We start from the raw sequence: 288,358 nt of genomic DNA, 5'->3' as shown, positions 1-288,358 counted from the left end.
TAAATGTTAAGTAGAATCTGATTGGTTGCTATGGGCAACATCTCTTATAAAAACTCTCACTTTAGTAAATTTACCCCTTAGACTCCCCTCAGGGATTTGTGACATTTCTGAGTGCACAGTTGGTTGCTGTGCCTTAACGATTTTCATTTATTTGATACGTCTACAGGGAGAAGGGCTTACATCATCATAAGAGGCAGAACCACCAGTCATAAATAAAGGCCAAGGCCTTAGCCTTTCCTTGCCACTTCGTGTGGTGAAAGGCATATTTCCAATTGTATGCAGGGGCGGATTGGCCGTTACCTACAGTGGGAAGATTCCCGGTGGGCCGATTGGGTTGTGGGGCCGTTTGTCACCTGTGGCCTCGCCCCCTATAAACATCACCCGCCCAAAGCTTATTAGTCTCTTTCTTGAACTGTCACAACCAGCAGTGCAGAGGCCTGGGCCGCTGATAGTGTAATAAGTGGAGAGGCCCCAGGACCGGCAGTAAAGGTAAGTTAAGCAGCAGCAGCACAGGTTTGGTACATCGCCCCGCCCTCCTCCCCTCTTCGTGCATTGTGCAAACATAAGGCCAGCAGGTGCAGCAAGACGTCGGGAGGCTGCTCAAGTGCCCCTGTGTGCCCCCCCTCTCTCTGAAGGCCCCCCAGTCTTTGATCACGGCTACAGCAGCTGCGATCTGAAATTAATTGAGAATGGTGGAGGCGGAGTCAAGAGTAGGGGGCGGAGCTACATGGCACTGCCTGAAGTCAGGGCCAGGAGCAGCATGGATGGGAGCACTGAGAGGAGGAGGAGCAGCAGCTGTATAGTGTAAGGTAAGTGGGACACTATAGTATTGTCTAAGTGTATTTGTGACATATGTGTGACAGACAGTATGTATGTATATGTGAGTGATTGCAAATATGTGTGACAGTATGTATGTGTATGTGACTGTGTGTCTGTATATATGTATGTATGAGTATATGTGTGTGACAGTATGTATGTATTGTTTATGTGTGTGATAGTATGTGTGTGACAGTATCTATGTTTATATGTGTGACAGTATGTATGTCTATGTGTGTGACAGTATCTATGTGTGTGACAGTATGTATGTCTATGTGTGTGACAGTATCTATGTGTGTGTGATAGTTTGTGTGCCTGCATATGGGGGGCATATCCATCAGCTCATGTAGCGGTGGGCATGCCCCCAGCATAACAAAAATGGGGGGAAGCGGCCTTCAGGAATTTCACATAAGGCCACACCCCTTGCCACGTGGTCACACCTACTTTTTCGGGGCCCCTTTAAAAATATTTTCCTGGGCCACTTTAAATTCCCAATCCGCCCCTGATTGTATGTCTTCCTGCAGCTAACTTTTCCTTTGATGTTTTTTTCTTTACCACTGTAAAAGATTGATTCCCTTGGGCATCGGCTGTAGTAGATGATGTAGACGGACTAGTATCATTATGACTTGTGGCACTGGCAGCAGCTCCAGCACTAGTGTGTGGTTCCTGCTCTCCTCTCAACTGATCGTTCTCCATATCAACAAACACGAACAAAGTGGGGTACAGCACACACCTCAATTTGTACCAATTTTATATATTACACTGCGGTATCCATGACCTACACTGTCACAATATTTTTTATGAGTAATACACTGCGCTACCACTTAGTGTCACAATATTTTTTATGAATACACTGTGCTACCACTTACAGTGTCACAATACATGTATATTACACTGCGGTTCCACTTAGTGTCACAATATGTGTATGAATATTACACTGTGTTACAACTTATAGTTTCTCAATACGTGTATGAATATTTGCACTGTGGTGTGACCGGTAGCGTCACAGTAAAAAATAATAATAATATAGTACACTGGGGTACAGCACAAAAAAAAAAAGATATATATATATATATATATATAATTTTTTTAAATTACAGTATATTATTAGCTTTTCAGTTTTTTTACACTAAGCACCCTTGGACGAACAGAGCACCCCTGGATGGACACAGCAACCCCTGGATGGACAGAGCAGCCCCTGTCCCTGGATGGACACAGCAGCCCCTGTCCCTGGATGGACACAGCAGCCCCTGTACCTGGATGGACACAGCAGTCCCTGTCCCTGGATGGACACAGCAGCCCCTGTCCCTGGATGGACACAGCAGCCACTGCCCCTGGATGGACACTGGACACATCAACTCCTGGATGGACACAGAAGCCACTTCCCTTGGTTGGACACAGCAGCCCCTGCCCTGGACGGACACAGGGCCTGATTCAGAGCCGCTCGCAAGCGGCCGCTCGTTCGCTCCGAGCGATGTTCGCACATCTGCGCATGCATATGGGTCGACTCATAATGCGCATGCGCCAACCAGTCATTGCGGTCAGAAATTATGCGCTCGCAAAATAGCGAGTGCCTGCTAATTTGAGTGACAGGATGAGGCGTTTGTGGGTGGTAACAGGGAAAGGTGCTTGAAAACGGGGAGAGGTGATTCGAAAGCAGGCGTGCCAAACGGTCAAAACGGGCGTTTTAAGGGTGTGCATAATTAACAAAGCAGCGTCATCGGCCACGTCACTTGGTTGTCTCTTAGCCTGAACAGTTTGCATGATTGCGGTAGGAAAATCCAACCACAAGCACTGCGAGCTGTTCAGACGCCTTTTGATGTACTCGATTAATCTAATAAATAGCGGAGATGACGTATGATGCGAACGGCCAGGGGGCGTCTTTACAAAATAGCGAGCGCATGTTTCGTTCGCTCGCTCGCTCAGACATAGAGGCGTCAACAGACCGCAAAGAGCAAGCGCTCAATTTAAATTGCCGGCCCCTTTTTCTGAACAACCGTTCGCAAATAGCGTCCGGCTCTGAATCAGGCCCACAGTTCACTACACTCTCCACAGCTGGAGTGAAATGGCGCCGATGACCGGGTACCTTTATTGTATCCAAAACCCGCAAGAATCCGACAGCTGGTGGATGATTTGCCTCGTTTTTGGGATCCGAGTCAGGCGAGGAAACCCGAGCTGGACTCGGATTCGACTCGGATTTGCCATGTTCGGGTGGGTCCCCGCTCATCTCTACAACATACATACTGATTATAGATAGTCCACTGCAGGCAGCACTCAGTGAGGTACCACTCTCTGTCCAGGCGGCATCCATTCCCTGCTCCTCCAAGTCCTCTGTGAGAGAAAGAGCAAAAGGGAAAGTAGTATACAGAATTAGGGGGCATGCGATTGGCTGGCTTGCTTTCACAAACAAGTGAAAGCAACCGCTGATGGCCGCTGTCACTACTGTGACAAAGCAGGCAGCCTGCCCTGAACCCGCCAGACGCTGTGGGTGCCGGGGAGTGAGGAGACAGTGTGCACTGATGCTGCACAGTCACACTGTCTCAGCCACTGACATAGCAGTAGCTGCACCCAGCTTTACAAGTGCCGCGGTCGCCACTCGGATTTTACACAGGGGCCATTATAGTTTGTGCACTGTCACTAACACAACAGGGCAAAGAGCGGCACCCTCCAGTTGCCGGGTCCTCTAGGCAGCTGGGTTACAGAGCAGTGTGAAAGGTCAGGGATGAACTAAGCCGGGTCGAGCGACTCGGCATTTCATCCCTGGTCACAAGCAGGGTTGGACACGGGTTCAACCCAGCTCGAGGGCAACCAGTTCACAAGCATAGGAAGAGCAGCGCTTGGAGATGATCTCGTCTCCAAGCGCCTACTCAGCGCGTGATGCCGGTGAAGTCATCAACCCGGCAATAATCCAGGTTGGGCCGCCATTCTGAAAGGGGTCTCAGCCGGGTCGGACCCGGGATGGACGCATGAACAAAATCATGGGTAAGACCCGGCATATATCGATGTTAAAGGAGTATATCTGTGAGCCTGGACAAACCATGTGCAATGCAAGGGGTGCAAATACATACATTTCTTTTTTTGCATGTGGGGTAAATACTGGCTGCTTTTGCATGTAGTCCACAAAAAACTGCTCATATTTATTTTTACACTGTCATTTAGATTTCAGTTTGGACACGTCCCTCCCACATGTAAATCTCTCTGCACATTTAAAATCTGCCCCACTTGTAGTGCGGCATGGTTTTACCAAGAGGCACAGTTACTTGCTATGTGTTACACTATATTCCAAAAGCTGAATCAGGCCCTAAGATTTAAACTAAGCAGCAGTTCTCAAGGTGGGAACTGCAGCGCATCACAAAAACGGTATAGGAAAAGGCAATGGAGTGCTTATATAGACTGTATATTGAATAAAAACTGAGGACTTTTAGATATATTAAAAAAAGTATACATACAAAAAATATATAATTAATAAACGTAACACACATTAAGGGCTAAGGGCAAAAATGTGGTCGAACTCCGGAAAATGAAGTTTTCGGAGGTTTGACCGCATTTCTCACATGTACCAAGCTTCGGAATGCAATACATTCTGGAGCTTGCATCTGGTGGGTAATGCCATATTTAGATGGCTGTACCCAGTAGCGTTTTTACTGCTCGGCAACAAAGGCAGGCGCTTGTGGGGAGGGGGGTCCAGGGGGGCCCACTGACAGTGTATAAAAAGGGTCCTAGACTGCATGCCCTGAATATACTGTATATTATGGGACGTGCTACCTGTTGAGGCTATTATTGCAGGCACAGAGACAAACAAATCACAGGTGCACAACTCCAAATTACTGATTATATATAAATATACATTACGCAAAGCATTTTGAAAAAAATAAATAAATAGAGGTTTTTAGCATAATCATGGCCAAGGTTATGGGCCTACCCACCATATCCAGGTAACCTTTGTAGGGTAGGTCCCTAACATACTAGGGTTCAAATCCAGAGCGCAGGACACCCCCAAACCATCTCAACCTGCAATAATAGTTTCAACAGGTAGCACCTCCCATTATGTATATTCAGGGTGTGCAGTCTAGGACCCTTTTTTATACACTCCATTTAGTGTGCTTCTTATCCTGAATCATTGATATTGTTTCAGGAAATATTCTCCTTACCCTCTGTAATACAACATGAACATATGTAGAATTATTGAAGTCAGCTGTCAAATTGGGAGAATTTCAATACATTTTTGCAAAAACTATACTAGTCTAAAACCACAAACGCATTGTTTGCCCATTAGAGTTACTATTAGCGCATACATTCCTACTTTTCCAGCATGCCTGGAAGAATCACAAATTCTGAGGAGCTCTCCTGTACTAACGAGAGCAGGCCAGCCTCCAAGACTCTGCCCACATCCGCAGTGAAATGGGCAGTCCAGAGGCTTTATGATGCAATTTGTGGTGTATTAAGTCATTGTGGCTTTGCTGATCAATAAGTAACGTAGCCATGTGGGAGCAGAGGAGTGAATGCTCCTCCTACCATAGATTTTGGCCTACTTGGTGCATTTTTAAATAACCAACATTGAGCACTTTCAGTGCACAGGACAACAGCTTATCTGGGACCCAACCTGTGGTGGCTCTCTTGTAGCCATCCAGAATCATATATTGCTATATGGTTTCATTACCCTCCCCTTAACTTCAAAACCTGGCTATGTCAATGTGTTCAATGGCAATGGATTCACGGCTCTATGTGCCTCCCACCTACCCAATCTTCCATGCTGCAGACAGTGCAGAGCGCACAGGGGACCGAGAGGTACAGCTGTCAGAGTCCCAGTACCCTGCTGCCAGCAGCACCTCGCCATCCTCGGCGACTGCACCAGTCTCCTCCCTGACGCCTTTCAAATGTTTTAAAAAGGACGCAGATTTCCTGGCCTCGCCAGCAGCTAGGAGCCGGCCAGGCTGAGTAAGCTTCGGCTTATGCAGCCTAGCCGAGGACAGCAGCCATCATGATGGTCACGATGGTGATCTGGGGCAGCATCTACGAACGCTGCACTCGGATTACAGATGCATACAGGAGACGTCTATTTCTTACACACACCTCCAGCTGCATTTGCATTTTAGTTGGCCGGTATTGCACAGTCACATCCCGTCTGCATCTGAATCAGGTCCATAATCGGGATTCCACAGTGATCATTTATTTTAATGAAATCTGAGAACTTAGCTCAGTTTTTCTACTATACACCTATATTTATACCGTAGATTACTTTGCTCTCATGTCTGAGTTTCTCCTGGTGATGAGCTTGAGGTAGAAATCTTATTTAGAGGCCCTGTTAAGTGGGCAAGGTAATTATTTCTGCAGTAGATATCTTCTTATGTATAATTTAGCACAAACAGATTCTTGACCGCCTTAAAGCTAAATGCCAAACCTAGATCCTGACGTTGAATTAATTCATGTTATGTTAACATTGATGAACTAGTTAAAGTGCACCTATTGCCATGTGTGGCAGAGAGAGACATTTTGTGAGCTGAACCAATATTAATAAAAATGCAGCCTTTTGGTTTACCAGGAACCAGCATCACCCTAGTGTAAGAAGTGATGTTACGAGTTTTACAGTTAATAGGCCTCAATAGCATGGATGGCGTAGTGGTTAGCATTACTACCTCACAGCACTGATGTCATGAGTAAATTAATACTGGTCGGGGGCCTATCTATGTGGAGTTTGTATGCTCTCTATGGATTTTCCCTTGGTGCTACGGTTTCCTCCAAAAACATACTGGTAAATTAGATGGCTGCCGACAAAACAAATATCTCTAGCATATATATGTGTGTGTGCAATTAGTAGGGAATAGAGGGGGTGATTCAGCAGAGGACAGAGTAGCTATCTCAGCTGCTAACATGTTAGCAGCTGCGATAGCTGTCATATGGTAACGCCTCCTGCATGCATTACTCATCCTTGGACACAGCATTGGATTATCTGCATGTCCATCAATCAACTAAGTGACCAATGGGGTTACACAAACTGACTATTGCAGATGCTCAAATGAGGTCAGGGAATCTCCATCAGCCGAAGAAGATCTTGGCTTTTTCCCTCCCCCCATCGAAGGCGACATGCCTGGACTGTTAGAGTGTCTTGAGGACCTTGTTTGTGAACCACTTGGTTTTATCACTGAGGATCACATGACTATGTTCCATAAAATTAGCAAGTTAGACAAGCTTCTGTCTACAAAAAATGTATTTAATGCTGAGTGTTATGCCTTCAGCTTCTATATATTGTTATAAGCATTTATTCCTGTGTGAGCTCCACCTAGTGGTCAGCTTGGGAGCAGCCAAATTTGGACTTTGTAGGTTTCCGTAATAGTAGCTTCCCAATGCACTCTGGGTAAAGGATAATGGAGGCTTCCATTTTAGATTTCCAGATGTGCTATATATTTCTCCCTTCAGCACAGCTTAGATGGAAAGATTTGCTGTCAGTTCTGAGTCCTATTCTTCTATTACTACAATCAGGGCTGGATTAAGGGGAGGGGGACGACAGGGGCGGTTGCCCTGGAGTCCCCAGACACAAAAGGGCCCGCACACAGAGACAGTCTGACCCTGTAAGTGCCTTGGGAGAGGTTATACTGTCTGTCACTTCACATTCCAGATATCATACACTGTGTATGTACATATTTTGATGGGTGTAGCTTATTCATTTATGATAGTTTAAACCAATATTCTCTAGCTCACCACCAAATTGAGTTTTTGAACAGACTTTTCCCTCACAACCCACCGATTATGTTCAAACAAGTACAGCAACAGGGTGAAATATATTACTTAAACAGTCAACATTTAGATATTCAAAATATAGGGAGAGAATCCAACTAGCCGTGGGGAAAATTGCCCACGCTGGGAGGACTTTACCTCACAGCTTCAGGAGCTGCAAGGAAAAGTCTGCGAGAAAAGGCACCTGTGGGGGGTTAACGTGTGGGAAAAATCCATTGATTCCTCACTTTATGTGGAATGGGTTAGCACACGTTAACACGTGGTTTACTGTGTTGCAAATTTTCATTGAATAGCATTTTCCTGTGCTGCGCGGGTAAACCTCGAGGCTATTTGGATTCCCTCCATAAACACCATAATGCCCACACGTACATTATGTAAACTCAAAATTTGTTGACATGGACTATATGTCAACAATCAATATGTAAACAGTCAAAATGTCAACAGGGACATAATCTAGACATGGACAGAATGTAGTCCTTCAATATATAGACAGTTTGAAATGTTGACATGGACACATTGTTGACAATCAAAATATAGCGTCGAAGCTGGATTAGTGGCTGAGACGGAATCAGCCTAAAAATTAGCGTGCGCGATGCCATCTTGCGAATGGCAGCTAGACTCCATCTTAAAAATAAGAATCTGCAAGACGCCATTTTGCGACCAGCGCCATTTTAAGTTACAACTCACGAGCTAAGTACAGATGGCAATGTTTTTGATAATCTACCAAAAACAACTAGAAAAACAGCCTCCTGAGAAAAGTAAATAGAATAGACAATACACCAGAATACTGTGAGTGTTTTACATACAAATTGGGTATCCCTGTATATATTCAAGTATAGTTGTGGCAATTGTAATATAACCCAGACATTGATCTACACAATTGAATTTGTCTGAATCCTAAACAGGTTTTAGTCTCACTCCCAGAGAGAATGGCCCCAGCTTCACAGCGGGGGTTCTCCACCTTGTTTGAGAAGTGAAGCTCACTGCCCGTAACACATTTGCATTGCAGTTTGAAACTGTTAGTAAGGAATGAGATATGTGTGTGTATATGTATATATATATATATGTTAAGTCCATCATAGATAGAATCTCATGCATAAACATTACGCACAGTTGCGCTGCTAACATGACGCTCAGTAGCGAATGCACAATATCCTGCATGCGAACGCTGTTTATTAGCTGCATGCATGCACATCTGCCCCAAATCAGATAAACCTAACTAGCTTCTTTTCCCATATCCCTAATACTTACATAATGCACACTTACACAAAAGGTTACATAGCTATAAAGTAAAAGATCCAAGTTTTATTCATTTATTACGAATGCTGTGAAATAAAGACTATTTTGGTATCTAAGGTTTAATACGTGATAAGTAAGCCATGTTTGATATTATACTGATCCGCACTTTATCCACAGCTTTCCGGTATCATCGGTGTGAAGATCGGAACATGCGTTCGCAACTTATGGACCGTAAAGACATAAAGAACCAAAATGTACTTTGTAAAACCAACAGTCTAGATTTGCATGAGGTGGGAAAACGAAGGCAACCAGCTGTTGGAGGCTGGACTGTGGCCATTTGAATCAACCTGTTAAATGCCCTGTAACAAATGCACCCGCACTGGGAACCAATGGGATCAGCAACAAAAACTCCTCTATTGTGTTGTCTATTTCTGGGGGGTATAAATATGTGTGCTCTGACCCTGGGTTTCTAGTCTATTCTGCTGATTGCTGATTGACGGAGGTCTCTTGCTGATACCGGAATCTGGTCCCAGAGCGCTTGCGTATGTATGATTGTATCTTGGGTCTGTATAATACTTTGCGCTAAATTGTACTTAAATCACAGCGTGTAACTGACTGTACTTTACTTGAATAATACTTTGTGCTTTGAAACACATGTTCAAGGTCTAAAGTCTTTATTTTACTGTATGACTGCGTACGCAAATAGCGTCAATTTTAGATTTAGGTTTATAGGCAGGGTTTAGAAGGTATAGGTAGGTGCGTATAGAGGTTGAAATTCAGTATCCTTAATAGACATGGTCATAATGTTGATAATCATAAAGTTGACATTTATAATTTAGACATGCAGAATATAGACTAGGGGTGTGCACCGGCCACTTTTCGTGTTTTGTGTTTTGGTTTTGGATCTGGATCTTTCTTCGTGTTTTGGATCTGGATTGGTTTTGCCAAAACCACCCTTCCGTGTTTTGGGTTCTGGGTTTTGGGTTTTGGATCTGTATTTTTTTGAAAAAAAGCATAAAAACAGCTAAAATCACAGAATTTGTAGGTTTTTCTGCTCCTATGCTATTAATAACCTCAATAACCTTAATTTCCACTCATTTCCAGTCTATTCTGAACACCTCACACCTCACAATAGTGTTTTTATGTCCAAAAGGTTGCACCGAGGTAGCTGGATGACTATGCTAAGCGACACGAGTGGGCGGCACAAACACGTGACCCATCTAGGCGTGAAACTGCAGTGGCAGACAGGATGGCAGTTTGAAAAACTAGGCCCCAAACTGTACATAATGCAAAGAAAAAAAAGAGGTGCAAGATGGAATTGTCCTTGGGCCCTCCCACCCATCCTTATGTTGTATAAACAGGACATGCACACTTTAACAAACCAATCATTTCAGCGCCAGGGTCTGCCACACAACTGTGGCTGAAATGATTGGTTCGTTTGGGCCCCCACAAAACAAGCTGGCAATTAATCTGTCCCTGCACAAACTGGCTCTACGGAGGCAAGATGTCATCCTCCTCATCCACCGATTCCTCACCCTCTTCAGTGTGTACATCCTCATCCTCACAGAGTATTAATTCGTCCCCGCTGGAACCACAGGTCCCTCTGTACGTTCTGGAGGCTGGTCTCCCTGGAAGAGTTGATAATTCATTTTATGAACATCATCTTCTCCACATTTTGTGGAAGCAACCTCCTACGCCTTTCGCTGACAAGGTTCCCGGCTGCACTAAACACTCTTTCGGAGTACACACTGGAGGGGGGCAACTCAGGTAAAATAGAGCCAGTTTGTACAGGGACCTCCAAATTGCTTCTTTTTCCTGCCCGTACAGGTACGGACTGTCTGACATGCCTACTTGGATGCTGTCACCGATGTAATCCTTTAACAGACAGACGCACGCTTGTCGCTGCTGCTTTGAGGATGCAAGTGCGGCTACAGCCCACACAATTCACAAAGACAGAAAAAAAAAGAAGAATATTTTTATTGTTTGTGGAGCGCACTTTGAGGGTTACACCACCCTTTAACAGACAGATGCATGCTTGTCGCTGCTGCTTTAAGGATGCAGGTGCGGCTACAGCCCACACATTTCACAAAGACCGAAAAAAAAAGAACAATATTTTAATTGTTTGTGTAGCACACTTTGAGGGTGTCACCACCCTTTAACAGACAGACGCACGCTTGTCGCTGCTGCTTTAAGGATGCAGGTGCGGCTACAGCCAACACAATTCACAAAGACAGAAAAAAGAAGAAGAATATTTTTATTGTTTGTGTAGCACACTTTGAGGGTGTCACCACCCTTTAACAGACAGACGCACACTTGTCGCTGCTGCTTTGAGGATGCAAGTGCGGCTACATCGCACACAAATCACAAACACATTAAAAAAATAGTTTTTTATTTTTTGGAGCACTTTGAGAGTTACACCACCCTTTAACAGACAGACGCACGCTTGTCGCTGCTGTTTTGAGGATGCAAGTGCGGCTACAGCCCACACAATTCACAAAGACAGAAAAAAAAAGAACAATATTTTTATTGTTTGTGTAGCACACTTTGAGGGTGTCACCACCCTTTAACAGACAGACGCACGCTTGTCGCTGCTGCTTTAAGGATGCAGGTGCGGCTACAGCCCACACATTTCACAAAGACCGAAAAAAAAAGAACAATATTTTTATTGTTTGTGTAGCACACTTTGAGGGTGTCACCACCCTTTAACAGACAGACGCACGCATGTCGCTGCTGCTTTGAGGATGCAGGTGGAATCTAGACGGGATTTGGAACCGGGGACACACTACCTCCATCAATTGTCTAAATCCCACTGCACTAATAGCGTATACCGGACGCACGTCTAACACCAACATAGCAGTCAAGGCCTCAGTTATACGTTTTGCTTCAGGATGACTGCTGTCGTACTTCATCCTCATCGCTAGGGACTGTTGGAGGGTCAATTGTTTAGTAAAAGTAGTGATATTCCTACTTCCTCTCTGGGATGATGAACAACTCCCAGCAGCAGCAATAGCACTAGGAGGAAGTGGTTCTTGATCTTTCCCTATTTTATTTTTATCGGAGAAAGTTTGGTCCTCCATTTATGTTATATTGATATATACGTGCGGCTAAAGCGCACACAAACACAGAAAATATTTTTTTATTTTTGCTGGAGAGTAGTGCACTTTGTGGGTTACACCACCCTTTAAGAAATGAGCCAGCCGGCTCTTTACTTATGGGACACAGGCGCACGCTTGGCGCTGCTCCTTTGTTGATGCACGTGCAGCCACAGTGCACACAAGTCACAAACACAGAAAATATATATTTTTTTGGTTTGGAGTGTACTTTGGGGGTTACAGCACCCTTTAACGGTCAAGCCAGCCGGCCCTTTACTTATGACACAGGCGCACGCTTGGCACTACTTTGTTGATGCACGTGCGGCTACTGCGCACACAGTTCACAAACACAGAAAATAATTTTTTTTTTGGTTTGGACTGGAGTGTACTTTGGGGGCTACAGCACCCTTTAATGGTCAAGCCAGCCGGCCCTTTACTTATGACACAGGTGCACGCTTGGCACTACTTTGTTGATGCACGTGCGGCTACTGCGCACACAATTCACAAACACAGAAAATAATTTTTTTTTTGGTTTGGACTGGAGTGTACTTTGGGGGTTACAGCACCCTTTAATGGTCAAGCCAGCCGGCCCTTTACTTATGACACAGGCGCACGCTTGGCACTACTTTGTTGATGCACGTGCGGCTACTGCGCACACAATTCACAAACACAGAAAATAATTTTTTTTTTGGTTTGGACTGGAGTGTACTTTGGGGGTTACAGCACCCTTTAACAGTCAAGCCAGCCGGCCCTTTACTTATGACACAGGCGCACGCTTGGCACTACTTTGTTGATGCACGTGCGGCTACTGCGCACACAATTCACAAACACAGAAAATAATTTTTTTTTTGGTTTGGACTGGAGTGTACTTTGGGGGTTACAGCACCCTTTAACAGTCAAGCCAGCCGGCCCTTTACTTATGACACAGGCGCACGCTTGGCACTACTTTGTTGATGCACGTGCGGCTACTGCGCACACAATTCACAAACACAGAAAATAATTTTTTTTTTGGTTTGGACTGGAGTGTACTTTGGGGGTTACAGCACCCTTTAACGGTCAAGCCAACCGGCCCTTTACTTATGACACAGGCGCACGCTTGGCACTACTTTGTTGATGCACGTGTGGCTACTGCGCACACAATTCACAAACACAGAAAATAATTTTTTTTTTGGTTTGGACTGGAGTGTACTTTGGGGGTTACAGCACCCTTTAACGGTAAAGCCAGCCGGCCCTTTACTTATGACACAGGCGCACGCTTGGCACTACTTTATTGATGCACATGCGGCTACTGCTCACACAATTCACAAACACAGAAAATAATTTTTTTTTTGGTTTGGACTGGAGTGTACTTTGGGGGTTACAGCACCCTTTAACGGTCAAGCCAACCGGCCCTTTACTTATGACACAGGCGCACGCTTGGCACTACTTTGTTGATGCACGTGCGGCTACTGCGCACACAATTCACAAACACAGAAAATAATTTTTTTTTTGGTTTGGACTGGAGTGTACTTTGGGGGTTACAGCACCCTTTAACAGTCAAGCCAGCCGGCCCTTTACTTATGACACAGGCGCACGCTTGGCACTACTTTGTTGATGCACGTGCGGCTACTGCGCACACAATTCACAAACGCAAAAAAAATATTATTTTTTTAGCACTTGGGGGGAGCACCCCTGATGGACAGAGCACCCCCTGGACAACACTACAGCACCCCTTTAGGACTGGGACACTGCACAGGACTTTGGAGTGGACACAGCCCCTATGGACAACTGACTGCACAACACAGTCCAGCCAGCCCCTATGGACTTTGAAGTAGTGGACACAGCCCCTATTAACAACAGCAGCACAGCACAACACAGCCAGCCCCTATGGACTTTGAAGTAGTGGACAACAGCAGCACAGCGCAGCACAGCACAGCACAACACTATTCTGCACTACACTACACTACACAGCCCAGCCAGCCCTAACTCCCACCCTCCCTCTTCACTGTCCACAGCCGAGTGAGAAAATGGCGCCGACGCGGGTACCTTATATAGGATCCAAAACCCGCGAGACTCGGAAGGCGGGAAGATGACGTTTTGCCTCGATTTCAGAATCCGAGTCAGGCGGGAAAAGTCGAGCCTGACTCGGATCGGACTCGGATCGGGGGCGTTCGGGGGGGTTCGGATTTCAGAAATCCGAACCCGCTCACCCCTAATATAGACATGTTAAAATGCATACTTGCCAGTCCCCCGGAACGGCCAAGAGGCCTCCCGAATATAAAGTAGTGCTCCCAGCTGCCCGGAAAAGTGGCCAAATCTCCAGGCCAGCTGCCACCCGTCTGCATATCCCTGGCCCGCCACCTCCGCAGCGGGGGGGGGGCAATGACGTGAATTGTGCTGAATCGTGTCATCGTGGCTCCGCCCCTTGCATCACATTGCCGGCATTGTGCAGCGGGTACGGGGCCACAATGATGAGATTAAGCCCCCTGCTCCTCCCCTAATGTTGGGTAATGTCTATGGCCACGTCCCAATATGTTCCATCACGCCCCCCCACTGTGCAACCCCGGCTGCCCCTTCTTGGAGGAGGGGGCCAGGATGTTGGCAAGTATGCAAAATGTTGACATGTCAAAATATAGAATGTCGACATTCATAATAAACTACATTGAAATCATATGTAACTGTACATAATTTAACCAATAGTCAAACTATGGGCATGTCTAGTTGCTTTGCTTATAATTTATTTATCGCAATTATGAAGAGTATTAGCAATACTGTGACTAGGATTAGGGTATCTAGAATGTTCTCTGTGTTGTACAGGCATCACTAAAAGGGTTTCTTTCTTAATACAGAGATCACTAGAATGTGTTCTGCATTGTATAGGAGTCACTAGTATACTCTCTGTATTGCATGGATGCCAGCAGGATATTTATCACACTAAATTTGTAAATATCGCTGTCATGGTAAAATATTTATAGCTCAATCCTGTTCACATGTATGTTCCACTTCATGCTGCTTTCCCTGCTGGGCCAGCGTGAGGTTTCTCAGCACCTAGCACCATCCTGTGCTGTACTGTCGCTCCTTCCCTCCCCCTGAGCATACACCAATAATGCCAGCGGGTGGGTGGAGGGCGGGTTTTTCAGGAGCCGGACGGCAGAGCTGCGCCCTTCAGGCTATGGTGCTTTGGGCGACAGCCCTGCTAGCCCGTGCCTTAAGCCACCACTGTTTCCTTGAGAAGGGAGATCTGAGTGCACCTAACACTGATGCATGCAGCAATCCATTGTATTTGAATTGGAAGGCATTGGAGGGTGGCCTAGCAGTGTCTGAAACTATTACCATGTCCTTTTTATGATGATTATGCCCTTTCCGGAGGGCTGTCTACTGACAAATTGGCTCCACCAACAATACGAGTCATCTTTCAGAATATTTCCCCAGGTTCCCAATCCGCCTCTAGTGGGGTACAAATGTAAATGTGTTTCCCAGTGAAGCAGCTCAATCAATTGTATTGCCCATCTGTTTCTCCTTTAGAAAATATACTGCATTGTAAATATATAATCAAACAAATCAAAACGGATAAGACTGTACATCAACAAGCATCTCCAGCTCTAGTTAAGCTGACTTGAGCAACCACCTCCATGATGGAGTTTGTAAAAGACAACGGGCAAAATGTACTAACCGGCGGGTTCTAAACCCCAGCGGTTTTGTGGCGGTTTGATGGCAGGTTGTATTCTGTTCTAAATCCCAGGGGTTTGGTGGCGGTTTTGCAGCGGTTTCTGAATGACATCCCTGTTCTATTCTATTCTAAATTGTGTTTTGACTGCGATTTAGCAGTGCTTTTGCTATCTGCAGATTTACTAAGGCCAAAACCGCTACAAAACCGCTGCAAAACTGCAGTCAAAACACATTTTAGAATAGAGTAGAACAGGGCTGTCATTTAGAAACTGCTGCAAAACCGCCACCAAACCCCCGGGGTTTAGAACAGACTAGAACCCGCCGTCAAACCGCCACCAAACCTCCGGGGTTTAGAACCCGCCGCTTAGTATATTTTGCCCAATGACTTTATTTGAAATGACAGTCATCAGATGAGTCTCTAGGTTATTTCACAGGCTCAGGGCGAGATGTATCAAGCAATGCGATACATCTCTCCACTAACCGCATGCATAGCTGCGTTTTTAATGCCATATGCATGTATTTTTGTAATTAAAACCACAAAGGACAGCTTTTTCAGTAAAAGCTGTCCTTTGTGGTTTGAGGACATCTAGGTTTATGTTGCGGGAGTCCTTCTGCGTGTGTGGCCATCGGCCAGCGTATGCGCGAGCCAAGGGCTATGCTGGGAGGGATCCTATTGGACCCCTCTCAGTGAATGCTGAGTAAAGAATCCCAAAGCCTTTTATTAGGCAATGGCATCTATAGATGGCGTTGCCTATTGGATACATGCTCCAGAAATTTTACTTTCCGGAGCTTGATACATATGGGGAATGGCAAAGTAACAATGTTTTTAATACAAATGGAAAAATATCAACACTTTTGATAAATATTGGTTAATGTTAGTTACAGGCTATTGAAATACAAGTTCCCAATGTAGGTGAAAATTTTCAAAGCAAGAATTCAGGAGTAATATATCCCATTAGTTTTATAGTTGTTACATTGTGATAACAAATTGTCATTACCCTATCAATTGAGTAGATGTAACACATGGAGTATAACTTTATTGTATGCATTCATAGGAAGTGAAAGATTGCTCCCTTCAAAAAAATTATTTCAATAGCCTGTAACTAACATTAAACAATATTTATAAAAAGTGTTGATGTTTTTCCATTTGTTTTAAAAACATTGTTACTTCTCCATCATACTTTGAGGCAAAAGGGTGTTCTCTCCTGTGGAGGACTATACTCACCAGGCTTTATGTGCTTTGTGACTCGTGGTTTTATCTTGAATATATTAAAAGTTATGTTTTATTTAATATAGTCTATACTATATAGTTTTAGAAGCTGTGCCCCCGCAAAGGGTTCTTCCTTTTTGATACCACCGTGTACTCCGTCTTTAGGTTCTATGTGGGAGTATTCATTTGATGTGTGTTCATATTGCTGTTAACCTTGGGGAGCACCACCAACCATATTTGATCTTACATATGAGACGGATTGCCTCAAACACATCCAAAAGATAGCTGGTTTAGATACAGACATGGAAGCTATGTTTTAAAACATTTTTTGAGTCCCTGTGCAGGATATCTCTATCTCTTTCTACATATGGGGAATGCAGTCAAACCTCTGAAAACTGCTGTTTTTAATAAAGGTTGACCACATTTTAGTGTTAGTAAATCCCACCCAAAATAAGGTCATTTACGGATCACATCAATAATTAAAGTGAACTGGACAGCTTATACTCACAGTGGCTTAGATTGTCACAGTCCCTGTCCAGCAACTTTGAGCCCCTGTGACCTAATAATGACTAAGTGTACCTATACTTATTAGTAACTATTTTCTTTCCCTACTAGTAGACACATGCACAATACAGATTCAACACTATCCTGTCACAGCCAATAGCAGGATTCTATTGCTTCCAGAACTAAGAAAGGGTTAAGTAGTGTTATCCCAGTTATATTTAACCTTTCCTGTCTACTATTGTAAGGGCCAGGGAAGGATTTCAGGCATCAAGAACCTCCCTCTGGAAATACCTTACCTACATGGCCAAAGTTATGTGGACACCCGTTCTAATTACTGTATTAGATCATTTTAGTCACATCCGTAGCCAACAGGTGCATAAAACCAAGCACACAGTCATGCATATTATTGCAAAGTGGAAATGTCTAGTAAGTTAAAGAATGGGAGAGCTGACTGTTCATTGGGGACTTCATATGACCATACACAATGACAAACATCGGCTATAGGATTCTGGAGCAGCACTAGCTCACTATTTAAATTGATGAATCACACATTACCATCTGGTAGTTTTACAGACAAATCTGGATTTGGTGGATGATAGCACGATGCTCCTTGCATGAATGCGTTCTGCATACTGTACAATTTGGTGGAGGAGGAATAATAGTGTGGCCTGGGCCCCTTAGTTCCATTGAAGGGGAAAATCTTAATGCTACAGCATAAAGTGAACTTAAATTGTGTGTTTCCAACTTTGTGGCAACAGTTTGGGTAATGTCTTTTCCTGTTTCAGCCTGAAAATGCTCCCGTGCACAAAACAAAGTGGCTTGCCGAGTTTTGTATAGAAGAACTTGACTAGCCTGTGCAGAGTCCTGATCTCAAACCTACCAAATACCTTTTGGGATGAATTGGAATGCTATGTGTGAGCCAGGCTTGTCACCCAACATCAGTGCCCAACCTCACTAATGCTCTTGTATTTGAATGGATGCAAATTTTTGCCGCTACGGTTCAAAATCTAGTAGAAAGCATTCCCAGAAGAGTAGAGGCTGTTATAGCAGTAAGGTAGAATCAACTACACATTTGGCCACGTAGTGTAGAAATGCTCTTTTTAAATAATAAAACAACTTTTGAACAAATATTTAAACGGGGGTAAAGCTGGCCACACACATAGCAATATTAAACCCGATCTGGCCGATTCCCGACACATTGGAACGATAGATCGTGTAAAATATGGGCAAATCCTGAGTAAATCGTGAGTCCCCACTCACGATCACGATGCGCGTCCCCGCTGGTCGCACATCGCATCGTCAGCTCTGCCGTGCAGTAGGGCAGATCTGACAATCTAGGAGGCGATGCACTGTGAAAGTCTGGATGCAGGAGAGATCGCATGAAGATTGGACACCAAATTGTGTGGAGAACTTGTGCAAAGCTGCCGGGGAGAGTTTCAAGGGAAATCGTACACAAATCGTACACATCGGCTGATCGTGTGCAGATCGCCGTTTGTGTGGCCAGCTTAATAACCTTTTGACAGCCTCTTTCTATATATGCCACACAGTATAGCAGATGAGGAGGTCGAAAAGAACCTTCAGCAGAAGTGGACCTTATTGTTTACTTTTAGGTACTGTAGCTGCTGCAACTCACAATACAGATGTGAGTAGCAACATCTACCAGTATATAGATAGTGCTATCTTCCTCCTTACAGCAAGTATGACTGGGGTTCTGGTCTGGACAATCCCTATTTGCTATATGGTAGGTGAATATATAAAATTGTAGAGTTGGTTTATACAGAGGTTAAGACATCTATAAAGTTTCTATAAGATTGACACCTATTAATGTAGTGTTAATTAGCTTTTCCACATAAGACCAGTTTTATAATGATGGGTAGTGTTGGCACTAATGTGGCCATATAGATTTCTATCTAGCAGAGTGAATTTCCTACCCAGAATTCTTTGCATCCAACTAGCTCTGCCAGTTATGGCTCCCTAAATACTATTAAATGTCTTCATCAAGAATGGTTCTCATATTTTAAATGAGAAAAAGGAGTATATAATCACCTGGGTTAACTCATCACAGACAGCCTTGTGCCATAAGATATTCATGTTTACAGCTTTAAAGAGCGTTATAGTTATTTTCAGGATAAAACAAAACACTCCATCATGGAATTGGATGTAACTAGGGTAGAAAATACTATGTTCATGTGGTTATTTAAAAGTTTACATAAAGTCAGTGAGAAAGCAAAGAAAAGATGGACGCACAAACACCTACACCATTTTTATTTTATGGATGGCCCTGAAACAATCGCACTTGAAATATGTTACAGAAATTAAGCTGCCCGTTTTTTGGGCATGCTCAGAAATTCAGTAAAGGGATAGCCTCATTTTTTGCCTGCAGTTATCTGCTGTCTACAACTGATTAGGACCTTCTGTGACCTTGGCCCTGATTCAGACCCACTCACGAGCGGCTGTCCGCTCGCAAGTGGGTCGATGTTCTGCACTGAGCATGTGCACGACGGAGGGAGCTCCGTCGTGCGCATGCGCCAGACGCGACGAGCGAAGGATTTTCCTTCGCTCGTAGTGTCTCTTCAAAGGGGGCGTGCTGTCTATGTTGACTGACAGCACGCCCCCTTTGGTGGGCGTGCCGGGGGCATGCCTCCCTGACGGGGGCGTTCCCACGGGAACGCCTCCCGTCACAAGCCGGCCCACTGACATCACTAGTGATGTCAGTGGGAGTGATTTTGGCTCTGATAGAGCCAAAATCACTCCGGAGCTTGCGGTTGAAAACCTCAACCGCAGGCTCCGGCTCGCAGTTTCGATGGTCGCGATGGTCAGGACCATCGCGGCCATCAAAATGCACGCTCGTATAGGCTGTGGGTGGTGACCCACAGCTATACGAGCGTCCAGGAGGACGCTCCATAATTATGGAGGGCGGCCCTCATTCAGAGCGAGCGCTCTGCTCAGAGCGTACGGCTCTGAATGAGGGCCCTTGTCACTTGGCCTGACTACTGAACTGCCCAATTTTACTAGCAAAGTGAGAGTGACAAAATTAGAATCAAGGCCCTGATTCAGAGCCGGACGCTCTGACAGAGCGCTCGCTCTGAATCAATGCAGTCCCCCCTACTTTTTGGAGCAGCCTCCTGGCCGCTGGCATAGCTGTGGGTGACCACCCACAGCTATAGCGAGCGGCCAAAATGATGGTTGCGACGGTAAAGACCATCGCGACCATCGGGCTTGCGACGAGACCCTTGCGGTAGGGTCTCGCTGCCGCAAGCCCTGGAGTGCTTTTGGCTCTATCAGACACTAGTGATGTCAGTGGGGCCGGTCCCAGACGGTAGGCGTTCCCATGGGAATGCCTCCGTCTGGGCAGCCACGCCCCTGGCATGCCCACCAAAGGGGGTGTGCTGTCAGTCACCATCGACAGCACGCCCCCTTTGGTGCGAGACCTATAACGACGGCTTGGCCGTCGTTATTCGGGTCTCGCGCATGCGCACGAAGGAGCCGCCTCCGTTGTGCGCATGCGCACTTGGGCAACATCGACCCGCTTGCAAGCGGAAGAGACACTCCTACCCACATCTTAATGATTACTAGGGATGGCCATCGATGTTTCCAAGACATCGATGGTTGATGGCCGATGTCAACTACTTTTGCCATCGAAGGCAGAGAACCAGTGGTTCTCTGCCATCAATGGATGTGCAGGAGCCAATGTTTTTTCTTTTAGTGGCAGGACTGAGCTTAGCCCCTGCCCCCTGGTGGCCGCTAAGCCCCACCCCCATTTTTCATTGGCCCGCGACCCGGCGTGCCCAAAGCAGAGGTGACCATCGAGGGGGTGTAAACCATCGATGGTTCACCATAGATAGTTTGTGTGCCATCGATGGTAATCATTGATTGTCACATCAATGGTAACCATTGATGGTCACCCCACCGATGGCCATCCCTAATGATTACCCGCTGCTCTCAGTTTCTTCCTCTGCTGCACTTAATTACCTGCTAAAAGAGCAATGAGCCATCAGAGGGCCTGATTCAGAATGGATCGCAATTGTGATCGCAGCTGCAAATTTGCATGGAACGCAGCTGCTAAAATATGCTAATGCTTGCCAAAGCTCATCCGGCATGAAGACTCCCACCACTGCTTTCTCACATCTGTCAACTATTGCTCTTCTGTGTAAATATCGGTACCATCATTGCAATCGCAGTTACTCATTTATGCACACCCAAGCAATGGCGTTCACACGGACAGGCACGCCTGATTTATTCTGACCACTCCCCCGTCACCACCCCCAAACGCTACAGCCTGTCACTCTGCGATGGATTCCTCTGTACATCCGTAATCGCAGTGCGATTCCGTATTATCAGGCACACACAGTGATCACATGTGATTCTCATAGTCCTGTGCTGTCCTCCGACTCTAGGTGAATTTATGATTTAAATGAGGGCAAACCCACCAGAAATATAGAAGAAAAATGGAAGATTGTCACTAATGAAGGCAATGATAATAAAGTGGCAGGAGGTAGAACTTTGGTTGTAATGTTTATAGTTGCACACTATTGCGCGCTACCATACCTACCAACATGACCTATTCCAGGATGGACAAAATGCTCTGTTCCTGGAATTCTCTGTTAATTTACTATTGCCGTGACCTTTGTTGAAACACCATTGTTATTAATTAACTAGTTCAACACAGGTGACGGCAATCATTATTTAAGAGGGAAGTCCACGAGCATTTTGTCCCTCCTGGAATTGGTCATGTTGGGAGGTATGGCCAGCTACTGATGGTACCCCCAGTAGAGTAGACCAGAGACCTGGATGCCTACAACTTCCAAAGTGAAGTGGACAGCGCATGTGCTTATTGACTCTAATTGCCCCACTGTGGCCCCACCATCTGCCTGATTACACAAATTGTGGAATTGAGTAGCATGGGGGTAGGGATGCGATGATGCAATTTGCAGAGTCATCCACCTTCTGTCTAAACCTACCCCTCTGGGTTTTCCCGAACTGGAGGATATAAAAGTTGTTCAATATAATCCAAAGTTTGCCACAATAATATGGGGGGGCGGGCAAATCATATTGTTGCACCTGGGCCTACCAGTCGCTAGTTCTGCCACTGGGTGAGTTAATCTATTTTGCTGGGTCAGTAATTATCCCACCTGCTTCCACAGACAGAAATCCTCAAAGCATGACCTGTTGGGAACACCTGAGATTGAGAACCACTGATTTAGGGTATAAAAGTTGCTTGCCATTCAGCAACTTATTTCAGTTGCAGACCTGTGTTATATTATGTTCCACTCTCTGCTGCTATCGGTCACAACCATAACAATGGCATAGTTACACATAATTTCACTTATTGTTTAATAATAGCTGCTAATCACATTGGTGTTAGGGCCCTAGGGGGACACCGGGAAAATCACAAACAATTTGGGGTTCTGAGAGACGCAAAATTTCAGGAAGTTCTCTGGGTGAGCAGTAAAACCTCCTGGATCCACTTCACTAGGGAAGTGGTGGGGAAGGGCCATGATGATGCAAATCATGACTCCATGCTCCCTGGATTTGCCTCTTCAACCTCCCCATGCATGCCCTTCCTCTGCCCTAGCTCCCACCTCCTCATGCCTCTTTATAGTCAACCGCAAAAAGCACCAGAGAGGAGGCAAGTATGAAGAAAAGAACTGCTTGTTCTTCCATATTTGCCTTGGCTATGTATATAAACACTACCAATTATTGAATGAACCTAATCATCTACATTCTTAAGTTCTAATAGAAAGCATATCTAACCAAGGCATATTTACCGACTTTTAATATCACCTCTCCAGGAGATGCCCAGAGAGGAAACACAGCTGGACACTTAGGGGGGGTAGGGCCAGGTTCCTATGTCATTAAGCCCTGCCCCCATCATGGTAATCTACCGCAAATCGCGGGACGCCGTGAGGGAACTGGGCTAAATTACGCGTTTTCCCATCATTCAGCCCCGCCACCTCCCTACGGAGCCACAATTACCGACAGTTATCTCCCCATCCTGCCCACTTCACTAGGACATGGGCGGGATGCGAGAGATCCAGATACTTTTATGGGGTTACGGGGGCCTCCAGCAACAACCGGGTGAGTAGGTAAGTATAAACCAAAGAGAACTTGCCTTTAAATACTCTTCTAAGAGTCATAATCAACATAAACAAAATCAGAAGTTTTCGTCCTTATTCATAAAATATATGGACGTAGAGATGAGTGAAATTATCAAAACTATTTGCAAAAAAAAAAAGGATGTTTATTTTTCTGGCAGAAGTTGTATTTAAGTACAGTACTGTTTGTCCCGACTACATATAGTATAAATTTGAGAAATGTGAATGTACAAATACAGCGTAGAATCGTGTTATGAGGAATGTTGAACCAAAAGCAGAACTTGAAGATTGTATCTGCAGGACGTTGAACCACTGCCCTATTTTGCCACGAAACTCAATATAAGTGAAAGTCTGCTGTGATTTTACAATTCGCTAATGGGGAAGTGCTACACCACAGGCTGTGACTGGCTATATGAGCAAAAAATAATTTTCACGGTTTATTATACATATATTTCATGTTGTGTGTTGTTACACTTTTTTTTTTCATTTCTGTGTTGTTATTGTTGTACCTATTTGGTCTATGGGCCTGATTCAGCAAGGAACACAAGTGCTAATATGCACGCAATCGGCTGATTGTTGTGTACTGCGCATGCATCGCAGTGCACGTCTACGAACTAGCTATTGCGATCGGGACTGCGATCGCAGAGGCTACGCAGACCCCTCGCAGATTGATTGACAGGAAGCACCATTTGTGGATGGTGACAGGGAGTGGTTGGGGAAACGCAGGCATGGCAGTGCGTTCGTACGCTGTTGCAGGGGTGTGCATAAATGATCCACTGCGATGCCATACTCAATCTGAGGTCTCATAGTGTGCGTGGTTGTTAGCAATTTCTGAGTAAAGTCAGGGCTTGTGCAAGTGTGCGTGAGGCTGCGATGGATCTCGATTGTACCGATGGTTTCGCTATTCTGCTAAACATTACGGATGTGTGCAATGTAAAGTGGGCGTCCTTATGCAGTGCTGAGTTTGCACTGCGATCACAATGGATTAGCATACTATCGCACTTGAATTGTGTGCGCAGTGAGTTAGGCCCTATGTATATTTTATAATTGAATCGAGTCATTTTCGACATATATATTTCTTATATCAGACTGTCTTGCTTGGACAGTCACCACAAAAAAGGAAAACATAACCTTTCATAACAAGCATGCAGAGTTACCATAAAGGAATAAAAGAGCAGTGCTGGTGAGAATAAATGAAAGGAAATCCTGGAGAATAAAGAATAATGGAGAATCTGTTTTCAGGCCTTTCCAGCGGCAATAACCTGCACTTTCCTTGAAAAATCAGATCAAGTGGTAGCTCTATGCTAAGCTAACAATGTAGATAAGATTTTGCTTTATGCAATAATGATCTCATAACTCCTAGCTCTCCCAGTTCCCTAAAAAAAAAAAGCCACACTCACCTACTTTTGAAAAAGCATTTCAGGGAAATTGTGAAAACTGCACCTAAGAGCGCGGCGGTAAAGTGGGCATGTACTGCTATATCTGAGAGGTGCCGCGTGTCTTATAGTTGATTTTCATTAAAATGTAAATGAGCCCCAAAGCAGTTAGTAAGATCCACTTGTTGATACTTTTCAGAAGATGCATGTAGCCATAGGGATCATTGTGCCTGATTCAGTAAGGATCGTTATTGCAGTAACTATTAAGCACGCAGTTCAACTGCGATAGAATGCTAATTCATTGCGATCGCAATGCCGCCGCAGCACTACATAAGGATTTCTACTGTATCTTACACACATCCGTAATGTTTAGCAAGACTGCAAAAACATCGATAGAATCGAGTACCATTGTAGTCTCACACACACTTGCACAAGGTCAGTCTTTACTCAGAAAATGCTAACTTCAGCGCACGCTATGAGGCCTCAGGCTATGTAGGCATCACAGTGGATAATTTATGCATGCCCCTGCAACGGCGTTCAAACACACTGGCACGCCTGCATTTTGCCGACCACCCCCGTCACCACCCACAAACAGCACTTCCTGTGAATCACTCTGCGACGGGTCTACGTAGTCACTGCAATCGCAGTGACCGGTTCACGCACACACACTGCGATGCATACGCATGCAGAGTACGCAACAATCGGCCAATTGCGTGTGTATTAGCAACTGCGATTCAAGCTGAATCAGGCCCATTGTGCCTTATAACCAATGCAGGGAAATTGTACTAATGATCCCATTTGAATGTATATATCTTTGTTTTTTTTTATATAATAGCTTCATAATGGGTGTAAGGTACAATCAGGGAGATTGCTAAACCCTTCAGGGATTCAGGGAGATTGCTACTATTTCAGAGAGTCTCCCCGACAATCAGTGAGAGTTGGCAAGTATGGTGTAAGGTTTAGAAGCAAAGAGAGGACAGGAGTTGGGAAAAGAGGTACTGAGGCCCTGATTCAGAGCCGGACGCTCTGACAAGAGCGCTCGCTCTGAATCAGGGCCGTCCTATTTAAATTTGGAGCGGTGTTTTGGACGCTCGCATAGCTGTGGGTTACCACCCACAGCTTATGCGAGCGTCCATGATGATGGTCGCGACCATCGCGACCATCGGGCTTGCAACGAGACCCTGCGGTAGGGTCTCGCTGCCGCAAGCCCTGGAATGATTTTGGCTCTATCAGAGCCAAAATCACTCCCACTGACAACACTAGTGATGTCAGTGGGGCCGGCCCCAGACGGTAGGCGTTCCCATGGGAATGCCTCCGTCTGGCAGCCACGCCCCCGGCACGTCCACCAAAGGGGGCATGCTGTCACTCACCATTGACAGCACGCCCCCTTTGGTGCGAGACCCGGAGCGACAGCTTGGCTGTCGCTATCCGGGTCTCGCGCATGCGCACGACGGAGCTCCCTCCGTCGTGCGCATGCGCATTTGGGTACCATCGACCCGCTTGCGGGTGTCCTGCACTCACGAGCGGGTCTGAATGAGACCCTGAATCTGCAGACACCCAGCAAACACTATGTCACAACTCTCGGAGGGCAAATGGACGCAACCCGTATTTGGGGATTGGCGTGACCTATTTCTGAGGTGCCGAGTCTAATGTGCCGGCGGTGTTCACCAGGGACCCTCGCAAGAGGGTATGGGCTTGGCTGCGGCCCTCAGAATAGGTTCCCCTAAACAGGTGCTGGGTAACTCTTGATGAAGCAGAGAAGACTTTCAGCGTAGTGAACAGGCCGAGTCAGAACCAAACGGACAACAAGGTACCAGGGAGCAGATGTGTGCAGGTCGCAGAGGACAGCCAAGGTCAGAACCATATAACCAAACGCAGTACCAGGGATTAGACAGAAGCAGGTCAGAAACAAGCCAGGGTCAGGAACAGGGTTTGCAGACACTGATTGCAGGAATCCTCCAATCAGTGCAGCTGGTGATTGCACTGAGCTGGAATACAGCAGCACACAATCAGGACACAGATACTGTAGATATAGAGCCAGGTAGCAGTGATGGTTTTCTGCACAAAGGAGCCACAGGACAGAACTTAACACTAAGAAGTAACTCTTTGCTCTGGCACCAGTGGGAGTTCTCACAGGGGATATGAATCTGCTGCCAGTCCCTGATAGGCTGCTGAGGTCAGCTGAGGTAGGAGCACTCCCGCTGGTAGAATGCTAGCAGCTGACATAGTGCATGATGGTGATGTCAGTGCATAGTTCTCGAACAAGGTCAGGCAGAAATCCTGACCTGCAGCAAATGGTAATATAAGTCCCACAATTTGAGCAGAGTGTGACACACTACCACATTTAGGACCTGATTCAGAGATGCATGCAATTGCAAACCCAATAGTTTGTGTACATCTCAGATGGTTTTGGGTCTGCGCATGTGCAGAACAGTTCAGTCGTGATTGCTTGCATACCCCCCCCCCCCTTAGCCACTGCATGATTGTCATGCTGCAGTGTTTGGGGGGCAGAATATCCCTGTTTTAGAGGTGTGCCGAGCCCATCTCTGCTTCTTGGACCCAACTGTCCTGTTCCATTGGCCAGGCTGAGTAAGTCTCAGCTTATGCAACCTGGCTAAATCAGCAACCGATGGTTGTGAAGGTGATCCGAAGCAGAGTCTATGCATGTGGCACTTGGATCACAGATGCAATGCAGGAGGTGACTGTGTCCTACAGACACCTTCTGTTGTATTTGTATTTAGTTTGACGGTATTGCACATCCACTTTTGTGCAGTACCGTCCATCTCTAAATCAGGCCCTTAGACAATTGTTTGCAATTAAATGACCACAAAATGATATAAACTGATCTACAGCATAAGCAAATGATAGATATATTGATGAAGGAACCCATGCATTGCATCAGGAGCATAGGGGCATCTTGGAACAGAAATGGTTCCTAAAAATAAGCTGCGACAAAATCATTAAACGGTTCTGTTGTACTGCACTGCAGGGCTGAATACAGGTCTACTAGTAGCTTGTGTGAGAAATTTTGGAGCGCTCCCTATCCCTCATTCAGCTATGTCCATAATTAATACTACAATTATCTATATAGTAATAGTAGAAGGACGACTTTTGTAAGTGACAAATGTCTATGATGCCGTTGTCTGAGCAGGGCACATCATATACCAAATTAAAGGTCTTGGTCCGTAGATTTGCAGAAAAATATTGGCCTTGTAATTGGTTGCTTTGTTTTGGCATTATGTGGCAAAACGTCTTCCAGCCATTTACAATGCATCACTATTGTTCTCTGGAAAATGTGACAGTTTGTGAACTCTCCCTATGCACCTGCTGGATGACATGGAAAATATGACCTGCTGGGTGGTATGGAAACTGTGTCAGCTACTGAACTCTCCCTGTGCACCTGTAATGTGACCTGCAATGTGACCTGTGGGTGACCTGTAATGTGACCTGCAGGGTAGTCTGGAAACTGTGACAGTTATTTGAAGCCACATATATCAGCGCGTCTTGCTGGGACCTTAATCACCGACTGTTGTGTCATTTCATTATTCACTTCTCCACACTCCTTCTCCACTGTTATTTCCTAGTTGTTATTATTATGCAGTGGCGCCCCATTCTGCCGCTCTGAAAGGCCTTTGAGCCGGCACTGATGGAAATAATTTAAAAAATTCAAAAATTCTCCCACCATTGATAGATGTCCTACTTCTCCAGAAATTGTATACTCATTAATTGAGTATATATCTGAAATATACATGTACTTGAAAGGGCAATGATGATTAGCAAAGTGCGTGATCATGCATGAGTATGGTTTCAATGTATACAGAGCTTGTATTATACAAATTTAGGCTAAGTGCAATGTGTAAATTTCTCTTTCAATTAACTGACTCAATATTTATGTTAAGCAACACAGACTGCAGAAGTTGACAAACAACTAGGAGTGTGTGCCGACCCCCGTGTTTTGGCTTTGGATCTGGATCTCCCCTGGTTTTGGATCTGGATTGGTTTTACCAAAACCAATAATAAAAAGAAATTAATTGGTGCAGCCCTGGCTGTAAAATTGCTAATAAATTAATTTAAAAACAAATCATTGGTTCCTAAACCAACCATAACATTAATTTAAAATGTCAGACAGCAATGCCCTAACCAGCACATAATGGAAAGGAAAAAGGTGCAAGATGGAATTGTCCTTGGGCCCTCCCACCTACCCTTATGTTGTATACGAAACAGGACATTCACAGTTTAACAAACCAATCATTTCAGCGACAAGGACTGCCAATTGTGGCTGAAATTATTGGTTTGTTTGGACCCCCATAAAAAAAGCGGCCAATGTGCATTGGACATGGAAATGAAAATGATCCCATACACAAACTGGCTTTACATTACAAGTTGTCATCGTCCTTGTCCTCGTCATCCCCATCAGTGTGTACATTCTCTTCTTCACACAATATTAATTTGTCCCCCTTGGAATCCACCATAGGCGCCTCCGTAATTTTTTTATGTAATTGTTGGTAGAGGTCTTCCTCATGGAATTTATAATTCATTTTAATGAACATCATCTGTTCCACATTTTGAGGAAGTAACCTCCTACGCTGATCACTGACAAGGGTGCCAGCTGCACTGAAAACTCTTTCGGGGTACACACTGGAGGATGGACAACTTAAGTAATGCAAAGCCAGTTTGTGTATGGGACTACAAATTGCCTCTTTTTCCTGCCAGTACTGAAAGGGACTGTCTGACATGCCTATTAGGATGTTACCTCTGAAACATTCTGTGAATGGAGACCGTATCACACATAGTCACGGTAGAAGACATGTCACTAGTAGGCAGTTCTCTCAGGCCCGACCAGATGTAATTTTTTGGTGAACGATCTGCATGACCAGCAGGCATTCTGTAAGGAAAATTGAGTTTTTCCCTGGCAGCTGCAGAAACTGAAGGAGGAGATGATGGCGTTTCACGTGCGGCTGCAGCTGACAATTTTTTTACCAACAGCTCTTTGCATAGTTTTAGATTTCGGTCTGTTGAAAAAATACTCACAAGGTAGGACTTAAACCTAGGATCCAGAATGGTCGCCAAAATATATTTTTCAGATTTCAATAGATTGACGACTCTTGGACCCTGGTGAAGTGAATCAAGGGCTTGATCCACCAGTCCGAAATACCTGGTGCAATCGCTCTGTTTCAGTTCCTCCTTCAGTTTCTCCAGCTGTTTTTGCAAAAATCTAATGAGGGGAATGACCTGACTCAAGCTGGCAGCGTCTGAACTAACTTCATGTGTGGCAAGTTCAAAGGGTTTGAGAACCTTGCACAACACAGAAATTATTCTTCACTTCGCTTGAGTAAGGTGCATTCCCCCTCCACGGCCTATGTCATAGGCCATTGTATAGCCCTGGATGGCCTTTTGCTGTTCCTCCATCCGCTGAAGCATATAGAGGGTAGAATTCCACCGAGTTACTACCTCTTGCTTCAGCTGATGGCAGGGCAAATTTAACAGTACCTGCTGGTCATGCAATCTTCGACAAGCGGTTGCCGAATGTCTAAAATGTCCTGATATTTTGAGGGCCACCGAGAGCATCTCCTGCATGCCCCTGTAATTTTTTAAAAAATGTTGCACCACCAAATTAACTGTGGGAGCAATACATGGGACATATTGGAATTTGCCCACATGTAATGCTCTCACAATACTGGTGGCATTGTCCAAAATCACAAATCCCGAGGAGAGTCCAAGTGGGGTAAGCCATTTAGCAATGATTTCCCTGAGTTTTTCTAAGAGGTTCTCAGCAGTACAGCAGCCTCTTAGTGAAACCAGTTATACAAAGAGTAGCCTGCCTCTGTATCAGCTGTCTTTTGGTAGATGTTGCTGCTGCTGTTGTAGGCAATACACCTACCCAGTGGGCTGTCACAGTCATGTAATCCTTAGTTTGCCCTGTCCCACTTTGCCACATATCAGTGTTCAAGTGGACAGTGAGTACAACGGCATTTCTGAGGACATTATTAAGGTTTTTTTTAATGTCCTTGTAGAGACTTGGAATTGCTGTTCTAGTGAAGTGCAAACTAGAAGGGATCTAGTAGCGAGGACACAGGACTTCAATTAACTGTTGAAAACGCACTGCAGTAATGGCGGATACTGGATGCACATCTAATACCAGCATAGCTGTTATGGCGTCAGCAATCCGCTGTGCAACTGGGTGTTTGCTGTCATACTTGTTTACCCTTGCAAATGATTGTTGACAGTTAATTGTTTTTTGGAGGATACACTACAAGTAGTCTTCCTCCTGTCCCCTTCTGGGATGAAGATCCACTAACAGCAACAGGTGTAGTCATCAAGGATCCTTCTGAGGAATCATGGATAGGAGAGGAGTCAATCATGCTTTGAATAACAACACTGGATGCAGCAGGACTACTCCCAATGACGAATGAGGATGTTGATGATGCAAGTGTTGGTGGTGGAGATTGAAGGCGCTTGGATCCCACAGAGAGGGAGCAGGAAGGTGACATTGGTCTTGTTTTGAGTTTTGGCAATATACACTTTGATATTTGATGAATGCGCTCCAAGTGATGTAACAAGGAGGAGGTTCCTAGGTGGTTTAGGTCCCTCCCTCTACTCAATCTTGCTTGGCAATGGTTACATATGGCTTGACAACTGTTGTACGGATTGGGGTGGAAATAATTCCACACGTGAGAAGAGGATTTTTTTGTCTTTTGCCCTGGCATGACAACAATAGGCTTTGGCTTTTTCAATCCATTGGCAAAAGATGTTGCCTTACTTACACAAAGGACATCCTCGGCATCAACATCCTCATCACCAACATCTTCATCATCCTTAGCGCCTTCACCTACCAAAAAGCCTCCTCCTCCATGTGCAATTCCCCAGAAGCATCCTCACTGACTACGTCTGCAAGATGTTGACTGTCCTTCCCCACATTTACAGAGGGCACACAAATGTTGGAACTTGGAGGATCCTCCAGTACACTAGTATTTAGGTCTGGCTCACACATGGCAACCACGGACAGACTTGCACTCTCCTCGGGGATTTGTGATTTCGATTGCTCAGGGCACACAGTTGTTTTTTCCAGAGCTGTCTTACTCTTCTTAACAAATTTAATTTTTTAATGGTACCACCACCACTACTACTACAAGCAGAAGGGCTATCAGAACCAGCAGTCAACATAAATAAAGGCCAAGGCCTTATCTTTTCCTTGCCACTTCATGTAGTGAATAGCATATTGCCAATTTTTTGTTTATCTAAAGGCATCTTGTTGTGCAATTTTTTTTTCTTTACTACAGATTAAGTAGCTTTACCATATCCATGGCATGACTTAAGCCCTGGGGCATGGGCCTTCATAGAGGACAAGGGAAGTTGACGGCCTTGCATTATCATGATGACTGCTGGCGGCAGCTACATGTGGTTCTTGGTCTTGCACTCCTGTCATGTGACAGCCATCCATATTTTCTGCGGTCTTGAAGCAGTGTCACAAGCACCAATAGTGTAGCCAAGTTGCGGTTACAAAATTCACACACGTGCAGTTGTGCGCACACAGGAAAAAATATACAAAAGACACTGTTTTGTTTTTTTCGGGTCCAGAACTTGGGACCAGAGCACTAGGTTGCAACTTGCGTTGCTGGCTGTATCTTGTTCTTGTGCGACTAAGCCTAACACACGCACACACACAGAAAATAAAAAAGACACAATTTTTTTGTGTTTTTTGTTTCGGGTCCAGAACTTGGGCCCAGAGCACAGATTGATGATGACTGGAGTCGGGCAGCACTAGGTTGCATTGCTGTATCTTGTGCGGCTAAGCCTAGCATGCACACACACAGAAAATAAATAGACAAAAGACACCATTTTTTTGTGTTATTTTTTCGGGTCCAGAACTTAGTCCCAGAGCACAGATTGATGACGACTGGAGTCGGGCAGCACAAGGTTGCATTGCTGTATCTTGTGCGGCTAAGCCTAACATGCACACACACACACAGAAAAAAAATAGACAAATACACTATTTTTTTGCTATTTTTTTTTTTAGGGTCCAGAACTTGGGCCCAGATGGACGCAGCAGACAGCACAGCACCAGCCCAGATGGATCATCACCAGCCCAGATGGGCGCAGCAGACAGCACAGCACCAGCCCAGATGGATCATCACCAGCCCAGATGGACGCAGCAGACAGCACAGCACCAGCCCAGATGGATCATCACCAGCCCAGATGGATGCAGCAGACAGCACAGCACCAGCCCAGATGGATCAGCAACAGCACCAGCCCAGATGGACACAGTAGACAACACAGCAGTGACAGTACCAGATGGATCAGCAGTGCACCAGCCCAGGACACAGCAGACAGCACAGCACCAGCACAGGTAAGTAGTACTACCTTTCTCAGCCCTACACTACCCACCCTCCCTGTTCAGTTTCCACAGCTGGAGTGAAATGGCGGCCGCCGCGTGGTCCCTTATATACATAGAGACGAAAGCTCGTGAGTCGCGAGATTTCGTCTCTATGGCTTTGCCTCGGTTTGAGATCCGGGGCCGGCAGGGGAACCGAACGCATGTTCGGTTCTCGTCCCGGATCTCAAAATTTAGGTTGGTTCGGATCTCTGAGATCCGAGCCCGCTCATCTCTACAAATAACCAGTGGTTAAAGTAACAATTACTATCTCTATTTGCACCAAGAAAATTAATCCTTCTGCACTAGACAGTATAGTTTCAATACAGTTTAACCGGCTTTACACTAATTAATATATTTATTTATTGACATTTATTTATATGATGACAGTAACAAAAAGAGGTAACTGGTATGTAGACAAGTATAGGTATGTGGGACATAATGCAAGTTATAGTTTTCATGTGATACAAGGCTGTTAGTTAAAAGTTACAGATTAATTGGTTTCTACAACATAAAGTCAGAGGGCAGGTCTGAATACCTTTGTTCTTTTCATGTACTGTTATAAGCATATGTATGCTCAGAAGCCAGCACATGGGGTGCCACAACAGGATCTCCCCCTCTGTTGGGGCATGGAAACCCTGTCTTTCCTCCCCCTGGGACACATACTGACCTTGCAGCCCAAGTGAATAGACTATGTGCTGGAAGGAGGGGTGGATGGGGTAGTCCATGACCTGGTGGAGGGGGAGGTCCTGCTGCAGCACACCCTGTGCCGGATTTGTGCATGCCTATGGTTATAAGTCTGTACACACAGAAATAGGATGTTTCATTAGACTGTTTATTTCTATACTGATTTGTAAGTGTAAGGTCATAAGAAGCCTTTTGCGTAAAGTCCTGTCATAACATTAAAGGTTGAATTAAGAGCTGGACCAATTAGAATGTTAATGCCACTCAGGAGAGGATGCTTGAAGGTCATTAGGATGCATCTCTTCGAGGGAATTCTATGACCAGGAAACCCAATTAAACAAGGCTGCATTAATTACTTAGACCTATGAAGCAAAAATCAGTCAAACCACAAAGTGTATTCAGTCTGGCCACCAGATGTGATTAGATATAGGCAGATCAAAGACCAATCATATTTGATCATTTTTGACATAAAATTAATCTTTCAGTGATAACTGAGACCTTGTAAAATCATATAAAAATAGCTGAGGTCTTTATACAGGTTTGGTACGATTTGGAGAGCCCTCAGATAGGTAGCTTTATAGATGTATCTCCTCAATCCTACATCACAACACATCATATTCACATATTGTAGTTAAAATAGTTATTACATGGTTTATGCCAGGTTTCAGCAGATTAAATTATGTATTTTGTATAGAATATACTGGATACCACTTAAGCTTTGTGAGTTTGGTGGTTCTACTACAGATTCTTGTCCCAATCGTACTGCCTCCTCAGACATCTCTGGGCCTGTCCTCGAGTTGCTTTATTCTGGTCTAGGGTGGTTGGTTTGTCTAGGGTGGTCGATTGTGTGCAGAATACTGGTGTTCAAATTCCTTTATTGACCCCAAATATCTGTCTATTTGGTTTGGAAATGGAGGAGACCCTCTCTGTTCACCTTCGCCTGTATATTAATAATCTTTTAGCATTAGCTCAGGTGTGTATTGCCCGAACGTGGATGGTCCCTGATCCCCCTACTTTTATTTCCTGGGTGGCTTTAGTCAACATAACAGTTTCTCATGAACGTTTTATGTATCAGAATCGTAAATGCCCCAAAAAGTTTTATACGTTTGTGGCAAGATTCCCACTATGCCCTTCTCACCTCCTCTATTAGTTCTGCTTTAGAATCTCTGATAGTTTTATTGTTACTCTTTTTGCACTTCTGCAAGCCAGTACTCTCTTTATTCTGACTATCACCATTGTTATTTTTGGATTTATAATCGATTTCTCCTAATTTATGTTATAATTATTCACTTTCAAATCTACTGTTAGATTACCACTTGATTATTTATACATCTATTTTAATATTTGATGTGACACACTGCTCATATACATTTGTGTATTTGTACTTTTTTATTTATTGTACAAGCAATAAAAAGCAGAGATTAATGTGAACACCCCATATTTTAGTTAGTCCTTACCCAGGGGAAGTTATGCACAATTATTTGGATGTAAGTTAAAAGTGACCTGGACAGTTCTGGGAGGGTCACAGATGTAATTAACTAATCAACCAGTCAGCAGAGATGTGATTATGACACCCCAAGAGTGGGGGCACAGGGAATAAAAGGTACTTGAGTTCTTTGTTCTGGGTTCAGACTGGGGGATCAATGTCTGTGTTGATGTTTGTAACCATCATATTTAGCATTTTTCTTCTGTTCCTCCCGGGCGATTTGCTACGTGTTAAATTTGTAAGTTTCCCACTTTATAATAAATTGCATTACATCATGTGTGTAACTTTGTAACCGTTTTCTTGGTAACATTCTCTTTTATAGCTAAGCATTGTTTGCTTTTTTTTTTAAAATAAAGTATTCTTTATTAGTCTAATTCATATTTGCTTCAGATCCCAGTCTTTGAGAAGGCTATTAGACCGCTAGGTTTACACTATAAACTGTTAATAATTGCTAGAAGCAGGGGGCGACCAATTAACTGTGTGGGAATTGTGTCACCAAGCCTGCGCAATTGTGTTATAGACTGAGGGGACCTATGGCTTGTTTAATTATCACAGATTGTGGTAGTAAAAGGAAATGATGTATGATCTAGGTATACAAATCACGGAACTCTGGCCATAGCCAGAGTGCAACCTGATCAGGGATACTTACTGAGATCCATGACAGTGTGTGTGTACCGCCCCCACACTATCTCTATCCAGACATGGACATTTCATTTCCACAGAACAGCAGATCCCATACTGCCAGTGATTTGGTTGCATGTGCCCCACCTCCCTAAGCCCGCAGCCACTGTATGTTATGAGTGTACCTGTCCCACCTGCCTGTATGCACCTCACCTGCTTCTGCGCTGCCTCATCCCGCCCACCGTCCACTGGATGTACACATAATGGGCCTGTGCCACCTCTGCCCACCCCTGGAAAACAAACACAGGACAGACACCCATCCACAGGCTAGATCTCCTCCTATTGCACCACCACATATACACAGTCCATCCAGGTTTCCTGATCTCTGCAGTTATTCCATGTGTCTGGGGCCTGGCTTTGTTAGTGTAAGTGCCGCGTTGTGCTCCCTAGAAGAGGAAGGAAAGAGATGAGAGCGGGACAGTGGTGATGGTGACACAGCCAGTAAGGAGGATATGTTCTCTGTGTGGATAACAATCATGGAGAGTACTGTGTGTTTACTGCAGAGGTCTGCGCTGTTTGTATGAGCACTGGATAGAGAGACCAGGTTACAACGCCACATAACTGTACAAGACTCGGGGTCTGCTTCGTATCTAACCCACCCACGGCAGAGAAGGTCCCAAATCCCCCTCTCCCCAACTGCTTAAATTGGAAGCATAGGAAGGAACAGGCTGAGAGGGAGAGAGATGGGAGAAAGAGGGAGCGATAGAGATGGGAGATAGAGGGGTGGGAGGAAAAGGGAAAGATGGGAGGAATAGGGGTAGAAAAGGAGATGGGAGATTTATTACAACACAACAGCATCAGCAATGTATCGGGCAACTAGCTTGATAAAGGGCTGCATTTTACCAGTTGTGTTGTTGTTGCTATTATGCTGCAATAAGTAAACAGTGTTTGTTACGCAGTGTTTGTTATGCGGTTTGTAGTGTTAGTTGTGGATGAGGGGTGATTTAATCTGATGGGCATGTCTTGATGTTAGCAAACCAAGTCTCGAAATGTAGTGGGAAATAAACATATGAATCTGGTATGATGTGCAACCACTATTTTATTGGTGTCTGATTGGAGACACAGTGCTCCTACATGCAACAAAGTGACGTTTGAATGCAAATGTAATATAGGTGGAATATATGATACCTCTGTGTGTGGAGCATTATACTGCAATTAACACTATTAAGTACAGTGCTTAACCCTAAATGACACTGTCACTGCAATTAATGGAGGAAGTGCTGATTGGCTGAATGTGCCATTCTCAGCCAGTCAGCGCTTCCTCCATTCTTTTGTTCGTGTTTGTACTGTACACTGTACAGTGCGTGACCGGTGGGCCTAGGTTTTCAGTTTGTTATGTTCTGAAGACCATTGGATGCCTTCATGGAACAAAGAGGAGGACGTCCATGGATTTGGTGAGTATGTAATGAATGTATTTGCTCTTGTTTTTTATTTTTTTATAAAGACATGCGGTTTGTTTTTTTTAAAGTATTTTCTTAACAGACTGATTACAGGCACCAGCACTAGCACTTGTTGTTCCACAAGTGCTGGCATTCCAGGGCAGGCTTGCTGGCACTTGTAGTCTGCTTGTAAAAAAACAACACTATGATCTATTCTTTACACAATAACCCAGTACCCACCACCACACCACAAGGGGTGCGGGGAAAAGCCCCAGGCTTCCAGTCCGTGGCTCATTGAGCCTCGGGAGGGGGGACTTCATTTTTTGGGGGTGTCTTAACTTTCAGAGGAAATCCATCCCTGGGCTGACCAGTTACGAGCTGGTTGCCATGATGGCAGGGGGACTCCATGCAGTATGTCTCACTGTTACAACATCAGCCATTTTTTCCCCTTATTTTCCCATACCAGTCCAGGCTGATTATGGATTTGGGGGAAAGGCCCTACACATTTTTTATAAAATATGTGACTCTTTATTTACATTTTACAGTAACAATGTCACAACTCACGGATAGATAATGGATGCTAGCCCATATTTCGGGAATGGTGAGACCCAGTACTAAGTGCGGAGTCTAACTTGTTGGCGGTATTCACCAGGGACCCCCACAAGGAGGTTTGGACTTAGCTGCGTACAACGCGCAGGTTGCGGCACTCAGACGTGGTTCCCTAATACAGGTGTTGGTGCACTCTGGATAGGAGTGGTGCACGATGAAGTCATACAACGTAGTCGACAAGCCGGGTCAGAACCGAATGGACAATATGGTACCAGGGATCAGGCGTAAAGGGGTCACAGAGAATAGCCAAGGTCAAAACCGGAATTCCAAGGATGGGATAGAATCAGGTCACGAATAAACCAAGGTCAGGAATGAGCAGTAAGGGCCACTAGGAATGCTGGAGTATGGTTGGGAGCCTATACTCTGGCACAGGAGTGTCATCAGCAACCTCCTTATATAGGAGGAGATTTGAATTTGGCACCCATGTGATGTCGCCAATGGTGTGCCTGACCCTTTAAAACTACTGCAGAACAGCCTGCTCTACCCAGTGGGAGCTGCAGCCTCTATCCGAAAGTGGAGGGACAAACCACCAGGACCGCACCACAGTGTGCCCTGAGCGGCTGCAGAGAGAGAGAGAACCAGCCGGACCCTGTAGCAGCGGGAGTCGGGGACCTCCCGTCTGCTGCCTCGTAGGATACCAGTGCTGCTGGACCCAGTAATAGATGTGGTGATCTTGCGCACTGTGACAAACAAAGCCTGCATAGATCAGACTGATCTGTGCAGTGCTTCTGTTTGGACAGGTTTGCTATTGTTTTTAATTCTGTTTCCCATTGGCATTTAGAGCTGCAAAAACTGACTGGCAATTGAAGCTGAGACCCAACATGATTAATTCTTGATTTTTTGACAGCAAGATGACGGTGATGCCCGAACCAAAGCAGACAGTTAGTAAATATACCCCCATGGCTTTATACATCCCGCCCTGTGACTGTTTTAAAATGGAAAAAATAGACTAAATGGACCAATGTGTTGTTTTCTGTCATCAATGTCTATGGGGCATATCCAATTAGCCCCCGCAGCTAATTGTCGCGCTGGTGGGGATTCAACCCTTTCTTGGTGGTGCCTAACCCTAACTCCCCCGCAGTGGTGCTTAAACCTAACCCCCCCCTCCCCGCACCTTAAATCTACCCCTCCCTGGGCGGGGAGCCTAACCCTAACCTCCCCGCAGTGGTGCCTAACCCTAACCCCCCCTCCCGACAGTAAACGGGATACCGACGCTGGCATCACGAAGCAGCAGAATCATGATCATCCGGACGGGTAAGTAACGGCAAAGTCCTCAGGGAAGGGGGGGTTAGGTTTAGGCACCACTGGGGGGTTAGGGTTAGGCACTCCCTGGGAGGGTTAGGGTTAGGCTAGGGGAAGGGGGGGTTAGAGATAGGCACCACTGGGGGGAGGTTAGGGTTAGGCACTCCCTCGGGAGGGTTAGGTTTAGGGTGCAGGAGGGGGGGTTAGGTTTAGGCACCACTGCGGGAGGGTTAGGGTTAGGCACCACTGCGGGGAGGTTAGGGTTAGGCACCTCCTAGGGAGGTTAGGCACCACCAAGGGAGGGTTAGGGTTAGGGGGGGTAGGGGTAGGTTAGCCTACTAGCCACCGCTGCCGGCATTCTGATCTATCCGGCCTTCCGCTGTCGGCTACTCATACCGATTCCGGCAGTCCTTTTCTGTGTGAGGTTGCTGCATTTAAAGGCGCTGGCTGGCGCATATATGACATCACATCTGGGTCACAGTATGTGAAGACTGACGACGGGAAGTTGTGAACTGCTTTTGGAACTAGTTTGTGGGACCTGCAAAAAGTCAATGAGTATTTTTGTAAATGGAGCCTGAGACCAACACCAAAAAGCTGAAACCCACCTGTTCTTCTAGGTAAGACATTCTTAGGGGTACCTTTAGAACTTTCACATAGTAACTAATTATGTTCCTGCACAATACTCTATCAGGGCCTTTTGAAGAAAATAAAATAGAAATTCTCATCATCCTGTAAGTGTAGCATGTGATAAGCCTTTATCAGAGGGTTATGAAAGGGCTTTGTTTGTGGATTGTATTATTCAACCCAAAGAACTGACAGCTCTGTCTCCTGAACAGATTAAACAGTTAATTTCCTGGGTGGCGATATCAATGCAGGACAGTTTTCTATACAGATGATATACAATATCATCTGTATAGAAAACTGATATACAATATGTCTGGGCTGAAAGACCCACATCACATATAAGTGTACACATGTTGTACAGCCTGGTCCTTCTGTCAGTGGGTCTTTGACGCCTCTTACTGAACTTGAATAGTCAGCTAGCAAGTTTGGAGAGATCGATGAAGTTCACAGGTAATTTAACTCCGATGTTGCGAATCTCCTACATAAACATTTTAACAAAACTATGGGGATATAGGATATTCCAGTCCCTGCTTCTCTCCAGAAAGTCCTCTTTCAGGATCATCAAATAAAACGTTTATCTAGTACACCTGGTTATTAATCATCTCATTAATTATTATTAACAGTTATTTATATACAGTATCAGCGGCGGCTATTTATGAGAGGAGGGAGCCTGTGTGCAGCCGTCGTTTGGGCCCCCTACTCTCTGGCAGCTAAGTAGATTCTGGCTTAATGCTAGTATCTAGTGCGCATGAGCGGGTTTCCGAAAGTTGGCATCTCATCCCCCCTTACATTGTGCTCTCCCATCCCCCCCCTCTTACATTGTGCTCTCCCCCCCTCACACTGTGCTCTCACATTCCCATCCCACACTGTGCTCTCACATCCCTATCCCACACTGTGCTCTGCCATCCCCACTTACACTGTGTTATCCCATCCCCCCACTGCTTTCCTATTCCCCATCCCACACTGCTCTCCCATCCCCCCTCTCACACTGTGCTCTCCTATCCCATCTCACACTGTGCTCTCCCATCCCCCACTGTGCTTCCCAATCCTAGCCCACATTTTGTATCCCCCCCCCTCCTCCTCCCAGGCTGCACTTACCTGGAGTTTCCTGGGCAGCGTCTGCTGAGTCCTGACTGCTGCTTTTGCTGGGTGGGACTGGAGAGAGGCAGAGCACTGTGGTGGGGGCAGAGCTACCTAATGACTGCTTCTATCTCGAGGAGTCATCAGGCAGCAGCCCCATCCTCACTACAGAGCTTCACCAAGCCGGGCCTCGGCAACAGCCAGTAGTAAGTGGCCGGCCCTGCTAGTCTATGCAGCATGTGACTGCAGGTAATGTATCCCGGCCAGGTGGCAGATGGCACCCTGCTCCCCCCCTGGCTCCCACTGGACAGTGATCAGCAGTGGTCCCGTACATGCCTGCACCCTGCTGATCACTGAAGCAGCAGTGCAAGCAGCGGCACACTTCGGGGCCCCCTAGGACCTCGGGGCCCGGTACAGTTGTACCCCTGGAACCCCCTTTCGCTGGCATGGGCGCCAGAACAGGGTATCGGGGGTTGCTTGCCCCTCCACCAAACATTTCAGAGAGGCGCCAGTCAATGTAGGGCAGAGCCGGATTACCTAGGGAACCCAGCACCGCCATACAGTGCTACAACTTGACCAGACCTTTAATGGGGCACGGCAGCAACATGTAGGGACTGAGCATTGGGGTACACTGAGCGTACTGTACAAGTGCCAGTGGCAAATGCAGGATTTCTAGAGGGGGGCTTCCAAATGCTTGATTTTAGAGTGAGTGTGGCCAGTCCATGAAAATGGCATAATTAGCACTTATCCAGCTTTAATATGCATCATACAAAGTATATTGTGTGTCATAATTCCAGCATATACAGGACAAGCGATCACAGTAAGCCATTAGATGCGGTAGTAGGGCCATCCTGACAGAGCTGAATGTGTTTATTTCAGATGTGGGCTCCATTCCAGAGCATGGGAGCAAGTCTGGGTGTTTGGTCGAGCAGCAGAAGAACCTACCACTGCCCTGGACATACAGGGGCCTATTCTTCAACACTAAAATAACGCCTTTAAAGAAATTTCCTTAATTGCCATTATTTTAGTATTCATGAAGACACTTAACACAGGAGATATCTCCTGCTTAAGTCCTCCTGCGTTAATTTCCACACTCCCCATACATTAGTATAGGGATATGGAAATTATGCTATTCATCAAATTCCAAAAATTATGTATTTTCAGAATTTGATGGTATTACTAATACTATATGCCACTCTGAGGTGGGGTACAGTGGGTCACACTTACCTGCTGTCAGCTGGGCAGGTCCTCCTCGGCTCGCTCCATCGCTCCCTGATCCCACCTCTGGCTCTGGCTACTGCTCTGACACTGTGTTCTCCCAGTAGAACACAGTAAAGTTTAGAGAAAAAAAAACTTTTTCGGAAAAAATTATCATTTTTCGGAAAAGATACTTTTGGAGAGGAGGAATGATGAATTCCTCCAGTAATTAGGTAGAACTCCATGTGAGTTCTAAACCTAATTACCTCCATCAAATTTTTAGTAATGATGAATAGACCCCACAGTACTATGCAAAGTAAGAATGGAAAAATAGAAGTGTTAATAGTTTATTTTTATAAATTAACAAAATGCAAAGTGAATGAATAGAAGAGAAATCTAAATCAAATCAATATTTGGTGTGACCACCCTTTGCCTTCAAAACAGCATCAATTCTTCTAGGTACACTTGCATACAGTTTTAGAAGGAACTCGGCAGGGAGTTTGTTCCAAACATCTTGGAGAACTAACCACAGATCTTCTGTGGATGTAGGCTTGCTCAAATCCTTTTGTCTCTTCATGTAATCCCAGACAGGCTTGATGTTGAGATCAGGGCTCTGTGGAAGCCATATCATCACTTCCAGGACTCCTTGTTCTTCCTTACGCTGAAGATAGTTCTTAATGACATTGGCTTTATGTTGGGGGTCATTGTCCTGCTGCAGAATAAATTTGGAGTCTGATGGTATTGCATGATGGATAAGTACCTTCCTGTATTTTTCAGCATTGAGGACACCATTAATCCTGACCAAATCCCCAACTTCGTTTGCTGAAATGCTGCCCCAAACTTGCAAGGAACCTCCACCATGCTTCACTGTTGCATGCAGACACTCATTATTGTACCGCTCTCTAGCCCTACGGCAATCAAACTGCCTTCTGTTACAGCCAAATATTTAAAATTTTGACTCATCAGTCCAGAGCACCTGCTGCCATTTGTCTGCACCCCAGTTCCTATATTTTTTTGTGCATAGGTGAGTCGCTTGGCCTTGTGTCCACGTCAAAGGTATGGCTTTTTGGCTGCAATTCTTCCATGAAGACCAATACTGGCCAGACTTCTTCAAACAGTAGATGAGTGTTCCTGGGTCCCACTGGTTTTTGCCAGTTTTGAGTTGATGGCACTGCTGGACATCTTTGATTTCAAAGGGAAGTAAGCATGATGTGTCTTTCATCTGATGCACTAAGTTTCCTTTGCCAACATCTGCGTCTACGGTCCTCAGCGTTGCCCATTCCTTTGTGCTTCTTCAAAAGAGCTTGAACAGCATATCTTGAAACCTCAGTCTGCTTTAAAATCTTTGCCTGGGTGAGACCTTGCTGATGCAGTATAACTACCTTATGTCTAGTTGTAGTGCTCAGTCTTGCCATGGTGTATGACCTGTGACATGAAGCTGTCTTCCACAACCTCACCTTTGTAGCAGAGTTTGGCTGTTCCTTGCCCAGTTTTAAGCCTCCTATACAGCTGTTTCTGTTTCAGTTAATTACTGTGTTTCAACCTACACATGAAAATTATGATTATCACCCGTTTGGTTTGATTGGTTAATCATACACCTGACTATACAAAATCCCTGACTTTGTGCAAGTGTACCTAGAAGAATTGATGCTGTTTTGAAGGCAAAGGGTGGTCACACCAAATATTGATTTGATTTAGATTTGTCTTCTGTTCATTCACTTTGCATTTTGTTAATTGATAAAAAATAAACTATTAACACTTCTATTTTTGAAAGTCTTCTTACTTTGCATCATTTTTGTCCACATCTGCCTAAACTTTTTGCACAGTATTGTATATGTACATATGGGTCTCCTTATGCACTGTTTAGTGTATTATTATACAGTATTAATCCCTATTGATGGTCTATAACAGTGCACCCCTAACAGTTCATGTTTTCCAGATCTCCTAGTTGGTGCACAGGTGTATTTATTGCTGGCTGACACATGTTAAATATCCACAGGTGGTGCTAATTATTTAATTTGTGATACTGAGAAGAACATGCAGTACTAGTAAAAGATTAAACAAATGAATGTATATTAGGGTGCTAGCCTATCAAATTGCAGCATTTTAAAGGGTATTGCTCCCTTTTCAATGAAATACAACCAATTTCATGAAAAACTTCATAAAAGAAAGCGCTATTTACTTAGTAAGAATAAAAATATTAAATTTAATAAAAATGTTAAATAAATAAATAAATAAATAAAAATACTTCATACATAAAGACAATAATCCAAATTATATATTCAAAACATTAATAATTGAATTAAAATCATATATACTCTTTAGACTGGGTATTTCCAATTGTATATACTAAAGCTTTTCTTCAGATTAATAGAACGGTGGTTTTTCTTCACAATAATCAACAATTACTTTCCAACATTCTTTAAAATGGCCTGTAGATTATAAATTCCTTTTCCCAATTTGTTAATTGGTAAGTTCAGCAGGCAGAAAAAAAATTATATTTAAAGAAGCATGCTTATTAGGCACCAAAAAATGTTTAAAAAAGGCCTTTTTTATTTATTTATAAACAGTCACTTTGTAACCATGGGCTAACTGTATCCTTTTCCCAACTTGTTTAGTTGAATATATTATTTTTTGTAACTCTGCACTTCTTTATGGCAGCTGTGGATAATGGGGATGATATAACACGTTTCTCCGCCTACTTGTAGCATCAGCGGCTTCCTCAGATATCTGAGGAAGCCACTGATGCTACAAGTAGGCGGAGAAACGGGTTATATCATCCTCATTATTCACAGGCTGCGCAGTTGGAGTGACAAACAGAGGACCAAACGCAGGAAAGTACACACTGGTTATACTCTGCTCCAAATTGGCTGTATAATCTGGTATAAGAATCAGCAGTAGAAGGTTCAAGTGGCTAATGACTTTCTAGGAATCTGGACTGTGTTCTTGTGCAGCTAGCATAACTAGAGATTACATGGTATCTGTATGATTAAGTGCAGAGTTACAAAGTAATAATATATTAAACTAAACAAGTTGGGAAAAGGATACAGTTAGCCCATGGTTACAAAGTGACTGTTTATAAATAAATAAAAAAGGCATTTAAAAAAAAATTAAATTTGATGCCCAATAAGCATGATTCTTTAAATATCAATTTTTTTCTGCCTGCTAAACTTACCAATTAACAAATTGGGAAAAGGAATTTATAATCTATAGGCCATCTTAAAGAATATTGGAAAGTACCGTATATACTCGAGTATAAGCCGAGTTTTTCAGCACAAAAAATGTGCTGAAAAAGTACCCCCTCGGCTTATACTCGAGTCAAGTGTAGCGCTGACCGGACGGAGTTCGGTCAGCGCTACACACTGCCAAACACCAAGCCGCCGGAGCCGGCAGCTGCGTGTTTGGTGTAATCAGCAGCCGCTGAGAGTCTGTCAGACTCTCAGCGGCTGCTGCTGCTCCCACTGCGGGAGCCATCTTCCGGCTCCCGCAGTGGGTGATGGGAGACACGTCGTCATGACGACGTCTCTCCCATGCAAAACGGCCGGAGGAGCGGACAGCGGCGGTACCAGGAGCGGGAGTTTAAGGTAAGTGTTTATTTTTTTTTTATTCTTTTCACGTCTCTCTCTACTAGGGGGGGGGGGGACTACAGGGGGCACTACCAGGGGGTGATTACTACAGGGGGCACTACCAAGGGGCATTATCAGGGGGCACTAAAAGGGGGGATTACCACTGGGGGAACTACAAGGGGGGGATTACTACAGGGGGCACTACCAGGGGGGGATTACTACAGGGGGGGATTACTACAGGGGGCACTAAAAGGGGGGATTACTACAGGGGGCACTACCAGTGGGGGATTACTACAGGGAGCACTACCAGTGGGGGATTACTACAGGGGGCACTAAAAGGGGGGATTACTACAGGGGGCACTACCAGTGGGGGATTACTACAGGGGGAACTAAAAGGGGGGATTACTACTGGGGGTACTACCAGGGGGGGATTACTACTGGAGGCACTGAAAGGGGGGATTACCACTGGGGGCACTACCAGGAGGGATTACTACTGGGGGCACAACCAGGGGGAATTACTACTGGGGGCACTACCAGCTGCTGCCATTTCCCACACTAGGCTTATACTCGAGTCAGTAAGTTTTCCCAGTTTTTTGGGTAAAAGTAGGTACCTCGGCTTATATTCGGGTCGACTTATACTTGAGTATATACGGAAATTGTTGATTTTTGTGAAGAAAAACCACCGTTCTATTAATCTGAAGAAAAGCTTTAGTATATACAATTGGAAATACCCACTCTAAAGATTATAGATGAATTGAATTCAATTATTAATGCTGTGAATATATAATATTGATTATTGTCTTAATGTATGAAGTATTTTTACTTATTTATAATTTTTATTAAATTGAATATTTTTATTCTTACTGTACTAATGAAATAGCGCTTTATTTTATGAAGTTTTTCATGAAATTGGTAGCACTAGTAAAACTCTATTATACCCCATTTACACTACAGTTAAACCCTAGTTATTGCAGGGTTAACCCGGGTTGTTCCTAGGTGTAAAAGGGGCCAAGGTTAGATTCCCGGGTCGAGTGACCCGGCAATCCAACCCAGATAACTTGCAGGGTTTTACACGGCAACAACCCGTGGAACCCAGCAGTGTAAACGGGAACCTTGGGTCTTTCGACCCGGGTCCCTTTTACAGCATGGAGACTTCCGGGTTTCTCGGCGGTTGGAGATGATGTCCTCTTCAAGTGCCGGGAGAAGTGTTCCACTGCACCCATGTGCAGTGTGAATGGCGTCGATCTGGGAATAATCCGGATCGGCACTGCAGTAGAAAAGGTCTGTCCTGGGTCTGACCCGTCTTGGAACTGTGGACCTGATTCAGACCCGCTCGCTAGGATGCGTTCGCTCGTAGCTGGCCGGTTTTAGCATTGTGCGCATGCATATTCATTGCAGTGCGAGAGATAGGGAAGCGTTCGCTCGCTGCTCATAGACTGCCCAGCAGAATGAGTGACAGGAGAAGCCGTTTGTGGGTGGTGACAGTGGCTGGCCATTAAAACCGGGGGAGTGGTAATGCCTGAGCGTCTCAACGCCGTTTCAGAGGCGTGCATAATTTAGAGGAAGCGTCATAGTACACATCACCTGGCTGGATTTTACACTGAAGTGCTCGCAGTGCTTGCGGTAGGGTATGGTCTGCCTCCAGCGCTGCATTTGCATCCGATGGTACCCGATGTACCGATGGTTGCATACATTTCCCGGAGATGACGTGCACAAGTAAGCATCTTAAGACAGGCTAGTGGGCATCTGCATACACAAGCGATCGCACGCCAAGACATAGTGGGCGTGCTAATGCCTTGCTGTGGGTTGGCCGGATTTGCATACACTGGGTGTGTGCGAACGCATCTAGCTAGTGGGTCTGAATCAAGCCCTATGTTCCAAATCTCGGGTCAGACCCAGGATTTAGGTGTAAAAGCAGTATGATATTACTATTTAAATTATGGTCATGGTGTGTGGACTGGAGAGGGGGTTTTCCAGGCAACCCTGCGTTTGCCTATTTTAAGGGTCTATTTATCAAATTTTATGAACTGTTCTTGTTAATTTCAATTTCGTATAACTGTAAGTCGCAACAATAAGAATTTATTTCTGTCCTATTTATCAAACAGATTTAGTCAGGACAGCACTTCAGATAAGAGGCTACCCTGGTGAACAGAAAACAGGCTATTGCTTTCGCTATCAATATACTGCTGGGCTCGGACCTGGCCGTGTAACTGTGCAATCTGATGAATGTGCATAGCAAAACATATTATTAGATGAAGCTCAGAAAGAGCTCCAGTCCATCGGCTGGGCATCCCCTTAGGGGGAAGCGCCAGAGCCGTAACTATCCCTTATTTATATTACACTACATACCTGTAGTAGTGTCCCTTATATGCATTATGGTAAATTGTAGTAGTGACCCTTACACATTACACCACACAGTAGTAATGCCCCTTACACATTATGCCCACAGTACAAATTCCCCCATCACACATTATGCTACACAGTACAAATTCCCCCACTATACATTATGCCACACAGTATAACTTCCCCCACTCCCCCCTTACACATTATGCCACACGGTACAACTTCCCCCGTTACACATTATGCCACACAATACAAAGTCTCTCCAAGTCCTTGAGGCCACTACAGCAAAAAGGGGAGAGGACGGAGCTCAGGAGGCAGGCAGCTGCAGTGCTGCCCGCTGTAATGTGTAATAGTAGTGGTGCGCCCAGCAGACAGAGAAGGAGCCGGGCACACAGTTACTATTATACATTGCAGTGGGAGGCCATTGTAGATGAAAGGCAAGTTAGAGGGGTGGAGGCGGCCGGTGCCACCAACAGAGCATGTGCACCGGCCGCACCACCCTAGTTACTGTCCTGGCTAGCACCATCTTTAGATGGCATTAACCTACGGTGACAAGCTCCGGTGAGTTAAGCTTTTCAAAGCTTGTTAAATAGAGAACAGAGGAGACAGGGGCAGAACTATGGGAGACAATGGAGGTGCCTGCCGCCGGGCTCAAGCTCTGAAGGGGCACCTCCTCCATTGTCCACAACATATTCACCCCACTTAGGGCTGTAACTATGTACCCGGAGTGTACCGTCACCGCCGCCCCATACATGGCACCCCTTTAGCCCCCCTATAGCCTGTCTGCATGCAAACTGTTACATTACAGTGTCAGCGGCTGTGACTTTATAATTTGCCCCTGGGCGTCTGGGATGAACTTATGCCACTGAGAGGAGATGGCTGCTGTGGGCACAGTTATACTGTATGAAAGGGATATCTACAATATCTCATGCATTATATTCTTCTTAACTAAGGGTGACACTTACGTTTGCCTTAAAAATGCAGCAAAAGCCATTTCAACATGCTTGAAGGACTTTTATTGCCTATATAGGCCCACCACTGACTGTGGTATTTAGTTGCACATAAATTATACATGGCAGGACATGGGGGCCTATTCATGATCCGAACGGACCCCGATAATTAATATTCTAACTCGCCACTGCTGCCGGAGTAATTCATCATTGCTTCGGTGGGGACAGCTGATGCAGCTGACGCGAGCGGCTTCAATGCTCCTTTTTGGAGCAGTCAATCTTTTCACTGCTCCTTTAGGAGCAGTAACGGGAGTGCGCATGCGCGACCTACAGGTCACGTAGGCGCTCAAGAGCTCTGATGCCCAGTGGAAGGAGCCAGACAGGGGCAGAGGTATCCGAAAAGGATCCCTCTTCACAACCCGGACCTCCTTCCCATAGAAGCGGGTTGCCGGCCCGGAGCATGAGCATTCGCCATCTGAAAATGGCGAATGCTCCCACAGTCAAGCTCTGAAAATATTATATTTTCAGAGCTTGATGAATTCTGTCCCCATACTAGTGTATGGGGACAGCGGGCCATTCCACAAGACGAAGGTAAGCAGGAGATATCTGTGATACTAGTGTATGGGGACAGCGGGCCATTCCACAAGACGAAGGTAAGCCGGAGATATCTGTGATACTAGTGTATGGGGACAGCGGGCCATTCCACAAGACGAAGGTAAGCCGGAGATATCTGTGATACTAGTGTATGGGGACAGCGGGCCATTCCACAAGACGAAGGTAAGCCGGAGATATCTGTGATACTAGTGTATGGGGACAGTGGGCCATTCCACAAGACGAAGGTAAGCAGGAGATATCTGTGATACTAGTGTATGGGGACAGCGGGCCATTCCACAAGACGAAGGTAAGCCGGAGATATCTGTGATACTAGTGTATGGGGACAGTGGGCAATTCCACAAGACGAAGGTAAGCAGGAGATATCTGTGATATTTCCTGCTTTACATTCTTGCTGAATGGCCCGATAACTTAATTTTTACAATTGCAGGTGAAAATTTGCATTTTCACCTGCTTTTGTAAAAATTAAGTGATGATTAATAAGCCCCAAGGTATTAGGTTACACTGCGGTAAACTTTACACACAGAGCTGTGAGTGTATAGTGCAGGATATCATAGAGAAATTGTATTATTTTACTGGCTTGCACACAATACAACAAAAGTAGGTGGCAATGATGGCATATAGAGTTACATTAGTACATACAGTCAGGTGCATAAATATTGGGAAATTGATAGAATTTTTATATTTTGGCCTCTATTCACCACCAAAATGGCTTTGAAATGAAACAAACAAGTTGTGCTTTAACTGCAGACTTTCAGGTTTAATTTTAGGGTAATTACATCCAAATCAGGTGAACGGTGTAGGAATTACAACGGTTTCTATATGTGCCTCCCACTTTTTAAGGAGCCAAAAGTAATGGGACAAACTAAACAATCCTAAATCTAACTTTTACTTTTTAATACTTTGTTGCAAATCCTTTGCTGGCAATTACAGCCTGAAGTCTTGAATGCATAGACATCACCAGACGCTAGGTCTCATCCCTGGTGATGCTCTGCCAGGCCTCTACTGCAAATGTCCTCAGCTCCTGCTTGTTCTTGGGGCATTTTCCCTTCAGTTTTGTCTTCATCAAGTGAAATGCATGCTCAATCGGATTCAGGTCAGGGGGTTGACTTGGCCATTGCATAACATTCCACTTTTTAGCCTTAAAAAACTCTTTGGTTGCTTTTGCAGTATACTTCGGGCCATTGTCCATCTGCACTGTAAAGCACCGTCCAATGAGTTCTGAAGCATTTGACTGAATATGAGCATATAATATTGCCCGAAACACTTCAGAATTCATTCTGCTGCTTTTGTCAGCAGTCACATCATCAATAAATACAAGGGAACCAGTTCCATTGGCAGCCATACATGCCCACACCAGACACTACCACCACCATGCTTCACTGATGAGGTGGTGTGTTTTGGATCATGAGGAGTTCCTTTCCTTCTCCATACTCTTCTCTTCCCATCACTCTGGTACAAGTTGATCTTTGTCTCATCTGTCCATAGGATGTTGTTCCAAAACTGTAATGGCTTTTTTAGATGTTGTTTGGTAAACTCTAATCTGGTCTTCCTGTTTTTGAGGCTCACCAATGGTTTACATCTTGTGGTGAACCCTCTATATTCACTCTTGTGAAGTCTTCTCTTGATTGTTGACTTTGACACATATACACCTACCTCCTGGAGAGTGTTCTTAATTTGGCCAACTGTTGTGAAGGGGTTTTTCTTCACCAGGGAAATAATGCTTCTGTCATCCACCACATTTGTTTTCTGTGGTCTTCCGGGTCTTTTGGTGTTGATGAGCTCTCCGGTGCGTTCTTTCTTTTTAAGAATGTTCCAAACAGTTGATTTGGCCACACCTAATGTTTTTGCTATCTCTCTGATGGGTTTGTTTTGATTTTTCAGCCTAATGATGGCTTGCTTCACTGATAGTGACAGCTCTTTCAATCTCATATTGAGAGTCGACAGCAACTGATTCCAAATGCAAATGTCACACCTAGAATCAACTCCAGACCTTTTACCTGCTTAATTGTTAATGAAATAACGAGGGAATAGCCCACACCTGTCCATGAAATAGCTTTTGAGTTGATAGTCCCATTACTTTTGGCCCCTTAAAAAGTTGGAGGCACATATAGAAACCGTTGTAATTCCTACACCGTTCACCTGATTTGGATGTAATTACCCTCAAATTAAATCTGAAAGTCTGCAGTTAAAGCACATCTTGTTTGTTTCATTTCAAAGCCATTGTGGTGGTGAATAGAGGCCAAAATATGAAAATTCTGTCAATGTCCCAATATTTATGCACCTGACTGTAGTGGCAGATGATATCACAGGGCAGCAAGCATATTGTTTTGTTTCACAAAAGAAAAAAAAATCATGGTATAATAAATGACAGTACAGCCTGACAGATCACAGAACAGTATATCACATGACAGGGCAACATGTAATATTACTGAATATAGAATGGCACAGAATTTGGTCCTTTAGGGCTGAAGCAGATTTCTGATGACAGCCCCCTCCTGAATGCTGTCAAGGTCAAAAAAACTGTGACAGAGAAATGTTCCTGTAACTGCCATTAGGATAGATTGCGATGAGAAACATAAGCCACATGTTCCTGGTTTAGGATTAGAAAGGGAGAGGACTTATTGACTGTGATCAGGATAATATTATGGAATTTAACCCACGGCTTTCAGACATATGCCTGAAACTAATCAGCCTGCAGTTTTCAGATTATACACTTAAAAGGGTTGAGATAATAGAAGAGGAAATAAACAAGCACAATAAAATGACCCAATCAAAGCCACTCCCCCTTAGGAAAAGAAAAACGTCCCTATTTGCAGCATCGCATGCTGGGGAGGAAGGGCGCTGTGAGCCCCTCAGCCTAGCGCAAATCCAGGAAGGAGGGGGGGGGGTCGCGTCAGTGTTAAGCAGTCTCCCACTACAGCCTACTGGGCTCCTGACAGGTCAGAGGGAGGGGGAAGGAATCGAACTCTACAACAAGTGCGGGTAATTAGAACCCACCCACCCCCCTCTCGGCGCCCCTAATAACGGGGTATGACTGAAAAAGTTTGGATGCTCCTGTTGTAGCTGAACACCATTGAACATTCTAACAGCATCATGAGGGCATAAGGGCAGTGGCGTCACTGGCGGGGTGCAGGCTGCACTGGGTGACAACAACAGAGCCGCTGTCGTATTTTAGTATTACTGCCTTGAACGGTGTAACGAGCAGAGCCAGCGGTCATCAGGGCCGTAACTAGGGTAGTGCGGCCGGTGCCATCGCACAGGACACCACAGGTCAGGGGGTGCTGTTTGGGCCTTTCAATTTTCTGTTTATTATCATTTTCACTTGTAGCTTCCTCTTATTTCATCCCCAGCATCTCCTGGCATCTCCAATCTCTTTCCTGGCCCTTCGCCATGAGGCCATTCCCCTATTTTGGGTGCATTATGTCCCTTTGAAAAATTAGGGGGGCGCCAATGCTCTTTCTGGCACAGGGCACCAAAAAATCTAGTTACGGCTCTGGCGGTGATGGATGACGTACGTATGCTTGCATCATCCACACTGTGCTGGGAGAGGTTAGGGGCCAACCAGTAGCTCCTGGAGAGCTGGGCAAGCCCACAGTGTGACGAGAATCGGGGGTGTGACGGCAGACATCAGCGGGGGAGACCTCATGGGATTACCTGGAATCCATGTTAGTGATGCCTGCAGTAATTTCAGAGCAGTCTGCACTGCACTGCAGCTGAATGCACATATCTTTGAGAGATTCACAGATGTCCGCAACTCTCCACTTGAAGCTAAAGGAGAGTAATACCCCTTTTACACCGACCTAAAAAATCAACGCATCAACCCGGGATTTTTATCACGGTAAATGGATCCACCCGGGGATCCAACTCGGATAATTTGCAGGGTTGGTCACGGGTCGTTCCCATGTCACCCTGCAATGTAATGGCGCGATCCTGGTCAGGGCTTCAGTGGTGCTTAGAGATGGTATCATTTCCAAGCATCCACTGCAATGCCTGAAAAACCGGGTCACTGCAGACCCCGCTCCGATGTGAACGGTGCGGACTCGGGAATTTCCTGGATCAGCGCCGTAGTATGAAAGGGGCAAGTTCCGGGTCTGATCCGGATTGGAACCCTGTTCCAACCCCCGGATCAGACCCGGAACCTTGGTATAAAAGAGTTATAACAGGGTGGTAATGAGGCATTTGCTGCATCAACATAATTGTGGTCTATGCAGAGCTGCACATACGTGAAGATATACGTCTATTTTCAAATGGATCTCTTGCACCAAGATGAGGGCTAGTGCAAGTGCATTTTGACAATGATGGCAACAATGGAACCAAGCTCATGGATAGTGCAGTGCTAGAGATACGTATAAGTTAGCATACTGGTGAGTGTGCTTAAGTCTCCTGTATGTTATCACGGAATGCAGTCAGTGTAAGTGAATTCTGCCGAACATCTGCCTGAGCAAATACTAAAGGGCATATTAAATTAGCCACATTAAACTGCTTTGAGGGGTTAACGCGGCAAATTAACGCGATCGCCCATGAGTGTCTTTCTAGCTGCACAGATTAACCCGTGTTGACTTTCAATAACCAAAGATCAAGTGAAAAGTTTGGAAAAATACCTATTTCAAGGTAAAAATGTTTGGACTTGGTTCGGAATCCCTACGACAACTCCCTGTTGATTAATTAGACACCTAGGGGTAAATTTACTAAGATGGGAGTTCTATTAAGAAGTGATGTTGCCCATAGCAACCAATCAGATTCCAGGTATTATCTTCTAGAAGGTACTAGATAAATGAGAAGTAGAATCTGATTGGTTGCTATGGGCAACATCACTTCTTAAATAGAACTCCCATCTTAGTAAATTTACCCCTTAGAAGTATTTAGTTAGCTTAATGTGGCCAATAATGACATGTCAAATTCAGAATAATGGGAGAATTGATTTTGGACAAGTATATGGGGGTGTTGTATTGATCGGGCAGGTGGTTTTAGGTTAGCAGGTGGGAGTTACAGGGGGATTTTAACAATTGCCTTAAATTGACAAAAAAAAACTACTTGCAGACATTTTTATGCACCCCAACTTAATTTAGAGCATTTAATTTGCTGAAAAACATGTTTTCTGTAATTGTTTTAAATGTTATTAAAACATGCAAAAATCAGCCATTTAACACCTTTGAAGAGCCCAAATTACTTTGTTTTTGGCCCTATACTCCTTTCACACTGCTGCGATAACCCGGGTTATTGCTGGGTTGCAGCTCAGTGTAAAAGGGTCCCTGAAAAATAACTTGTGTCAAGTGACCCGGCAATCCAACCCAGGTAGCTACCAGAGTCGGACCCAGGATGGACCTGGGTAATGGTGCAGTATAAACGGCGCAACCCGGGTTATCTGACATGGATCATGCCTAAAATGAGCTGATTGGTGGTTGTGGAGCAGTCACCTCCCACTTTTTATGACCTCACAAGTATAGCAGGGCAGACCCAGGTTCAGTGTGAACTGTGAACGGGGCTGAGCTGAGAATAACCCAGATCGATGGTGCTGTGTAAATGGTGTCTGACCTGAGTTGGAACCATGTCTGAAAACCCAGGTCGGACCCGGGTTTTTAGTGGAAAAGAGGTATAACATACTTCTATACTGTTATCCAATGTTTAGTTTGCACTTTTTGGGGGTACAAGCTGATTTCCTAAATTTTTCTCAAATTTATTGCCACTAGCATGAAAATTACCGCTCAACCGATTTGTACAATTGGACTGAGCGTCATGTGCATTAATTCTAGCCGCGGTACATTTTTGTTTACCGTGGTTAATTTAATATGCACATAAGGTGAGACTGGCATCAAAATTCATGCTTTTTTTTGAGTAGTTTTGTAATGTCTGTAAACTGGTACGGTAATGAAACAAAAAGGGCCAGATATAGGGCGGATGCAGTGTTGATCTCAGACGCAGGTGGATGATTTTTTCAGTCTGTGCATACATCCAAGTCGCACTGTGCCTGTGTCCCGATGATTACCGCCAGGAGCCGCAGAACTAATTTGGACGCAGAGACAGGCAATTTTAGTGGGCGTTTCGGTGGTAACAGGGTGATTAGTCAGGCACAGACATGTCGCGGTACGCACTGATTTTGGCGGCCATGTTCAGGTGGACATTTTGCGCCTCTTTAGGGCTGGTGCAATGTTCGATGGTGCAACCGATGTGAGGCTATTGGTGCATCTTAATATGCATAGCTCCATATCGGCATATTAGCTCCGAAGCCAGTGGACATCTCTGTACGAATCCCAATGGCTGCAGCATTAGTGTTAAGATGCAGTCATGCTGTGCAAACAGATGCAGTCACAGCTACATTACCCCTGAATCAGGCCCATTGTCTCTAATGACCCAATACCCAAAGGCATTTGCCCTTGCAATCCACTCCAGCACAAGTGAATGCATTGAGGTTAATGGAATGTTATTCACCGTCCCCAACTGAAAGTGCAGTATCACTGGCATTTAGCAGGTAAGTAGCCTTGGGTTTGCGTACCCAGGACACTTCTCAGCATCCATGGTCCTTGTACAGTTGTGTTCGACTGCTTTCTGAATGCATCTCACACTGGACATCAGCTCTGTGAAGAAATATACACAGACCACTGTAACTTGGATAAATAAACTTTGTTTGTGGAGCCCCTTGTGTACTGTGTAATTACTTAATGATGACAATTTTCTTCTGGTCTAAGCTACATTAAGGCACTTGCTGTATATTAGGGGTTTTCACAGAAGTAGAGTTTGTGTGTTTTATAACTTTCTAACGGTAGAAAAGTCAGGATGCCGACATCCCGTGCCCAACCCAGAAACATATGTGCTGCGTATCCAAGTCATTTGCTCAACCTAGCTTTAATTCTAGGTCCTAACACCTGGTGATCAAGCAAATCACCAACAACAAACCCCATCTACATGTCTGGATGTATCTTTTTACTAATGTTAACTTAGATCAGAACTGTCCTATTGAATTTTGATCCAAAAAAGGCAAGTTATTTTTTTTTTCCAAATACTTGGAACAGACCAGGCCATTGTTTCATCAGTGAAATAAACAGCAATAAATGCTTAGACATTTGCTGAAAGGATGTTTTGTTGCTTTAAAGCTCCTTAACCAAGATACATTAGACACCACTAAATAGTACCAGTTTATTTTTCTTTATCACTTTCAAATTTAAGCATTCATATCTTTCTCTAATATACAATTAGGTTTTATGTTGATCTAGAATGTAATAGTTTGCCAGTATACAGAAAAATGTGTTCATTGCAGTCATGAAATCATATATAAATATAAAATACGCCATCCTCCACACTCTCTTAGTATTGTATTAGTATTGCATGGTCTACATGTATGAGAAGACCGTGCATGGTGGTTATGTGTACACACAGACAGCTCCAGATCCTGTGTCCTAGATCCCTCATCCCTGCAGGATTCCAGCCCTGCTCTTCTCCTCCTCCCTCCTCCTCTCTCTCTCTTCTCTGTGGAGAGCAGCAGAGCATCAGCAGCAGCAGAGAGATCCTGCATCAGCACCAGCCACAGTCACAGCATCTATGCTCTCCATCATCCATCAGAGCGGGATATAGAGGGTGGGGGGAGAAAAAGGGGGACACCCTAACAGATTATTGCAGGGGGGCTGGAGGAGGTGAAGGGAGTGAGTAAGAGAGAGACCTTTGTAAAGCTGTAGAAGGAGGAGAGGGGGAAGAGAGGTGGAGAGAAAGAGGTTGTGGTGGTGACTGAGGGGGGATGCTGCCGGTTTTCACCTGAAGACCTAGAAGAAGGAAGACTGGATAGAGTGAGAGGAGCCGTACTGCATCTTGCACATTGGAGTACAGGTAAGACAGGCTGTTTATGAGCTGGGTCTTAAGCTTTGCAAGATTGACATTTTGGGTGATGGGGGACTGCATCTTAGCTCCCATATTGGCAGAGGATGCAGCAAATATGCTGGTCATAGTGATAAGAGTGGGGTGTTGATAATCCACAGGGTGGGGGTAGTGTTAACATTTAAAATGCCAGTAATGGTTCCATTAAGGATGTTGTGTAGGATCATATCAATGCTACAGCTACTAATGTATACAGAGTGAAGGTCCTGGAATATATTGTAGGATTACATGGCCCTTATCAGTAGAGTTACATATTTGTGGGGCTGTATGTTTAACCCAATGCACAGATAAAAACAAGTCTGTTTCAGTGATGTCCAGCGTCCTTTAGTGGGTTTGTGCTATTCCATCATAAGCCCCAGGGGGCTATGCTTCTTGTGCGGATATTGAGTTCCTTGTGTATTTGACTTGGACAGACCTTCTTACTTCCCAGACCTAATATGAGATGCAGACTGGGTTGAGCTAATTGGTGATGGTGTAAGGTAGCATTGCCTTGGTCTGTCTGGGCCCATTTGTACTGAGTCTACCCACATTGTATGTGTGTATGTGTATTAATATACGTAGATAGATAGATAGATAGATAGATAGATAGATAGATAGATAGATAGATAGTCTATATCTTTCCCTGTATTCTACTCTGTGAATGTATCTCTGTGTTTACCGCTAAACAAAATGCCTATCAGTATTTACCTCTTTTTGTCACATCCTGTGATGTCACTGCTGATGCCATGCAGGGCTTCCTGCATGTTGACTTCATTGCTACCTAACCACACCCCTAGACAGATATATACGTGCATCAGGACTAAATACAAACTCCAAGTAGAAAAAAATCTGATTCATAGGCCTATGATGTTATCATACATCGTACAAATGTTTCTCTTGAGTTTGATCACTGCTTGTGTGTCAGATATGGGGATGGGGGTGGGGTGCGTGTGTTTAGGGAGATACAGGATGCAGGGGTTAAAACTCAGCTCCCTTCATAATGTTTACTGCAGCCTCCTTTCCTCTGCCCCAGACACGCTTTGACTCTTTCCTCTGTGTGTTGTTTCACTGCTCCTACTGTTTCGTCTACTGTCCCTGCTGTCTTACATTGTGTACCTCCATATCCCTCTGCTCTTGTTTTCCTTCTCTCTATCTGATCTCTCGTTCCATCCTCTTCACTGCTCTCATCTGCTTCTCCCTCATGCTGTCTTCCATTTCTGTCTATCTAATCCCTTGAAGTGTTTATCTCGCAGCCCTAATATGTATTCCAGTCTATCCCTCACTGACAACTCTAGTTTCCCTTACCTTTGTTGTTATTGTGACTATTCATTCTGCATTGCATTTCTTATGCTAGCTGTTTAATCTTGTTCTGGGCCTCTCCACAGCTGTTTAGTCCCTTGTCCTGATCCAATGTTTCTGAGCTTCTAGGCTAGTGTCTCCAGCCACGTTAGGTGCTGTTTTATGTCACTAATTTACACTGTTTAATACCATTCATTTAGATGAGACAGTTTGAGTTATCAGTGAATAATCTATGCTGGGGATTAATAGTTTGTTGGAATAAACATAAGATGAATGAAGAGTGTCTCAGTCCCCCAAATACCTCCATTGTCGCTCTATGTCTCCATGTTCTCACTTGAAATCCAGCTTTATGTTTTAAATCTATTTCGGACTGTTCTGCATTCTCTGCCCCATTTTCTCATTCTATGAATTCTGACTTCAACTGGGAGCCCAAATCCCCTAGATCATGCTTGAATTCCTTTGTTAGTCATTTGCTTTTTAATGTGTCTTGCTTCATGATCTTTGTCTAGCTAGGGTGATCTTTTTACTGTTTTATATTCTTAGGCTGCGTTTGCGCGCTTATTAACCGCAAAGATTTTCTCTATTCGCTGTAACCCTGCAGCCCCCATAACTCCTCTGAGCTCTTTCAAACTCTTCATCGAGTTATCAGGTCTATTATTATAGCTTGTTATTTTAACAGGCACAATCCAAGCTCATTCTACATCAGCATTTAGTCTGCTCTTATTTCAATTCTTATTGTCATATCTCTACAACCATAGATCCTGTCATGCCGTTAATGTTGCTTTTTCCTACCCCCAAGTTCTATATTTTTTTGCAGTGATGAAATCATATATAAATATAAAATACGCCATCCCCCACGCTGCTTTTTCCTACCCCCAAGTTCTATATTTCTCTTCTCTACTCTCCCCAGTTCTACATTTTCAGTCCCTACCTCCTACCTCCTGTCTCTGTCTCCTCCTCTGGTCTTTCTGCTCTCCTGTGTAATCTGCACTGTACTGTTTAGTGTTCCCTCAGGTTAATCCTGCTCACCATCATCTGCTGCCCTCCCTCCCCTCACATCCAGAACCCCTGCATCTGTCTCCTTTTCCTCTAGCAGGCACAACCTTTCACTCTTCCCATACAGTATTCAGATACATCCATTTATACAGCCGGGTTTGTGGTTGATGTAAAATAATGTGACTAATGTGCATTTTTGGTGTGCTATATTTATATTTGAATACTGAGCTGCAAGAAATATAGCAGGCATAGTATAATTAAAAGCAGACATGTATAGACCTCACTGACTGTGCTGCTGCATACTACTACAATAAGATGATATTATATAACCTATATTCATATATTAAAATAAAGAGATAATTCTATTTGGTGTAATCTGTTTTCAAGGTTGAAAAGGGGGGCTGATTTTGTGAATGATGCTGTCATTCTGTTCTGTAACAAGCTCTCTGTAACTTGTGTAGTTTTCCTCTGCCATGGGATCTGACGGTTTCCTGTACCATGTAGGTTTCGTTATACCTCCCACTATAACCTTTCTCTTTACCCAGTATTATTTTTCAGTATGAGCTCTGCTGTTGGTACTAGTCTCAATATATTTTTCCTTTTTCTCTGTTCACTTTTATTTTTTGACAGAACATGGTATCCTGAAACTAAAGCTGGGTAAACCGTAAATGATGTGTGTAACCAGCGATGCGGCGGGTGACCGCACGGACGACGGGTCTACATATCGGGCGGCCAGTACACATTACACGATCTGGTGCCGACCACCCGATATGTCGGCATCAGCCACATCCCGCTGCATGGGGTCGTCAGTCGCATTGTCAGATTGAGATGCCACTGACGACCAAACGAGAGCGCGCATGGCCCGACATTGTGGGCACACATTAAGCGTATTTTCAGGCGAAATATCATCGAATGTGTAACCACCTTGAGGGGCCTATTCATGATTCATGATGTTAATTATCGGGGTTCGGACCACGATAATTAACATTATAACTCACCGCGGATTCCAGAGCAATTCATCATTGCTCCAGCGCTGTGACAGCTGATGCGAAAATCAGCTGTCCGCGTGAGCGGCTTCACTGCTCCTTTTTGGAGCAGTGAATCTTTTTACTGCTCCTTTCGGACCTACAGGTCACGCATGCGCACATGAGCCCCGATGTCTGCCAGATGTTGCCACGCAAAGGTGGAGGGATCCAAAAGGATCCCTCTTTGCGACCCGGGACTTCTTCCCATGGGGAAGGAGCCGTAGCGGGAGCACTCGCCATTTGAGGATGGCGAATGCTCCCGCACTCAAGCTCCGAAAATATTGTATTTTCGGAACTTGATGAATTCTGTCCCCATACTAGTGTATTAGGACAGCAGGCCATTCCGGGAGAGGAAGGTAAGTAGGAGATATCTATGGTATTTCCTGCTTTACCTTCATGATGAATGGCCCGATAACTTAATTTGACAATTGCAGGTGAAAATGTGCATTTTCACCTGCTTTTGTAAAAATTAAGTGATGATGAATAGGCCCCTTATACCCCTTTCAGACATCTCGAGAATCCCGGGAATTTGGCCTGCCTCGGCCAAATTCCCAGGTACCCGAGTCTGTCTGAAAGGTACCTACCCGGGAACATGTTCCCGGGTAGCCGCCCCTGCAATCGACCAGGGTTTTTCCCGGGACTTAAGTCCCGGGAAATTACCCTGCTTCTGTCTGAATGGTGCTACCCAGGAATTTACTACTCCCGGGCAGCACCAAGCAGCTTTTACATTGACAGCGCAGAGCGTCCTATAGGACGCTCTGCGCTGCTGCTCATTACAATGAGTTGACAGCACTCTGCGCTACTGCTCATTACAATGAGTTGGCAGTGCAGAGCGTCCTATAGGATGCTCTGCGCTGCTGCTCATCACCCCCCACACCGTTGGCTGTGGCGCTGACAAACGAGTCAGCGACCATGGCCGGGTCCTCACACCGGCGCTGGAGACCGCTGGTGGTTTGCAGCCACAGCGGGTCGCCCGCACTCCCGCTGGACCACCAGGGTAGATAGGAGTTATTATATTATAGATAGGAGTTATTATATTATAGATAGGAGTTATTTTATTAACTATTTAATAGAGGCAGCACTTTGATTGGATGGCTGCTTGCTGCATGATGATGACATCATCAGCGGCAGCCGGAGAGGGGATAGGTTAGGAAGAGCAGAGGAGAGGCAGGTAATATTTAAAACTAAAAAACCTGGCTTATGTCTGAAAGGGGTCTACCTGGGAATTTCCCGGGTAGACACTGTAGTGTGAAAGGGGGGTCTCGACCAAATACCCGGGAATTTGCACAGGAGAAATTCCCGGGTCTGAGCAGGATATTTCCAGGGTTGTATTTCTGAAAGGGGTATTAGTCATAAATGTATTACTTGTTTTTTAGCCGCCTATTATTTTGTAGTAATTACACCATAGTATTTTATATAATCGCAAGTAATAGAATAACTGTCAAAGGGCTTCATTGTCTTATAAAAATGTGTATATTTACTCTGTTACACGGTGTGAATATATAAATATAATGCATGCAGCCTAAATGATCTTTACAAATCTTAACACAGAGGATCTCTGGGCCTGATTCAGTAAGATACACACGCTAGCAGACACACGCTCCCGTCCGCTGCGAGAATATGCTAATCAATGCATACGCACGGAGACCGCAGCAAAAGATGCAGACGCCCAGCCCCATACTAATCTGCCCATCTCCCTTTACTCGCAGCCTGATCAGAACACAAGATAGCGTAAACATCGGTAACATTGAGAACCATCAGATCCATTAGCATGATAGTGGTTGACCTGACCTGTCGCAGGAATTTGGCCGCTTCCTGTATACAGCTGACGGCATGGCTGCGTATTCCGCCACACTGCCTTAATTATGCACGCCCCTATAACGGTGTCATAACACCTGCGTTCGTCTGACCAGAAGGGTCTGCGTACACACTGCGTGTAGTCTGTGTGCTATGACCCTATTGCACTGGCTAGTTTACACACGTGCAGTGCAATGCATATGCATGCGCAGAGCAAAAACATCGGCCAAGAGCGTGCGTTCTCTCCTTTGCGTTCCTTGCTGAATCAGGCCCTCTGTCTGCAAAGTTTTCTGTTGGTTCTGTCATTACAATTTGAGGACCAATTACATTTCACACATTATTAATGCTGTACAGCCTCACATTTTAACCCCTTTCATGTTACAGTGCATGGTGGATGCACATTGAATGTGCTAAAGGGTTCATTTCTGTCTGTGCGTTAGAGGAATGCAATTCATCCTCTTGGTTTGGGGGTAGACAGATTCATGCAGTGACATACCAGCATGGCAAGGACATTACAAGGTCATGTGGATTCTCAGATGCTTCAGACAATCTAGAAAACCATTTTCATGCAAAATGCCCAGGATAAGACAATTTAACCCTTATAAAGAAAAGTAAGCATTTACCACTGTATAGTTCTCAATGGGTTAAAGACCATGACTCAGGAGACTGTAGAGGGATTGGCTGTAAATTATGTGAGACATAACCTAATGAAGAAATATCTACTTTTACAAATAAAGAGCATGGAAATCTCTATTAGGACAGAGATAACATAGATGGGATGAGAATGTGGTGTATTATACCATACAATCTCACCTGGTCATGAAAAAAACAAAATAAAAAAACGCATATTTAAAGCAGTTCAGTCAGTGCTTGGTTACCTGCATAGTGCCTTGTACTCTGCACGGTATCACCAGGGTGTATAATCTATGTTTGTACGAAGCATGCTGGGTGCAAGTCGCAATGCATTCTGGGTATTTCTCTGGATGTCCATATACTGTGTAAGCTGACTGTTGTACTGTATATATACACCTTATCTTTCCCCAGGGATATTATGTGACAAGTCCCTCATCTCTTCTCCCTAATGGTTTTACAGTTGCAATAACCCATGTGAATGTATTCATTGATAAATTGATATTAACTACAGTTTACTGCAATTGAAAAATAAGAAGGAAGAGCGCGAATAGATATGGTCCTCCTGGTAAATGTGTCAGGAGGGGTCATATGATGTATTGCACATTGTGGATGCTATTAGTTTAAAAAAGAGAATGACAGTGTATGTGTGATCTACAGCCTTACTGATCTAGAAGTGCAGTGCTTGCAGCAGGGGAACACTGATGGGGAACTGTGCGTTCAACTGTATTTAAGTAAGTGGGACACCTGTATTAGCAAAGTCCCTAAAAACACACATGTATTAAGATAATGTATGTTTGCTTACTTTCTAATATGATCCATATTGACCAGTATGCAGTGGCCTGCTCTCATTCTTCCTACTTATTTTCCCACTGCAATAACCTGAGCTGCATTTATTAATCCGTACTGAAATTCTTTTATAAAAACAGCACCCCATTACATGTGCCCTATGTGCAATAAGTTCTGTGCTCACAAGGAAAGAACAATGGGTTTTAAAAATTCATAGAAGGCATAGAAATAGAGCAGTGGTTCCCAAATCACGGTCCCCTAGAGTATAAGAACTTATTTCATGGCACCCCAAGAATAAAAAGTTTCTTATTTAGAAATTCAGCAAACATTATTAAATAAAGTAAATTGTGCTTCCCTGTCATCTGTAGCTTCTGTTATGTGCTGGTGCACAGGGCTGTGCTTCTGCTTGTCCATATATTTTATAATTGGCAGCCACCAGCACTGGTTTTGCCTATCACTTTGACAATAAATAATTTGATTTGGTCCTGGACCACCAACTCGTGGCAGCCCTGCAAGTACCAGCGGCACCCTAGTGTTCCACGGTACCCAGTTTGGGAAAGACTGGAATAGAGTATTTTTAAATGGCCACTTCTTGTGTGAAGTTTGTATTGAACATACAAACTTCACACATGAAAGTAGCTTGTTAAGAATTTTGTGTGGGTTTCCTCGGGGTGCTTTGGTTTACTCCTGCAATCCAAAAATATACTGGTAGTTTAACTGGCTTCTGACAAAATAATATTATCATGGAAAATTATTTTAAATGATATATTTTTACATATAAAATAAATTCTTGCACTAATTGTAGAGATGAAAGGTTCGGTTCTACTCGGTTCTTCGCAAATTCAGATTTATCTTATTGGCTATCCAAAACACGTGACACCTGGATACAAATAAGATTCGGTATTCAGATCTAAACGTAACCGAGCCAAAACCGACTCGCTCATCTCTAACTAATTGCAAATATTAATTTACTCTTTATGACTTGGAATTGCTAGAAGTGTAGTCTCAGTATTTCTACAAGATCTCTAGAAAACAGCTAGACTTCACTTTCTCATTTATTTGTGATATCTCTTGCACCATTCACTAAATTAACCAGACTCAGGCTACCTGATATATAGGCAACACTATCAGCCATTTATAGATAATGCAGATACATATTGTTTTGCCGCACAGTAAAAAACAATAAGCTATTGAAAACAATATAGAATAAACTATAACTGCAGTTCCACCAGGAAACAATTATTCCAGTCATAAACCATTAAAATTTAGACTGTACAGTATTTAAAAATTGTACCGATACAAAATAAATAACATCAACACTTTTAAAATTATAATTAAGCATACATATGTATCAAGTATAATTTTGATTACAGTGTTAGTAGCATTAATAATTTCACTATTACAACCTAATATTATGGTTCCTTGGTGATAAATTAGCAGTCATCTATATTTTTAAAATAACTTGATGCTTATAAACCTTTAACCTTTTGATTGCCAAGGAAGACTCAGAGAGTTTAAGGAGTTATTTCTGGATGATCTTTCTGTCCTAGCAATGTGGGGGAAGGAGAGTGGGCAACTGTAAAAATACCTCTCCTGTATTTATCTCAAATGTTTGGTCTGGTTCACCTCCCTCAGATTTCCGGGTACATAATAAGTAATAACAATGAGACAACTCCTGAAGTAGTATTTCACACCTACAGTAGCTTAAGACTTCCCCAGCAGCCTTGTCAACATATGAGCTGTCCGTGGTGCTGAAAATCATTTTAAATTATGCATGTTTCATTTCACAAATTGGGGCCAGTAAGCAGTAACTGGTAGCACTGATTTGCTTTAATTCTTTGGTATTATCCAGGAAAGATGAGAAAAAAATCGATATGTCAGCAGATATTAACTGGGTTATTTTTAAAGAATAAGCACCCTGCCCGGGGTGTTGGATTTGTTGTGTATCATATTTTTTCTTGTAACTGCGAATGGCATCAGACATATATATATATCTCAATATTTTTGAGATCATTGTCTATTAGTCAGATATGTTTTGATGAGAAAATAAATCACAATTTTCAATGTGATTCTCACTAGAGTACATATAAAGTAGGGCCATTATTAGGTTAGAGCATAGTAGCAACATTACTTTTAGCATTCTAGCAAGACAAGCCAACACTTATCATATTCTAAATCACATTACAAGTAAAACATTGTTAAAGCATATACAGTATCTCTATATAAGGGGATAACAATTTTGTCATGAAAAGATGCTTTAAATGTAATGCTGCTTTGAAGGTTTTATGTAAGCATTAAACTTTTTTGTTATTTTTTGTATGTATTTACGTTCTCCTTTGTGCCAGTTTTTCATCATTGCCCAAGTACAAGTTACAGCTACTGACCCGAGGGGATATTTATTTTGATGTTTGACTTTTTTGTTTTTGTCTCAACAACTGGCACAGTATGGAATGGGATTGAAATGCCGGTGGCTGTTTAGCCGCTGGTTCAAATCCTGACAGCGGATGCCCAACAGGATCAAGATCCCGACAGAGACAGGTAAGTACCCTAACTTCCCGTGTCCCCCCCCTAACCCTCCCTTAGTGGTACCTAACCCTAACCTACCCCCGGGGGTGCCTAACCCTCACCCCTCCTAAACCTAACCCTACCGGGGGGGTTGCCTAGCCCTAACCTCTCCCTGCGGGTGCCTAACCCTCCCCCTAAGGGTGCGTAACCCTAATCTCCCCAACCAAACTTAACCCTACTAGACTCCATAATCCTAACCCTCCCCATGTGGCTAATGCTAAGGGTGCCCCGGAATACCTTCGTTCGAGATGTCTTCCTAAGAGTTCCGGCGCCAGGGTTATGACGTCTGTCATTAATCCCTAGCCGGCATTCCGCTGTCGGGATTGTGACCAGCAGCCGACTACATCCCGCACAGTATAAATCCCCCTTTCGTAAATTTACAATCTAATTAATATGCCAAAACATTGGGTTTAAAAGATGGAGCATTAAAAATGGAAGCATCAATGTGGATTTATGTTGGTGAAACAAATGTCATGCACAGAGAGCCATAATACTAAGGAATACGGTAGGGACAATAGTTAATAATCTAGCAATAAAAAAAGTGACTGCATGGAGTACTGTTTTTGGCTGTTGCCTCTATCAGTGGCTAACATGGTAGAAAACGTCAACAGAGGGGCTTACAAAAATGTGGCCATCATCTTAATACAATATACATTATTATATATGAAAGCAGTAGCTAGGGACATTTAAAATTATTTATTTGCAGATATGTCATAGGAGATATTGCAATATGGTTTACCTACACTTTTTGGTGGGTGCAGGGCCGTGGTTCAACATGTGCCATGGCACAGGACACCTAACAAACCCCTTCAGTCATATCCTCTTTTATTTAACACACATTTCAAAATACTGTCATACCCGGGACTCAAACCCATCATTTCTCACATGGCAGTCAGAGACCTTATACATGGAGCTATCTGACCCACAATTTGTGATGGCAGCCCATGAGGCCACACCCACATGTACGTAGGCCTTCAGTTATGTGCATATGTGTTGTTATAAGGCATTTCTTTTGCACATGTCAAAAGGCAGATACAATTACACACTGATGATGATGACGACTTGATGTAAGCTAGACACATATCCTGCCGATGCAGAGGCATAGGCATCTCGAAAATTGAACGACTCTGCATATATGCATAAATACACTACTTTTGCATGCATGCATGCATTTTCACAAATTTAGACTCATCAGCAGAAAAGAGGTTTTGTTTATGGTCCAAGACTTAGATTAGGTTTAGGTGTTAAAAATGTGTAGTTAAATGGGCATTCCATAGTTTGATCTCTAAGTGGGCCTTAGAGATCATCAATCATCCAAAAGTCCATATGTCCCCTCATTTTGATGATGTGACTGAACCCATTGGCATTTCTATAATGGATGCATCCATATAATTATACTTATCATTTCCAGAGTCCTGCGTCGGTTCTGCAGCAGCAGAAATCAGCGGAAAAATAGCACAGTGGCCATATACACAGAGATTTGTGAATGCACAGTAGAGAAGTCACTGAGAACATGGCGTGGGCACCATGTTCCTGGAGACCTGTGCCTGCACAGTAGGCTCTGCCAGAGTCTACTGTGCCGCAGAGAGTAGGGTGCCCGCATGGAGCCTGCACATGCCCCCCCTACATTCTTAAACTGCTCCTGGTTGAACCAAACAGTATTTTAGGGGGGAAAATGTTAAAGTTTCTTTATATGAAGAGGGAGATAGCAGGCGTGACTTTGTATTTTTATTCTTTCCTGCTAGGCCTGCAAATGATCAAGAGAGCTTTTTGGGGCGAATTTCCAAAGACCTACCTGTGCCTGCTGGTATATTTTGTGGTTCATAAATGAACCTTAATATCTATATATACAATTAGTGATTGCAGTCGTCAGGCCTAAGTTTCCATTGATGCAGCAGTTGTACCATTGCTTGTGCTTACCAAATGCATGCTCCTGAGTTATGGAGAAGCCAGCATATTGGTCTTCAATCATTGTAACTCATTGCAAGGTAAGAGGAAATGACATTCAGAGCTGAGGACTTCAGAAGAATAAAAGGAATATTTGTTACATCATGATGCCATAAGTCAAACCAGAAGTACTTCAAGAAAAAAAATGATTTATCCATAAATTAAGTGAGAAAATTAACCTATATCCTTGGATGATGATGAGGCACGTTCTTCCAACTGCTCTTTGATTTTTAAGCAGACGCTATACCACTGCAAAAAGTCATCTCCCTGGTGACATCATCGGTCCACAGGTCATCACAAAGACAGTGGTAGTGACACCTACCTCTGATCACTTGAAGGACATTTCTGTTCTGCAGTCACCACACTCTCCTGATGGCATTGCTTAACTTCTGCCACAGTCCATAGTACTGACATACATCTGGTTAATCATTCTTACTTATAAGGTATTTTCCCTCAATTGTGACAATTCCAGCCCCACTGTTTTTTAGGCTGTATATGTTGTTTGTGCACCTCCAATCCCCCCCTTCCCCAGCTAAATATAGCCATCATATTGAAGACCCACACAATGTCCAGCAAAACAAATGTAAAGTATATGCATAGTTCATCAGAAATATTTTGTACATCTTAGAAAGAAGCTTGGGAAATACTTTCTCTGGTTAAGGTTCACGGCTGTAAAGATCCAGCTGACAGAATAACCTTGATACCAAATCCTTATAAGGACTACACAGCCAATCACTATTGTTGCTTAGTACATGTACCCCAGCATCTTCCATTTCAACAAAATTGGGATATTCGCATTTCACATTGCTATTACAAGTTTTGGGCAGTGATTTTTTTTTATTACACTACTGGATCAATGTTTTGCAGCAATTCCTGGCAATATGTCGCTTGGAAAAGAACCGCAACTTCATAGAAAATAGTTTCTTCACACTCCACCCACTTTTTTTTAATAAGTGGTAGGATGTGAGAGGGCCGCCAACTTTCCTGGTACTAGCCAGGGGCCTCTGCTCCATCCGTGAGTGGACAAGCATGGCTCATGTTACATCATACTAGGGTCGATTATAGCCTTTGCAGAGCTGAGGGCAAAAATTTCGTTGGGAAAGTTTCCTTTTTCGTGGCCAAGGCTACAAAAATAAAATAGATAATAGAAAATAGAGCGTTGGGGGGCGTTTACCAGGGGAGAGGGAGCCGTTTGCCAGGGGAGATGTCACTTGCCTAATTCGGGTTCCTCCTCCTTGCTGCTACTGCTCCTCCATCCTTTCTCTCCCAGAATGCCAGGCACGATGACGCCACGTGGCGTGATGTCATCATGCCCGGCACCTGGATTCTGGGAGACTGGGACGCCCAGTGGGTACAAAGGTGTTTAACATGAGAGCTGAGGAAGCTGCTTGGCTTGTTCTCACTGGCTCTGGTGGTGTGGCTCCTCACTGCGGCTCCAACCGTCTCTCCTCCTTCCTCCCAGCATTCACTGCGGCCATCAGAGACAGCTGCACCAGCACTGATGTGAAGGGTGATGATTTATCTCATAACCCTTCATTAGAACTTATGACCCCTGCCCTGCCCTGCGCCTCTCCTCCCCTCTCCTCAACCCCATATACTGCATCATTCATCGGCCCGCGTACGTATGTGTGGGATGCGGTTAAAATCCTGGCTATCGGGATAACGGTGCTCAGAATGCTGGCACTGGAATCCCAACAACAGTCAGAATCCTAGCACCGGCATCCTGACCGCTGGCATCCCAAAGGCAAGTAATGGAGCTGGGTGGAGGAATAGGCTTACGCACTAGGGGGAGGGTTAGGGTTAGGCACTAGACGGGAGGGTTTGGCATAGGCACTAGGGGGAGATTATTTTTAGGGTGCGGGGAGTGTTAGGTTTAGGGTACTTACCGGCCGTTGTCTGATTTTAACCCTGTCGGGACCCAACCCGTACACCGGTAGTGTGCTACTACCATACGTACATACTGTATATAGAATTCTATACAGAAGACTGACATAACAGGGGATGTAGTCATGAGACCGGTGGCCGGGATGCTGCCGGTCTCAATCCCGATGGGGGAAGCCTGACACGGGACGTTGAAATACCGACTCCTATCTTAATCCCGACGCCGGAATCCAGAAGGACGCCTGCCCGAACTAGTTTGGGGACATCTCAGGCACGGGGAGGCGGGTTAGGTTTAGGTAGCAAATTGGGGTTAGGGTTAGGTTTTGGGTGCGTTAGGGTTAGGCGCCCCTAGGGGGAAGGGTTAGGGTTAGACACCAAGGGGGAGGGTTAGGTTTAGGCATGGGGGGGGGAGACTTAGATTTAGGCACTAACGGGGACGGTTAGGGTGCGAGGTGGGGATGGTTAGGGTTAGGCTACAAGAAGGGAGGGTTAGGGGGGGGTAAGTCTACTTACCTGACCCCAGTCAGGATATCAACTATCGGGATGCCGCTGTCTGTATTTTGACAGGAGGCATCCAGACAGCCGGCATTACATACCCATTCCCTTTGTCAGTATTACCAAAAGTTTATTTATATTATTATAAGATAACCTTGCATGGAATAACAGCTAAACCATTACGGGCGCAGTGAGCCCTTCAGCCAAGGCTGAGCAGCAGCAGCAGTCTCTTCTGCCTGTGCGCGGTGAGGCGATCTTGGCCCCACTGCAGCACAGCACAGAGGAGCAGGTGCTGAGCTGGGGAGAGAGGCTGCTGCTGACAGGTGAGGGAGGGGGGGGCAGCGGACCCGGATCCATGCCAGGCCCCTCCAACAAACATGTATCCAGGTAATTAGTACCCGCTTCCCCCCTCTCAGTGGCCCTGGTTAAATATGTATAAGAAGAGGTGTTTGCTCAATAAGGGTGTAAATAAGACACATTATGGATCTCTTTGTAGGCAGTGGAGAAAGTAAAGAACATATCAGTTATAAAATTAGTTAAGTAACTGTAGGAAATGTTACAACATAAATAAGCAATAATGTATCTGTACCAATCTAGTGTATCTACATGTAAGAATGTTCAGAAAACTTCTTAAGGTCTCCAAATTGTTGACATTAGCCAGGCCACTTCTGATATTGATGGTAGTTATTCTTTCTGCTAGGCCATTCTGGATTATTTATAATTTCGCACCACTTTACATTATACCAGATATTTATAAATGTTCCCTAGAGTCTACTGTTGTTACTGGATGCAGACAAATAACAGCCAATGAATGCAGCTCTGTGCGTCTGCAGGTCGCCTATAGCTCTTTACGGCCCTGCTGGGATCACTGGGATTTTATGGTTCACTTGTGCCTAACAAAGAGTTAATGGGCCTGATTCAGATCCGCATGCAATACTGATATTTACGCAGTTTGAGCGATTGTTAGCCATTGTCCATGTGCAAAAGCCTTACAGCGATTGTTTTAAGATCATACAGACAAAGAGGGACAGGTAGTCAGCGTTTGGTTGAGGTAACAGAAGATGGTTAGTAAAACGCAGGCATGTCTGACCGTTTAAATACTGTTTCCATGACGTACATAAATTGGCCACTGCGTCCTTGCTCGCAGTAGCAGAGCCCACTGTGTTTCTGGAGAACCGCTGTGTCTGTGGCAGCTTAGACTTACTCAGGAGGCTGATGGTCGCTGGATCTGCATTTGATGATTTTCGATGTTTCCGGTTTTGTGCGTGAGCAGCAGATGTAAGATGCTTTCAGTGGGCATCTCTAAGCACTGAACGGCCGGTGAGTCATTAGCATATTTTTGCATTTGCGATCCGTTAGATATCGCAGCTGTGATGATATTTGCGTGTGGAGCTGAATCAGGCCCACTGTAAGGTTATTGGCTAATATATTTCATATAAGATAATCATTTAAAAAAGGACTGCCAAGAGTATCTTTGGACAGATGTCATTTATCGCATGTGCTATTTTTGTGTTACGGTGAGATATGTTTTGCACATTGGTTTTAGTATTCTCGTGATGAGTGTTTCTTGTTCAAGTCAGTGTACGATTAAATACCAGTTAAGAAAGTGTTAAATTGCCACTGCCTATTACTGATACCATGTTCTACGCTATTTGTACACACCTATGGTTTATTGTACTCTATATAGATTTTATGAATGAGAGATCATCCAGCAATGAGAGATCATCCAGCCAATAAGAAGCTTCCATCTGTTCCCAGATACTTCATTGGCAAATGTGTTTTCATCTCTCTCATCTCTGTGCATTTTACTCATGTCATTTCTCCTCTGTGCAGCATGTGATTCGTTTGAGTGTGAAAGGCTTATTGCTAACTAAATGATTTTCAGCAAATCCAAATATGGCAGAGATAGGCTGCAGTAATTACCTTGAATCAGGGGGAGGGGAATGGAACTGAATCAGGCAATCTGTAACCAGTAATAGAATAACATTTCACATCACTTTTTTTCTGCAGTACTGCACGTGGTTAACAATTTAATTTCAAAGATATGTATTAAACTTTAAACGGCAAAACAATTGAATTCACTGTGGAGCAGTAACCATTTCATTGTGATAATGTAAGCACACGTACACATGGAAATTTCCAGTGTCTTCTGGGGTAGTTCTGCCCCTGACAAGATTATGTCACCAGCAAAAGGTCATTGTGTCTTATAATGAGCTAGTGATTTTTGTGTCTTATACAGGAATTTATTGTGTTTTAAGAGATTTTCTTATTATACTGTATTTTAGGGTAACTGCACGGTGCAATTTTTATGTATGCTGAACAATACTGCATGTCCCTGGAACTCATGCATAAAAATACAGCTGTTACAGTGTTGGTTGTTCCCAGGTGAGAATCACTAGGCTAGGGTAGCAATCAAATATACACCATGACCGGCCAAGCCCCTTAGTCCTGAGAGACTGAGCGTGAGGGAAAAAACTGAAGTTGGAATTCAATAAATAGCCAAACAAAACAAGACTTTTTGAAGCACCAGCATAGAAACAAAATTATAACTTTGCTCATGCAAATATAGGTAGGAGTGATGGTCTTATAACGGCTGCAAACCGATAAGGCCTCTTAGTCCTAATTGACTTGACCTTTAGCAAAGTGAAGTAAGTGAAAAAGAATGTGTAATGATGGTTCACTGCTACCTATTGTCTGTCGCTGGTATTGTGGCTTATCTTAAAATGTTGCAATTGCCACTATTAATGGTGCACTGCCACCTGTTGTTTATAACTGGTATTGCGGTAGATCCTCGCATTAAAACTTCTTGTTGGGCATCATCTGCTGGCCATTGTTGAGTAGACAATTCTGATCATTGCAGGAAATAACACACTAGTCACATACCCAAGAAGTAGATACAAACTGCAAAGTCTCCAGGGAAAGTGGCCTTAAGGGCATGACATAAAAGTATGATTGTAGCTCTATTTTTAAAAAAATGAACATCATTATTGTTTCTGGATTTATGTTTAAAAATCTGGTAACCTTATTTTACAGGACTTTGCAGAGATACCAGTACCTTATAATCATACAGATTAGTGGCTGCATGCACTTAAGTTTACAGCTATGCAAATGTTCTCATTTATCTAAGTAGTTTAGGATATCAACAAACAGTGGAAATTACCATTTCTTTTTTATAAAACTTTGTTATCATGCTAATAGAACTATATGTAAATGATGAAAAACACAAAGCAAGGTAAAATGTGCAGCGCTAATTGCAACATATACACCAAGAGTCTCTGGCCGCTAGTTACAACATATACACCAAGAGTCTCTAGTCGCTAGTTACAACATATACACCAAGAGTCTATAGTCGCTAGTTACAACAGTGGCAAATGCAGGATTTTGAAAGGGGGGTTTCCAAATAATTGGTTACAGAACCAATGACAAAAAAGTCTAACCAGAAGAAGCCTGCAACATACATTTTATTGTGTACTTCAAATGTTTTAATATAAATAACAAGGCTACTAAGGAATGAGTTGAACTTCTATGCGCAAAATAACAATCCTGCAGCTCCAAAAGACAAAAAATGAAGTAATACCAAACTTCAAAACAAAAATCTACAATAACATGGGTGTGTTGGATAGCGCTTATTGTTGAAAAAACCTCTCATTGGTGCTCCAAAGAGAGACTGAATAAGTGTATAAATAGGCACTATGTTTAAATCACAAGCCACCTTTGCCTGAGGAAGGATCCTTAACGATCCGAAACGCATTGCAGGAGGTGATTTGTGGACCAGGAGGAACTTTTGTTTGGGAACCCAGCCATCTTTGGACTGTTAAGCTTTCTGCATTGGTGCCGAGCTACTGCGCCCAGGACCCATTGCTACCATTCAGCATTAGCCCACCGCAGCACCCTACTTTGATGAGAGGCTGTCTTTGGAACCCCACTCCTATGTCCTTGTATCGTATGATTAATGTTTTTATACATGTTTTTGAATTTTTTTTACTTGCGTGTGAAATAAATGTAATTTTTTTACACTTTATTGGGTAATTTATGAATAATCCCGATTTTAAAAGGTTTTTTCAACAATAAGCACTATCCAACACATCTATGTTTTTGTAAGATAAATAACAAGGCATCTGGGCATAAAACTTGATTATGCACAATGTGTAACAGTATGTACGAACAAAATTGAAACTACCAGTGCAATTTACGCCACACAGTAGTCCCTTATTCATTTTATGACACATAGTAGTGCCCCTTTTACACAATGCCCACAGTAGTAGTGCCCCTTATATAATGCCCACAGCAGTAGTGCCCCTTATACAATGCCCCCTGTAGTGGTGCCCCCTATGCAGTGCCCTCAATAGTGGTGCCCCCTATGCAGTGCCCCAATAGTGGTGCCCCTTATGCAGTGCCCACAGTAGCGGTGCCCCCATATGCATTGCCCCCAAGAGTGGTGCCCATTATGCAGTGCCCACATTAGCGGTGCCCCTTATGCAATGCCCCATTAGTAGTGCCCCCAGTAGTAATGCACCTATTAGCAGTGCCCCCATTAGTAATGTACCCTGTAGTAATGTCCCCTTTAGTAGTGCCCCCAATAGTAATGCTCCCAGTAGTAATACCCCTATTAGTAGCACCCCCAGTGGTAATGCCCCATTAGTAGTGCCGCAGCACCCATTAGTAGTGCCCCATTAGTAATGAACCCAGTAGTAGTGCCCCCCAGTAGTAGTGCCCCTAGTAGTAATGCCCCCAGTAATAGTGCCCCCAATAGTAATGACCCAGTAGTTGTGCCCCCAGTAGTAATGCCCCCTAGACTAATCCCTGAGTGGTAATGCCCCCATTAGTAGTGCCCCCAGTAGTAATGCACCCAGTGGTAATACCCCCATTGGTAATGCCACCCATTAGTAGTGCCCCAGTAGTAGTGCCCCCAGTGGTAATGCCCCTTATATTAGTGCCCCCAGTAGTAATGCCTCCTGGTAGTGTCTCTAAAAAAAAATACAATTAAAAATACAAACACAATACTCACCTTAATCCCCGCTCCTGCATTCGCTGCCATCCGGTCCGACCGCTACTCGGATCTATGGGAGAGACCTCATGACATCTATCCCATAGTGCTCACTGCGGGAGCCAGAAGCCAGAGCTCAGGAGTGAGCTCCAGCCTCCAGCTGCTGCTGCGGGGAAGGAGACGGGTGCCTGCTAGTAACAAAATGTCAGAGGGCAAATGGAGCCTCCCTGCAGCGGCTGGAGGGAGGTGCGGGTAGATGGAGCAACGGACAGGGGGGTCTCTAGGTACTCAGAAACCTACTCTGCATGCTCATATGTAAAACATATACACCAGGAGTCTCTAGTCACTAGCTACAACATTTATACCAATAATCTCTAGTCGCTAGTTACAACATATACACCAAGAGTCTCTGGCCGCTAGTTACAACATATACACCAAGAGTCTTTAGTCACTAGTTACAACATATACACCAAGGGGATGTGTTCGGCATCCCGATGGTCGGGATGCTGACGCGCAGGAACACCAACACCGGTCAGAATTCTGGCACCAGCAACCCGACCACCGGGATGCCGAAGGTAAGTAGCGGGGTTGGGGGGGAGGGTTAGGTTTAGGAGATAGGGTTGGGCACTAGGAGGAGGGTTATGCACTAAGGGGGGAGGTGTCACAATCCGGTGAAAGTGATCCTCTGTGGAGGACGGTGAGCCGGGGGGTTCAGGTGACTATCGGAGTGACTGTGGCTAGGTCTCCTATTTGCAGCCGAACCCAGGTTTGGCTGCAACCCAGGTTTGGCTAGACCTGCCCAGAGGCGCGGAGTCTAACTCACTTGGTGGTTTTCTCCAGTGACCCCTCCAATTGGGATTTGGTTTTCCGCTGCACCAAGTGAGCAGGTCGCGGCCCTCTGGACAGGTACCTGGGAATGGCAGAAGACAGGAACTATATTACGTTATTGCTAGAACACTGGAGATACACTGGAACACAATTAGAAATCCTGATCACCGGCTTGCATGAGATTACTGAGAAAGTACTAAGAATCACTAAGAAATCCAGGAGCTGACTAGCTCAGCAGCTCAGGGAGATGTGGACACAGGCAGGTACTGGAGTTTGCTAAATATGCAGGAAAACACAAAATATACTAGGGATTGCACATACAAGAGTAGAGTGGACTCAAGGAATATATTGGGAATGCTAGAAATGTGGTACTGGACAAAGGCCAAATACTGGGAGAGCTAGAAATGCTGGTACTGGGCAAAGGCAAAATACTGGGAGAGCTAGAAATGCTGGTACTGGGCAAAGGCAAAATACTGGGAATAATTATATATGCAGGTGCAGATTGCACAGACAAGACATATAGAGAAGATAGGCATACACTGGGAGAGTGCTAACTGCAAGTGGAGATTTGCACTGACAAGACACAGAGCAGATTGACACAGACATGTGCTGGGCGGTCCAGCTGTGAGCTAATTAATACCAGTAGGTAATCTGACACTTCAGTGATACAGGGTAATAGCCACAGGAAAGCTGCAATAAAATTAGCAGCACATATACAAAGACACACAGGGAATTGACATGAAACACTGAAGTACTGTGAGAAAGCTAAAGACTCAGAGTAAGGTTTAGCATGGAAGCTAATACAGGAAAGTGGGAAACTGTGAGCAGGCTGAAGCAACACGCTGAAGGATTTAGCACAAAGCAACAGAGGGAGTAACACAGGCACTTGGAATAACGAAGTTGAACAGCATCTTCCTGGAGTTCTGGAGGCGGATTTATACCCAGGGGTAGCAGATTACTGGAGCACAGCATCAGCTGACTGAAATCATGCTACCATAGGTTAGGAGTACTGTCATAGCGGCGCCCATGATGGGAACTCCGATCCCAGCACACACAGCCGACCATGGAAGCTCGCAAAAAGCACCTAAGGCAGAATACTCAGCCCCACATCCATCACTGCACCAGACGTCTGACCGCAAGGAAGTCAGGGGAAGCCGGCAAGGAGGTGAGAGAGGCCGATCCTAGGCTGAACCCTGACAGGAGGGTTAGGTTTAGGATGCGGGGAGGGGGGGTTAGGTTCAGGCACTAGGGGGGGAGGGTAGGGTTATGCACAAAAGAGGGAGGGTTAGGGTAGGGGGATGGGGAGAGTTAGCATACCGACCAACAAGTGTCTGTATGTTAACCCTGTCGGGATCCCAGTGTCGGGATTCTGACCTCCAAGTTCATACTGATCCCACTAGTCGCTAGTTACAACATATACACCAAGAGTCTCTAGTCGCTTGTTACAACATATACACCAAGAGTATCTAGTCACTAGTTACAACGTATACATCAAGTGTCTCTAGTTGCTAGTTACAACATATACACCAGGAGTCTCTAGTCGCTAGTTACAACATATACCCCAAGAATCTCTAGTCGCTAGTTACAACATATACACCAAGAGTCTCTAGTCACTAGTTATAACATATACACCAAGAGTCTCTAGTCACTAGTTACAACATATACATCAAGTGTCTCTAGTGACTAGTTACAACATATACACCAAGAAACTCTAGTCGCTAGTTACAGCATATACACATTGGGCCAAATGTAATAGGATCAGAGTTTAGAAAATGTAAGAGTTTAGCAGTAAACTCTCACAATATTGGTCGAGTTGCATCTTCAAAATGGGAAAACATCTGGATGAGATTTTGTATCGTGCGAGTTTTTTGAGTCTGAAAAACATGCGAGTTTTCATGTTCTCGGACTCTATTACATTGGTCGAGTTTTAAAAAGTGTGAGAGCTTACTCTCACATTTTCTAAACTCTCACCCTATTACATTTGGCCCCAAGAGTCTCTAGTCACTAGTTATAACATATACACCAAGAGTCTCTAGTCGCTAGTTATAACATATACACCAAGAGTCTCTAGTCGCTGGTTACAACATATACACCAAGAATAAAGTCAAAGGACCAAATGTAATAGGGTGATAGTTTAGAGAATGTGAGAGGTTATCAGTAAACTCTCACATTAGTCGAGTTTTATCTTCAAAATGGGAAAAAATCTGGTTGAGAGTTTAAATCGTGAGAGGTTTTTTTACTCTAAAAACATGTGAGTTTTCATGTTCTTGGACTCTATTGCATTGGGCGAGTTTAAAAAGTGTGAGAATTTACTGCTAAACTCTCACATTTTCTAAACTCTCACCCTATTACATTTGGCCAAAAGTCCTAGAGACATATTTATCAATCAATTTTTACTAAAAGAATGTGAAAACAGATGTTTTCTTATAATTTTCACATTATTTTAGTTTCATTTAAGTGCATCACACAGCTTTGGAGATTGCATAAAATCTCCTCCATGCCTTAAAATTTACATCCATTTACTGTAGGATGCTGATAGAATTTTCCACTAGAGGTATAAGAAATGCAATCAGCCCAGATTTACCATGTTGTAATTGTAAAATACAACATCTTCAGATGGCATTAGTAGAGCCTTTCTTCCGAATATGCAGGTAGAGAGGGTACAGGATCTGGGCAGATCCCTCCCCTCTCTCCCAGCTGCTCCTCCCCTGCCAAACATTACCCTATCTTGATTTAATCAAAACCAGGGACCAGAAGACAATTCATGCAAGGAAGTGGTCGTGGGGGCGGCACCTGTATGTCGGATAGTGATGTGCTTGCCCAGTAAGAATGCATGGATGTGTACAGTCTTTCAGATTTGTGATAACTGACAGAGTGTGATGGTATGACAGCAAATTAGATTATATAAGTCGTGGAGCCGGGATATAACCAAGACAACCAATGCTGAACACAGGAACCTTTGTTGGGTCAAAAATAAGATTCACAGCATTTGTACCCAACACGTTTCTACCCTCTAGGGGTCTTTATCAAGGCTTGGATGCAGAGAGCCCTTTTATAAACCCAATACAGGAAGTGTGTCATGTTACTTCATTAGTATTAAACAGCAACAGAAGGTCTTAATGCATGATAAAACATACATTAATCATAAATGAAAGCAAGTCCTAGATTGTCACTATAGATAAAAAAGACTAAAGCTACATATATATATATATATATATATATATATATTAATGTTATTATTATTATCATTTATTTATATGGCGCCACAAGTGTTCCGCAGCACCTTACAAAGTACATAAACAAATAGATTGATTACAGTGACTTACAGTACGGTACAATACAATACAATACAATACATTACAGGACATGAATAATATACATTGCTACATTTGCGACCATAACACCCAGATAAGCAACAATGCAAAGCAACCAAGTGTTAGGTGCCCTGGTAGAGAGTAAGAAGTAGATGAAGGTAGAGTAAGGAGAAGCACAAGAGGGTAGAGGGCCCTGCTCATAGGATCTTACATTCTAAGGGGGAGGGACAGACAAACAGGGTTGAAACAAATGGGGTAAGCCGGGGGAAAGGAGTATGTAGCAGCAACTTAAGATGATAGTTGGAAGGCTTTGATGAAATAGTGGGTCTTGAGAGCCCGTTTGAAGGATTGAAGAGAGGTGGAGAGTCTGATGGGAAGTGGGAGAGAGTTCCAAAAGTGGGGAGCAGCGCGGGCAAAATTTTGGAGACGGGAGTGGAAGGAAGTAATCAATTGGCATGAGAGGCGGCGTGCATTTGTTGAACGAAGAGGGCGGACAGGAGAGTGAAGGGAGATGAGATCAGAGATGTACAAGGGAGAGGAATGGCTGAGGGCTTTGTAAGTGAGTGTGAGAACCTTAAATTGGGTTCTAAAAGGGAAGGGGAGCAAGTGGAGAGCTTGTAGTAGAGGGGAGGCAGATGCAGAGCGTTTTGAGAGGAAGATGAGCTGAGCAGCAGCATTGAGGACAGACTGGAGAGGGGAGAGAAGGGATTTGGGGAGGCCAGCTAGGAGAAGGTTACAGTAGTCCAATCTGGAGATGACCAATGAGTATATGAGGGTTTTAGTGGCATCCTGGGTGAGAAAGGGTCTAATCTTGGAAATATTTTTAAGATGAAAACAACAGGACTGTGAGAGGTTCTGGATATGTGGTTTGAAGGAGAGGGAGGAGTCCAGGATAACTCCAAGACAACGCACTTTGGGGCTAGAGGAGATAGTTGTGCCATCAATTGATAAAGAAATGGTGGGAAGTGTGGTTATGTAGGGGGGAGGGAAGATTATTAGCTCAGTCTTAGACATATTAAGTTTAAGAAATCCATCCAGGAAGAGATGGCAGAGAGACAGTTGGAGACACGAGTGAGGAGAGAGGGAGAGAGGTCAGGGGAGGAAAGGTAGATCTGAGTATCATCAGCATAGAGATGATATTGGAGGTCAAAAGAGCTGATGAGTTCACCTAGTGAGGATGTATAGAGTGAGAAAAGGAGAGGTCCAAGAATAGAACCTTGGGGAACACCCACTGCAAGAGGCTGTGGGGGAGAAGAGGAGTCATGAGAGGAGACAGAGAAGGATCAGTCAGAGAGGTAGGAGGATAGCCAGGAGAGGGCAGTGTCACATAGACCAAGGGAGTGAAGGATTTGCAGCAGGAGAGAGTGGTCCACAGTGTTGAAAGCAGCAGAAAGGTCAAGGACAATGAGCAGAGAGTAGTGGCCCTTGGATTTAACAGCAAGGAGGTCATTGCTGACTTTTGTGAGGGCAGTTTCAGTGGAGTGGAGAGAACGGAAGCCAGACTGAAAAGGATCAAGGAGGGAATGAGAGGAAAGAAAGGTGGTAAGGCGCTTGTAAACAACACGCTCAAGGAGCTTAGAGGCAAAAGGGATGAGAGAGATGGGACGGTAGTTTGAGAGAGTGTTAGAATCAAGGGTTGGTTTTTTTTAGTATGGGGGAGACAAGGGCATGTTTGAATGCAGACGGGACAGTGCCTGATGATAGGGAGAGATTAAGGAGGTGGTGCAAGACACGAAGGGATAGGGTCAAGGGGGGAGGTGGAAGGGGGGAAGGACTGGATGAGGGACATGACTTCCTCTCCAGATACAGGTGTGAAGAGTCAGTAAAATGGAAGGAGAGGGGTGATCTGGGAAGAGAGGAGGTGGATAGCAGGGGGACTGGTGGGATATGATGTCCTGACATATGGAATCAATTTTAGATGTAAAGTAGGTAGCAAAGTCAAGGGCAGAGAGCGAAGAGGGGAGGCGAGGAGGGGGTGGGCGGAGGAGGGAGTTGAAGGTGGTGAAGAGACATTGGGGATTTGAGGACTGAGTGGAGATGATGTTCTTGAAACATGACTGTTTAAAGATCGAAAAGGCAGCACTGTATGATGAGAGCATACATTTGAAATGGAGAAAATCAGCCTTAGAGCGTGATCTTCTCCACTGTCGCTCAGCAGTTTGCAAACACTTTTGCAGGTATCTGGTGCATTTGGAATGCCAGGGTTGAGGTATAAATCTGTGAGGGTGAATAGTGATTGCCAGAGCAACAGAGTCCAGAGCCGAAGTAAGGGAGTATAGCGAAATGGCTTGTTCAGGGCAGGAGAGAGACAGGATAGAGGAGAGAAGTGAGTCAAGCTGGGAAGAAAAAGAAATGGTGTCAATAGCGTCAATGTTACGCTTAGTGATGGTGGCCTTAGGAGGTAGAAGAAGGGAAGGAGAGAGGGATAGGTTAAAAGAGAGAAGGTGATGGTCAGAGAGGGGGAATGGGGAATTGGAGTAATCAGAAATATCACAACGGTGAGTGAAGACCCGGTCAAGCGAATGCCCACTCACATGGCACGGTGAGGAGGTCCATTGGGAGAGACCAAATGAAGATGTGAGGGTAAGGAGTTTGGAGGCAGAGGCTTCTGTGGGGATATCAATAGGAATATTGAAGTCACCTAGGATAATAGAGGGAAGGTCAGAGGAGAGAAAATGAGGAAGCCAGGAAGCGAAGTTGTCAATGAATTTGGAAGGAGGGCCAGGGGGACGGTAAATGACAGCTATTCTAAGATGAACTGGTTGGAAGAGGCGTATAGCATGAACCTCAAATGTAGAGAAAGTAAGAGATGGTTCAGAGGGTAGGAGTTGGTAGGAGTAACCGGGGGATAGAAGGACCCCTACCCCACCACCATGGCGACCCCCAGGCCGAGGGGTATGAGAGAAGATGAGGCCCCCAGAGGAGAGAGCAGCAGGGGAGGTGGTGTCAGAGGGTGAAATCCAGGTTTCAGTAATGGCTAGGAGATGAAAGTTTTTTGAGATGAAAAGGTTGTGGGTGGGTACAAGTTTGTTACATACTGACCTGGCATTCCAGAGGGCACAGGATAGAGGGACAGTGTTTGTGGGAGAGATGTGAATTAGATTATTTGGGTTGCTGTAGTGAGAAGGTGAGTTTAATATGGGTGGCCGAGATGACTGTAATGGAGAGATTATGCGGGGACCAGTGCTGGGAAGGGAACCTGTAGGTGGTTGGCAGGGAGGGAGTTTAATATGATGGGGGTGGGGTGGGGTGACATGGAGAGGAGGTTTGGAGGAGGGATTATCAGTGGGGTAGTAGGACATTGTAGGGGTAGAAGAGAATGAAAGTGTAGTAGTGGGAGAGGAGAGGGAGGACGGCAGACAGAAGAGGGGAGATAAAGGAAGGAGGAGGTGGAGGAGACAAGGAGGAAATGATATAGGTGGAAAAAGGGGGTAGAGCAGAGGATTAGGTAGACAATGAGTGGAGGGGGAGGTACACATGATAATGGTGTGGATGAGTTGAGTAGGGGGAGGAAAACTATATATATATATATATATATATATATATATATATACAGTCAGGTCCATAAATATTGGGACATTGACAGAATTTTCTGATTTGGGCCTCTATTCACCACCACAATGGTTTTGAAATGAAACAAACAAGATGTTCTTTAACTGCAGACTTTTAGATTTAATTTGAGGGTAATTACATCCAAATTAGGTGAACGGTGTAGGAATTACAACGGTTTCTATATGTGCCTCCCACTTTTTAAGGGGCCAAAAGTAATGGGACTATCAACTCAAAAGCTATTTCATGGACAGGTGTGGGCTATTCCCTCGTTATTTCATTATCAATTAAGCAGGTAAAAGGTCTGGAGTTGATTCTAGGTGTGACATTTGCATTTGGAATCAGTTGCTGTCGACTCTCAATATGAGATCCAAAGAGCTGTCACTATCAGTGAAGCAAGCCATCATTAGGCTGAAAAATCAAAACAAACCCATCAGAGAGATAGCAAAAACATTAGGTGTGGCCAAATCAACTGTTTGGAACATTCTTAAAAAGAAAGAACGCACCGGAGAGCTCAGCAACACCAAAAGACCCGGAAGACCATGGAAAACAACTGTGGTGGATGACAGAAAAATTATTTCCCTGGTGAAGAAAAACCCCTTCACAACAGTTGGCCAAATCAAGAACACTCTCCAGGAGGTAGATGTATATGTGTCAAAGTCAACAATCAAGAGAAGACTTCACAAGAGTGAATATAGAGGGTTCACCACAAGATGCAAACCATTGGTGAGCCACAAAAACAGGAAGACCAGATTAGAGTTTGCCAAACAACATCTAATAAAGCCATTACAGTTCTGGAACAACATTCTATTGACAGGTGAGACAAAGATCAACTTGTACCAGAGTGATGGGAAGAGAAGAGAAGGAAAGGAACTGCTCATGATCCAAAACATACCACCTCATCAGTGAAGCATGGTGGTGGTAGTGTCATGGTGTGGGCATGTATGGCTGCCAATGAAACTGGTTCCCTTGTATTTATTGATGATGTGACTGCTGACAAAAGCAGCAGAATGAATTTTGAAGTGTTTCGGGCAATATTATATGCTCATATTCAGTCAAATGCTTCAGAACTCATTGGACAGCGCTTCACAGTGCAGATGGACAATGACCCGAAGCATACTGCAAAAGCAACCAAAGAGTTTTTTAAGGCTAAAAAGTGGAAAGTTATGCAATGGCCAAGTCAATCCCCTGACCTGAATCCGATTGAGCATGCATTTCACTTGATGAAGACAAAACTGAAGGGAAAATGCCCCAAGAACAAGCAGGAACTGAAGACATTTGCAGTAGAGGCCTGGCAGAGCATCACCAGTGATGAAACCCAGCGTCTGGTTATGTCTACGCGTTCCAGACTTCAGGCTGTAATTGCCTGCAAAGGATTTGCAACAAAGTATTAAAAAGTGAAAGTTAGATTTAGGATTGTTTAGCTTGTCCCATTACTTTTGGCCCCTTAAAAAGTGGGAGGCACATATAGAAACCGTTGTAATTCCTACACCGTTCACCTGATTTGGATGTAATTACCCTCAAATTAAATCTGAAAGTCTGCAGTTAAATCACATCTTTTTGTTTCATTTCAAAGCCATTGTGGTGGTGAATAGAGGACAAAATATGAAAATTCTGTCAATGTCCCAATATTTATGGACCTGACTGTATATATATATATATATATATATATATATATATATATATATATATATATACTGTATGTATGTATATATATATATATATATATATATTTTATATATATATATATATATATTTAAACCAGAAAAATGCCCTTATCTTGCGCTAAACGGTTATTTTAATGCTGCACCTCACAGTAGATTTCCTATTAGTAAGAACTAAAAAACATAGAACATATAAGAACACTTAGCGTGCACAAATAATGTCCAAATGACCAAATATCTTAAATTTTGGAGGAAACCTCATACAATAAGTGGTTAGCATATGTCCATATATAAAGAAACATATTTCCATGTGTAGCTTCGATGGCGGACACGTTATATCAGTCTTCTCTTCAATAGCATTATTTATTCTCCGATGGTGATGATGGAATATCCAGTAAGTTCTAAAAATGGACCTTCTCACCAACAAACATCCAAAAAAATGTCCTGAAGGCCAATCAATAGATAATTTTCAATAGAATTTTTTATTAAAACACATGTATTAGTACACAATAAAAATGTTTACATTAGTCATTAATTTTTTTAATTCTATATTGTCACAATTAATAATTGCCCGAAATCACCACCCCATATATATATATATATATATGTATATATATATATATATATATATATATATATTATATATATACATACTTAAAGATATTCCTGTGTGGGTGTAAGTTGATTATGGCTCACCCTACTCACAATTATCATATGTATATTTAGAGGACATTATCTATCACCATGCTAAATGCTAAAGAACCCTGCTGTGAGCTGCATATCTTATTATAGCGACCATACAGGAGCGCATTTATTATGGGTGCAGTGTGTGCGGTGCACGTGGGTCCCTGGGTTCAGGGGTGGCCCATACTGCACACCCTACACTCATGCTTTTTAATACTTACCTCTCCGAAGTCCCACATCACCTGGAGCAGCGCTACACAAAACGCCTGGAAAATGGCCACCGCTGCCTACTGTTTTGCGCAGTAGGGAAATCGCCGGGAAAATGGCTGCCGCGCAGTAGACTCCAGGCACAGACTAGTGCCCGGGCGGGGAATGCACACGGGCCCCTACGCCCCTGCGACCATATAGTGATTGTAGTGTGATATGGCAGATAATCCATGCTTTGATTTCTTACAATATTATCTGGCCTTCTCCATCCCACACTAAGTTGAAGATGCACCTGAAGGCATAGCCAATGCACCGTATAAATGAGACATTTTGCCATGGACTAAATTTTTGTTGCGCACTGTGATTGTGGGAAACGTGTTGAAGGAAAATATCATTGGCGTTTGATTTTTTTACATATTTCAAAAACTCTTTATAAAACAGGTAGTGACCGAACATAACATCTATTCACTATTTACCTCCCTAATTAGGCCAAAATACAGAAAATATATGCATACCTACTCTATCCAGTTGTGAAGCTGGCAGTCACTCAGTTAGCATGGTGCCTGTTAATATTTGTAGAACAATATTGGTGAGGAGCTGAGCTAATGAAAAGCCATACCTGGCAAAGTGAAGAACTTGATGCCACCCCTGCATCATCCATATAATAATTTTTGCGTGGAACTTGGCCATCCATGCTGTATATGGTATTACGGAAGACAATGTCTGTAAAAACATGTAAAAAACAAAAAATGTAGACAGATGAAAAAAGATAAATTAGGGGGAGGTGGAGCAACGGACTTAGAGGTCCTTAGGAAGAAACTGAGCAAGATGAGACTGTGTAATAACAGTAGCAGGAGGGTAGGGTTATTGGCAGGAAGGATAGGAAAGAGGGGAGGCAGGAGAGGTATAGAAGTATTGGGGGGAGAAGAGGTGGGATGATAGAGGGGCAAAATGTGAGGTCTTGTAGGATATATGCAGTCATGGAGCAAAATATAGACAATGCAAGGAGGCCATGACCTGAGTTAGAATGTAGAGAGGGGGGCATGACCTGAAGCAGAATAAAGAGAGGGTATTACCTTGTGAAGTCCATCAGATCCAAGCAACATGAAGGCAGCGCCACACCAAGCAGTCCTATGCACAGTATTGCTTTGGAGGGACATGGCATCTTCTAAAGTACTAGTCACTTCCCTCTGTGACCTGGTCATGCTCACTCCACCATCATGATATTATGCCATGTAATACTCCCCTTGAACAAAGTACTGCAGGGTATAGAACCATATGAGCTTTCTCTATACTAGCAATACCAGTGCAATAAGGTCACTAAGGAAGATCACCCTCATGGTGGTGACAGGGCCAAGCTTCTGCTGTCCACTGTCCAGTTCTAGTGGTGACAAGGTCCCAGATAGCAAACTGCAGGCTCCTGACTTTTAATCTTAAGTGCCAATGTCACTTCCATCATCATTAACAAAGCCTGACCTCCCTGCGATGTGATGAGTACAGATGCTGGTCCAGCTTAGAGCTTTCGAGAGCCATCAAGGGCCTGGGTACTGGAAGGAGAATGACCAAAATCCTGGAGATGTGGCTACCTGTAATCAGTACCCTTCCTCCCTCTCGACTACCTTAGAACTGCCCACTAGATACAGAGCTCCAGCCTGGCACTAGATATGGGATGCTCCATTCTCTCCCTCTGATTGTCAAGAATCCAGACACCACTGAACAAAACAAGTGAAGCTCAATGTAATGAATAATAATAAAGGTTTAGAATGGATCATCTGGGTAGCAGATTGGTCCCCTAGGTGTTGGCAAGCTGAGCCAGGTGGTGCCCCATTTCCCATGACCATTCTGGCCAATCCATATTTACGACCCTGATGGCAGAAGATCCAAAATATATATAATCATCCTGATTTATTTTTATTTTTTTTAACCGGTCACTGAATATTAGAAACCAAACAACTTAGCCACTCATCCAAGTATTACTCTGCCAGGTTTGTAGACATTTTGAACTAGAAGGTATTCACAGTTTGTGATTGGAGTGCCACAGCAACAATGGATTTCAATGTACTGAAGTCACGGCCCTATAATGACAATTTGCACATCACTATAACATTCCAAGTATGGCATCACAGTATGGAAGATTCACCAAGCTGATCAGAGTTGTGGTCATTGCAAGGCTATAAAGATAGTGGATAGAGGAATGTGTGTCTCAGTTCAGGACCTTAGCCTCATTGAATGGATTAATCATAAATGGCAATAATGCACAGGCGTATTTATAATGGGTGCAGGGTGTGCAATTAACAAGGGTCTATCGGGGCTCCGCACCACACACACTGCACCTATAGAATACTTACCATATGCCTTCTCCTCAGTGGTGCCATCTTCCAATTGACATCTTCAGGAAGATGGCACTGTACAGTGAAAGCAAAGACTCTGGTGCAGAGCCAGAACCTTTGCTCTCTTGTGCGCATGCACCCTCTTCCTAAATATCACTGGGAAGATGGCGCTTTGGAGGAGGAGGGACCTGTTTGCCGGGAGCCCATCACACAGTAAGATGTGGGGCTTGGGGGGGCCCTGCTGGTCAGAAGAGGGAGCCCATGCACACGGCAATAATACGCCCCTGCAATAATACAATTTTTTTATTGTAATATGAACAAAACCATTTGTATTACTGAGAGAAATACCACATCTGAAATAACATGCTGTAATAAATTTGTTTACATGCAATTTTTTTCCTGGGCAGATATGTTTTATCTTTAGTGCAGACAGCAATAAAAGTAATAGAAGAGGCAATTTTTGTAGTGATGTTACAGCAAACATAACTGACATGATGTGCTTTGTCATTTAAGGTTTTTGTCCTGTATACTGTAAGTACCAATTTAGACAGTGTCTTTGACTTGTGGTGAAGGCTATAGTTTTTAGCAGTGGATGTTAAACAAATACCTAAATAAATATTGTAAAATTATAATTGGAATGCTGCATATTGCTGCTCAATGTCTACATTTGAATAAAACAGAAAAGAAATGCCATCATTAGAAATAAAAACACAATTACATTATTGTCATGTTATCATTCCTCTCAATTAGGAGTCATGCTGGCATCTGAAGTGTGTTCCCGTACATATATAATTAAGATGCCTTTAAATTAGTTCTTCAACTAAAAGTAAAAATAACTAGAAATTGCCGTTGGGCAGTGTATGGCTAAAGTGCAATTGGTATGGTTATTCATTGAAACACCAGTGCTTTCTCTTCCTTCCCGGGGCCTGTTATCACACTCGTTGCATGGAATTAAGGGACCTGATTCAGAGGTGGACGGAGGTGCAGTAGCAACTTTTTTTTGCAGCTGTTACTGTGATTTTATGCTAATGCTGCAACCGAAGGGCTTCCTACAGAGATGCCCACCAACTGCAGCTTTAATCTGCCGCTGTGCACAAATAGTCGCACCATGGATCGGACATCGGCCGTACCATCAGACATTAGAGCAGCCCTATGGTTGCTCAGAATGTCCGATGGTACATGGCTGGCAGTGTCAGTGGAATGGCCCCTTTGGCCATTCCACTCACACACCGGCCACCGATATCCACCACCTCAGTCACCGTCCAGGAACGCCTATCAGATTTGTGTGGATCTCCATGCAATTCCAAACTGGATCCCCCAGCGGGAACCATCAGGACGCATGCGCAGAATGAAAACATCCTACCCCTGATGCCCAATACTCTGCTAATATATTGACACCTCCCTGCAGGCCTAGCCTGCATATCAGCCACTGATCCAGGGTCCTCAGACAGCTGGGCCTGCCAGCCTTCTCTGACCCTGCCCATGTAGCCTTTGAAGTCCAGATATTATGACTCGCTAATTACAAGATGCTCCTTTAGACCAGGTGCAGCCGTGCCAGTCTGTGCCATTTGTGTGATACATCTTTGTCGTGCCGTCTGTGATTCTGAGCTTTACCTTAACTTGCAGTTACCCTGCTAAATATATGAACTGTAAGTAACTCCAAAGACAACCTTATTTACTCCGACACGTTTTCTCTATATTTACCTACCTAATAGTTCCAGTGTGCCCCCTCTGTTGCTGACATACTGCAGAAAAGCCACCTCCTCATATGTTATTTCTACTGTTGAGACCAGTATTAGGTTACTAGCTGAATGGGACATTTGACTCCAACTCACCCGGACCCAAGGAACAGATTAAGCAAGATTGGTCTCAAGCTACATGAGACTGCACAGCTCTCAGAATTATCCAATTTATTTGATTCCCAATGGCCCCTGTGTTCTCATCTGAGACCATTAGTGTCTAATATGTGGACTACTGTAATCCTCTGGACGTTCACTGTTCCCATCTTGAGACAAGTCAAGTTTGCATATACGATGGTAGATATGTCTTTCATAACTGCTATTATTATTGATATTGTATGTTGGTTTGCCAATTTGTGTGTTGTGGCTGTTGTTTTTTTCTGTCTTCTATTTTAAGAGCTGCTTTTATTACTAAATGTTCTTAAAGGATAGTGGGTTACCTTCATATTAGCTGATGGTTTACAGGTCTCGCTGCATAGTCCACAGAGGACCCGTTTTGTTGATAATTAATTCTTATTATTGCATATGTGTTATTTCATGGGTGGATTTTTGCTGTGGGCCATCCTCCTCATGTTTTTTTGGTTTTGCCATATTCCAACCTCTACAGCAAACTCTGTAGTCCCATGTTTTGGGCTAAGTATGTTTATAATACAGTTTTTTCCCCCAACCAAGCCCTCTGTTTTCACCCACATTCCCCTTCTGGGAATTTTTAGGCCCTCATTCAGAGCCGTACGCTCTGAGCAGAGCGCACGCTCTGAGCAGAGCGCACGCTCTGAATGAGGGCCGGCCTCCATGAAAATGGAGCGTCCTCCTGGACGCTCGCATAGCTGTGGGTCACCACCCACAGGCTATACGAACGTGCATTTTGATGGCCGTGATGGTCGTGACCATCGCGACCATCGAAACTGCGAGCCGGAGCCTGCGGTTGAGGTTTTCAACCGCAAGCTCCGGAGTGATTTTGGCTCTATCAGAGCCAAAATCACTCCCACTGACATCACTAGTGATGTCAGTGGGCCGGCTTCTGACGGGAGGCGTTCCCACGGGAAGGGTGGCACGCCCCCGGTACGCCTACCAAAGGGGGCGTGCTGTCAATCAACATCGACAGCACGCCCCCTTTGATCAGACACAACGAGCGAAGGACTTTCCTTCGCTCGTCGCATCTGTCGCATGCGCACGACGGAGCTCCCTCCGTCGTGCGCATGCTCAGTCCAGAACATCGACCCACTTGCGAGCGGACAGCCGCTCGCGAGTGGGTCTGAATCAGGCCCTTATAGTTTGCTTCACCAATATATCCCTTTAGAATGAAGGGTCCTACTATTATGACAGGGTATACTTATTGCCATAAAGTAAATTCTCCAAATAAATGAAGATTGGACTTGGTTACCTTTCATCGGTATAGATCCAAAGTAGTTACTTTGCAGGAGACCCACTATTGTTCTATTTCATAATAGGTATCCGTTAGAGAAATATGTCAATGGTACTTTCAAAAGTAACAGAGTAGCTATATTATTTTATATCTGTAACTTTCCACCTTTACTTCAAAACTGGAAGATAAGAGCGGCTGCCTTTTGATTCTGATTGGCCATTTGGAGAATAGGAAAGTCACTATAGTTTCTATTTATATCTTTCTTCGATAGGTTTTTGGGGAAATTCAAAAGCTAAGGAAAGGACATTTAATTATAATGGGGGATGTTAACCTTGTCTACGGACACTTCTAGCTCCCAATCAGATGCCAGTGGTTCTTTACTTGCTCTGTATAATCGCCTTGCAGAATGTGACCAATATGATGTGTGGCAGGTACGGTCACTGTAGGTAAAAGATTACACATATTTCTCTAAACATTCATAAAGCATATTCATCCATCATCTTGATCCTACCGGGCAAGTGGATGTTACAACATACTCAACTGTGTCAAATTTTCCTATTGTGTGGTCAGGCCACGCACTTGTAATATGGGCTTGGGACCATACTACTTTTACCATGCCATCTACAGTACACTCTGGAGATTCCCATAGTAAATGTCTTCCCCGAAGCAATATAGTCTATAGTGGATGCTCTTGTTTCCTACCAGGCCACTAATTCACCAGTTGCTACTTCCATCTCCACTTACTGGTGTGGCCTCAAAGCAGTACTTTGGAGTGTGCTATTTAAACAAGCTCATGCCTGGGAAAGTAACTTCTACAACAACAGATAGACTTAGAACAGGCTGAATTCTTGAATAGATTGCGTCTCTCTCATTTCTACAACCTAGGTAATAAAATATGTCAGTTTCTTGCCTTTAAGCTTCATGTTTACCAAGCTAGAAAAATAATTGAACCCATATTTTCCCCAAGTGGTAGAAAGCTTCTTAATCTAACCAATATAACTTATGTCTTTGCAGAATACTAGGCTTAATTTTTTAATTTAAGTACTGAGAGCTGCACCTTTCAGCCCATAGAATAATCCACTCCTTTCTTATGAGGTCTTAGTGTTCCAAAACTAGACTAGGAATCTCTTGCTACCCTTAATGCTCCATGGTCTGAATAAGAGGTTATCGCTGTCCAGGGCCGTAGCTAGGGTAGTGCGGCCGGTGCCATCGCACAGGGCACCACAGGGCAGGGGGCGCTGTTTGGGCCTGTCAAATTTCTGTTTATTATCATTCTTGCTTGTAGCTTCCTCTTATTTCATCCCCAGCATCTCCTGGCCTCCCCTATCTCTTCCCTGGCCCTTCCCCATGAAGCCATGGCCCTTTTTTGGGTGCATTATGTCCCTTTGAAAAATGAGGGGGGCGCCAATGCTCTTTCTGGCACAGGGCACCAAAAGTCTATTTACGGCTCTGTCGCTGTCATCAAGTCTATGTCTACAGGAAAGACCACTGGTCCTGATTGCTTTACTAATTCCTTTTACAAACACTTCATTGAAATGTGGCTCCCATTCTTACTTCTCTGTCTAATGAAAGCTCCTTTCCGGCAGAAATGTTGGAAATTTAAATCATAATCTTGCCTAAATCAGGGACGTAAACCTACAGATTGTAAAAATTACCGGCTTATAGCAAGTTTGTGGTAGGTAGGCAAGTGTTCAACAATACCTGAAGAGTTTTTAATATAGTTGAATTAAAATTGAAGCAATGGCAAAAATTTCTGCTCCTCACCATAGTCACCGAAAACACGTTCATACGACTACATTAGTCATTTCTATGTGAAATCTTAGTGAAATTTGCAGCTAGAATGGATATATTGAAATCATTTCTTGCCATTTTTAATGGTCCCTTTGCAAGGGTTAAAATAATACATTCTTGTCAGACACCTTACCGTCACTAGTGGCACTAGGCAGGGGCGCCCTCTTTCTCTGCTTATGTAGGTTTTAGCTATAGAACCTTTTGCTTGAAAAATCAGACATTTGACCCTTTTTCCAGTGCTATGGGTTTTATCTTCTACACTAAAACTATGTCTATTTGCAGATCATATTTTGCAATTTGTTACTGACCCAGATACCTCTTTGCCAGCCTTACATGCTGATATAGACAAATATAGTAAAGCGTCCCTCTATAAATTGAATACCACAAAAACTGAAACTTTGCCATTTAAATAACATTTCTGCCGATACCCTGTGTCAACATAATCCCTGTTATAATTATAATTCAAAATCAGATATTTTATACATAGGTATGAATATCCCCAGTTGTCTTCCCGACATTGCTGAGAAAAACTTTTATTCTATATTTAAACAGGAGGCTGACTTGCTAAAGATTTGGCTGGATAATGAGGGTTCTTGGTTAGGTCTTTTAGTGGCTTTTAAAATGATGGTTGTGCCTAAATGATTGTATTTGTTTTATACAATTCCCTTCCTGATTCCTAAAATTGATCTGTCGTATATATTTAGAAACATAAAACACATTGTTTGGCATACAATAGACTTTCCAAATTTGCCTGCATACGAGCTTGGTGCTTAGCTGCACAGCCAGTTGACTGTGAACTAACAACAAATACAAAACCCTGGGACAATTTGGAGAGGGCATGAAGCTGTGGACACAGACTATGGCAGCCACCGGCTATGCAGCCTGTGGAAAGCAGATATTACTGCTCCCACAGGCTGCATAGCCGGTGGCTGCCATAGTCTGTGTTAAGATTCCAAGTGTTCTGATTATAAGTGTAAATACAATTTGATAACTAAGTCGGAGTTACGCTGGAGTTAAACTGGAGGAAAACTGAGGGAAAAGAAACTCAAAACCAGAACAATTTCTGAACAACAAGAAGCAACATACTTATGTGAATGAACAAAATCAACATCTTCTGCTGTATGCATATCCAGGCAACTACTTACTGCACTCACTGCTTGGACACTGCAAGTGCTCCCCTGTCTGTGTGCTGCTCTTGTTGATTGATCTTTGTTGATCAGAACACTTCAGACTGGATCAGCTCGGGTACATTGTAATTTTGTCCTCATTCATTTTGTATTGCCTTTTCCAATTGTGTCACATCTATCCACTTTAATCATTTGTTTAAAAACTAATTCCTACACCCACTACTCACATACCTCTCCTTTATATATCACTTTTGGAGCTGTGCTCATACATTAGCAGCACTGTTCTTTACATGTATTTTTGAACATTTAACAACTTTAATCCACACTGACTCTATATCTCACAGCCTCCACTCCAGTTTACATCTCAATTATTACCTTGTCCACAGCATGAACACCCTTACTTCACACAACCCCCATATTCTATGTCCACATAATCCTCTACTTTATCCATCCCTCTCTTCCCCCTCCTGTTTCCTCCACTTGCTGTTCTTCCTTTTTTTTCTCTCATCAGTCTGCTTCCAACCCTCTGCTTCTTTCCCCCACCTCTCCTATACATCCACTCTCAACCACCTCCCTCCATGGTCTTGTTACCCCACTACTAAGCCCCATTCCCTCCTCGTTCTGTCTGTCACCTCCAGGGCTGCCAAGAGAAATTCTGGGCCCGGGTACTGCAACATCCTGTGGGACCACATCATGTATGGCTGCACCCATTTGTGAGTGGGTCTAGCATGAGATGCACCCACTCACAGGAGCATGGCATAGCACCCAGCAGCTGGAACTAAAGTAGTCACTACTGTATTAGGATGGCGGGACAGTCCCATAATAGCTGCATTTCTTGTCAGGCTGTATATAGATGCTAAAATGTAACACACAAATTAAAGTGCTTCTACTTTACTTTGTACATCTCTCATGTAAATAACACAAACAATCTATTTTCTATCATAGAGATAGATGTATGAATGACTTAATTTTTACATAACATCAGGTCATCTTATACACACACATTCCGCAGCACATATCCTAACCCACTGCTCCATGCTCCTTCTTCACTATCTACCCCTCTGTGTCGTCCCTGTCTGTCTGCCCTTCCCCTTTAGAATGTAAGCTCTCACGAGCAGGGCCCTCATCCTCACGTGTTTCTCCTCCCCCTACTTATAGTATCATTTACTCCTAACTCCCCACAACGGCACCTAACACCTGGTTGCTCATGTCCTGCTGCTTGTGTTTTGCAGCTGAGTTTATAACCTTGTCCTTGTCCTGCATTGTTTTGTATTACTATTAACTGTTTTTCTTGTGTGCTCATTTATGTACTGTGTAAGGCGCTGCGGAACCTTTGTGGCGCCATATAAATAAAGGATAATAATAATAATAATAATAAAGTGCAGAGTGATAAATGACCAACCAATCCGCTCCCACCTCTCATTTTTCAAACACAGCCTGTAACATGACAGTTGTGAGCTGATTGGTTGGTCGTTTATCACTCTGCACTTTATCACTTTCCAGAGCTTCATACATCTGCCCCATTGTCCCCTTTCTGATCTCATTTGCACTCACAAACAGATGCGCACCTTACTGCTCATTTCCCTAAAGCTATCCTAGACTACCTTAAAGCATGGGATAATTTCTTATTTACTACTAGAAGGCTTGTTCTCCCACCCTGCACCCATTCCACTGTTGCACTTTCCAGATTGATCTCAGATCTTAATGTGTTCCTATAGTGTAATCGGGGAAACTCACACATGAATTACATAAGCACATCCATCAACTCCAGGCTCAATATGACCTTCCTCCTCAGGAACTCTTTATATACCTATTAGTCATTGGATTTCCACTACCATCAGGATATGGAGTTCCCTGTCATTGCCCCGACCAGACTAATACGGGGTAACTCCAAAGGTAGTATTGGCCTCGGCACATTTATTTCTATGGGGATGTCCCAGTGGAAAAATAGAAGTCACAGTTACAATGGGAAGTGGATGTTCAGACAACACTTTAGGTTAAACAGTGGGATATTATTTACTTCTATATAGACCACTTGTCTAAGTTTTATAACCATACCAAATTATTTCATTGGTTGTATCTCACTCCAGGGAAGCTCAAAAGAAATATATGCTGACTTTCAATCCAAATTTTAGGAGAAACTGCTCAGCAGTTGCCATCTAGCTTTATATATTTTGAAACTGCCCTTAAGGTCAGACTTTGTGGTGTGAGAAATTCAATTTAGGGGTCTATTTACTAAGCAGTGTTAGGAGACAGAGTGAAAAGTGATAAGGTGCCAGCCAATCAGCTCCCAACTGTCATTTTTCAAACACAGCCTGTGAGATGACAGTTGGGAGCTGATTGGCTGGCACCTTATCACTTTTCACTCTGTCTCCTAACACTTCTTAGTAAATAGACCCCTTAATCTCTAATGTTTTTGAGTTTATTTTACAACCTTCACCTATAATAGCTCTTTTGCATGTATGCCCCCCAGATTTTCCAAAACATGATCACTATGTATTAGGGCACATGCTGATAGCGACCATAAGTGCCATTACTCAATTTTGGAAAAACCATTTCCCACCTTCTATTGGTAAGATCATAGCTATGGTTAATTTTGCCTTTTAAATGGATACACTGGCCTCTCCTGTCTCTTATTATTATTGCCTTATAAATAAAAGATAATAATAATAATAATAATAATAGTGCTATTAATTTAGCATTTACAAAATAGTTTCCAGTTTAAACCAAGAAATACCATTTCTTTTCTGCTAAAAACTATATCTGTGTTAAACATATGTATCTCTACATAGTTTAAAATAAAATCCCTGGTGGGCATCTGTCTGTTTGTCCGGGGTAATCTCAAGAACCACTGGACAGATTTTGATGCAGTTTTCTTTATTCTATAGAGCATTTGCTGAGGAAGGTTTAGGTATATGAAACATTAATGTATGACAAAAAGGAGACAAGCAGTGATGATTTTAGTGAAGCAAGTCAATGAAAAAACAGTTCCTGGTAGACGTCTGTCTGTTTGTTTAGGCTAATCCGGAAACCATTGGATGGATTTTGATGCAGTTTTCACTATCCTCTAGAGCAGTGGTTCTCAAACTTGGTCCTCAGGACCCCAAACAGTTCAGGATTTCGAGGTCACCCAGCAGGTGCACAGGTGTATTCATTCTCATTGACACATTTTAAAAGATCCACAGGTGGAGCTAATTATTTCACTTGTGATTCTGTGAGGAGACCTGGAAAACATGCACTGTTTGGGGTCCTGAGGACCAAGGTTGAGAACCTGTGCTATAGAGCATTTACAAAATACATACTATAGAGCATTTGTCAGGGAAGGTTTAGGTGTATCAAACATTATTGTATGATAAAAGGGAGCCGAACAGTGACGCTTTCCTAGGCTATGCTGCCTAAACTGTTAAAGATATATCACAATGATGGACTGTATTTTATTCCATGTATAGATTGATACGTATTATCTGCTTTCTCCAGAAAAATTCATGTAAGGCCTGTTTACTGATTAAAAATGTAAGTTTTTCCCTTTTTTTACTGTTCCTATTTCATTTATGTGATAAACGATTCTTCATTTTAAATTAGTCCAATTCCCATTAGAAGGCCCCCATACATCAGCAATCGATTGTGGCAATTCTGCAATTTACAGATGATTGTACAAAAAAATCTGCAATGTATGGGCTTCACAGATCGCAGATTGCAACCAAAAAGTGATTGGAATTGTTAAATCAGATTGTCCAACATGTTGGATTTCACAGATGGATTGGGGCTGTAGATTGCTAGTGTATGGACATGATCAGCAGATTTGCAGACGGTTACCAGTAAAATGATGGGCCTTTCAAGATTGGCAGATCTGTGTTTGCTTCAATTGATCTGCAAATCACTGAAAAAGATCTGTACTGTATGGGGACAGATTGCTAGATTGGGAAATCCTAAAATCGGGCAATAAATCTTCAAATTGTTCAATTGTGGTATTCAGATTGCTGATGTATGGGGGCCTAGAGTCTGCTTTGGCATGACAATAAACAAAGCACAGGGACAGACACTTAACGTGGCTAGAAATTACCTAAATGGAGACTGTTTGACAACTATACATGGCTCTTTTTGTGTCACGTCAAAACAAAATCTTTTCGTGTTGACGTCAGGAGGAAACACGACCAATGTAGTCTACATGGCAATCTTACAATATCTTGTTTAAAAAAGACTATCGCCATATATTCAAAATTGCTCCCGTGCGAAGCTGGGGTGGGTTGCTAGTAATTATATATTATACTGAACCATATATGCTTAGATACACATAAAACATCATAGGGACACACATCAAAACTAAGGGCCTGATTCAGCATGGATCAAAACTGCAACAGCGTACACAGTGCCTGATTCAGAGCCGGACGCTCTTGAAGAGCGCTCGCTCTAAATCAGGGCGTTTCTTGTCTTTTTTTGTTGCGGCCACATGGCCGCTCGCTAAGCTGTGGGTGACCACCCACAGCTTTTGCGAGCAGCCAGGTGATGGTCGCGATGGTCGAGACCATAGCGACCATCAGGGCTTGCGACGAGACCCTTGTCTTAGTGTCTCGTCCGTCACAAGCCCCAGAGAGCTTCCTGCTCTAACAGAGCAGGAAGCTCTCCACTGACATCACTGGTGATGTCAGTGGTGCCTCCCACAAACGGCAGGCGTTCCTTCGGGAATGCCTCCATTTGTGTAGCCACCCCCCCTCCCCGCCTACAAAATGGGGCGAGCTGTCGATCAACATCAACAGCCGCTCCGTTTGTAGTGAGCCCCGGAGTGAGAGAATTTCTCTCTCGCTCCGGGGCATGTGCATGTGCATGGTGCGCGCCGTGCGTGCGCAGTACCCCACCATTGACCCGCTTACGAGCGCTATGCGCTCACGAGCGGATCTGAATCAGGCCCACAGTTCAATCAATGGTGCATACTGCGAATATGTATGCTGTGCAGTGCACGTGCGTGAGTTAGCATTGCGATCACTCAAGCAGAATGAAAACCATTGCAGAGTGAGTGACAGGCTGTGAGCGTTTGGGGGTGGAGACAGGGGAGTGGCCAGAGAAATGCAAGCGTGCCTGTCTGTTTGAATGCCGTTGAATGGGCATGCATAACTTAGCCACTGAGATGGCATACTCAATGTTCCCAATGTATACACAGCACTGCAAGGTATTACGGATGTGTGATAGTAACAGTGGGCGTCTCTATGCTGGCTGTGTGACGGCTTTGCGATTGCAGTCATTATAGCATATTTTCACAGCAGACCTCCATGCGTAAATGCAGCTGCGATCACAATAGTGATCTGTAGTGAATCAGGCCCTAACTCTTTTTGTGTTGACATCAGGAGGAAAAACAACTAATCTCATCTACAAGGCAATCTTATAAGACCTTGCTTAAAAAAGATTATCGCCATAAATTCAAAATTGCTCTCATGCGAAGCCGGGAATGATCGCTAGTCATTATAAATTATACAGAACCATATGTGCTTAGACACACATAACACAACATAGGGACAATGATACTTATATTGATAAAGATTACACGCAAATGTTTTTTTTTTTTAGATGTTAAATATAGTCTTGTTAACATAGTCTTCAATAACAATTTTACACATGATATAAAACAGTAGCACAGATGGTATAATACATAATTCATCACCATTATTAAACTGTATATATATATATATATATATATATATATATATAGTGTAGGGGATATAGAGGCGCACTGATTGTGATATAACACTAGAAAAATATATATAATGTGCTAAAGAAATATGTTTTTTTCTTTATATGTGCAACACCTCAAACAATAATTAAGTGGCAGTTCCAATATAGTGATAGGATTTTGGTACCCAAAACAAATTATAAAGAAATAGAAAAAGAAGCACCTGCTGGGGTAAAAAAATTAAATCAACACACAAGTGAAGCAAAACTGGTGATTAGTGCCCTGCTTATCTGGTAAGATGTTCTTCGGTCATGTGACCATTGGGAAGAATATACAGAAGAAAAAACAAAAAGAAAACCAACATAGTGTGTACCGTACCGCACTGTATACATATACAGATCCGTAGGTGCAGACACTCCCATACAGCTAAATCCTCTGGCCGTGGTACTCACTTGAAGAAGTAGTAAAGCAGATAAGTGTCACTCTCAGGACTTGGAATAAATAACGTCACAGTCTCGTCACTCAAATCATCGTTTCGAGTTTAATCAAAACTCGTCATCAGAACATATATATATATATATATATATATATATATATAATCCAATAGTTCGGCACTTGACACACTGTAACTTAAATGTTCCGGGTGCCTTCCTGCACATAAGATACAGACAAAGTATCCCCCTCGATGCTGTAAAAGTCCCGAAGGAAGAAAAAATAGGCGGCACTCCAATGTAGAAATTCAATGGTTTGTATTAAATCCACAATATAATGACACAGACAGTGGTCGACGTTTCAAGGCCAACTCAAGACCTTTTCCTCAGGACGCGTGTGTACACACACGTCCTGAGGAAAAGGTCCTGAGTTGGCCTTGAAACGTCGACCACTGTCTGTGTCATTATGTTGTGGATTTAATACAAACCATTGAATTTCTACATTGGAGTGCCGCCTATTTTTTCTTCCTTCGGGACTTTTACAGCATCGAGGGGGATACTTTGTCTATATATATATATATATATATATATATATATATGTGTGAATAAATACCTTAATAGTATGAGAGCGAGGGGTTTATTTACGAAGTGTCGGGTTGTAAAACCTGACACTTCTGTTCGTATTTATGCCCGATATTAAAAAGGCAATGCTTTATCTAGCTGTATCTTGCTAGTAAAAGCACTGCCCTTTTAAATATCAGGCATAAACATGAACAGAAGTGTCAGGTTTTACAACCCGACACTTCGTAAATAAACTGTCATATGTTTATGTATGTGTGGATTCCTGATTCCATTACAGTTTACATTCTATACAATTTTAACAATCTGATGCTGTTAACCACTTGGAGCAGCCATTAAACACAGCCTTCTGCAGAATACATTAACACCAATGCAACCATAATGTTCACTAACGCAACAGTTAACCTCTATACCGCTATAATATCCCCTTTTATGAGCAGGTAACCCCTATACAGCCATAGTGTCCCTTAGACTACTATGTAGCTATCATTACTTACACTCTCATTTTACACCCTTGCAAATACAATCCTTATGCCCAGTATGCCCAGTTTCATGGGGAAGAGGAAGAGCAGGGATAGTAAAGGAGAGGAGAAAAAATGGTGAGGGGTAGTGAGAGAGGGTCTGATTAGTGCATTCACCATAAGGGAGTTCAGGAAAACAGAGATACTTCACTGATGGGGGAATTCCTGGATCGTTTATGCCCTTAACACTCTTATGTGTGCGAAGAAACATGTGTACACATGTACTGTTAGTCAGCTGGGTGTGATGATATCATCACACCTGGCTGCCACCCATCGAGAAGTCTGTACAGTGCGTCTTCCCTGCCTGCAATGATGTTAACATAAGGATAATTTTAGAAGACCAGCATCACTCCTGCACAGCATTTAACATTCTAAAGACTAATCTACAATACTGTAAAACAATTGGTTTTGAAGATCTTTTTTTTTTTCTTCTTTTTTTGTCGGTAGTGAATAATGTAGTGAATAATGTTGCACTGAGCAGTTGTGAAAATAGAGGGGCTATTTATTTGATGTACTGTATTATTGTTCAACAGTTTGCTACATCCCCTCTTCCATTCACCCTAATGACACAAAATTGGGTGCCAAAGGATGGGTAGCTCACACCAAAGACTACAAAAAGTAAACAAATCAAGTTTATTTTCAGCTTCTCAGAGTTCATAACAAACTAAACTTACATCAATACACTAAGTAGCTCCTGTTTTATGGAGCTAACTCTCAAATGATCGCTCTTATGTCAGTAGATGGCAACCTGAGTCTCTATTCTTTTCCACTTCCACAGCACATTCCTCTTTTGCTCTTTTTTTCCCCCCAGATCTTCCCCTGTGGTCATATAAGTTCAGAGGTTTCAGAAAGTATGAAATTATTACTCACCACTTTTGGTTGAGGGCTGGATGGAGTAGTGACTTGAGTTGGATCGCTGCTAGATCTCCTGTCTCTAAGGCTTGGGGCCACCGTGAATAAATGGTTATTAAGAACACAGGATGGACATCTCCTGAGCTTAGGTGACTTCTAGCCCTTTATTACTGTTTAACCCCATTAATTATTTTAACTATGGTTATTTGAGTTCCCTAGAAGTTAGTAAGATGGAGAAAAAACATCGAGTTGTTAGTGCTGATATGGCAACTATTGATGGAATTGTATGTACAGTTTCAATTCTTTATACGAAAGGTTATGGACTAAAAGTTGAGCTGCTACCATTTTCAGCACCTTCTGTGGTGATAAAAGAATGATACTAGCCATTTTACATCTAGTTTTATTGATGCCCACTAATCTATTTCCTCACAGTAGTCACTTTCTGTCATTTGGTCTCCAGTACTATCTCTACACTGATAAATCCAAATCTAGCTCTACTCCTCAAACTTGTCTCCTACTATCTTGTGAGAACAACAGTTTCTCTGATGTGTCCACACATGGATGCCCCTACAATACCTAAAATTCAACATGTGCAAAACAGAGCTTACTATCTTTCCTGATCCCAAAGTTCTCACCCACCCCCAAAATCACCCTCAACATTAAAAACATACATTTCTTGGTCTCCAAAGCCTGCTTCCTTAGTGTCACCTTTTACTTCACCCTCTGTTTTACTCACCACTTTCAGTCTCTCCCCAATCCTGCCACCTCCTCCTTCAGAATATTGCACGAATATGACTTTCTCTTTTCCATAATGCAACCTCCTGAAATCTGCTATTCCTCCCACACTGTTATGCTCTCCTCAATCAGTACTAAAAGCTGACTGATCCTCATTGGTTACTGCTTCTCATCTGCAGAACCACTCTGCAAATCCCTACACTGGTTCCTCATATTCTTCAGAATCCAATTCAAATTACACTCATCTACAAAGTTCTCAACAACACCAACCTTTCAAACATATCAAACCTTATTTTGAATTACTGTCGCACCCTCTCATATTAACTTCTGGCCTGTGCACACCTCATTTCTGATAACCACATCTAACTCCCGTATATTAAGACTTCACCTTTGCCGTTAGCAACTTATGGAATTGCCTACCACACCCTACCTAACTCTTCCCCAGTTGTCAAATCTCTCTATAAACCCACTTCTTTAATAGAGCCTACTCTATTCACACTTATACTACTCACTTTGACATACCCTAACAACTGTCCCAATCTCCAGGGAACAAAATCACCAGCGCCAAAAGGGCTGAGGGGCCTATTTACTGAGCTGTGTTAGGAGATAAAGTGAACGGTGATAAGGTACCAGCCAATCAGCTCCTAACTGCCATCTCACATGCTGTGTTTGAAAAATGGCAGTTAGGAGCTGATTGGCTGGTACCTTATCACCGTTCACTTTATCTCCTAACACAGCTTAGTAAATAGACCCCAGAGTTTCTCCAGAACTGATATTGCTCTGGACTTGTGACTCTGATAGCTGGGAAACACATTCATATGTAAAATGGAAATGTTAGGTAAAAAATATCCATTATCACCTCATCCCACTACAGTTAACCCTTACTAGTTTACATGCTACCTGTGATCACTGACATCTTAACTTGCATTTGCTAATTCAAATGTATACTTTGTCGATCACCCATGTCTGGCTTACTCTGTTATACAGAAGTGTCCTCATATATTTTTTTAATCCTTTTTGGCCAAAAATGCAATGCGATGTGACTAATTTGATATGTGACACTTGTGTAACTGTGTGCGACTGGGTCTGAATCTATATACGAGGTATTACGATGCAGGGGGCCGTTGCTTTTTTCCACACCAATTTACATCATGTTTCATTTGCAGACTCAATCGCACAGATACATTACGACTAAAACACATTTTCTACCTAAAAATATGCAAAAAAGAAACTCAGCGCACGGGACCTGGCGGCTCACTCATGCCAGGCATCTTACGTAACATGGAGTATTAAGGCTAGGTGTGTGATACCCCGACAGGTGTTGTGAAAGTGTGGTGTGATATGTTCCAATCTTACCAGGGTAGAATAGAGTTCTTATTTCCTCTTGGTTGCAGAGAGAGGTAAGGAGGATTGTCCCAGGCACGAAGAATGATACTTGTTGTTACCATATAAGTTTAAATGTATTCATAACAACGATATAGGTAAACACAATTATAAGAACAGTTTCTCAGCATACATCTATTCAAGTAACAATATTGTCAAATGTATACAAATCTAATATTCTCCATCCACAAAGAAAATAGTTTATTTTTTAGGAACACTGGACTCAGCTGTTTGGGATAGAAACTTTTAGCCATAAGGCCCCCATACATCAGCAATCTGAAAACCACATTTGAACAATTTGAAGATTTATTGCACGATTTTAGGATTTCCCAATCTAGCAATCTGCGCCCATACATTACAGATATTTTTCAGTGAATGCAGATCATTTTCAGCAAACACAAATCTACCAATCTTGAAAGGCTCATCATTTTACTAGTAACGGTCTGCAAATCTGCTGCTCATCTCCATACACTAGCAATCCACAGCCCCAATCCATCTGTGAAATCCAACATGTTGGACAATCTGATTTAACAATTCCAATCACTTTTTGGTTGCAATCTGCGATCTGTGAAGCCCATACAGTGCAGATATTTTTGTACAATAATTAGCAAATTGCAGAATTGCCACGATCGTTTGCTGATGTATGGGGGCCTTTACTCATCCTTCAGTACCAATTCAAACACTGCAACCTAACAGGAAATGAGAACAGGGTAACAACACTATCCGCAATTGTAATACGTAACATTTGCATAAGTTAACATATTTGGATAACTAATAAAGAACACAGTTTCTAATAGATTCTAGATTCTGTATAATATTTAGCATAAAATTAGTTAACCCCAATGGGAATGATGAATTTCTATCAGTCTTACCTTTACTCCTCTCCATAATAGCATGTAAATAGACAAGGATTGACTTTCAGTCTAATTGATCAGTTCTAATCCTTAGATGAGGGTGGTTACAATGCCATTTAGGACAGCGGTGATTTTATTCACTGGTTTAGTGTGATATAATAAGTGGCTTGTTTATATATATGCATATATATTTCAATATTCAATCGCTTGTAGGTGAGGAAATAAACGTGACACTCCTATATCCTGATATATTAAACGCTGTGTCTCCTACTGAAAATAGAGGGAGAGATGCTGCTTCTCCTTCTCTGTGGTTTTGGAGATGCTTCAGTCTGGGTACATAAACGTCAGCTAAGCTCATCCCTGGTACAGCTGAAATAATTCTAAAATAAATAATTCTAAAACTGTAGCTCAACAAACAAAGCAGATGTATGAAGCTCTGGAAAGTGATAAAGTGCAGAGTGATAAACGACCAAAACTTAATTCCTTCCTGTGTGAGGTGTTGGCAAGATTAATTAAATATATTAAATGCAGAGTTCTCTGCAAGTCAGTAAGAAGCCTGGCTGCTTATGCAGCTAACAAGTCACTAATAGGTTCTCTAGCAATGAGCTGGATATGTAGGGGAGAGCTGTATGGCTGTGGATGGTGCACAATTAATGACCTCACCCTGGATGTCTTCCTTATACAGTATGTGAGTCTGTAGGTGGATGGGAGATCATCTCTCCCCCAGCAGCTGCTGCTTTACAGATGGTCCCTAGAGTCCATCTTTCCGATCTGCCTTTGTAGGAGGGGATCCTGTCTGCTCCGTCCCAGCCTCTGCCGTACTTGCTGGAGGGTACATGGCTCTCTGTCACTGCCAGGGAAGACACTGCTGCACTGGACTCCCAGAATAATGCTGCTGCCGATCTCACAGCCTGCCCACCGGTTACCTCAGGAGCAGAGGTAATATCCCAGAGACAATCTGCTCCTTCTGGTCCTTTCCTCAGACAGCGCAGCCACCAACTGATGTTCTCCCTAGTTCAACTCCTTGAGCCTGCCACAGGACTCACTGTTCCCCTAATGTTCACCACCGCTGGGAGGGGGAGGGGGCAGTGCAAAAAGTCCCTAAACCCCAATGAAAACAGTTAAATCATGGCATATTATTACTTTACATTGTCATAGGATAACTTCAGCGTGGGTAGGAACACAGGGTGTTGGTGTGGTGCCACGTGTGTATGAGGACACATCTGTAGGCAGTCAGGATCCAGAAAATAGATGAAAGTACTGTCTTATGGATAAACCAGTGCTTTATTTGAAGTAGAATTGGTAAACTTGTAGCAAGATGAATACAGGTTAGAGGCTTGTCATGCAGAATTTTAGTATGAAAGAAGCAGGGTAAATAACTTACAAGATATTATAACATGCAGTATCATGCAAAGAACAGTAGATAGTAGCAGAAGACATTATAGGAAAATGTATGAAATTATGACTGATTAATTAATTGTATAAAGTTTGAGCAGGTCGGGTACGGGTTCCTGGTGGTCGGGATCCCAGCGGTCAGAATACCTAAGCGGTATCCCAAGAGTCCGAATCCTGACCCACTAAGGTAAGTGTCCTAACCCTACCCCTAATACTTACCGTCTGGATTCCGACACCCGTATTCTGAGCATTGGCAACCCGACTGCCGGGATGGTAACTACATTCCGTTTGAGGAATCTACACATTTTGGGCCACTTATGAAGTATTGCCCTGGTAACAGTTATTGCTTTGGTAATATTATTATTATTATCATTTATTTATATGGCGCCACAAGTGTTCCACAGTGCCTTACAAAGTACATAAACAAACAGGTGACCACTGCACGATTTTAGCAGGCGATTGAACGATAACGACGTTGTTATTGTTCAATCGTTTAAAAATAGTTTATAAATCGTGCAGTGTTTGGTCGTTAACGATCAACGATGCGCGCTCCCACTGGTCGTTTGATCGTCTCATCAGTCGACTGAACATGCAAGTCAATTTCACTTGATCTATTAAAGATAGTTTGCAAATTGTTTGCAAATCGTTCAGACTGAAAGATACAATTTCATGGGAAAAAATCAAGGGAAAATCGTTTAGGGACAGGGAGTAGATCGTCTAGTGGATGTGTCCCTTTACAGTACAGTACAATACAATGCAGGACAAGGATATGGATAATATACATTGCTACATTAGCGACCATAACACCCACATAAGCAACTAAGGGCCGTATCCAATTACCGGCGATATTATCGCCGTCGGCGATAATTTATCGACGATTTTTCATGTACAAAATGGAGAATACTTTTCTCCATTTTTAAAAAGGTAGAAAATTTGCAAAATACCTATTTTTGTGTAAAAATATGGGGATTTCTTACAGAACCCTTTGGACAGCTCCCCTAATGATACTTTGGCAAAAAAAAATTGTAAATTGCATACTTTGGCGAAAAACGACCGCTGAAATTTTGGACAAAATATATATTTTTTTTCGTGAAAAATGCATTTAATGTGGCTGGCGCAGGTGGTTTTTTAGTGGTTTTAAAAAAACACCTGCACCAGCCAAGTACAATGTTTAAAACACTTGGCACAGCCTTATGGCCCTCCGAAATACCAGACTCAATACGTTAAATGCATTTTTTCATGAGAAAAAAAAGAATTTAAACTGAAATTTCATCGCCCGTTTTTCGCAAAAGTACGCAACTTACGATTTTTTTCCGCCAAAGTATCATTAGGGGGGCTGTCCAAAGGGTTCTGTAAGAAATCCCCACATTTTTACCCAAAAATAGGGATTTTCCTAATTTTTTCACCTGCCCTAGGCTGGAGAAAAGTTTTCTCCAGTTTTTAGGGGAAAAACGGCCAGTTTTCGCCGTCGTTGGTGAAATTGGCAGCAAATCAGCTGATCGTGGCCGATATATCGGCCGACCAGACGGCCGATTCGCAAACGACGGTGCCAACGCCCAATTTTGCCTCTAATTGAATATGGCCCTAAGTGTTAGGTGCCTTAATAGAGATTAAGAAGTAGATGAAAGTAAAGTAGGGAGAAGCAGAAGAGGGTAGAGGGCCCTGCTCGTAACAGCTTACATTCTAAAGGGAGGGGCAGACAAACAAGTGTGACACAGATGGGAAAGACAGGAAGGAAGTAATAATCTTGTCCCCTGCATCTGTAGTAGTTACACCCCTGATCTAGTTTTGATGGTCACTTTGATGTGTAAGCAACACAGATTACTATACTAACCAGGAATCTCATATTTTGTTCTAACGTCTTACTGTAATATCCATCACAAAAAAGTCACATTTAATGGAAATGTAGATTCTATGTGATTTATTTTATTACTGATATTTTTACCAAGTGACTAATGGGATCTGAATTACATGCTGGAAATGTCACAGTGAACAACTCACATGAATGTCATATGTATTTTTAACATGCAAAATTACCAATGTCATATTCTGACCTGAGTATTGAAGAAAGAAGACACTATTTTTTTCTGTGATATAGGGGTCTATTTACTAAGCAGTGTTAGGAGACAGAGTGAAAAGTGATAAGATGCCAGCCAATCGGCTCCTAACTGCCATGTCACAGGCTGTGTTTGAAAAATGACAGTTGCGAGCTGATTGGCTGGCACCTTATCACTTTTCACTCTATCTCCTAACATTGCTTAGTAAATAGACCCCATAATCTTATGTTTCTTTTTTACTGCGCTTTTTTAGCTCTTTGAACATTTATCCATTTATGGGGTTTTTTGTGTGCTGTTACGATATTAGGCAATTGTAAAGTGTTTGTAATCAACCAACTTGAGAGATGGTAAATTCAGTTGACAATTATCAATTCATTTTGAAATGATAGTAGTCTGGGGTCTGACATCTCTCTCCATGTTGCTACACATAAGGCCTGATTCAGAGACGGACGCTAATGCATTCGCTATTATAACCGCTGTTGAAATATGCAAATACTAATCTCAGCCTTCCCCTTGTGCACCAGAGTGTAATAGAGAGTACAAGCGCTGAGATACCAAATTTCAAGCTCCATGGACTGTGCAACTGCAATGATGATTGTAAACACTCCACCATCAGATCACAATCGGATGCACCATAGGTACTTGCGGAAGCCTAAGGGTTACTCACAGTGTCGGACTGGAACATGAAGGACCCACCAGGGGAATGCAATCACAGAAGCCTACTAAGGGGTGTGTACAGTTGCTGGAAGGGGTTTGGCCATCCGACCAGCATCAGGTTCAGAGGGAATCCCTAGGAGTGGTGGAGTAAGCCCACTTAGGTTACTCAGGGACGAGTAACCACCCACTATTCCAAGCCAGTGGACACAAGGCCTGATTCAGACCCGTTCGCTAGGCTACGTTTGCACGTAACCTGCCGATGTTTGCAATCTGCACGCAATACGCGTGCGCGAACCAGTCCATGTGATCGCGAAGCGATCGCCCCTTGTACACAGACGTCTCGCTAGATTGAGTGACAGGACAAGCTGTTTGTGGGTGGTAACGGGTTGGTCGATGGAAACGGGAGTGGTGGTGCGAACACAGGCGTGTCTGAGCCTCTTTCTTAATTATACACGCCGTTTCAGAGGCCTGCATAATTAAGACGCAGCATCATAATACACGTCACATGGCTGAATTACACACTGCAGCACTCGCAGTGCTTGTGGTAGGCTATGGTCAGCCAGAAGTGCTGTGTATGGCTCAGATGTTACCGAATGTTGCATACACATCCTGTAGATGACGTGTAATACTAAGGGAAAGTGGGCGTCTTAAGACAGGCTGGTGGGCGTCTAAATACACACCGCGATCGCACGCCACGACATAGTGGGCGTGTTAATGTCTAGCCATGTGATCGCAGGATTTGCATACTTTGGCAGCTGACAGCTGCGTGCGAACGCATCTAGCGAGCGGGTCTGAATCAAGACCACAGTACCAATGTCTATTTCCCTACAGATTGTAAGCTTGCGAGCAGGGCCCTCTCACCTCTTTGTCTGTCTGTTATTACCCAGTCTTGTTTTATTAATATTTTGTTCCCTATTGTAAAGCACAATGGAATATGCTGGTGCTATATAAGTAACTGTTAATAAACAAGGAACTTTATGTACTCTGGTGCAATGCCAGACTCTACAGCACCACAGAGATGGGGGACCTGCATGGAGTTCGCACATGGGGCCTGATTCAGACCCGCTCACTATCTGTGTACGCTTGCTGGATGCGTATGCAAATTTGTCAAAGTGACGCCACGGGAAGCGATCGCTGTCCAAGGCATAAGAACGCCCACCATGTTTTAGCGAGCGGCCACTTTGTGTCTGCGTATGCCCAATTGCACAGGTAGAGCCGCCCACCAGCAACACGTCATCTCCAGGAAGTGTATTAAAACATTGGTACATAGAGCACCATCGGATGTTAACGCAGTGCTTTACCCTACCACAAGCATTACAAGGAAATCAGTGTAAAAAAATGGCAAGTGACGTGTACTATGACGCTGCCTGTTAATTATGCACGCCTCTAAAACGGCATTGAAACACTCAGGCACGCCTGCGTTCGCATCTCCAACCCCCCGTTATTAGTGTCCTGCCCCTGTTACCACCCACAAATGGCCTCTCCTGTCACTCATTACCCTGGGCTGCCTTTGGTGGGCGAGCGAGAGGGTTGCGATCGCAGTGTGTAGTTCGCGCACGTGCAGAACAAAGCATGCGCATGCACGTACGCAGAACATCGGGCCGCTTGCGAATGCACAGCGCGAGCGGCTCTGAAACAGGCCCATAGTCCCATTTCTCTCTTAAACCATCCCTGATTTTAATGGACCGCAAAATACTCAACAATTTTATTTACTGAAATATACTTGCTGGCCTTCATCTTTCATAATTTATAAAAGTGGCAAAAGTCAACGTAACTGCCTACAATACTCTGCGTACGACCACTAACAGCCCTCTAACTGTCCAATCTTATTTACACTTTTTTGAGGCTGAGGATTATTTACCCGCTCTGGGCCTGATTCACTATGGATCGCTATTCTGCTTATACAGACACACAGCAGTTGCTAATATCAGCGGTGCTTTCTAAATGTTTGCACTCACATTGTGATCGCAGCCTGACATAAGGACGCCCACTTCCCCTTACCCCCGAGCCCCACCGATCCGAGGCAGATCCAAGTCAGGCTCGACTTTTCCCGCCTGACTCGGATCTGAAATCGAGGCAAAACGTCATCACCCCGCCTTCCGGGTCTCGCGGGTTTTGGATCCTATATAAGGTACCTGCGTCGGCGCCATTTTCTCACTCGGCTGTGGACAGTGAAGAGGGAGGGTGGGAGTTAGGGCTGGCTGGACTGTGTAGTGTAGTGTACTGCAGAGTAGTGTTGTGCTGTGCTGTGCTGCGCTGTGCTGCTGTTGTCCATAGGGGCTGTGTCCACTACTTCAAAGTCCATAGGGGCTGGCTGTGTTGTGCTGTGCTGCTGTTGTTAATAGGGGCTGTGTCCACTACTTCAAAGTCCATAGGGGCTGGCTGGACTGTGTTGTGCAGTCAGTTGTCCATAGGGGCTGTGTCCACTCCAAAGTCCTGTGCAGTGTCCCAGTCCTAAAGGGGTGCTGTAGTGTTGTCCAGGGGGTGCTCTGTCCATCAGGGGTGCTCCCCCCAAGTGCTAAAAAAATAATATTTTTTCTGTGTTTGTGAATTGTGTGCGCAGTAGCCGCACGTGCATCAACAAAGTAGTGCCAAGCGTGCGCCTGTGTCATAAGTAAAGGGCCGGCTGGCTTGACCGTTAAAGGGTCTGTAACCCCCAAAGTACACTCCAGTCCAAACCAAAAAAAAAAATATTTTCTGTGTTTGTGAATTGTGTGCGCAGTAGCCGCACGTGCATCAACAAAGTAGTGCCAAGCGTGCGCCTGTGTCATAAGTAAAGGGCCGGCTGGCTTGACCGTTAAAGGGTGCTGTAACCCCCAAAGTACACTCCAGTCCAAACCAAAAAAAAATATATTTTCTGTGTTTGTGAATTGTGTGCGCAGTAGCCGCACGTGCATCAACAAAGTAGTGCCAAGCGTGCGCCTGTGTCATAAGTAAAGGGCCGGCTGGCTTGACCGTTAAAGGGTGCTGTAACCCCCAAAGTACATTCCAGTCCAAACCAAAATAAAAAATATTTTCTGTGTTTGTGAATTGTGTGCGCAGTAGCTGCACGTGCATCAACAAAGTAGTGCCAAGCGTGCGCCTGTGTCATAAGTAAAAGGCCAGCTGGCTTGACCGTTAAAGGGTCTGTAACCCCCAAAGTACACTCCAGTCCAAACCAAAAAAAAATAAATTTTCTGTGTTTGTGAATTGTGTGCGCAGTAGCCGCACGTGCATCAACAAAGTAGTGGCAAGCGTGCGCCTGTGTCATAAGTAAAGGGCCGGCTGGCTTGACCGTTAAAGGGTGCTGTAACCCCCAAAGTACACTCCAAACCAAATAACAAAATATTTTTTCTGTGTTTGTGAATTGTGTGCGCAGTAGCCGCACGTGCGCCTGTGTCATAAGTAAAGGGCCAGCTGGCTTGACCGTTAAAGGGTGCTGTAACCCCCAAAGTACACTCCAAACCAAATAAAAAATTTTTTTCTGAGTTTGTGAATTGTGTGTGCAGTAGCCACACGTGCATCAACAAAGGAGCAGCGCCAAGCGTGCGCCTGTGTCCCATAAGTAAAGAGCCGGCTGGCTCATTTCTTAAAGGGTGGTGTAACCCACAAAGTGCACTACTCTCCAGCAAAAATAAAAAAATACTTTCTGTGTTTGTGTCGCCTTAGCCGCACGTATATATCAATATAACATAAATGGAGGACCAAACTTTCTCCGATAAAAATAAAATAGGGAAAGATCAAGAACCACTTCCTCCTAGTGCTGTTGCTGCTGCTGGGAGTTGTTCATCATCCCAGAGAGGAAGTAGGAACACCACTACTTTTACTAAACAATTGACCCTCCAACAGTCCCTAGCGATGAGGATGAAGTACGACAGCAGTCATCCTGAAGCAAAACGTATAACTGAGGCCTTGACTGCTATGTTGGTGTTAGATGTGCGTCCGGTATCCGCCATTAGTGCAGTGGGATTTAGACAATTGATGGAGGTAGTGTGTCCCCGGTTCCAAATCCCGTCTAGATTCCACCTGCATCCTCAAAGCAGCAGTGACAAGCATGCGTCTGTCTGTTAAAGGGTGGTGTAACCCTCAAAGTGCGCTCCACAAACAATAAAAAAATTCTTATTTTTTTTTCTGTCTTTGTGAAATGTGTGGGCTGTAGCCACACCTGCATCCTTAAAGCAGCAGCGACAAGCGTGCGTCTGTCTGTTAAAGGGTGGTGTAACCCTCAAAGTGCGCTCCACAAACAATAAAAAAATTCTTCTTTTTTTTTTTGTCTTTGTGAATTGTGTGGGCTGTAGCCGCACTTGCATCCTCAAAGCAGCAGCGACAAGCGTGCGTCTGTCTGTTAAAGGGTGGTGTAACCCTCAAAGTGCACTCCACAAACAATAAAAATATTCTTCTTTTTTTTTCTGTCTTTGTGAAATGTGTGGGCTGTAGCCGCACCTGCATCCTTAAAGCAGCAGCGACAAGCGTGCGTCTGTCTGTTAAAGGGTGGTGTAACCCTCAAAGTGCGCTTCACAAACAATAAAAATATTCTTCTTTTTTTTCTGTCTTTGTGAATTGTGTGGGCTGTAGCCGCACTTGCATCCTCAAAGCAGCAGCGACAAGCGTGCGTCTGTCTGTTAAAGGGTGGTGTAACCCTCAAAGTGCTCCAAAAAATAAAAAACTATTTTTTTTATGTGTTTGTGACTTGTGTGCGATGTAGCCGCACGTGCATCAACACAGTAGCAGCGTCAAGCGTGCGCCTGTATCATAAGTCAAGGGCCGGTTTGGACATCTGGTCCGGACTGAAGGACGTGCCAACAATTTCTGACAAGTCTACTGTCACTGCATATGATACTGTCGTCAAAGCAGCAGCGACAAGCGCGCGTCTGTCTGTTAAAGGGTGGTGTAACCCTCAAAGTGCGCTCCACAAACAATAAAAATATTCTTCTTTTTTTTCTGTCTTTGTGAAATGTGTGGGCTGTAGGCGCACCTGCATCCTTAAAGCAGCAGCGACAAGCGTGCGTCTGTCTGTTAAAGGATTACATCGGTGACAACATCCAAGTAGGCATGTCAGACAGTCCGTACCTGTACTGGCAGGAAAAAGAAGCAATTTGGAGGTCCCTGTACAAACTGGCTCTATTTTACCTGAGTTGCCCCCCCTCCAGTGTGTACTCCGAAAGAGTGTTTAGTGCAGCCGGGAACCTTGTCAGCGAAAGGCGTAGGAGGTTGCTTCCACAAAATATGGAGAAGATGATGTTCATAAAATGAATTATCAACTCTTCCAGGGAGACCAGCCTCCTGAACGTACAGAGGGACCTGTGGTTGTGGATTCCAGCGGGGATGAATTAATATTCTGTGAGGATGAGGATGTACACAACACTGATGAGGGTGAGGAATCGGTGGATGAGGAGGATAAGGACGACATCTTGCCTCTGTAGAGCCAGTTTGTGCAGGGACAGATTAATTGCCAGCTTGTTTTGTGGGGGCCCAAACTAACCAATCATTTCAGCCACAGTCGTGTGGCAGACCCTGGTGCTGAAATGTTTGGTTTGTTAAAGTGTGCATGTCCTGTTTATACAACATAAGGGTGGGTGGGAGGGCCCAAGGACAATTCCATCTTGCACCTCTTTTTTTTCTTTGAATTATGTACTGTTTGGGGCCTAGTTTTTCAAACTGCCATCCTGTTTGCCACTGCAGTGTCACTCCTAGATGGACCACGTGTTTGTGCCGCCCACTCGTATCTCTTAGCATAGTCATCCAGCTACCTCGGTGCAACCTTTTGGATATAAAAACACTATTGTGAGGTGTGAGGTGTTCAGAATAGACTGGAAATGAGTGGAAATTAAGGTTATTGAGGTTAATGTGATTTTAGCTGTTTTTATGCTTTTTTAAAAAAAAAATACAGATCCAAAACACAAAACCCAGAACCCAAAACACGGAAGGGTGGTTTTGGCAAAACCAATCCAGATCCAAAACACGAAGAAAGATCCAGATCCAAAACCAAAACACAAAACACGAAAAGTGGCCGGTGCACACCCCTAAACAAAACCATCGGTAACATTGGAAACATATGCACACTTGCACAAGCCCTGACCTTACTCAGAAATTGCTAACAGCCATGCACACTATCAGTGCTATGGCTGCTTATGGCCAACACAGTGGATAATTTAAGCATGCCCCTGCAACGGCGTTGAAACGCACTGGCACACCTGCGTTCACCCGACCATCCACCCGCCACCACCCACAAACAGCACTTCCTGTCAATCACTCTGCTCTGAGTCTGCGTAGCCTCAGTAATTGCAGTTCCCATCGCAATTAATAGTTTGCGCACTGCGATGCGTACGCATGCGCAGTACACAACAATCGACCAATTGCGTGCGTATTAGCAACTGTGTTCATTGCTAAATCAGGCCCTCTTTGATGTACTTCACATAGGTCAAACACTGCAGTTCGGCACAGAAAGACGCAGGACTTCAAATTATGGAACACTAACTAAATCCACCACTAGATATATCTATTACTTTTAATACATCTTGCTGGTTCTCTGCTGCATAAACTGTATTATGAAATAAAGGTTCATGTTTATAAATGTACATAATACATGATTAAGTGCACCAATACATATAAGTCTCCCCTTTCGTTCCTGTGTTGTAATAAGACTTATTTCTTAAATTTTCCATTAAATAGCTGAAAACTTGCTTTCATATTACGTACTGCACTTTTTTCTGTCATTATATAATAGTGCTGCTTGAAAATATAAAATGTTTATTTATTGTTGTTGTTTTTTGATTACTATGTACAGTGCGTTTTCAGCAATTTTCCATTGTTGTCCACATGTTTTATGTTTAACCTGCATACAAATATATTATTTTTATCAGATGTCCACATCTAGGCAGTATTTATAAAAAAATATATACCGTATGTTGATGTAGATGAGAATAGCTACAGGTCGCGTTTATTGTGTATAGTTTTCTCCCCTGATGCAACCTACATGGGAGAACCTATATGCAGGGGCAAACGCAAGATTTTTCCAGGGGGGTTTCCACACTCACAAGTATATACACATACAAGGATGTAGTCGGTATCCCGGCATGTGGGATGCTGACAGTCTGAATACTGGCGCCGAAATCCCGACAGGTTGGGTTCCCGGCACCAGTATCCCGACCGCCGGTATCCCGAAGGTAAGTATCGGAGTGTTAGGGGGAGGTTAGGGTTTAGGTAGCGAGGTTAACTAAAAAATATATATGGATTGCGCTGACCTTTTTCTGTGTCTTAACAAATATGTTGAGCCAGGATTGTGCATAAAGGGATATTCACAATTTATTCAACGCAAAACAAATTATACATATAGACAAACCAACACTTATAAAATCATATAAAAGGGCCAATGAGTCCCTATAACACAATATTGAATTAAATTCTCCTTGTAGATCACATAGAGCAATTTTGTTTCACTCTGTGCACAATATAGCTGCAGTCATAAAACCAATTTGAATACAACTGCATGTTCTAACTGCTATCTCAGATCATTCAGCAAAAGTAGACTTTAAACAGAACCTTAATGTCCACCATTTATAACAGAAGGCAGTGGTTCAAATGAGATGAACATCCACAATGGAATTATGAATGAAGACAAGAAATCCAAGGACCATAATAAAGACTTAGGAGCTCAATCAGAACCGCTCGATAGATGCTTTCGCTCTCTCCCAGCGTATGCAAATCTAACGCACACCCAGCAAGGCAGGCGATCGTACGGCAAGGCATTAGCACGCCCACTATGTCTTGGCATGCGATCACTTACTGTATGCAGACGCCCGCCAGCTATTCATAAGATGCCCACTTGCGCACATCATCTCCTGGAAGTGTATGAAAACATTGGTACATCGAGCACCATCGGATGTGCGTGCAGTGCTTGAGGTTGACTATACATTTCCGCAAGCACTGCGATCACTTCACTGTAAAATACAACCAGGTGACATGTACTATGACGCTGCCTGTTAATTGTGCACGCCTCTGAAACGGCGTTGAAACACTCAGGCACGCCTGCGTTCGTACCTCCACTCCCCCGTTTCTAGTGGCTTGCCCCTGTTACCACCCAAAAACGGCCTCTCCTGTCACTCATTCAACTGTGCTGTCTATGCTGGGCGAGCGAGCACTTCCCGATCTTTTGCAGTGGTTCGCGCACGCGCATTGCGATACATACACATGCGCAGATTGCAAATATTGGCCAGTTACGAACGATCACATCCTAGCGAGCAGATCTGAATCAGCTCCTTAGTCCAGGTTTAAACTGGAGTTTTTAGAGGTTGTCCGGACAACATAAATATCTCCTATTGAGTAAAAAGTCTAAGTGAATCACCTCCAGGTTACTCACCACTCTCTCCCCTACTGTTGCCATTTAAGCAGCAATCGTGATCAGCGTGCAGCGTGGTCAGTGGCAGGTTAACTAATCAGGACATCCAACAGATCTATAGTCGAGGTCTGAGCCAAGATTATGACATCCAGCAGGTATAGCTATGGTTTAGATCAGCAGGTCCGCATGCGTTTAGCCAAAATAAATGCAGCTCTAAGACAAGCCGCAGTGTCCCGGCATATGACCACGTGTCAATGGGAGATTCGGCTTGTGTTCAGATGTTCTGGGTAGGAGCTGGTTGGCAAAGAATCTGACCAGCGGTACTGGGGTGTTTGGTTTTCAGGTCACTTGGAAGTTGTGATCACTGTCAGGATTTCACTTGGAAGTTGTGATCACTGTAGGTAGCGTGGTTAGGCATTAGGTGGAGGGTTAGGATTAGGTACCGGGGAGGGAGTGTTAGAATTAGGGTGCGGGGAGAGGAAGGTTAGGTTTAGGCACTTGGGGGGAGGTTAGGTTTAGGCATCGGGGAGGGAGTGTTAAGTTTAGGGTGTGGGGAGGCTAGGTTTAGGCACTGGGGGGAGGTTTGGGTTAGGCATCGGGGAGGGAGGGTTATGGTTAGGGTTAGAGTAGGGGTTAGAAAAATACTCACTGCTGTTCTCTATGGGTGTTGGGATTCTGGCTGTCAGGATGCCACTGTCGGGCTATGGGCTACTGTGCGTCAAACTAAGTGTCATCATCAGTAAAGGGCTTTGGGCTGCAGCACTGTGACTGTGTCAGTGTTAGGAATGCCATTAGGACAGATTCAGGTACTGTTTAAAAATAATGTTCAGTAGGTGCCGCCGTTACTAATAGCGCTGTGAATCGCAGTGTTCAAAAAAATAAAAGTGTGTGTTGTTCAGGAACTGTACTTACTTAAAAAATAGCATTCAGTAGGTGCCACAACTAGTAATAGTGCTATGATTTCATATGGAGTAGTTCATAGAAGAGCAGGAGCAGCAACCCAGTAATAGTGTTGAGGCTGCTGCAAGTCATGATAGTACTTCAACATCTACTAAAGGTGGTCCAGGGGACACAAAATTTAAGAAAGGGCACCTGAAATCTAAATATTTCACATTGTTATAGAAAACATCACCCCTAATAATATAGAGAATGTTTCCTGCCAAAAAAATAAATATATTGCCAACATGTCATACACCACACGCAGTGGCAAGGAATGGCTCAGGCCATGGCCTTTGTTTGCGAGTGGTGGTCTTGCTAGTACTACTGCTGTTTCATGCATTAGAAGAATGTATATTGTGGGAGCCGGGGCCAGACGCAATCAGGCATCTTCTTCTATAAGCTCATATGATGATGATGATGCAACACCTTCTTGCTCTGTGTCAAGTAGAGGTGTCACTTTTAAAACAGACAAATCAGTGCCCAAAAAAACAAGAACAATAAGGCTGAAGAACAAACTGTTTGATCAAAAAACCCTGAGGAAAGTCTAGGGGAGTCCACGTTAGCCATGTGTGAGTCTGACATTTATGACATTGTACTCATAAAGAAGCCTTCTTCCACCATTTCTGCACCCTCTGTAAATGTGGGGATGAGCAGTGTAAGTGAAGATGGTGACAATATAGACATTGAGAATGCTAGTGTGCAAGTGCAACAGGAAAATTAGGGGGATATTTGTGTACTATCTGAGGATGTTGATGATGAGGATGTTGTTTGTGTAAGTAAGCCACCAGTGGCAACAGTTCTAGCTCATGATAAAAAGAAAGCCATTGTCATACCTGGGCATAAGACCAGAAAAGCCACCTCTTGGGTGTGGAATTATGTTTACCCAAATTCTAACATTTGTGAATGCATCTTACCATTTGTGAGGCCAAAGTTAGTAGAGGTAGATACGTTACCATCTAGGCACCATTTCCCTGTTTCGTCATTTGCAGCAAGTTCATGCAACTTATTTAACAAAATTATAATAATTTGTAAAATAATATCAATCAGTCCAGTATTAGTTACCAGCAGTTTGGACCAACACATGTAATCTCCACCTCCAAGATCCTCATCATCAAACACGTCATTAATGATCAGAGGTAGTCCTTCCAAAAAATTGTTTTGTGGGGGCCCAAACAAACCAAGCACTTCAGCCATGAAAGTACCTGTCTCTGTCACTGAAGTGCTTGGTTTGTTAAACCGTGCATGTCCTTTTTAATATACAACATAAGAGTGGGTGGGAGGGCCCAAGGACAAATTTCTTCTTGCACCACTTTTCTTTTCATAATGGGTTGTGTGTTTGGAGGGCATTGGTGATAGTCTTTTTTGCATAGAAAAAAAAAATGTATTGGTTATTGCTCTAATACATTACTACACATTTTTAAAAAGAAAATAATAGTAATACAATGTTAATAGCCAAGTATTCCCGACAAGGGTTACAGAACACAAATATTAGGAGGCTGACCTGCTGGCCATACTACACCCCTCCTCCATCATAAATTTTCTTAGTCAATCAAACAATGAAATTAACTAACTAATCAATCCTTTATCTGCCTTCCACTACATACATACTCCACTTCCATTTCCTTGTACTGCCCTCAGGCCTCTGATCTAGTTCTTGATTAATGAAAACATTTTTGGTTTCTATGGGGTCTTATAGGTTATTAAACTGCTATTCTGTCTGCCACTGCTGTGTGCCAATGTTTCATAAATGTGCTATAGTCTTTTAAACTGCAATGTGTATGTGCCGCTGCTCTGTTGTTTAGTTTAGCCAGACAACCTTTGGCCAATATTGGTGAACAATATTGTGAGCTGTGAGGTGGTCAAAATTGACTGGAATTTAATGTTATTTTGGTTAATAATACTATAGGAACAAAACATGCCTAAATTACATGTTTTTTGCTGTTTTTGTTATTAAAAAAAAAACACATCCAAAACCAAAACCAACACATGAGAGGGTGGTTTTGCAAAACCTAAACACAAAGATTAATCCAGATCCAAAACACAGGGGTCAACAAACATTTCTACAACCAAGTGTACTTACTGCTTCTCCCACTGTCTGATTATCCTGCTTAATTACCTTCCTATTGTCTGAAATTGTAACTCTGAGATTTCTTTCCTCAGTTTTTGTTGAAATGACATCACCACTCACTTGACTTTTGTGTGTGATGCATGCATGAGTCTGCATGTAATGTTTGAAATGTAAGATCCCACACTTCTGTCTATTCCTTTACATTCTCTAAATCAGTATGTATTTAATTTCCCCTTCTGTAATATCAAGCGTGACTGGGACGTGGCTAAACAGACACATTGAGATGGTCAGTTCTTAAGGGTGTGTCACGGGCATGTCGCTGAAGTGTTTGTGTACAATCGTTCACTTTGCATATGCCATAAGGCTGGTGGAAGGTGCGACAGATGCTGGCGTTAAAGACGCACAATGTGATATTACAAATGCAGAAAGTGGGCGTCTTAGTACTTGCACAGTCATACACATGGATGTACACCAGGGAAGGGCTTTGTAGCGGCATTAGCATAAAGCCGCGTCTCTAACCACCCCTGAATCAGGCCCTCGATCTCCTGTGCTTCAGCCAAACCTTTATCCATTACAATGTTTCTGAGTCAAATACAAGGATTTGTGAGTTTATTTATTTATTTATTGTTTATTTATTTATTTATTATCAAATGTCTTACAGAGTCAAATAAATCCACTGGATTTATGAACATGATCTCACAGCAGAAAGTGTATGCTGCAGTCACTGCTCTCATTTGATTTACACTTAATAGCCAACAATTCTATTTTTAAATTGATTTCCTCACTATTTACATGAGAAAAACATATCTACAGCTACCATAATATTCCCTATTGCCTCTTTAGTATAGTGAAAGTAAAGTTGCCATTTGCTAATCAGCAATTTGTTAAAATGTTTGGTTAATGCAAATACTACAGTTAGGGCCTAAGTCTGAGTCAGACGCAGAAGCGCACACAGAAGCGTCTGCTGGCCGTCGCTCGTCTGCAACTTTATGCAAATGTCGCTAAAAGCCCTTCCTTGGTGTACATCCGTGTGTTTGAATGTGCAAGGAATGAGATCGCTCCCCCCCCACAGGCATAGGAGACTGCTGGGGCTGCTGCTCAGCAGCCGCGAGCAGTCTTCCACTGCAGCCCAACACACAGCAGCGCGTGCTGGGCTGCTGTGACATAAGAGGGAGGGGGGGGCGGCACCGGGCCCCTCTAGCAAGCCCGGGCCCGGGTAATTAGTACCCGCTCCATCCCCCCTCTAGGCGCCCCTGGTAGTGCTCCGCTTATTGTCACAGATGCAGAAATGCAATGTATATTAAGGGCCTGATTCAGACCGGCTCGCAAGCGGGTCGATGTTTGGCCACTGCGCATGCGCTATGTCCAGCGTGCGCATGCGCGGGCCCCAGTGAGCGACTGAAGTTCAGTCGCTCCGGGGCTCGCTACAAGATGGGACGGCTGTCGATGTTGAATGACAGCTTGCCCCGTTTTGTAGGCGGGTAGGGGGGTGGCTGCACAAACGCAGGCGTTCCGTTAGGAACGCCTGGCGTTTGTGGGCATCCCTAATGACATCACTCGTGATGTCAGTAGTGGACTTCCTGCTCTGATAGAGCAGGGAGTCCACTCGGGCTTGCGAGAGCTGAGACCCTAACACAGGGTCTCCTCGCAAGCCCGATGGTCGCGATTATCGCGACCATTTCCAGCCCGCTCGCCCAAGCTGTGGGTGGGCACCCACAGCTTAGCGGGCGGGCAGGAGAAAAAAAAATAAAACAAAAATCCCCGCTCTGATTTAGAGCAAGCGCTCGCAAACAGCGAGCGGCTCTGAATCAGGCCCTAAGTCCAGAGGATGGACCTCAGTGGCTGGAAGGTAGACTGGACAGGTAGTAATAGATGTAACCTGGCTGAGCAGAAAGCAGGCTGCAGTCACAGGAAATAAAACTGGCATAGTACTGCTACAGCAGACATTTTTGGTGCAGAACTGAAGTAACAGGATTTACAGACAATGAAGAATACAATTGTAATAGGGCTGTAGAGACATGAAACAGGCTTAGCATGGCACTAGTATAATGAGGCTGCACAGGTACAAAACTGAATAAGCTGTTTTGCAATCTAATAATGGAAAGAAGACAGTTCAAGACAATAGCCAGACAAAGCCTGGGGAACAAAGAAAGAGCAGAGTCCAAAAACAAGCCAATGTCAGAGGTTCCAAAATTCTGTAAGCTCAGAGTGAACCTAAAGGTCAGTTTTTTGGAAAATGAGTCAGGAGACTCAACAACAGGAACAAAAATTGCAGTGCAAGGGATAATAAATGCAGCTGGAGAGTGATGAGCACAGATTGAGAATGCGCAGGGACTTATGCTGGCCATACACGCTACAATTATCGGGGCGATCCGCCTGATATCGGCGGATCGCCCCGATAATTGTAGCGTTTGGGGGGGCGACTGAGGGTTAAATATTGCTCGGTCGGGCATGCCAGATTGTCCAGCATGCCCGTCTGGTGCGATATTTCCCGGTAAACTGTTGGCCGCATCAGGCAGTGTATGCCCTGCCGCGGCCGACAGACAGACATTTCCTGTGTTCCTTCCTACGGAAGGAACAGGGAAATGTCTCCTCCCCCGGGGCGGAGCGCAGATGTCAGGGCTAATACACTGTGAGATATCTCACAGTGTATGCCGGCGACATCTGCGGCTGGCAGCCGGCCAGATAAAATGTCTGTCGGTCTGACAGGCATTTTATCTGGCCGTGTATGCCCAGCATTAGATATAAACTGACAGCTATAGAAATACATAGTGAGCATGCTCAAGGAACAGAAACTGAAGGTGCATTTCTTCTTTTTACAAGTGTGGGATCATGACAGCCTTCTTGACAACTATCCCATTGTTAGATTGTAGGTGACTCAGTGCCACAAATTCTTCCTTCGTTACATTTCTGAGTGTATTATATTTGTAACTTTTCTTGCAAATTTTGAAAAAACTTTGTATAATAGCTTCCACAAATGATCATTTGGCATGCACAGTGAGCTGTGGACACTTTACTGATTAATAAAAGCTGTGAACTGATTAACGTCTACATCATCATTGCAGCAAAAAATGTGTGGGGAGATATTTCACTACCATGATTAGAGGTTTGTAACCTCTATTATAAACCTTAACAGAGGAAATACCCTTTTTATTTGGGACATGCATTGATGTTGAGGCTAATTCACATTACACTGAAATACGGCACAATGGTGTATGTGCCTTTTGTTCTGGTGAAGTCACATATGCCAAGTGTTTCCATTAAAAAATGTAATCAATGCAACTATTAACATTTAATATACTATTTACAATATAAGTGGGTGATTTAACATCTGAGGCACACAATCTGTCAATTGATTTCTTGAACACAGTGGTATTATTCTCAATGATGGCAAATATGCTATTGGTTACAACACAATGCACAAACAGAATATCTTATTGTCACAGGAATATGGATACTGTTACAATAGGTTTTGATGGGTTAACATGTATATATTTAAAGCAAAGTATTTCATATAATGATATATGCTATTTTTAAACAAATTAGCATTCCAGAAGTCTCTGAGCCCCTTGTAAATGTGTTTGAGAAAACATTTCTTATTAGGAAGGCTAACATGCAAAGCTGGATTATCCATTAGACAACCTAGGCTCCCATAAGGCCTGGGGCCCAGAGGGCACTGAGGGAATCAGGTTATAGTAACCAGTTTTTATGTTGTTCCTTTTTTTTTTTCAAAAGGAGAGGGAGAAGGGCCCCCAAATTAGTATCTTGTCTAGGGCAAAGCATTCGTAGCTTTGCCCCTACTGCTAACGCCATTTGATGATGGTGTTAGCCAGAGCTGGCGATTGCCCAGAGACCCCCCTCCCACTCACTGGGGGTCCCCCACACATAACAACATCACAAATGTGGAGGCACTGTGGCATATGTGAGCTGGGGTTTCTGTGTGGCATAATATGAACTAGGGACATTTCAGTGTATTTATACATATTATACTTTGTAATATTGTCAACAGCATATTATATTGACAATTTTATTGGTACGGGCACCCACAAACCTTAATCCAGCCTTGGTGTTAGTCTATTGTAGTATATGGGATACTATATCATGAATTCTTTTAAATCTGTCTGGCCCCTTGGATGAGGACATTCACAGGCCGAAACTATGCATGTGCAGTATGTGCGTGTGGTCCGAACCTGGAACCAGAGTGATAGCGTAAGAAATCACTTTCTTCCAGCTCTTCGCTGGGAAGGGCTCTTATCAGAGTCTGTGTCCAGTCAAGAGCTTTTTAGTAAATTTGCATGAAATATTTAAATTTTTATGTTGTGAACTTAAACTATATTATCATATTCACACTGCATTTAAAGATCCAATTATAATAAATCAGCCCTAAATGTCTAAAGCTGGTTACAACGGTACGGGTGTGGTTAACCAATTTTTTTAATTTTTGTCCCCTAATTGACCAGCCTTTGTGCCGTATATGGCTTCATCGTGCAGATCAAAATCTGGCCTAGTTAAACTGGATTTGATTCGGTAGGGTGAAAAACTACGTTGGCTGATAACATCCCACTACAGCCCTAACTGTGTGGAGTTTGTATATTCTCCCTGTACTTGTGTGGGTTTCCTCTGGGTACTCCGGTTTCCTCCCACACTCCAAAAATATACTGGTAGGCTAATTGGCTTCCAAAAAAAAACCTTTAATGTGTATGTGTGTGAGCATGTGGTAGGGAATATAGAGTGTAAGCTCCACTGGGACAGGGACTGATGTGAATGTCCAAATATTCTCTGTAAAGCGCTGCAGAATATGTGTGCGCTATATAAATACCTGGTAATAAATAAAAAATCAATCTGTGATCAGGTAACCTGGAAGTGAAGGGAGCCCAGACCAGTCTAGTATGCATATTACACGGCGTGTTGCCAGTTTTAATGGCCAATAGTCCTCTGGATGGTTATCTGAAATGTTAAATTTAAAGCCCAGATCTCTTCTAGTAACTGGAGAACATGTAGCAAAATGGAGAAGTGCAGTGGATCAATGGCCAGAATCTTTTATTACAAGTTAACCAGTATTGTACCTAAGGCCTGATCTCTACGACTTATATCCTTCTGCAGGATGGAAAGACTCCACAGGGATACACCCTTCTGTGAGCTTGCCACTCCCAGGATCTAATTTAAGTATTTTGCCTCACAAAACTAATGTAATTTCTACATGTGGTGGGCATAATACCATTTGCATCTAATGCTCATTTTGTAAAGAACCCACATCAAAATCTTGAAACCTCTGCTTCATCTTGGCAAATGCACAAAATAAGTACATGATATCACAAAATATTATTTGCATTTCTGGCAGTTCTGTACTTACGTAAATGACCTCTACTGTGTCAATGGTTGGAATTAGTGGCTTAGTAGTATACTGATTCTGATAGTAATATGCAGATGTTAGTGGCTTAGTTTTGCATAGCAGGGGTAGTAATAAAAACTGAGATAAGGGAGAATGTCAAGTAAAGCGTGGAGTTCTCAGATATACACACATTTAATCCTGTTAATGATATTAATTAAGAAGCAGTAAGGGGTCTGATTTCTACATTGAGCGCTTAGAAAAAAAGAACAAATGAAGGACATGCGAAGGATGGAGTGTAAGATGAAAGGAAGCTGGGAGGGAGGGACCAACTGATAACAGGGTCAATATACTGTAGCAGCACAGCAGAATATATTATTGACTTTTGGTTTCTTCTTAATGTGTGTCTATTGATATGTACTAAACAGACTGTGTCATGGCCATGAAAGACATGCTCTGTACCTATCTGTGTGCCAATGTGTATCACATAGAGATGAGCTAACCTGTTTCTAAATTTCATGCAAATCAAGATTTGTGTGAGAACCTGACAGGAGATGTTTAATAGTGTGACGTTCCAGCGATATAATCTTCACATTCCATCTTTATTTCGCCATTCTATGTGATGCAACTCCACACTGTGTTTGCAAATTGGCATTTAGCGTAATAAATAGAGCCGATGGTTAATCTATTCTGATGTGTTGTGTCACTAGGGTAGGACTGGGAACCAGCCTTGATAGTCAGAATGTCAAAAGGTACATTTTTTTGACTGGGCATAATTTAAACATTCATAATATAGACAGTTTAAAATGTTGACATTTAAAATATAGACAAATCAATAGGTCAACAACCAAAATGTTGACATAGTTAAAATGCTGACAGTGATAATGTTGACAGTCAAAATGTTGACACAGCTAAAATAATAACTAATGGTGACCAGTAAACAGTGAGCCTGTCATGTCAGATGGTGATACTACAATTCATATGTTTAGTCTGATTGTAATTGGCATAATGCTATGATTCCAACAGATAGTGCCCCTCTGGGAGCTGCTGTGGAACCACACAGGCCAGCATGCCCTGTGACAGATTTGCTGTTTGAGCCTGCAGAACTGCTGCAGGGCATGCTGGCATGTGTAGTTCCACAGCAGCATACATTAATTGCCATGGCCAGCTAAACCCCCTACATGGTAGTGCTGTTGTCAGGGCATGCTAAAACTGTGGCATGGTGTGCTGGCATGTGTAGTTCCACAGCAGCGTACATTTTTTTTGGGGGGGCAATCAATTTTTTTCTTGCAAACAAAATGTAATAGGCGGTAAATAGTATACGCTTTGTCCTAAATGTAAAATGCTATGGTCAGTTTGTTACATATGGAATGAATACACCTTTTTATAATATTAATTTGAGATTTTTTCAAAATTTGTTTGTATTGACATCGCTACCAGCACTGATGCCTCTAAACCATTCTCCCTCACATCCTCCAATGGTCTATACAAGGGACATCTTCTCCTACCCACCACAGCAGAAACTCCTTCAACGTTGTTTTCTTTATAATCTGTGGCATCTTTTCTAACTTTGTATTCCCACTCTCTGACCATAGCCCTAACCCTCACTCTGCTTTCTACACTCCCCCCTTTTCCAAGCTACTAAGTTCCCCTGCACCCAGAGAATCTTAGATGGCATTGACCCAAATTTTTTCTCTCCCTCATTTCAAGCTCTGGATGAGTCTGTCTACTACCTGTAGGCCCAGAACTTTTTGTATCTTTGTACAACTCCACTCTCCCTGCAGCCCTAGGCTAGTTAGCATAGCTCTTTATCCTACCTAACCAGCTAGTATTATTATTATACTTTATTTATATGACGCCACAAGGGTTCCACAGCGCCTAATAAAGTACATAAACAAATAAGCAAGCACAAGAAAACAGTGACTTACAGTACAGTAAAAGACAATGCAGGACAAATACATGGTATATAAGAATTGTTGCATCAGCAGTTGTAACACTCAAATAAGCAGCAGGGTGGCAGAAACCAAGGGTTAGGTGTTGTTGTAATGAGTATGGAGTAGATGATAGTATAAGTAAGGGAAGGACAATCACATGAAGCACCATCTATCTCCTCCTCCTTGCCTATAAATGACCAACCTATTTACAATTGCCAAAGCCTCTGCTCCATTCTCATCAGCCTTGACCTCTGTGCTGCTTTTCACATACACTTCTCTTTGACACCCTTCATTCCTTAGGCCTTTGAAACACTGTCCTCTCCTGGTTATCCTTCTACCTTAATTGTCTCCACTTCTACCACATCTTCCCCTCCACTCCTTCTTTCTATTGCAGTCCCACAAGGCTTTGTCATGGACTCTATGCTCATTTCTCTCTCCTCTCTTGGTGAAATCATATGCTCCTATGGCCTCCAATGCCACCACTATGCTAATGAAACATAAATCTACCTCTCCACTCCTGACCTCTTCCATGTTTTTCTATCCGGAATTTCCAATTGCCTCCTGACCATCTCCATTGGTATATCACAGCATTATATCAGGCTTAACATGGACAAAATAGAGCTGATAATCTTCCCCCCCAAGTGCTTCCTTACCCTATCCCTTGACAGCATTACCAAAATATGCCCCCTTTTGGCACAGGAAGTTTCCATAGCCATGATTCACTTGATCATTATCTCCCGCTAGACTACTACAACTTCCTGATATCTGCCTTCCCTGCTACTGGTGCTTCTCCCTACAATTTATACTAAATATTAGCAGATTGATCTTTATATTACTCTTCTCACTATTCTGTAAGTTCCTTCACTGGCTCCTCATGGCTCTCAGAATTCAGTTAAATTCCTCACATTCAAAGCCCTCACCTGATCCTTCCTCATGCATATCTGACCTTGTCTTGAGATACATTGCGTATCTGATCTTCCTTAGATCTATGTCTCTCCTCCACCCCTTGGTAGTCACTTCACACTCCCGCTTCTCCTGCACTGCTTCCCAAGAGTGGAACTTCCTACCCCACCTGACCATGCTCTTCCCAAGCCTTCACTGCTTCGAGTGGTCCCTCAAAACCTACCTCTTCACCAGTGCCAACTTCCCATTCACCTCCTACCAACTTTAAAGATCCTCCTATTATTTTATATTACTGTTTCATATAAAACCTTGTGTTGCTGCCAATTACCTGCTCAAAGTGGCTGATTCAAGTAGCGATGATACTCCGCTGGATATTAGGATTATAAAAAAAGCATAATTTTATTCACGTCCTCAGTGCTGGATTAACAACAGGGTGGCAAGGAACGTTCACCCAGAATCCCCAACACATGAGGCCCCCCTGCACATAGCTACATCATTAGAGATGGGGAACTGTGGAATATAAGAACTGCGGTTTCTGTGTAGCAAAATGTCTACTGGAAATGTGAGTTCAGATGCAACCTCACAGCTAATTTTATTTGCCCCTTTACCTGACTAGTACCTCCGCTGTAAAGCTTTCCTTATTGAGCCCTATGATTGTACAACCTCCCTGTAACTTTGCCAATTTCTGCCTATTATCTCCTCTCTGTAACTCCTTTTTCTGTTATTACATTTCCACTACTGATGCCTACTATTACCTCTTTTTTTTATAACACATAATGCAGTATTCATTACGATTAGGATGGAATAATTCCTATTAACATTATAAAGAATGCCTCCGATTTCTAATTAATGCTTTTTTTATTGGGTTTTATTTCTATTACTTCTTTTTTTATCACTCTCCCTATTTCGTTCTATTACATACATTCTATAACCCATGCTATTTCTGCCTATTGCAGCCCTTATATAACTTCTCCTGTGTTTACTGTTTTGCTGATCCTGTTATGCTTCTATTTAATTATTTAGGATTTTCTGTGCCATGGTACATTTGCTTAATTGAAATGCAAATTTTAATTAACACCTTGGTTGCTTGAACATTAAGCAATTAAAGAAGACTTTTTGCAACATAAATCTTTCATAAGTCCCACCTCTGCATCACACACACCTCAGGGGATACTCACCGATGTCACAGCTATCCAATCAGTTGCAATCAACACCTGTAATGTGCCAAATACTGTATATTCAATGCAATGCTAGCCATCACACCGGTACAGTGTGGTGCCAGGCTTGGAGAAGGGTTGGGGTTGTTCCCCAGAACTAAAAGGATCCAAAACATGGAATGCTATTGTTTTGCTAGTTTGGGTGAGGGTAAAATATTTCCTCAAGAAAATTTGGAGTCCTTCTTTGCACTGGAATATCATCTGTATCAGGTTGACGAGAGAAGCAAGGTTGGAAGCTTTACCTGTTTTTCACTGCAAAACATGAAACCTTATTATATCATCTAAACCACTATTATTGGTCCATTGGTGCTAGCCACCCATTGTGTCTAACTGTTCTATTTTCTCCACTGTGCACTTAATACCACCAGAACTCTTCCTTTGAAGTCCATACCACCAATCTATTTTCTCCCTCCCACCGTTGTATTGCTGTCATTTATCACCTCATCATGTCCGGCTTCCTAATTTCTTGCCAACTTTGCTGTCTGGCTCACATATTTCCTAGCCTTTGCCAATGTCTCTGTTGTCACAAGACTTTTTTCACTTACTTCTTCTTTTGGTCTCTCTCAATGGATTTCATTTTCCCACTCACTGTGATTTCACTTGTTATCTCCCCCTTCTGCTTCATCTCTAGTTTCTCCATTTGGCCTTCCTTTCCTGAGGACAGCCTCCTTTCCTTGAGCCTTGCCTCATGCTCCTGTCTCTGCTACCAAATCTTCACACACATACACAGCAACACCAGATCCACTTCCCATTTTCACTAAAACAATGACTGATGAGGCTTCCTCTTTCCACAACAATATATTTACACATTAAATTCAATCCTACATATGCAGCTCCAGCAACCACATATAAGGACAGATTTACTAAACGTCGAATTTTCAAAGGTACCGATGATCGGCGGCTTGGACCGATGTTATTCAAGCGGCAATAGTAACTAATGCTAAACAAGCCTGGTAACATTGGTAAAAGCCGACATTCATCTACGGCTTGAAAAATCCAACGTTTAATAAATCTGCCATCAATGATCCAAAATTCAACCATAGCACAATAAGCAGACCCAACAGCTGCAAAAGTGCTCTTGCACTACTTAGCGCCACTAGAGATAACCTCGCTCCAATGCAGATCTTTTCCACTATAAATTCACTTTTCCATCTTGCAACATTGTCCTTTCTTTTGCCGATCAAACATGTCACTTCTCTAATATCCACTCTCCCATCTGACACCTGAATCTCTTTGTCACCAACAACATGCTTCTCATTTCACCCTACAACTTGTTCCCTCAAGCGTATTGCCTCCCAACCTCTCTGCTCCATTTATTAGATTGCAGGCTTACCTGTATCTCATCTCGTCAACCTGTCTCTCTCCACTGATATATTTCTATACTCCATTTAAACAAGCATACATCTCATCATTCATAAAGAAACACTTTTTTCTTCAACTGCTGCCATTTGTCTTCTCCCCTTTGCCTCCAAACTACTTGAGCAATTTTTGTACAACCATTTCACTTACTTTCTCTCCTCTCACACCATTCTCAGCTCTCTGCAATTGGGCTCTTACCCTCAACATTCCACAAGACCGCACTAACAAAAATGATCAATGATCTTCTTACCGAAAAGTCCAAGGGCTACTTCTCAATACTATTTCTCCACTCTGAGCCACACTTACGCCTCTTCAGGCTGTGCTCTCACCCTTTTCTTTTTTTTTTTGCGCCTGCATTTACTTGGTCAATCTTGCATGTCCTTTTATTCCACTGTCTGGCGTTGTTGAGCACTGCGCTGTCTTAGAAATTATTATTAATAATAATAAAAATAATACATAGCTATGTAGCACCACCTGTTTTTATCTCATAACGTAACTGCTCAGCATGTTTATCTTACTGTAATTCCTCCTAATGCTCTACATTATTTCTCTGTCCAATTCATTTGGTTGTTCAGTTTAGGCCATTCTGCTCCTACTGCTCCATTTAATTGTTCAGGTAATTTTACATAATGTTTTATAACTCATCCTGCTTTCTTCTTCTTTTTCTAGCCGTTATCTGAGGGTTGGTTCTTCACAGTATGGTACGTATTGGAGCTCTGCGCGCAAAGGTATTGAGTGTAATGGGAGCAGCTGTCCTGACTCAACAGAGCAGCTGTCACTTTACTCAGTTTATCACTAGCTTTTATTCCATCCTTGTCATAACATAACATTATTCAGTTGTGAAAACCATTAATGCCTATGCAGTGTAATTTTTCGTGAGTGACTCCCATTCATTTGGCTCACTCACTGCAGATTATTTCATAAATTAAACTTCATAATTTTATTATTTGCATACGCTTCTTCTATCCTTCCATCATGTCATCTCACTTCTCTACTACGATACAACATTACCTATGTTCTGTGTTATTTTATCTCTCCAATTACACTTATACCTTTTGCACTCTGATACTTTCTCACTTCTATATTATTCTTCCTCACCTCACCATTATGATATCCAATCATCCTTTCATTATGACATGTCCTCACTTCTTTATTATACTTCTTCACCTTTACACTATTATACTTCTTCACATTTCCACTATAGTACTTGCTCTATTTCTCCAATTACACTTATTCTCACCTTTGCTTGTATGCAGATACTTCCTTATTTCTGTATTATACTTCCCCACCTCTCCACTATGATATCCACTCATCCTTTTACAATGACATGTCCTCACTTCATTATATTTCTTACATCTCCACTATAATACTTGGTCTACTTCTCCAATTACACTTATTCTCACCTTTGCTTGTATGCTGATACTTCCTTATTTCTGTATTATACTTCCCCACCTCTCCACTATGATATACACTCATCCTTTCACTATGACATGTCCTCACTTCATTATATTTCTTCACATCTCTACTATAATACTTGCTCTACTTCTCCAATTACACTTATTCTCACCTTTGTTTGTACGCTGATACTTCCTTATTTCTGTATTATACTTCCCCACCTCTCCACTATGATATCCACTCATCCTTTCACTATGACATGTCCTCACTTCTTCATTATACTTCTTCACCTTTATACTATTATACTTCACATCTCCACTATAGTACTTGTTCTACTTCTTCAATTACACTTATTATCTCCTTTGTTTGTACTCTGATACTTCCTCATTTCTGTATTATACTTCCCTACCTCTCCATTATAATATCCATTCATTCTTTCACTATGACATGTCCTCACTTTCTTTATTATCCTTTTTCACCTTTACATTATTATACTTCTTCACATTTCCACTTTAGTACTTGCTCTACTTCTCCAATTACACTTATTCTCACCTTTGTTTCTACTCTGATACTTCCTCATTTCTGTATTATACTTACCCACCTCTCCACTATGATATCCACTTATCCTTTCATCTTTTCACTATGACATGTCCTTACTTCTTCATAATACTTCACATCTCCACTATAGTACTTGCTCTACTTCTCCAATTACACTTATTCTCTCACCGTTGTAACCTAATACTTCCCCACCTCTCCACTATGATATCTACTCATCCTTTCACTATGACATGTCGTTACTTCTTCATTATACTTCACATTTCCACTATAGTACTTGCTCTACTTCTCCAATTACACTTACAGTATTCTCTCACCTTTGTAATCTGATACTTCCTCACCTCTCCACTATGATATCTACTCATCCTATCATGTTGACATGTCCCTACTTCTTCATTATACTTCTTCACATCTCCACTATAGTACTTGCTCTACTTCTCCAATTACACTTAATCTCTCACCTTTGTAATCTGATACTTCCTCAATTATCCACTATGATATCCACTCACGTTGACATGTCCCCACTTCTTCATTACACTATTTACACTATTATACTCTCCACTATAGTACTTTTTCTACTTCTCCCTCATTTTTTCACAAACTTCTTAACTTCTCCAAAACACCTGCTCCCTTCTACTATGATACTTTCCCCTTTTACACCAGTGTACTTCCCCACCCTCTTCATTATGATATTACTCATTTTATGCAACTACTACATGATACATCCTCTCTTTAATATATGTCCTGTCCTTTCCACTATGATGCTTCTTACATTTAAAATATGATAATTCCTTAACTTTCCATTATAATACTTACATATGATACTTTCTCATCCATTCCTTATACTTAATTTCCTTTTCACATTGATACCTAACTCCACCATAATACGCTTTCACCTCTCCACTATTATACCTTCCTCACCTCTAACTATGATACTTTTATACACTTATGCACAATGGTTGAAGTGGGAATTTAGAAGTGGTGGTATGGTAAATGTACCTGAATGATAGTGGCCATTGAGCTAAGCTTTAGAGATTTTAATAATATGTTTAAATTAGTTTTAGCCCAAATTTGAATGCTTGTTAGCATTATATAATAAAATACAACAATACAAACACAAAGTGGTAGCACTAAATCTGTAATTGTGTTTTAATAAATAGTCTTTATGCTCTGCGGGCTATCTATCAACTAATATTTGCTGGATACACCGGTTTTCGTGGGACATCCGCAAATAATAAGTATCCCCCGAATGTACCATGGAGGGACCGCAGAAGACAGCAGAGATATCTACTGCCGTCCCTCCATTTCCAACAGCAGCTACAGCCCCCATAGGTTTCTATGGGAGCTGCTGTGTAGCCGAATTTACCAGTCATCCCAGAGATTGGCCCCAATAGGATAACGCTATATCCCAATGGCTGCCAGGGACCCAAACCAGGAAGTAGCATGTTATCATTATGCTATCACACTGCTTCCAGCTCTTCGCCAGAACAGGCTCTTATAGGAGCCCATCTCCAGACAAGAGGATTTTAGTACATTTGCATGAAAATATTAATTTTCACAAAGCGAATTTGGGCAAAAAATATTTATCACATCCACATTAAAAATGTGGATTCTGATAAATATGCCCCTTTGTATCACCCACCTTTCCCTTATCCCAAATACATAGGAGACGCAGGCAAACACACATATGCCTCACAGACAGACACACATGGGATACACAAACCAAGAGACAGAAAAGTGACAGAATACAATCCAGTATGCAGAAATCTGTCTCTATCTATAAAGTACTTTCCTGTGTTCTATTATAACTCGAAGTTTGTTAATTCTGCCTATTGTGACACAGTTTTACCAAAACATTAGAATCCACAATTAACTTTTACCGTATAGTGTGTCTCTATTACTGAGTCATGCAAGCAGCTGCCAATTCTCTGAAGATCAAAAGGCACTGAGACCTATGTAAATAACTCAACAATTATTGCTTCAGCTATTGAAATAAATTTGATTATGACAACTGATCATCAACTGGTGAGTTGCAGAGAGAGGAGAAAATAGCCTGTATATTATAACGTTGTATACTAGCTCAGTTCGACCTCTGCCTATGTAAAATTGTACATTTATATGCATGTTTTAAGCATACCCCGAAACCGCTGTCTTACCTGCAGGCCGCAGTGTCCTACGGGTGGGGGGGAGGCTGGGGGGACACTCTGTCACACAAAGCAGCGATGTATGTATGACGTGTGCATGCACGCGTCATCCGTACTGTGCTTTGAGAGGCTGGGGGTTGGCCAGTATCTCCCGGAGATATGGGCAAGACCAACGGAGGCATGGTCCTGACAGGGGAATTTAAAATGTTGGGAGATATGCTTTAACCCAGCAGTTCTCAAACTGTGGGTCGTGACCCCAAAGTGGGTCACGGCCATCCCAGCTTGGGGTCACGACTCACATGGGGTCAGGTTGGTGACTCCTCTGATCTCTCAGCCATTGATCTGAGGAGAGTGAAACCAGTTGAACTGTCTGTTATTTCAGACTCCTCGGATCACTGGCTGAGAGATCCGAGGAGTCATCAGGCAGCCCCGTCCCCACCCCAGTGCTCAGCTTCTCTTGTCCTCCTGCCCAGGAGCAGAAACTGACACACAGGAAGCAAGCATCAGCAGCAGACAGACTCAGAGAAGCCAGCTGCCGGACTCTCTCTGCAGTCTGTGCAGATGTTCTTAAGTAAGTGCAGCCTGGGGGACCACTGCTGCCAGGGTGGGGGGACACAGAATGTGTGATGATTGCTGTGGAGGAGGAAGAAACATCAGCAGGGGAGCATGTGGAATGAGGGGAGTGCTGAGCACAGACCCCATGGAGGAACAGGGGAGCACATAGTGTGTGAACTGGAGGGGGGAAACAGAAAATAAATGAATTTATTAAAAACCCACTGCCTCCCCCCTGTCATCCCTGCCTCCCCCCTGTCATCCACTGCCTACCCCCTATCATCCACTGCCTCCCCTCTGAAACGCACTGCCCCCTCTGTCTTTCTCACTTACTGCCTCCCCCTTTCACCCTCTGCCTCCCCCTTTCACCCTCTGCCTCCCCCTGTCACCCACTGGTTTTCCCTCTTACCCACTGCCTCCTATGTCACCCTTTGCCTCCCCAGTCACCCACTGTCTTTCCTGCCACCCTCTGACTCTCTCTGCCACCCTTTGCTGCTTCTTGCCAGCCACTACCTCTCTCTGTCATCACTTCCTCCCCTGTCACTCACTGCTTCTTGCTGCCTTCCACTACCTCCTCCTGCAACACACTCCCTTTTCCTGTCATCCACTGCCTCTCCTTCACCCACAGACACCCTCTGCTTCCCCCTGTTTTTCCCTATTACCCACTGCCTCCTACGTCACACCTATTGCCTCCCCAGTTACCCTCTGCCTTTCCTTGCCACCCTCTGCTTCACCTTCTGCCACTATTTGCCTGCCTCGTCACCCTCTGGTTCTCCCTGTTACCCACTGCTTCCTATGTCACCCTTTGCCTCCCACCGCCTCCCCAGTCACCCACCATCTCCCCTGCCATCCTATGCTGCTCCTTGCCAGCAACTGCCACTCCCTGCCTCTCCATCACCTTCCGGCACCCACAGCTTCTCCCTATTACCCACTGCCTCCTACTTCACCTATTGCCTCCCCAGTCACCTTCTGCCTTTCCATGCCACCCTCTGCCTCACTCTCTGCCACCACCTTCCTCACCCGTCACCCACAGCTTCTCCTCCTACGTCACCCTTTGCCTCACCAGTAACCCACTGTCTCCTCAATCTTGCAGGGACAGGGGCTTTGAAAAGAGCTCGTCCCTTCAATGTGTAAAAAATGAAATGATCGCATTATTGGACACCTTACAGTATTGTGTCTCCATAGTGTTACTGTGCATGAGAGGTCTTGCTGACCACACGTGTGGCAGTCATTCTGCAGTAACATGCTGGGGTCCTGTAATAATTTTTATTGTTAGACGGGGGGTCCCAGAGCAAAAACGTTTGAGAACCCCTGCTTTAACCAATGTAATAAAAACATTCAAACACATAAAAGTCGCACACTAATATACAACCAGTATTTTAGGAAAAAAGGAAAAAGTTTAAAATAAAAAAGCTTGTTGTCCCAAACTGGTAAACTGCTTCTGTTTCTATCGTATGGTTTCCAGAGTGTCCTCCAACCTACACAACTGAGTGCATATTGATTTTATGTTAGCGTTTCCAAGACAGTGAAGATGTAGGTTATGAAGGGTAGGCACACTTCTGCGCCCCTAGCCTGATTCAGAGTACGTCTACTTACTTTGCTGCATCTGCATCTTTATGATAATGCCACCTGCAACCAATAATCTTCCTACTGAGACGCCCTCAGACAGTGGTGCTAATACATCTCTGTGCGCATTTAGAAGCACCATCAGTAGCAACACAGAAACTTCACAAGCCCTATGGCAGACGCAGTCTCTCCATCTGAACATGGCGTCTTGTGCCAGAGCTACTGCAGTCAGTGACTTGTGCCAGAGCTACTGCAGTCAGTGACTTGTGCCAGAGCTACTGCAGTCAGTGACTTGTGCCAGAGCTACTGCAGTCAGTGACTTGTGCCAGAGCTACTGCAGTCAGTGTCATGCCCGCATCTAGTTAGCCCCACCCCCCGGTTACCTCCCAGGAATACCTATTGTAATACACATCTCTTTCTTGCATTGTCCTGTTTCTACACGCGGGACCATAGGAACGCATGCACAGTGCAACTCAGATGCATGCACAGTACTTCCAACATCGCCCCACTGTGTGCTTATCGTGATTGCGTGCAGTTAGCATGCAGTTCTGTATTATACCCATAGTTGTGCTGATTTTCTCAGTAACCAACCTTGTAGTTAGGTTCACCAATAACGTGTCATTAGAAATATTGTATTAGAACAACCACCACTGTGTAAAAACAGAAAAATATTGCAGTACTTATTGGCCGTCAGGAAAAAGATAAATTAATGATCACATAAAAACCAGATGCATCCAGGTCTTCAAATGGGAATCTTGTTTCCTGCTGCAGACCGAATTAAAATATCAATTAAGTCATGCGAATAGACTGCAATAGTCACACTAATAATTTATGTACTATCAGTCGGAGGGTTCAAGGAAGGGATCAAGACTCATTCAACCAGTATGAAGTGGATGAGGCTCGTCATCATTTTCGGAAATATTTTGCACTAGGAGTTGAGATATACATCTCCTAACAGGCTCTTATGCATATGTGTTTTCATTTAGCTAAGTCACGTTTATGCACTTACTGTATCCTTGTTTGCTCTCCCACCTACTCCCCAATTCCGCCTCACTAAGCATAAGGATTTGTGGGCTCAGGAAGTAACCGAATCTGCATATGGATTGAAGCATGAGACAATTTGTGCACATGTGCAGTTTGAAAAAGTGTATTTTATAAATAAAAAAAATGCATACTTCCAATTTTTCATGAGCCCCATAGATCTCCAAACATGTGACAGAAAAATAAAAGCACAGTTATTCTGATGCTTTAACCTTTATTAACTTAACAATTATGGTTCTAACAAGTAGGATTCACATTTAAAATTAGGAAAAAACATATACATAATATCACTCTCCTGGGGTGGAGCAATTCGCTTTCCTAGAACAGCCATTAGTGATTGTGGCAAAGTAATATTTTCCCCACATTCTGTCCCTGATGCTGGCCCTACACTAGTACCACCAGCATAAGATGAGATTCATCTTACGATTTCCCTTGAACTCCCCGGCAGCTCCCTGGCAGTCCCGACCACACGATTGACACACGATGTACATATGATCTCACGATACGATCGATCTGCAGTTTAGGAGGGAAGGTCATTGAAAGGACCCACACTTCTTCAAAATTTCACTGAAATGACGCCGGTAGGACGCACGATGCATAGCATGCACAAATACACGGCACAATCTGCATACGATAACGATAGATATGATGGGCTGCACATCTGATCATACGATACGCTTTAAGAGTGGCGGGAATGTGCATCGGATTGTATCCTACCTTAAAAATACACGCTTTCCACACGATTCATCGTACGACGCATCGAAAATCTGGCAATGGGCCCGATACCGCACTAGTGTATGGCCAGCATTACTGCTTGAGAAAATGTTTGCAAATCTGCAACTATCACTTTTCATAAATAATTAAAAGTTGCAAACTCTTAAGCTGGGTACAGACCACAGATGTGTACCAAGCGGATGGAACGTCACAACGAACGATATATTGTTTCATGCTGCATGTAGCAGCATGGTGTTGTCCTCCAAATCGTCCCATGTGCTGTGTAGCACAGCAGATGGGATGAAGCAATGAACGACCGACGTGCACGTGTGATTGGGGGTGCACACAGGGCCGTTGAGAGCGTGGCCGGGCCCGGGTAATGGAGGGGGCGTCCTATTGTCACTGTGCCTGCTCCACGCCTCCTTGAAAAAGAGGAAATAATTATTACTTGCGAGCTGGGGAGGGGGGGCGCTGTAAGCCCCCCAGCTCGGTGCTAAGCAGGGGGGGGGGCACAATCAGTGTGATCGCTCCCCCACACAGCCATAGGAGACTGCTCCGGCTGCTGCAGCAGCCGCGAGCAGTCTCACACAGCAGCCCAGCACAAGCTGTGTGCTGAGCTGCTGTGAGGGAGGGGGGGGGGGCAACACCGGACCCGGGCCCCACCGGGCTCCTCTAGCAAGCCCGGGCCCTGTTAAACTGAACCCGCTCCCCCACCCCTCTCGGCGCCCATGGGTACATACTATCTGATCCGATCTGCGTTGGAACAAGATATCGTAGGGTATATCTTATAGTGTGTACCCAGTTTTACCCTCACCTTGCCATACAAACTAACCACTTTTATTCAACATAAAATTTTAATTTTCAAAGTCATTGTGTGTAAAAATTACCCCTGACAATACTTCTCTTTGCAGCATACACTTTTATTCTTTTGAACTTTGCCAGTTTTTTTTCTAAAAAGAGTAGCATGGGGTATCTCAGTGACACATAGGGTTACTAAGCGTCGGGTTCTAAAACCCGATGTTTCCTAACATGTTTATGGCCGAAATTTGGTAGGGCAATGATGTTGCTAGCAAAATACGGATAGTAAAACAGTGCTCTTTTAAATTTCGGGTATAAACATTATCAGAGGCATCAGGTTTTGGGACCCAACGCTTAGTAAATAAACCCTATACTGTATTTTATAACCAAAAGGTTAGGAAATAAGCAAGAGCTTATACTCCAACCAAAATTCCCTTTTAAGGTACTAAATGGTTATTCAGGGGGCTGCCATGGTTGCAGTTTATATATCGTCTCCCATGCCTAGGGTCTTCCTAGAAGCTCCTATATTCATCCATTAGAACAACTAAACCTCTTTCATTAAATCCCCAAGGTTTCCAGATGGCTCCCTCCTTCAGCTCTCACAGTCCCTGGGGTTCTCAAACATTCATGCTGACAAACTCAAACTTTGCACAGACAATTCCATGTAGGACTTTGTTTTACAACTCACAATATTCCCCAGACATAATCTTTGTAGTCTTCAAACACTGGATTGCAGCAGGGCCTTTGTAAACACATCAGTATCTTGCAGGTAATTTGCCTATCTCTTTTCTTACCCTAGCAGTACCTTCAACATACCTCAGTTCTATTATTATCAGTACATTGAATTCAGACGTTTCTCACACCTCAGTACTCCTCATTAACATGAGAGACTTAAGCAGCCCTTACACGGTGCGATTTTTTGCACGATGTGGACGATTTCGATCAATCGTAAAGATCAATCGTGCACATCGTGTGTTGTTTCTGTGTGTTTACGATGCCGATGCACATCCCCGCAGTCGTATAGCTGGATCGTAGATCTTACTGCAAAACCTTTAGATTACGGTCTATTGTGTACAATGTGATACACTTGTATGCATCTTATCGTATGATCGTAATGATCAATCGTACACCATTTGACCACATCGTATGGAGAATTTTAAGGGCAATCATACAACAGATCCGACCAAAACCAGGAGGTGACTTAATGCTACCATAGACCATTAATATAATCCTTGCAATACCTTTTCTTTTATTTTCTGATTTCTGTAAATATTCACATTTCTTCCTTTGCACTTTGGTTAAGTAATGTTCACAATTAATAAAATTAATTAGTTCTGATATGATTATAAATTTATAATTTAATTTGTAGAATTCAAAATTCAAATGGAACTATAAAAAATATACTTTCTCATCTCTTTAATTATTATTTTATCTAATATCATAGGCAACCATGGGGGTTTCCAGGTGCCCAGAAACACCTGCACTTTTTCCTTTACCAGTCAGACCTGTGGCTCCAATCATGATACAGTAGCAGTAGTACAAAATACATTGCTAGAGCTGTGGCCACAACACACACTTACCTACTCTCCTGGAAGTTGCAGGAGACTCACATCTCCGGGACAGTGGTTGGATCTACCGCATCCTGTCCACTTCCTAATGAAGTAGGCATAATGGGGTAGATAATACTGTGAATTGTGGCTCTGTAAAGAGGGGGCAAGGCTAAAATGAGGCAAATCACGTCATTTAACACCGCCCCTGCTCACGGACCCACGACTTGCAGCATTTTGCCATGATGTGGGCAGAGCCTAACAATGTAGCTGACCCCAAAATGATCAGCTGCATCTCCTCTCCAAGCTTCTCCTTAACAGGAGAATCCAAAAGTATGTAAGTATGCCACAACATGTTGTGTAAAAGAAGGATCTGGCGGCAGCTTCCACTACTAAGTCTGCTGTGTGTGTGAATCTGAGTGCTCAATTAGCGCACTGGACCAGAAAAACCAGAGTGCAGCTGACAGCAATGGGAAATAGGCATTTTAATGTGAGGGGGAGAATGTGTGCTTGGAAAACTTATTTTTCCTACTGAGTATATACTATGTATCAGCAGAGCCGTAACTAGACTTTTTGGTGCCCTGTGCAAGAATGAGCATTGGTGCCCCCCCCCCTATTTTTTAAATAGGGAGATAACACACCCGAAAAAGAGCAATGACCGCATGGGGAAGGGCCAGGGAAGAGATAGGGGGGGCCAGGAGGTGCTGGGGATAAAATAAGAGGAAGCTGAAAGTGAGAATGATAATAAACAGAAAACTGACAGGCCCAAACAGCGCCCCCTGCCCTGTGCCATGGCACTGGTCACACCACCCTAGTTACGGCCCTGTGTATCAGGGTAGTAACTAAAGGTGTTCTGCAAGGGCAAACTGATATGTCTGTGAACAACTTTGTTTACAGACATATTGGGTACACGCCCAAAGATCCGCTACCAATATATATCGTTCGTCTCAGCTTTACTCACCACTACATTAGGATATTATGATTCATTATCTCTTATATTATGGATATTGTATGGATATTATGATCCATTATATCTTGCCCTCTTTACTATGCTACTTCCTCACATATATAATGTAAACCCACCTTTTCAGTATAATACTTCTTTACATCTCCACTTTGATACTGCCTGACCTCTTCATTATACTACTTTATCCACTCATGACATTGGAACAATCCATCATTATTTCACCCATTCATTGTCTCACTTCTTTAACATGGTACTTTGTCCTTCCTCGATATGATGCTAATTTTTTAGATTGACATTACTCCAGCTCCCCACAAAAAGTCTTCACACCAATTAAATGGTTTGAGTGCCTTTTGTCTATCTCTTTATTAACTGTTTTGTGTCTCACTTTTTTGTCCAGAAGCTGCTTTATATATCTCTCTTCAAACACATTTTCCTGTGTTCTGTGTAAATCTAGTCATTTTCATCTTCAGCTTAGGGTCCTTCAAGCCTCATCACTATTTCATTGTACTCTGCTTATTTTCTCTCAAAAGCTCTCCCCATTCTCTCTGAATCCCACTATATGTCCTGGCAGCAGCTTTTCTTTCCATCTCATTCAATCTTCTCTTTCATGTCTCCTACCTCCCTTCTTGTTCTCAACCTGCTCACTTCTTTCTATCCTCCAGGATAAAAAATAGCCAGAGAGTTTGCAAAGGGAGGAGAATCGGTGGCAAGGCAAAGATGGAAAAATCCATGGAACAGAGGTAGAGTGACAAGGAAAAATAAGGCGGATACATGAAGAAAGATGAAAGCTGGTGTGTACAAGAGGATAACTAGTGTATAATTATAAATATAGAAACTTTGCCTTTTTCTTGTGGAGTTAAATATGAGTTGTATGAAGGAATAGATGTAATGGACATTAGCAACAGTGAGGCAGGAGGGAGAATAAGGAAGTGTACATCTTGGTATTTAGAACAAGGTTATATCCCTTGATACCCTCAACTAGAACATGCTCCAAAATTAAACACTGTCAGCTGCCTAATGAATATTTTCCAATAATAACACTTAATGCAAGCGGATGCTGGTATATAATAACAGCCTGTGCAAACTTAAGGGGGAAGAGCAGGAAGAAGTAAAGCTAATAGCAGCATAGCAAAAGCTATGCAACGTTTAAACTTTATTCTACAAAAAATGTTGAGATATGCATATTAAATATATTTTTCACACACAGAGACACACACACACACTAATTGACTGTATGTAGTGAAACTAGGCTGTCCATATTCAGCAGTTTTATATGTTATAAAAATACAGTAGAATGTAGAGAAACAATGTATGGCCGTTATGAGAAAGCAAAACAGTGTGAAAGATACTAGTAGAAGGTAAGTTATCCCCAACTGATCACTTAGTATATCCCAGGTAGTTAATTATTATTAATATTATTACATTTTATTTATAGGGTGCCACAAGTGGTCCGCAGCGCCGAACATACAGTAAAGGGTACACAGAACATTACATTACAATACAGTAACCAAACTATAAACAGAACACAAGTTACATTTAGCAACACAATTCTCCATACACAGTACAGCTCTGAAGGTGAAGGCTGTCATAGAAGTGCTAGAGAAGAAGGCTGCTAGACAGTGGGGAGGAGCACCCTGCTCCTAGGAGCTTACAATCTAGGGGAGAGGGGAGACGGACAGATGACATGAGGCATGAGTGTGTAGAGGGGGACCTGAGTGCAGGAAGTAAGCAAGGTAGAGGTGGGAGGGACAGAGACCTGGTAACATGGTTATGTGGTGGAATGGTATGCTTTGATTCTGGAACCATTTACTTTGCTGTATTCTCAGATGTTATGTCATTGTGATGGGTTAATACAAGCTAAATGGTTTCCGTAACTAACAGTCTGGTTCATCTACAGATATGTATTATAGGGTGAGGCAGACAGACAGACGGAGAGGAGCAGACAGAAGAAAATTATAGAAAGAGACCCGAGTGTGAGACTGCAGGCAGAGATAATGGAGGCTGGAGAGAGGGATAACTGAATCAGAGAGCAGAACCTACAGTGTGATAGATGAATGTGTATTGATAGAGAATCACTGATAGCTGTGCACCTCAGAGAGAAAGGTAACACTGAAAATATTAATATCCAAATTCATTCCTAAGGATTGTGAGTGTATGATCCGCAGTACTGGGGAGGGCTCCTCTCCCCCCTGTCCACCTTTATGTTGTATAGAACACAAGTGGGGGTGAGGAGGCAGAAACTGTCATTTCTAACAGAGTTCTTAACTCTACTCCTGAGCCAAGGGATGGGAGAAAGAGAGGGCTAGTGATAGTATAATACATGAATTCATGGATGAGAGTGGTGAGATTGAGAAGAGATTGTGATCTCACAGAAGCGACAGACAAGTGATGCAAAAGAATATGCTGTATTGGAAATGATGACAGGTATTAATGCAAGAGAGAATTAATTTTTTTTAAACAATATTCACAAGGGGTAATTGAGAAAAGAGGTGAGGGGCGTACATGCAAGAGAAGAGCTATTATGATAACACAGTGTGCAACCTATTAGAAAGAAAAGACAGGCTGGCTGCTCTTATAAATCAATCAGGAAGTGTACAGGACAGCTGAACAAAGGGAAGAATTATTATTGTAAATGATGAGACATACTGTAGGTACTAGGAAGAGTTCCCCAAGGGTATTTGTAAAATCACATGACAGTAGTACTGACAACAATGTTAAACAGCAAATAGTATTGCAATAGTCGTTAAACCATGTTCCTATGTACTGAAAGACATATGTGCACTTTTATTTGTTTCTACGTAGTTTGTTAAATCAGGTCAAGTAATATTGGATCATATTAAGAGGCAACTTTCTTTTTCAGGGCTTCTGACTACCGCATTATCAATCTGTGACGAGATGATCTGCAGGTGCCGACTGCAATGAAGGGTCTGGGGGACGCCCGTGGCCGGCACCTGTCCGGAAACCTAGACTCACATTCAGACTCCCTATATGTTTCACAAGAACGGACCCCTTACCTAATCAGTTCCACAGAGGCGTACCCACCAGAACCTCGATACCCTGACAACTCTCTGCACCCTGACTGCCTGTATCCGCTCAACAACCAACTCTCAAACAGTAGCACCTTTCCGCGAATACACTTTAATTCCCACTATGAAGCTCCTGAGGAGACTCCACCATATCCTACCCCTCATGCACCCCCTGCCAAAATCAATCGCCTTCCTGCCAGTCTCCTGGACCAGTTTGAAAAGCAGCTGCCCATTCACAGAGATGGTTTCAGTACTCTTCAGTTTCAACGGGGAGCCCCAGAGGGAAAGGACCGTAGTGAAAGTCCTGGACGCATCCGACATCTTGTCCACTCAGTGCAAAAACTCTTTGCAAAGTCCCAATCCCTTGAGGGAGGGGGAAGGGCCAGCGTGAATGGCAAGAAAGGGTCATCAGAGGACACTAAAGGAACAAAAAGGAGTAAGAGCAAAGAGCGTGGAAAGGGAGATGGCAAGGGCCAGGCACGAAGTGGAGCAGTTTCTGGATGGTGGAGTTCAGATGATAATTTAGACAGTGACACAGGCAGTTACCGTAACCCAGCGGGCATGATGACTCTTGGAAGGCGTCCTGAGCATGGAAATCGACATTTTCTTAGTGGATATAATACTATCAGTGAGAGCATGTTGAAGGCATCCAAAAGCAATAATGACCTCAAGTTCACTCCCTTCCAACCCCCATCCCTCACTTTATCTCCTCTACCTGCACCCCTTGAGGTGGCCCCTGTTAGCTCAACAACCTCACTAAAAAGAGGGTCTTGGTCAACATTAACACTAAGTCATGCCCGAGAGGTGTGTCAGAAGGCTTCAGCCACCATAGACAAAGCACTGGTGAAGTCCAAGTCTTGTCATCAGGATCTCAGCTACCAGTATCTTCAGGTGGGTAATGGGGAATGAACTAACTCAAGTGACAAGAGAGTGAAAAAGCCAGGCAAAAAAAGCATAAAGATGTTGTCATTAAAAAGATGATTTGACTATTAAATGCTTTTTCCACAAAAAAAACCCCCATCATGTCACATTCCTGCCATATTTATTTTAGTTTTTATGGTCAGTGTTTTGATTATAGAGCTGTTGAATTGTTCCAATTCCACATATTGCAGCCTTATGTATGACTTACAGGTGCCAAGTGGGGAGTGGACCGGAGCCCCATGTAAGGACGATGATATCCCATGCAGACGAATGCGCAGTGGAAGCTACATTAAAGCTATGGGCGATGTAGACAGTGAGGACTCTGAAGGGAGCCCCCAACCTTCCCCCAAAACTGCAGCTAGGAGGCAGAGCTACCTCAAGGCCACACAGCAGTCATTAAGCGAGCAGAGCACCACACAGAGGTACAAAAAAAGAGATCTCAGTATTATAACCACCAGCACAATTGCATGTGGATGACTAATGCATACAAGAAGTGGCTAGTGTTCTTATAGTTAGACAACTCTTTCCTGTGCAAATAGTGCCACCCTGAGACAGTTTTATAGACATATTATTGCCATGAACTTTAGGGATAATGCATCGCATGTCTAATAGCATATATAGTTTAGCATATATCTTGTTTATAATAGCTGCCTCAATTTATTTTAGCTGTATCCACAAGTATTAATGTGTAATTGTTTTGTTATCCCACCAATGTCAGTGAGTCATTCGTTTGAGAGTCTAAAAGGGACAGTTCTCAACAGAATGCATTGTATATCTGGCAATTGCAGACCCCTATGGATTATGCGTCTCTGATGCATCCCATACTACAATGTGATATCATACAGCACATACCACATTATAGTTAGTCAGGTATGACCGAGTACAACTATGACCAGAATCCTGTATTCTGTATTTTCAATGAATTGCTATGATCATAATATCTTAAAGCCAGGAAGCCAGAAATAGTATACAGCATGCAGTGGTACTACTACGACTTGACTACTGCATGCTCCTCCTATTTAGCATTCTCTAAGTTCCTCTCACTTATTTCCTTCTTGGGTTGCTCTCAGAGAACATAATCTCATACCCATTGTAATAGACACTCCCTGGACTTTGTGATCTCCCTTCTCTGCTCCAACTCAACCTTCTTCCACTCCCCAACTACAACATCCCTTCCTCTCTACCTTACCTACTGCACCACTCCTGCACCAAAATCCATGCACACAAAGCTAACACCATTCTTCTCCCCAGTTACAGGTTGAGTCTCCCATGTCCAAAATGCTTGGGACCAGGGGTATTTTGGATATCGGAATATACCGTATTTTGGAATAATTGCATACCATAATAGGATATCTTGGGAATAGGACCCAAATATACACACAGAATGCATTTATGATTCATATACACCTTATACACACAGTCTGAAGGTAATTTTACACAATATTTTCAATAATTTTGTGGCTCAAACAAAGTTTGTGTAGATACATGAAATTCATTTATATGTCATATACACCTTATACACATAGCCTATAGGTCATTTTCTACTTTATTTTTAATAATTTTGTGCCTTAAACTAAGTTGGTGTACATTGAACCATCAAAAATCAAAGGTTTCACTATCTCAGTCATGCAAAAAATATTCAGTAATTCAGAATATTTGGATATGGGAGACTCAACCTGTATTACTCTGCCTTGACATGATGTAGCAGTCATCTTTCTACAATATCACACACCATAGCCTTATATAATCTTAGGCAAAGTCCAAGCAGACCACCAACCTGCATACATATTCCCCTACTGATCAGAGACCTACTGTACAACATTTCTCCTCTACTGCCGAGTACAAATAGAGAAAATCTAATGTTGACTTTCTTAGCTACAAATGTAATCCTGTCTCTACACTACACTCTCTCTGACCAAACACTTTATTATCCACCACCTCTACCAACCTCTGTTTTCTTTTCGCCACCTTCTCTGTACACCCTTACCACCCTCTTATCCTTCCCTCACTGGTCTCCACTACTGTAGGCAAAAGTGACATCATACATCCTCTTGCCAGATCCAGCACCCCACACCTACCTTCTACTCCACTTCCCTAAACAGCCTTAATATTCTCTCTCTTACTAAAGAGGATCTCTCTGTACTACTCTCTTCTCTTCCTCCTCATCCTGTCTCCTTATTCCCTCACACCTCCTTTGCTTCCTTCCCTTCAGTGCTTTCTCACATCTAGCGCACCTCTTCTGATGCAGTGGAACATCACCTGTCCCATTTATTTGGATTAAAAACACATTGTACATGCTATATAGAGCAGCCTGATTGGGACAAATATGATCGGGAAGGAGTAATATAGACCCCAAATCAGAACCGTCCTTTCTAAAACGCACTATTGGCCAAATCTCTTTGATTGGCCAGTAGAGGGAACTGCAAGAAGCAAACACAATGTCAATAATCAAAGGGTAGGACTCTCTGCTTTAGAATTCCGAGATGACTTTTGCAGATCAAGCTGGTAGGACTTAAGAGCTTATCTCACATGTAAGTGCTCTGTTCTTTCTTCCTGATAGGGCTAAAGCATTGGGGGTATAGCAGAACAGCAATGAATCAATTCCACAAGCACTAGCCATGGTGTACGCAGCATGCATTTTGTGTTTTTCCGGGGAGGCAAACTGGTCGATGTGTGGTGCTCATCAGAAACACTGGTCAAACTCCTGTGATGCATAACCACACCCTTGTGATGCATGGTGGTGCCCTTTTTCTGTGCATGCGCCACTGCTTCCCCAACATTAATGTGGGGAGGTATGTTAAACGGCAGAACAGTAAGCATACTAGTCAGGTTGAATTAGAAAGTTATTAATTTTACTGGCTGAAACTTCTCCAAGGCAGATTGTGAGCTTTAGGGTAGATTATTTTGTACTACATTTCTATGAGCAGTCAGTTGATTAGAAAACCCTGGGCTACCCCTGTCTCCAGTGCACTCCCACTCACAGTTAGCAACTCTGATCCTTTCTGTCCGCCCTTCCCAGGGCCCTGGTCACTGTTTTTCATTGTTACTGACTTAATTGTCTGAATATTTTATTGTTTGATTATTTTTCCCTCTGTATTCTTTACATTTAATTGTTAGTCTATGATTGTAATTTCCCCTGTACAGTGCTTTGGACATTTGGTGTTGACATATAATAATATATAATAATAGATAGGTGTACCAGTTGATGCAGTCAGATGGGTCTGATTGTCAAGGATGTAAACTTTTCCTCCTCATGATGGGAGACTACTGTATTCACTTTAGAATTTATATGCCCTTATACATTCTATGGGAGTTACTTAGACATAACTGTCCACCCTTCCCAGGGCACTGGGTCACTGTTTTTAATTGTTACTGACTTAATTGTCTAAATATTTTATTGTTTAGTTTTTTCCCTCTGTATTTTCTATTTGAACCATTTTACATTTACTTGCTAGTCTAGCATTGTAATTTCCCCTATACAGTGCTTCGGACAATTGATGGCAACATATAAATAATATATAATAGTAAAATAATAATAGATAGGTGCACCAGTTGATGCAGTCAGATGGGTTTGATTGTGATGGTAGCAAACTTTTCCTCCTTAGGATAGGAGACTACTGTATTCACTTTACTATTTATACGCCCCTTATACAATCTATGGGAGTACATAAACGTATCCCCACATATTCATGCAGCTATTGGTCCTTGATAGTGAAATCTTCCTCCACAAGAAGGATGCCTGGGCTGATGTAGAGTTAAAACAAGATGGCCACAATTGCTCCTGCACTGCATGCAGGGAAGTAAATGCATATTTTCACCCTTATGCAGAGTTGTGCACATCTCTGCGTCTGGACAGCCCCTATCCATACATTGATCCTGTTACAGTCTCCTAGGATTCACTGTGTAAGACCTCTAGAATCACTCAGATGAGGTCTTCACCAATAACAACCACCCGCTGTTCCCTTAGAACTGGACACGTTCACCGGTACTTAAGTGGCCGCCTGGACTTAACTCGAGATAGTAGAGGCTTATACGGTTTACCTAGGGCCACTAGATGTTATGCAACTGATTGAGGACTGGAATGGTGAGGTAATCTTGATGGAGACCACTAGGTAAAACTTGCATAGTTGGGAAGCGGCAAGGACAGCCGAGATGCGGTCAGAGAGCTGAGAGGTGGCTTTGAGGCAGTAGTTACATAGAGAGAGGTGCGACCTTGTGGGCCGGGAAGCGGTTTTGAGAGTCAAGCTAGTAACAGGCTGAGGTGTGGCCTTGTGGCCCAAGGTGCGTCTTTGATATCCAGGATGCAGCTTTGAGAGCTGAGGTGGTGACAGGCTGAGGTGCGGCCTTGTGGGCCGAGGTACGGCTTTGACAGCCGGGATGCGGCTTTGAGAGCCGAGGTGGCACCCTGTGGTGCGGCTTTGTGGGCCGAGGTCCAGCTGGACAGCCAGAAAGCGGTTGAGAGCCGAGGTGGCAACAAGCTGAGAGATTGTAATAGATGACTACAATGAGCGGCGAGCCGCAGTCACAGCACAACTCAGGAACACTGTAGATAGCAATAAATGAATACTCTAGAAGATGGAGTGAGAGTTTAGGACTTGAGTTCATAGAAACACAGCAGAATAGGCACAGATAAGCAGGACCACGACTGGCAGGAAATGGAAGGACACGTACAGACACGCTATAGCCGGCTAGCTGGTGATGAACCAACAGACTTAAGAAAGGTGTTGAACTAATGGATACGAGGCAGGTGATTAATGGAACCTACAGTTGAGGAGGAAACGTCATCCAGTATCACGTGCCGTAGACCGGTGTTCCAATCTACTAGCAACTGGTGATGCCGTCCCAGTACGGCATGTACGTTGTCCAGGAGCACAATTCCGGGAAAGTGGCTGGTGACCTGGAGGAGAGATACCTTATGAACGAGTATGTAACAAGGCGTACTGGCAACTTGTAACAGATACCCATCATTGCACACCTGCACCATCCCTATCGGTGCAAAATATACATCTGAAAACAGGCATATATATTTTTCCAGACAGCTCTTCATAGCCCAAAAGTGTGTTGACACGTCCTCATTGACTAGCTGAGAAGTACTGTTCCAGCCCAGTTCAGTGACAACTGGAGAAGTGTCATGAAATGTGTGCAACTCTGCATTGTGCGTCTTTGTATAAGATCGGTTCTGGAGCATGTACAGAGTGAAAGCATGCAAGATATGCTCTGCAAATAGGCATATGTTCAACTTTTGATCAGCCCATAAATGTGTAGTTAGGTCTGGGCATTTTCACTATTGGCTTTCCGTGTAGCCAAGAGCTGCACAAAGCTGTGTGGATAAGTATATCACTAAGGAGCTCCAATATACTAAGTAAGGGCATGTCAGTTGTAGAGTGAATACAGTAGTTTACTAAAACTGCTACTGGATTACTGAGCCCAGTTAGATTTTACCATGATACAGTCCATCTGGATTAAATACCTGAACTTTCTCTAATTAGGAATATATGGTTCTCTAGGATTATCCTCTCCAAGCGGGTAGAGCACTGCTGATCCATATTTTATTTTGATATTTTTGAGTATTTATTAGTTTAAGTTGACTGTTGCTGTTGCTATTTTATGTGGGATATTTTAATAAATGTGTTTTTTATTGCAATCTTTATTTATTGAGAACTGATCACATATGGGATTCAAAAGTCCATATTAACTCAAAGAGCTTAAATCACAAGACAGTATAAGCCACAAACAGGGTGATGTAATGAGGGTAATGAGTGAACATCAATTACATTAAATGTGTTTTCATTACTTTAATAAACCTGATGTTAATTCAGCCTTTATTTGCTGTAAAAAATATTTAGTGCCTTGAGAATCTAGAGTCAAGCTCTTTGTTTCTTAGGGAAAAATATGGAAAGATAGCGCTGATAGACAATCATATATTTACATTTATTCAACACACAAATACAAATACTAAAATCAGAAACAAAGATAGAGATTATAAAAAATAATAATAATAACAGCAATGTTGCAATTATAGCATATACATCAGAATGATAACCAGCCTAACTGATCGGGTAAATAGGTAGCTTATTCTGGTGTGGTTATACAGTTTCAAAGTCCCAAATTTCCCCAGGGATATGTCCAGAATGATATAGGTCCCAAGGAACGAGCTACTGCAGCTAAACAAGTGGTCCAAATCCAATTAAGGAACAAGGTCCCAGTTAATGAATAAGGATCCCAGGGTCTGTATTTTAACTGTGTAGTAAATAGCAATCTAACCTCTACAATTTAGGCTCCGTAGATCATATAGCCAGTATTTTAAACTCAGTGATTCCATTGCATAGTGTGTAATGTTCTTTCCGCATAGACCTGAGCTCCGGCAGTAATATAGAGGGCCTCCCGGACGGCTGCGGCAACGTGATCACTTTCCAAAGCAGACACTCCAAGTTGGAAGGTGTATAGTGACGTTCTAGGTGTCAGAAGTAATTACTGGCAAGAAGATTATCTCCCTTGGTAGTAATGGAGTACGGAGACCTTAGTATACAATGACAGTAGGCGACAATTCAATAGTCAGTGCCCCAGCACCTTACGAGTTTCTCTGGGGTTTATCTCCCAGTTTCTTCAGAAGGAGATGGAGGGCTCTGTACTCCATTGCTACCAAGGGAGATAATCTTCTTGCCGGTAATTACTGCTGACACCTAGAACGTCACTATACACCTTCCAACTTGGAGTGTCTGCTTTGGAAAGTGATCACGTTGCTGCAGCAGTCCAGGAGGCCCTCTATATTACTGCCGGAGCTCAGGTCTATGCGGAAAGAACATTACACACTATGCAATGGAATCACTGAGCTTAAATACTGGTTTTATGATCTACGGAGCCTAAATTGTAGAGGTTAGATTGCTATTTACTACACAGTTAAAATACAGACCCTGGGATCCTTATTCATTAACCGGGACCTGGTTCCTCAATTTAACTTGGACCACTTGTTTAGGAGCAGTAACTTGTTCCTTGGGACCTATATAATTCTGGACATATCCCTTGGGAAATTTGAGACTTTGAAACTGTATAACCACACCAGAATAAGCTACCCATTTATTATTATTATTATTAATATTATTATTATTATTATTATTATTATTATTATTATCATTTGTTTATATGGCGCCACAAGTGTTCTGCAGCGCCTTACAAAGTATATAAAAAAATAGGTTGACTTAGAGTACAATACAATACAGGATGAGGACAAGGATAATATAGATTGCTACATTAGCTACCATATCACCCAGATAAGCAACAGAGCAAAGCAACCAAGTGTTAGGTGCCCTAGTGGGGAGTAAGAAGTAGATGAAAGTAAAGTAAGGAGAAGCACAAGAGGGCAGAGAGCCCTGCTCATAATAGCTTACATTCTAAAGGGGTGGGGCAGACAAACAGGTGTGAGATGGGGTAGACAGAGAGGAAGCAAAATGTAGCAGCAAGTTAAGATGAGAGCTGGAAGGCTACAGTTTGAAGTTACCCATTCAGTAAGGCTGGTTATCATTCCCATGTATGTGCTATAATTGCAACATTGTTATTATCTTTTTTTAAAAAATCTGTATCTTTGTTTCTGATTTTAGTATTTGTTTTTGTGTGTTGAATAAATGTAAATATATGATTGTCTATCAGCGCTATCTTTCAATTTCTTTCCCTTAGATTGCTTTTTAGTGGATTGCAGTTTCCACTCATGATAGCTGCTCCTTTAGACAATTAACCCTATCTACACTGATCTGTGCACCTTTTCAGTTCCTTTGTTTCTTAGTTGTTTTCTCCAGCCTCAAGGGGATTGGCATGGACCATTTAGAGATCAGCTGTGTACATTAAACACTTAATTTATCGTAATATCTAATCTGAAAAAACACAACATTTTGTATTGACAGATATATTTTCTAATTTACATTGTAGCGCTGAATTATGGTGCTTCTTGCTAAAGGTAAAAAATAGAACCATGAAGGCAAAATAAAATTTTCGGTGTTTACCATACATTCCATTGTACTATTCTGATGTATAATATTACAGCAACACTCCAATGTAAGTAGATGAAAGTCCTCTCACATCTTTACGACTGTTCTGATGGGTTCTGATAGAGGTGTAAAAGCTGAGAATTAATTTATGTCCCTGCCCCTGATCAGTTCATCCATATTTCTGCAAAGTAAGGCTCTGATTCATGTTTGTACGCAAATGCTGATGTTTACGCAGATTGAGCAATTATTAGCCATTGCACATACGTATAAGATGCACTGTGCACATGCAACAATTGTATTGCTATTATGTTCGCACAGGAGATTCAGTCGCAAAGTGAGTGACAGTTACTCAGCGTTTGGGGGAGGTAATGGAGGGTGGCAAGAGAAAGGCAGGCATGTCTTAATTTGTGATTAGAGTAAACCTGAAGGCACAGGCATATGCGTGTGCCAGGTAGTGTATCTGTTGCGGATGCTGGAGATCTTGTACACAAGACACAATGATAATGATCAGCAGCCTAGTTAGCTGCTTCTGATTGGCTGATTGCCGATTGACCTCTCTAGCTGATAGTATTTAATTAATTAGTGTGGCAGCTATATAATAAGAAGTCCTGGATATCTATTAGCATGACTTCAATGATATTTACATTTTTAAAGCTTAACATAACAGATGTTTGTATTTAATTTTAATTAAATTTGCATTTGTATTTTTTGGGGTGTTTGTACTTAGTTATAAAGTAGGGGTGTGCACCGGCCACTTTTCGTGTTTTGTGTTTTGGTTTTGGATCTGGATCTTTCTTCGTGTTTTGGATCTGATTGGTTTTGCCAAAATCACCCTTCCGTGTTTTGGGTTCTGGATTTTGTGTTTTGGATCTGTATTTTTTTTTTTAAAAAAGCATAAAAACAGCTAAAATCACAGAATTTGTGCTTTTTTCTGTTCCTATGCTATTATTAACCTCAATAACCTTAATTTCCACTCATTTCCAGTCTATTCTGAACACCTCACACCTCACAATAGTGTTTTTATGTCCAAAAGGTTGCACCGAGGTAACTGTATGACTATGCTAAGCGATATGAGTGGGCGGCACAAACACGTAGCCCATCTAGGAGTGACACTGCAGTGGCAGACAGGATGGCAGTTTGAAAAACTAGGCCCCAAACAGTACATAATGCAAAGAAAAAAAGAGGTGCAAGACGGAATTCTCCTTGGGCCCTTCCACCCACCCTTATGTTGTATAAACAGGACATGCACACTTTAACAAACAAATCATTTCAGCACCAGGGTCTGCCACACGACTGTGGCTGAAATGATTGGTTCGTTTGGGCCCCCACAAAACAAGCTGGCAATTAATCTGTCCCTGCACAAACTGGCTCTACGGAGGCAAGATGTTGTCCTCATCCTCCTCATCCACCGATTCTTCACCCTCTTCAGTGTTGTGTACATCCTCATCCTCACAGAGTATTAATTCATCCCCACTGGAATCTACCACCACAGGTCCCCCTGTATGTTCTGGAGGCTGGTCTCCCTGGAAGAGTTGATCATTCATTTTTATGAACATCATCTTCTCCACATTTTGTGGAAGCAACCTCCTACGCCTTTCGCAAACACAGAAAAAAAGAATTGTTTATTTTTTGTGGAGCGCACTTTGGGGGTTACACCACCCTTTAACAGACTTATGGGACACAGGCTTGGCGCTGCTCCTTTGTTGATGCACGTACAGTGCACACAATTCACAAACACAGAAGAAAATGTTTTATTTTTGTTGGAGTGCACATTGGGGGTTACACCACCCTTTAACAGACAGACGCATGCTTGGCGCTGCTGCTTTGAGGCTGCAGGTGCGGCTACAGTCCACACAATTCACGAAGACAGAAAAAAAAGAAGAGTTTTTTATTTTTTGTGGAGCGCACTTTGGGGGTTACACCACCCTTTAACAGACAGATGCACGCTTGGCGCTGCTGCTTTGAGGATGCAGGTGCGGCTACAGCCCACACAATTCACGAAGACAGAAAAAAAAGAAGAATTTTTTATTTTTTGTGGATGCAGGTGCGGCTACTGCGCATACATTTCACACACAAACACAGAAAAAAAGAAGATTATTTTATTTTTGTTGGAGCGCACTTTGGGGGTTACACCACCCTTTAACAGATAGACGCATGCTTGGCACTGCTGCTTTGAGGATGCAGGTGCGGCTACAGCCCACACATTTCACAAAGACAGAAAAATAAGAAGAATTTTTTATTTTTTGTGGAGCGCACTTTGGGGGTTACACCACCCTTTAAGAGACAGATGCACGCTTGGCGCTGCTGCTTTGAGGATGCAGGTGTGGCTACTGCGCATATATTCACACACAAACACAGAAAAAAAGAAGATTATTTTATTTTTGTTGGAGCGCACTTTGGGGGTTAGGCCACCCTTCAACAGACAAACGCACGCTTGGCGCTGCTGCTTTGAGGATGCACGTACAGTGCACACAATTCACAAAGAAAACAAATGTAAGAAAATGCGCTCTATACCCCTTACAAATATATCAGTGCGTATGAATGAATATGGTGCATTCATTCATACGCACTGATATATTTGTAAGGGGTATAGAGCGCATTTTCTTACATTTGTTTTTCTCTATATATTAGAAAGGCTGGACACCCTTTCATTAGTGCAGCCATACCTCTTATCTTTGCACTAGTCCAGTGCGCAATAGATCTCCATTTACACAATTCACAAACACAGAAGAAAATGTTTTATTTTTGTTGGAGTGCACTTTGGGGGTTATACCACCCTTTAATAGATAGACGCACACTTGACGCTGCTGCTTTGAGGATGCAGGTGCAGCTACAGCCCACACAATTCACAAAGACAGAAAAAAAAGAAAAATTTTTTATGTTTTGTGGAGCGCACTTTGGGGGTTACACCACCCTTTAACAGACAGACGCATGCTTGGCGCTGCTGCTTTGAGGATACAGGTGCGGCTACTGCGCATACATTTCACACACAAACACAGAAGAAAAGAAGATTATTTTATTTTGTTGGAGTGCACTTTGGGGGTTACACCACCCTTCAACAGACAGACGCACGCTTGGCGCTGCTGCTTTGAGGATGCAGGTGCGGCTACTGCGCATACATTTCACACACAAACACAGAAAAAAAGATTATTTTATTTTGTTGGAGCGCACATTGGGGGTTACACCACCCTTTAACAGACAGACGCACGCTTGGCGCTGCTGCTTTGAGGATGTACGTACAGGGCACACAATTCAGAAACACAGAAGAAAATATTTTATTTTTGTTGGAGTGCACTTTGGGGGTTACACCACCCTTTAACGGTCAGACGCACGCTTGGCGCTGCTGCTTTGAGGATGCACGTACAGTGCACACAATTCACAAACACAGAAAATAATTTTTTATTTTTGTTGTAGTGCACTTTGGGGGTTACACCACCCTTTAAGAGATGAGCCAGCCGGCCCTTTACTTATGGGACACAGGCGCATGCTTGGCGCTGCTCCTTTGTTGATGCACGTGCAGCCACAGTGCACACAATTCACAAACACAGAAAATTATTTTTTATTTTGTTTGGAGTGCACTTTGGGGGTTACAGCACCCTTTAACGGTCAAGCCAGCCAGCCCTTTACTTATGACACAGGCGCACGCTTGGAATTACTTTGTTGATGCACGTGCGGCTACTGCGCACACAATTCACAAACACACAAAAATAATTATATTTTTTGGAGTGCACTTTGGGGGTTACAGCACCCTTTAACGGAGAAGCCAGCCAGCCCTTGATTTAGGACACAGACACACGCTTGGCGCTACTTTGTTGATGCACGTGCTTCTACTGCGGACACAATTCACAAACAGAAAAAAAAAATATTTTTTTTTGGAGTGCACTTTGGGGGAGCACCCCTGATGCACAGATCACCCCCTGGACAACACTACAGCACCCCTCTAGGACTACAACCTTTATGAGACACTGCACAACACAGTCCAGCCAGCCCCTATAGACTTTGGAGTGGACACAGCCCCTATGGACAACTGACTGCACAACACAGCCCTGCCAGCCCCTATGACAGTAGCAAAACACAGCCCAGCCAGCCCCTATGGACAACAGCAGCAAAACACAGCCCAGCCAGCCCTAGCTCCCACCCTCCCTCTTCACTGTCCACAGCCGGAGTGAGAAATGGCGCCGACGCAGGGACCTTTTATAGAATCCAAAACCCGCGAGATTCGGAAGGCGGGATGATGACGTTTTGCTCAACTTTTCCCGCCTGACTCGGATACGACTCGGATCGGAGGGGCTCGGGTGGGTTCGGATTTCAGAAATCCGAACCCGCTCATCCCTAGTTATAAGTATATGGAACATTCCACTTTTGCATTTTTTTAATAACAGTGTCACTATACTATTCTCTCTTGGGTATGTAGGAAGTTTGGGGACATGATCAGAATGTCAATATTCAGAATGTCAACAGTTACAGAATGTCGGCACTGACGTGGACAATTTCAAAATGTTGACATTGTCAGAATGTCAACACACAATTTTAAGGTTAGATTAGAGTTAGGTGGCAATTAGGGCTAGATTAGGGTCACACTGCAGTTATGGTCAAGGTTAGCTTTAAATGAAAAAGTGAACGAGAAATCGCATTGCCGACATGCCGACTGTCAACATTCTAGCAATTTTGACAACATTCTGTACATGTTAACATCCTGAATGTCCACATTCAGAACATTCTGTATGTCAACTAAACATACCACACCCCTCTCTTGTGTGTATGTCTCTTCATGAAATTATGACATTGTGTACATATAGAGTAATGTGACTATAGCACTTGCTACTAACACTGTCAGGACCATCTGTTGCATGCTATTATTATGCCTTGTCTACGCTATTGTGACAATTATAAACTAAAGCTACTCATGGAGCATATGCAGGGCCGGTGCAAGGTTCTTGGCACCCCAGGCATTTCTTCAGCCTTACGCCCTCCCCACCCTCGATAGCTACACAAACCCTCATACAGTGCTCCCAGTAATGCCCCTTATACAGTGCCCCCAGTAGTGGCCCCCCTATGCAGTGCCCTCAGTAGTTCCGGCAGTAGTGGGCCCCCCTATGCAATGCCCCCAGTAGTGATCCCACCTATGCAGTGCCCCCAGTAGTGGTCCCCCATGCAGTGCCCCCAATATAGTGCCCCTTATAGTGCCCTTTATACAGTGCCCTCAGTAGTGCCCCTTATACAGTGCCCCCAATAGTGCCCCCCATGCAGTGCCCCCAGTAGTAGTCCCCCATCTATGCAGTGCCCCTTATATAGTGCCCCCAGTCCAGTAGTAGTTCCCCACCTATGCAGTGCCCCTTATATAGTGCTCCCAAAAGTAACCCTCCCTATGCAGTGCCCCCAGTAGTGGTCCCCCCAATGCAGTGCTCCAGGTAGTAGTCTACGCCCCAGCAGTGCCCCCAGTAGTAATCCCCCCAGTAGCAGCCCTCCCCCAGCAGTGCCCCTAGTAGTAGTCCCCCCCAGCAGTGCCCCAGCAGTAATTCCTCCCTATGCAGTGCATGCAGTAGTGGTCCCACCAGTGTAGTGCCCCCAGTAGTAGTCCCCCCAGCAGTGCCCCTAGTAGTACTCCTCCCCCCAGCAGTGCCCCTAGTAGTAGTCCCCCCTATGTAGTGCTCCAAATAGTAGTCCCCCCAGCAGCAGTCCCCCCCAGCAGTGCCCCCAGTAGTAGTCCTCCCAGCAGTGCCCCCAGTAGCAGTCCCCCCCAGCTCCACTTACCTTAATCCCCACTCCGGCATCTGCTCCTCCGTCCGGCGTCCTCCCGGTCCGGCCCGCTCAGTATGATGGGAGATATGTCATGACGTCTCTCCCATCACCCACTGCGGGAGCCAGAAAATAGAGCTCATGAGTGAGCTCCAGCCCGGCTCCGGTAGTGGGCGCAGCAGCTGATGAGAGTCTGTCTGACTCTCATCGGCTGCTAAAACAAACACACAGCTGCCGGCAACGGCGGATGTGTGTTTGTTACTAGTAGTGTAGTGCGGACTGTACTTATGTGTGGTCCACACTACACATCAATCCAGCGGCGCCCTGCAGTGGCTGGCGCTCTTAGGCAGTTGCCTAAGTTTGCCTAGTGGTAGCGCTGGCCCTGAGCATATGTGTTATATGGCTGGATGAATCTAGAGATGCATTCAACTGAACATACGCACGTTAATGCACTTTTATATGTGCGTTTTTCCCTGCTTATGTACAAAGTACAAATGCATCAAAATTTACTTGAGCCCTAATGTGACTCTAAAGATTGCTCTAGTTATGTTTATAAATTGAACAATTTCATGCATTCTCCCCATAAATAATCCTATTAATCCATGTAACTTTATTTACTTCTTAATTGATCTGTATAAAACCTAACTACATAAAATGTGACTTAGCTTGTTCACATGCATGGTATGATCTGATCATTGCCACGCGGACTGTTGCAATCACAATGAAATCATGATACAGCTACTCATCCTGTGGCTGTAGAAATGTAGTCCCTTTCTCATTGTATCACCCTACATCATATGACTAGGGTTGTCTTATAAAACACCTCTATCAGTTCTCTTTCTTACTACAAGTCATTGCTGTTTTCCCCCAGGAGTCTGGACCGTGTGGACTCCATGGACATCCTGTCGCCTCCAAAGTTCCCGAGCTGGGATGAGGATTACAATCAGATGACTGAAAGTGTCACAGAGGAGAGCAGCCTGTGCCAGGTGAGAAGAGAGAAACAGGTTTTTAAGATTTTTATGAGGGACAGTGCAATTAAAAAAAACAAAAACAAAACATTGTTTCATTGAACACATAGGGCCTCATTCAGAGTTAGATGCAAAGACAATTTCGAAGTTTAAAATACTCCTTTGCATAATTTACATGGGCAATGCAAATGCATATTCCCACATCCATATTTCACTTTTTCCACTTACATGACCTCCTTATGCTTAAATAAGCGGAACGAGGGGGAAGGGGAGAGCACTATTTGGAGAAAAAAATCTGGTGAAGATCAGCACGAACCTGTGCAATATGTTATATATATATTTTTAATTAAACTAGTGGGTCACCTTCCGTGGGAAAGAACAAACACCTACCTGCAGGGGAATGTAGTTATATGACCGGCGGTCTTGCGGAACGCCTGCTAAGAAGCTATGACAGGCATCAAGATACCGATGCCTATCATAATCCCGACGCCGGAATGTAGAACGACGCTGGCCCGTTCAAGGTAAGGACGGGTGCCCATTCTACCACGTGGGGGGGTAGGTTTAGGGCACCCTGGGGGGACTTAGGGTTAGGCACCCCCCAGGAAGGTTAGGGTTAGACTAGGGGAAGGGGGGTTAGGGTTAGGCAACCCCCCCACCAGAGGGTTAAGTTTAGGGAGTGGGGAGGGGGGGTTAGGTTTAGGCCCTAACGGGGGGAGATTAGGTTTAGGCACTAAGGTGGGAGGTTAGGGTTAGGCACCCCCTAAAGGCGGGTTAGGGTTAGGGGGGGGAGAGGGGAGGTTTAGACTGACTTACCTGCGCTGTCGGCATTCAGTCCTGCTGGGCTCTCTGCCGGTAAAACAATCCCATTCCCCTGCAGGTGCTGGGGTAATAAAAAGATTAATGTAAGAAATCAGTATTTTAATATTGGTAGCAATTGTTCCCATCATGTCCTGGGAGACATAACATGCTTGGGTTTGCTGCCACTTGGTGTTCATGTTACCAACACAAATTCCAAGTGAAGATGTGGTCAGTAGCTGTGGTGCAATAGAGAGCTGGAGGGATCCTGTCAAACACAGCCCCATACAGATGTAATGAAGACTGTTCCCCCCTGTCAGCACTGGGCTATAATATTTATATGTGTGTGTGGAGGGGGGGTTGTCCATTGGGGCTTAATAATGAATAGGCCCCATAGAGGCACTGCTCATAACCAAGCATAGTGGTGGAACTGCCTAATAATAACTCAGTATTGGACCACAGTGCTGCACCTAATATAAGTCACCAATGTTCCGATCCCAAAGGACTCTCTAATACCACCATTCATCAGGCCCATTAATCCCCTAAATAATGAAAATCTTATTGTAACAAGGTGGGAAGAAACATATCCAGTAGTACTGTAAAACAATGGACTGTTTATTCACCGCAGCTTAGCTGACACTTCACAGCCAACATCAAGTAAGGTTTGCCACTCTGACAGCATAGACAATATCTGGGGACCCTAATGCTAACCACCCCCAGCCTATCGCCTGGCCAGCTTGTCCGGCATCAGGAGCACTGTGCTTTGCTTCCAGCAAAACTTTAAGCCCAGCTCACAGGTGGTGCTGATTGCTTGGTTGGGAATCCCAGCACACTGCAAAACCTGGAGTGGACCTGGCAACCAGCCTACACCCAGGTAATCAAGTGGTGAGTATTGCCTCTGTCTTGTGGCATCATGGACTCCCTGCCACATACCCTCCCCTAAACCTCAACCCCCTTGGTGAAGTGGACAATTTTCCAAGCAAACTCACTTGTTTGCCCATCCCGCTTTGTGCCTGTATTTGTAAACCTCCTCTCCTTTTCCTACTCTCCCCCTCCCCTAGCTTCACCATGGGCCTTTCTGGGAGAATCTGAGGAGTGTACTTTCGAGACAGAGCATCAGCATTACCTTGCAATTTTCCAGACCTATTTTGTACTGTAAACTGAAAAGGCTATTATGCCAGAAACCAACGAGTCACCCTAGCATTTACTTTGTTGGTATGGATCCATTGAAGAGGTGCATGATCTGTTACCAGCAGGAATTCCTTGCCCAACAGGTAGTATTGACGACCCACTTAATTGCGAGACACTCCTGCTCTACTGTTGCATACCACGTTTCTCGTGGTAACATTTTACGGTTCAGGTACAGAATTGGTCTCTCCTCTGCTTCTACCTCCTGGGACAGTACTGCTCCCAATCTTGTTCTGGAGGCATCAACCTGAAGGATAAACTTTTTTTTAAAGTCTGGAGTCTGCAGCATGGGAGCGGAAACCAAGGCTCCTTTTAAAACTTTCCAAGCTGCTTCAGCAACATCAGTTGTGATTGAGACTATCTTATCTGGACTTTTTTTTCTCAAACAGTCAGTTAGTGGGGATGCCCTGGTTGCAAAGTCACAAATACATTTACGATAGTAGCCCACTAATCCCAAACAGGTTCTCAGCTGCGTTTTCCTCTCTGGTTTGGGCCATGAAGATACAGCCTCCATTTTATTCAGCTGAGGCTTTAACTGTTTACCTGCCCCTGGCCAACTACATACCCAAGGTTCTTAGCCTCTGTCATACCAGTGGCACATTTCTCAGGATTGACAGTAAACCCATGAACCCGTAATAAGCTAAGCACGGCTTCTACTTTTGAGAGGTGTGACTCCCAGTCTGGACTAAAGATCACGATATTGTCCAATTATACAGCTGCATACTCTTGATATGGTCTTGACAGCTTATTATTTGCTCTTTGAAAGATTGCATGGACCCCATGTAAGCCAAAAGGTAGCATCCTATATTGGAATAATCCTTCTGATGTTGAAAATGCTGTTTTAGCCTTAGCTGACTCTTTTAAGGGAATTGCCAATAACCCTTGGTTAGGTTTAAGGTAGTCAGGTATTGACTTTTGGCCAAATTCTCAACTAATTCGTCAACTCATGGCATGGGATGAGTCAAATTTAGAAACCTTTTTTAACTTTCTAAAGTCGCTGCAAAAGCTCAAAAGCCCCTGGGGGTTTTGCCTCTAATACAACAGGATTGGTCTATTCAGTATTGGACTCTTCAATTACTCCCAATCGGAGCATTTCTTCTACCTCCTGTTTTACGGCTTCTCTTCTGGCTTCAGGGATGCGATAAGACCTTTGATTTACAATAACCCCAGGTGGGGTGACAATGTCATGTTTTATGATTTGGGTTCTGCTTGTAATGGGAGAAAACACATCCTGATTTTGACCTACCATTTCTATAACTTGCTGTTTTTGGTTGGCATTTAACCTCTCTTCAATAGGTACTATATATTCCTGAGTTTCAATAGCAACACCTCGCCATTGTTTCAACAGGTTAATATGGTAGATCTGTTCAATCTTTCGTCTCCCCTCCTGTCAGACCTTATAATTAACCGGCCTTACTTTTTCAATAACCTCATTTGGTCCCTGCCAATGGGCATATAGTTTGCTCTCAGCAGACGGAAGTAGAACCAATACCTTGTCCCCAAGGTTGAAGGACCGAACTAAGGCAGTTACGTCATGGTTGCATTTTTGTCGCTGTTGGGCTTGGTCCATATGTTGTTTAACTAAGGGACTGTGGGCCTGATTCAGAGCCGGACGCTATTTGTGCTCGCTTGTTCAGAAAAAGGGGCCGGATATTTAAATTGAGCGCTCGCTCTTTGCGGTCTGTTGACGCCTCTATGTCTGAGCGAGCGAACGAAACATGCGCTCGCTATTTTGTAAAGACGCCCCCTGGCCGCTCGCATCCTACGTCATCTCCGCTATTTATTTGATTAATCGAGTACATCGAAAGGCATCTGAACTGCTCGCAGTGCTTGTGGTAGGATTTTCCTACCGCAATCATGCGAACAGTTCAGGCTAAGAAACAACCAAGCGACGTGGTCGATGACGCTGCTTTGTTAATTATGCACACCCTTAAAACGCCCGTTTTGACCGTTTGGCACGCCTGCGTTCGGATCTCCACTCCCCGTTTTCAAGCACCTTCCCCTGTTACCACCCACAAACGCCTCATCCTGTCACTCAAATTAGCAGGCACTCGCTATTTTGCGAGCGCTCGATTTCCGACCACAATGACTGGTTGGCGCATGCGAATTACGACCCATACGCATGCGCAGATGTGCGAACATAGCTCGGAGCAAACGAGCGGCCGCTTACGAGCGTCTCTGAATCAGGCCCTTAGTTGTCTTAACCGGCTGTACAGTTGTAACACAAACTGTACCACATTAGGTTCTTGAACGGGTTGTTGTTCCCACCCTTCTTTTAACAGGTCTAACACTCTTCATGGTTGTTTCCCATACTGGACTTCAAATGGGCTAAAGCCTGTAGAAGCCTGTGGCAATTCCCATATTGCAAACATCAAATAGGGCAACAGTAAATCCCAATCTCAGCTGTCTTGATTAACAGGCTGTCTAATCATTTCAGTCTGGTTGAATCTCTCTCCTAGACAATCAGTTTGGGGGTGATAAACTGAGGTTGTTATTCTCTCTACCCCCAGCAACCAACACATGTCTTCATTAATCTGGACATAAAAAGGGTTCCTTGGTCAGTCAGAACCTCCTTAGGTATGCCCACACGGGTATAAAGCATTACCAGCTCTAGAGCAATGGTACTGGATTTAATGTTTCTTAGAGGTATTGCTTCAGGATATCTAGTAGCATAATGTAATATGACAAGTATGTATTGGTGACCTCAAGCTGATTTTTCAATTGTACCAATAATATCCATTCCAACCGTTCAAATAGAACAGAAATGACCGGCAGGTGTAGTGAGCTCTAAACCAGTGGTACATGCACTCCGGGAACCAACAACTGTTCCACCTTTTGCCTTGTACATAGGCTACACGATACAACAATCATTCTTCAATATAAAATATGGTGTGCCTTCTGGAGGCAAAGCATTCTCTATTTTGCCATTTACTTCTATAACACCTTTAAAAGCATTCACTAGATTAGAATAATTTAATTGATCGCATGCAAAGTCCCGCAAAAACACGTCCTTGTCACCAGGCGACCAGTCATCTTCTGGGCTGCTGTCCTCTAGTCGTTCAGTGACCATTACTGGTTTTGCCATCTTCCTGGTCAGGGAGCGAGATGACACGGCAGTCTAGTTTCTATCTCCGAAACAGTTACTCAGTCTTTTTATCTCTTGGCCTTGAATACGCTGGGAGAGACTGAGGTCTGCGGAGGGATCACGCTAACAGTTCGTCACTGGTTGCTCTTCATTGGCCCGGCTGGCCAATATGTCTTTTAGTAAGGGGAAATCCTGTCCCAATATCAGGGGGTATGGGGATTTTGGGGCCACAATGTGTAGGACTCGTCTGTTAATTATCAGCGGAAATTGTACATGGCAATACTCTTTTGTGGCCCCATGCACACAAAGCATCCTTACAGAGTGGTAATACTTGATCTGCTTCTCTCGGAACTAGCCCTTTTTATATGATGGAAAGTCCACTCCTGGTATCCACAAGGGCCCAGACTTCTTGACCCTTAATTTGTACTGCCACACAGAACAGGGTCGACTCTTTGGGGTAAAAAAGCCCAGTGCACATACTGATAGCTGGTCTAGCCACTTTGCATGTCGTGCACTCCATCGGCTCGGACTGATTTGGGCACTCACAACAAATATGCCCCAGATCCCCACTTTCATAACAGACTATCACGAGCTTCCTTGTGATAGCTTCCACTAGACCTGGGTACGTGGCTTGGGTACAGGGCTTGGGTCCCAGTCAGGCACTTTTGTAATTTCCCCCAGTGTGAGGTACTGCTTGATAATTGTAGCCAATTCCTCAAAGGTCTGGGGGTCAGCCTGCAGAGCCCACCTCTGTACTCCTTGATTCAAACCCCGTATACAGTGATCTATGGCTACTATTTCCACCATTCAACTCACTGAATTTTCCTCCAGCCTTAACCATGCCTTACCCAGGCTGGTAAATTCTGCTAGCTGGATTCGAGGTGCTTCTGAAGGGGAAAATCGCCAGTCATCCTTTGAGCATTGCTCGCTCCTGTCACCCCTATTCTAGCAAGTATAGCTGCCTTCAGCTAGATATAAGAAGTGGCTTGCTGCTCAGGCAGATCAGTATATGCTTTCTGAGCTTCCCCGGTTAAATATGGGGCCAATTTATTGACCCATTCTTCCTTCTGCCAATCCAGGCGAGTTGCAGTCCTTTCAAAAGTATGCAAATATGCGGCAACATCATCAGTTGCCGTAATTTTCTGCAACATCTTTGGCTCCTGACCTGCTTTCCTGCACTAACTCTGTATGTAGCAGATTATTATTTTCCAGCTGAATTTGTATTTGGGATTGCATCAATTGTAGTTGGGCTTGCTGGCCTGTGGCCACATTTGAACTTCGTTCATACTGTTTTCAGGTTGTGTAGTATATTTAGCTTAGCTTCCCTTATCACAAGCCACTGTTAGCTAATGCTAACTAATATGGGAAAATGAAAAGTAAAAGTGAGGAGAGAGATATTGAAACAACTCCTCTCCTAAGTTACACAATCACTTATAGCAGGAACACTTCTGTGTGTGTGCTTCAGGAGGAAAAATACAAAACAAAACAAAACACAAAAAAAAAACCTTCCTCTTTAATTGCAATTTACAATCCATTAAGTTTTTGCTGGACTGCTCTTCCCAGCTGTAACCAAGCACACAAACCAATTACAATTTTGGGCCCGATTCAGACCCGCTCGCTAGATGCGTTCGCACGCAGCTGGCAGCTGCCAAAGTATGCAAATTCCGCAAATGCACAGCAAGACATGAGCACGCCCACTATGTCTTGGCATGCGATCACAGTATGTTTTTAGACGCCCACCAGCCTCTCTCAAGACGCCCACTTTCCCTTAGTAACACACGTCATGTCCAGGTAGTGTATTAAACAATCGGTAACATCGAGTAACATGGGACCCATATGCAGCACTTGTGGCTGACAATAGCCTACCTAATCATGTGACGTGTAGTATGACGCTGCGTCTTAATTATGTACACTCCTGTAATGGCGTTAAAATGCACAGACACGCCTACATTCGCACAACCACACCCCCGTTTCCATCGACCAACCCATCACCGCCCACAAACATCTTGTTCTGTCACTCATTCTAACAAGGTGCCTATGTAAAAGGGGCGATCGCTTCGCGATCGCATGGATTGGTTCGCACACGCGCACTGCGACATATGCATATGCAGATTGCAAACATCGACGGGCTACTAGCGAACGCATCCTAGCGAGCGGGTCTGAATTGGGCCCTTTATTCCAACAAGCAAATAACTTAACCCTCTCCCTGCTGGTGTAATTGTAGGAAAAAGCATAACATGAAAATTTTAAAAACGATTTTTCTTCGGGTGGGTTCACCCTACTGAAGCACCCAGCAGCTGTGCAGCTCAGGCTTCCACCTAGCACCACACTGAGCACCGGAAAACAGCCGACCACCACAGCTCCCCTGGATCTCCGGTGTTGTATTCGTTGGCAGGTCTTCATCGCGCAGGATGCATCTGGCAAGTGTGTTCCCGGGCCACCAAATGTCACATGGTGGGAAGAAACACATCCACTAGTATGGTAAAACAGTGCACTGTTTGTTCACTGCAGCTTAGCAGACACTTCACAGCCAACATCAAGTCAGGTTTGCCACTCTGGCTTACAGACAGCACACATAATATCTGTGGACCATCCAGGTCCTGGCACCCTATCGTCTGGCCAGCTTGTCCGGCATCAGGAGCAATGTGTTTTGCTTCCAGCAAAGCCTTAAGCCCAGCTCACAGGTGGTGCTGATTGCTTGGTTGGGAATCCCAGCACACTGCAAAACCTGGAGTGGACCTGACAACCAGCCTACACCTCTCAAGTTGTGAGTATTGCCTCTGTCTTGTGGCACCGTGGCCCCCCTGTCACCTTATCTAAAATAATATAAAGTCAAAGAATAAAAAAAATCCCCATGCAGAAATAACTCAGGGCCTTATTCACAACAGATCGCTATTCTGCTTATATGCACGCAACGCAGTTGTTAATATCAGCGGTGATATGTAAATGTTTGCATTCTCATAGCGATCGCAGCCTAACATAAAGACGCCCACTTCCCCTTACTCATATCCATATACTTTGACAATATAGCTAAACAATCGGTAACACTGAGTAACATCGGACCCAGACGCAGAGTTAATGCAGGTCAGACCTCACTCAGAAATTGCTTACTTCCGCGCACGCTATAAGTCCTCAGGCGATGTCTGGTATCACAGTGGCTAATTTATGCATGACAATGCAACCGCGTTCAAATGCACTGGCATGCTCCCTCATTTGCCCGACCACCCTCCCCCCCATTACCACCCACAACTGGCACTTCCTATCAATAACTCTGCCATGGGTCTTCACAGCCTCTGCGATCTTAGTCTTGATAGCAGCGTCTGGTTCGTGCACGTGCAATGCATGCGCACTGTGAATTAATCACAGCAACTGTGGGCCTAATTCAGACCCGCTCCCGAGCGCTGAGCACTCGCAAGCGGGTCGATGTCTGGACTGCGGGAATTAATGCCATCTTAAGACTGGAAGGAGGTCTGGAGTGTGAAAAAGGGATCCTCGGTCCCCCACTCTGATTATCGATGAACTAAGGGACTGATTCAGAGCCGCTCGCAAGCGGCCGCTCGTTCGCTCCGAGCGATGTTCGCACAACTGCGCATGCGTATGGGTCATAATGTGCATGCGCCAACCAGTCATTGCAGTCGAAAATCGAGCGCTTGCAAAACAGCGAGTGCCTGCTAATTTGAGTGACAGGATGAGGGGTTTGTGGGTGGTAACAGGGGAAGGTGCTTGAAAACGGGGAGTGGTGATCCGAACGCAGGCGTGCCAAACAGTCAAAACGGGCGTTTTTAGAGTGTGCATAATTAACAAAGTAGCGTCATCGACCACGTCACTTGGTTGTTTCTTAGCCTGAACTGTTCACATGATTGCGGTAGGAAAATCCTACCACAAGCACTGCGAGCAGTTTAGACGCCTTTCGATGCACTCGATTAATCTAATAAATAGCGGAGATGACGTAGGATGCGAGCGGCCAGGGGGCGTCTTTACAAAATAGCGAGCAAATGTTTTGTTCGCTCGCTCAGACATAGAGCCGTCAACAGACCGCAAAGAGCGAGCGCTCAATTTAAATATCCGGCCCCTTTTTCTGAACGAGCGAGCGCAAATAGCGTCCGGCTCTGAATCAGGCCCTAAGTTCATGCAAGCACACTACACCTGCCCGGAAGTGTAAGCTTTTGCCGCTACTTGTTAGCGGTGAATTAGGGATCGTGGGACAGCTGATTTTCGGAGCAACTCTCCCAGAACCGAAACAATAATGAATTTCTCCAGTACATTGGTTTCCACTACTGCAACTAGCAGTGAGTTAGATACATTAGTAACTTTCTCATTTGTTTCTCACAATCTCAAATATGTTATCAAGCATATCCTTCACACATACAAATACAAAAGTCTATTGTTTCTTACTCCAAAAGTTTTCTGTCATATTATATATCAAGTACACAAAATGGAAAAAGTTATATATTGATATCGTTATTAATACAGTATTTTCAAACGGGGTGTAATCAGCATCCCGTATACTTGGCAACTCTCCCTGATTGTCAGGGAGACTCCCCGAAATAGCAGCAATCTCCATGACTCCCTGAAGAGGCTAGCAGTCTCCCTGATTGCACAAACCAATTATAAAGATGTTATATATAAAAATAAACGGAGATATTCACATTCAAATTGGACCATCAGTGCCATTTCCCTGCACTGGGTATAAGGCACAATGATCCCTATGGTTACCTCCAATTTCTGAAAAGTATCAGTGTGCTTTCCTCAACAAGTAGATCTTACTAACTGCTTTGGGGATCATTTACAGTTGGATGCAAATCAGTTTTATGACACGCCTCTCAGATGTAGTAGTACACGTCCACTTTACTGCCGCGCTTATAGATGTTACTGTCAGGATGCGGCCTGGGATTGGCCACTACTCACCATTGCGCCAGCTTCCCCTGATCTTCCAGACGGTCAGATGCCAGGTTCAGTGGCAGGTGGCGCGCTGAGTATTCTCCCCAGAGTCTGCTAGGATACCCATGTGTTGCTCCGTGATTCGGTTCCTGCGGTTACCATGATGGACACAGCCATGACAGTCTACATCACCTGATTAGCCCTTTACCAAATGGTAGCATTGGTTGCTGTTAGCTGACACTATCCTCCAATGGATTGCTACCTTAGGGTATGTAGTCTGACTCCAGGAACAGGAAGTTGCTGTTCAACTTCGCTTTCCCAGTGACTGTGATTCTGTTACATGACTCCAGGCTTATGCTATTTATTTCCAGTGACTCCTTCCAGTGCTAATCAGCGTCTGACTTCTCTAGTGATTTCTGCAGTACTAGTCTCTGTGCTAAATTCCAGTGAAACAACTTCAGCACTAATCAGCGTCTGACTTCTCCAGTGATTACTTCAGCACCTGTCTGTGTGCTGAGACTTTAGGTATTAACTTCAGTGCTATAAGTGTCTGGATCACCAGCATGTGTTCCCAATAAAGCATCCCAGTACTGACTCCTAGTGCCATTCTCTTGTACCAGTCTTGCGTCTGGATCACCAGCGAGCGTACTCAGGGCCAGATTCAGGTTAGTTCGCAATGCTGCATTTGCACGCAGCCGGCTAAGGTTTGCAATCTGTGCATGCATAGAAGATGAAGTGTGTGTGCACGAACAAGGTGCTGCGATCGGGAATGCGATTGCAGGCAGTACGCAGAACCACCACTCAGTGATTGACAGGAAGTGCCATTTGTGTGTGGTGAGGGGGGGTGCTCAAGGGAACGCAGGCATGTCAGTGCGAAAAAGGTAAGGGGGCAGCATTATGTAGTGCATCTTGTGCTGCGACGGCAGTGCAAATGCATTAATTAGCATATTTTCGCAGTGGCCGGTTGCGTGCAAATGCAGCATTATGATCCAACCTGAATCAGGCACTCAATTCAATACTGTACTGACTCCTAGTGCCATTCTCTTGTACCAGTCCTGTGTCTTGACCACCAGCGTGTGTACTCAGTACAGCATCTGTGTACTGACTCCTAGTGCCACTCTTCTGTACCAGTTCCAAACCCGGATCTCCAGAGATACTCCCTAGTGCAGCCCATGCTGGAATTCCCAGTGTTCTCATGTTACGAGTTCTCTACAGTGTACGAACTTTCAGCAATTCTTATCATTCTTATCATTAAACAGAGTACACAGTTTCTCTGTTATTCCACTCCTAGTGTTATCTCCTGGTACTTGTCATTCCCAGGTACCTGACCAGAGGGCTGCGACCTGCTCACTTCGTGCGGTGAAACCCAAATCCTAATAAGAGGGGTCACTGGTGAAGACCACCAAGTGGGTTAGAGTCCGCGCCTCTGGTCAGGTCCAGCCAACACCTCGGTTTGACTGTTTAATAGGACCTTAGTACTGTCACTTCTCCAGTTGCTTCCTAGCCACCCTAACCCCCCGGCTCCCAGTCCTCATACTGAGGAAATCCCTGTGACGGATCGTGACAGTTACTTTCATAATCTCCCTGAAAAGCTTTTTCAAATGTAGGCAGACGGGATGCCGACGGTCACAATACCCTGACAGCATTCGGGATCCCAGCTCCAGTATCCCGATCGCCAGCATCCCTAAGGTAAATATCGGGGGTTAGGTTTAGGGGTTAGGGTTAGGCACTAGGGGGAGGGTTAGGCACTAAGGGGGGAGGGTTAGGTTTAGGGTGCGGGAGGTTAGGTTTAGACACTAGCGGGAGGTTAGGTTCAGGCACCAAGGGGGGGAGAGTTAGGGTTAGGGTAAGGATTAGCGTTAGGGAACTCACCTTCAGGTGTTGGGATTGGGACTGCTGGGATGCCGCTGTTGATTTTCTGACAGCAGGCATCACGACCGCCAGGATCACATACCCAACCCTTCTCAAACTGTTATGATTGAAATGTATTATCTTTTACAATATAGAGAAAGTTCAAATTAATTTAAGTGCCTGTGCTAAACAGTACTAGACATGACTTAGGCTATGTATCCATAGTGTGATTTAATGCGCATTTTACATGAGTATTTAATGGTAGCAAAACACATGTAAACATATGTGATACTAAAAATCATTGTTCTAAGTGACTTTAGACACGTTTAGCATTTTTACTTTGTGTTTTTTGGAATGCTACTCGTTCCATTCCAGATGTCTTTTTGTGATTTAAAGTATTTGAAACTATACAATGATCCCTAAAAACTAATTATCAAACATGTAAGAAATGTATTTGTGTTCAATATGCATTTTAATTTATTAACGTTAAAGCAGTTACCATGTTTGTATTTGTGTTACAGAGGTCCACCTAGTGGTCAGAATGTGCAATAAAGTGCTATTCTTGATAAACTATAGATCTAGTTTACCTTATTGTTAAAGGACCTGATTCAGAGTTGGGAATAGAGTAAGAGCAAGTAACTGTGCATCTTGGTAAAACCATGTTGCAGTACAGGTGGGGGCAGATGTAAAACGTGCAGAGAGATTTAGATTTGGGAGGGATGTGTCCAAACTCTAATCTAAATTACAGTGCAAAACAAACTGTCCAGCATTGTGGGCTACATGCAAATACAGCCAGTATTTACCCCACATGCAAATAAATGTATATATTTGCACCCCTTGCGTTGCAGAGCGGTTTGTCCAGGTACACAGTTACTTGCTCTATCTTACTCTGGGCCTGATTCAGACCCGGTCGCAAGCGCTGTGCACTTGCAACCGGGTCGATGGTGGGCCAGTGCGCATGCGCACGACGGAGCTCCGGGTCTCGCAACAAAGGGGGAGAGCTGTCGATGTTGAGTGACAGCTCGCCCCCTTTGGTGGGTGGGCCGGGGGAGTGGCTGCCAAATGGAGGCGTTCCCATGTGAACGCCTCCGTTTGGGGGCGGCCCCACTGACATCACGAGTGATGTCAGTGGGAGAGATTTCGGATCTGTTAGAAATCTCTCTGGGGCTTGTGGCAACGAGACCCTACCACAAGGGTCTCTTCGCAAGCCCGATGGTCGCGATGGTCTTGACCATAGTGACCATCTTCCTGGCCACTCGCTATAGCTGTGGGTGGTCACCCACAGCTATGCGAGCGGCCAGGAGGCCGTTCTAAAAAAAAAATAGCCCGGCCCTGATTCAGAGCAAGCGGCTCTGAATCAGGGCCTCTATTCCCAACTCTGAATCGGGCCCAAAGTGGATAAACTATATGCTTTATGCAAGAATGGCAAATGACCTAATCTGTGGCCACAAATCTGGAGTCTAAACTGGACAGATCCAGACATTTAGAGAGTAGACCTAAAAATGGTTTGCAAAGGTCAAGGCCTTTGCTGTTCTTTGATAACTGCCCATTTACACTATGCGGTCAGCAGATGGCAGGATTTATTATTTATTTATTTATTAACAGTGTTTTATATAGCACACATATTCTGCAGCACTTTACAGAAAATATTTAATCATTCTTATCAGTCTCTGCCCCAGGGAGGCTTACAATCTATAAAAAAAGTATGTACAAAGTAGGTTCAGGTGCGCTGTCAGCAGCAGCTGGTAAGAGGATAGTTGAGTCCTCTATAATATCACAGAGACAAATAAACAAAAACCAGCGCTGGATGAAAACATATAAAAAATTATTTTGTATAGACGGTGTTGTCATTAAAAGTATTTTTATTTTTATCTATTTCAACCCAAAATATTATTGTGCAAAAAGGACATATGAATAAAAAATTCAGATAATGTTTAAAAACATCCACCTCTATTGTTCCTATTATGGCTTACTGGATTTAGGACTTCCTCCTATATAGTAAGCAGCAAAATTCACCATTAGATCTTATGTTTCCCCAAAGTCCATAAGCACTCATTGTCTGATTCAGACCCGGACGCTATGCTGCGCTCGCATTGAGCGATTTTTCACAATCTGCGCATGCATCGCAATGCGCGTGCGCGAACCAGTCATTGCGATGGGAAAGTGCTCGCCAGTAGCCCGCAGTCGGGCCGCTATTTTGAGTGACAGATAGTGCCGTTTGTGGGTGGTAACAGGGAAAGATACTTGTAAACGGTGGTGTGGATGTGCGAATGCAGGCGTGCCCGACCGTCAGAACGGCGTTTAATGAGCGTGCATAATTAGCAAATCAGCGTCATTACACACATCACTGGGTTGTATTTTAGCCTGAACTGCTCGCAATGTTGTGGTGGGAAAAGGCTACCACAAGCGCTGCGAGCAGCTCCGATGGCTCTCAATGTTCCCGATTAATCCTACAACTGCTGGAGATGACGTGTGTTGCGAGTGGCAAAGGGGCCTCTTTATACATGTGCGAGCGCATAGTGCGGCCGCTCGCTATTGCTTAGTGGGCGGCTTTATGCGACGCAGTGCGAGCACATGATTTAAATAGCCGGCCCCTTTTAGCCAGCGAGCTGGCGCAAATAGCGTCCGGGTCTGAATCAGGCCCCCAGTCTTTGTATTTATGTGCTCTAGGGGTGTCCATAGGTGATGAGCCGCAATCAGATGATCCGGAGAAATAATGGTCCAAGTAGATATCTGTGAGTAAGAATCAGCAGTCCATACATAAATCCAAGGTGGTGTAAGTATAAGCTTTGATTTACACCACCCTGGATTTATATATGGACTGCTGATTCTTACTCACGGATATCTACTTAGACCATTATTTCTCCAGATCATCTGATTGCGGCTCATCACCTATCAAGTTAATATTTTGTCAGAAGTCAGTTAACCTACCTCATACTTGCCTACCTTCCCAATTCGTCCGGGAACCTCCTGAAAATCGAGTGTTGCTCCCGGCCCCCCGGAAATGCAGGCAAGCCTCCCGGATTATTATTTTTAAACATTATTGCCCCCAATAATGAAATCTTCAAATAATTAGGGCTCATCAAAATTTTTACTATTTTTGTGGACCCTTAATTACTAATTAGTGACAAAGTAATACATATGGTTAATGTGACTCTTTATGATATTCTGTCCAGATAGATAGCTCAAAATCCATGTCGTTTGAGCAATAACTCTGGCCAGAACTACTTTCTGCCAAGTCTTCAGAGAGTTTGCCCTTTCTTACATGCCACAAATTGCTGAAACGCTCTATGACTCAAAATCGCTTTCTGTTACATCTGGTGATTTTGAGTGGAAAGTGACCAGAATCTCATTACTAATTTAAGCTTGCCGAAATTGTGCAACCTATAACATTCCCTCCTATATGGGATACTGCGGGTAGTCCACAAAATGTAAAAATAATTTTAATACTATTGCAATAATGACGGAGTTCTTCTAATACACACTCCTTTTGTTGTTTATCTGCATACTTCTCACAATTCGCATTTTAAATGACCATGTGATACATTTTTTTTAATCTCAACTGCATAATGGCTCCCATGGAAACGTGTGGGAGCTGTGGTCAGAAATGTAGAGACCTCTGCAGATATCAGACATGGGGTCCAGTCAGGGCATGGCGGCACTTAGAATGCCGGCGCCAGAATTCTGACACCTGTCAGTATCCCGGTGCCGGCATCCAGACCAGGTGCATCCCAACAGTAAGTACTGGGGTTAGGGATAGGCACTAGAGGGACGATTAGGGTTAGGCACTAAGGGGGAAGGGTTAGATTTAGGATGCGGGCAGGGGAAGGTTAGGTTTAGGCACTAAGGGGCAGGTTAGATTTAGGCACCAAGCAAGAAGGATTAGGTGTAGAGAGAGGGGGAGCGTTAGAATACTGTCCGACAAGTGTCCATATCCTAACCTTGTTGGGATGCCGGCATCGGGATTGTGCCCGCCAGCATCCTGAGTGCTGGCATCCCGTACCCAACCCTCAGAAATATCTGTTGAGTGCCTCCTAAAAACGGCTGTTATCCCACAAGAATGTCTGTGTTTTCTATATGGGCAGTTATTAACTCAGTATTTGTTCTTATCAACAGTAATATTCTTTAAAAAATTTAATTTTGTTGTACATCTTAAAAAGGTAAATTATTATGTAATATTAACCACATCATGAGAGCTGACTATTATAGTGATAAAAATCAGTGTTATTTGTTTCTGATTTCAATCTACTTTAGAAAACATAGGGCCTCATTTAGTAACGAGTTTTATCACCAAAACGAGTGATAAATGTCATTGTGTATGATAAATGGTGCTCCAGCCAATCCGCTCCCAACTGTCAACTGTTAGAAAAATGACAGTTGGGAGCTGATTGGCTGGAGCACCATTTATCATACACAATGAATTTATCACTCGTTTTGGTGATAAAACTCGTTAGTAAATGGGGGCCATAGTCTGAAAAATCATAACACTGCTTTTCAGTCCTTTTAGTGTTTATTAATTGATTGGTCTTGGATATAAAAGAGAGACATCCTGGGCCAAATGATTTTTTATTTCTTCTCTGTTCACATGTAGTACTGTAGGAATACATCTCTAAAGCTAGGTACACACTTGCCGATGTGTGTACCCAGCGATGCGATGCCTGACCGCACAATATATTGGTACACACTGCACAATGCGGTGACCGCCGCCCGATATTTCGGGAACCGGCTTCATCCACTATGCCGGCATTGGCATTTGGGTCGTTCCATCGGCCCTACATGCAGGCCGATGGAATGACCCCGATGGATGACCCGCAGGAGCGCGCATGGTCGCACATAGTGGCCAATGTGGACGATATGTCGGTTCAATCTATGGGATAAGGTGACATATCTTCTAGTGTGCCCCCAGATTAAGAATTGCACTTAGCTCAATGCTGTTAATAGCAGAATCGGTGTTGAAGTGTCTAAATAATAAAAATATCATATTTTTTCTCCCCACACAGGATCCTGAACCACGCTGCCTCCTTCAGTACCAAACACAAGAAATAGAAGAGCAGAGGGAAAGATACCAGCTATGCCAAGTGGTAGAGGAGCAGAGGGATCGGTACCCATTGTGTCAGGTTCCAGAAGAGCCAATAGAAAGATACACTATATGCCAAGTTCCTGAGGAAAGGGAAAGATTCCAGCTATGTCAAGTAGAGGAAGAAGAAACAGAACAATACTCACTGTGTCAGGTGACTGAGGAACAGAGGGAGCGGTACCCTTTGTGTCAGTTGCCTGAAGAGCAGAGGGAGCGGTATCCTTTGTGTCAGTTGCCTGAAGAGCAGAGGGAGCGGTACCCTTTGTGCCAGTTGCCTGAAGAGCAGAGGGAGCGGTACCCTTTGTGTCAGTTGCCTGAAGAGCAGAGGGAGCGTTATCCCCTGTCTCAAGTCCCGGAGGAGGAGAGTGTACGGTACCCAATGGCAGTAGAAGAAAAAAGAGAGCGTTACCCCTTGGTTCAGGCTGTGTTTGGGAACCCTGAACTATCTCAAACTGAAGCTTTTGACCTCCATCTACCCAATTACTTCCGTTCACGCAGCCACAGCTACCTCCGTGCCATTCAGGCCGGCTGCTCCCAAGATGACGACACTACATCCCTGCAGTCCATGTCTCCCCCCTTACCAATCACCAGCCGGACGCTCCCCAGACACATCGGTGAGTTAACAAAAACAGGACCAGTTCTTTTAGACAGCTTGCAGAGCCTCACTTTGCTTCATACACATCATCCCCAAAGTTTCTAACTCATTTCAAACTAAGCCAATACCTCCGGTTAAAGCTGAGCTGTTTCGACCAGAATGTCTGAGAATTATTGTAGAAATAGTTCACCTTCATCTGGTGCAGTATATGTTGCCCATTCATGTTCAAACCTCACTCTAATCTCTCCATAAGTACTTCAAATAATAGCTGCAATGCTTTGTGTCATTTATCCTATATCCTCTTATAACACTACAACCACCACCACCACAGGCCATTATAGACCATTCCATCATTATATACTGCAAACCTCTTATAAATGTTATTCCAGGTAATCACTCAGTACAACTCCGGGCATTGTTGCATGTGACCATCTTGTCAGTCTATAACTACATTGATATTTCTCATGATGAAGTTCTGGCTGTGTTATAATGTGAAATATGTGAACATCATTTCTCATGCTCCAATCCATTGCCACTCATCAAAACGCTGAGTCTTAAGGTGCCCACACATATACCGATGTGCTCACGATACGATTTTATGGCCAATTTCCTCATGAACTTTCACGGGAGCTCCCTTGCCGTCGTGATCACGATTTGGAGTTAAAAATGTCCAATCTGACTAAAGATCTATCTTGCAACCAATGCATTGTATCCCAGATTGGCTAATCTGCCCTACAGCACGGCAGATCAGAAGATGCGATGTACGACGAGCGGGGACGCACATCGGCATCGTGCTCGTGAGTATAAACTCACGATTTGTACTGTTTTTACCCGATTCGTCGTCACGATTCGTCGAAATCGGCCAAATCGTGTAAAATGTCGCTATATGTGTGGGCACCTTTAGCTACATCCACATTTATTCTTCAATTATTTTTTATTGGACATGTAACAATCTTTCCCACAGGAATGTACATTACTGCTGGGTAGTGTGTATTTGTGCTTTCTACATTCTGTTTACTACTTTAGCATTTACATAGTGAAACAGTAAATAAAAGGAACTATTCATATATTTCTTAGAAAAATCAGTGCATGCTGCAGACATTTTACTTATTCATGACCTTATTATAGGTGCCTTGCTGTGTGTAAAGTGCTTTTTAAGTAAGTAATTTGCTTGCATTATTACTTTTCACAAAACACATTGAAAACAATGCTATCACAAATGGAAAACAATTTCCCTATAGCAATCTATGTGCCGCTTCAATCAAAGGCTGCAATTAAGCAAAATTGTTGCCATATATGAACATTTGTAGTATGATTCAAAGAAACTAAACTATATATTTTTTAAAGGGCTTTGTAATGATCAATAACTTGTTTGTATGGTGCTTCTTGCTATATAAACCAATGTCTGTGATATATTTTTAGTAGCATTTATCCCTTACAGGATCTGTTCCCATACTGGGCTACATTAGCACATTTTGGGGCCTATACAGAGTTGTACATAAAATGGGCGTGAAAAGACTGTGAAAAAACAACTTATTTCCTATATATGTAGAGCTGTATGCTTCTAGGCATGTGTACAACTCTGATAAAACAGTATATGCCCCTCGGCCAGGGGCAGATACAGATCCGGGGGATCACTCCCCCTGCTCATCATGCAGGCAGAGGAGACTGGTGCTGGTCAGCAGCCTCTCTGGAGCCACCACAGCCCATCACACAGCAGTGTGTACTGAGCTGGGGAAAGAAGCTGCTGCCACTGACAGGTAAGAAGAGGAGGGGCCTCTGCCGGACCCCTCCAACAAGCTTGGATAACTAGTACCTGCTTTCCCCCCATCGCAGTGCCTCTGGTGATGGCTGCATATGTGCTTAGTTTACTACAAGTCATCATAATCAGTGTGCATTTACACCTACCCTGTAGCATGTGCAAATCATACGTCACCTAACAGGCATATGTGCTGGTCTGCATAGAACACATTTGCGTGACACGCTTTTACGGTCTTTTCTACATGAGAACACCTCTTCTCACTCCTGTTCTGCATCTCCACCCGTAGAAGTATATATGCAGTCAGCATGCAGTCAATTCATGCACACTGCACTATGCAAATGAGCATTCATATCTAACGCTGCATAAGTCCCTAGTAAACTGGACCATTAAGGAACACTGCAAGAGCTGTCGTAGAGTACGAGGGCTGGCAATGGAGAGACAGATATTACTATAGTGGGTGCTACCAACCAGACTTCCTCCATGATAAATAGGAGAGGGAGGGAAATATATGTATATTTTTAAAAAATGTTTCTACTAATCAGTTATATATGGCAATATTTTCTCTTTATTAAAGGCATGCATACATACATACATACATACATACATACATACATGTACATACAAGCATACATACATTCATACATACATACATACATGCATACATACATACAAGCATACATACATACATACATGTACATACAAGCATACATACATTCATACATACATACAAGCATACAGACATTTTTAGCAGAATTTAGCTATAAGCAGCATATTTCATATCACCTTTGTAGAGCATGTGATGTGGCAGCTTCCATATATCAATATATACAAATATTTAGGAAAAATAGGTTCTCTGTACATTTGGTTCTTGACTATATTTTATTTAACTTTGAAATTAAATTAATATTACAAGTAAATTTATGATTGTTCAAGTAGTTTGCCCTAATGTGTTTAAGCCCATAGTATTTTCCACTTTACATGGAAGTTCACTCATAGGGCCTGATTCATTACGGCTCACTATTGCGATTGCAGCTGCAATTACGCACTGCAAAAATATGCTAATGTTTGTAATCTCAATGACGTTGCAGCCCAATATAAGGACTTACTCATATGCGTAATAACTTGCAAGTCTGCGAAACTATCGGTAACACCGAGTACCATTGGAGCCTCACGCACAATTACAGGTCCAGCGGCAGAACTACTGGCGGTGCAGCCGATGCCTTGCATCGGGGCCTGCCATGGTGCAGGGGCCCATAGCTGCCTGCATCCGACAGCACCGCTGCACTGCCGCCAATGTCTCCCAGCAGGGCCGTCATCAGACTCTAGTCCCAGCCCTTACAGAGGGGGGCCCGGCAACAGATTTAATGCCGGCAGAAGGTGACTCCTGATTGGCTGCCGGTCTGTAAGCTATGATTGGCCTGCGGCTGCGGGCAGTAAGAGGGAGTCGGAGGTGAAGCCTAGGGACTGGGAGGCCTGGAGCAATAACGTTTTTTTTTTATGCCAGTGCCGCGTGTGATGTCACGCCGCTGGATGCAGAAAGGAACCAGGACCGAGCCACCGGAGACGAGGAACAGCCCAGGAGGCAGCAGGTAAGTGTTGGCTGGGGAGAGCCATGGTATGGGTGGTGGTTGGGGAGGGGGGAGAGCTGGAGATGAAGATGCTGTGGTTGTGAGACACGGGCTGAGGGCTGTGAGACACAGAGTCTGGGGGCTGCGAGGCACAGGGGCTGGGGGCTGTGAGGTGTAGGAGCTGTGAGGCACAGGAGCTGTGGGCTGTGAGGTACAGGGGCTGGGGGCTGTGAGGCACAGGGGCTGGGGGCTGTGAGGCACAGGGACTGGGGACTGTGAGGCAGGGGCTGGGGGTTGTGAGGCATAGAGGCTGAGGGTTTGTGAGGCTGGGGTTTGTGAGGCGGCACAGGGGGTGAGGGTTGTGAGAAATGGGCAGGGTTTGGGGCTGTGAGACGCAGTAGACGGGTTTGAGGCAGGGCTGAGGTTGTGGCTGAGAGACGCATGGGCTGGGGTAGGGACTGAGAGAAGCATGGGCTGGGTTAGGGACTGAGAGACGCAGGGGCTGGGTTTGGGGCTGAGAGACGCAGTAGATGGGTTTGGGGCAGGGCTGAGGTTGTGGCTGAGAGATGCATGGGCTGGGGTAGGGACTGAGAGAAGCATGGGCTGGGTTAGGGACTGAGAGACGCAGTAAATGGGTTTGGGGACTGAGAGACGCAGTTGATGGGTTTGGGGCTGTGAGATGCAGAGGCTGAGGTTGTGGTTGAGAGACTTTGAGTAACATCTATTTTAATCTAAGGGTTATGTAATTCTTACATAAATCAGGCAAACACAGCAAGCGGTACATTTTTCTGTACATTTTCTGCACTGTTCTGCTCACACCCTGTAGGAACTTTTCACAGAAACTAGAATCTCTTCTTCATTATAATGTACAGGGAAATGTAAAGCTTACATTAAGTTATTTGCCTTAAAGATGCATGTGTAATAAATTAATACTTTCCCTAAGAGCTCATTGAAGTAAATTTTGTGAGTGTGGAGTTCACCTTTGCCCACTCTGTGTACCATCCATTATATGCAGGAAGACATGAGTAATCTGCTCTGAGTATGGCATGCTCAATTTTCCAGTGTTTAGAATGATCCCGAGTTTCTGCTACTGCTTACATGCACAGCAGACATCAGTGCTTCTTAAGCCTGGCTGATATTAAGAAGCCTAATTACCAATGGGTGAAAGCCATTTTCATGGTGGATGTGAGCGATTTTGCAGGAGAAAGTGCTAAAATGTGCTATATTTGGGGGATACCACCAACATGAGGAAGCCTTGTATATCAAATATATATGTAGGTAAGTATGATCTAAAGATGCACATAAATGGAAATGGACCACTGCAAGATGCTGCAATTGGGCGTCTCAGTATTACTAATATCAGGAGCGGCATTAGCATAAGACGCAGCTTAATCTGCAATGTGTCTGCGGCTGCATCTGCGTGTGACTCAGAATCAGACCTAATGTGTATTAAACACTTGTGTGAATGAGCCCTAAAGCTGTAATTTTAGCTAACCTTTATCAAGAGAGATTACAAATGAACTATGGCCCTCATTCAGAGCCGTACGCTCTGAGCAGAGCGCACGCTCTGAATGAGGGCCGTCCTCCATAATTATGGAGCGTCCTCCTGGACGCTCGTATAGCTGTGGGTCACCACCCACAGCCTATACGAGCATGCAGTTTGATGGCCGCGATGGTCTTGACCATCGCGACCATCGCCACTGCGAGCCGGAGCCTGCGGTTGAGTTTTTCAACCGCAAGGCCCGGAGTGATTTTGGCTCTATCAGAGCCAAAATCACTCCCACTGACATCACTAGTGATGTCAGTGGGCCGGCTTCTGACGGTAGGCGTTCCCTTGGGAACGCCCCCGTCTGGGAGGCACGCCCCCGGCACACCCACCAAAGGGGGCGTGCTGTCAATCAACATCAACAGCACGCCCCCTTTGATCGGACACAACGAGCGAAGGAAAGTCCTTCGCTCGTCGCGCCTGGCGCATGCGCTCGACGGAGCTCCCGCCGTCGTGCGCATGCGCAGTGCACAACATCAACCCACTTGCGAGCGGACAGCCGCTTGCGAGTGGGTCTGAATCAGGCCCCATATTTCAACCATATGGCAGAGTGAACATTAATGATAGTGATCAATTAGGGGTTAAAAATAATTACAGTAATATACACTTATGTAAAAACTGTAAAGTGATAACAACGGTCTGTAGTCATGGAAACCATTATGCATTTGTTGTGTACTTTAATTTCTTGGTCGCGTCATTGGTGTACAGTGTTTTATGGCATAGCAGAGTGCTGAGGTTTTTTTATATATTTGTAAATATGTTTATGTAGCTTTTGCCAAATCATACAACAGCAAGTGATTGTGCCCTGCACATTTCTGCTGTCTGCCAGTTATTTTGCCAAAAAAATTCAAGCCTGGATTAACGTGGTTGATTCTATCGTTCTACATTCCTATGAATTTTTACTTGGGCTGCATAAATTCCATTCCTTCAGATATGATCTATTTGTGTCATCTGTTGTGAGAGTTTCGTGCTTTTTTGGTTCCTTATCAAATATATGGAAATGTGTTTTAGAAGAGTATGAAGAGCATCCTTTAAGCATCAAAGTGCTTCAGATATCCTTAACAAAAAAGTCCATGTGAACACAGCCTATGTGTCTGCAAATTATTCATCTACAGATTAATTATTTTTGGTGCATATTTGAATCGCTTAAGATATATGCCTAATTCAGTCCTAAACTGCCCGTATACGCAAGAAACACCCCTAAGTGCCTAAACTACATATGGTTAACAGATTAGACATGTACTTAAGATGAAGGGTGCCAAAAAGTTAAGGGGTGGGTTACGATAAGGCTGTGGAGACATCTGGTGGGCCCAGGTGCTGGGGATGTGACCTTAGTGGGAGTACGGATGTGTTTTTTGTGTAGCATGGTTTTGCACCTGTCCCACCCCCCTCTCTGTGCCCATGTGTTGGGTACAAAGTATCCAATTCCAGACCTTACCTTGGTACCGGGCTGCTGAGGAGACGCAACCACGTCCCAAGGCTCAGCTTGTAAAGGGCACCCCAGTATTCACAACGAAGCATGACAAAATGTTTGGTCATAGTACTGGGACCCATTAGATCTGCGGATAGCACTGCTTAAGACTTATGCTTAAGACATATGAATGTGGAATTTCTTCATTGCAATTAATTGGCATATACGTAATGTAATGATGCAACAAATGGAAAAGGTAATTGTAGAGAGTCTGCATGCCTGCGTTCTTTTGCTATGCAGTACTAATTGCTATGAAGCAAAAACTATAAATGACCAGAGCAACTACAAGAGAAACACAAATTATAGCATTGTCCTTCATGACTGTGAAAGACAATTCTCTAAAATCTCGACTGACATGCAAGAATCAGTACAGTTGGCAGACTTTGCTGGTCTTTACCTGTGTTAACAACCTGCTGCTGCTGGTGTCTTAAATTCTGTTGCTTGTTTTTTTGGCCCTCTTTGGAAAAGGTATAGCAGGGCCGAAACTAGGATATCTGTCACCTGGTGCAAGGCAGCAATTTTGCGCCCCCCTCCCTTCCCGTACCTGGATTTTGTCCTTGCTCCTCCATAACTCAGACGTCCCTGGTTCCATGCTCGTTGCCATGGGGTTCCATGCTCGTTTCCAGGGGGGTTTATGCTCGTTGCCAAGGGGGTTTTAAGGGAGAAGATGCAGCTCTCACCATCCTTTCCCTGCAGCGTCAGCGTTCCCGGCACTTCCGGGAACGCTGTGTGCATTGCGCTCTGCTAACAGACACTAGAGGTCCAGTAGGACCTCTAGCATCTGTCTCTTCATTGGCGGCGGCCATTTTTTGATGCCCGTTTTCAGCAGAGTCCATGCGGACGACCCTGACATTGAATAAAAAATTACCACTTATAGATATAACATGCCTTATTAGACTATAAGCCAGGGGCGCAACTATGTGGTTGGAGGAGGACATGTGCCGTATGTGATGGGGTGCCAACTGGGGAGCATGGTCAGTCAAGAAGATAAATGGAGGGTGTACAGATAAATGGCACTGCTGCTCTATATTGCACAGGATGTGTGTATGTTGACACACTGATGGTGCACAGTATGCAGGGAGGAGGGAGGCACTGCTTGACTAGAGAGTGACTCTAATGGGGGAATTCAATTGTTGTCTCGCACTTGCAGCTGCCGTCTAAAGTGATATTCAATTGTTGGTGCCACTGAAAGTGAGTACCTCAGTCGCCTATTACTTATTGCGCATGTCACGTCCAAATGCACCACGTAAAATGGCTAACCCCATGCAAACTACTGGATGCGCTGCTTGGACAGACAAAAACCCAACTTTGGTGGGATTTCTGTTCACCACCTCAATAAGGTGTTAACATAAATAATGGATGACAACAATTGAATATCACCTGTCACTGTAGATGGGAGCTGCGGGCGCCCAACAACAACTGAATTCCCCCCTCAGAGAGAGAGAAACTGACAGCTAGCTCTGGAGTTGAAATTCCAGTGTTTGCAACCCACCTAGACACAAGGGTGTATATTTACTAAAGTGTGGGGTTTTAGAAGTAGAGATGTTGCCTATAGCAACCAATACATTTCTACTTAACATTTATCTAGCACCTTACTTAACATTTAGCTACAATCTGATTGATTGCTATGGGCAACATCTCCACTTCTAAAAACCTGCACTTTAGTAAATATACCCCAAGGCACCCATGGTTAGTTACTTTTCTTTACTTGAAGGAAGGGGGAAGGCACCTGGTTTGGAAAAGTAAGTTGGCACTGATTAGAATGAAATAATAACCTTTCTGTGTTTGAATTTCCTTGGATATATGCCTTGGTGTGCACACTTTGCAAAGATATGTAGGAATTTTTAGTGTAACTAAGGGGTCTATTCACAACTACTAATATGGCTGTCCCTGATGCTCTCTGTATTTTATGGCAGTCACTGATGCTCTTTGTGTTTCATAGCAGTAATTGATAATCTCTGGATTATATGGCAGTCACTGATGCTCTCTGTATTATATGGCAGTCACTGATGCTCTCTGTACTATATGGTGGTCAATGGTGTTCTCTGTGTTATATGGAAATTGATTCTCTCTGTATTGTATGCTATGTGGTGAGTGATGTTGTGTACTACAGGTAGCAATGCTTACTTTTGAGTCTTGAGACTGTGTAGCTTGCATGCTCCATTTAAATGAGAAGACACCCCAGAACCATAGAATAAATGCAGCAAGCGCTGGCACCTTAACGTAATAGAACTAAAATGAGGTTTGCACTCACCCTACAAACATTTCAGTCTTTACAATGTTGTATTTAACCAAGCCAAGGATGACTTCTATCTACCGGGGGGATGCCAAGCCAAGGCTTTGCCCCAGGTTGCAGAAATCCTAGCTTCACCCCTTCTGTAAGCCCTCATGAGTAGGCCCTCTTCCCTCATTATCTACTCCTATCACTGTCCCTGCCACCAGTGTTTCTCAGTCCATCTGTCTGTCATCAGCCACCAGCAACTCTAAAACTTGTGTGTCTGCCCAATTGTTGGGTACAGGAACATTGAATGCTGATCTACTTTCTACTCCTCCATGTGCATAATTTCATTATTGCTTTCCTGGCCATGAGTTGCTCTACCATTCTCCTCAATTTTCCCATTCCGTCTATGCAGGGCAGTTTCTAGGGTTTGAGGCTCCCAGTGCGAGCAGTCAAAATGCGCCCCCCCCCTCAAAGCAGTAATATTGTGGAGTGGGCGTGGCCTCATCGTGAGGGGATGTGGTATCACAGTAAGGGAGTGTGATCTCGAAAGACCACAGAATGACAGCCACTGTGACTACTGAGTACTGGGTTGGCTAACCTGTCAGAGGCAAAGCGCTGAAAAATATATGTAGCTAAACAAAAGACAGACAGCATGCGTGTGCCGTAGGCGCGCGCTCAAAAAATGGTGTGTGGCCTAGCTGTCACAAGCTCACGCCGCATTTCTGTGTGCATGCCTTTGGTGTGACATTTGCAGAAGTATGACCTTGCATCACACTCGTTTTTAGTCGCGTTGGGAGCGAACCCAGCACATTGAAAATAAAAGCAAGATGCACATAAAATACACTGCAACAAACCACTTCCACATAAAATATATTGGAAAAGCCAGAGGCACATAAACTACGTTTTAAAACCACATCCACTTCAAATACATTATTAAATCCAGAACCACATAAAACACATTGAAAAAACAAGATTCACATAATACACACTTCATTCCAGCCCCCTCCCTTGCCATTCCATCCCGACAGGTCTTAGGCTTCCCCCCCACTGGCTCTCAGGCAAAAGTGCCCATTATGCAGTGCCCCCTGTAGTTGTCCCCATATGCAGTGTCTCCTGTATTTATGCCCCTTATGTAGTGCCCACAGTAGTGGTGCCCTTTATACAGTGCACCCAGTAGTAGTGCCCCCAGAAGTGGTGCCCCCTATGCCATGCCACCATTAGTAGTGCCCCCTGTAGTCATGCCCCCATCAGTAATGCCCCCAATAGTAATGGCCCCTGTTGTAGTGCCCCAGTAGTAGTGTCCCCAGTTGTATTACCCAAAATAGTAATGCCCCCTGTAATAGTGCCCCCAGTATTAATGCCCTTGTATTAGTCCCCCCAATAGTAATGCTCCCTTTGTACTAGTGCCCAAAGTAGTAAAGCCCCAAGTAGTATTGCCCCCAGTAGTAGTGCCCCTGGGCCCTGAGTAATGCCCCCAGTAGTGGTACCTCCTAAGCAATGCCTCCAGTAGAAGTGCCCCCCGAGTAATGTCCCCAGTAGTAGTGCTTGGGTGCCCCCAGTAGTGGTGTCTCTCCCAGCAGAAGTGCCCCCAGAGTAATGTCCCCAGGCTGCCTACACATAAAAAAAAAAAACAGTAATACTTACCTTCAGCCCCGCTCCGGCGTACGCTCCGCTTGGCTGCTCCTCTGCACTATGGGAAAAACGTCATGACGTCCTCCCATAGTGCACACTGGGGGAGCCGGGAGCCGGAAGCCGGAGCCTCCGTCTCTCCGGCTGCTCTGCCGGGCGCCCGCTGGTAACTGAATCTCAGCGGGCGCCCGGCAGTTAATAGGCTGTTTCTGCTGCAGAGGTCGGAGGCGGCGCGCCCCGTGCGATTGCACGGGTCGCCTGCCCCTAGAAACGGCCCTGCGTCTATGTTTGTTTGTATTATTTTATTAATAGTCATTCTACATATAATTGCACAATTGTTTTGTTATCCTTTTACGACACGAATGGACAAATTGTGAAGCCATATCAATAAAAGTGTCACAAGCGTGGAATTTAGGAGCTGTGTTCCCGGACTGGGCCTTGGATCTGTATTACTTGGCGCAGACGCTCGCTGGAGGAGACTTGGCTTAATGAAGTTTCTCCGTATGAGAGGGTGCAGCGAACTGACAGGAGTTTGAGGAATGCGGCAGTAACGAGGTAGCTAGGAAGCTACGTGGAGCGGCTAGATAGCCGAGGGTAGACGTTGGTAGCTGAGTGGCTACGTGGAGCGGCTGGATAGCCGTGGGTAGACGTTGGTAGCTGAGTGGCTACGTGGAGCGGCTGGATAGCCGTGGGTAGACGTTGGTAGCTGAGTGGCTACGTGGAGTGGCTGGATAGCTGTGGGTAGACGTTGGTAGCTGAGCGGCTACGTGGAGCGGCTGGATAGCCGTGGGTAGACGTTGGTAGCTGAGTGGCTACGTGGAGCGGCTGGATAGCCGTGGGTAGACGTTGGTAGCTGAGTGGCTACGTGGAGCGGCTGGATAGCCATGGGTAGACGTTGGTAGCTGAGTGGCTACGTGGAGCGGCTGGATAGCCGTGGGTAGACGTTGGTAGCTGAGCGGCTACGTGGAGCGGCTGGAGCGCAGTGGGAAGGCTTGCTTAGCTAAACTAAGAAACTAGTTGCACTGGCAACTTGTGTGAGCATTGGGGATCCTTTTATAGTGGACACTGGGAGCTGACAGGCTGAGAGAGAAGGAGAAGGCTCCTCATTGGTGGTAGTGGGGTCACATGGGCAATCCAAGATGGCCACGCCCATGGACCGGAGGACAGCGCTTCCTGGAGGTAGTCAGCAGGGAGCAGCGGTCAGCAGGAGCCGGCGTGGGAGCAGCACAGCAGCGGGACCCTCCAGAGGACAACAGCGGAGACTGCCTTGGGAGAAGAGGAAGAAGCGTACAGCGCGGGAGCCGGAAGACAGCGCGGGTCAGCGCCCGCACAGGTAAGCGACGGGGTCTGATTCTGGGGTCTCCAGGCCGGCGTGTGACAGTACCCCCTTCTTCAAGAGTGGCCACCGGACACTTCCTTGGTTTATGAGGAAATTTCACATGGAACACTTTGACCAGACGGGGTGCATGGACATCGGAGGCATTTATCCAGATTCGTTCCTACGGACCATAATTCTTCCAGTCGATGAGGTATTGAAGACGGTTGTATCGACAACGGGAATCTAAGATTCTGTCAACTTCGAACTCCTCTCCCTGCTGTGTTCGAACAATAGAAGCTTTAGGCAGGACCTTCTGAAATCGGTTTAAGACTAGTGGTTTTAAAAGAGAAATATGGAAAGAACTTGGAATGCGAAGAAATGGAGGAAGCTTTAACTTGTAAGCCACAGGATTCAAGACTTTGATGATTGGGAATGGACCAATGAATCGCGGAGCAAATTTCATCGAGGGTACTCGGAGTCTTAGGTTTCGGGTAGAGAGCCAGACCATATCCCCAGGTCGGAAATTTGGAACCGCTCGTCTTTGGCGGTCAGCAAATCTCTTGTACCGGGCTGACGTTTTAGTCAGAGAGGAACGAACCTTTTCCCAGATGTTGGAGAACCGTTGAAGGGACATTTTGGCCGCAGGCACATCTAATGTGGGAAGAAGAGGGAAATCTGGCACTCGAGGATGTTGACCAAAAACTGTAAAAAAAGGAGTTGAGCTGGTGGACGTGTGATAATGATTATTGTGGGCAAATTCGGCCCAAGGAAGAAGTTCAATCCAGTCATCTTGGGAGGAGGTGACAAAAGTGCGCAGGAACTGTTCCAGGTCTTGATTGACCCTTTCGGTCTGACCGTTGGTCTGGGGATGATAAGCGGTAGAAAATTTGAGTTTTACCTGAAGGGCTGAGCAGAGTGACCTCCAGAACTTCGCTACGAACTGTACTCCCCTGTCGGAGATGATCTCTTGAGGAAGGCCGTGGAGCTTGAAGATCTCTTTTATAAAGCTCTGGGCGAGTAGAGGTGCAGACGGAAGCCCAGTAAGTGGTACGAAATGAGCCATTTTAGAAAAACGATCCACGATAACCCAAATTGTGTTGTGGCCCCGAGATGGAGGAAGATCAGAGATGAAATCCATAGATAGGTGAGTCCATGGCTTAGATGGAATTGCAAGAGGTTGGAGTTGACCATGTGGAACCCGCCGAGGTATCTTGTGTTGGGCACATTTGATGCATGAAGACACATAAGACCTGACGTCCTTTTTCATCGAAGACCACCAATAGGACCGCTGGATAAATTCTAGGGTTTTATCCATACCCAGGTGACCAGAGAACCGGGAAGCATGAGCCCAATGCAGTAACCTCTTGCGGAGTTCCGGAGCGACGAAAGTCTTCCCAACCGGGGGTATAGAAGATAATTGGGTAGAGGCGAAGAAAGCTGAATTCAAGATTGGTTGGGGCTGTTCCATGGGTAGATCAGGGTTGCTCGTCATGGAACGGGAGAGTGCGTCGGCTTTGAGGTTTTGTGAACCGGGGCGATAGGAGACTTTGAAGTTAAATCTGGAGAAAAACATTGCCCACCGGGCTTGACGAGGGTTCAAGCAATTTGCAGATTTAAGATAAAGGAGGTTCTTATGGTCAGTAAAAATGGTAATGGGGTAATGAGCTCCTTCTAGAAGATATCGCCATTCTTCGAGGGCTAGTTTCATGGCGAGTAACTCTTGATCTCCAATGGTGTAGTTCTTCTCTGCAGGCAAAAACTTCTGGGAAAAGAAACCACAGGGATGAAGTTTTTCATCTTTAAATCGCTGGGAGAGCACTGCACCGACACCTTCAGAGGATGCGTCCACCTCCAGGATAAAGGGCCGGGTGGAGTCTGGTTGCTTTAAGATGGGAGCGGAGATGAAGGCTTGCTTAAGAAGTTGAAATGCAGAGGTAGGTTCGACGGGCCATATAGTTGGATCTGCTCCCTTGCGGGTGAGGGCTGTAATTGGAGCTACCAGAGTCGAGAAACCTTTTACAAACTTGCGATAGTAGTAGGCAAATCCTAGGAATCTTTGTATGGATTTTAAGGAAGAAGGAAGAGACCAATCAAGACTGGCTTGTAGTTTTGACGAATCCATTTGAAGGCCTGTTCCGGAGATAATGTATCCCAGGAATGGTACACTTGAGACCTCAAACAGACACTTCTCTAATTTGCAAAACAGTTGATTGGACCGCAACCTCAGAAGGACTTGTTTGACCTGGTCTCGATGAGTTTGGAGGTCTTGAGAAAAAATCAAAATGTCATCTAAGTAAACGACCACACACTTGTACTAGAGGTCCCGGAAGATTTCATTGATGAAAAACTGGAAGACGGCCGGAGCATTACAGAGGCCGAAGGGCATAACGAGATACTCGTAGTGCCCATCCCTGGTGTTGAAGGCCGTTTTCCATTCATCGCCTGGACGGATACGAATTAAATTATAGGCTCCTCTTAGGTCGAGTTTGGAAAAAACTGTGGCTCCTTTGACTCTATCAAATAACTCTGTAATGAGAGGAAGAGGGTAGCGATTCTTAATAGTTATTTCATTAAGACCCCGGTAGTCAATACACGGGCGCAAGCCACCATCTTTCTTTTTTACAAAGAAAAATCCAGCCCCTGCTGGAGACGTGGAAGGTCGAATGAAGCCTTTATTTAAGTTTTCCGTAATGTACTCCGACATGGCCTGAGTCTCAGGGAGAGATAGAGGGTAGGTTCGGCCTCTAGGAGGATTCTTCCCGGGAATCAGATCTATGGGACAGTCCCAATCACGATGGGGAGGTAACAGGTCTGCGCTCTGTTTGCTAAAGACGTCCTGAAACCCATCGTAGGCCTTGGGCAGGTCTGTAGAATCCCGTACAACAGAAGATCTGATAGGTATTACCTGCTGAAGGCAACCTTTGAAGCAATTGGAACCCCAGGAGATTATTTGCATGGTGGTCCAATCGATTTGAGGTGAATGTCTCTGTAGCCAGGGTAATCCGAGGACTAAAGAATGAGAGGCTTTGGGAATCACTAGGAAGGATAGTTGTTCAGAATGGAGCACCCCAATGGTAAGTTTAAGTGGTGTTGTACGATGGGTGATGGTTCCACTAGAAATGCGACTACCATCGATGGCGGTTAAAGTGATGACTCGAGGCAACGCTTCCATGGGGATTTGATGCTTCTGGACAAATTCAGTAGTGACAAAGTTCTCTGCCGCTCCGGAATCCAGGAGAGCTAATACAGCTTTGGAACCACGAGGACACTTTAAATGAGCCTGGATGGTGGAATCAGACTTCCTTTGTGATTCAGTGGCAACTCCTAACTTATCCTCTCTTTAATAAGTTAGGAGGAGGCGTTTCCCGGACGAATGGGACAAGTTTTAACTAAATGTTGAGGAGATCCGCAGTACATACAGAGGTTCTGCCTCTGCCTTTTCTGCCGCTCCTCAGCCGATAAATGAGAGCGGTTGACCTGCATGAGTTCTTCGCCCAGAGGAGGAGAGGGTAAGCGGGAAACTCGATGTGGCCTTCCACGATCAAATCAAACTGTTTCCAAGGCACGCTCCCTGTGACGGAGATCCACCTTGTTGCAGAGAGAGATTAACCCATCCAAACTGGTTGAAAGGTCACGGGAAACTAGGTCGTCCACTCCAGAAAGCAGCGATGAGGGCATCCTCGTTCCAATTGAGTTCTGAAGCCAGAGTCTGGAACTGGACTACGTATTGGCCGACGGTCCTGCTGCCCTGACGGAGGCGTAGAATATCAGCTGATGCGGAAGTGGTTCTTCCGGGTTCATCAAAGATTTTGCGAAATGTAGCAACAAATTTGGGGTAGTTGGAGAGCAGGGGATCCGACTTCTCCCAAAGGGGCGAGACCCAATCGAGTGCTTGGCCAGAGAGTAGAGAGATGATATATGCCACCCTGGTCGGAAAGTTGGCGGATTGTAGCTCGAATTGGATTTCGCATTGGTTTAAAAATCCCCTGCATAATTTGGGGTTGCCATCGAACTTGCTCGGAGGGGAAAGCTGAAGACGAGCAGGAGGTAGAACCGGAGGAGCAGGTGACACCACAGGAGGAGAGGCGGCTTGGGAGCCAGCGGGAGCGGGATGAGCCAGTAAGGACTGAATGTTGTCCAGGCGTGACGACATATCTTGGATAAATTGGATCAGCTGAGCCTGAGAGGTCTCCTGTCTTTCCAGACGGGATAGTACATCCTGCGAGGCTTCTATCCCAGATCCTTGACCACTTGCCGAGTCCATCTGGCCAGTGCAAACTGTCACAAGCGTGGAATTTAGGAGCTGTGTTCCCGGACTGGGCCTTGGATCTGTATTACTTGGCGCAGACGCTCGCTGGAGGAGACTTGGCTTAATGAAGTTTCTCCGCATGAGAGGGTGCAGCGAACTGACAGGAGTTTGAGGAATGCGGCAGTAACGAGGTAGCTAGGAAGCTACGTGGAGCGGCTGGATAGCCGAGGGTAGACGTTGGTAGCTGAGTGGCTACGTGGAGCGGCTGGATAGCCGTGGGTAGACGTTGGTAGCTGAGCGGCTACGTGGAGCGGCTGGATAGCCGTGGGTAGACGTTGGTAGCTGAGCGGCTACGTGGAGCGGCTGGATAGCCGTGGGTAGACGTTGGTAGCTGAGCGGCTACGTGGAGCGGCTGGATAGCCGTGGGTAGACGTTGGTAGCTGAGTGGCTACGTGGAGCGGCTGGATAGCCGTGGGTAGACGTTGGTAACTGAGTGGCTACGTGGAGCGGCTGGATAGCCGTGGGTAGATGTTGGTAGCTGAGTGGCTACGTGGAGCGGCTGGTTAGCCGTGGGTAGACGGTGGTAGCTGAGCGGCTACGTGGAGCGGCTGGTTAGCCGTGGGTAGACGTTGGTAGCTGAGTGGCTACGTGGAGCGGCTGGATAGCCGTGGGTAGACGTTGGTAGCTGAGTGGCTACGTGGAGCGGCTGGATAGCCGTGGGTAGACGTTGGTAGCTGAGTGGCTACGTGGAGCGGCTGGATAGCCGTGGGTAGACGTTGGTAGCTGAGCGGCTACGTGGAGCGGCTGGTTAGCCGTGGGTAGACGTTGGTAGCTGAGTGGCTACATGGAGCGGCTGGATAGCCGTGGGTAGACGTTGGTAGCAGAGCGGCTACGTGGAGCGGCTGGATAGCCGTGGGAAGGCTTGCTTAGCTAAACTAAGAAACTAGTTGCACTGGCAACTTGTGTGAGCATTGGGGATCCTTTTATAGTGGACACTGGGAGCTGACAGGCTGAGAGAGAAGGAGAAGGCTCCTCATTGGTGGTAGTGAGGTCACATGGGCAATCCAAGATGGCCACGCCCATGGACCGGAGGACAGCGCTTCCTGGAGGTAGTCAGCGGGGAGCAGCGGTCAGCAGGAGCTGGCGTGGGAGCAGCACAGCAGCGGGACCATCCAGAGGACAACAGCGGAGACTGCCTTGGGAGAAGAGGAAGGAGCGTACAGCGCGGGAGCCGGAAGACAGCGCGGGTCAGCGCCCGCACAGGTAAGCGACGGGGTCTGATTCTGGGGTCTCCAGGCCGGCGTGTGACAAAAAGATAATAATAATATAATAAATAGGTCTCCTTCGCTGTATCTAGCCATGTAATTAAATTGTTTAAATCCAACATTAATACAGAGTCCCCATGGTGTATTATTAGCCAAGTCAATATATTAATATCCCCACATTACATAAATAGCCTAAATTATGGGTATATTACATTTCTTTCATGCCACCATATTAAATTAATACTCACCACATTGCTTCAATATAATCACACTACATTATACTACATTGTGTTAATTCCCACACTGCTTCACACTTCCCCACTCACACTATACTAATAGGCGCAGGATTCTCTGCAGACAAATGCTATGGAAGGGAGACTCCTCTGTCATCCTCCTGCACACTCTATGGCTAGCCCACACGGAGGGCAGTACCATCAGGAAGGAGGCATGGATCAGCCAACTGCCATATCTATCAGCATAGGCATTTGGCTGCTGTAGGCTGACAAACATGAACCAAAAATAGTTTGGAGTTGATCCTCGCTCCATTTATTAATGATACATAATCCATTTAGCACTCATTAAAGGGGTTATGTCATCCCTTCAATATTCAACAAACAGCAGTAATCTAAAGGCCCCCATACATCAGCAATCTGAAAACCACAATTGAACAATTTGAAGATTTATTGCCCGATCTTAGGATTTCCCAATCGAGCAATCTGCGCCCATACACTACTGATCTTTTTCAGTGATTTGCAGATCGATTGCAGCAAACACAGATCTGGCAATCTTGAAAGGCCCATCATTTTGCTAGAAACGGTCTGCAAATCTGCTGATCATGTCCATACACTAGCAATCTACAGCCCCAATCCATCTGTGAAATCCAACATGTTGGACAACCTGATTAAACAATTCCAATCACTTTTTGGTTGCAATCTGCGATCTGTGAAGCCCATACATTGCAGATTTTTATACACAATCGATTGCAAATTGCACGATTGTTGCAATCCATCTCTGATGTATGGGGGACTTAAGATTACAGCTGTTTATCACTCTATCGTTCTTGCCATCTTCGGATGTGACTTGAGTCACCTTTGACTAAACTATGAATCCGATTAGTGAAACATTCACAAATATTTGCTTCATGAAGAGAGAGAGAGAGAGAGAGAGAGAGAGAGAGTGTCAACTCACAGGCCGCACTCCATGCAATAAAACAGGAAGGCAGCAGTGTTGAACCAAGAATGCTTTCAAAAATAGAAGTGTTAATAGTTTATTTTTATCAATTAACAAAATGCAAATTGAATGGACAGAGGAGAAATCTTAATCAAATCAATATTTGGTGTTACCACCCTTTGCCTCCAAAACAGCTTCAATTCTTCTAGGTATACTTGCACAAAGTAAGGGATTTTGTAGGATTATAGTCAGGTGTATGATTAATCAATCATACCAAACAGGTGGTAATGATCATTTTCATATTTAGGTTGAAACACAGTCATTAACTCAAGCAGAACCAGCTGTGTAGAAGGCGTAAAACTGGGTGAGGAATAGCCAAACTCTGCTACAATTGTGAGGTTCTGGAAGACAGTTTCATGTCACAGGTTATACACCAGGGCAAGACTGAGCACAGTAACAAGACACAAGGTAGTTATACTGCATCAGACTCAGTGGTTGGCCAAGGAAACAGTGCATCAGATGAAAGACACATCATGCTTACTTCCCTTCAAAATCGGATGTCCAGCGGTGCCATCAGCTCAGGACTGGCAGAAACTAGTGGGACCCAGGTACATCTACTGTTTGGAGAAGTCTGGCCAGAAGTAATCTTCATGGAAGAATTGCAGCCAAAAAGCCATACCTTTAATGTGGAAACAAGGCCTAGTGACTCAACTATGCACAAAAACATAGGAACTGGAGTGCAGAAAAATGGCAGCAGGTGCTCTGGACTGATGTGTCAACATTTTAAATATTTGGCTGTAACAGAAGGCAGTTTGTTCACTGAAGGGCTGGAGAGCGGTACAATAATGAGTGTTTGCAGGCAACAGTGAAGCATGGTAGCGGTTCCTTGTAAGTTTGGGGCTGCATTTCAGCAAATGGTGTTGGGGATTTGGTCAGGATTAAATGGTGTCCTCAATGCTGAGAAATACAGGCAGGTACTTATCCATCATGCAATACCATCAGGGAGGCATCTGATTGGCTCCAAATTTATTCTGCAGCAGGACAATGACCCCAAACATACAGCCAATTTCATTAAGAACAAGGAGTCCTGGAAGTGATGATATGGCCCCCACAGAGCCCTGACCTCAACATCATCAAGTCTGTCTGGGATTACATGAAGAGACAGAAGGATTTGAGCAAGCCTAAATCCACAGAAGATCTGTGGTTAGTTCTCCAAGATGTTTGGAACAACTACCTGCTGTCATGACTCTAGGAAGATTGGCCGCCTGTGATGGAGTGGCTCTGTGGGCTAGGACTGTGATGGCAGAAACTGAGGAGATTTCAGATAGCATTTCCTAATAAGAGAAATAAGATAGAATCCAGTTGTGATGAAGTATACAGGGTTTTATTGGAACAAACAGAAAACTGCTAAGAATGACAGGTAGTAATAGACTAACAGTCCAGAACGAGAGAACACGTGAGTCCTGAGAATCTGTGACTTGAAGGTAACAACGTATAGGGAGTTGAACGACTAGTGTAGGAACTCCACGACAAGCAGGACACTAGTCAGATGACACTGAATTATCCTCAGTGGACAGCTGCATGAATCCTAGTCTGAGTAACTGGGGTACGCACAGCAAAACAAGATGAGAATCCTTGGACAATGTATAGAGGTATATCCTGCTAGACTGTGGTGACTGGCTTGCGATGCATGTGGGTCTTGAATACACAAAGATGTGTCGAACTCCAGATGTAGTACACTGAGGTGCGTCACAGAGACATGGACGGAAGGCATAGGTGAGCGTCTTTAGGTGCTTCGGGTTAGTACCCAGAGTAGCGTCTTTAAACAATGGAGCGGAACACGAGATTGCATTGAAAATCCAAGGAATAAAAGGTACCAAGAGCCAAATACTAGGACTTGAGAAGACGTTGTACAGGCACTGAATGAGCATCCAAGAAGGGTTTACATATGCAGTGCCTGTTGCTGATTGGTAACAGACTCCCAGCTGACTAGAGAACCTGGAATCACTGGTGGACCCTGGCTACGACAAGATTGCTGCGCCCATGAACTGAGGACTCCGCCGGCAACTCTGGAGGTTGACGTTACACTGCACGAGGGACCCCAGCCAGCATGGAGAGGAAGACCTGCGCCCTGCGGCTGGAGCGTTGGCGCGAAGACGGACGGCGGCTGCCCAGGCCCACGATCCGGAGACCAGAGGTAAGTAACGCTGCTGGCTGGGCTCTGCTTTGGGACCCGGTAGCGGTGTTCCTGACACCTGCCAAGTTCCTTCAAAAACTGTGTGCAAGTGTACCTAGAAGAATTGATGCTGTTTTGAAGGCAAAGGGTGGACACACCAAATATTGATTTGATTTAGATTTCTCTTCTGTTCATTTAATAGACTATTAACACTTTTATTTTTTAAAGCATTCTTACCTTGCAGCATGTTTTCCACACCTGCTTAAAAGTTTTGCAGTCTTGCATATATATATATGTTTCAAAACAAAATGATGTAGTGTTAAAAAAAAAATGCTGGATCGGCTTTTTCTTTAATTAGGTGAAAGGAGGAAAAATTTTATTTTCCCCGTAGCTACTTGTCTCAAGGGCTATGTCTTGTATTTGTAAATGCTGAAAAATGTTTTTAATATAGGAGCTACTTGTGTTTCAGCCTCAAGTTCTTTATTCTATCTAATTGGCACTTAGAACACACAATAGCTATACTCTTTTATTCACATTTTGGCCCTCATTCAGAGGCGGTCGGAGGATGCAAGCGGTCGCTCAGAAACTGGGCGGCCGCTTGCATCCTGACCGGCCGCCTCTGTTTCGGTCGTTAGGCTGTGGGTTTACACCCACAGCTCTAATGACCACTAGGGTGATGGTCACGATGGTCATAGACCATCGCGACCATCGGGGCTTACGACGAGACCCTAGGGTAGGGTCTCACTTGTCGTAAGCCCCGGAGAGCTTCTGGCTCTGTCAGAGGCGGAAGCTCTCCACTGACATCACTAGTGATGTCAGTGGGGCCTCCCCCAAACGGCAGGCGTTCCCATGGGAACGCCTCCGTTTGGGCTGCCACCCCGCCGGCCCGCCTTCCAAACGGGGCGAGCTGTCAATCAACATCGACAGCTCGCCCCCTTTGGAAAGAGACCCGCTACGACTGGCGCTGTCAGTCGTAGCGGGTCTCATGCATGCACACGAAGGAGCCGGCTCCCTCGTGCGCATGCGCACTGGACAAACATCGAGGCGGCCGTGCGGTCGTAGACCGTACGGCAGCCTCTGAATGAAGCCCCTTGAGCTGAAAAAAAAAGAGGTAGTGAAGATGCATGGAATGCTGGAGGCTGAATTATTTGTATAATAATGCAAAGCATGTACCAGAACAGATAAAGTGATACTGAACTATGTATATTTACATGAGGCTGTCATACTTGTACTAGATCTTGGGGACAGGGTTTATAGTTGATGTGCTGATTAATTTAACATATTTTAACCAATAACAATCAGCTAGTTTTCTGAAGCAGATTCTTTCGGATTGGTTCTACTGGTAACTGGTAAAACTAACACTGAGGCCGGTACCAGTATTAGAAATGGGCCTGGTATTTTCACCATTCCCCACTTATACCTGCCAAATCTCACTGTGGCAGAAGCTCCTCACACTTAGAGAAGCTTTTTTATTATTATTATTCTTTTCTCACGACCTATTTTCTAGGCTGCATCAACCGCATTGCTGCTGCCCCAACCTTGTGGAGATGGTCCCTCTCTGGTAGTTTACGCTTACAGAGCCACTGTCCCAGCAGCAAACATTTGATAAATAGCTCAGAAAATGAATTCCTTATTTCTGTGATATGGGGCAATAAAGAATGTTAATTTTCTGGGCTGTAACGGGAGTCTTAATAAATAGACTCCTTTGATTTATAAGCCATAATAATATGTGGATATCTACAACCAAGGTGCATATTTCACAAATGGTGGACCAGTGCTTTTCATTGGAGAAAGTCTAATTGACAGTCGAGGGAGTACAGATATCACTCCAATACCTGTCTGGTTTTAGGATGGCAATAAAAGAAGAAAATAACTGAATAATGCTTTATTTTTAAAAAAACATTTTAAATATTCTTAAAAATATATATTGGTTTTTTTTTTACCTGGTTTTCCTTTTTTCTTTTCAACAAGTGCACATTCGAGAGCCAGCTGACCAGGTCATGCATGTACAGCCATGGCCAAAAGTTTTAAGAAAGTTTTTTGCTTCAGTGTTTTTAGACCTTTTTTTTTTCAATAAATTTTTATTGATTTTTCAACAAGAAAAACACAAATACAGAAATAGTAAAGTAAAATAAAATAAAAACAAGTAAAAACACATTACTTACAATTATAATGGTTGCAGATAAATGACATAAAATAAGTAATATAAAAAGAAAATAGAACAAGGGGGAAAAAGATAAATATAAAAACAAGAGAAAAAAGAAAAAAAAGAAAAGAAAAGGTACCACAGTTCACAAAAATATACAGTACATATAAATTATGTCATAATCAAAATGCCTAAATCCCAGTAAAGACCAATACCCCAAATAGATACAAATTCCTGCCATTTACACCATAACCTCAGTGGCGAAGCAGCAGACGTGGAATATGCAACGTCTACAGTCTCCATCAAAAATGCGAATTGTACCTTATGCATAATTTTATGAATAGAAGGAAGAGAAGATGATTTCCATAATTGTGCTATTGCTGTCTTGGCTGCAAGGAGAGCATGACCCACTAAATAACAATCAGTTTTGGGCATGCCTACAGGATAAACGTGCAATAACGCCAAAGAAGGGGATGGCAGGATATTCACTTTTAATACCTTGGAAATCAAATCAAATAAATCTTTCCAGAAAGCCTGAATATGAGAACAGCTCCAAAAAATATGAAATATGTCTCCAACATTCATATTACATCTCCAACAATATTTTGATTGTGTTGGCCATATTACATGTAATTTGGCTGGAGTGAAATAGAGCCTATGGAGTATTTTATACTGTCATTCTAAATGATTATAACATTTGGACAATTTGTGGGCAGTAGTGAAAATAGATTCCCATTGCAAGGGAGTATAAGCCTCCTGAAAATCAGACTCCCATTGCTCTTGGGACTTAAATTTAACTGGGGGGCAAGCCTCGAGACACATGGAGTACCAAAAAACAATAGTACCTTTAGAATTACCTCTTTTTAATTTAGCCAAGATATCAGCCGAAGGCAACTCCAAGGAACCACACAGCTTTAATATATTAGCCACCCAATGCTGAATTCGTAGATAGGAGAAAAGCTCTCAAGAAGGTAACTGAAATTGGGATTGAATTTGAGAAAACGGGATTAGAGAGGAAGAATTCAAAATGTCAGCGATAGTTTCAATCCCACATGAACGCCAGATCGCCACCGATAGATCAGGGATTAAGCGTGCTATAGCGGCTAAAGTTAAAGATTTAGCCGGTAATTTGATACATTTAGATTGAAGTATCATGTCGTCCCAGCTTTTGAGGGAGTCTATTATGGCCCTAGGGGTATTATTCGAGAGGGGACGCATTTGTTTGGGTGTCCAAATTAAGTCCACCAAGGGGTACCCTTTCAATAGTGCCCTTTCTAAGTCAACCCAGGGTTTAGTGTTAGGGGGAAGAAACCAGTCACTAATTTGTGAAACTAAACACGCTGACTGATATAACTCTAGGTCTGGGATTTGTAATCCCCCCAGGATTTTAGGTTTGGTCAAGCGCTGGTAAGCTAGCCGTGGAGTTTTACCTTTCCAAATATAAGACACAACTAGTTTACGGGCCTTAATGAGAAAGTGTTTCGGAACCGAAAAGGGAATGGTGCAAAATAAATACATTAACTTTGGCAAAATCATCATTTTAAATGCTGCAAGCCAGGAAACCTCGAAACCCAACCAATTATGTAACAGTTCGGCAATATGTTTTATTGTAGGATCAAAATTTATCTTAGCAAAGTTATCTAGTCTGTTCGAAATATTAATTCCTAGATAGAGAAGATAATCCATTTTCCAATTATACCTGTATTGAGCTTGTAGACGTGACAAAACAAAATCAGATATGTTAAAAGGTAGGGCCTCAGTCTTGGTGGTGTTAAGTTTGCATAGTGAAGCTGCGCTAAATTTGTCTAGTATATCATGGAGGGTTGTCAATGAAGCAACAGGGTTAGTTACAAACAAAAGAATATCGTCTGCAAACAAACATAATTTATGTGAAGTTGAACCAACTGTCACTCCAGGAAATGAAGGGGAATTTCTGATTGCTGAAGCTAATGGTTCAATGGCTAAAACATACAAAAGTGGGGATAGAGGACACCCCTGTCTTGTACCGTTTCTAATATTAAATGGGGAGGAAAGAAAGCCATTACTGAACACTCTAGCTGTGGGATTACTGAGTGCCTTGATAGATTTCAAAATAGCACCCTGAAAACCAAAATGGCTTAGTGATTCGTAGAGGAACAGCCAATGAAGGCGATCAAACGCCTTCTCGGCGTCAAGGGAAAGAAGAATGAACTCCTTACGTCGCCTCAACATCAGCACTGCTAAATCAAAGACTATGCGAGTGTTATCTGATGCTTGTCTGCCGCCGACGAAGCCCACCTGGTCCGGATGAATCAAAAGGGGGATAAAAGGGGCCAACCGACTGGCTACCATCTTGGCATAAATTTTGATGTCTGAATTGAGTAGGGCTATTGGGCGAAAATTCGGACAGGAGGAAGTAGGTTTACCTGGTTTAGGTAAGGTAATAATTTGAGCTTCCAACATCTCTATTGGAAAGCTACCCTGACCGGAGACAAAATTAAATAAGGAAGTAAGTATGGGAGAAAGCGAATTAGTAAAGTGTTTATAGAATGAATTGGTAAACCCATCCGGACCAGGGGACTTCCCCAAGGGCAATGCTTTGATCACACTCAAAGTTTCTTGTTCAGTCCAAGGTGCATTTAAAACAGCCAAAACATCCTCTCCTAACTGAGGAAAAGTAATGTCTCTTAAAAAGGTAGAAATAGAAGCGCCATATGGCTGTGGTATAGTAATGTCAGTATGTAGATTATATAATCCCGCGTAATACTCAGCAAAGGCGTTTACAATCTCAGCGGGGTTAAGTAGTTTCTTATTATTGGGTGTAATTAAATATTCAATCCTATTTCTGACCTGACGTTTACGCAGTTTACGAGCTAGAAACTTGCCTACCTTATTCCCTGAATTATAGAGCTTTTGCTGAAGTTTAATTAGGGAAGATTTCATACGAGCCAAAAATAATTTCTGGAGTTGGTTTCGAATAGACACTAGTTCTCTCTTAACTCCTCTAAGGACAGCTTTGAGGGCGCACCAGTGTGTTGTGCTAGAGGTGTCCTGTGGATCATTAGTTATTAAATAGGATTCCAGGGCATCTGCTAACGGTTTAACACCTTCAGGGGAAGATAGTAAGTGATCTGGTAAACGCCATGGTCTAGGAGGAAATCTTGTGTTATGGCCATCCCAAGTCCACGTTACGGCAGCATGGTCGGACCAAACTATAGGTTTGATACTAGATTGTCGAGAACGTTGGAGTAGATGTTTGTCTAAAAGAATCACATCAATACGTGAATAAGTATTCTGTACATGTGAGAAAAACGTGTAGTCTTTCACATTAGGCGAATTAACCTGTCACACGTCGTATAGATCGAATTCCGCCAAGAGCTTCCGCAGCAGAGCTGATGTATCGGTAATGCCATTGTTCACTCCGGAAACATTAACTGATGATTTATCTATTCGACTATCAGGGACTAAGTTAAAATCATCCATTATAATCGTATGACCACGTCTAATCTGATAGACTTCCTCAAACACTCGTCTGAGAAACGGGATTTGAAGAGTATTAGGGGCATAGAGGGAAACTAGTGTAACCTCTTTACCGTCTAGCTGACCTACTAATATCAAATACCGGCCGTTCTTATCTTCTACCTTTTTAGATAAAGTGAAAGACACTGAGTTATGGAACAGCACAGCTACACCATTCTTTTTGAGAGGACCGTTCGCATAATATGCAACATTATATCTCGCATCTCTCAAAATTGGTGGGGCCACAGATGAAAAATGAGTCTCTTGTAGTGTTACAACTTTAGCCCTGTGTCTATGGAAGGTGGACAAAGCAAGCCTGCGCTTGTTAGGGGAGTTCAAACCATGTACATTTAAAGAAAAGAATTGGACCATAATCTATAGACCATAAGTAAGAGACGTTAGATTGACAAAAATACCCAAGGTTCTAGCGGAGATAGAGTAATATGGACTATGGTACCCAAAATACAAAATAAACCAGAAAAAAACCAAAAAGGACACACAGAAAATGAACACATAGGGGAAACTGAGATAACCCAAAAAATTAGGGTTAAAATGTTTGCCGTATAGGAAAAAAACGGCAAAACCAAGAACATGGAGGAACGTGGCCTAGGACAAAAGCCATAAGCCCCCCATGCAGTATATTGGTAACAAAATACAAAGACAGGGGGACTACATAGATATAGGAATAAAGCTAAAATAAAACGCTCACCATGGCAGAGTTCCTAAGGACTATTCAAGTTTTTAGACCTTTTTGTCAGATGTTACTATGGTATACTGTGTAAAATTACAAGCATTTCATAAGTGTCAAAAGGCTTATATTGACAATTACAATAAGTTTATGCAAAGAGTAAATATGTGCAGTGTTGACCCTTCTTTTTCAAGACCTCTGCAATTTGCCCTGGCATGCTGTCAATCAACTTCTGGGCCACATACTGACTGATGGCCGCCCATTCTTGCCTAATCAATGCTTGGAGTTTCTTAGAATTTGTGGATTTTTGTTTGTCCACCCGCCTCGAGGATTGACCACAAGTTCTCAATGGGACTAAGGTCTGGGGAGTTTCCTGGCCATGGACTCAAAATAGTTTTCACTTTTGCCTTATGGCAAGGTGCTCCATCATGCTGGAAAAGACATTGTTCATCACCAAACTGTTCTTGGATGGTTGGGAGAAGTCGCTCTTGGAGGATGTTTTGGTACCATTCTTTAGTCATGGCTGTGTTCTTAGGCAAAATTGTGAGTAATCCCACTCTCTTGGCTGAGAAGCAACCCCACACATGAATGGTCTCAGGATCCTTTACTGTTGGCAGAGACTGGCCAGGTAAAGTGGTAAGTTACAGGCCTATATCGCTGTTGCACCTGCATATCGCTCAACTACCCTGGTGGTATTTTATTGGTAAATTGCACTAATAATTGATGCTAAAATTACCTAAAGCTATTTTATAACTGGAATTGTAGCACTTCTGTCGCACATCGGGTCTTAGACTGTTACCAAGTTTAGTGGTGTCATATCACTGCCATCTGTGCAGAGCCAGATTAAGGGGAGCGGGGCATAGCAGGAGAGTACACCAGGGCTCTCCTCTCTCAGGGAGCCCTCTTCCCCAGCCGGAACTTGCCCGACTTAGCTCTGCTGTTGCTGTCTGGGGACAATTCAGCTGGTGGCGGTGGAGGCTAGAGAGAAGCAGAATCGGTCCCCGGCCAGTGTCCGCCACCTGTCTGTCTCCTCCTGCGGTGATGAGTTTGCAGCGCTGGGTACACATTAGACAACTTGCAAACGATGCAATGGTCAGCTAGATTTCCCTTGAACTTCCGGACAAACGATCTAGTGCATACACACTGTGCAATCTTCCAAACGACCGAACGATATATTGTGCATCCTTTGGTGTTAGATCGTTAACTATATAATGTTAACATATCGCCTTGTCATCCGGTAGAGTGTACACACAGCACGATTGCGGGAAATCATTAACGAGATTGTTAGATTGAGCTGCATGTAAGGAAGACTTGAAGATGCAACAGACAATGTTGCGGGAGCACACCAAGGGCCTGATTTAGACCCGGTCGCTAGGCTGCGTTCGCACGCAGCCATCAGCAGCCAAAGTATGCAAATCCCGTGATCGCTAGTAAGACATTAGCACGCCCACTATGTCTTGCGATCGCGGTATGTATTTAGACGTCCACCAGCCTGACACAAGATGCCCACTTGCCCTTAGCAATATACGTCATCTCCAGGAAGTGTATTGAACAATCGAGTAACATCGGACCCATACGCAACACTTGTGGCTGACAATACCCTACCGCAAGCACTGCGAGTGCTGCTATGTGTAATTCAGCCACGTGACATGTATGCTGACGCTGCGTCTTAATTATGCACGCCCCTGAAATGGCGTTCTAACGCACATATGCGCCTGCATTCACACCACCACCCCCCCGTTACCATCGATCATCCCGTCACCACCTACAAACGGCACATTCTGTCACTCATGCGTCTGTGTACAGGGTGCGAATGCTTTGCGATCGCATGGACTGGTTCACGCACACTGCGTCTTATATGCATACACAGATTGCAAACATCGGCAGGCTACATGCGAACGCAGCCTAGTGCGTACACACTTGACAATTTGAACGATTTGTCATTCTGATGCGTTGGAATCGGCCAAATCATTCAAAATACCGGTATGTGTGTACGGGGCTTTATGCCCCAAGACAAGGAGGAGCAGGAGGCTAGACTCTGAAGCTGCCTGACAATGCTAGGACTGGGAGGACTGAGCTGTACACTGCACCCCAGTCAGCAGATGTCAGTAGGTAAAACTGTAAAGATATGGGAGGAAAAAATATAAATATATTTTATAAGGGCTGGGGGTGAGGGGGGATCATTAAATATATAAGGGGTGGGGTTGAGGGGGGGATCATTAAATATATTCTAAGGGGTGAGGGTGAGAGAAAATCATCAAATATATAAGGTGTGGGAATGATGAGTTGTTGGGAGGGGGAAGGAGACAAAATTATATATATATAAGGGAATGAGTGGGGGGAGGCATTTAGTACACATAATAGATATATATACTGAAGTAGTCCGGCACTCACTTGCTCTGCAAAAGCTATTTGCTTAACTGGGTGCCCTCCTTAATTACCAGTGGGATGCTGGATAACATGAATACATGAATATAATGCACATAGGCGGCATTACAAATAACGTTGAGTGGAAGTATATGAATGATAGTGAAATTTATTAAGAATACCAATTAGTGCTAAGAAGAGCATAATTAGAAAAATAAAACAAATATAACTTTTATAGACGTGTAACTCTAAGTTGTGCAAATTTGTGCAATCATGTGAACAATCAGTGTGAAATATAAACTAGTGCTTAAAATGTACATATATATGTCATACACATTTGAACAAGGATATAACCATATACCATTAAAATCACAACCACTGAGGCATATGTCTATTTATTAAATTAAATATAGACACAGAGCAGCACTAATATAGTGCTGAAACAATCAACAAAGAAAGTAAATCAGATAATATAACAGATAAAAAGGAGGATAAAATAAATAAATAAATATAATAGTTTATGTGGTTCGTAGTAAAGTAAGTTCATGAAAGTTCATGAAAGGCAAGATAGTGGAGTTGCCAATGCATTTCATCTGATTTGCAGAATTCTTCAAAGGGAGCACACTAATCCAATTGCAGCGGTGATTTCTCGCGGAACACAGCTGTGTGCATTAGCGTACATCTCTGAATCAGGCCTTCAGTCACCAGTGACCTGTGTTCCAAACACATTCTGCACCTGTTACAGTCTGCATCCATTCCAGCCATTCATTACCAGGGCTGTTCACCATTGTGCTCCAGCCACTTCCTACAGTATATCTACGACCTGCCTCCAGTGGTGCATAGCATTTCGGTACCTACTCCTCCTGCAGGCTACCATAAGTACTACAGGCACTCCAACATGCTCCTGGCACGCCATTCATTTTGCTACTGTGACACCAGTCTATGAGAATCAGCATAATCAAGGAACCAAGATTCATCCACTCTCCTGCTAACCAAGCTAACCCTACGGGTCCCAATCTGAATCTACAAATCCCCTGTGACCTGGCAGTTTGTTCTGGCCCGATGAATTTGGCAGGGGAGCAAACCCTAAGGATGGACTCCAAATGTTAACTAATCAGGGCCAAATTACACAGTTTCTTCAACACCTGTCTACATGTATGGACTTAGGGCCTGATTCACAGCTGCTCGTAAGCGGCCGCTCGTTCGTTCCGAACGATGTTTGCCCAACTGCGCATGCGTACGGATCGTAATACGCATGCGCGAACCAGTCAGTGCGGCCGAAAATCATTTGTTCGCTAAATAGCGAATGCCTGCTATTTTGAGTGACAGGAGGAGGCGTATGTGGGTGGTAACAGGGGAAGGTGCTTGAAAACGGGGAGTGGAGATCCGAACGCAGGCGTGCTTAAAGGTCAAAACGGGCATTTTATGGGTGTGCATAATTAATATAGCAGCGTCATTGACCACGTCACTGGGTTATTTTATAGCCAGAACTGCTCGCAAAATTGTGGTAGCAAAAACCAACCACAAGAATAGCGAGCAGTTCATACGCTGGTTGATGTACTCGATTAATCTAATAAATAGCGGACATGACGTAGGATGCGAGTGGCCAGGGGGCGTATTTTTCCAAAAAACGACCGCAAGTTTTGTTCGCTCGTTCAGACCTAGAGGCATGAACAGACCGCAAAGAGCGAACGGTTCATTTGAATAGCCACCCCTATTTTCTGGACGAGCGAGCGGTAATTGCGTCCGGCTCTGAATCAGGCCCTTAATTCAAGTGTCTTTGAACAGACAACCTTCACACCAGACACCTGAATCCTTGACGTCCAGTTCTCCGTCCTTGTAATCCAGGCTTTGTCTTTCAATGCCAGCCAAATACAATGGGAACCATAATACCTGCAGAGGTTTCTTAAACGAATGTAGCATTTACTTTGAGCTTCAGCCTGAAAACTTTCCCACAGCAAGAACCAAAGCAGCTTATATCATCTTGTTGCTATCTAGACAAGCCCTGGCATGGGCTTCCCTGCTGTGGGAGAAATTGGATCCGATCCTGTCTGATATGAACAACTTCCTGACAATATTCTGAAGAATCTTTGATAAGCCTGAGAACCACCTTAGCAGCATCCAAAATTTTGTGACTACACCAAGGCTCTCACTCCATGGGGCAATACGTAGTGCAATTTAGAACTTTATCCTATGAACTTTTGTGGAACAACAAGGCGCTTATCGCTGTCTTCTGGTAAGGCCTCTCAGATAACATCAAGGATGAGCTAGTCACCTGAGAATTACCATCCAGTCTTGATAGGATAATTTAGCTCAGCAACTGGATGGATCTCCAGGAGGGTAGAGTTGAGAGCTCCAAATTTTGTCCGAGTCTACATTCCCGACTAAAGTCACCCTGAAGAGCCTATGCAAATTGGACAATCCTGGAAGATCGTGAGAGGTGCTTCCGAGAGTTATTGTGTTTGTATTTTGTCTGTCTTGGTCATCTGCTGAGACCCTGTCCAAACAATTTGAGACACTTGTTGGTTTAGAAGTCACTTCTCAGTCTTTATAAACATTTGACTGTGTTATGTATGCTACTCTATCTTGAAATACCCCCGGAGTTCTGCATTGTATTCTGGGGCCATAGGGAATTTCATGATGGCAGACTTGGCCAAAGAACTAGCCATTCCGTTAAGAGCTTATTCTACTCCTATCTAACTCACAGCAGTCGATGGAAGTCATATCCTGGGGGGTACCATCACACAACAGACCCTTCCTGTGATGTTCATGGTGGGTGTATTCCATTCTGAGACTCTGACATTTTTAATTATGCCTAGACCCATCTACCCACTTGTCCATGGGTTTCCTTGGCTCCAGCAACACAACCCGCATATTGACTGGTCTGCTACTCAAATTCTGGCTTGGGGTTCAGCTTGTTTAGGGAAGTGTCTCCAACACATCCTTCCAAATTCCTCCACAGAAACTTCCCACGATTCAGCCATCTCTCCTCCCTATAGGGTGTTCTGGGATGTATTCTACAAGCAAGCTGCAGAGACATTACAATGTCATAGAGTCTAGGACTGTCCCATCAATCTCATCCCCGGGAAGATTCCGCACAGAGGAAGAGTTTATACTCTCTCCCTTCCAGAGACTCAGCCCATGTCGGAATAGATTAAAGAGAATTTATTGAAAGGCTTCATCTGACCATCTTCTTCACCTGGTGGAGCAGTGTTCTTTTTTGAAAAAAAAAAAGATGGGAGGTCTGCGTCCCTGCATTGACTATCAGGACCTTAACGTTAATACAATCAAAAACAGGTACCCTCTGCCTCTGATCTCTGAGTTGTTCGATAGGGTTAAAGGAGCCACTATATTCACCAAGTTAGACCTTCAAAAGGTATTCAACTTAATCAGAATTTGTGTCAGTGATGAGCAGAAAATGGCTTTCAATACCCGAGATGGGCATTATGAATATCTAGGGATGCCATTCGGTCCATGTAATGCCCCAGCCATATTCCAAAATGTTGTCAACAAAATATTCCGAGATCTACTCTACATCACTGTCATAGTTTACTAACATGACATCCTCATCTTTTCCATTGACTTTCAGACCCACCCTCAGCATGTTAAAAAGGTTCTCCATTGGCTCAGTGATAAAAATTATACTGCAAACTTGAAAAGTGCGTTTTTGAAGTGGACTTCATTTCATTCCTTTGCTACATTATCTCTGGGTCTAGTTTACAGAAGGACCAGACAAGATTCAGGGGATTCTTTACTGCCTCAGTCCACCACTCTAAAGGCACTTCAACAGTTTTTAGGTTTTCTGAACTATTACCATATATTTGTGGTTACTCTACACAGGTTGTCCCATTCACCGCCTTTACCAGGAAAGGGACCAACCCATCTAAGTGGTTCAAGAAAACCCAACTCGCCTTTCAGCAGTTTAAGCAAGCCTTCGTCCCAACACAAGACTCAAGCCAATAGGAAACGTCAAGTCATTCCTAGCCTGCGGCCTGGAGACAGTGTCTGCTGTTTACCCATAACTCATGACTGAGAGTGCCCTCCATGAAATTTGCTTCCCACTTTATTGGGCCATTCAGCATCACTCAGGTCATAAACCCAGTTTCTTATAAGCTGCAGTTACCATCATACCTCTGGGTACCCAATTCATTCCACAATTCTCTTCTGAAACCTCTGATTTTTAACTGGTTCTACTCTCCTAACCAAAGCTCACCTAACATCAAGACTCAGCAGAGAGGAATATGAAGTCAAGACTATCTTAGACTCTTGTTTCAACATGGCCATCTCCAATATTTCATTAATTGGAAAGGCTACAACCCAGAAGAGAGGGCCTGGATGAATGCATCAGATATATATGCTCCAGGCCTGAAGTTCCCAGCTAAACACCAAGTTAAGTATCCAGTTGCCACTCATAAGGGAGGGCGTACTGTTACACATTGGGATCTTAGCCCCCATTACCGAGTCCGATGGTGTCATGTCACTAGCATCTGTGTTACTCATTTGTAAATATGCTTTTCCTGTTGTTCTGCTTCATGGGCTCAGTCATCTTGAACTCTCAAATGAGCATCTCTGTCAAACCAGTCTCCATCAACTCCAGTCACATGTCACAGTCAGCCTATCAGTAAACAGGGTGTCCTATTTAAACCAGGAACTGATGACTGCTCATTGCCAGAACAACAGTCTTTTCTTTGAGATCAGTATCCTGACTCCTGGCTGTGGTATTGTTTGCTGTTGTTATAGTCTCCTGTGACCTGCTGTTAGCTGAATTTCCCTAGTGCCTTCTACAGTGGTCTCAGTCACAAGTGACCTGTGTTTCAAACACATTCTGCACCTGTTACAGTCTGCATCCATTCCAACTATTTACCACCAGAGCTGTTTTGCACTTCACATCTATACTAGTTCTGAGCACCCTGCAGGCTACCTGTGTGCTCCCGGCACTTCCTACTGTATATTTACGACCTGCCTCCAGTGGTGCATAACACTCGTATCTACACCTGCAGGCTACCACACCGGCACTCCATCCATATTGCTACTGTGACACCAGTCTTTATGAGAATCAGCATAATCAGGGTGCCAAGCTTCATCCACTCTCCTGAAAACCAAGCTAACCGTAAGGTTCCCGATCCGAATCTTCAAATCCCCAGTGACCTGAGGACAGTATCAGCCCTAATATACTTAGATTACAGGAACGGTTCCAGGGGCGGTCATGCCCCTTTCTGGAAAAGCGTGCGCAGGGGAATGTCATCTATACAAACTTTATTTATTTATTTTTGGGGGTCGGGGCGTAACTGGGAATATTCGCCCTGAGCACCACAATATCTAGAACAGGCCCTGTTAGATTAACTAGTATAGCGGCAATTGGTCCTTGTTAACTATTTTATAATTTTGGTAACTGTTTGGGGTTATATTGGCTACATATTGGCTATATATGTGTATATGCAGTTCTATATAGGCATATATGGGGAGAGTTGTCTGACTTAAATGGTGTTTATTGTTCCATACCATGCACACTATCTACATTTGCTATACTAAAAAAAAGTATCTAATTTTTTTAACATAGTGTATACATTATTAATTTTAATGCTGTTATAGTCACCATATTTACTTTCTTCTGCATGACTGAATGCTTCCTGTTTGGTGTAATAATGACAGTCTTCAGTTGCACGCTTCTTGACGATTTGATTTTGTGGTGTGAGATGCACTAACTATACCATTTTTGCTTCACAGCAAGTTATTTAAAATTGTATTGCTAGGTTGGTACTAATTCTTTACCATGTGGTTCTAAATTAAAATTTTATTGGAATATTTCAAAATAATTTCTAGAATTCTGGATTAGTGCTGCAGTTATGTTTGACTGCTCCTTTCATTCTAATTAGTGAATGGCTTTCACAGTCTAATATTCTAAGTGAAAATATTTGTAGACTGTCCATATATAATCGTTATGCACAAAGTAGTTAGAATATATTTACATCACTGATTTAGAGTTGTGCGTTTGTCAATTTTTGTGAGTGTCTTGTGGCTCCTTATACCTGGAAAATTAGTACAGCGGCAAGCAATAATTTGTGGATTACAGTAAAGGTGTGTTCATGCAATTGTAGCATACACTCTGGATATGCATTACAATTAGACGTGCACATTTTCTTAGATATGCCTTTTAGCATGCTTACCTCTTGCGAGTAATGGAAGGCTGATGTAAATATACATGATGAAGAGCACTATCTAGCCTCTACTGATTGGCTACTTGCTGTTAGGAACTGAGGTATTGTTAGGGTTTGTTTTCACAAACTGAGTCCCGCAACAGCCTTGAGGGCTGTAATCCTCGACAAGTCATGCCCTATGGCCAAATAACAAGATGCAGCTTTTGAGGTGTGAAGCAGCCTTTGGGCTATGTAGCAGCCTTGAGGGCTGGAAAACTTGGCTGGATGCAGCCTTTGGGCCATGTAGCAGCCTTTGGGCTGAGTAACAGTCTCTGGGCTGAGTAGTAGCCTTGAGGGCTGGTAAACTTGGCTAGATGCGGCAGATGAAGGACTAGTGCCACTGGAGAGGGACAGGCGTAAGTGCACATGATTGCGTACTCGGGAGGCAGTAGTGTGGCATGTGCCGCCAGGTTGACACAAACAGATGAAGCTAGAGTGCGGCCTGTGCCGCCGAGTTGACACAAGCAGCTGACGCTGGAGTGCAGCCTGTGCCGCCAGGTTGACACAAGCGGCGTACGCAGGACTGCGCACACTTGTACACAGAGTGCTGAATGATCGCCTAGGAGAAAATATGGAGGAGAAGAAAACCGGTTTCAGGAGAGAACATTGGAAGGTGTTATTGATTCTGAGAGTCTGGGGTAACTTCAGTCGGAAAGCCACAGGATTCACTTGAGAAATAATCCTAAAAGGGCCAATGAACTTGGGACCCAACTTTTGTGATCTCTGGCACAGATTAAGGTTTCTGGAGGAAAGCCAAACCAAGTCCCCCACCTTAAGACTACAGGGCCTACGACATCTGTCAGCCCAAACCATTGAACGACCTGACACTTGTAGAAAATACCAGTGTACCTTCTTCCAGACTGACCATGACCTGGAAACAGATGAAGGAGACAAAGTAGTTGTAGAGGAAGCCTCAAATTAATTACTCCTAGGGTGAATCCCGAAATTGCAGAAGAAAGGAGATACTGATGAAGTAGAATGGCAGGTGTTGTATGCAAACTCAGCGAAAAGCAAAAGTGGAACCAGTTGTTTTAACATTTGGAAATAAAGCAACAGAGGTACTGCTCCAGAGACTGATTGGCCCACTCCATCTACCCATTGGACTGTGGGTGATACCCTGATGACAGGCTGACATTAGTACCTAGATCAGCACAGAAGCACCTCCAAAATCGAGCAACAAATTGTGAACCATGGTCTGAGACAATGTCTGAGGGAAGTCCATGATTTCTAAAACTATGCTGAACAAAGAGTACTGCCAACTCTTTGGCTGAGGGTAATTTGCAGAGGGGAACAAAATGTACCATCTTGGAGAACCAGTCTAGAAGAGTCCAGATGACCGAGCAGTGAGATGATGGAAGATCCACTATAAAGTCCATCGCGATATGAGTCCATAGTTTAAGAGGAGTTGGTAATGAACACAATAGGCCAAAAGGAGTGGTTCGGAGAGTCTTGTTTCTGGAACAGATATCACAAGCTGCTACAAATTCATGAGCATCACGAGACATGGACTGCCACCAAAAAGAATGGTAAAGAAGTTCAAGAGTCTTAGTAATGCCTGGATGACCAACCATCTTAGATGAGTGGAAGTCGTTCAGAACTGCCTTACGAGATCTCTCCGGGACAAATACCAATCCTGGGGGCATTTCAGGAGGAGCTTCAGATTGGCACTGCCAAAGAGAGTCCGACAAGGTTCTTGTCAAGGCCAAATGAATCCGAGAAGACAGAATGATGGTTTCTTCCTTGATACTAGGACAATGATCAAAGGCAAAGCTACAAGAAAGGGCATCCGCCTTCACATTCTTGGACCCAGACCGAAAGGAAATGATGAAATTAAAGCGGGTGAAGAACAGGGCCCATCGTGCTTGCCTAGCATTCAGGACCTCATTCAGAGTCAGATTGTTGTGGCCGCATGGTCGTACGCCACCGATGTTCGCTAAACTGCGCATGCGTAAAGTTCGCAATACACGTGCGCAAACTAGCTGCTATGATCAGAAATTTCTCTCTCCTTGAACACAGCCAGGTCGGTAGTTTGAGTGACAGATTGAGGCATTTGTGGGTGGTAACAGGGGAAGGTGCTTGAAAACGGGGAGTGGAGATCCTAACGCAGGCGTGCCTAATTATGTGAACGGCGTTTTATGGGAGTGCATAATTAACAAAGTAGTGTCATGGCACACGTGACATGGGTGGTTTGTACACTGACCTGATCGTAGTACTTAAGAGAGGGTATGGCCAACCTTAAGCTCTACGACCAGTTCCGATGGTTACCGATGGTCTCGATTAATCCTTATATGGCCGGAGATGATGTGTACTGCGTACGAGAAGGGGGAGTATTTTTTGTCTTACAGCCGCATCCTCCCTTGGTCGGCCAGCTAACGATCCGATCTTAAGGACGCAACTTGCGAGTGCATCATTTGCATATCCGGACCCTTTTCCCTTACGACCGTGCGGCCGCAACGACCGACTCTGAATGAGGTCCTCAGTCTCTTGCCAGTCTCGATATAGGCCAGATTTTTATGATCTGTCAAAACTGAGACAACATTAGCCCCTTCTAACCAATGTTGCCAATCATCAAATGCCCACTTAATGGGCAAAAGCTCTCAGTTGCCCACATCATAGTTTCTCACCGCTGGATGAAATTTTTGAGAGAAAAAGGCACATGGGTGTAATTTGTCATCCTCCAAATTCCTCTGAGAAAGGATGGCCTCTACTCTGATTTCAGAAACATCCACTTCAACCACAAAAGGAAGGTCTGGATTGGGATGTCGGAGGACAGGAGCAGACACGAAAGCCGACTTGAGAGAGTTGAAAGTGTGAACGGCCCTAGAGGACCTATTACTAACATCAGCCCCTGTTTTGTCAAATCCACAATGGGGGAAACAATTGAGAATTACTTGATAAACCTGCGATAGAAATTCGCAAATCCTAAGAATCGCTGAATGGCCTTTAATGATGTGGGTTGTTCTCACTCCAAGGCTGGGGCATTGGAAAGACCGAATGGCATAGCCAGATACTCTAAATGCCCCGGGTGAGTGTTAAATGCCGTCTTCCAGTCATCTCCTTTTCGGAGGCGGATGAGGTTGTATACTCCTCGCAAGTCAATCTTTGAAAAAATAGAAGTCTCCCGTAATTGATCATATAGGACTGAGATGAGTGGCAAGGGATATGCATTCTTGACTGTGATTTTATTCAGTCCTCTAAAATCTATGCAGGGCCAGAGTGATCAGTCTTTTTTCTGAAGAAAAAAGAAACCGGCTCCTACAGGGGACTTGGATGGTCGAATAAACCCTTTTTCTAACGCTTCCTGCACATACTCCTGCATCGCCTTGCTCTCAGGAACAGACAAGGCGTATAGCATGCCTTTGGGAAGTCTGGCATCAGGCAGCAGATTGATGGCACAATCGAAAGACCAATGAGGTGGTAGCACATCGGCCTTCTTTTGTAGTAACACTTCAGCCAGGTCATGATAGGGAGTGGGGATAAGCTGATTTTCCGATGGAATTGACGCTGCTAGGTGAACAGGACGAGACAGACAATGAACAAGACAAGAGGACCCCCATTGCAGTACTTCCCCAGTTTGCCACTGGGTCACTGGGTTATGCTTCTTCAGCACAGCAATCCTAGAACAGGAGCCAGCGGACACTGAAGGAAGAGAAGTTAAAATTCTTCCAAATGCAGAGCTCCAACGGTCAACTGTATCAGTGGAGTCCAGAGGGAAATTGGAACTAAGGAGAGATTCTTGCCATCCAGACTCATGACTGTGACTGGACTACATAAAGGTTCAGGAATAAGTCCCAATGTCTCAAAAAATGCCAGGTCCATGAAGTTATCCGCGGCTCCACCATAAACGAAGGCTGAAATAGATACTTGACCGTATGGTAACTTGAGTATTGTGGGAAAAAGTACTGAATTTTTTGGAGAGATTGATGCAAGGCCTAGATGCAACTCTTTACTACCATCTAGACCTTGCCTTTTCCCAATTTGACAGAACAAAGTTGGGCCATATGTCCTTTACCCCCACAATACATACAAAGACACAGTGTGCGTCTCCTCCCTTTCTCTTCTGGAGAGCGATGGAAAGCCCCCAATTGCATAGGCTCCTCCTGTTCAGCCGAAGGCATCCAAAGAGGTGATCGAGGAGTCTGCCATGGCAAATTCCTTTCCAGTCTGCGTTCCCGGAGATGTCTGTCGATGCGGATGGTCAGACTCATCAGGTCATCCAGAGTTTCTGCAGAGGGATGTTGGACCAAGGTGTCCTTTATCTGATCCGAAAGACCCGACCGGAACTGACTCCGAAGAGCTGAATCATTCCACCCAGAGTTCACTGACCACTTATGGAACTCCGTACAATAAATCTCTGCTGCCCTGTTCTCCAGTTTTAAACACCGGAGGCTAGCCTCAGCCATGGCTGCTTTGTCCAGGTCATCGTAAAGTAATCCCAGGGCTGTGAAAAAGGAATCCACAGTCTGAAGTGCAGTTGAGGTGGAGGGAAGACCAAAGGCCCAAGTTTGAGGGTCCTCCTTGTAGGAGAGAAATTACAATCCCGACTCGCTGGATCTCGGAACCTGAGGACAGGGGTCTGAGTTTAAAGTAAAGTTTACACCTTTCCCTAAAGTTCACAAAGTCCTTGCGATTCCCCGTAAACCAGTCTGGCATGTTCAGTTTTGGCTCAAACACCGTAGGACGGACAGGTGCTGCCCGAGACTCCAGAGAAAGTTCCTGCACCTTCTGGATCAGAAGCTGAATCTGACCTGCAAGAATTTGCGTGGGATTTTGACCAGTGTCCATGACTAGAGAGGAGGATAGATGAATACCTCAATGTAACAAAAAGTTCTCAGAACAACTCTTAATGGCCGGTGATAATGTTAGGAACTGAGGTATTGTGAGTCCCCGCAACAGCGTTGAGGACTGGAATCCTCGACAAGTCGCGCCCTATGGCCAAAGATCTAGATGCAGCTTTTGAGCGGTGAAGCAGCCTTTGGGCTGTGTAGCAGCCTTGAGGGCTGAAAAATTTGGATGGATGCGGCCTTTGGGCCGTGTAGCAGCCTTTCGGCTGAGCGGCAGCATCTGGGCTGTGTAGCAACCTTGACGGCTGGAAAACTTGGCTGGATGCAGCCTTTGGGCTGAGTAACAGTCTCTGGACTGAGTAGCAGCTTGGCTAGATGCGGAAGATGAAGGACTAGTGCCACTGGAGAGGGACAGGCATAGGTACGCATGTTTGCGTACTCAGGAGGCAGTAGTGTGGCCTGTGCAGCAGGGTTGACACAAACAGATTAAGCTGGAGTGCGGCCTGTGCTGCCGGGTTGACACAAGCAGCGTACACAGGACTGAGCACACTACAAGTCGCGTTACACATAGTGTGTGAGCTCAGAGTGACTTGATAGTGCCTAGCATCTTTCTGTGCGAGTTTTCACTTCAAATGCGTCTTATTTGTACAGTGATGCAGGGGAGGGTTAGGGTACTTACCTGCCCCAGTCGGGATCTTCATCTGTTGGGCATCCGCTGTTGGGATGCCACCGGTAAACAGCCGCCAGTATTTCAATCCCTTTCCAATCAAATCAAGAGGTGGAGATCTACTTCGTATTGCTCTCGGTGCTATTGTATAATGAGTCCCAGGCCCGGACACACAGACAGAGAGCAGGGGCCCGCCTGCTCCTACCACCTGGTGCAATAAAGTTTTTTTTGTGAGCTGGCGCACCTGACGCCATTACCTCAAGGCGCTGAAAGAGAGGGGAACTGCGGCACAATGAGGACGGAGCAGCCAGGCCCAGAACAGACTGAGGGCCGTATTCAATTTGGAGCGAAAAGTCATTTTCGGCAAAACTTTTTCGACGATGAAGTCATATTCGCCAATTTCATTTATCCCTGTATTCAATTTCAGCGTCTTTTCCCCAATGCTGAAATGCGATATGCACCATGCGACGCGATCTGCGATCCCCACACACGGAGCGATCGGGTGGCTGACCGCCCGATATGCCGGCACTCCCCTCCCGCACCTGCATAGCACTGCATGGGATCGTACATCACATCCCCAGATCAAGTGAACAAAGCAGTAAGATCTGGAGGAGCAATGTACGACCCCACAGGAGCACGCAATGGCTGATATCATGCCAGCACACTGTACAATAAAGCAGCGATATCGTACCAATCTGTCGAATCGGCTGCTATATCGCACCGTGTATGGGCACCTTAAGAAGATTATTCTTTCACAGAGCTGAGAGACCGTCTAGATCTTTGTACAAAAGACCTAAAGATTTGAAAAAGGCATCCATACACAACAGTGCTGGATTATTTAGTTCAAGGTCAAAAGTTCCAGAATAGAGACCACCTTGGATTGTTTCTACTCTTTGGAGTTCTGAATCAGAGAAGCGGGGTCTCAGCTTAAAGTGCAATGTGCAACTGTCATGAAAGTTTTTCATCTGTTCTTGATCACCTCAGATAAGCAGTCCAGTAAATTCAACTTTGCTTCCGTTATTCTGGCAAAACGAACCTCAGGAGACCCTGTGTAATGAGTCTTGTAAACAGATTCAGGGTCATCGGTGTCAGGATCTCTATCATATCGGCCAATTAGAATTTAAGTACAAATATTTAAAAAAATCCTTTAATAAACTCCTAGCAGAGCTGTCTCTTGGAACGATTGACCAGTGCGGTCCAACAGGGGCGCCACTTCAGAGAGTGTGCAGCCCTCCCAACCATCCCGATTTCAACGGGACAGTCCAGTTTTTGTCTCACTGTTTCATGGCCGAAGTGTCCCGCGGGCAGTCGGGAGGTTGGTGACACTTACTGCCGCAGCTCTGCTTTGCTACGCAGAGAGCAGCGGTGTCAGTGACATTGAATGGATGACGCGCACAGGGTAAAGGCCGCCAATCGGTGCTGGCACAGGGGGCTGCTGGAGTCGGCCCTGACTCCTAGAACCAGCTAATTATGGTCTTCTCCTTTAGCAGCCCATTTAACGAAAAGTAGGTGTCAAAAACATGTAGTTGCCCCGCAGGCTTTAAGCACATAGTAGTTGGGGCTTATACCAGTAACTTACTCTAGAGCTAAATATATATATTGTATACTTTGGTAAGGTTCATATCCAGTAATTGTCCAAACACTGTGAGTAGTCAGTGTCCAAGGCAGGGGTCAGGACAAACATTAGCTAATAAGTAGCCAGTATTCAAGGCTGGGAGTCAGGGCAGGCAGCAGCTTATAGAATAGCCAGTATCCAAGGCAGTGGTCAGTACCAGAAAACTTGACAGAATTCATGAACCTGGTGTTCAAAGAGAAAAAAATTAAAAACAGGTTTAAAAAAAAAAAAAAAAAAGGAAATATGGAATGTAATGGGAATCTTCATTGGAGATGGCATATCCAGCTGAAAAGAAACTAGAGTTTCTTAATTATCTTATAAGAACCAATATACCACCTCTAATTTACGCAAGGATTGCTGCAACTTGATATCTCTCATAGGGCCATATTCAATTAAGCTGCGAAAAGTCGGAATCGCCGATGACGTCATTTTCGCATGTTTGAATTATCCCCATATGCGAAAAGTCTTTGAAAAAAACGGGGATAAGTTTTCACCATGTTTTACATGGCGAAAAAAAGTGCAGAGTTGGGGTTTAGGGGTGTAGGCTTAAAAAAATTGCCTGCATCCCTGGGAAAAGCCCCTAAAAGTAAAAAAAAAATAAGGACACCCAAAAAAAATGATTTTAATTTTGGGGTTAATAAAAAAAAATACGGGAAACAAGTTTTTAAATAACTAAATTAATTCAGGGGGGGTTCCCAAGTATGCGGCAGGTGTTTAAAAGAATGCGGGTTGTAGCGGCAGGTGCATTTTTGAAGAATTTTCAAAATGCACTTTAGGGACTTAAAAATATTCTTGCACCCATTTTCATGTACCCTAAATTTGATGGGCATAGTTAATTTTTGCCCCCAAAAAACCTAAGTGCTATTCTTCATCACTTCTTCAAAGTCGGGAAAAAACACCTGCCGTGGCTATTTAAAAACCCTAATTACCTTCTGCAGTGATCCCCCATGTCAGAACATCATTAGGGGGGTCCTAGGATGAATTCCCGAATATTCCCTATTTTTCCCGATACTCACCTTTCCACCGGGTCCCGTTTTCGCTGCTTTATAATTGAATGCGGGTATAAAGAGGGAGCGCGCCCGATACTTTATCCCTGCAAAACCTCCGATGTGGAGCGAATAGTCCGACACGGACTTTTCGCTCCCATATTGAATATGCCCCATAGAGAGACAGCTTTAAACATAAAATGCTTATGATGCCAATCGGTGAAATGCTTATACTGAGAACAGAACCAAAGATGTCTTTCTTGAGCATCCTCATGAACACTGAATGACTGCAGGGCAGAAAACAAACATGGGTGGGTTTTATAGACACAACAGAAAGGAGAGATGCCAAAAGCAAAACTCTGTACAGCACATTTTCAACTAATCATTCTGCAATTCATGGACTTGGTAGATTGGTTCAGTTTGACCAAGGGTCTGTGGATGCTATCAGGCCCACCAAGAGCCGTGGCAGGCCCTGGTAATAGGGGGCGTGGCCTAATCGGGAAGGCGTGGCCACGCTTCGCGGCGCTGCACGCTGGGGAGGGGGGCGCTCTGAGCCCCCTCAGCCCAGCGCAAAGCCAGGGGGGCCGCGATCAGTGTGATCGCTCCCCCGCACAGGCATAGGAGACTGCTGTGGCTGCTGCTCAGCAGCCACGAGCAGTCTCCAACTGCAGCTCAGCACACGCTGTGTACTGGGCTGCTGTGAGGGGGGGAGCGCCGCCGGACCCGGGCCCCTCAGGAAGCCCGGTCCCGGGTAATCTGTACCCGCTCCCCCCCCTCTCGGCGCCCCTGGATGCTATAAAGATGAAAAGTGAAAGACTGATCCCTAAAATAGGCAAATGGGAATGTGCACTTTGAATGAGGTGGAAGCATATATATATATATATATATATATATATATGTATGTATGATGAAAGTATTTTCTTTATAGGATGTTTCTAGATCTTTCACAGTTCAAATATTGTTGTCCACAGGCCTGTAATTAAAAAGGAAATATAGGGGATGATTTTGCATTGCACGTATGTGTAGAATGGGTCCTGCGTGATCGCACGCAGTCTCTTCTATGCCGTTGCCTGATTGACAGACAGAGGCATTTAAGGGGCGGGGGTGGCCGGCGATCCCGGAAATTTTCCGGGAGTGGCAAGCTTACTCTGCTGGCCAGCGGCTCGGCTCCGTTTACCATCACAACCAATGGTCGCAATGGTGATCCCAGCCTGTGACCTCGCTCGCAGTGCTGGGATCGCAAATGCAGCAGTGGGTGTCATACACCTCCTGCTGCATTTGTATATTAGCAAGGACGGAATTGCAAAGCTGCCTGCGTGCAGCTTTGCAATTCCATCCTAAGCGGAATAACCCTCAAAATGCGATAGCTTTATAATATATGGAGTAACCATCTGATCGTGTGCCAAATAGTTTTTCCAATACTTAAAAAATGTTTGCACCCTGACGACAGGGCTCTCTGTGAACCAGATTATTTCAAAACCTGTGAGTGCTGTGCTAGTTTTTCTGATTGTGCAGTTTACAATATTGGAGTATATACACTGAAGTGCCAAAAGTTATGGGATAGTAGCATGTAAAGGTAATGATAAGTGGCGACCCCGTACTGTGGCATCTTGGAAATGCCCAGACCTGCATCAGTTGACATCTCGTAAGTCAGTTTGAACATCGGTTAGGCTTCTAATGGCAAGGCGATGTGAATTATCAAACGGGGCATGATAGTGGCTGCCCAACACATAGGACATTTCTGAAGTTGTGTGGACATTCAACATGCTTTGATCTACGGTGTCAAGTGTGTATAAGGAATGCCTCAAGGAAGGCATTGCCACCCAACGTGGACAGCGCAGTGGCCAACCACGGGTGCTTAATGATCATGACCAGCAGCATCTGGACAGAATAGTCTGTGGTAACAGACAAGCGACACTGATTCAAATCGCATCCACATTCAATGCAGGAGGTACCAGACGCATATCCAGCAGGTCAGTGCAGTATTCTTTAGCTTCCATGGGATATGGGAGCAGAAGACCCACCAGAGTGCTCCTGTTAACACTATGACACTGGACAAAGTGTATCACCTGGGCTTGCTAATTGGACCCCGGAGGACTTGCAACACGTGGCGTAGTCAAATGAGTCACAGTTCCAGTTGTTCTGGACTGATGGTAGGGTTCGGATGTGGCACAGACCTCAGGAGTCCATGGACCCCAGTTGTCAGCAAGGTGGTGGTTCCATAATGGTGTGAGGTGTGTTCATGTAGCAATGGGTTGGGTCTGCCTGAACACTTACTTGACCAACAACCCCTACGTTGCAGGTGCATTTAAGAGGTGCTTTACATGGCGCCATGAATGCACCTCTTAAATGCACCTGTTCACTGCTGATCTGAGTGTGGGCCATCACGAGCCCCAGAGCAAGGGACACTCTCGGACCAAAGGGGAAGAGGTGGATGCGTGTATCACAGATGGAAGCAGGGGCACCTCGTTACATGGAGGATTAGAAGACTTCAATACGGTAAGGTCAGGAGTGCGGGACGCCGCCCCTGCCACCGTGTATGCTCTAACACCCACTGACACCAATGACTATAACATCCAAAGTGAGGGGACGGAAGCTATAGCTAAGCATATGGAAAGTCATCCCTTAGCAAGGGCAGACTAATGCCTCACCCAGAACTTGTCATATGAGAGCATGCAATTGTGTGAATAAGAACGCCACAAGTTTGCAGAGGAAGGTGATGACATACTGGGTCACCTACTTGCCTGTCAGCTCTATCTTTGTAACATCAGTGGGAAGTCTTACAACAACATTATTCCAATACACACCAGCAAGGTTGTAACTATATAGTGTTAAAAGGGAGAGGTAGGCACATTGTTGCTATATGGATAAAGAGACACCCTAAAGGAGTCTACTATTACCTGCAACCAATGTGTTGGAAGGACAATGACTTTTATGATAGTGGGGTTGCTTGTGGTTTTTAGGGAGATGTAGACACACATTGTCTTACGGAAAAAGGCACTGGATAGGAGCCATCTTACCTCACCTTCAACCACCCCCAATTACATTTTTTACTTATTTCTTGATTAAGAGACATATAATGGCATGATGGAGCAATGTGACTCCAAATAGTTTAACAAATAAATTAGATATTTTAAACACTGAAGACTCTTGTCATAACCTATATCCACAATGTGACACATATACAGACACATAGGTGAGCGCTGGACACTAAGCCAATTTAATTGCTGTACTTCGCAGGGCTAGAGGAGGTCCTACATGATATTAGGATATATCCCATGAATTTTGGCATTTCAGTGTATATATGTATGCATAAGCCGGGAAACCAAGTGGCCAACACAGATGCTTTGACCCATGTTTTTTGCTTAGGTTGTCAAGGGGAGATATTAATGCCCCAGGCTTCCAGCTTCTGTCTAGTAGACAGAAGCTAATTAGCAGCCTTGATTGGCAGACCACCTCTGAGAGGCTGATAAAGGGTGTCAGTGAATTTAAGTGCTGTGCTAAAGACTTCTGTTTTGTGAGAGGAAAGTTATTTCCCTCCACTCTGAGAGTGGAACTACACATCCTAGCATGCCCCACTACAGATTTTGCATACCCTATTACCAAAACTGTGGCAGGGCATATTGGGCTGTGTAATTCCACAGCAGCTGGAGCGCCGCATGTTGAATACCCTTGATCTACACTATAATGTTCATTGTCTGTAGCAGCGCTCCTGATTCCCCAGCATTAGATTGATCCTATGTAAAGCAAATGTCTCTGGTCATGGTTATCACTTACAGGTTAAGATACCTGAACTCTATGGGATCATGGGCCTGATTCAGAGCCGCTCGTAAGCGGCCGCTCGTTCGCTCCGAGCGATGTTCGCACAACTGCGCATGCGTATGGGTTGTAATACGCATGCGTGAACCAGTCATTGCGGTCAGAAATTGTGTGCTTGCAAAATAGCGAATACCTGCTAATTTGAGTGACAGAATGAGGCGTTTGTGGGTGGTAACAGGGGAAGGTGCTTGAAAACGGGGAGTGGAGATCCGAACGCAGGCGTGCCAAAGGTCAAAATGGGCGTTTTAAGGGTGTGCATAATTAACAAAGCAGCGTCATCTACCACGTCACTTGGTTGTCTTTTAGCCTGAACTGCTCGCATGATTGCGGTAGGAAAATCCTACCACAAGCACTGCGAGCAGTTCATACGCCTTTCGATGTACTCGATTAATCTAATAAATAGCGGAGATGACGTAGGATGCGAGCAGCCAGGGGGCGTTTTTTAAAAAATAGCGAGCGCATGTTTCGTTCGCTCGTTTAGACATAGAGGCGTCAACAGACCGCAAAGAGCGAGCGCTCTATTTAAATATCTGGCCCCTTTTTCTGAATGAGCGAGCGCAAATAGCGTCCGGCTCTGAATCAGGCCCCATGTTCCCTGGCACCACACCTCTACTTACAGGAAAGGTCAATTTAGCACTTTTGGGTTTGGTGAACTCTCTGTCCCAGCATGCTTGTATATGTACTCAGTGCCTCTGCTTGTCTCTCACTAATCACTGAGACCTCTGCCCAGCATACATCTTGAATGCAGGACTCTTTAGATTTAAGCTGTCAGTTCTCTGCTTAGCACACCTCCACATGACCAGGCAATGGCGTATATCTATAATGGGTGCCAGGTGTGCTGTGCACATGGGATCCCTGGTCCAGGGGGGCCCACACCGCGCACCCACATACCCTGAGGTGGTGGGCACAAATCCACGAAAAGTCTGGCTTTTGGCTGCCCAACCTTCAATTTGGGCAGCACACCCATTACTTTGCACAGATTTAGCCGATTTGCGCATCTAAACCTGGTGCATTTGGGCCCGACATGCATGATAAGTAATGAGCGCTTAAAGCACTTGCTCCCATCAGCAAAATAATTGAATATCGCCTATCTGGCACCAATTACTTACAGGCACAAGAAAACAATTGAATTCCCCTATGATGTCAGGGCTGTGAAATAGTAATGCTAACAACTATATCAAACGTTCTTTCAAAATTATAATATGTATATAGCACTTTCCTCCTAAAGGACTCAAAGTACTTTACATTTGCAGCACAAAATACAAAACAAGATTAACAAGGGACAGTAGTGAAATGCTTAGGTGAAAAGGTGAGTCTTGAGTCTATTTTTGAAGGATTCTAGAGTGGAGGCCTCTCGAACTTTGCGGGAAAGAGAGTTCCATAGAGTCAGAGCCAGAAAGCTGAAAGCTCGACCCCCAAATGAATTCCGGGAGATTCTAGGTACTGTTAATAGTCCTTTGTCAATGGATCGCAGTAATCGAGTAGGACAGTAAGGGATCAGAAGCTGCTCAAGTACCTTAGGCCCTGGTCATGCAGAGCTTTGAAAGTCAGTAAGCCAATCTTGAAGACAATTTGCCATCTGACAGGCAGCCAGTGAAGGGAGTAGAGAATGAGTGTTATGTGGCTGGAACGGGGCTGGTTGGTTAATAAGCCTGGCAGCTGCATTTTGTACCATTTGCAAGTGGTGCAATTCTTTTCGGAATTAAGTGCTTGATTCTGGCTATGTTCCTCAGATGAAAGAATGAGGATTTGATTGTGGCTGATACCTGATGTGTGTCAGTCACTCTCCAGGACAACACCAATATTCCACACATGTTCAGTGTTTTGTAGTTCTGAACCCCCAAGCGTAAGTCCTATTGTTTGGCTAGATAAGGATGATTGTACGCAGTGGCTGTGCAATAATATGGCATTAGCCATATGAGGCATCTTGTGTATATAGACGCCACCTACCAGCTTCTCTGATCAGCTGCTGCGGCCATAGATTCAGCATTGGATCATCTGCAGAAACATTGGCCATCTGAGTAAACCTCAGCTTACTCAGGATTGGCGGTGTTTTCACGCTGTCGAAGCTGCTGCGCTGAAAGACAAACACCATATGCCTCGAAAATGGGACTAGCATGCCATCTAATTTCGAGAATGTTGGCATCCGGCGCTTTGTCCATGCCCCCAAATGGCTGCATGTCAATTATGCTGCGACTTGGGGGCACTGCATGCGATCCCGCAGAATGAGATCTGCGTGTGTGCACATGCGCAGATCTCACATGATCGCAGATGTAAATCATCAGGTTTACGTACATCTCTGAATCAGGCCCTCTGGTGTGATCTGACAGCACATTGCATTTAATTGCAATTATAAAAGCTCACAAAAGATGATTTTAGATTAATTTGGTATAAACCAGCCGCGCTGACTGGCAAATTTGACAGAGCAAAACTGTGGCAAGGTTAAGTCAGCAATATAAATTGGATATCAAGTTAACCCATTGCCCCTCAGATATTTCTATTTGTTGCACAGGGTGGATTATAGTAACAGACTTGATTATTATTACATTGGAGACCTGAAGAAACTGATACTTTGGTCCTTCTGGTTGTGTGAATACTATGTGCCTCATATTGTATACTGTGTGTGAGGGGAAGGGTCCGCTGACAGTCACCTAGGAGACAGGGTCGCCCGCATTTGTTTCCTCCTAAAGAACGTCGGCAGCCGGCCACAGGGAACCAACGTGCAGCCACCCTGCATGCGTCAAGGGCAAAAAGGTAAATTGCTGTCTTTTATCCAATTACAGCCTTCTTGGTAGCAGTAATAATAGTACAGTGATAATATCACCTGGCTGCGCCGTCTGTACTTCATATCCCGGCCTCACACATATAATAACGAATGAGTGGGTGCGCCTAAATTGCTTAAAGAATAAAACTAAATAAAAAAAATATCCGATATTGCAAGCAACACCCGCTGCCGCCGCTGCCTGTTACCCAGCCGGCCGGTGGCTTCTACGTCACCGCTGTGTGTGTGTGCGAGGCGGTGTGAAGAAATGGTGGGTAGCGGCTGGGCCTGTGCAAGCTGGGGTGACGTCATGACGGGGCGGGGTCTCCGTGCTGGGCTTTAACCCAAACCGCCCCTCCTCTTAAAGGGGAGACGCTGCAGAGAGAGAGGGAGCATGTAAGAGGGTGAGTGTCCGTGTCTGTCCCTTGTCTCTGTCACCTCGGCTAGCAGCTACCTCTCGCAGCCATCAGCAGCAGCGCCTTCCCCAGCGAGCAACAGCAGCAGCCGCCCGGTCTCCCCTCTGGCCTGCTCGTCATCCTACACATGTAGCTGAGAGTCTCCGTAGGGTTTTCTTCAATCATCTGCAGAATTTCCTATGAATGAATAGGGCGGATCCCCCCGTCCAAGTCTGCCCCCACCATCCCTACTCTCCAATCTGGCACCCGGACCCCTTTGTGCCCATGTTGAGAATCTCCTAGAGACCCTAGAAGCACGGAACCCCTCCCTGTCTCTCCCACTCACTGATTCCATCACCCTGGCTTTGTTTCAAGAGCTGTGGAGGCAATGTGAGTGCCCCGTCTTCCTGCCCCCTGTGAAATGTGCCCCTGTGCATGGCATGCGCTCCCTGCCCACCGCGGCTGCCATTCTTCTGTATTCTTTATTTCTAGCGGGGGGAGACAGATTTATAGTCTTCTTTCTTGTTTCTGTTTTTTGATTGCTTAAAACATGTTATTCTTTGGCGCTCTCCATACCATACATAGATTCCCTTTCTTATGCTGTGGAGCTAAGCAGTATCAATGTCATGCCAGCTGGGAAAGGCAGGAGAAGGTGGAATATATACTTACTTTCTATAATTAGTGGGCTAATTAACCATTGGTATTCTACAGTAGCTGTATATTGCCAGACTCTCCAACATAGCCCATTCCATTAGGTACAAAATGATCTGCTACTGGACTTCATTCTTAATTTATGATTGAAGCCACCTGTGCTGAAACACCCTTCTCATGAAATAACTAGCTCAACAAAGGTGACTGCAATCATTAATTAGGTGGGAAGTCCAGGGGCACAGCATTTTGTACCTAATGGAACGGGTCATGTTGGAGGGTAGGTATTGCTGGCCTTGCAAATTCTCCACAGCATCCTTCCATCTTTAGTGTTGGGAGAGGCAGAGTTAACAGTGATGCTGGCATGTAAATGTGGGCCACGCTCTTACTATACTGACCAAGCTGTAGAAGTACTATTGTTCTGCTTCTTATCAGAAAATGAAACTTGAATCGGTAGTGTGTCTGGCTTGCTGCACCCTCCCCCCTGAATATAGATAGTCATAATTTTGGGATGGTTTAAAAATGCTTGCCTTTGTCATGCATGCAAGCTTGATTGTGCCTCCCTGCCAGTCGGAATTGCTTTCTTTGGCGCATGTTGTTTAGGTTGGCACTGTTTTTTAGTCTGGGCAGAGATAACCCTTGGGTTAAATTGATGGCTAAGTCAAATGACTCGGCATATGACATATTTTGCATATGTTGGATTTTCAAGGATGTCAATGGTTTGGGATTGTTTTAAATACTAATTAAAATTGTACACATAACATGTATTGTTCATTTGACTTTTTGACAGACTTCCTTTTGCGCCATGTCTGCTCCATGATGCCACAATGAGTGTTTGGAACATGCTGTGGATTTCTCTGTTGTATATGTAGTGCACTGTGAGGATTATTGTTTGTCTACGTCAGTGATTCCAACCGCGGTCCTCAAGGCACAATAAAGCTGCATACACACGCAACGATTTTGTTACCAACAATTTTCTGTCAGATTATCTGTGAGATTTTTTTAAAGTATAATGAACGATTTTTTTTTGGACTACAAACTATTTTTGCATATTCCCTTAATGAAAATCGTTCAGTTGGTCAGTCTGACTAAACTACAAACGTGAATGCGCATGAACGATAATCGTTCATTGTTTTAACTCAAAGTGAACGATTTTTACAACGATTGAACGATATAGTTAACGATAATCGTTCAATATATTGTTGTTTGTATGCAGCTTAACAGTCCTGTTTTTAGTGATATCCATGTTTCAGCACAGGTGGTTAAATTAAAATAACTGAGGTACTAATTAAGTCAACTGTGCTCAAGTAGGCTATCCTTTAACCATAGACTGTTGGGGTGCCATGAGGACCGTAGTTGGGAACCCCTGGTCTACCTGTTTGTATAGTTCTCTGCTGCAGTCCTTTGTCAGTCGCTTAGATGTCAAATGTCACCCCATGTGGTCTCTGTCAGTTTTCTTGTTATTGGTGTGATACTTTTTATACCCATCTGTGAGCCCGATATCCCTACAATTCTCTGCAGGGATTGCTGACTCCATTATATACTGTGTTTGTATAGAATTTTGTTGCACTGTAGGGTGAAATTGGTTCAGATGGAAGTCCTCCTCTGTCCATAATCATTTTAGGGCAGCTCCTACATCTCTTCTTACACTGCTGAACAACTGTCATAGCATGGAACTATCCAAGATGTAGGGCATTTCAGGTGATGCCCTTCACAAGTTTCACATGATCTCCACTGATTTGTTGTTGGACCATATACATTTTGGTGCTTGGTCTGTTTCTGTACACTTATTTGTCTATGTATAACAAGCAGGCCCAGCCATTGACTTGGCACGTCTTCATGGTATTAAAATTGTGGGATCTGAAGGTTGGATTTAGACTTAATGTTCCCAGGAAATGTTTGTCCTCCTTGATGCTGATTTTGGTCTCCAGTGCAACATATTTTTATTGACAAACCTATCTGGGACATTGCCTAAACCCATGTGTAATTGAAGGATTAAACAATAATGGTTTACAACCCTGGTTACTTTCTAAATCGAGCTAGTTGTGTATTAGCCAGATCTTATCTGTTTATTGGATTTGGGGGAGTCCATACAAGGTCAGGCTGCAGGATTACACTTTGTTCTTTGACAACTGGTGCAGATGTATAAATTGGATTAATTAGTAGATACATTAATTGAGGTTGAAAATACATGTTCAACCTTTTCTTTTATTCTTAATTTCTATAAAAATATTGTGTAGTCTCACAAGTTGGATCCTCTCCAGTCTATGGGCCTGATTTAGGATTGATCTCATGGGGTATGCATCGCAGTGCGCAAGCCGGCCACTGTGAACGGGTATGGGAACGATTCGGGTTGGATCACATGCATCGCAGTGTTCGTGCGCAAGCCGGCCACTGCGATTGGCTATGCAGTGGACACGCAGCGGTACAAAGACATGATTGACAGGAAGCACCATTTGGGAGTGGAGAGGGGTGTGGTCGAAGGAAGTACGCAGGCATGTTAGTGCGTTTGAACGGCGTTACAGGGGCATGCATAATTAATCCCCTGCGATGGCATACGCAGCCAGAGGTCTAGATGGTGACGGGAAGTTTCGCAGTTAGTCGGGGTCCGCTCAACCACAACTGTGCGTATGGGTCCAATGTTACTCAATGTTTGACTTGCGGATATATGTAATGGGAAGTCTTGGTATAGTGCCGCGATTGCACTGCGACCGCATTCATTTGCATATTTTTGCAGTGAGAGGGTGCGTGCATTTGCAGACTTGCGATCCGTGCTGAATCGGGCCCTTCGTGTAGATAGTGTATTTTGTATACCCCAAAATAGTTGTAATTATTTAGGATACTCAGCTTTTTCCCCCCTCCTTATTTCCACATTTCCATTTTCTAAGAGAAATACAGTTAAATAATTATAGTATTGTATCCCCATTAACCCACTTGGTCCAGAGTTTAGGAAAACAAGCATTGAATGGTAAGGCTCTTGTTTGTGAGGAGTTCAAGCTCCACTGCCGATTGCCTGTAAGGACACAGTGACACTTGAAAATAAATGTCAAAGATAAGAACTGTACAGAAACAAAACAAAAATAAACAGTTACCACAGGGTTTAAATGTAAAATGCATATAAGCGATCACCAGTGATTATATAATTAATAAGAATGTACCGGTACAAAGTTGATAAAATTAAATAACATACTATATGTTCAGACTCCAAAATATTTTATATTTGCAGTAACCCAAAAATGATGGGGTCCTACACAACATATAACTACAGAAATCAACTTATAGCTATCAACCTGTCAAGTTCAACAGATGGATGAGTAATAACCCATCATAATTCATAGAATCTATCTTTTTCCCAAGGCTAGTAAAGTATATGTTGGTAGTGCAAACAAGATAAAAGCATCAAATTCAGTCCAAAAGTTTAGGCTATTATGTGAAAAGTCTGTTTAAAAGCTGCTTTATAAGTTCATTAAGGGGCTGATTGCACACATGTCCATTTTGCACGAAGGCGGAATTGCAAGCACATATTCCGAGTCATGCATACGCTGAAATTGTCTGATTTCAGAGAGATGTCTTGCACTGGATATAGGTCTAGTGCATGCTAATATTGACAGCCTTTTCATCAAGCGTATGTTTGAGGACAGTTGCATAGATCTGTACAATTCTGCATATGGGTGAATATCTGTATCTAGCTCCGTGCGCACAGTGCATTTGCGATCAACTCTACATCAGCCCGTGTGTGTGTGTGTGTGTGTGTGTGTTGTTGTAGTTCCAGGATAGCGCACAACGTGATCACCCCGAATGGTCTTTTTTTTTTCTTGGTGCAGATATCTTAAAGTGGAGTTTGTAGCCAAACACGTATGTCCTTCTAGTAAAAGGAGGCAGCAGTCTCTTCCATGTGTCCGTATGGCAACCCGGATGGATGTGACCTGAAAGAGTGGTGGAAAGGGCATTCGCCTAATAATAGTGTAATAAATTATAGATACTTGTGCACGTGCTCTGAAACAATGTCCGTACCAGATAAAAAAATGTATAAGGCTTATCTGAGACTTTGCCTGGTGGATCCAGGTGATGGGATGAGCCCGGAATTCTGTGACTGGGAGACCTTAATAAGAGGGGCTCAAAAAAGAGCCGGACACAAGAGAGGGCATTGTACTCTTGTAAGATAGCATGTAATCATATGTTCATGGTCACTCCTCTAATCTCCCTTGGTACTCCAGATACTTCCACATGTGCCAGTGATGGGCTTTAGACCAAGCAAAAAAGACCCATCATCAGTAGTAGTATTTTTTTCAAAACAGGGGGGCTTTATTGCAATATAACAAGGGAAAATGGGATACAGGAATGTATAAAAAACAAATTTTAATATGAATAATTAAATAAAGTTCTTATCTGCAAAGTAGTCAAATCTCCTTAAGAGAGGCTGGCGTGGCACAGGATGCGTTTCGTTCTGTTGGACTTCCATCACCTTAGCGATGTTTTGCTAGTGCGCATGCATGAAAAGTCCCGGAATTCCATACTGTACTTGCGCGAACTCAAGTGTCCTATGCCTTTTGCAATTGTGAATGGAATCGCTAACGCGAGAAGGGGTTTGCGGCCCTTAGGCGCATCAGGGTGGAAACTGGGGGTTGACCTAAAGTGACTGAAAAAAGGGTTTGTTTAATGGACGTGTAAGGGGAGTGCATCGCAAATCCAATGCTTCAGAGGCCAGGTTTAGTTGGATTTGGGGAGAGTAGCTAGAGTACACCATAGGCTACTGCACATGTTGATGGTGGGACTGATGTTGCGTTGATGTTGGTAGGTTTATAAACTCCGTTGCAAATACACAGACCACGCAGCCTGAAAGTGGGTGTCTCGCAGGTCGTACACTCTATCACACTGGAGCACAAAAGGTGAAATGAGATTAGCATATTCCTGTAACCACTATTGCCATAGCGGCTACGTTAGGACAGAGACACTGACAGAGAGAGACTGACTCTACGCTTTTGAAAGATCCAGAGCAATCTAGCATTTTGACCCAAACCATGTAGGTAGCTCTACCCTACTGTCAACAAATGGGGGTTTATATACCTTTTTAGATCCTTATTGACATGCGTAGTACAACTCATGTGCAGTACATCATAGCCAGCGCATCCCCCTACAATAATGTATGAGTAAAAAAAAACTAATATATATAAAATGACAATGTTACGTTTTATTCCACATGCACACACTAATGATATGTGACAGAACATCAAACTATCTGGTTCTGTGACAACCAAGGTCAAAACTGCAGCATAGCTTTGTCTTGGATACATTTCTGTTTATTCCCATATGTCTCGTTATTCTACCTTTTTATAATGGTGACAGAAAAATATTTTGTTCAATTCCGCCATGTTCAGCTAAAGTCTTACCATGTAATTAACACTTTGACTGAGACCAGTTTCTTTTATACCACGTTCCAAGTAGTTAGAACTTTTTCTCTAACAAGGCATAATGTAATGAGCTCCTTTTAAATCGTATATATATAAGTGGTGAGTTCTTGTGTCACTGTTTCTCTTTTTTTTTTTTTTTTAAAGTAAGACCATTTATGTATTATAACCAAAACCTATCCCTTTAAGTTGGTAGTACAGACAGCTGATGTCACCTCAGTGTTCTATATTTAGAATATTAAAGCTTTGCCTGCCTAGAGGCGTCAGCTGGTTGTACAATTCCAATGTAAATTCTTACAGAACATACCATAGGCGTTGCATTATGCTATAAAGTATTAGTGTTTTATTATATAGAACCACCATATGAATCAGTAAATGATTAAATATTCTCAGTACAGCACTATTGGTCCCTGTCCCACTGGACCTAAGGATATTGCTTAGTTTCTCCAAATACTCGTATGAAAACATTTAAATGCACAATAAAGAACAGCACTTGGTCATGAACAGAACTTAAACAACTTAAAGCTGGCTGGTAATAATAATAATGTTTGGCGCCACAAGGGTTCCGCAGCGCCTTACACAGTACATAAACAAATAAGCACACAAGAAAACCGATATTAACAGTACAAACAATGCAGGACAGATGCATGATTTATACATTGCTGCATAACACTTAGATAAGCAGCATGGTGTCTGTAACCAAGGTTTGGGTGCTGTTGTAAATTAAGTGAAGGAAAAGCACATGAGGGAAGAGGGCCCTGCTCGTGAGAGCTTACATTCTAAAGGGGAGGTGGCAGACAAACCTGGGTGACACAGATGGGCTGGATACAAGGGTCACAGTAATCTAACATCTATGGAAAGGTTAGTCTAAACTTAAGAGGAAAAACAAACAAACAATGAGTACAGCAAAATTGCACCAAGCCTCATGATTTGGGGGCCACAGCAAAGGACCATTTGAGAGGTCATCTTGCTGTGTCATTTGGTAAGGTATGGTTGGCGTGGATAAGCAGATTGCATTGGAGATCCAGGTGCAGGCACAATCCATAGGCATGATGGAAATGTGGTGGTAGATAAAAGCAGTCCTTAATAGCAGAAATTGTTGCTATTTGTTAAATTCTCCTCCTGTTTAACTCCTGAAAAACTCCAGCTTTAACTTTAATTGTTCTATTGACACTTTAAACTAAGCACTTCAAATCTAGGCACTGATGTTGGAGCAGCCCCGGCTATGGCAGCCTAATAGTCATATAATAGGGAGCACAAACTGTATTGGAGCAAACCAACAATACTACAAGGTTCATTATTTTTAAACCATATGTCAAAATTTCGATTTTAATAAAATTAAATATTTTATGAAGGAATATTGGCTGCATTACATTATTTAAAGGGAGCAATAAAGATAGGTTGAGCGCTGTGGTACGACAACATTTTCAAACAGTACGCATTATAGAAGGTGGTTACCTTCTGTACCTGTAGCCACTCCCGCCACAAGAGTGACAGGTCTTTAGAGCGCCTGAACATACTAAACGCTTGATCTATATACACTTATCTCATTGTATATAAAGAATCGCCTTGTATTTTTTTGAAACCATATAATCTTTAATCAATCACATCTATGAACACAAATCTGTAAAGACCAATCTTAAAAACCCATACAACATATGTAAAAATGCACATGCTTGTATAAAATCTCAAGTATGTGTGTGCAGTCATATACTGCAGCACACGCATGAAAAAAAGAAATCTATAAATTGTGTGTATGTATAAAATATATATATTTTTCTTGACAATAGTGTAGACCAGGCATGTCAAACATGTGGCCCAAATAAACCTTTTATGTGGCCCGACTGTGTGGGCCCAAATCCATATATTATGCGGCCCAGCCAGTCCCTGTGTGGCCGCTCTTCATTCCCCATGCTCTGATCAGCCGGCATGGCTGCCGATCGGACAGTGGTATTGTAGTTAAAAACATGGCCGATGGGGGAGCTGCTGCTTATGGGCCCCCTCCCTCATAAGCCTTTGCAAAGTCGTCAGTCACCACTGATGGTTCCGCCTCCAATCTGTCAACAGCGCAGCCTGGCCCTTCCCTCCACACACAGCAGCAGCCTGTCCTGCAGCGTGCACACCGACAGAAGTCAAGAGGAGGAGCCAGTGCCGGCCCACCAATTCTGACTGTGTAGTAGTGTGACAGTCAGTGAGTACATTTATACTTTAATAACTGTCTGCCTGACTAGTGTAAAGGGGGGTTGGCGGGGTGTTTGGAGATGGAGACACGGCTGGGGAATGGTGAGGCTTAGAGATGGGCTGTGGAATAGTGAGGCTGGGAGACGGGCTGGGGAATGGTGAGGTTGAGATACAGGGGGGCATAGTCTTGTTCAGTGCCCATGGGTATGGGGAGGTGATCAGGAGGGGGCTGGTGTGTGTGTGTGTGTGTGTGTGTGTGTGTGTGTGTGTGTGTGTGTATTAAAAAAAAAAATATATATATATATATATATATAATGTTTGTTTTTTTTATATTTTTTTTTTTTGTGTGGAGGTGGTCTGGAGCATATTATTGGAGGTGGATGGAGCATATTACTAAGGGAGTGGGACTGGTGTGTTATGGCAAGGGGGGGTCTAAAGCATATTATATTTGTCATGTGGTGATGGGGTCTGGAGCATATTGAGGGGAATCAGAAGCATATTATATTATGTCAGATTATTGTTATGTGCACTTACTTTGCAACCTAACTTTGCATGCAGTTTTTATAATGTTATATTGATTGAACCTTTCAAAATTGCATACAAGATATTTTTATTTTTCTTCTTCTTGTGGCCCACGCACACTCTTAGGGGCATATTCAATTAGGTGTGAAAATTCCCGGACTTTTCGCATGACTGAGTTTCCGCCGTCATCGCTGGTCTTCCATGCGGAAAAGTATCGCGCTTATCCCCGTATTCAATTCCAAATCAGCGAAAACTGAACCCAGCGAATTCAAAACCAGCGAAAAGTCATGTCAGATTTGGGGAAATCAGCCTGACACCCCCCAAAAGGTGCACTGACATTGGGGATCACTGTAGATACCCCCGAATAGCCCTGGTGAAGGTATTTGGGATACTTTAATGCTCTCAATAGCTGCTATTTAGCATTTTTGTATAAGCGGTGAAGAATAGCATTTTGCAGTTTTTTATGGTGAAAATAAGGAGTCCCAGCAAATTTGGGGTACCTGAAAATGGGTGCTAGCATATTTTTAAGTTCCTAAAGTGAAGTTTTAAAAAAGCATTAAAAATCCACCTGCAAACTTAAAAACACCTGGGGCATACTTGGGGACCCCCCTGGAGTCTATTTTGCTAGTCTTTAAGTTTGTCCCCCAACTCTGGACTTTTTCGACCCCCAAAATGAAAGTACTTTTTTAGGGTGATCTAAAGAATTTTTTTAACTTATCGCATGGCGAAATTACGTCACTCGTGATACTTTTCTGCAGAAAACTGCTTTTTCGCACCTAATTGAATAAAGCCCTTAGACCTTGAATATTCAGCCTGGTTGGGGTTTTGAGCTTGACATGCCTGGTGTAGACCCTTAATAAATCTAGTGCAAAAGTCTGAAGATTTAATGATCTTAAAGTTTGCAAATTTGAAGAAATCAAACTACAGAACACTGGTCTGCATTTGAGTTCCATAAATATGTGACCTAGAATATAAAATTATGGTTTAATAACATGGATTTGTATGTTCTTGTTAATTCTGATAAAACATACTCCTGAGCTCAGGGGACCGTTACTTTTGTATGCTAATCCAGTGTACTTGCAGAACAGTGTATTTTAATTATTTGGATAATGTCCACATTATGCCGTCTGGTATATACATGGATGAATGTGTAGTTCTCACCGACAGAAGTCTGTAAAGTGCTGACTCACTTTTGTTCCCCCGCAAAGAAGTCAGTGACGCGTTTCGTCACAGATATTTTAAAGTATGAATTCCCTACAACACTACATTTGTAGTCATCAGCCTAATAACCTACCAGCATGTTCTTTTGGACTGTGGGAGGAAGGCCATGCAAACATGGGGAGAACATACAAACACCACACAGCGAAGTTATATATTATTATAGCTGTTTACAAAGCATAAAACCTTCAATTACAAATTAACTCTACTTTTATGCCTGATGACATAGTACAAGTTGATCATGTGTCAGATCTTGCAGTAACTGCATTGCCTGAACAGTTCAGTTTGTGCCAATCACTGACTACTGCTGTGTCTCTCAGGAATAAATACAGTATGAGTAAACAAGGACATAGCTCTCTAGTGAGGAGTTGTTAGGGCGATCACAGCACTGGGACTATTTCCATAGTGAAAGTTTAGGCTAGACCCTGCTGTCCTAGTGACACAAAATACCCAGCAGTGCCTTTCATGAATACACAATACACTTGATCTTTATGTTCAAATTAGGAAGGTGATTTTTCTGGATATGTTTGCATAAACCTTGCATAATTAAATTATGTAACATGTCTTACATTTTAAAAGTAATATTAGCTGATTTCAGTGCCAATAGATTTGCATCTGCTCACTCGCTGTGTATTTTCCAATATTTATTGAACATTAGCCTACAGATGCTGCTGACCTATATATCAATAATCCATATACAGAACCAATAATGACAGCGACCACTTATCATCTTGCAGTATTCATTCCCTTTATGATGAACACATTGCGACTTTGTCAAGAGTAAAAAAAAAAATCAGTTGTTACACATTCGTATTGAAAAGTGTGAATCCAATAGAGCTTGTGAATGGAGTGTGATTGTAAATTCTTATGCTAAAAATCCCCCAGTTCTTATTGTGTGGATTGAAACTGCAGTTTTAACCCAGGGTCTTCAGCAGCAAATATATGGTGAAAATGGTGTAATGTTTGCCTTTCTTTTATAACCAAGTCACAACTGAAACAAAGTATCTCTCCAACACAAAACATTGTTGTTCTCCTTCGTAAATACAGGGATCAATTAAATTATACCCCTTTTACACCAGAGCTAAAACCCGAGTTATTGCATGGTTAACCCGGGTAGCTCCTTGGTGTAAAAGGGTAAAGGGTTGGATTGCCGGGTAGAGTGATCCGGCAATCCAACCCAGGTAAGTTGCAGGGTTTAACACTGGAATAACCTATGAAACCCTGCCGTGTTAACGGCAAACTCCGGGTCACGATGACCTGGAGCATATCGCATGCCGGCCGATTGGTCCGGCTTCAGTGGCGGTTGGTGATTGCATCCACTTCAACGCCGGAAAAGCTGGGTCAATGCAGACACGGCTCCAGTGTGAACGGCGCCAACTCAGGAATATCCTGGGTCGGCGCCGGGGAACTTCCGGGTTGGAACACTGGGTCTCATTCAGACCCGCTCGTGAGCGCAGGACGCTCGCAAGCGGGTCGATGGTACCCAAATGCGCATGCGCACGACAGAAGCTGCTCCGTTGTGCACATGCGCGAGACCCAGCGAGCGATGGTGAAGCCGTCGCTCGGGGTCTTGCACCAAAGGGGGCGTGCTGTCGATGGTGAGTGGTGGGCGGGCCGGGGCATGCCTGCCCAGACGGAGGCGTTCCCATGGGAACGCCTACCGTCTGGATCCGGCCCTACTGATAGAGCCAAAATCACTCCAGGGCTTGCGGCAGCGAGACCCTACCGCAGGGTCTCGTCGCAAGCCCGATGGTCGCGATAGTCTTAACCATCATCATGGACGTTCGCATAAGGTGTGGGTGGTAACCCAAAGCTATGCGAGCGTCCAGGAGGACGCACAAAAAAAAAACGCCCTTATTCAGAGCGGGCGCTCGTTCAGAGCGTCCGGCTCTGAATCAGGCCCCCTGTTCCAACTCCAGGTCAGACCCGGAATTTAGGTGTAAAAGCAGTATTAGTTTGATCACTGCAAACCCGCAACGCAAATTGCAATTCAATTACAAACTTGCATTGCTTTTTCTGAGGAAGTTTTAATTTATTTGTACATACCCCCTTATGCACTAGGAGGGGTTTACATAGTATAATTATAAAGACATTTTAGTTTTGGGGTCGTCTCTAGAAAGCTAAATAATGGGTTAAATGATGTGGGCCAGGCATGTGGAGGTGTAAATGATGTGGGCCAGGTATGTGGAGGTGTAAATGAGGTGTTTGTATTGATGGTAGAGAGGTTTTAGAACTTGCAGATTGAAACTAAAAGTGTTTGTGTTTTTTTTTTTTTTTCAACTGTTTACAAAATGTTATTAAAACACTGAAAAATCACTTCAGATATTTTTCTGTACCCCCAAAAAATACTGGAAAGACTTTAATTTGATGGAAAACACTTGGCTTCTATTTTTTTTTTTTTTTACTATTAATAAAAAGTGCAAAATTAGTCATTTGATGCTTTTTAAGAACCTCCAGTACCTTTCCTTATGGCCAGTAACTGCCTCCTGTATGGTCCTGCTATCTTCAGGTTTTTTTTTTTTTTTTTTTTTTTTGGGGGGGGGGGTCCAGGATGGTTTTTCTCACTACTTTTATACACTTCTCCTAGATTGCTTTTTGTAGAAGATTCGCACAACCTTGCTTAGATTACCGTGAATTGTCTCGCATTTCTCGGGTGTGCTCATTCACACAATGGGCCTGATTCAGACCCACTCGCGAGCGGCTGTCCGCTCGCAAGTGGGTCGATGTTCTGGACTGAGCATGCGCACGACGGAGGGAGCTCCGTCGTGCGCATGCGCCAGATGCGACGAGCGAAGGAAAGTCCTTCGCTCGTTGTGTCTGATCAAAGGGGGCGTGCTGTCGATGTTGATTGACAGCACGCCCCCTTTGGTAGGCGTGCCGGGGGCGTGCCTCCCTGACGGGGGCGTTCCCACGGGAACGCCTCCCGTCAGAAGCCGGCCCACTGACATCACTAGTGATGTCAGTGGGAGTGATTTTGGCTCTGATAGAGCCAAAATCACTCCGGTGCTTGCGGTTGAAAACCTCAACTGCAGGGTCCGGCTCGCAGTTTCGATGGTCACGACCATCGCGGCCATCAAACTGCACGCTCGTATAGCCTGTGGGTGGTGACCCACAGCTATACGAGCGTCCAGGAGACGCTCCATTTTCATGGAGGCCGGCCCTCATTCAGAGCGTGCGCTCTGCTCAGAGCGTACGGCTCTGAATGAGGGCCAATGTTTGCAAGTTTCATTATATAAACTCTCCTTTGCAAACTCGCTCCTGATTGAATTGACCCCATATAATGGCCCTTTAAAGCTTGTTGCCCACATAAAGTAGTGTAAGCCATGTGCTGACCTGAACCCATACTGATAAAACTGCATCTCTCTGTATAAATTATGCATTAGTGATACCACTGGTTCCTAGTCAATTAATGGGCTAAATTCTCATGAATATATGTGCAGCTCCCAAAATTACTGGTGGTTCTCCCCATGCCTTTTATAAGTAGTTTTTACAAAAGTCTAGAGTGCTGGATAAGGCTTTGTGTCACAATTTATCTCCTCTGGTTCCGTGAATAATCAATTAATGGCTATAATGAAAGTAAGCTAGGATGATGTTGGCTATCCGGTTTGTAACATTAGCGATGATTGAGACAGCCCACCCAGCAGGACTTTTGCCTGAACTGTATACTTATGTTCCTCTACTATAATGTATCATATATGTAATATAATGTTTTCATGCATGATTCTTTATAATAAATATTATGTTTCCTAAAAGCAGTTTATTACATTACACAATAATAGGCACAGGACTTAATATGTAAACATCAATGTACATAAGGCAAAGTCCATACTGACAAATTGATGTGCCCATATGCACCCCAGCTGTCCATGTGGATGTCTGTGACAGCATGGCTGAGCAGCTGGCAGGAAGACTGTTGTATGTGTGTCCATACTCAGTCTTGCTGTACAATGCATGGAGTCACTTCCTGGACAGTGGTGTTTATAAGGCATGCGTTCACATCTACTGCTCTGTCACCCCCATGCACCCATGCACACCCATTCTACTTCCTCCCCCCTCACTTTTCCTTTAACTTCCAGGCAGAATATAGGAAAACAGTGAGTTAATTTAGGCTCTGCCACAAAGACTCACTGAAACCATAATATAGCAAGAAATAGCTTTACTTTGTATATTATGTGTCACATTTAGGGAAAATGCATATACTCTGCTCTGTGTACTAGACAAATATACCATGCTGGGTGTGTTTTTGTGCCGTTCTTTTGTGATCCCGGCTGAAGCTTCCATTTATCGGCGTCTCTTTAAAAGGGGGAGTGACTGCCAGCTCAGTACTTTTAAGTATGACAGCACTGCATTTAACCCCTTTTAACACATACAGAACAAAATTTTTATTTTCTATGTTTTTCTAGTTTTCTTTGCTTTGTGTGTGGATGGGCTGCGATCATTCTCATAGTGGAATGTTATGGTTTTGTGGTGCTAGGAGTGATGATGTGCCAAGTGATGTGATGCTCTGCAGCCTGTTGATTAATGTGCAAGAGTAAAACCGTGTAAGGTTTTCATTGTGACGATGGTTTGTGCTAAAGAAGGGGTGGTGGTTTGATATTCCGTAGTGTGGGAAGATGTGCGATGCTCTGCAGGGTGCGGTGACTTTGTACCATTACTCACCAGTTATGTAATGTAAGCCTATGTAATTTAACACACAATAGGGTGGTACTGAGTATACACCCAACTCAGCATCCCAGAAGACTGAGGATCCACTTGAAGAAGACAGGACAACACATAAGGTCTGACTTCACAGGGCTTATTGCAAGGACCCTAGCTTTATCTGTTACAAGTACTATGATAACTTTGTGTCATCTGTCAGCAGGGCTTGTAATAGACCTATAAATCACGCTTGCCAGCATGGATCATGCTTGCTTTCTTCATACCTGATTATAAATATAATGCATGAATGCTTCACTATGTAGAGTTCATTGTTTACTATGTGCAAGTGTATTCTCAGTAGGCAGATACCAAGTGCTGTAATATTCTGGTTTGTATAACAATGTGTCTATCATTAAATAGATATTAAGATTTCCAGTAGCTTGGTATGTTGTAAAGGAAATTTATGTATGTATGGTTTTTGTTTTTTCTGTGTCCAGTAATAGAGATTAACCTAATTCCAATTCAGTGCAGTGGCTTTTAAATGTACATTTCACATGAACAATTACTGTGTTTGTTAATGTGAAGGTAGTGTATATGGGATGTAGTTATGATGCCGCCGGTATACATATTGTGCAGGTGCCATGTTAATAAAAAGTTGACTTGCTGCCAAAAAAAGAGCTGATGTGAATTGTAGACGTTCAATGAGGTGCAGGCTCAGTTGGTTATGTTTGTACTGACCGTACTATACTTAAGCTAGCTACACACTATGCCATTTTTCTTTTTTTCAAACTGGCAATCTGCATAATTTTTCTGCCATTGGGAAGGTCCCGATATCTGCAGCACACACCATGCTAAATGCAGATTTTTATATTTTCATATTTTTGCTTATAGATTGATACGTATGTCCGTCCACAAAGACGATGAGGTAAACATTATTATATATTTATTTTTATTTTTTTAGAAAATATGGTCTGATATTGTGAAAGCCCACACACTATATGATACGAGACCTTTTGGCTGATATCTTCTGGCCAGTCTGACTAAACTGTTATCGAAACCGAGTGTTCCTGGCTGTTGATGGACCATTTTATTTGTGTTTGGCTGAAAAGCTCATGCCTACTCACTACACAGAAAAACAGGCCAGTCACCTAATTATTGGCAAATCGGCCCAATAATTGTATAGTGTGTACCTAGTTTCAGAATTAGCCCTGCACACACCCTGCTGGTCTGCTCATTGACAGCTGATGCAACTCTGAGAAACCATAATACTTTAAGGCTATGTACCAACTGATGTTAAAATTGTGTATTTAAGTTCAGGTAAACTCATGTGAAAAGGTAAATGTACATATTACCATTTTTTTTTTCTGCGTGTTTTGAGCTGCACTGTGCTGTGTCGTTTTGAGCGCTTTATCTTGGCAATTCTGACTTGTATCAACACAGCTGAAAACTTGCATTAATCTCAATGGGAGCACATTGAAAATGTAATCACATGTGGTTAAGAATTGTTTGTGTGTTTCCACGTGCATTTGGCTTGAACAAGATAACTTCCTATTTTGACACAGACTTCACATTAAAAAACACAGATTAAATGTATGTATATTGATGTGAAATGTATGCATAAATGCTGTTTAGCAAATTATACAGGTAGGTTAATTGGCTCCTAGCAAAATTAACCCTATTGTGTGTGTGTGCATGTAATAGGAAACATAGAGCCTGATTCAGTACGGATGGCAACTGCAATAGCGATTACGCACGCTGTCTCACTGCGATTATATGCTAATTTACTGCCGTGCAAGCACAACATAAGGACACCCACTTTACCTTACACACATACGTAATACTTAGCAAGACTGCAAAATCATCGGTAACATTGAGTACCATCGCAGCATCATGCACAAGCTCTGACCTTACTCCGGAATCGCTAACTTCATTGCACGCTGCGTGTACTCAAGCTGCGTATGGCATCGCAGTGGATAATTTCATGCACGTCCCTGCAACGGCATTCAAATGCCCTGGCACGCCTGCATTTTGACAACCACACCCCCATCACCACCCGCAAACGGTACTTCCTGTCATTCACTTGGCGATGGGTCTGTGTAGCCACTGCGATTGCAGTCCTGATCGCAGTGGAGTGTTTCTTGCTGAATCAGGCCCATAGATTGTAAACTCCACTGGGGCAGGGACTGATGTGAATGGCCAAATATTCTCTGTAAAGCACTGTGGAATGTGTGTGCTATATAAATATCTAGTAATAAATAAAATTAATATAGCTACTACGAAGTCCGATAAATAATCATCTGATCGGTGACCAAATCCATCTTTGTACGCGGTCACTTGAATTTGAGAAGCCGCTGATGGCGTCTCAATACAAACTCCGGCAGCTGCGACATTTGCTTATTTGAGCGCAGCCGCTGCGTACAAATTTGCAGGGGCAACATTAGCTTACAACTCTAAATCAGGCCCATTAAAAATAAAATCTCAAATACCATTATGTTCATAGTAGCTTTATTAAGCGCAGTATGCAATTGATTTGCAGCATGGAGAGCAATAGTTACTATAGAGACAGCCATTCTAGCTACATTTTGCTGCACCTGAAGTATAAGGCTGAGTACACAAAGATTTTCTGTCCAACCATCCAACTAGTTGATTGGTTGGAATGAAAATCTGGTAACGTATGGGAGTAGCTGATGATTAGCAATTTGCTCCTAAATGCCAGAAAACATGAAAATGGTCGTTCAGACAAGTTTGTTAAATGTTTGATCTAAACAATTTGTTCAAACAACTTTTTTTTTTTTTTTTTTTTTCCATTTTCCGGCGTTTGGGAGCAAATTGCTGATTGTCATTTGCTTTCATACCTTACCAGATTTTCATTCCAACCAATCGGGTGGTTGGACAGAAAATCTTTACGTGTGAATGCACCTTAAGGCATTCATTTTCCCAGTGTGTACGAGGCCTTAAGCTAGGTACACACTATACAATTATCGGTCCGATTTGCCAATAACCGGGTGATCTGGCTTTTTTTTTTTTTTTGGTATAGTGTGTAGGCATGTGCGCTTTGGTCAAACGCCAATAAAATGGTTTAAAAACAGCCAGAAATGCTCGACTTCAATTATCAAATCCATCAGACTGGCCAGAAGATCGTGGCCAAAATGTATCAATATCGTATAGTGTGTACACTAGCTTTATAGTCGGCCTACTTATGCCTCTTTTCCACCAAAAACCCAGGTAAGTCCTGGGTTTTTAGACATGGTTTCAACCAAGGTCAGACACCGTTCACACAGCACCATTACCCAGGTCCATCCTGGGTCCGACCCTGGTAGCTACTTTGGTTGGATTGCAGGGTCACTTGACCCGGGTTGTTTTTCAGGGACCCTTTTACACTGAGCTGTGACCCGGGTAGACCCAGCAAAAACCCAGGTTTTTGGTGTAAAAGGGGTATTCACATCAGTTGATTAACTTGTCCCCCCACCCCTTCCCCGCTATTCAATTAGCCACACAAGTTAACACTCGGGAATTTTCTATCAGGATTTAACAGTTTTTTTGTTTTTTTTTCACCATCTGAAAATTTGTGGAAAATCCCTATCTTAAGGTGAAAATTTTGGGACTTGGTACAGAATCCCTGAGGACAACCAAAAACCCCTTACCTTCCTAATGATTAATTAGGAACTTAATAGTTTTTAATTGGCTTAATTTGGCCATTAATGAAGTGTCCATTTTTGGAGTGATATCCTGCAAAATGCTAAATAATGGGATAAAAGATGTACAGGTATATCATGGTGCTGTCTATTAAGCTTGCAGGTGGAAGTTACAAGGATGTTTTGTTTTTTTAACAAATTTTTAAAAGTAGCTGTAAAATGACACAAAAATCAACATAAGCATTTTATGCACCCCAAATTACTTTAGAGCATTTATTTGCTGAAAATCACTTGCTATTTTTCACTGTTATTTGGGGGCTATTAAATGTTTTAATACTTTGCTTTTGGCCACTAATATTATTTATTATTATCATTTATTTATATGGCGCCACAAGTGTTCCGCAGCGCCTTACTAATAGACTTCTATACTATTATCCAATATTTCTTTGCACTTTTTTGGGGAACAGGCTGATTTCCTAATTTTCCTCACCTTTTATCGGGAGCGTGCATACATACGGTAATCGTAATTACGGTACGATAAGTGTGTTAAGTCAAGCCGTGGTAAACAGTGATTTTACCCTGGGTATTTGAATCTGTCCCATAGTGTGTTGGCCAGCTGCATGCAGTGCAGATGGATATTGTGGGCTCTAGAGATCTCCAAGAGAATGGAGCCTATCAATTTGTTCTAATTTCTGGCATCAATTAGTAGGCTCTACTCCTTCCTGTTTCTTTCTGAATGGTACAGTGTTGACGCGTTTAGATAAAATAAGGCTTGCCACCTGTTTTTGCATTTGGCTTAGAGTCAAATATAAGTCTATGAATGCCACAGACTGGGCTGTTGATCCTTAACTGACTCTTTCCCTGAATAAACGCTAAAGGAAAAACAGAACTAAAACACTTCTAGCAAAGCCACAAGCATCAGACTGAGCATTTACTACAATAGATCTGTTTACAGGTACTCTGTATACTCCAATAGTTGCTACATGGCCCATAATCTAGTGGAATATTTGCCAAACTCTGATTGCTATTCTGTTCTGTTCTGTTTTATTTCTTTCTTAAAGAAAAAGCCCCTTGGTTGTCATTCTAATTTACTATGCAGGCTTGGACCTAATTCTGTTGCTATAATAACAAAAGGGTTATGAGGATGACTCTTGGCTGAGCATTGTCACGGCAACAGTGTGGAGGAAACAGAGCCGTTGCTTAGAAACCACCATCTGAGGCCTGGTGGCCATTTACTGGAGAGTAATGGAATGAGAGATTGGAGACAAAGATAATAATAATATGCACTCTGGATACAATACATAAAAGTAAAATGTGTGTGTGTGTATATATACAGTTATGCAGTAGGATAGAGATGTATACAAATATATAAGTGTAAAAGGGGGTATCCACTTAGCGATTTAACCAAGTGATTGCATGATAACGACATCGTTATCGTGCAATCACTTGCAAATCGCGCAGGCATCGTGCATGTTTTGGTCGGAAGCGACCAGCGATGCACGTTGTCGCTACAGCCTGACGATCTCGTCAGGTTCAGCATGTGCGGGCATGAGGGATGTGCCTGGACTGAAAAAGTGAACGTTCAGTCTAGGCACATCACTAGATACACAAACGAGAGCACGACAGCAATGTCGTAATCGTGCTCTCGTTTATACATCTATAAGTGGATACCCGCCTTAAGATTCCTAGTATAATTGCAGATTTAAAAAGAAATGAGCTTTAAATGGCTAAGTCACCAAATGTAAGATTATTGCTACTCTGACAATCACATCATTGTATTTTGAAGTAGAATGTAATTAAAGAAAACCAGTAATGGATAATTGCATCAAAGTAATGTTTACATCTGGTAATTTAATGCCAAAATAAAGGAAAAAATTGATTTGTTATATCAAATCTGAGCGAATACCTAGATTGGTATGTGTAGCAAAGCTATTTATTATTTTCCATTTCTGTTATTCAGTTACCAAATTCTAATGTTTATTATTTTGATGTCCTATATGCATGTGCTATTTGGCTTTCCTGGTTCATGATGGCCTCTTTTAAACCCAAAAGAGTTTTTGGAAAATGAGAAACTTCATGACTTTTTTTTTTTTAATCATTGTACACATGGCAATCCACATTACTGTCACTAGTAAAACCTTTAGTTTAAATATACATTTAAGTTTTATCATGGTCATGTAATGTTACCATCCATGTTATAACCCCTGTATGTGTTCTTTTTTTATTTTTCCAGTCTCTGGATTAGGGCAAATTCTCTAGTTTCCAGGAATGAAGACCATTTTTCATTTCCTTCCTTCTGCCCCTGAAGCTTCATCTAGTAATCAGTCTTTGGCTTCATTAAAGCATCCTGCATTATCAATCGATCACTGGCTGCTTCCTATTTGTTGCCATGGCAGCCCCACACACTGATCACTAGAGGGAGCTTCCTGCAACCGGTTGTGATGAATAACTAGTCCCAATACAGGAAGCTGTGTGTAAATAGTGGGTGAGGGGTGCACTAAATAGGATTCTGCATTATTTACTGGCCACAGCTACCTTCCTTTCCTGGAAATGCTTATTGCCTTAAAGGTTAATGAAGCTAATGGTGTTTTATTTTACTATTCCCCTGAATGTCATACACCTATTAAAAGTCATCATACTCATTACACAATTCGTGTCAATGGTGTGACCTGAAAGAGGCAATAGTCTGTTATGATCTCATGCATATGATTAATATATCAAATTAATATTGTATAATAACGTGTCCATTTTTTTTTTTTCTCCTTCCAAAATATAATCCGGATATGTAGTTGCAAAGTAGACTTCACCAATTGCAAAGAATTCTCTAGGTTTGCTCTTGAACAGGCTATTACCCACACATCTCTAAGGTTTAACATCAGCATCTACAGCCTATTAAATTATACTGCACTCCATCAAACGTTGCACATTTCTGCATACACTTGTATTATCCATCTTTCATTATGGGAGTTCTATCTCTTTAGAACCCAAATACAGATGGTGCCTGGTTATTTTTAAACTGAATGACCTGGTGCTAGAAGAAATAGAACAATGAAGTGCTGTTCCAATGTTTATAAAAATTAAATTCGTATTTAATAAAAATTAACACATAATCAATATATCCTAGCAGAAATAAAGGTGACATATATAATGTCTAAACAACCAATCTATAACCTGTGTGCTAATGAGATGATAGCGATATAGCAGAAAATTTTATCCTAATATCTGAACCATAACCAGCCTAAAATAACATTGATACAATAGTATCAATATAAGACATTCCCATAATATAGTTGACTAAATACAATATGACACAAATAACTTGATGAAGCACAACAACCAAAGAGACACAACGTATTAACCCATTGAGGTCAGGATAAATCCAATATTAAAACATCTGTGTCCCTGGGTTGTTCAGGACTTTACGGGTTTTATAATGCCAGTATATCAAAGTCTCTCTGTATAGCAGACTAATAGTCTTCTGAATTGTCAATTTTCAATGAGCAAGGCAATATTAGCAGTTCTGATGAAATTAGGTTCCAGTCTATAGAATGCCTCCTCGCTATGTGGAGACCGGGGAGTCCGATCCGCAGTAGGTTACTGCCACAAACACGTGGTGCACTCACGTTTTGGGGATCAGGACTTTCTCATCTGTATATGGAGATAAGTAGCAAAGTATTTAGGTGCGCTGTCACTAATGCAGCCAGACAGAGGTAGTCAGCCTCTAAACCAATATATAGAAAAAATAAAATGACTGGCGCTATAAACTATTGTATATGATATTAATGAAAATAGAGTAGGAAGCGGAAGTCTAATAAAACATTATTGTGCACATTTAATGACAATAGAACATATAAATATCATTGACAGTGAAATAAAATTAAAAATAAATGACAATAAAAATGGTATATCGATATAAAATCGCTGATTATGGAGCATCGATGGTGAGTCAAACGATTATTCTCTATCTATGGACATCCTGGGTATAGATGTGGAGTTAATGTCCAGATGATAGTCAGGAGACAATGTTATTAGGGCTCAATAACCACAAATAATTACCAGTTTAAGGTCCTTCGGGATGGCAGTCCAATTAGCAGATAACTGCAAGATTGATATCGATGGTAATATGGTGAAACTGGTATGTAATCTTCAGTCCACAAGGATGGTCCCTCAGGATTAGATCCGCTATGCAGGTCACTGCAGTGCTGGTAGTTGGTGAAGATGTATAAACTATTGTCTCCTTACAATGAAGATAGAACCTGGTGTATTCACAAGGCTCCCTGGATCCACAGTGGGATATGGTCAATGTCCATAGAGCGAATATATGGTGGCTTAACGCGTTTCGCTGGATGACAGGACTCCAGTATATGGAGATAACTCCTCGTTTAGTGTCCAAAGCCGTAATAGCTTTTAAGCGCTGATGTCCAGTTTAATAGCCAGCACAGATAGTGTGATCATACTCACGGCTTGTTGCTTAAATTTAGTGTGTGACACCAATATTGTTTAACCAAGTGCATGTTCTCTACACAATCATGTACAGAAGCTTGTCACATATATTGTTCATTAGTACTTGAGCATCGTAAGTAATCTAAAAGAAACAATGTTCTCATAAATGGGAACCTGTGGAAAGTTTAATGGAGACCATTAATGTGCTGGATCCTACTCTGAGCAGGTATAGTCCCAGAGCAACCCAGTTGAATAATTAGTCTTGCCACAACTTTGCACTGATTTTTTATTTTATTTTTTATTTGAATCCTATAGAGAGAAGTAGCAATTTGCTTCAGCCTTGGAGCTTACAAAAAATAGTAAAGTGGCAGTTGACAGAGATACATACAGTACAAGCCTTTGTTTTGTTCCCATGCAAAGGTCTGAGCTTTGGCCTCTGCAGTTTCAACATCTGCTGAAATTATTCTAATTTTATTTATATAGCATTACCAATCACACACTGATGTAGAGTATGTAGAAACTCCACAGTTAAGAGCCTGGTCTAAAATCTAACTCACGAGGCAGCAATGCTAACCACTGTATTACAGTCCTTTCCTTACTCTTTATAGTGATCACAATGTTAGTACACGGAGAGGACTTGATTCAGAGTTGCATGCAAGTTGGCTGCAAGTGTGGGCACATTGCATGCTCAGATTTTTGCCTGTACTCAGTTGTGCTGCATCGCCTCTCCATATTGTAGAAGTAGCCATCATTACTATCCCCATGCATTTGCACCAGCCCTATGCCTGGTGTAAGGGGTCTGATCGAAATCAACCAGATCTCTGGATACGCTAAACTTTGCATAGCCTGGATTTCCGCATACACACGCTCAGAATACTTAGCCTATCTGTGAACACACTGTTGCCACCTAGTTACAACAATTTGAGCTGCAAGCAGAGATTCAACTTAAATACATGCAGCTCTGATTTGCCCATAGTTGCGTATGTTTTCAACGTATTTGTAGTGTGAAAAATAACCTGTCAGCAAAATAGACTTGCATGTAACTCTGAATCAGGCCCTGACAGCTCAAAAAGACGTGACAGAAAATGAGTCCAAAACCCCAGCTAAATGGGAATTGCTTATAAGACGAATGCATTTCTATATGTTACATTTGGAATGGATATGTAATGCCGGCTGTCTGGATGCCTCCAGTCAGAATACCGCCAGTGGCATCCCGATGGTTGGTACCAATATGTCAGTGCATATTTGCACTATTGCACTCCGGGCCTGATTCAGATGATGGACACTGATGTGATCACAGCTGCGATTTTACATGAACCACAGCTGCAAAAATATGCTAATGGTTCCAAAGCTTGCCAGAGCATAGGGACACCCACCGCCAGCTTCTCATCTGTGTCCGACGTCGCTTACCAGCAAAAATATCGGTAATATCAACCAGCCATGCAGCAAGTCTGACCTGCCTCAAATACAGTCGCTCTCCTGACACACTGAGAGCTCTCATGGTGCGTAGGAGATCGCAATGGCTAATTTATGCGCACCCATGTAACTGCACTTAAACAGTAAGACGCCTTCATTTTTCTGCCTCACCTTCCCCTTACCTCTCCCAAATGCTGTCTAAATGTCACTCACTTTGCTAATGGGTTTTCCGTGCATGTGGATTTAGCAAGACAATCGCTGCGCATGTGCAGTGCGACGTTGACACATGTGAATATCAAAGAATCGCTTGTTCTGTGTAAATATCGCCATTGCCTACATCTCTGAATCAGGCCTCAGACCTGCTGATGACATACAGATGAGATGGCTATGGGGGACCAGGCACCTTCAAGGGACTAAATAGGTCTAGTCCCCTAGACAGCTAGTCTAGGTATCTTATTTAAACAATATAACCCTAGTCTAGTGCGAACTGCTGCTGTTATAGATGCTTTCTAGCTAGTGTAGAGCATTGTTGTTTTCAGATTCCGATTTTGGGCAATTTATTAAAGCGGTTTAAGTAAATCTATCCTAACTGGATTTAATTAATCACTTTCTAGACAAGATTAAAATAGTTCTGTATCTACTTGTCTTAATTGCTGGTTTAGAGTCTCAGTGCCCTATTGTAACTTGACAAAAGCCCTGTTAACTGCCAGGTGGCACAAATTTAGGATGTGCGGATGGTTGGGTGTTATGGCTTAAGCTGGGTACACACTAAACAATGTGTGTACCTACCGATGTCTGACGCGGGGGTGCTGGCATCGGTAAGTATATACACTTGCCAATGCCAGGCAATGACTAACGGTGGGGGGGAGCGGGGCCATGCTGCATTCGCCAGCATGGCATCGCTAACGATATCCCCGGATCCTGCTGCAAGTACAGACGACTGGGGATATCGTTAACGACCCGTGGGAGCGCACATCGTTAATGATATAGTGCGTACACACTGGACGATAAAACAAAATTGTCATAACGATGTGTCGTTATTGCCAATATAATTTCAAATATCGTCTAGTGTGTAAGCACCTTAAGTCTGTCTTCCTAAATGTTTCCTGGAAAAAGGTTGATTAATTTAAATATAGAAAATAGTATTCTCCTTTCTTAATGACCTGAAGCTGTCTTCGTTAATCACATTATACATGTAGTGTACAATAAACTACTGTATATTAAATGGCTAAATTGTCTGCAAAATGGAAATAATTACATCATTTATTTATTACCAGTTATTTATATAGCGCACACGTATTCCGCAGCGCTTTACAGAGAATATTTGGCCATTCACATCAGTCCCTGCCCCTGTGGAGCTTACAATCTATGTTCCCTATCACATGTACACACACATACACACTGGGGTTAATTTGTGTTGGGAGCCAATTAACCTACCAGTATATTTTTGGAGTGTGGGAGGAAACCGGAGCACCCGGTGGAAACCCACGCAAGCACAGGGAGAATATACAAACTCCACACAGGTAGGGCCATGGTGGGAATTGAACCCATGACCTCAGTGCTGTGAGGCAGTAACGCTAACAATTACACCGTCTGTGCTGCCCATAATGGCTCCAGTAAATAATACGCATGGTGTTTTGGTACCATAGACACGGGTCTATTTACTAAGCAGTGTTAGGAGACCAAGTGAAATGAGATAAGGTACCAGCCAATCAGCTCCCAACTGTCATTTTTCAAACACCGCCTGTGAGATGGCAGTTAGGAGTGGATTGGCTGGCACCTTATCACTTTTCACTCTGTCTCCTAACACAGCTTAGTAAATAGACCCCACAGTGATGCATTTTTCTCTAGTGCAAGGTTAATCGCCATGCGGCCCTCAAGCTGTGTGGAACTACACATCCCAGCATGCCCTGCCACAGTTTTGCTAATAGGACATGCTAAAACTTGACAGGGCATGCTGGGATGAGTAGTTCCACAGCAGGTGGAGGGCCGTATGTTAAATACCCCTGCACTAGGGTATAATAAAGCTCCTACTGTGATAGAGCTTTATCATACCCTATATATTATGTTTATTATTATAACTGCTCTTGGTGCCCAATTAGAATCCTTTGTGTTAGTGTGAACAGGATCTGATGGGTTAAATGTGTACATATAATAGTGTGTCTCTGCATTTCCGAGTATAAGAGACAATTGTGTGTTTAGTGTGAGTGTACGAGGAGCTGCTATGAGTAGAATGAGTAGGTCTGGATCTGTCACCGGCTAATGTGAGCAGGAAATGTAGGTCAGACATCAAGGGAAGCAATCAGGATTCAGTCACAGGCTAATCCCTGAAATGTTGGGTGTGTGTCTGCATATGTGCACTATGCAGAATGTAATACTATGTGTCTGGTATGTTCTGCTGTGCTGAGTCTATAGCTTCCTGTCTGTTTTGATGATCACATGTGTCTGTATTTGTACATGAAGTTGCAGTATGTGAACTGCGTGTGCCTATTTTTATGGTCTGTGTTGCATTCCAATGAGTAATTGTAGGAATCCGAGTCTATCTCCTCCTAGGTTTCTTCCCCTTGGTGTATGCTTTAGTTTTTCCACTTTGTCTATATTCTGTCTCCTACAGTGTCACAATACATTGCAGAACCTGTGCAGCTACTAGTTCTGAACCTTATAGGGATATTGAGATTTGTTTTATGCATTGATGTCTGTGTATACAGAGTGCCTTATGTATAACACTGCTCCATGTATGTCTAATACTATACTGTGTGAGAGCCTTGGCGCAGCTCTATTTCCATATTATGATTTTTATATTACCAGGCCCCAGACCTATAAACCGGACTGGAACTATTACAATTACAGATTAATTGATTTATTTTGATGAAAAGATAAGTGCTCTCCAACTCTTATTTTTGAGGACACAGGAGACGTGGCAGATGCTGGAGGTTCTAGCATCTGAGTCACATGGCTCACTGAAGGGTGTCTGTAGCTTGGAGGTTCTTTTTGTTATGGCTGAGTCAGCCCTATTCTAAAAGAAATTTGGAGTTGGTACTCAAACTAAGAAATGCTGGTGCTTTCGTTGAATCCTGATGTCTGGCCATAGATCTTCCTTTAGTCATTACGGCTTATCCCTGTTTAGTATGAATCATGCACTTTTCGGTTGATTGGAGTTGTGGTACAAACCCTGCACAGCTAAGTAATAACCTGTACAGGTATGGAAAGTTTCATTAGCTTTTGTTACCAGATCTTGTAGGATCAGAAGGTCCGTTACCTTTTCATTGCGATTACATGTTGAAGTTTTAGTGCAGAGGTCACCAGGGTGCTTGGAACTATGCCACTGCAAAATAAGTTTCTTTTTAGATTAACACTGCTTGTTCTACATAATTACTTGTCTTCTCCTTTTATCTCCAATAGGCTCCTCTTGTCTGGTGGGTTACAAGAAGACCCCCCCACCGGTTCCCCCTCGCACCACCTCCAAACCCTTTATATCTGTGACTGTACAAAGTAGTACTGAATCTGCCCAGGACTCTTATCTGGATGCACAGGAGGGGCAAAGTGAAGGTAACAGCCAATCTGGGCTCAGCACCTCCACTGAGAGCCTTGAAAGTACCCGGGCACCCAGTGTGACCCGTGTTTGCCCCCCAACTCCCATCAGGCAAGTCCCTCCTGAGGTGCCCCCAAAAAATGCAGCCGTAAAAATCAAAGAGGAGCCGCGTGCCCCAGAACCCCTCCCAAAACGCAAACTATCTTCCATTGGAATTCAGGTGAGACAGCGACACAAAACCTTTTTGTCACCCGCATACACATCTTGTGATTATGTACACTTGTACAACTATTATTGACGCAACTGTTGAAAATATGATCATGTGCCTTTAACAACTATGCTGATTGTTATAAATTGCTATTTGTGAGAAGTCTCTTTTAAACTGTGAATGAACGTCTTGCACTGTGTACTGTATACTGATACTGAGCAGGTGGCCCTTTGCTAGAAGAATAATAGTAATATCACAATATGTTACTGTGAACACCTAAGGGGATTTTAATGCAATGCATATAGCTTCTAATTTGGGGCACTTTTTCGGTATACTATTAAACTTTGATTCAACCCTCATTGCATTGCTTTAAATATATTATAGTTTTACTAAATAAAGACAATCATATGTCTAAGATCCTTTGTTCAAAGATAATGGATTTTTAGACATCTTTGAATCTGAATGCAAATAGTCTATGGTTACTTTGTATCTGCAAATATACAGCTAAATAAGGTAATCTTTGCTGAATTGCTTAAATCACTATTTTAATGAATCTTTGGGGAGAGAATAAATTAAAGAGTAATTTTCCTATAAATATAACTCTGATAGATAGGTAATAATAGTTTCTCTACTGAGACACATGCATATGTGTGTAAATATGCTGACTTCAAAATTCTCTCCCTATCCCCTCCAGAGATGTTTTACCATTATTGGGGTTACTTACACCTCAATCACTTCTTTCATTTTTATTTTCTTCTCTTCTTATTTAGCCCTTGGTTTACAGTGTATTAAATATAAACTAGTAACAACCTCTGTCAGCTTTCATTCAGTTTATTTAAGGGCACAAGCATGACGTTTAAGATGATACTCTATTGCAGAGGTTCTCAGATGTGGTCCTCAAGGCTCCCCAACAGTTCAGGTTTTATAGACATCCATGGTTGAGCACAGGTGACTTAATTAGTACCTCAGTCAATTTGATTTAACCACCTGTGCCCATGGGTATCTCTAAAGCTGGCCACACATCTAAAGATTTATCTGTCCAACCATCCAACTAGTTGATTGGTTGGAATGAAAATCTGGTAACGTATGGGAGTAACTGATGATCAGCAATTTGCTCCTAAATGCCAAAAAACAGATGAAAATGGTCGTTCAGACAAGTTTGTTAAATGTTTGATCTAAACAATTTGTTCAAACAACAGTTTTTGTCCATTTTTCCGGCGTTTGTGAGTAAATTGCTGATTATCATTTGCTTTCATACCTTACCAGATTTTAATTCCGACCAATCAACTAGTTGGCTGGTTGGACAGATAATCTTTAGATGTGTGGCCAGCTTTTAACCTTAACTGTTGGGGAGCCTTGATGTCCGCATTTTGGAACCTCTGCTCTATTAGAATAACTGAACGTTAAGTTTGACTTTTATTTTTGTCCAGGTGGATAGTATACAACCAGTGCCTATCCCTGAGCCACCCCCTCCTGCCAAATTCCAGTCTGTTGGGGTCCAGGTGGAAGAAGAGTGGAGGTAAGCCTGATTTCCACTTTACACTGCATGATTTAAAAGAATGGGTTTATTGTGCTTGTGAACTACAAGGTTATAGTGTATTGCAAAGAGAATACACCTAAAGAGGAATGATTACTTGTCCTCAGGGGCTCCACTTCATTCTTCATGTGGGTGTGATTTACACTGGCACATAGACATACAGGATGGACAGGTAACTTTGCAGGAAGCTACTGTCGATTTAATGTATACAGTATTACCTCAATAGCCCATAATATATAATGTAAATTATTCATTGAATATAAAGGAAAATAAGCATACATTTATTTGTGTATTACTTGATTAATTGAGAATGCTGTTATGTAAGATTTCTGCATTCATTTGAGGCAGAAATCACCTTAAAAGGTATTTTTGTTTGCAGTAGAGCATTTGTGCATTAGCGATGTGGTAAAAATCAGTTGGTGTTCTAGATCAGCAGTTCCCAAACTGGGAATACACTTTGAAAAAAAAAAAAGAACATTGTTTTTTGTTTGTTTTTTTATAAGAGATGGTGCAAATACCATAGCTCTGCTTCTTCTAACTGATACATTAGACCTAGAGCTTGGTGCCAAGTTGGACATACGCCTGTTTCCAGAGTATATCTTCCATGTTTCCGCACTGTGCATGCTCCGGAACCAGACAAGTGCAAGTGCACACTGAAGATGCTGAGTATTAAACCAAGCATATGGTTAGAGTATGACTCTGCATGTGGACGGAAACACCAATCAATGCAATGCTGGAGCAACCTCTCACGAATTGTGCTCAACTACGCATTCGGCCCTTGATGTACTACACATATGCACTTAGTTCAAAGAATACATGGGCTCTAAATACATATCTGCCATATTTGGAGTTGAATGTATGTCCCGCTGCGTCATGTAAGAATACATTTTGCTATACTGCACATGCAAAAATTTGCTTGTATTATAGTTTTTGGCCCCTAACACACAGAGTGGCAGATTTGGCCATGCACAAGTTCAGTACCCTTTATTCCTTTTTTCTTGCAAGAGAGCAAGAACAAGACAAAAAAAACTGCTTATTGGGGCACACTTAAACAAAATACTTCATCAAGATTGTAATGCCATTTTTTAAAATGATTTTTAATGGATACTACCCCTAAATATAGTCCAATGGTTTCAAAGTTGGGGTATATCAAAAACATATGTCAATGAAGCGAGTATTAAATATTACTGGGTTCTGCGAAAGTATCAAATTTCCCTTGAGGTACTAATAAAAAAGTCTATTATATACGTTCAGATATAAATTATATGATGGGTGTGTGGCGTCAAGAACAAACGGCAATTGTTTATTCTACACAATAATCACCTATATTCCACCTACTAGGGAAATCAACAGATTCAACTCGAAGTACCTCCTAATTCAATTTAGTGTTCATCAAATATATCTCATGTACGATCATTTATAACCTAAACTAGATTAATGTCCATCAGTATGTAGAAGATTCAACAATACACATATATTGGTATCATTCCTCTTTAGGATTACGATTTTCACATACACTAAAAGAATGATGCATCATGCATGTAAAAAAATAATGAATCTAACTTGATTGATATCCATCAATATATAAAAGAAGATTCAACGGTAAACTTAAATTGGTATCATTCCTCTATTGGATCACAAATTCCCATACACTGAGAAAACAATGTATCATGCATGTATTGACAGCAGAAGTGCACGTTTGTCTATCATTTCTGTCAGTTAGACCTCCCAGACACTCTCATCTGGCGTCAGATGCATAATTATTGTATGGCATTAGACAGCAGAAGTGACTGGGCTATATGTACAAACAATAGGAGGGGGGAAGGTCACCAAGCTCTGATAAATAAATTGCTTTTCTTCTGGTAGGAGAAAAAAAGAAGAAATGCATACAAATGATATGTATTCACTAGTGACAATAAACAACTGGGTCTTCTTGTGTGGGAAGTATAGCTCCCCTTTAAAGAGGTGAAACACGTGCACATAACTGTCTTTTTAGGGGTTTTCCCTCGCTTCTAGGTCTGTTTCAATAATTTTTTTCCTGGTATTCTTTTAAAGTTTATAGCCCTTTCTGGCTTATTCAGAAGAGTTTTTTTTTATATTCTCTTAGCAGGTGCAGTGTTGCAATCTGTCATCTTGCTTTCCTAATTTTATATCTTAGAGTTGAAATGGAGCATCTCATAAAATCCCCTCATGCTGTTTACAGTGCCTACCTTTTTAGGCCTTGTCTGGTACACAGATATTCCCTAAGGGGGCTTATTCTATTTTTTGTTTGTCACATTTGTACTTGTTAATAATTGTTCCTACTGGTTGACATGATGAGAGGTCCTATTCTTTATGGTTATTTTGGAGGTTACCTTCTCTACTGATGGGGATTTTATGAGATGCTCCATTTCAACTCTTAAGTGGAACCTAGAAGCGAGGGAAAACCCCTAAAAAGACAGTTATGTGCAGGGTTTCACCTTTTTTGAGCTATACTTCCAACACAAGAAGACCCAGTTGTTTATTGTCACTAGTGAATACATATCACTTGTATGCGTTTTCTTCTTTTTTTTTCCTATACAAGAGAGACAATTTATCAGCGCTTGGTGACCTTCCCTCCCCCCAACTCCTATTGTTTGTGCACATTATAAGGCTTGGTGTTCCTGGGGCTGGACCCTAGCAGCTGGTATTGGAAGCGCAAATCACACAATATTTATTTGTATCATGACTGGGTTATATATTTCTACTGGCCCTAATAGCATTTTTTTCTATTGTCTACTATCCACTAACTTTCTTCCTTTTTGTTTTATCATTGTTCATTACAACACGATTCTCTCAGTCAGCCTGGAGGATTCTAGTTTCTCTTCAATACTGATAGCAACAGAGACATCCTACCATTAGACTGAACAGTAGAGACGTGTCTCTAAATCTTCCTTATGTCAATAATCCTTTCTACCACTCTCACATTCTGTGTCTGATGCATATGCCAGAACTTGACACTGCTGACACTGTTTTCAATTTGTTTTGAATAAACACAATTGTATCTGACTGTATCAAAGCAGTTTGTTTTCATTGCTTCCCTTTAATAGCATGGATGTATGGATGGATGGATGTTCTACTAAAGTTGGCCACACATCTAAAGATTATCTGTCCAACCAGCAAACTAGTTGTTTGGTTGGAATGAAAATCTGGTAAGGTATGAAAGCAAATGACAATCAGCAACTTGCTCCCAAATGCTGGAAAATGGACAAAACCTGTTGTTTGAACAAAGTGTTTAGATCAAACATTTAACAAACTTGTCTGACGACCATTTTCATCTGTTTTCTGACATTTAGGAGCAAATTACTGATCATTTACTCCCATACGTTACCAGATTTTCATTCCAACCAATCAACTAGTTGGATGGTTGGACAGAATCTTTAGATGTGTGGCCAGCTTTAGAGTACAGAATATTTCCACATATATTCTTAGATGTGTTGTACTTGAACTATTAACATCTGTTTTCAGTCCTTATGACACTGATTTACTGTGTCTTCCTTTCACTGATGAATTATGTAGGTGAATGTTGCAATAATTGTTTCTGATACATATGTCATGGGAGCTTGATATATGAGAGAGACCCGTTGTACTATCGAATTGGACGATTGAACAGAGTTTACTATTCTTTACATGCATGATACATTGTTTTCTCAGTGTATGTGAAATTCGTGATCAAACAGGGGAATGATACCAATTTACGTTTACTGTTGAATCTTCTTTTACATACTGATGGATATCAATCAAGTTTTTAGGTTCTAAATGATCGTACATGAGATATATTTGATGAACATGAAAATTAATTTCATTAGGAGGTACTTCCAGTTGAATCTGTTGATTTCCCTAGTAGGTGGAGTATAGGAGATTGTGTAGAATAAACAATTACTGTTTGTTCTTGCCGTCACACACCCATCATATAATTTGTCTGAACGTATATAATAAAGACTTAGGGCAAAATTTAATAAGCGGTGGTTTGACGGCGATTTCTATTCTCTTCTAAACCCCGTGGGTTTGGTGGCAGTTTTGCAGCGGTTTGTAAATGACAGCCCTATTCTATTCTAAAATGTGTTTTGACTGAGGTTTGGCGGCGGTTTTGCGATCTGCTGATTTACTAAGGCCAAAACCGCTGCAAAACTGCCAACAAAACACATTATAGAATAGAACAGGGCTGTCATTTAGAAACTGCTGCAAAACCGCCACCAAACCCCCGGGGTTTAGAACAGAATAGAACCCGCCACCAAACCGCCGGGGTTTAGAATAGAATAGAACCTGCCGTCAAACCGCCGCTTAGTAAATTTTGCCCTTAGTACCTAAAGGGAAATTATTTGATACGTTCGCAGAACACAGTAATATTTAATACTTGTTTTATTGACGTTTGTTTTTGATATACCCCAACTTTGAAACCTTTTGGACTATTTTTTTAGGGGTAGTATTCATTAAAAATCATTTTAAAAATTACATTACAATCTTGATGAAGTATTTTGTTTAAGTGTGCCCCAATAAGCAGTTTTTTTGTCTTGTTCTTGCTCTCTTGCAAGAAAAAAGGAAGAATAAAGAGTTTAAATACTTAATTCTTGGCGGCACCACCAACCAAGAGCTGTATGATATGTCTTTTCAGACAGCTAATATGTTGGGACCTATGAGATAATCATGTTAAAATTGATCTTGTGCAGATCCAGCTCTTGTATATGAACAAGTTCAGTACCATCAGGGGTGTGCACATGTCAATGTAGCATTCTCCATAGAGATCAGGATGAGCTAGACATATCTGTATCTTTAGATAAGCCTCTTAGATGACATATCTATTGTGTGTACCAAAGGCCTACTGTAAAGATGACAGCATCAGCAGATAAAATAACTGTTTAAAGGCACCCCCAGTAACTTCCCCCCAACCAAACAAAAACGCCCACACACCCTCCCCTCGGTTTATAGTATAAACAGAAAATTGAATTGCTTGGACTTGCTGGAAATTATGACACATTAGCATACCCTTACAGCCAGTCTGCACTACAAAAGTTGTTCCACAAGAATATCTTAGGGAAAAAAACATATTCAAACAAAATCTCAACAAAAACCTCTCCTGTACTTTTTTTATTTTATTTATTTATAATACTCATTTCTCTAGGGAATATACTTTCTTTCCTGAAGTTGCCTGTAGGGATTTCTAATAATAAAACACAATATTAATGATTCATCTCAGAGCTGGCGCTGGGCATCAGCCATATAGACGAATCCCAGGTGCTCTCAGCAGGCATGGAGGCCAGTCTCCCTCCGTGTGGCCCAGGAGGAGCTGCCAGCAGACAAGACCTTTCAGCAGCGGCACAACAGTCACTGTAACGCCGCAGCTGAGAGGTCCCGTCTGCTTGCGACTCCTCCATCTGCCCCCTCACTGGCACTGATGTGGTGGACAGGCGTATGGAGGAGCTGGCAGCAGACCATGTCGGGGCCAGCCAACGGTGGTGCACCAGCTAAAATCTTGCCTGTGACACCAATTGGTCAAGGCCATCATAGATAAATACATATGTAAGACATAAATTAGGTGTTTACTAATGTATTCATGTTGTGTTTTGATATAATAGATATATCTATCTATCCATGATTATCCCTTTCTTTGTGTGGTTATTCAATTTCCCCTCCTTTTTAGTCTAGTCTGTATATTTATTGTGTTGAGGCAAGTGGGTCTCCTCTAAAGTAAGGTTAAGCTTCTTCTGTGATTGCTCCGCTGTGTGAGAACCACTCTTCTAGAATGATGAGCTCTGCACCAATTCTATCTCCTTCTTTAGAAATTCCATAAATGTAAATACGTTTTTTGTTCCCAAACAGAAATAGCCGCTCCAGCAGCATGACCTCTAAGCAAGAAACAGACTCTGATACACAAGAGCCCAGCAATTCATCTGACAAAAGTGTGCCCGACTGCCCTGCACCTCGCCAACCCACCGCAGGCCCTCCGGTACCCCTCCCCAAAAAGCACCTCTCCTATGGAGATGGTGGGGAAATGGAGGCCTCAGCCCTTCCTCCTCCTGACCCCTGGCTTGACTCTGCAGCCTCTCCCCCTTCTTCAGAGCCAGCTCAGACTGGGGCATGCCGCAGAGACGGACACTGGTTCCTGAAGTTGTTGCAAGCTGAGACAGAAAGACTAGAGGGCTGGTGCAAACAGATGCAGAGAGAAACGGGCGATAACAACCTGTGTGAAGAAGGTATATAAAGCTCTGTCTCATTGCATCCTACACATCTCACTCTTTATATGTAGGCTCCAGAGCCTTGGACTTTGTCCATAGACAAAGTAAATTTACCCCATTGTCCTTTTTATATAGTATGCAGCCGCTGCTTCTCGGCGGGTTGGACCCCAAAATTTAGAAAGCAAAACACGTCACTGTCTTTTTAAATTCCGCGATGTGCTAGGATTTTTTGTGTTGCTGTTTTTTAGTCAATTTCTATAAATCTGGATAAATTCCTTAGCACTGCCATCAAATCTTCAATTAAATTTTTTAATATGGCACTGTCACTTAAACATACATCAGATAGCTGAATGGACATTATTTAAATAAACTAGGGATGCCCTGAATTCTGCATAATACTAAACTGGCTCTGTACCCTAATTTACATATAAAATGTTAATCTTCTCTCCTGGAAATTATAAATCCACCTTGCGCAGAATATATCAGGATTTAGATTTGGCTCTTTGAAAAGAAAACAAAAAAAAATCCCTAGTATTCACCCAAATGTCAGACTTAATTCCTCTAAAGTTAACATGTTTTTTTATTTGTTTGTTTATAGCACTATACAGATTATTCTATATTCCCCTTTTTTAAACCAGTATATGTGTTTTATTACATTATTAAGAGAATTAGAACATAAGATTTTCTTGCCCTTCTTCTAGACCTGTGCTTCTGTAACGTAACACAGGCAGTGTAATTGAATAGCCAGTGACCCAAAGTACCTTTTTACTTCTGTCCTGTGTTCTTTTTGTTTGTTTTAGCATGTTTTTAAACACATACAGTAGATGATGTTTGAAAATAAAGTAAATAGCCATTATTGTTTTCATTTGATTCCAGACACCGTTTATTTCACTAAAATAGACTGACCTTTCTGAAGCAAAAATTAATAATCTGTTAGAAAGTACATATGTATAGGTTTTAATGCTTTTTATCTTTTTTTTTTTTTTTTTAATAATATGGGAAAGAACATTTATAACAACTGCTGCAATTCTAAAGATTTTTAATCTTGGTGCAGCAGTGGAGAGCATGTGTTTTGTGCCCAGCCTCTGAGAGGCCTCACATAAATTAGCGTTTTCCATGCTTCTTGTATAAATTCCATATTGTTAGGACAGTGTGTGATCACCTGAGATTTTGCATTTATGCACAGTGAGCTACACCAATCCGACACAGACGTTATTCCTATTAGCTATCTTTCTGCATTTTGCCAGTAGCCCATCTGGCAAAATAGAAGCTAATTCATGTCCCAAATGAGCATTTTTTTTCTATGCTTTGGAATTGCTCACTCTGACCTCTGCCTTCTGCTCACAGTGATTGGGAAGGTTCTCAGTGCAGTTGGCAGTGCTCAGCTTCTGATGTCACAGAAATTCCAACAGTTCCGCGGCTTGTGTGAGCAAAACCTGGTAAGAGATCCATGAAATGGAATGGGGTTTTCATTTGTGTTTTTTTTGTTTGTTTTTATTTGTGTGTGTGTTAATAACTGACTGGTAGCATACTAGTATGTGGCGGTGACCATTTAATACAGATGAGGTTGCTGTGGTAGTGTGACTTGTTTATAGCATTAAATCTGCTAAATCATTTTCTAGTTAATAATTTGCACCACAGATATTTATTTTACTGAATATAATTAATTGATGTGAGGTGTGTGTACGTATGTATATATGTGTGCGTGTGTGTGTATATATATGTGTGTGTGTATATATATATATATATATATATATATATATATATATATAATAAATTTATTATTTTCTCCATTCCTGCACCTGTCTCAAAATGTTCACTTCCTCTTTCCTGCCTGGGGTGTCACTTTCTGCTCTGGTGCTTCTGGCACACACTGGTATTATATCAGAAGTTTGTTGCATCAGCTGAGTATGCTAGAAGCACCAGAGCAGAGAGTGACACGCCAGGCAGGAAAGAGGAACTACATGAGTTGTGACAGGTGCAGGGTGCTAGAATGAACAGTATGTATGTTTGTATGTATGTGATAATATATATATATAAAAATATATATATATATTTTTTTTTTGCAGGTTCAAACGGTCTGCCCTGCACAAGAGTCATAAATACAATGATTCAAAGTATTAATATGATGATACAATGAGTCAAAGTATTAATTCATGCTAGCCAGCAATACTCACTTCTCCTCAGTTGTCAAATATCTATGCCGGCTGCGCTCCTCACTCTTCACCCCAAGTCCTTCTCATGTCATTAATGCGGCACGCCACTGCACTCAGTGGTGCTGCCCCATTCTTTTCACTGAACATGCTAAATCTAGGAGGCAGGTGGAGGGTGCGTGCACCGCACATGTGGTGGTGAGCTGTGGGATTAGACAGTGAGTTGACATAACTGGGGGTCTCTCTCTCCCTGTGCACCCAGTTTATTCAGCTCTAGTCTGGCCCAAGAGGTGTGTGAGCACACAACTGGCTCTAATGTATGTGCATATCTGCTGTCTTTCCATTGAAACTGTTAGAAAATACTGCCTTTTCTTATTTGAACTTTTTTTTATACATGATATGCAAACAATATGCATGCCAATCAGCACTGTGAAAACACCATGCTAGTAGCAATGTTATAAGTGCTGACCACTATGGATTTATCTCTTGCAAAAATATCGCTCTCATTGTCTATGGTTGAGTAAACGTGCATCTAAATTCAATGACTCACTGAATATAGACAAAAATAATAGATAATAAATGCATCCACATTACTGCAGGGAGTGGACATTGTATGCACAGCATGCACCACCCTATTGAATAATACTGGCAGAACAGGAGAGTGTAACCCCGGATTGTGCTTCATATGGGACAGATAAAGAATTGGTTGTATTACTGTTTAGTGGAGCTTTGTCCCATCCTTTACACAGGGCAAATATCCCAATAGCCAGTCAGCCAGCATGAGAAGTCATGCCAGTCCAAATTGAAACCTGAAGCAGACATAAAAGACTCCTTTTAATATGTGTTGACAGTACAAAATGATTGCTTTATATTTTATGGGCAGGACGGATGGTGTAATGGTTAGGTTTATTGCCTCACAGCACTGAGGTCATGGGCTCGATTCCCACTATGGCCTTAACAGTGTGGAGTTTGTATTTTCTCCCTGTGCTTGCTTGGGTTTTCTTCGGGTACTCTAGTTTCCTCCCACAATTCAAAAATATATAGTGGTAGGTTAATTTGCTCCCGACAAAAATTATCGTGTGTGTACATGTGATAGGGAATATAGAGTGTAAAATCCACTGGGGCAGGGACCAATGTGAATGGACAAATATTCTCTGTTAAGCGCTGTGGAATATGTGTGCACTATATCAATAACTGGCAATAAAAAGCACAGGTATAGTATAGTGCTCTCCGTATTTGTGCTGAATTTTATTTTATTGGTGTTGAATTGTACCAAATTGCAATTCCAAATGCAGTAAAGGTAAGGACATGTCATTTTAACTGTCAGGAAGGAATCTAGTTGGGCTGTTATAAGTGGCAGCAAGATTAGGGGCTGTATAAGAGTCTGTGGAGAAATGACTAGTCAGTCAGTGTGGGGATTTACATTTTGAATAGGGGAATATTATATGGATCAGTGTGAGGGTGTGAATTGTGCAGAGACATGCTGATTATGCAGCTGGAAGTTGCCGTATTTGAGGAAATATGATGGGAGAATTAGTTAAGACCTTAATCCTCAGAGTGGAAATAGAGCAAGAAATATATTTTAAATTGTTGTATAGAATTGCTATGTAAAATATATTAAATGTGCCTGTATGCCAAATATGTTAAAATTGTGCTTTAGGGGGCAACCACTTCTAAATTATTTTGTATGGCATTAAGGGGTATAATTACTGAAGATGTTGTCCATGGCAACCAATCCGATTCTAGCTGTTATCTTCTAGAAGGTGTTAGCAGGCCCGCCAAGAGCCGTGGCAGGCCCCGGTAATAGGGGGCATGGCCTAATCGGGAAGGCGTGGCCACGCCCCCTAGCCGAGGAAATTTTTTTTTTGTGGCACTGGGGAGGGGGGGGGCGCTCTGAGCCCCCTCAGCCCAGCGCAAAGCCAGGGGGGGGCGCGATCAGTGTGATTACTCCCCACTACAGGCATAGGAGACTGCTGTGGCTGCTGCTCAGCAGCCACGAGCAGTCTCCAACTGCAGCTCAACACACGCTGTGTACTGGGCTGCTGTGAGGGGGGGAGCGGCGCTGGACCCGGGCCCCTCGGGAAGCCCAGGTAATCTGTACCCGCTCCCCCCCCCCCTCTCGGCGCCCCTGGGTGTTGGCAACCAATCAGATTCTGCTTAACATTTAACTAAAGGCCCCAGTGCCAGATTAAGGTTTACATAGGCCTGGAGCTGAAATTTATGAAGGGCCTATAATGTGCCACTGCAAATATTAAGCATCCCCAGGATTTTAGAAGGAGTACACTAGACAATGTGTTTACTCAGCGATGGCCCAATATAAATCGTGCAGTTCGTAACACACTGTACGATCTGGTGTATATTGTTCCCCTGCAGTATCCAGAACCATGGTGTCGGCCATCAGATATCCAGATTGTCCTGCACAGATCTGAACATGCGACGAAAGATGCGCAGGAGCACGCAATAGTGCAATACACACAGGATGATGTGGACAATTTGTCATTCTGATTCATCCCAAAATGACAAATCATCCAAAATATCATCTCGTGTGTACTTCGCTTAGGGCCTTGGTGGCAGATGGTTTATGAAGGGGGTAGCGCCAAAGGAAAATCTCAGCCTGGGCTCCACTTGGTCTAGAACCCAAGTCCTGTATGTTGGAGCTGTAATGGCAGAAGAGGAGTGGAGGCAGTGGGAATAGAGATGGGGTGGGACAGAGGTGGATATATATATATATGTGTGTGTGTGTATGTATGTATATATATATATATATATATATATATATACACACACACGTTGGGTATGATATCTCAGCTGTCGGGATGCCGCTGCTCGTAATACCGACACCCATAGGTCGCTGTGGTGAGTACTTTTCTAACCCACCCTCCCCGGTGCCTAACCTCCCCTAGTGCCTAAACCTAACACCCCCTCCCCGCAACCTAATCCTAACCCTCCCTCTAGTGCCTAACCCCACTAGCTAACGCTACCCTCCCCCTGAACCCAAATACTTACCTTTAGGATGCCGACGGTCGGAATACTGGTGCCGGGATTTTGGTACCGGTATTACATCCCATATATACACACTGCAGCAGGTCCGGCACTCCCGTAAAAAATTATACCGTCTGACTGTGCCCCCAAAATAAATCCATACATACATCAAAGTTGCAGCACTCAGGAATAATATATTAGCATATATAGATTGATTGATTGATAGATATATGATAGATAGATATATGATAGGTAGATAGATAGATAGATTTGAGATAGATAGATATGAGACAGACAGACAGACCCACCGACCCACCCAGGGGAAGGTCATAACACACAAAGAAGAGCATCACCAGACATGACACTGTGACTGACTTGCTAGATTAATGTAGACTTTACCTTACAGATGGTTATAGCTGCCAAGTGCCCATGTGTTTCTCAGCCAGCTAGCATCCATCAGTACTTCTCGAGGCAGCTCTGTGTGGCTCCACTTTTCATATATTTTTAGTGCCTGGAACCAGGTGCCCACCAACTGAGTTGCTGAGGAGGGAGGGATTGTGGGAAGAGAATGTGCGGGGATCTTTAGGTGACATGGGGGCGGGGCTTAAGTGCCGCGGGTGGGCAGGGCTTCGACAGACATAATCAAATTGGCGGGGCTTCATAGAGCTGCTTGAACGAGCAGTGTTTTGGACACCTGGGTGGTGCTTCTGATATCCAAGCATTGCAGAGCTTCTGGATGGCCGGGGCTGCATGGGCAAAGCCTAGCAAAGCCGGAGGTAAATGGGCTTTGCAGTGCGGCTGTTAGTGGTGACAATGTCAAAACTACAGAGGATCCTGTGGGCCTATTTTTGTGGGTGGACCTTGAGCTGTAACTCCACCCACCCCATTGTTAATCCGGCCCTGAAAGGCCCCCCATACATCAGAGATTGAAAAAGGGAAAGATTTTTATACACAATCAAACAATTGCGGCAATCAATCTCTGATGTATGGGGGCCTTAACACCTTCTAGAAGTTAACAGCTAGAATCGGATTGGTTGCTATGGGCAACATCTCCACTTCTCAAAACTCTCACTTTAGTAAATGTACCCCTAAGAGTCTGATCAGAGTTGCACCCAAGTCTGTTTTGCGAAGGAATCTTGGGATGTTCTGCACTGCGCATGCTCCGTAGCCAATCATATAACTTTGAGCAATTACTGGTGATTCAGAGATCTACACCGCTCAATAAACACTTTAATTCACAGTACCGTGGTGGTAATTGCTGATAATCACAAACTCTATTGCTGTTACAGAAAAATAGGCAAGAGAGAATAGCAGTGTTGCATACGGATCTCAGCCACATCTCCACTTGTAACTAAGCGGCAGCTAAGCATTGCCACATAGGATAAATGTTCTGTGGTCTGCTAGGCAGGACTGCAGGGTATCCAGAGTTAGACGTACAAGCTCCATCTTATCTCTTGCACCAACGATTGGGCTAGCGCAATTGCATGCGGATGGATAATGGCGGGACGGCTGCATAGATGCGGACTACTCTGAATATAGGCAGATATCCGCTTTCATTACCGAGTATGTAGAGTGACCACATCTGTGGCCGGCTTCCGTGCATCTCTGAATCGGTCACTAAGAATTAATCTTCTTATATTTTGGGGTTCTATTTGCTTTTTACATGTCCACTAGTAGCAAGATTTTGTGCTGATTTTTATTAAAGATTTGCATTGAAATAATTGCAATTACCAATGCAGTAATTACAGATATACACAAGCAATAAAATTATTCTTTTCCAGGGTTTCGATGTATAGAGAGAGGGAGGGAAAACTCCCCATAGAACTTTGGATTTGTGTGTGACACTTACACTTTAGTACAAACTCTTTGTTCTCCTCATCTCCTACAATAAATACTGCTCCCATAGCTCCTTGGCAGCGTCCACATGTACATCCCACTTCTCATCCGCTCCAAGAGGGGGTTCCCGGACCAAAAAAAAACGTTCCCCAGGGTCTGGATGACTAGTGGAGACTTGTGTGCCCCTCTAAATCAGGCTTATATTGTTATACAGAACAATTTAGAAGAGAAGTGGTTGTCCCCTAAGGCACAATTTGAATATACTTTGCATACATTTAATCATTTATGCACAGCACTTCTATACAATATTTAAAAATACATTTCTTGTTATAATTCCACTGTGAAGATTAAGGTTTTAACTAATTCACCCAGCAGCGGTTTCCAGGTACTGATGTCGGCGCGCATGCATTTTGTAAAGGTAAAAAAAATAGACTTTTAATCTTTCAATCTCCCAAACCATGGCACATACAAATATTGGCGCACCACTGGTGCCCCCAATATAATGTCTGGCGATCAGTGTGATCACCTGTCGGTAACCCCTACACTACAGAAAAATAATGGAATCTAGAGAAGGGGGAAGATTTTCCCCCATACTGACATCCATAAATTAAGGGGCATTTACAAATGATGTGGCCCACTAGTAGCTTTTGTCACCACAGAAACCCTAGGCTTCCATACATGGACGGAGGGCTGTCTGCTACCCATAATAGCATCTATACACATAGGGACACCCACATATGAAATAGCTGAGTCACCTTTTAGCAGCGATTGACTGATGATCATATTACACAAAGACCATTCATACATTGCACAAAATAGCTCCTATCTAGTAGATAGAAGTGCCGATAAAGACTGGGGCGCATACCGCCCCAGGCATTCACCACACATCACGGCCATCATACATCAGGGGAGCGCTATATGCGGCACATAACATATGCAGATACCGCTATACCCCTTAACGGGTGTTCATACATCTACCCAGAATGTTTTTAAATTCCTCACCAAGTTTTAACTTGGTACCTTAGTGGTGTAAATAGCTGCTATGTCCTTTTTAGTTTGTCTCTACTGTATGTTCCCTGTAATCTGATAATCCTCATGGAAATGGGGTATTTGTAATGTGGATATAAGTAAATGCATTATGTGCACATATGCTCAGGGCAGTATAATTAAAAGCTCCTGTCTAATAACAGTTTTTGGAAACAAGTGATTGGTTCTATGGAACAAGTTATTTTTTTAGCTTTTTCAAGGCTGTACCCCTTGTAGCACTGGATTTATATCTGATCTGCCCTGCCAGTGGTTACAGTACAACCATTTGTCTTCAGTCATGTGACATGTCTTATTGCTGGAAGCCACCTTTCTGCATTAGTGAACCAGCATTTATTTATTGCAAACCATTTGTTCACCCATCCAGCAATCTGGTAGGCTGTATCTGGAAAATAATGAAAGGATTGTCATATTGCAGTAGTACTTTCAGGGCACAGTAATGCATAACTTATCTGTTAAACACACTGAAGGCTTGTGCACAAAGGTGTTCAAAATCGGCACTAGTTAAAAGTGCAGACAAGTGTAGCGCGTTGTATACTACATATTAATGAGTGTTCCCACAGTATGCCATTATTTTACCAACTATTAGTGCCCCCGATCGCTCCAGGCAATGTCTATATTGACACAAAGTGAAATTAACGATTTTCAGGACTTCCACAAAATAATGTAAGGAAAAGGACCTGAACACACACACTTCTGTCAGGCAACAAAATACCTTTAATAGACTTTAAGATCATACATTATATCCTCTTACTGTATTACTGCTACGCCATCTCTTCTACATTGGGGTCTCCTCTTGCTGTATTACGGTTATACAACCTGTGTATTACTGTTAAGCTGGGTGCAAACTTTACGATGTCTGGCCGACATATCTTACTGCGGGTACACATTGAGGGATGTAATGAAGGGTGAAACGAGGGATCGTTTCATCATTCATTACCTGTGACAGCGCCGCATGCGATATCATCTGGTTGGCCGTGCGGCGCGGACAACTGGGCGATATCACATGCGACCACAGGAGCACGCAGATAGTCAATGCTCACTGGAAGATTTGGATGATATCCTGTTTCGATACTCCTGGAAACATGACATCGTCCTAGTGTGTACCCAGCATTACACCACCTCTTATGCTTTGTGCGCCTCCTCTTAAGCATAAGAGGTGTGTAATATTACTATTACACACCTCCTTATACGAGGTCTGTCTAAAAAGTTTGGTGAATGGTTTGATATATCTGTATGCAACGCTTGCAACAAGGTCGCTTATGCGCGCTGACATGCATGGACATATCAGGACCTGCCCCCAGTCGGGGTTTGCCCAAGGCCACCACCGCACTACCATTGCATTCATTTCAACAGTGTGTCCCGAGCAGTGTGCGTCGAACAGCAATTGGCAACGACACAACATTGAGTTCAGCTTCAAATTGGGTAAATCGGCGACAGACGCACAAAATGTTGGTGAAAGTGTACGGGCAGGATGCTGTGAGTAGAAAATGTGTACACTATTGGTTTGCACGCTTACGCAGTGGCAAGGAATCTGTGGAAGACTAGCTCCATTACTGTTCGACAGCACGGTATATAAGAGGTGTGTAACAGTAATACAGCGTCTCCTCTTTCTGTATTACTGTTACACCACCTCTTATATACTGTGCGGCTCCTCTTTCTGTATTACTGTTACACCACCTCTTATATACTGTGCGGCTCCTCTTTTTGTATTACTGTTACATAGGGCTGGATTAAGGGGGGGGGCGACAGGGGTGGTCGTCCCTGGGCCCCCACACAACGAGGGGCCCCCACTAGCAGCGGTGCAGCTGGTGGCTTCACCCGCCGCTAGTGTCCCCGCTGCTAGTGTAGTGTACACCGCGCAGGGAGCGCAGCCACACTACACAGTGACAAACATACAGCTGCCGGCTCTGAATCAGGGCCTCTGTGTGTGCTTCCTTCAAGTCTCTTTAACTGTATCTGGAGGTTGTGAATGATAGTGTGTGTGCAGCACATCAGATCCCGACCTCCAGATCTGACCGTTGCAGAAGCGCTTGAAGTCGTTTATCGGCTACGGCTCCTGCATATGCACTATGGGCCTCATTTATCAATGAGTTTTATCATGTGCAACAAGTTTTTAAAACTCCTTGCGTATGATAATGGTGCTCCAGCCAATCAGCTCCCAGCTGTTATCTGTTTAAAAATGATAGATGGTGCTCCAGCCAATCCGCTCCCAACTATCATATGCAAACTTGCATGTGATAGTTGGGAAAACTTGTTGCGTATGATAAAACTTGTTGATAAATGAGGCCCTATATTGGCTGCTCTGCCCAATTTATTGTTTAGTGTGTACCCGGCTTTAGAGGTGATAGGCAGCTCTTGATACATAAAGTAGTGGAATGACAATTGTAGCTGCTGTGGGGAATGTGCGTCTGGCTATTTTAAGGCTGCAGCAGTATCAGCCTCCATAATAAAGCCGTCATTGGCGAGTAGGTTTTTCTGTGTAGCTGTTGGGATGAGGAGAGACTGCAGAAAGCGCAGACATAAAGCCTGAATCAGTCACTGTAGAAGCCTATAAACAGTCAACTGATGTTAACTATAATTGTCCTTCAGTATTTATTACAACCGACCCTCCTTCCTCTTCAGGTTTTAGAGAAGGTTCAAATCAAATCAAAAATCTCTTATTTTTTTTTTTAATGTCCTATTTAAAAAAAAAAAAAAAACTTATTTCTAAGGGCTCACTCCAGAAACCTTGTGGTATGAGAGGTCTGTAATAGATGGCCCATGGCACTGCATACCCGATTATTTATTACAATGCAACAATAATCATGCATTACTAAAATGTGTGTGTACAGTAGGTGTACATATAAAGTGATTGCAAATAATGGAGCCTGCTCCTTATTTTGAGTCTGATATCAAAACTTCCCTGCAAGGGGCTGCAGTGTCCTCTCTCTGTCCCAGCCTCCCAGAAGTTACTTTCTGAACCACAGATTGATAGAGCAATGTTGATCTGGTCCTGCAGTAAATGGCATGGCTTCATTACAGATAACCATATCCCCCGACATGTTACAGGTCAGCATTGTGTTTGTACACTAATGAAAAACTTTCTGCTGTAGTGTAATACCTGTGCCTCCCAAAAGTTTTTTTTTTTTTTTTTTTTTTTTGAGGTATTCTACTACAGCAGAAAGTTGTTTTTTTTCTGTTTTGTTTTTTTTCTGCTGTGTTCAAATATTACACACTACCATATTGACAGATTTTTCCAGTCCAAACTGTTTTAATCTGTGATCCTAATTTTGAGTTTGCTTTCATTTATTACATTGCACAGCGACACCAGCAGATGAGTGAAATCGATCCCTGCTTCCTTCTTGGTTGCAAATTGCCATTACCGTGCAGACACCCAAATCAACAACATTAAGTATAGTACATTTAAAAGCTTGATCACACAGGTCTAAAGCTGGCTATATTTGAACACTTTGACCATCATTGCAGTGACTTTGGTGGTGCACTGGAAAGTGTGAGCTATTTCAGTCCAGTTTAATAGCCTCTCATTGTGAATGCTGCTTTTTCTATGTATGTATATACCCTTGGAAAGAGTCTCACTAAATAAGTCTGTAATAACTCAATGACAGCAGAATTCTCAAGACGAGCGTTCCAAAAATAAATGTTTCTAATGCGCAGTCATTGTTGCAGTGTAATGAGGTATAAAAAGCATGCAGTACACTGGGCCATCTATCACAGGCCTTTCACACAGCAGGATTTCCGGTGTGAGTCCTAGGAAAGTAAGAGGATTCTTTTACTGGACAATAACTATTATACATGAAAAGTGTTTTAGTAAAGTCTTGCATACATAGCCGTATATTTACGAATGAATGGTTACTAAGGCTAAGTCAGGGTTTGATGTGTATTTTATTTTCATCAGTATAATTTTAGAATGAAGTATACACATTATTATTTTGGATACTGCAGGGTATCATATTTGTAACATCTAAAGGAAAAATGTAGCTGGTTAGCACTGGCATCCTCTGGCAGCTCGTGACGTGACTGCAGGTCTCTGAGGGGCAGACGTAATCAGATAAGCAGAAGGTTCTGCTGGAGATCATCCTCAGATGTCACCAATTGACCTGACAGTACCAGGCTATAATCATTAGTTGTACTAGATTTGTATCTTTCTACCAACATCCGTAGTTTTTAAATTAATATTTGTGCCATTTTCTGAATCCATTATAGTTAAATGCTGAAGGCGAGTATATTATTGTCAGTAGACTAAATGCTTGTATGTGTGTGCCTGTAGAATAGCACACATTGTGCTAATAACACACATTGCTGATCTACTTACAGTACAACTTATCATATACCATATCATAGGCATCAAAGCAAAAAGAATTTCCTTCAGCTGACCCAGGAAACCATCTTTACAGAATAGTCTTCAAAGAGCAATTGATTCTATAATTGTCAGAGTGACTCAGGTTCTGATTAGCCCCCTGTGCTTCTTGGGAGAGATTATATAAAGCTGAATTGTTGAATGCTGTGATGTTAGAGGAGAAAGATGATCAAGGTTGGAAATAGCTGTAGTGACTATTTAGTAATGCAGCCCACAAGCATATGAGCACAGCAGGCCAGTGCTGGGAGCATATCTTGCATAGAGAAGTAATATTGAAAACGCTGGAGATTTTGAGAACATTTTAAACCCTTGGCCTAATTATGCACGTGAGACACTGGCTGAGGGGGTATTGCTGAGCAGCTGATCTCTGGTGGCTTTGGGGGACATGTCTGAGCATGTAAGAAGTTGGTTGGTTTCTCTTAACATTCTATCTTTTTAGATTTGTGTCTTGATGCAACAGGAAATATACAGAATAAAAAAATGACAATCTTTTGTTTGATATCTAGAACCCCAATTCAAACCCACGCCCCTCAGCACAGGACCTTGCCGGATTCTGGGATCTGTTGCAGCTTTCCATAGAAGATATTAGCATGAAATTTGATGAACTCTTCCAGCTCAAGGCCAATGGCTGGGTGTTGAGCAACGCCCCTGATAGAAACGTGAGTCTTTTTTTTTTTTTTTTTTTTATACTGGCACCTCATTTCTTAGTGCAGCCAATTTCATGTGAGAATACTAGGCATTATTAACTATAATAATGGTAACACTGGTGCAGTTATTGAAACTATGAACAGTTTTGCAAAAAATCAGGATAACCAGGGGTTTGATGTATCAAGCAGTGAAAATGGTGGAGAAGTGGACCATGGAAAAGTTGTTCATAGCAACCAATCAGCTTCTACCTATCATTTTATAGAATGTACTTGATAAATGGTACCTAAAACCTAATTGGTTGTTATAAGCAACTTCTCCACTGGTGCACTTCTTCACTCTTTTTCACTGCCTGAACCCCCAGATACCTTTTGGCACACAGACATATATAACCAACATTTACTGCCACCAATATACAGGCAAGAGACCAAATTGAATTGCAGCACTTCAGCTTGCAAGTCTGCAGTACCAAAATTGATATAATTATATTCTAGAGGTAACAAATTATCACCAATGGGGCGCAAAGATCAATCTTCTAAATATATATATATATATATATATATATATATATATATATATATAATAAAAATAAAATTATACATATATATATATATATATATATATATATATATAATAAATAAAATAAAATTATACATATAAACATATTGAATCAATAAAAACAGTACAAGATAAAAGCCTCACTTTTTAATTTATAATGGGTAATATCTTTCATATAAATGATAGAGCAGTCCCTCCAACGGGTGTCGCCGCTCCAAAGAGGTATTTATTGGTATCCATTTGGGTGATATTAAGTGGCAGGTATTGTAATTTAATAATTACCGGTAAAGTGTCTGTGTTGCAATCATGAATAACATACACACCTCATCGTCAGTTATACTGCTTTTATAGCTAAATTCCCGGTCTTACCCGGAGGTTGGAGAAAAGGGTTCCAAACCGGATCAGACCCGGAATTAAGCCGGCGCCGACCCAGGATATTCCCGAGTCGGCGCCGTTCACGCCGGAGCCGGGTCTGCAGTGACCCGGCTCTTCCGGCGTGGAAGTGGACGCTTGGAGATGACATCATTTCCAAGCGCCACTGAAGCATGCGGCGCGCTCCAGGTCATCGTGACCCGGATCACGCTGTTAACTTGCAGGGTTTAACACGGGAATGACCCGTGAAACTCTGCAGTGTAATCTGGGTTGGATTCCTGGGTCACTCACTCGACTGCCACTTTTACACCAAGGAACTACCTGTGTTAACCCTGCAATAACCTGGGTTTAAGCTCTGGTGTAAAAGGGGTATTACATGCATAAAGGGCAGAGTGTAGAGACATTTTTTTATCAACTATGCTGTGCTATGCTTCAACCCTTAGATATTATCCCCTTTGAGCCGGGGTGACGTTTGGCTTAGCGCTATGCTCAAGCCCTCCAGAAATACCAATGCTGTCACAATGCGTCGGGGGCAGGGGGAGAGTGCTAGCCACTGTTTGTATCTGGCTCAGCGCTATGCTCAACCTCAGCCTCCGGTGATCTCCAGTCCAGGGCACCACTAAGTGCAGTATGAGGGCTGTTTATTGCTTTCTTACCCTCTTGCAGTGCTGTATCCCAGGCACTTTGTACTAATTCAGCTGACAGCTCCAGTTTGTAGTTAATGCAGCAGCAAGAAGTCACCTTATCAAGTGGAAAATGGAGCGGGCATCCAAATAAAGTCCTTGCAGCTATCCTAACCCGTTTCTCTGTCCATATGTCGACTGTTCATCAGAGGGTGTAACCCAACCACTATCATCCCTTTCCTGTTGCAACAGAAACCAAGTGTATTCATCATTATCAGAGCACTTTCCCAGTGCAGTAGCTCCAGCTCCTGAATTCTAAATGACAATGCTGCTTCCACAATTTTATCCATCGCAGTCCCAGCATCTCCCCACAGCTGCAGCTGCCTGATACTCTCCAGAGCGCTGCTCTTATTTCTTTTGCCCTGCCACTGAAGCACTTTTGTCTCTGTACCTCTAGATCTTGCTTTAACCAAAATAGTGCCACTGCCTCTCTTCACCAATGAACACAATATTATATTACTTTCTCCAGAATTACTGTGCCTCTCGAAAATAATTTTCTCACTGCTTTGGTCCCATATGCTAATTAATGTTACAAGACTGGAAAGGTAATTTTCTCTACTAATAAAGGAGGATGAGTTACAATACATCTGTCAATTTTCACTTGTTTTCGCTGTCTATTTCACAGGATATAAAGAGGCCTCCTCCCCCTGTGCCAAAGAAGCCAGCCCGGCCCAAGCCACCCTTGAGTCGTGACAAGACACCAGGCGCCTCCAACAGTGACAAACAGCGACAAGAAGCTCGCAAAAGGCTCATGGCAGCCAAACGCGCAGCCTCGGTGCGCCAGAATTCTGCTACAGAGAGTGCGGACAGCATCGAGATATATGTGCCAGAGGCACAGACGCGACTCTGAGTACTGGAGCCTCTGGTGTGCAAATCATGGGGGATGCAGGGTTTGGTCAATATAAACTTACTGACAGACTCAAGTGGGAGACACAGGGAGAAGGCACAAGAGCACGCTCATTCTAGGCTGCTAATCCTGGTAATCACCTGGTGCTGCCAGGGGGCTCCACAAATGGTGTGTCAGGACTTTTCAACTAATTATCTTAAAATTAAGGGGCTTTTCATGTTGGTGTGGGGAAGAGACCCAAAGTGGAAGATTTTTGGAAGGGGTATTCCTTTTATGCAGCCCCTCTCCTTATGTGGACCGAGGCAATAAGGCAACTCAAAATCTCACAATTGCACAAAGACTGCACCCTCGTTTTGGATGGTATGCCATCTTTGTATCACCCCCTTGTCTGTATAAGTAGCACCTATTGCAATAAGGAATAAACTCCACCCCCTAGCATCCCTTTTCCTCCTGAGCAGGAGCATGCAGATTTGTATGGTGCCGATAAACACTCAGCAACTACAGGCCCAATTTCATGTGTTGAAATAGAACAGAGGCTTGTGATGCATTGTTCTACATGGTAGACAAACACATTGCTCTGCAACATATGTAAATGCAGTGTTGTGCTCCCTGCAGAGGACACTCATGACCAGCTCTGCACTGCAATGTATTGCTGACCTCACTAGCAGCTGATCCAAGTTTTCATTAAATTTCTGAATTTGTTTCTCACTCTAGACCCTATTTTTGGAATGAAGGAATATTATTGCTCTTGAAAGCTGTAGTCTGCCAGCAACGTAATGATAAATAAAGCACACTGTACTATATAACTATCACTAAGCCTATACTCTAGTACTGAACCCATTCAGCTGTGTGATAGTGCATAGTATCTCCATACATTGGTTATTTGGCACTATATCATGATGCAGAGTATCTCTATACATTGAACATGCTGCGCTGTATAATGATGAATATCTGATCACCAATAATATGCAACCTCCAATGATGATGTGGATTTTCTTATACTCTAATGAACACACTTCTGTAAAATCCTGCTGAGTGTCCCTATACTCTGATAATGCATACATGTATAGTGGTGCCAAGTGTCAGCATCACCATACAGGAGTGTTATTGGTATTCAGAGTATCCATGTAATGTTAATGGGAAGGTCACACTGTATAATGATGATGGGTATCATACACCTTTGGCATTATGAACCCCCCAGCTACTGGCCACTTCTTTGAGGACTTCACTAATGATTGTAGGTTTCTTCCCCACGTGACAACAGACAGGAATGAACTTCACGTTTGCAGACGTGGAAACAGGATTTTTAGGACTAAAATAAATTTAAATAAAAAAATTGAAAAAAAAGTTTTGGAATTTTGGGGAAAAAAAAAAAAATTCTATTCCTAGGGATGCACCCAATAAAGAGCAAATAGAGCCTGAGTCACGGAATTGACTATTCATACTCTGCCATAAGACGTGTAACAAGTTCTTTAATTGATTCTATTATGGATATGGTAACAATGCACATTTTCAAACGCAGTGATGCCACATAGTTGGGTGAAGCCTGTTTATTGAGATACATACAGACAAAGTACATTACAAAAAAAATATGGGCTGCCGAATTCTTTTGTCTAATAATGAAGCAAGGCTGTGATTTACTGTGCATGAAAGTCCAATGCAGTGTGATAACACAAAGGGCTATATCGGTTCGTATAAGATATTAATTGTACTACTATTTAAAACTTATATGTACAAATCTTAAATAACATACCTATTATAGATTGATGTCAATTCTTTTGAAGTAATATTACTGTCGGTGTGGAGGACTGTATCTCAATCCCCTACCACTCCCCCCCCCCCCCCCACACACACATACACATTATTACATTACAGCTTGTAGAACATTGGCAGGCATCTCGTGGCACTCAAGCTGCTGTTGAATTACACATCCCAGCATGCCCTGCTACAGTTTTGCTGTCCGCTCATGTTATAACTGGGGCAGGGCATTTTGGGATGTGTAGTTCCACAGAACATGGAGTGCCACAGGTTACCTATCCCTGTTGTAGAACAAACTCGTGCAACCTGTGGCTTACCAGCTTTTGCAGAAACAAAAGTCCCAGCATGCCCCACCAGGCTTTGGCTGGGATTTGTGATGCTGAAAGAGTCTGTGCTGAAGGTGGTGTGGCAAACTATTGCTGTCTACAAAAAGTTATTACCATTGGGAAAAAAAAAGTTTTGTTTTTTTTTTTGGTACCTATAATGCACTGTACCCTAGTAAAATTGTTTTGGAAAAACATTAATAACTTCTTGAAATAATCCAAAGAGACTTTTAACATGGAGAGCTTTTCAAATACAGATACAGCCAGAGCAGTAGCTAGACATTTTGGTGCCCTGTGCAAGAAAGGTCATTGGTGCCCCCCCAATCATACTGTGTGTGTGTGTGTGTGTGTGTGTGTGTGTGTATATGTGTATATATATATATATGTATGTGTGTGTTTGTGTGTGTGTGTGTGTGTGTGTGTGTGTTTTATATACAATTAATACTGCCCGTCAGACCTCACCTGGCACTGGCAGGTCCTCTGTCATCCAGTCCTGTGTGCTGTGTCCACCGTGCCACTCCTTCCCAGCCCCCACCACACAGCAGCCAGCAGCTCCTCATTGACCTCTGGGAGCCTTGGGCAGGGAGACGTCATCATGTCTCCGTCTCTCTTGCCCTAATAGATTGCCGGAGTCGGGACGTCAGAAGGAGACGGGGAGGCTGCGTCTGTCTGCCCTGCCTCCTATGTGCTGGGTGCCGCGGACACGCAGCAGGGGCCGCCCAGCACTAGATTAAAGAACGGAATATACACAAGATGTTGGCCGGTCGGTGTTCCGCCCTCAGCAATGTTGCGCTCTGTGTGGAGGCACCGACCGCACCACCCTAGCTACGGCCCTGGATACACTTAGCCTCAATACACCATGTGGCGCAAGATCCCATGCGTCTCTGCGTGCACCAAACGTCTTTCTACTGCAGGGTCCATAGGGTATCCACAGGATACCTTGGGGTATAGGTGATGATGTCAGTCTTCAGGCACCACAGAGTTAGTTTTCAGCCTCCCAGGATGCATCTGGGTCCCTCTCCTATACCCCGCTCCCGGGCCAAGGCATCTGTTTCGTCGGTGCCTGGCTCGGAGTCGGAGGCACTGTGCAGAGGGGGGCTATGAAGAGCCCCTGAAGTTTGTTTTAAAGGCAGCGCTGGCTGCACATCTGGGAGTACAACATGGACAGTCAGTACTGATGTCCATGCTGTCTCCCCTACACCCCGCCGGTACTAGAACGCCGGTACTGATCCGGGGATGCTGGTAGACATCTGGGGTCACGGCTAGCGATGCCCCCAGATGTTTTGGACCATGGCCGGATCCAAGGGGATAGCAGGTAAGCAGCGGGGTCCCGCGGTGGGTCCCTGCTGGTCACGTGGTCCTGAGTCCCCAGGCAGGGGGTTCCCTGGGGACTGGCTGGAGCGTGGAGCCAGGCGACCAACCTGCGCTTCCACTACCCCCTGGGACAGCGGGCCGCTGCTGAGCGGCATGCGCTGCGGCGTCCCAGGGGTTAAATGCAGGCCAGGGGAGCGTGCTTTCTCTGTCTCTCAGCCGGCGCCTCCCCTGCTGCACACAGCCTCTCTGCTCTGCCTGATTGGCCATAGTGTGTCAGCGCTCCTCCCCCAGGCCGGCCTCCTTCATCCTCTGCTCCTCGGTGGCCATCTTTAAAGCATGGTGAACGCTGCTGGAAGCCTGTGAGCGGTGGCATTGCGGTCTGGGTGCCCCAACATACCTCTCCTCCGTTTCTCAGAGGTCAGTGTATGCAGTGCTGAGTACTACCAGCCTGAGTGTCTGAGTAGTTGAGAATCAGCGCTAATAGTGCAGGGATTTGTTTCTTCTGCATTGTATGTGACTAATCTGCTAGCCCTGCTGTCTGTACTTTCACTTTCTACTGTCAGCCATATTACTGTCCCTGATCTTGCTCTGCTCAAAGCCCTTGCGGTGCGCGGTGTGCAGGGTGTTATACCAATAAGTATAGGTGTGAGTGTCACATACTTCCCATCATGTCTGAGACTGATTTTCCTCTCCAGCTCATGTGTACTAAATGTAAGGTACCAATAGCGGAGGGGGAGGGTAACGCGGAGGGGTTATGTCCCCAGTGCCTGGCACTGTCACGGCCGATTATGGTCCCGGTACAGGAACCTCCCTGGGCTTGTTTCGCTAAGGCGCTTACAACCCTTGTGGGCCAGCTAGCTCCACCACCTGCGTTTACCCAGACGGGTTTGTCCTAGCGGTCAGTGGTGTCACCCATGCAGGAGTTCCCGAGACAATTGATGGTACCCCACAGTCTCCCTGTCCCTTCCCAGGTTTCTCCGGAGCCTGCGTGGGTTAATACTCTAACTACATCGGTTCAGCATTTGTCCGATGTTTTACAGGGGGAGTCTGTGTTGCGGCCTCATAATAGGCCGGTGGCGTCTTTATCTGCTGCTCATGGAGATGACTATGAGACGTCAGATGATGGGGAGATTCTGGATCTATCTGACAAAGAACCTCTCCGTACCAAAGAGCCGGACGCGAAGTCCAGGGTGTATATCCCTGGTCTTATTCGTGCGGTCCGCACGGCTTTAGTTATTGAGGATATTGATCCTTTGGTGGCCAATTTCAAAAATGCCTTTTTTAAAGATATTAAGGGTGAGGCTACGGTGTTCCCTCTTTCTGATCAATTAGTGGATCATTTAGAGGAGGCGTGGAAAAATCCAGGTAAACGGTTTCAGCCCCAGAGGCGCTTAGCCGTGGCTTATCCGTTTGCGGACAATTATTTTTCTAAGTGGGAATCCCCTCCACAAGTGGATTCACATGTCACACGCCTAGTCAAAAGTGCCACGTTGCCTATGCCTTCGATGTCATCCTTGAAGGATGTCACTGACCGCAAGGTGGAGATCTGCCTCAAATCCGTTTATTCCCTTGCAGGGGGAGCATCCAGACCGGCTATGGCCGTGTGTTGGGTAGCCATAGCTATGGAGCGCTGGGCGGATAATTTGGAGGCGTCTTTGGACTCTGACTGTTCGGCTGAACAGACCAAGTTGGTGGGCATTCTCCGAGACTCGGCCACTCACATTAATGAAGCGACCTTAGATATTTGTATGCTCACCTCTAGGATCTCCTCTCCAGCCGTGGCTGCTCGTCGCACCTTATGGATGCGTTCTTGGAAAGCGGACGCGAATTCCAAAAAGGGTTCAGAAGGTCTGCCTTTCAATGGAGAGGTACTATTTGGTCCAGATCTGGACAAAATAATAGCTACGTTGGCAGCAGCAAAATCTGCATGTCTTCCGTCTGCTACGATTCCTTCTAGTGCTGGTGGGTCGTCCTTTCGGCCTCACAGGGCCCAAGTTAGGCCTACAGCACAGTCCTTTCCATGGCAGGCTTGGACCAAGAAATTGTCCAAGCCCAAGAAACAGGTCTGGAGTACCAGATGTCCGGCTCCTAGGTCAGATGACAAACCTGCGGCCTGACGGTCCGGGCCTCCTTTTGGGGGATCCCACAGTGGGGGGCAGTGCTGGTCGAGGACTACGACAGACACTTGGGTTAAGGAGGTGGTCTCTCACGGGTATGCCCTCTCCTTTCGGCACATGCCTCCATTCTGGTTCTTTACCACAGGCCTTCCGCTAGACCGGAGCAAAGCCTCGGAACTGCGGAAGGTTTTGCACACTATGCTCCAGGCCGGAGTTATAGTGCATGTTCCAATTTCCCAGAGGGGCCTGGGTTTCTGTTCCAATCTATTTTTGGTGCAGAAACCCAATGGGTCTTACCGTCCAATACTAAACCTAAAGGCCCTCAACAAGTCCTTGAGGGTGCCTCTGTTTCGGATGGAGACCCTGCGGTCCATTATTCTGGCACTGGAACCTGGGGACTACATGGTGTCATTGGACATCCAGGACGCTTACCTGCATGTCCCTATTCTTTTGCGCCATCAGCAGTTCCTCAGATTTGCAATCTGCAATGAACATTTCCAGTTCCGGGTGCTGCCTTTTGGCCTGGTGACTGCTCCACGGGTATTCACCAAGGTCATGGCGGCTCTCCTGCAGACGCAGGGAGTCCGACTGTTGCCTTATCTGGACGACCTCCTGTTGATAGCGGGGTCTCCAGAGCTTCTTTTACACCATCTGGATCTGACTATTGCAGTACTGCAACGTCGCGGCTGGTTGATAAACTGGCAGTAGTCCACTCTCACCCCGTCTCAGAGGATCCTGCACCTCGGGGCCTTATTGGACTCCAGGCAGCAGCAGATCTTTGTGACGGAGGAAAGATCCTGTCCAGATGGAATGGATTGCCTCAGTGTCGCAAGTCCCAGACGATGGTGCTCACTCCGGAGGTTCGCCTGTCTCTAACCTGGTGGTTGCAGACGACCCACCTCAACAAGGGTCGCCTGTTCTGGGTGGCGAACTGGGTCTTGTTAACAATGGACGCCAGTCTCTGGGGCTGGGGAGCTGTCACGGGTCCACACTTGTTTCAGGGCAGGTGGACTCGGGCGGAAGCGGAGCTTCCAATACACATTTTGGAACTCCATACGGTGTTCAGAGCTCTCCAGCTGGCACAGCCGGTTCTCCAGGGTCACCCTGTGCAGGTGGCCTATTTAAACCAACAAGGAGGAACCCGAAGTCGGGCAGCACTCGCAGAAGTGTCCCGTATTCTGGTCTGGGCAGAGAGCAATCTCCCAGCAATATCAGCAGTGTTCATCCCGGGAGTCCTCAACTGGGAAGCGGATTTTCTCAGCAGGCAGGACGTGCATCCGGGAGAGTGGTCTTTACACCAGGACGTCTTTCAGAGTCTGGTGGACAAATGGGGTCTTCCAGAGATAGACCTCATGGCGTCACGGCACAACAACAAGTTGCCGGTGTACGGGTCTCGAACAAGAGACGAAAAGGCGTTTCTGGTGGACGCTTTATCCGTCCAGTGAACGTTCCAGTTTGCCTACCTTTTCCCTCCGTTTTCCCTTCTTCCGCGGGTAATACGGAAATTCAAACGAGACGGAGGTACGCTACTGTTGATAGCTCCCGAGAGTCTGTCAGTAGACGTTCCTCTGAGGTTACCATTACGACCGGATCTGCTGTCACAGGGTCCTTGTCTTCACCCGGACCTGACTCGGCTGTCTTTGACGGCGTGGCTGTTCAAACGGTCATGCTAAAGTCCAGAGGGTTTTCTGGCTCTGTGGTGCAAACCATGCTAAGAGCTCGTAAACCTTCCTCGGCAAGAATCTACCATCGTGTGTGGCATACTTTCTTCCGGTGGTGTAGACCTAGAGGGTATTCCCCTAGGGAGTTCCGTCTAGGGTGTTGGCTTTCCTACAGGCTGGACTGGATCATGGGCTTCGCTGAAAGTGCAGGTGTCTGCCCTGTCAGTCTGGTTTCATCATAGGATTGCTGCACTCTCTGATGTGCGCACCTTTATGCAAGGTGTTCTTCGCATTCAGCCACTTTTTGTTCACCGGTGGCTCCTTTAGGATTTGGCTGTGGTCCTGAGAGTTCTCCAGGGACCGCCGTTTGAAACACTGGGCTCAGTGGACTTTAAATGGCTTACAGCTAAAACCATATTCCTTTCGGATTTAGGGGCTTTCTCTTGTAGACCCCCTTTTCTGATTTTTCTTAGGAATAGGGCGGTGCTTCGCACTCGTCCGGGATTCCTTCCCAAAGTGGTACCCAGTTTTCACATCAATGAAGAAATTGTTGTGCCGGCTTTCAATTCACCTGGACTTTCAGTGGGTGAAGCCACTTTGGATGTTGGGCGGGCCTTAAAGATTTATGTGGACCGCAATTCTTCGTTTAGGAAGTCTGACGCCTTGTTTGTCCTCTATGGCTTCCGTAAAAAGGGTTGGCCTGCTTCAAAGCAGACTTTGGCAGGCTGGATTCGTATGGCAATTTCAGAAGCTTATCTTCATGAAGGTCTTTCAGTTCCCTCCTCTGTGAGGGCTCATTCCACTACGTCTGTGGGTCCTTCGTGGGCAGCTAGACGTGGTGCCTCTGC

At 43.7% G+C, this 288,358-nt stretch overlaps 1 protein-coding gene across 3 annotated transcripts; it reads left to right on the top strand.

Annotated features, from left to right (window-relative positions):
* Positions 1-57,210: 57,210 nt before the first annotated feature.
* Positions 57,211-282,411, top strand: DLGAP4 (DLG associated protein 4). 3 transcript variants are annotated; one of them, XM_088480581.1, is made up of 13 exons: positions 57,211-57,360; positions 132,262-132,293; positions 143,534-143,662; positions 145,732-146,788; positions 147,029-147,240; positions 161,411-161,525; positions 178,308-178,998; positions 256,789-257,138; positions 258,557-258,645; positions 264,502-264,875; positions 266,205-266,296; positions 277,739-277,891; positions 280,116-282,411. In XM_088480581.1, exons 4-13 carry the CDS (start codon positions 145,790-145,792, stop codon positions 280,338-280,340), a joined length of 3,300 nt encoding a protein of 1,099 aa, XP_088336707.1. In that variant the 5' UTR covers positions 57,211-57,360; positions 132,262-132,293; positions 143,534-143,662; positions 145,732-145,789; the 3' UTR covers positions 280,341-282,411. The 3 variants fall into 3 exon arrangements, with proteins under 3 accessions (XP_088336707.1, XP_088336709.1, XP_088336708.1); XM_088480583.1 differs by lacking the exons at positions 57,211-57,360; positions 132,262-132,293; positions 143,534-143,662; ... (2 more) ...; positions 161,411-161,525; positions 178,308-178,998 and adding an exon at positions 228,842-228,875 and having other exon boundaries at positions 280,116-282,251; XM_088480582.1 differs by lacking the exons at positions 57,211-57,360; positions 132,262-132,293; positions 143,534-143,662; ... (2 more) ...; positions 161,411-161,525; positions 178,308-178,998 and adding an exon at positions 230,158-230,205 and having other exon boundaries at positions 280,116-282,251.
* The last annotated feature ends 5,947 nt before the right edge of the window (positions 282,412-288,358 follow it).

Source organism: Taudactylus pleione, unplaced genomic scaffold (assembly GCF_031769625.1).
Source record: "Taudactylus pleione unplaced genomic scaffold, aTauple2 ptg000256l, whole genome shotgun sequence".
NCBI lineage: Eukaryota > Metazoa > Chordata > Amphibia > Anura > Myobatrachidae > Taudactylus > Taudactylus pleione.
Note: the sequence above shows the minus strand (reverse complement) of the source record. Positions and strands in the feature narration are given on the sequence as shown.

Excerpts from the sequence above, each read along its gene's own strand:
- DLGAP4 (XM_088480581.1), top strand. The coding sequence starts at position 145,790 with ATGAAGGGTCTGGGGGACGCCCGTGGCCGGCACCTGTCCGGAAACCTA. Across the intron at positions 146,789-147,028 it reads TCAGCTACCAGTATCTTCAG|GTGCCAAGTGGGGAGTGGAC; the intron begins GTGGGTAATGGG and ends TATGACTTACAG. Across the intron at positions 258,646-264,501 it reads CAGGTGGAAGAAGAGTGGAG|AAATAGCCGCTCCAGCAGCA; the intron begins GTAAGCCTGATT and ends GTTCCCAAACAG.